This window comes from Phaenicophaeus curvirostris, chromosome 6 (assembly GCF_032191515.1).
Source record: "Phaenicophaeus curvirostris isolate KB17595 chromosome 6, BPBGC_Pcur_1.0, whole genome shotgun sequence".
Lineage (NCBI taxonomy): Eukaryota > Metazoa > Chordata > Aves > Cuculiformes > Cuculidae > Phaenicophaeus > Phaenicophaeus curvirostris.
The window spans coordinates 28,914,521-29,202,878 of NC_091397.1; the positions used below are offsets into that span (position 1 = coordinate 28,914,521).

The 288,358-nt window shown below is 38.6% G+C and overlaps 1 protein-coding gene across 6 annotated transcripts; it reads left to right on the forward strand.

Annotated features, from left to right (window-relative positions):
* Nucleotides 1–37,995: 37,995 nt before the first annotated feature.
* Nucleotides 37,996–192,599, forward strand: PHF14 (PHD finger protein 14). 6 transcript variants are annotated; one of them, XM_069859698.1, is made up of 20 exons: nt 37,996–38,082; nt 38,291–38,401; nt 49,573–50,201; nt 54,993–55,137; nt 63,919–64,078; nt 71,967–72,078; nt 74,318–74,455; nt 77,594–77,740; nt 81,241–81,511; nt 82,098–82,204; nt 83,712–83,807; nt 85,362–85,465; nt 86,924–87,055; nt 92,830–92,998; nt 103,342–103,392; nt 103,543–103,664; nt 138,294–138,411; nt 159,894–160,007; nt 161,687–161,769; nt 190,896–192,599. In XM_069859698.1, coding segments are annotated over exons 1-19 (2,799 nt in total). In that variant the 5' UTR covers nt 37,996–38,081; the 3' UTR covers nt 161,759–161,769; nt 190,896–192,599. The 6 variants fall into 6 exon arrangements, with proteins under 6 accessions (XP_069715799.1, XP_069715800.1, XP_069715802.1 ...); XM_069859699.1 differs by lacking the exon at nt 161,687–161,769; XM_069859701.1 differs by lacking the exons at nt 159,894–160,007; nt 161,687–161,769 and having other exon boundaries at nt 190,896–192,598.
* The last annotated feature ends 95,759 nt before the right edge of the window (nt 192,600–288,358 follow it).

Sequence of the window (288,358 nt, forward strand, 5' to 3'; positions counted from 1 at the left end):
GCACCTCAGCTCGCCGAGTAGGCACCTGCGCGGGCAGCCATGGGCCTCGGACAGCAGCCTCCCCGAGTGGCGCCCGCCCTTCTCCCAGCTCACCAGAGAGCCAGGCTGGTGGAACTTCGGGGTTCGCGCAGAATTCAGAGAGAGCTTTGATTTCCAAGTGTAGCGCGCACGTAGAATCGTAGCATATCGATGTTATAAATAACTACACTGCCAGGTCAATTCAGCAGCGAAATATTTTATTATCCGGGGATGGGGAGCTGGGTAATACAGCGCTGGGTGCGCAGGGAACTCCTGCTCTACCAACACGCACGCTAAATCACCTTGGCCACACCTTTTTATGCATTTGTTCTCGTGCATACTCATTTGGCTTCAGGAATATTGCAATGACCTTCGAGAATGTTCCCTCATGCATATTCATTTAGTCTCATGAATATTACAGTCACCTTCGAGAATGTTCCTCCATGCATGTTCATTTAGTTTCGAGAATGTTCCCTCATGCATATTCATTTAGTGTCATGAATATTACAGTGACCTATGAGAACGTTCCTTCCCCTTCGTGCACCCGGCCTCTCCTGGACCACCCAACAGCTCCTCCCCGAGGCTTCGCGAACACAAGGCACCCCCCATCCTCACACAACACCAGTCTGCAAAATCCAAAACAGCTAAACCCCACAAAATTGTTAAACCACAATTTTTGTCAAACACTTAAACTTGAAGATAAACATTCATAACTTCACAATTGCCACCATTTCCTGTCTTGTTGACACTAATCTCTTTAATATCTATTCTCACATCGAGGCCATGGGCAGGGACACCTCCTACTAGACCAGGCTGCCCAAGGCCCCAACCAACCTGGCCTTGGGATGGGGCATCCACAGCTCTGGGCAACCTGTGCCAGTGCCTCACCACCCTCATTGTGGAGAAGTTCCTCTTTATGCCTAGTCTAAATCTGCCCTCTCATGGGAGGAATAGAAGGATGGACATCAATACAGTTATTCCTAGGATGATCCCTTTTAACCCTCCAAAATTCCACCAATTGTCTTTCCACCATTTATCAACGTTAATTCCGTTCCAAGTTTGGGCAGGCACATGAGCAATTTTTTTCATGTCGTCTACTAGCTGTTCAATGGTTTTTTCTTCGTCATCAATCTGGAAACCACAGTTAGTGACATTGAATTTCCCACAGACTCCTCCTTCTTGGGCTAGGAGGTAGTCTAAAGCTAATCTATTTTGATATATTGCTGTTCTTATTTTTGTATTTTGTTTGGCCAGCAGGGTGAGGGCATCGCCTGTTTTATTGGTAATAATTTCTAGTACAACCTGTAATCTAATTATTCGGTTCAGCATGTATATAGGTGTTCAATATCCCCATGACCCATCCTCAGCCCAAGTAGCTGGATCATAGTATGCAATGATTCTTTCAGGTGGCCATTAGTTATCCTTCCAATTTCCTATTGCCAATTCTCTTTTTTCACGACTTATGTAAACTGGTACACCCAACTTTTCTCCTTTAACGGTAACAGGAGAAAACTAGGTCTTATAGTTCCTAATGTACATGTGCCAGTCCAATTAGGTGGAAGTACGGAATAAGCATACTTTCCACATATCCAATACTGCCCCCAGGGAGCTTCTCATTTTTCATTTAAGCCCTTTCCCAAAGTCCAATCCTTTCCTTCTTTAGCTAAAGTTTGTGGTGTTCCCCAAATTATCCAATTTGATTGAGTATCATTCCATGCATATACTCCTTCACACACCAAATCTCCTACTGGTCTTTTCCCTGTCGGCTTTTGCCAACACGTCCTACCGATGATACTGGTTTGGAGAGTCCATTGCTTAGCCCTCCCTGGGTCAGTATTGTTCCATAGGCTAGGATCCAAGAGATTTGACTCTCAAGATTCCCAAGGCCATCGCTCCCCCATATTGGTCCCTCCACACACGTAACAATTGGTGACATTTAAAGATGTAGCTATGTTTTCTGTGAGATTTGTAAACAAGTTCTGGGCAACTGAGGGAATTTCATATTCGACTCCTGTGGCCATTTCCTGATAAAATGAATGAAATACTAGTTTGTTTTGCTCTTGATCTCTACGTTCTTCTTTAACTATAATGTTAATTATAGTTCCAGGATCCTTTCCCCTACCTTCAATCTGTATACCATAGATTGTTTCCTTTCTACCCATTAAAACTTCTGGATTATATATAGTAAAATTTACAGGAGTACAACTAGTGGCTGTGCAATTTGAAAGACTTATGGCCTGCGTCAATTGTGCCTTCAGTTTCCCAGAGTTCTGATCAAGAGATGTTTCTGTAGGACTTTTATCCCAAGTAGCCCATACAACACAGTCCCAGCCAGGATAATAATTCCAATCTTCAGCATTATAACATGGGCCATAAGGGTCACACATGTACTTATTACCATTTATGTAATAATGCCTCCAGCTCGGGTCTCCACAGTTTCCCTGTATCCAAGCATTTTGGTCTATGGCTTTGCATACATCAAATATTATTGATATAGGGCTTTTGACATTGATAATTTCTGTCTTTGCTATTAAAATCCCTTCCCCTAATTTCCAAGTGCCATTTGTTGGGATTCGTCCAGGGGTCATAACAGACAATTGATCCACTAATATTACACTGGTGATAAATAGTCAAATTCAATTTACAACTTTCAGTTTTGGTGCCTGTACAAATATAACGGGTATGGTATACCAATGTCTGGGTAATTACATTTCCCTGTCTTGTTTCCTTTATACAAGAGGTGCATTTTGATTCCACTCTGGATGTAGTGACTAGTAAGAGTATGACTAAGGTCATTTCTCTTAAGTGAGGTCCAGTATGGGATCCATTTCCATATCCAAGAACTATGGGTTTGCCTCCCATGTTGGACTGATTTTAGGCAAACGGTAATCCCAATCTGGTCTTGCCCTCACTCTCTGAACTGTGTCGCTTGAGTTCGATTGTACTACCCCTGAAACTGTTTTTAGTTCCTTACCAGTCTTGCAACAGTAAATTCAAAAATGTGTGCCCGCCTCATAAATCGATACCCTTCAACCAAATATTACCTGCGTCACCCTTGTGGCCACAATGTGCTATCACATATCCACAAAATTTACATGGTTCAATATTTGCTGTCCTGTTTCATGTAAATACAAGTTTAATTACTCATCGGTGTCTTCCGTAAGGTTATTCGTGTGTCCCCTGGCAATGATGTTACAGTCCATTCAGTGTGTGGCTTCACTGTTCCTTTAATCCTGGTTGCGTGGGTCCACCCCTGTTCAGCTGTGCAGACCGCTGTTTCTGTAACTAAAAGAATGAGAAAAGGACCTTCCCACGTTGGGGTCAGGCTCTCTTCTTTCCAACACTTTACTAATACCCAATCCCCACATTTTATCTTATGAATGCTCATCCCTAATGGTGTTGATTGAGCAATCCATCCTAGTTTGTGCATCTTATTTAAGCGTCTCGCTATAACTGAGATGTATTTTTGTATTGTCATAGCCTCAATATCTGGAGTCGTAATCAGCCCCATACGCAAATAAGGTAATCCGTATAAAATTTCATAGGCAGATAGGCCTGTATCACTACGGGATTGAATTCAAATATTTAGTAGCGCTAACGGTAAGCATTTTACCCAAGACATCTGCGTTTCAATCATCAATTCAGTTAATTGTTGTTTAAGAGTTTGATTCATTCGCTCAACTTGTCCTGAACTTTGGGGGTGCCATGGGGTATGGAAGTTCTGTCTTATCCCCAGTGCACGCACTACTTCTTGCAAAACTTTTGACGTGAAATGGGTGCCTCTATCAGAATCAATAGCATACACCAACCCAAAATGAGGAATTATCAATTCTGATAGTATTTTTGCCACAAATTGGGCTGTTGCTTGGGTGGCTGGAAAGGCTTCAACCCAATGAGTTAGTTGATCCACTGTAACTAATATATATTTCCATTTACTTACCTTGGGTAATTCAGTATAGTCAATTTTAATCCTTTCGAATGGTCTATAAGCCAGGTCCCTGCCACCCAAAGGTGTTTTCCTCATTGCACCTTTATTTACTTTTTGGCAGATAGGGCACGCTTGGGTTATCTGTTTCGCTATTTCAAAAATCCCTATGCTTCCAAAATATTTTAAATATTGATTGCACAGTGCCCTCGTTCCCCAATGGGTTTGCTCATGCAAACTATTTAATATTCTTTGAGCTACCGATTTTGGCAACATTTCTCTCCCATCTGGCAAAATCCATTTATTCTCCCGTAACACTGCCTAAATATTGCATTCTCTTCATTTCCCCTGGTGTAAAGGAGAGAACATTAGTTATTTCTGTGGTTTTGGTTAATTTAAGAGGTTTTGTCTGAATGGGAGATTCAGCCCTCCTTGCTGCTTCTTTTGTTTTTTGATCAGCTAAATTATTGCCTCATATTTGAGCTGAAAATCCCCACTGATGTCCCGGGACGTAGACAATGGTGATCTCTTGAAGGCCTTTTAACGCTTCTAAAGTTAAGGTTATCAATTCTTCATAAATCAAAGTCTTCCCCCAGGTGTTCATAAATCCCCTTTCTTTCCAGATCTTTCCGAAGGTATGTGCCACTCCATATTAATATTTTGAATCAGTATATATTGTACCTCTTTTCCCTTTTAACAATATTAATGCCCGATAAAGAGCATATAGCTCACAGGCCTGGGCTGACCAACTGGCACTTAAGTTTTCCACTACCTAGGGTAGTCATTCTTTTACCATCTATCACAGCGTACCCTGAATTTCATTTCCCATTTTCCACACTGGATGACCCATCAATGAAGTATCTCTCACCTTCAGTCAGCTCTACATCACCTAAATCTGCTCAAATTTTTGTTTGTAAGTCATTTAGTTCTATACATTCATGGGCTAGATCATTTATACCACTTGGGTCCCCATATAAAAAGTTGGCCAGATTCAGGGCCGAGGTAGTTTTTAGTTCTAGCCTTGGTCCATTTAATAAGATTGCCTCATACTTCAAGATTCTGCTATCAGTTAGCCATCTTTCAGCCTTTTGGTGCAACAAGGTCCTAACATTGTGAGGAGCATATACTATTAAGCTGCTTCCATATGTGATTTTTCGGGCTTCCTCTATTAAGACAGCAGAGGCCACAATAGCCTGTAGGCATATTGTCCATCCTTTACTTACTGGGTCTAACAATTTAGAAAAATAGGCTACTGGTTTCTTTTTATCTCCCCAGAATTGAGTTAAAACCCCATATGCGGCTTGATTCCTAATATTCACAAATAAATGAAAAGGCTTATTAATATCTGGGAGGCTTAAAACTGGGGCCTGAATCAGAGTTTCTTTCAGAGCTTCGAATCACAGCTTATCCTCTTCTGTCCATTTTTATCATCTCTAGTATTAACTTTTCATACAGAAATTTTACCTTTGGGGTATATTCTGGTATCCATTGCCTACAATACCCCAAGAGCCCTAAAAGTTGCCAACTTCTTTTTTACTCTTTGGGATTCCTAGAGATAAAATCCCAGAAATTCAATTTGAATCTAGCTTTTTGACTCCATGACTTATCCAATGGCCCAAATATTTTACTTCCTGTTCCATAAACTGAAGTTTGCTTTTCGACACCATTAATCCTTTTTTCCATAAAAAGTTTATCAGGGCAATTGTAACTCCCCTTACTTTGTCCTATGTCCTTCCAGCTACTAGTAAGTCATCCACATATTGGATTATTTTTACCCTATTTGTTTTTTCAAATTGTAACAATAATTCCTCCAATGCTTGGCCAAATAGGTTAGGAGACTCTGTAAATCCCTGGGGTAAAATCATCCACCTTAGTTGTTGTTTTCGGCCCGTATCCGGGTCCTCCCACTCAAACACAAAGAGATCTTGGCTATATTCTTCCAATGGGCATGCCCAAAATGCATCTTTTAAATCTATCACACTATACCACTGGAATTCTGGTGATAACTCACTTAATAAGGTGTACGTATTTGATACAGGGAACTGGGTGATTGTTCTCCTATTTACTGCCCTTAAATCTTGCACCAGATGGTAGGTGCCATCATTTTTCTTAACAGGCAATATGGGCATATTATGAGGGGACATACAGGGCTCCAGAGTACCCTGTTGCAATAATTTTTCTATTACGGGTTTTAGTCCTTTTCGTCTCTCAAGGGAAATGGGGTATTGTTGAATATGAATGGGTTGTTCTGGGTCTATAATAGTAATTTTAATAGGTGGCATTTGGATCTTTCCCATATCTCTAGGACCTGCCCAGACTTGAGGGTCTATTTTCTCCTAGTCTGTTTCTGTTAATTTCATGATTTTCATCTCATTTACCTATATAAGGCCCTCACTTGGTATTACCCCGATACCTAAGGCTACCATAAGGTCTCTTCCCAATAGATTATAACCCGCTTGAGGGACCACTAATAAATCACTAACCACATATTTAGCTCCTGTCTCAATAAAAACATCTTTTATTATTGGTACTTTAAATCCTTCCCCTTTTGCTCCAGTTACTTCTAATGTTTCAGTCCCAATTTTGCAGCCCTCAGGGACCTTCATAATTGTGGATTTTTTGGCCCCTAAAAATTCCCATATTTCCCCCTGGGGTCCTATTTTCAATTTTATCAAGGGCTTTCCATTTGGTTTTGACCCCAGGAGGTAGAGCCCCTGACCCCCCTATTGTTCTTGTGCTTGAAATACTTTTTTGTCTCTCTTTCTCTCTAAACAATCCACTATCCGGTGTCCCATTTTCTCACAATAAAAACAAGGACCAACAGGGACAGGGGGCCTCCCCCCGTTTTGATGTGGTTGACCACAAAGGCGGTAACTATTATTGCCCCCTGGTGGTGGTCCTGATCTTGTCCCTATCGGATCTGGAGCTTTATTACAAATTCTTGGAGGTGTTTGAGACTCACGAACAGCGGCCACTAGCACTTTTGCTTTTGCCTTTGCCTTTTCCTCGTCCCTCCGGACATACACTTTCTGTGCCTCCTGCAGCAGTTCCTGTAATCCTCGATCTTGCCAATCTTCTAGTTTCTCTAACTTCCTCCTTATGTCTATCCAAGATTTACTAACGAACTGGGTTTTAAGTAATACTTCCCCAGCAGGAGAAGTAGGATCAATTCCTGACTATAAAGCCAGGTTTTGTCTCAATCTCTCTAACCAATCTGTTGGTGACTCATCTTTCCCCTGGGGCTCACTAAAGGCTTTGCTGATGTTCTGGCCTCAGGTTACAGCTTCTTTAATTCCCCGAATTGTAAGACTGCACAGATCAGACATCTGCTGTCTGTCAGTCGGGTTATTATGATCCCAGTTAGGGTCTTGATGAGGCCATTTTTTGTCACCCAGGACTCCACTCTGGTTTTCCCGTTCCCACAACCTAATCCCTGCCACACGGATCATTTCCCTTTCTTCTTGACTGAATAAAATACTTAGTATGGACTGAATCTCATCCCAAGTGTATGTATTGGGTCCCAAAAACTGGTCTAACCTTTCAGAAACCCCAATCAGATCTTCTAATAACTTCCCCATCTCTTTCTTGAATGCTTGAACTTCCCCTCCAGATAGGGGAGCATTCACAAATCCTATGCCTCCATGGTTCCCTCCCAAAGGTACCTCCCGTAGTGGATATAATTGAGCTGTTGCCTCCCTTTTTCCCAATTCTTCAGTGTTTTTATGAGGGTTCTGCCGCCTTCTTAAAGGAGACGGAGTCCCTGTTGGGTATGGAGGAGCAGGAGCCTGAGGAGGTGGCCTTTCCTGAGCTGGTGGTGGAGGTAGATAATCTAAGGGATCCCATTGTGGAGGCTCCTCATCTTTTTCTGATAATGGCGTCTCAGTAATTTCTTTCTCCAGTTTGAAAATTTTAGTGGGCCAAATTTTACCCTTCCAACACGCCGCATAATCACTTTCTTCTTGATTAAAGTGTTTCTTTGGGTTTCCTTATAAGTTTAGAGCTTGACAAATCCATCCCTCAAAGGATCCAAACTTTGGCCAAAATACCTTATCTAACCTGATGTCCTCCTTGGTCCATTCCTCCATACAATATCTAATCATCTGTTCTTTCTTTTATCCCTCATTAACTTATTCCCTGTCCACTCCTTCAACATAAGCCCTAGTGGACTATTCTGTGGAATATTTTCAACAGTACCTTACCCCCCTTTTTTACAGTTTCGTTGTCCCATCTTGCACACGTTCTATCGCTTCGTCCCTTCACCTGCCACTTCCCTCATGGGAGAGTGGAACCGAGGTTAGAAGGACTCCGCACTCGCTTTGTAGCTACGCTACGTCTCACACACGCATTCAATCGTACTTTTGTTTGGTCCCAGGGAACCTCCCCCCTCCCCATCTCAAGACCCTTCTTAGGGAGTTTGTCCCAGGGAACCCCCCTGTCTCAGGACACCTCCCTAGGGAGTTTAGTCCCGGGGAACCCCCCTGTCTCAGGACACTCTCTCTACCCCCAACCCAGTGATATACTCACAACTCCAGCCATCCAGATGTCTTCACTTGGGTCTTCATGCGCACAAAAATTATGGGGAATAACTACTATTACTTCTTTCTTTTATTATTATTACCCAGGAATCCCCAAAAAATCCGCCTTTGCCCAAATCCAGACCCAAAATACCCAGACTTTATGCTCCAAAGAGGGAGCTGTAGGCACCTTGCCTGGGTATTCTGAGCCCTAAGCAAGACTCGAATGCGGATCCCGTACAAGCCCCCAGAATTTGTTATAAATGACTACACTGCCAGGTCAATTCAGCAGCGAAGTATTTTATTATCCGGGGATGGGGAGCTGGGTAATACAGCACTGGGTGCGCAGGGAGCTCCTGCTCTACCAACACGCACGCTAAACCACCTTGGCCACACCTTTTTATACATTGGTTCTCATGCATATTCATTTGGCTTCAGGAATATTGCAATGACCTTCGAGAATGTTCCCTCATGCATATTCATTTAGTGTCATGAATATTACAGTCACCTACGAGAACGTTCCTTCCCCTTAGTGCACCCGGCCTCCCCTGGACCACCCAACAGCTCCTCCCCAAGGCTTCGCGAACACAGACACTCCCCATCCTCACACAACACCAGTCTGCAAAATCCAATACAGCTAAACCCCACAAAATTGTTAAACCACAATTTTTGTCAAACACTTAAACTTGAAGATAAACATTCATAACTTCACAATTGCCACCATTTCCTGTCATGTTGACACTAATCTCTTTAATATCTATTCTCACATTGAGGCCATGGGCAGGGACACCTCCTACTAGACCAGGCTGCCCAAGGCCCCAACCAACCTAGCCTTGGGATGGAGCATCCACAACTCTGGGCAACCTGTGCCAGTCCCTCACCACCCTCATCATGGAGATGTTCCTCCTTATTCCTAGTCTAAATCTGCCCTCTCCAGTTTGTAGGCATTGCCCCTAGTCCTATCACTACATGCCTTTATAACAAGTCCCTCCCCAGCTTTCTTGTAGCTCCCTTCAGATATTGGAAGGTCGCTATAAGGTCCCCTTTGAGTCTTCTCCAGGCTGAACAATCCCAGCTCTCTCAGCTGGTCCTCGTATGGGAGATGCTCCAGCCCTCTGATCATCCTTGTAGCCGCCCTCTGGACCGGTTCCAAACAAAATGAGATAATTATCGTTGGAAGAGAGGTTTATGGTCAATTGGTACGGTTTTTTTGGCTAAGGTTAGGTTTGATTTCATTTTTCTTGTTAGGTAATTCTAAATGTGCAATGGAGATACTGTATAATAAATACTAAGTGTGCACTTTAATATGTCGGTGCCTACTGCCCTGTATCTTGTTCCACAGAGAAAGGAGAACCTAATGCCTGTCTTCATGTAGGATCTTTAGCCCATTTGATGTATCATTTCTTTCACAATGTAACCCAAAAAGTAAGTTTCTTTGCACCCATGCACTTAAGAAATTTAATTTTAGGTAGAAGTATAAGTATGCTACTGAGCTAAGGCAAAAGAATCCCTTTCCCAGGTTAGAAGCAGAATAACTTTACATGAATGTTAATGGTTTGTGGGGGGGAATATGAGAGTAAAATTTCTAAGTAAAAATGAAATGACAGAGAATACATTTATTTTGTCCAATGGATGTCTCTTATTTCACTTACTAGTTCCACCGATGGGCTTCTGCATCTGTTCAAGAATTGTCTCAAATTATCCTTGTCACAATAAATTCTAAAAAAAAAAAATCATGATTCCTTGCTTGTCATTCCACAATCCAACCGTTTTCAGTTTGCCAGAGCAGGTTTAATCTGGCTAACATAATCATGGAGAAAATAAAAATGCTGGCATTTGGCCATACTAGGTAACTTGTACAGATACACTAGAAAAGTCATTGGATGACAACAGAAAAATTCTAGCAATGTTTTCTTTGGAGAAATGCAGTCTTGTATGTCTCCCCAGCTTGTTTCAGAATTGATGAACAGAACGAAGCATGGTTACAGTGCTCCAAGGTTCTGTTTATAGATTCAGTATAGATTATGTGGCGGGGTCAGTATTTTTCTAGTTTTCCAACTGGAAAGAGCAGTTTCTCCATGCAGTTAAAAATATTGAAAACAATAGTGCCATTGCTAGTTCTTTTATAAGAGAGAAATGCCTCTTTACCTTCCAAGAATAGCTTGGAAGGTTACAGTGCTCACCTTCCAGCTCAGTAGTTGAACTTTTCATCGTATGTTTGGATCACAGGGAATCCAGTTGCTGAAGCAGATGCAGGATAACCAGGGAGAGACCAAAGGAGGGGTAGATAGACAGTAGCCACGTGGGGCTGCTCAGCAAAACTCACCTCAGATAGAAACAGTCTGCTTTCTTCTGCACAGCCGACGTAAGGCTGAGTAACAGAGATTCAGAGACTACAAGTAGCCTGTTTCACTAAGGAAATACCACCAGGGATACATTATTTCCACTAGGCATGTCTTGGGCACCTAGTTTTAGGAAATACAACCATGCTTCTCAGGATATATTTTTCCCCAATGAATTACACTTTTGCTGGCTTCTTCTGCTTTTATGAATTTGAACAGAGGCATAGTAACTGATCAATTTGCAAAATTTGTCATGCATTTTATAGGCTTTCATAAATTGTAACCATTGCGTACATCAGCTTTTATAGCCTGTGCCTGTATGGCTCAGCTGGTTCATTTTTCATATACATATCTTACTATTTATGTTACTTGGACTTCTGTGTATGTTAATGAATTTTGCAGCTAAAAAAACAAAGTGGGAAAAACAAGCAGAAAATGGATTTTTTCATTACCATTTTAGAAATCATGAGTTAATGTTCTTAAAGTACACCTATTGCAAGCATCACTAAAAATGCTCTCTCTCACTTGCTTGACTTGGTGAAATTCTGAGTATAAACTCAAGCCACCTTATGGTGTCTTGATGGAGGATTCAAATACCCCCTTCACTGCGGAATTTGTGTGTTTGAACTATGCTATAGTCATATAAATTGTACGTGTTAATTTAGAGTAATTCTGTCAATATATTTGCCATATGTGGAGAGTAACAAATTTCTAATGCTCATCAAGAATCCATCCATTCCCTTAAGGACAATGAACACTAAATAAAGACAATTTTAGCACTCTTTTATCAATTGCTTAGTTACTCAAGCTGAAAGTAAACACATTTATTTCCTCTTGAAGTTTAGTGTCTCTGTGTTCACACCTGACAACTAAATTTATGATGCTTTAGTTAGACCAGTCAATTCTTTTATTCTGAGTAAAGTTATTTTTTTGTGTAGATTTTTCCTTTTAAATAAGTGAATCTATAAATCCTTCAGGGATTTTGTCAAGGTTTTATGATGAACTGGTCTGTTAAGGACTAAGGAGCTAGGTTTGCAGGAGTGCTCAGCTTTGCTGAAAATCAAGTCCTTGGGTATTTCTGTTGCTTTATAATTTATTTTTCCCTATATTCTTTTGTTCTTCTGTACAGCCTCCATTCATGCCTTCTGTCTTTTGTTTGTCCCTCTATCATATCTTGTTCATATCCTTAGGCTTCTTTGAGCATTGGGTTTCAGAATTTTTTCTTTTATTCCAGATGCTATATTTTCATATTTGGTGGCCTTCCTGTTTCTAAAGCCTTTCTTCCCTAAATCTCACCTGTAGTTATGAATCATATATCCACAGATTTCTACTCTGCTTTACATCAGTTATGATGTGCTTCAATTTTTTATATTAAAAGGAATTTATTTTAGCCACAGATATAATTGTGTCAGATGTCCTGAAGAACAGGAATATGAAGTCACAATAAAATCAGAAGTTATCTGGAAAATCACACTCAAGGTTTGATAGAATCAGTTGATTAAAAAAGAGCCAACAAAGACATAATTACAGTCACTTTGAAGTTACATATTTCAATTGGAGGAAACTAGGAAGGAAAGACTACTAAATTTGGAGATGTTCCAGTTGGTTACAGATGAAGAAATTAAATTCACTGTGAATTGTCCTACACCATCAAAGACATTTCTCTGTTAATCAGAACAGTGCATAAACTGAGGATTTTCTGGAGGACATGCCAGTTTTGGTAAAAAGGCAAGAACTTTTAAAAACAATTTTTAGCAGAAAACATGAATTCTAGGAGAGTAAAATATATTTAAAAGCTTTGAAAAAAAAACCTTCTTAAATGTAAATTTAAACCCTATCTGGCATGCAACAAATCTACAGGGTTTTTTGTGATTTTTTTGCGGTTTGCAATTTTTTTTTAATATCTTCTTGTTCCCATGTCTATGCCTGTTTCCTCTGTTTTTAGTCCTTCTGTTCCCTTCTGAGCACATAGTGGGGTAAACAGAAGAATGGGACATATGTATGCATATCACTGCCAAACTCATTTGGAGTATGTTTACATCTTCCTTAAAATCTGACTTACATTGATTTTAACATGATGAAATAGTCATCGTATATTCTATTCTTGCATCCCTAGTCTAAGGGCTTTAAGGGAACTTAGGGTACTGGGGTGGATGCAAGGAACAGTAACAATCCAATATAGGATCTTGTGATAAAATCTGCCATTGCATGTAAACATTGTAAATATTATAACAATTCTGGGGAAAAAAAAAAGTCAGAAGAATTTCAGTATGATATAGAATCACAGAATCACCAGGTTGGAAGAGACCCACTGGATCATCAAGTCCAACCATTCCTATCAAACACTAAACCATGCCCCTCAGCACCTTGCCCACCCGACCCTTAAACACCTCGAGGGATGGTGACTCAACCACCTCCCTGGGCAGCCTGTTCCAGTGCCCAATGACCCCTTCTGTGAAATTTTTTTTCTAATGTTCAGCCTAAACCTCCCCTGGCAGAGCTTGAGGCCATTCCCTCTCATCCTGTCCCCTGCCACTTGGGAGAAGAGGAAAGCATCCTCCTCTCCACAACTTCCTTTTAGGTAGTTGTAGAGAGTGATGAGGTCTCCCCTCAGCCTCTTCTTCTCCAGGCTAAACACCGCCAGCTCTCTCAGCCATTCCTCATAAGGCCTGTTCTCCAGCCCCTTCACCAGCCTTGTTGCTCTTCTCTGGACTCGCTCCAGAGCCTCAACATCCTTCTTGTGGTGAGGGGCCCAGAAATGAACACAGTATTCAAGGAGCGGTCTCACCAGTGCTGAGTACAGAAGGAGAATAACCTCCCTGGACCTGCTAGTCACACCGTTTCTGATACAGGCCAAGATGCCATTGGCCTTCTTGGCCACCTGGGCACACTGCTGGCTCATGTTCAGCTGGCTGTCAACCAACACTCCCAGGTCTTTTTCTTCCAGGCAGCTTTCTAGACAGACTTCTCCTAGTCTGTAGCACTGCATAGGGTTGTTGTGCCCCAAGTGTAGGACCTGGCATTTGGGCTTGTTAAACCTCATGCCATTTGACTCTGCCCAGCGGTCCAGCCTGTTCAGATCCCTTTGCAGAGCCTCCCTACCCTTTAGCAGATCAACATTTCCACCCAGCTTAGTGTCATCTGCAAACTTGCTAAGGGTGCACTAAATGCCTTCATCCAGGTCATTGATAAAGACATTGAACAGGGCTGGACCCAGCAGTGAGCCCTGGGGAACCCCACTTGTAACTGGCCTCCAGCTGGATTTAACGCCATTTAGCACCACTCTCTGGGCCCGGCCGTCCAACCAGTTTTCCACCCAGGAGAGTGTGTGCCTGTCCAGGCCAGAGGCTGACAGCATTCTGCTTGAGAAACTGTGTCAAAGGCTTTACTGAAGTCCAGGAAGACCACATCCACAGCCTTTCCCTCATCCAGCAGCCGAGTCACTTTGTCATAGAAGGCGATCAGGTTAGTCTGGCAAGACCTGCCTTTTGTGAACCCATGTTGACTGGGCCTGATCACCTGGTTCTCTTGCATGTGCTTCATGATAGCACTCAAGATCACCTGTTCCATGACTTTCCCTGGCACTGAGGTCAGACTGACAGGCCTGTAGTTCCCTGGATCCTCCCTGCGACCCTTCTTGTAGATGGGCACAACATCAGCTAGCCTCCAGTCCAGTGGAACCTCCCCAGTCTTCCAGGACTGTTGGAAGATGATGGAAAGGGGTTTGGCAAGCACATCTCCCAGCTCCATCAATACCCTTGGGTGCATCCCATCCAGCCCCATAGACTTATGGGTGTCTAGTTGGGCAAGCAAGGCTCTTGGATCACGGGAGCCTCATTTTGCTCCTCTAGCTCCTGGGTTTGTACACAGAGGGAACAACTTTCTTTACAATTAAAGACTGAGGCAAAGAAGTCATTAAGTACCTCAGCCTTTTCCTCATCCCCTGTCACTGTTCTATAGGCACTTAAGTCAAATGTTATGTTTACAAAGAAAAAAAACTGAAAGAAAAATTACAGATATTGACCAGAATCTTATTAAATTGCAACAAATGCATGGCATTTAAGAGGACATGGTGAAAGGAAAACAGCAACTTGAAATCCTGAATACTAACAAAATAACATGAAGGCTATAACAAAGAAGAAATTAATAACAAATGGTCCCAAAATATAAGGTGCAGAAATATTATACTTCTCTCACTTATGTCCATTGCAAGTACAGGTTGATAAAGCTTCTTGTTTCCATACATCCATTAAAAGTACACAATAATCATTGCATTATTAATAATTATTTCAGAAAAAAAATGCACCTGATTTCAGTTGGAATAAAGACATGTTATGCAGCATAACTTGCTAGTGATCTTATAAGCAAAATTTCTGTTGAATGAACATGCTAGAGACCTGGAGAAGAAAAACCTTGGCAACAGTGATTGTACGTTCTATTACTGAGGGAAGAAACTTTTTCTAGAGTTTATAATCCTCTCATTAAGTTAAAGAATAGAATTCTGTTAAGACAGAAAAACTTTTTTTTTTATTTCACTTGCATCTACGTATATAAATTGTAATTATTCATTTATATTACAAATATAAATCATGTCCTGGATTTTTACAGTGTTATTTGTAAGCTTAAAGATATCAGCCCTAATGTACAAAACTTCTGTAATACGGTACTTAGTAATTACTAAGTGTACAGCTAGATAGAATGCTGTAGCATTAATGTAACTACTTTAAAGCAAGTAAATCCTTACTTTATATAAAGGTTTTTATTTTTAGAGGGAAATTAATAATTCTTTTACACAAAGAGAGTGAATATGTGAATCTGTGCTATTTAGCTAAAGTGAAATTACCAGTGATAAAGTGAAGCAAAGATTTCCCTTATCTTTCTTTCCTGCAGTTAAGCATCTTCTGAGAAAATGTGAATGTATTTACAAGTATTTAAAAGTAAAATGCTGAATTTTGTCCTTTAACATAATTTTTATAAACTCCCAGTTCCTCAGCTGTCATAAATTGTTATTGGTGAAACTGCATAAAAAAGTCTAGAGGGAAGCTCTATGCTTGTCCATACAGAATATAAAAAGAATTGTTGGACAGGGCGTTTCATAGCATAAAAATGCTCTTCTCCATCCCTTGCACAGAAAATCTATTAAAGTGTACATTTGTCTGGGAACCAGGTGGCTACATGGGTTGTTCATAGTGGAATACAGAAGGGTTTTAACCTGTCAGTTAACAGATTTGAATATGGCCCAGTTTTTTGGAGCAGCATGGGCTGAAACACTGAGAAGCAAAGAGGAGCAAAGAGGAGCAAAGAGGTTAAAGCAACTGTCCCCAGCAAGAGCCTAATGAAAACAATTCAGTTGAAAGACTTTAGTAGTTATAGGAGAAAGCAGAAATAGAGATACGTAAAAGTAATAAGACATTCCAAAATGGATGAAAATATTCAGGTTTTAATTAGCAACATTTATGAAATGCATGGGATTTCTTTTTTTAACTGTAGCATCATTCCATTACTATTAGGAACAGAAAGTAAGAAAGAGTATGACACGGCAAAAGCATAACAACTGAGAATCAAATACTTAACAGGAACTAAATTGAGCAAATGCAATAGCAGGCCTTTATATTTAAAATACATTTTGCTTTACATTATATAATCTGCCAAATTTAGGATGCAGAATTACAGGAGCCACATAGCTTGCACACGACTGGAAGGCTTGACCTTGACCAGAAGGCCAGAAGTTATTGGAATGACCCCCTTAAAACCTGTGCTGATTCAGTGCCCTTTTACAGGTAATCTCTTTCCTCTGCATCTGTAGATGTACTTCCCTCTGTGCTGCTCTTGTGTTTGATTTGTAAGCCCATCTGAACTGTATAAATAAAAGGTAAATTCAATGTCTCAATAGAAAGTCAAAATCTTCACTAAACATGTAGACAAGACTGATACTTGGAACTGTTTTTAACAGGCGCTGCTTCAACAATATAACAGCTCATTAACAAATTAAAAGTGCTTCTGTTTCTAATGCCTATAATTGTCTTAAGGCTTTTGATCTTTTGTATTAATACAGGGGGTTAAATGATGCAATTCAGTTTTTGCTATGGATTATGGAGAAGCACTCTTGAATAATGATTCAAGGACCATTCTGTGCTTTTTCTTTTACATATGCTGGCAAAGAAATAGATAGTCCTTACCAGTCCTCCATTCTGATATTCAAAATTTATTTTAGCCTTTGAGTAATCCTTTGTTTGCTTATAATCTTACCAAAGTTTATTCAAATCTTAGCTAATTTTTTTTTTATTCTGGAAATCTACACTGACTGAGACAAGTCACTTATTTCTAGGTTCATGCTAGAAAAAAATATCATATTTCATCAGTTATTGGCTACTTATTTATAAAAATATGATCAGAGTTTGCTCTCTGAATAAAACTGTTATTCACTGGAAAATAATTTGTTGTTGACAGCCCTTTCTAGGACATATTCCTGCTTAAGAGAAACTGATGCAGCTGCCACAGAAGTGACTCAATCAGACAGTCTGGGAACACAGCAAGCTGCTTATAAGCAGCTTCTGAGATGTAAAAAAAAATATATATATATATATATATAAAGTTATAATTGCCTGTGCAACAGCTGTAAGGAATTATACATAAGACCGTATATTCGCTATGTATTTCAGACATTAAAGAGAGCAATACAATGTTAACAAAGAAACATGGAAACAACATATGTTTACGAAGTATAGTTTTATTGCTGTGTCATTATCTGCACAAGCTGTGTCAACAAAGGATTACACAGTTAGAAAAGTATAAATATATTTTGTATTCTAATTTACTGTTCTGTATTTCTTCTTTAATGGAGAATGTCGGTAAATTTATAGAAAGAACAATGTTCCCAAATCTAACAGATTCAATAAGCCTAAACTCGTTGTCATTTAAGACAGTGATAGAGCCTTTCAAGGACAGGAATAGACATAATTCTGATCAAGCTATTTTCCACAAAACTAGGCTGGAGAAAATCTCATCTGTCTTCCACTAACACAAGTCATATGCTTTTGATTTCTTTAGGAAAAGCGTCAAGAGAGGTTCTTGAAATTTATGAACAGGAGGACCAATACTGCTATTTTGGAAGTAAGAATGTTATTCATGTAGTTTCCACAGAAAACATAATTTGCCTCTCTTTTCTGCTTTAGCTTTTAGAGGAAGGTTAGCGTTTGCAAAGTAGAAAGGTTTACTGAATAGAAATTGTGAAAGAATGTTTTGCGGGTAGTTTAGAAATCCAGTATGTTTTATGCATTGCAGTAAGAAAAGACACATCACTCCAACAGTTAATACCAGATGACAGAACTATTCTTGATTACTTTAGGAGTCTTTGAATTACGTTGCACATCTCAACATTGTTGGGTAGCACAGAGACATCTGAAAAGCATGAACATGGAGTGTGTTTCATTTGTGTTTCAGTGAATGACAGTGCTGTAGGGGTAAAAATGCAAAAGCTTAGTTTAAGCAAGTCTACCTTCTGAAATCAGTAGAAAGACACAGGTGGGTCTCAGAGGTAATCTAAAGTAGAGCTAAAATAAATCACTCTTTCAGGATGTTGTCCTTGGCTTTAACCAGAATCACTGGAGATACAAACTCATGCACAGGAATAGTCTTCAGTTGCATTTCGGAAGATGCAACTTCCATTGCCTCGGAAGATCATGGAACAGATCCTCCTAGAAGCTATGCTAAAGCACATGGAGGACAGGGAGGTGATTAATGGCAGCCAACATGGCTTCACCAGAGGCAAGTCCTGTATGACCAGCCTAGTGGCTTTCTGTAATGGGATAACCACAGCAGTGGACACAAGTAAACCAACGGATGTGATCTATCTGGACTTCTGTAAAGTCTCTACACAATCACCCCCAACATTTTTCTCTCTAAATTAGAGAGATATGGATTTGATGAGTGGACTGTTTGGTGGATAAGAAATTGGTTGGATGGTTGTATTCAGAGAGTAGTGGTCAATGGTTCGAAGTCCAGATGGAGATCCATGAAAAGTGGTGTCCCTCAGTGGTCCATGCTGGGACCAGTGCTGTTTAATATCTTTATCAATGATACAAATGGTGAGATCGAGTGCAACTTCAGCAAGTTTGCAGATGACAACAAGCTGAGTGGTGCAGTTGCCACATCAGGTCGGGATGTCATCCAGAGGGACCTGAAGAAGCTGGAGAAGTGGGCCTGTGAGAATTTTATGAGGTTCAACAAGGCCAAGTGCAAGGTCCTACACCTGGTCAGGGCAGTCCGCGATTTCAGTACAGGATGGGGGATGGCAATAGGTTCTCAGTTCTGTATAGAACAAGATATAGGGCAATAGAGACCCATGTATGAAAGCATGTATAGACCCACTTACTGTTATACAGTATCTCCATTGCTCATTTAGAATTACCTAACAACAAAAACAGTGAAATCCAACCCAGACTCAGCCAAAATATGTAACAATTCCCTACAAACCTCTCTGCCAATGATAATTTACTCATTGTGCATCATGTTTGGCATGGGTCCAGAGGAGGGCTACAAGGATGATTAGAGGGCTGGAGCACTTCCCATATGAGGACAGGCTGAGAGAGTTGGGGTTGTTCAGCCTGGAGAAGAGAAGGTCTGAAAGAGACCATATAGCGACCTTCCAGTACCTGAAGGGGGCCTACAAGAAAACTGGGGAGGGACCTTTATAAAGGCATGTAGTGATATGACTAGGGGCAGTGGCTATAAACTGCAGAGGGGCAGATTTAGACTAGACATAATGTAGGACAGGATTTGGCTAGCTTCAGGAAGACCCCCAGCAGGGACCAGTTGATAAAGGAGGACACGCTGGACCTGCTGGAATTAGTCCCCGCAGGCCTTGGGAGGAGTGAGATAAGGCTTTTGTTTAGAAGGAACAAAAGAGTACTGGCTACGTGAGGATGAGCACAGGTGTCTGTGATCGCCTAGTTTAGTGAAAGGACCAATCAGTTTGAAACACGCTCCTTGTAACTAGTATAAATATGTCTTAAGAACATAATAAAATTGACATTCTTGCTCATTTCAAGTCTCGTCCCGTCTCTCAATCACGGCAACATAAGGAGGAACTTCCTCCATGATTAGGGTGGTGAGGCACTGGCACAGGCTGCCCAGGGAAGCTGTGGATGCCCCATCCCTGGAGGTGTTCAAGGCAAGGTTTGATGGGGCCTTGGAAAGCACGGACTAGTGGGAGATGTCCCTGCCCATGGCAGTGGGGTTGGAACTAGATGATCTTTAAGGTCTCTTCCAACCCAAACTATTCTATGATTCTATGATTCTATGATATCTGCCACAGATTTTGAGAAATTCCATTTGTTGCCTTTATTTATATTTATCTAGATTAGTACAAAACTCAGGGCTTCTTTTCCAAGAATACAAAGTATCTCAGGATCTCTCTTTGATAAATCACAAAAGCTTCCTCAAAAGGTACATGAAAGTAATTGCTTTGGCTACTCAAGTTTTACTTGTGTTTGGGGTTTTTTTTGGAACTTCTGCTCTGCTTAAAATTGTGTGATGTACCACTTATAAAGAAGTAGTATTCCCATATTATCCTTCCTTTAAATATAGTTTCGTTTAGATGTAGGGAGTTGTATTACTGAGCCCATCCTCTTTATCTGAAGGATATATACACTATATCTACAAGATTCACATTGTGTGATTGCATGAAATATATATACATGTAATAAGACTTTTGAGCAGGAATTACTTATTTTATTTGACTAGACTGAAGTGAAAATGACGTGAAATGGAAAACTACAATATATCTTGATTTTTTTTTTTATATGTACTAAGACATCAAAAATTTTCTTTGAGAACAGGCAGAACGTTAAGAGTTAGCAAATTTTATTAAAAAGGACTGTCATAAAGTACTTCCTTTTTTTTTTCCTGTAAAATGCTGTTTTCCTCTTACATCACACAAGAAATTAGATTAAAGACAACAGAATGTTCTGCTTGTTTTCTTGCTTGTTCCAGAATATCTTTGGTCCAAAAAAAATTGACTCCTATATTTCACTATTTGCCTGACTGCTTACAAGCTTGTATACTTTGAGATGTTACTCCACTGATGCTGTCTCTGCCCATCTGTTTTTCCTCTTTGGGACTTGCTCTTAAGAAATGGCATTAGAAATGCCTTAAGAAATGCTTCAAGCTGCCATCCTTATTTACAAAGACATAAGCAGAACATGAACACTTGTGTGAAAAAACTGTCTAAATAAACACATGGAATACTCCTAAAGTGTTGAGGCACCCAATATTCTTGGCTTTTCTCTGTGGAATGCAGAACAGATGTGGATGAAATTAATGAATTTTAAAGTTCACCTCTTCTGCAAATATAATTTAAAATACTGTGTAGCTTTCTGTCAGATCAGAATCTGGTTCACTGTATGGTTGGATAATTGCAAAATTTGATACAGGTATTGAGAATGGACTGCACACAACCATCTGTGACTAAAGACATATAATTATGGTTGGACATACTTATTTTTTTTGAAAGAGTTACAATCATGTCAGTGCAATTGAAAAAATAACTTTTTATATTTTAATTTTTACAGCATTCCGTGAGTTTGACAAATATTTAAAGCAATCTGGAAATTCATTCTATTCTGTATTTGATGAGAAAAATCCCAATGGTCTCATGTTGTTTGTTTGTGTTTTCCTTCCCTTTCCAGTAGAAGTATTGAAGAGCAAGTTTAATCTAAGTCTTCCATTTTTTCCCTCCTCCTCATCTGGAAGAGGAAATAGCAGTCCTTCTATAATTAAGATGACAGAATCATAAAAGGACAGGTTGGAAGGGACCTCAGGGGTCATCTCGTCCAACCTTTTAGGTAATATACAGTTTAAATGAGAAGGCCCAAAACCCTGTCAAGCTGAGCCTTGAAAGTATCCAGTGTAGAAGAATCCATTACTTCCTTGGGGAGAATATTCTAATGTTTAACCTTTCTCACCATGAAAAAATTTCTTCTGGAAACTAATTGGAATCTCCCCAGGAGCAACTTATACCCATTACCACTGGTCTTTCCTATGTGACTCCTCATTGAAAGGGAGTCTCCATCCTCTTAGTAAACAGCCTTTAAGTACCAGTACATGGTAATAAGGTCTTCTCTAAGCCTTCTCTTCTCAAAACTGAACAAACCCAGTTCTCTCAGCCTTATGGAAGGTTTCCCAGTCCTCTGATCATCTGAGTGACCCTTCTCTGGCCCTTCTCCAGCCTGTCTGCATCATTGTTCCCTGCACTGGGAAACAAACATCAATGCAGTGCTCCACATGCAGTCTGACAAGCACTGAGTAGAGTGGGATAATGACTTCTTTATCTCTGCTGGTGATGCCCTTCTTGATGCACACCAGCATCCTGTTGGCCTTTGCTGCTGCAGCACTCGGTTCACTCATGTTGAGCCTGTTGTCCACCGAGACCCCCAGGTCCTTCACCATAGAGTTGCCCTCCAGCCAGGTAGAACCCGGTTCAAGCTGCACATGGGGGTTATGTATTGACAGGTGCAAGACCTTACACTTGTCACCATTGAACTTCATAAGGTTCCTGCTAGCCTGCTCTTCCAGCCTTTCCAGGTCTTCCTGGAGGGTAGCTCTTTCCTCTGGAGTGTCACCCTCCCCACTCAACTTGGTGCCATCTGCAAACTTCATCAGGGTGCTCTTGATCCCAACATCATGATCACTTATGAAGATATTAAACAGCAACAGGCCCATATCAATCCCTAGGGGACCAAGCTTGTGACTGGTTGCCAGTTTGAGAAAGAGCTACTTACCACAACCCTCTGGGTATGGCCTGTCAGCCAGTTCCTCACACACCGCACAGATCACTTGTCTAGACCACAGCACATCAATTTCTGTAGGAGGAGGCTGTGAGGAACCATGTCAAAAGCAGACAATGTTCACCACTTGCCCCACATCAACAGATTGGGTCGCTTTGTCGCAGGAAGCTATTGGGTCTGTCAAGCACAATCTGCCCCTAGTGAATCCATGCTGGCTTTTCAGAGTCACATGCTTCAGTTGACTTGTGACAGTTGGTGGGAGTATTCGGTCTATAAACTTGCCAGGGAGTGAAGTGAGGCTGATAAAACTTATGAAACATTTAAGGTAAATCTTATGAAACATTTAAGAAAGGTACATTTTCAACACCAGAATGTTGTTCGTGCTATATTTCCAAGACTGTAACAAACAAGCTTCTCAAAGCTTCTCTATAATTTTCTAAAATTAGGGTACTGTCTGTTAAATATTTTAAATACTGTGTTTCTGCTATTTTCCCCTATAATTGTCACTGTATAATATGCATACTTTAACTTGTATATACCTAAAAAATTATTATTGCAATATGATGATATTTAGCATACAAATATCTTAATGGCAGCTGGAGCAGAATCTTCTAACTAGAAGTCTTGCCTGTGCTTGGGACTGGAGATGTTGACTTCAAAACTAAGTACTGACCTAATGCCAAATTAGGTTTCAAAATAATGCAGAATTTTTAAAAAAAAAACAACCAAAACCCAAAAAAGACTGTGTTTTTCACATGGAACAGGAAACCCCTCTAAATGCCTGGCTCAGCAGTATGACAATATGGAAGAAAATCTGCTTCGTTTTCGGAACTGACACAGCTACAGGATTTCATCCTACTTCTTGAGAACTACTTGAAATTGAGACTAATCTGTAAAATATTAAATTAGCACTATTATTTCTTAAGGATTTATATAATGAAATATTTGTTTTGCAGTAGGCCACAAAACACAATTGCACAGAAACTTGTGAAGTCCAGCTCTAACAGAGACTGTTCGGGGGCTCTACCATCACCTAGGAAAGTAAAATCTTTCCCTGACTTGCAAAATCAGTTCTCCTTCTGGTATCTGTTTTCAGGAACTTGTGCTTCTTGCAAAGCAGTTGATAGTCGCAGGACATAAGACTGGCCATCATTGTAGTCTATTTTCTCCCCAGCCACAAAATCACAAAATGAGATCAGATAGATCTGTTCTTGCTGCACTTCCCAGGAAAGGTGCCAGTATTTTTGCCATATGCTGCCAGCAGGGGACCTTAACACAGACTTGTCCTGGTGACTGTTTTTCTTTTCTAAAAACCAAAGAAAACTGTATGTGTATCTTGATAAAGTGGAACTCTAACATAACAGAATGCCTTTTCTTTTGCAGTAAATTGGATCTTTGATCAGCTGAAATTCTTAAAATACAATTTTTCAGGGAAAAAATGTATCATTTTGACGGAAGAAACGGGACAACATGCAATGATCAATGTGATCCAAGTGAAGCCGCTTTATTTTGGGTTCGTTCTGCTTCTATAAGATTGTTTAACCTTAGCCCGCCTTCAACAGCCAGCTTCCTAATTTGCATAACACAACAGAGTCGTTATAACCTTGTATAACCTTGAGGACCCTGGCTATGGCTTTCCAACTCCTCCCAGCCACAGTGCTTGGGCTGCTCATTGTATGCTGCCACCCAACAATTCCCGTTTTCTTTTTGAGCGACCCAAGCACCATTAAAAGCATCAAAACACTTAAAACTACAATAATGGCAATCAAGATAAACAATCCTTGCTTTAACGCTCCAACAAGCCATTTTCTTGACTTGTGGCACAGCTTCAAGAGCTGCAACTCCTGGGGCTAAAATACCGGCGAAAATTTTTTCCTCAAAACTCCAAAAGCATATTGTATACTTGGTGTAAACAACGTTAACTTGCCCAAATAACAAGGTCCACCAACTGGTTTGCTGGGTATTCCACCCCATGCTCTGTCACCACAAATTAGAAAATATCCGGGTGGAAGAGCCTTTTCAGAACCGTTATTCCAAATTCCCTTTTCTGTCAAAAGACCACCCCAGTTTCTTCTTCCGATGTGAGGTTCTCTTGCTCCGTCGTCTTCCTTTCTTTCCAGGGCTTGATCCACTTTTGTGGCACCCAGCGAGGTCCAGTATCTGTTAGAACACAAGCATAACCTCTTCCTGTCATTTTTAGTTCAACAGGTCCTTTCCATTCACCTGAGTCCCAGTCTTTGTATTGTACCTTGATACCTTGCTGGTCCTGGTTATTCAATCCTGATTCCAGTGATCGATGATGAATTACGATTGGAGGGCTATTCCTAGTTCCAGTGAGGTGCAAAAAATTTAACACATAAGTCGCTTTTGCAATTCTTTCACTAGGGGGTAATACATCTCCTCCCCCTTTTTGTTTTTGCAAAAGGGACTTCAAGGTTGCATGAGAATGCTCAATGATTGCCTGACCCGTTGGAGAATGTTGGAGAATGTGGGATACCCGTATTATGACGGATTCCCCATTGAACACAAAAATGTTTAAATTTTTGAGAGACATAAGCTGGCCCATTATCTGTTTTTATCATTTGAGGTATCCCTAATGCCATTATAGCAGCACACATGTGTTTGATTACATGTTTTGCAGATTCCCCGGTCTGTGTCGTGGCCCATATGGCCATAGAAAAAGTATCTACTGAGACATGCACATATTTCAATCGCCCAAACTCTGGAATATGGGTCACATCCATTTGCCATAATTGTAAGGCTTGAAGCCCTCTGGGGTTTATTCCAAATCCTAATCCCATACCTTGTTTTTGACAATCTGGACAAGAATTGATTATACCTTGTGCATCAGACAGAGGAATATTAAATTGTCGTTTAAGTACTTTAGCCCTTTGGTGAAAAAATTTGTGTGAGGCTTTAGCTTGTAAAAAGAGATTTGTTCGAGGATCATTCCAAACTGCAGCAACAAGGCGATCGGCACAATTATTCCCGATTGCCAGGCCAAAATTAGGTTGATGGCTTCGTATATCAGTAACAAAATACTTATGCTCTCGTTGTTCCAACAGGTACAGCAATTGTAACAATAAGGCATACAAAACTGCATTTTTAACTTCTTTTATCATAGCCCGTTCTATTCTACAAACAGTACCTACAACATATAATGAATCAGAAACTATATTAATAGGCTGTGATGTATATTGTTGAAATACCCAAACCACTGCTCATAGCTCCATAGTTTGTAATGAATCACCTGGGTGTGTAAATATTAACTTCTGGTTCCATTGCCCTCGCTTTTGCCAGGTAATAGCAGCCCTACCAGATTTCTTTCCTGCATCTGTAAAAAGTGTAATGCCTTTCATTGGCGTTTCAGATCGCGTCGGTATCTGTTCAAAGGTTTGGGTTTGTATCAAAGGAATCAATTTGCTAATCGGATAAGTGTTGCTAATTTCTCCCATAAAATCTGCTAATGCAATCCCAATAGGTTCTGAATGTTCCATAAGCCAATCCAAATATCCTTTATTAATTGGCAGGTAAATTTGTGAAGGTTCAGTCCCAGACAATTCCAAACATCTTTTCCTGCCTTTCATAATCAATTGACCAAAAAGTTCCAGTCTAGTGGCCTCAGTATTTTTCAGCTGATACGGTAAAAATATCCATTCTATGATTTGAAACTTTTGTTCTGTCTGTCCCAAAAGGCCAAAGGATGTTTTCGATCTTGACCAGAGTTAACCAATACTAGCTCCAAGGGCTTATCTGCCACATAATGAGTTACATTAGCTTTTAAATTTTTTTTTTCTATGATTTTGTCCAGCTGCCCATCAGTGGTCGCTCCCCAAAACTTGATACCAATCGTGTCCCCATTTGAGACAACACGTCTTGTCCTAATAATGCTACCAATCTACCATGTATTTATTTTGTAGTCCTTTTCATGGGCATCGGTGGCTACCCATGCATGTAGATTAAGTGGGGTTTTTTTTGGTTTTTGTTTTTTGGGTTTTTTTAAATTAAGGGATGCCTCTCTGAATTTGGGAGGCTCCCCTGGACAGGCTGTCCTGGGCAGTATCTTGATTTGCTGAGGGAGAAAGTAGCCAATAAATCCCCTTGTTTGTTTTTTGTGAGCAGTGCAAAGTAAGCCCAGTGGCTGCTTTTTGGCTAGGCTAACGATAGCCCCGCTGGTTTTCTCAGCCTGGGGGGGCTGGTCCTCTTTCCAACAGGAGCTGTAGTAGCGGCTATTAGTCCCTTTGTCAAAGCGGCTGCAGGCATTTTCTTTTCTCGAACGGGGGCGGGGGGGGGTAGCTTTTGTCTGGGAGCTGCCGCTTTTTTGCCAACCAGCGTAGGTCAGATAGGGGCAGGCCAGGCATTAAATATAGGGGAAAACCCTCTCCTATTCCAGGAATAGGGATTTCAATCTCATCATTCTGCTCCCAAAATCTATTTCCTCTACCCCAGCAGAATCCTGCTTGAATCACAAAGCATAGTGCTCCCTCAAGCTCCTGCAATCCAGCCAGCTCCCTTAGGGCACATGCATTTGCTTTCCCTACAGTAGAGGTTTCAGACTTCTCCCCCTTATCAATAACAATTGGGGGTTGGAGTTTGAAATCAGGATCTGCATCAAGAGCAAGATCAGGTTCTGCCACCCCGTCATTAATAATGATCAGGGGTTGGAGTTCGGGATCAGAATCGGGAATAGGATCCGATTTCATCACTCCCTCCTCCCCAAAACAACGAGCCTCATGCTGCAAAAACCCGTCTGACAACACCCGCCACTGCCGTTTAAAAGCGGGCGATGTGATGCCTTCTGTTTCACCAAGAGCACCCGCTCGAGCCACCCGCTCGGACTCTGGGGCTGCATCCAACAGACTGTAAGGTCCCTCAAGTTCTTGCTGAGAAACTCTAATCCTGTCCTCTCCCTCATAAGCAACCTCTGTTTCAAACACGGGTCGGAGCTCAGGGGCACGATGAGGCCGCATCCTCTCATCCCAACAATAAGTGGCCGCTTCCTGATCACACAAATGTTCCCAAGCTTGATAAAAGGCAAGGCGCTGAGATGGCGATAATATTAACATAACTAATTGCCGAATATCTGCAGGACAAAGGGTATGACCCATAAATATAAAATCTAATAAACCCTGGGTAAATGGTGATTGCAAACCATATTGTGTATAAGCAACCTTGACTTCTTTTAGTAATTTCCAGTCGAATGGTTCCCATTCACTCACCCCTGTCTGTGTATTTAACAATATAGGATACGCTTCCAGTTACCCCTTCTAAAACTGGGTCCCTAATTACCCTCTGCCAACGCGCTCCCGGTCCCCGCCACCTTGTCCCCCCAGTCCCAGTATCAAACCCCATCGATGGTAGAGGTGGTGCAGTCGGTTCAGGGCGTGACTGCATTCCTGGGTAATCGGGCGGAGGTGGTTCAGGTGGACGGCTCTCCTTTTCCTGGCGAATTCGAATTTCTTCCAGCTTTGCCAGCAGTTTATCAAATTCTTGTCTGAAATTGGAACACTCAGGAGAGGGCGACACAGGACGTTCAGTGTCCTCACTAAACGAATCCTCTAAGGAATTAATTGAAGGACTTTCTGGAGGAGGAGGACAAGGAGGACCTTTACGTCCTTCACCTTCGGTAGCATGAACCTCCTCATGTTCTTCCACTGGGGGAAATGGGGGAGAAGGCCAGTCTTTGGAAGGTGGTGGTGCCTGCGTGGGTAAATTACTTTCACGGAACGATAATGCAGATGCAAATGAACCACCACTGTTCTCTTGATTCCTATGCATAGCAGCATAAGCCGATTCTCGCTCGACTTTCATATCACACAATGTCTCTTTAACTAATCGACAAAGAGTAAGATACTGCCAAAGGCTCTTATTTCCTTTCGAGCATTCATCAAACAGTCTTTGTCCCATTTTCTCCCAAGTTTCTTCTTCGAATAGGGCAGCGGTCATTGTAACAATGCCACTTTGATAAGCCCATGTTAACATAGACTGCAACGCAGTTTTTTCGTAAGTAATTCCTCTCACTGAGAACATATGTTGGAGGAGCTTCTGCGCAGATTCTATGCGAGCCTTATCCTCAGAAGAAAGCGCTGTGCCCATGTCCTCCCCGACCGCTCACCTGGCCAGTGGCGAGTTTCCTCAATTCTTTAAGCTGCGCAGCCCTGGAAAATTTTTCCCAAGTGCTGGGGTCAGCACTTACCTATGGTCGGGTTTTCCGTACCCTCTGCCGCGTCTTCAGTCGTTCAAGGCAACTTCGGCAGGCAATCTGAGGGACCCTGTTCGGGCGCCATTTGACGGAAGAAACGGGACAACACGCAATGATCAATGTGATCCAAGTGAAGCCGCTTTATTTTGGGTTCGTTCTGCTTTTATAAGATTGTTTAACCTTAGCCTGCCTTCAACAGCCAGCTTCCTAATTTGTATAACACAACAGAGTCGTTATAACCTTGTATAACCTTGAGGACCCTGGCTATGGCTTTCCAACTCCTCCCAGCCACAGTGCTTGGGCTGCTCATTGTATGCTGCCACCTAACATCATTTGGCAAAAAAAATTAAAACCAGGTTAGTTTATATAAGATCTCTGGTGATATAACATGTCTTCTGTGTCTTTGCTAAACATTTTGCTAATCAGTGAAATAATGAATAGTAGAAAAAGAGGAAAATTGATTCCTAAATGTTACATTTACATTTTACAGAAAACATTAAAAGCAGTTATTTCCTTTCTTTATAACTTACTGGTTTTGTTATTTCATTATAATTTTTCATGCAAATCCAAACCAGGCCAGTTCAGCTTCTTTTGCTTTACAGATAATAACTAAGTAGAATTTAAAAGGAAACTATTGAAGCTCCTTCAGTAGAATTTATTTTACAGCAATTCACAAAGATTTTTGTCAGTATAGCTCAAGCATTTTCTGTCCTCAGTGAGACCAAAACAAGATTGTATTGGAAAAGTTTATGCAAGAAGGGCCGTTGACACTCACGTTCAAATTAATTATTCTTGTAAAATTAATTAACTTTTTTTTTTTTTTAAATCCAAGCCCTTAGAACACTTCCCATTAGTAACAGCAGGTCTGAGCTTTTTATGTTCATTGTGGCAGATGTTCTTTACATCCAATATATTTTCAGAACAACAGAATGGTTTGATGGATGAAAGGCTGCATCAGGAAGTGTATCAGTCAGCATTATTAAAAGCCTGAGCCAGAGCCCACTGAAATCAGTAGGAATCACTGGTTTATGTTCACATTTTTCATATCTTGTTAAGAGGGAGTGTTGATTATTAAAAAAAAAAAATGGAATTACATTCTTTCCTTGTATTGCACATAATTGCTTTCTCCAGCTGTAAGGAAGAAAAAGGCTGTATTCATGCAAGAATCTGCCATTGCACATATAGATGGCTGGGTTTGTGATCCGAAGACGCTTGCAGGTTTGCACAGTGACTACCACATGGCAAAACCCCCTTAGGGAGTCTGGATAGACTCCGAAGAAGTGCTGGTACTGGTAACTGGTTGTGGTGCACCACAAATTGACAAAGGGAAGCACATTTAAGCAAACAAGAAGGAAGCTAAAGAATAAGGCTGATATGATAGTATTCTTCAAGATGCTTCCTGTATCCCTTGGGATCACAGCAAAAGGTGGAAAGACAGATTTTTACTACCATGACTGGATAGTATAAGGTATAAGGTAGGAAGAATGCACATTCATCACAAACTGAGAAGAGTTTCAGAAAAGGGTGTGTTTTATCTGAAATTCATCTGAATGAAGTGTCAGGGAGCTGCAGTGCCCCAGAAAGGCTTCTCCCAGCTTTCTCACACAGTTATTTCTCCAGAGTCTGATCTAAGGTCACAGGGCTGCATCACATCACATCACTGCTGGTCTTGAGCACTGACAGCCAAACTGCCCTAGGAGGGTGCAGAGCCTGTTGGTACAGTATCTAACAAAGAGTGACACCGTGTGATTGCAAGTTTGACACTTAGAAAGTCATAAGGGAGTGTTTATAAACTGGAGACTGTGAAAGAGCTCACAAATGCACAGGCACACAGGGTTCTGAAATGGTGATCCTGCTGCAAAGAAAAACTTGAAATTTCTGTATCCTCCAATAAAGGACTGGCCAAAGGTTGTAAGTACTCAGTAGGAAATGGGGAACTAACTGAGTGTAATTTAAATGTACTTACTCGGCATTCCTACAAAGGCAACAAATCTCAAAAAATCCACACTTCTTGTGCTCCACTTCAAAAGGGACATACAGAAAATGAGGAAGATTCTTAACAAGATACGTGAAAGGGGTAATCCGACGAATTAAAATTCTCAGGCATGTAAGCTACTGGAGAACACTATGCTGGAATCACTTATGGAAATGACAGAGAAAATACAAAAGGAAGCTGAAAGCACTTTCCTGCAAAGTTAAGGAGACTATTATAAGCAGGAAGGAATCCTTCAAATTGTATTTTAAAAAAGAAAATTAAAAGTATCATAAGCTCTAATAGAGTAAATGTAAAAATATGATCAATTAGGCAGAATGGAAAAACAGAATCTATGAGATAAAGAATCAAAATTAGTACTAAGTTCTATTTCAAACAGAAAAAAACATGCTGGTATCCATTGGACCAGTGGGTGATTTCTAAGAAATGTGTATTTAGGGACACGATTTCTTTTCATCATTTTTTTCTGTGGAAAATGAAGTATGCCTAAGTGCTGTTTTCTGGGGCAGGAGAGCTCAGCAGACAATCTATATGAATTTGAAGTAATTGTGGAAACAGCTACAGATAAAATATTAAGAAAAAAATATAAAATGCTCTGATAAAACACTAGGGAACCTGAAATTTGAAAGAACTGAGATATGAAACAGTTCAGCTACTAATGGTGTAACCCTTATCCAACTGGGCAGTAAATAAAAAGCAGATGAAATTCAATCTAGATAAATACAAAGTAAGTGAAATACAGTGTAGATAAATGAAAAGAAATCAATGATTCTCAGGAAAAGCAATCGTAGGTTCACAAATAAAATGATGGATTCTGACTTGACTGTTTTCATATAGGACCACAACCTTGAGATTATGGTAGTTTTATGGAAGTGTCAGTTCAGTGCAGTCAATGCTCACCCCATGTCCCAGGAAAAAAAAAGCCTTAAAAAATGTAATGAAAGGAATAGAGAACAAACCAGAAAACATTATTATTCAACTATTCAATTGAGTACACACACTATTTGCCCACGTGTCAGTGCTGTCCTCTCATTAGAGAACAGCAGTATATAAAGACTAGAAAAGATGCATAGCATCATAGAATCATAGAACAGTTTGGGTTGGAAGGGACCTTAAAGGTCATCTAGTTCTAGCCCCCCTGCCATGGGCAGTCCTTGGAAGGTGTCCTACTTGATCAGGCTGCTTAAATCCTTCTTCCACCTGCCCTTGAACATCTGCAGGAATGGAGCTTCCACAACTTCTCTGGGCAACCTTTTCCAGTGACTCACCACACCTAGCAGTAAAAATTTCCTTCCTAATATCTAATGCAAATCTACCTTCTTTCTGCTTAAAACCATTACCCCTTGTCCTATCGCTACACTCCCTGACAAAAAGTCCCTCTCAATCCTTCCTGTAGGCCCCCTTAAAGTACTGGAAGAGTGCTATAAGATCTCCCCTTCACTTCATAGAAGGAAAACAAGGGTCACTGGAGAAATGGAAGTCTATCTCAGTCCTGCTTTCAGAAGTGACTGTGTCAGCTGGGTTTCTTCAGCCTGGGAAAGAGAAGACTTGGGAGGTATAGCAGAAGGTGACAAGAGCCAGGTTCAAAAAAAACAAAACAAGATTGTATTCATACAGTGGGTAGTAGATCTTTTGGAATTCTGTGCCGAATAATGTTGCGATACTTCATAGCTCTACATGGGTTACAAGGGAGAATGGACAAGTTCTTAGGAAAAAAGATTCATAGAAGAAAGACTCATTACAGGCCACTAAATGGAAAACCACATCAGAATCAAGCCATTCCCAAAGCTGAAAATAATTGCAAGTTGGCAAATCAGTAGATAGTATATATACATGCTTTGTTTCTTTCCTTTGTCTGCCCACTTAGACCCTTAATTTGAATCAGTTCAACACCTCTATAGTCTTATATTTTCATAATTCTTTATTATTAATACTCTTATTTCTTTATACAGTGGCCCAAACTATATATACTTTTCAAACAAAAAGACCATGGCTTACTTGATGAGTTCGTTATCTGAAAGCTACATAATGTGAACTATTAATATTCCTTCTATAGCTTTTATATCTAAGAGCTTTAATCATGACTGAAATCTGGATATACTTGAAATAAATCATACACAGAAAAACATTACAAAAATGGAAATACTAAGTCTGCCCCAAATGGATTGGAAATACAAGCATAGAACAAGAAACAGAAACAGACAGCTATGGCAGGGAAGCAGAAGTAAACTGTGAGAAAACGTTGGGAGACAGTATCCATTTGAATTTAGAATATTTTGGGGGGCATGGTGGCAGAAGGGTATTATGAAAGGAAAAATGAGCAGAGTGTGAACGTATTTGCAGGGAACACATTTTAAGTACAAATGATACCCAAGGAAAAAATCACAAACTTGTTTGTTTCAAAATTTAACAGAGCTGAGTTCAATGCATTGTATTAAACAAATTTGTATGGCAAATGTAATCTGTCATACAGAAATTTCAAGTGAAAAAAGAAGTAATCTGTGAAGTATATATCAAGCCCAAGAAATTTATGACTGATGCAGCAGAGGATAATTCATCGATGGGATAAAAATGGAAAAGGAACATAGCAGAAGCTGAGAAGCATCATTACAATAGACATTGCAACATCAGAATTGCATTTTTGAAAACTGGAGAAAGGAATATTGATGTAAACGAAAGGGAGATGAGCCTAGACAAGAATTTTAGCTGAGAAAAGCTGCATGTGAGGTGTGTTTTCATGGAATCTTTCAGACGTAACTTCAGTGGCAGGCTCTGCAGCGATGTCTGAGTTAAGGATTAATATCCTTTGTATAAGCATGAGTGATGGGGGTGGTCTCACACTAGCTAAAAAGTCAGTAAGCATATAGAGCTAGGATAAAGGTGGGAAGAACTCTCTTTTAGCTCAAGATTTAGCTGACAAAAATCTACAAAATGACTATTTTCTTTCTTAAGTTAAAATAGCTATCTGATTAAGGGGTTGCAGGACTGTAACTTAGAGTGTGGTGAAGAAAAGGTACAGAAGGCAGGAGTCTGCCACCTATGAAAATCTGTAAATGCAAAGGTACCTCACGTGGGACCTGACAGCAACAGAAATACATAGATCCATCTTTCCTAACCCCTAAGTTTAACAGCCACTTCCTTTATCAACAAGTAAAAGAGGGAGTAGGGCCCATCTCCAACTAATGTTAAAAAAGACACATATTACTTAGCATAACAATTCACACAAAACTAAAGCCCTAATTCTTATATATATATATATCTATATATATCTTTTATTCAGAAAGATCTTCTACTGAAGATATATACCATATTTTTTCACTTTTCCTGGACTTTTTTACAACATGTATGGCACATAATAAAAAACCCCCCATAATTAGTGGACTGAAGCTGGATGGGGCCTAAGAAATATCTTAATATCTGAAGGGAACGTTCCCTGACAGTATTTGACTTTATTAGACCTTGTAGCAGTCTGCAGCTTATTATTTCAAAATCTTACTGTTCAGAGACTACTGACACTGAATTTCCACCCTTTGTAATTTAAAACAGCAAGGACATCTGATTCAGTCTTTTTATATTTAACCATATAACACTAGACGAAAGAGCAGAGATCACTGAGAGAGGTGCTTGCTGTAATGGCACAGTTAAAGCCTGAAAGCTGGAACAATTCTCTTTGGAAAGAAGAGGTCAGTCTTCCTACTACAGATGGTGATGTTTTGATGGACAGGAAAAAAAAAAAGTTTGCTCTTTGGATTCAGACAGGGAGGTCATGGCTTTAACTGTCTGCTCACTGACAGGAAAAAAACGCACCCCAGTTACAGGATTTCATATTATTATTTTTCCATTCACATTGATGGATGACTCAAAAATATACTTACTGTTGAATTTATTCCCTAGAAGAGGAAATATTGTATTGCTGTATAAGTTCTTTGAAAACCTAAACTAAGAATGGTATTTTTTAGGTAATTTATTTGAGTGTGACTGTATTCTCTGCTGACTTGCTATTACGTAACTCCTAAAATGGTCTTTGCAGAACCGCAACAAAGATTTGACTTTTCTTAGGGCAATAGTACAGTCAGAAGATATTATTTTCTCTCTTTCTCTAGCAATTGAAGAGCAGCACTGAAATGGAGATTCAGACACCTACTCTTGCAACAGTCTCTGCTCTGAAGGTTCAATCTGAAGAGAACTGCTGGAATGCTGAGATAATTGAAAGACCTGACATGCTTGACATGACCTGATATACTGAAATATTTCTAGGCATTTTTTAGGTATTATGTTAGTGAAGGAGCTGCTGTGACATTTTCATACAAGAGGTACTTATTCCAGTTCTTCACAATAAAGACCTTCTAAGATAATTTTTTGTATACGTATGAGGGAAGTATTTAAAGGTGCTAAACTGACAACACTTACAATCTATTTAATGGATATAGCAATGTCAGTACAGTGTTTAGTTTCCAGCAGCATACCAGTAATACCTCATTTCTTGAACCAAAAAAGCAACCGAACATTTCAACATCCTTGATTATCTGCTGAGATTGGCAAAGGCTTTGCAGAAATAAGGGGATCAGGCATTCCCTCTGAAGGCTTCTTGTGAGCATGAATTCTTCCTTTCTTTTCCCCTTATTTGAAATAGTCTGACTCTAACAGAAGTCAGCATTTACTAAGGGGATCTTATCTTTTAATAGATGTTTTAATAGTCACTAACTTCCAAAGAATGATGATCAAAGATGAACTGGTAGTTCTAGTTGATTTCTACACTGTAGAAGCCCTGTGTTTGCAGTGCTCAAAAATTTAGGGAAAGAGTTGATAAATTTTAGGTACTTCACAGTTCTTTTAATTTTATTGATGTGGATTTTTTCTGTTGAGGAATGAAGGTGAAGTATGCAAGCTGACTTCAGAAGAAAATGTGCATGCTATGTTTATAAATAAAAGTTAATTGTCAATATTCGTTTGGAGTGGGGGGAAGGGGAGAGCAACAGTAAAAAGAAAGATTTGCACAAAAAAAGAGTCAGGCAGAAAGGCTGAGAGGATTTAGGTCATGGGACAGAGTACAAAGAAGGAACGAGGAAGGAGTGGTTGGACAATGTGAGGTGCTGATGAGGATCAGGGGCAGGCAGCCATTAATTAACTTCTGTTTGATCACCTATTCTTGCCAGAACGGTATAGGAATAATCTTAGCATTGCAGACTACCTAGAGAGCTGAACTGAAAGCCAGACAGGCCATGTATCTGCTTTGACTTTCATGTTTAAAGGAATCCTATGTTCCTCCACTGCTCTTCATGGCATTATCTTCCCCTTTCCTCTGTCACATGCTGAAAATCCTGACTCTTCGAAGCTGCCTGTGTCCCTCAGTCAGATTTTCTACATAAAGCCAAACTGTGATTCAGTTCTGTTTACTCTTCCTTCCCTTTACGCATGATTTGAGTTGTCCTGCCAATCACCCTGTATGGCAGGCAGGGGACACTGCAGAATCTGTTGCTGCACCTGGCAGCATGGATCTGCAGAGTCCAAATGAAGGAATCTGTGCCCTGCTAGTTGTCCTACTAACAGTAAGTGCAATTGTGTGTGAAGAGAAAGTAGGACAGACATGCCATTTAAAGGGAAAAAATATCCCTCAAGGAGCGAAAAGCTAAGACATGCAACTCCTACTGGAACAGGGAAGCTGACCAGAGTTTTGAAGGAAAGACTAAACTGCACAGACCAATAGCATATTTGGGTAGGACTGTCAAAATCAGATTCAGTAAATAAGTTAATTTCACAGTCAGGCTACTTATGTAACCAACAATCTATTTTATAAATGACAACTAATACCCCATGAAACTCTGCCTGTCTTTGCAACACCAAGAGGAGTTTTGGCTCTGGGAAGACTTGTCTCTAGCAGAGCTGTGCTAAATGTAGCGCAGGCTCCTATCACAGACTGTATACTTGCCAAACTTTACGTCCCCTTACTGTATAATTACACCTTCACTGTATAATTAGCTTTAGTCAACTTGCATTTATTAATCATTAAACAGACATCTTCCAATAAGGTTCTTAGAACTCTGCTGCAAGCTATCATGTTTAGCACTATTCTTGATCCTCAAGCTCTTGAAATCATACCAGTATGTCAGAGCACCTTCTCTTTAAGATGTTTTCATATTTCTAATTAGAAAAACAAGTTTTTTTGGGAAAAAAAAGCTGAAAAGCTGATTATTCCTTTATGGGTTTATTTTTTTAAAACACTTCACAAAGGTTTTGTGCATCACGCTCATTGTTCATGAGGGACTCTTGCAAGAGGCAACCTGCATTGTCTCCTTCACTATCTATCTCTCACCATTAGGTTTTGAGCTTTGCTCCTGGACTTGTGTGCTGCGGTCAAACACAAATCATTGGGGTTTTTTGTTTGTTTGCTTGTTCTTTTTTTTTTTTTTTAATTTTTCCCCAAATGCAGTATCTTACTGTTTTAAGAGTGTAAGAATGAGCTTAACAATGCAACACAGTCTGCAAGGAACTGAGCTTTTAAGGGTTGTGAAGATTAAATGATAAGTTTTGCTGCAGCTAGTTTACACATTTAATTATCTCGTCATATAAATCAGTCTTGTAAGATGTAGCTGGTTTAGGTCAAGAGATAACCTGTCTTTAGGGCTGTGAGAATTTATTAATATGCTTAGTCGTCTTGTAAGATGCAGCTGTTGTAGGTCAGGAGATAACCTGAAAGGAGTCTCTGGACACGGTTAGATAACCTAGAAAAATAACGAACATATTTAAGGATTCATACGGTTCTTTGTCTAAAACTAGGATATATACCCGCTGCTTTTGTAAGATGTTATCTTTTTTTAGAAGGGCATCAGATTCAGCGCTGAACTGTAAAATAATTATTGTCTTTGCGTCGAAGACTTTGTCCTTTTAAAATTTTACCAGCGAGTAAGTGTTTCTCACAGGGGTTAAATAAAAGCGGTTTGACAACGCTTTCTTTCCGCACAGGGAGGGGCAGAGGAAGAGCCCTTCTCTTTTCCGAGCCGTTTATTCCCGATAAGAGCGAAACGCAACGGACACCCCGGCCGAGCGCGAACGAGCGTCGGAGCTCGAACGAGCCCTGCGCCGGAGGCCCCGCTCCCGGCCGGGCACTAGGGCCGGGCAGGGGCGGCGGGGCGGCAGGGCGGGCTAGCGGGCGCAGGCGCAGGCGCGCGCGCAGGCGCGGCGGCGGACGCTGGGTCTGCATCCGGGTCGGTTCGGCGCGGCGCCCATTGTCTAGAGAAGGGGCCCGGGCTCTGCACCCCTGGGCACGCGCCCCTCGCCCGTCGCTCCTCTCCGCAGCCTTTAGTAAGTAACCCCCGCGGCTCCTCCCGCCTCTGCTGCGGGGCGATGCCGGAGCGCCGGACCCTCGCCTTCCTCGGCCGAGGCCGCCCCGGTTCGGTCGCGCTGAGCGCCTCGTGGCCGTTCTGCCTCCCCTTGGCATTTACACACCGACCGCGGGGCTCAGTTCTCACCGGGCCGCCCGGTAATGATTCTCTGTGTTTTTCCCCTGCAGTGGACCGCAGTTCGAAGAGGAGACAAGTGAAGCCTTTGGCAGCTTCGCTGCTGGAAGCTTTAGATTATGATAGCTCTGATGACAGTGACTTTAAAGTTGGAGATGCTTCAGGTAAATATACTTCCTCATCTCCTCAGTTCAGAATTGCCTGATTTTTGTTTATGGTTGCTCATTTAATATCGTATGAGAGGCAGAATGGTATTAGTGAACTGCTGGGACTTGGAGCCACTTGAAGTGCAATGGATAACTGGAAATTCTTACACTGCAGATAAAAAAATTGGAACATCCATACGATACTCCAATTGTAATTGATTTCTTTTCTCAACAGAGAACTTGTGGTTATCAAGCTAGTTATGACTAGCGTCTGTGCTGACTGCCTTAACTATACCCCTTTTCTGTGATGTAGAGATATTTCCTGCATTTGGTATTGAAATAATATTATGGAGCCATTTTGATTTGACTCTATCTGGATAACAGTTTGTTGTGGACTTAAGAACTTGTCTATTTGTCAAGGTTAATTCCACTCAATGAGTGAAAAGTTCAACCAGGAAGATAATCTGTTCAGATTTTTATTTTCTTACAATGGGCAAACTTAAGGTATCCATTTGGATAGGTGTGCAGAAAGGTGTATGCGTTTCATACTAGAAGGAGATCCTTGCCTCAGAGTGCTTCTGATCTGCAGTCTTTTCTCTATGGGCAGATTTTGGTATCTGCCGTGAACATTCACAGAAACTGAAAGTAAACAGGATGTCAAAATAAAATTAATAAATACAAGTGTATTGGAGGGAAGGGAAAGAAGGGGTAGGACCATGTTTGTGAATAAACTCCACACAGGGTGTTCTGTGACATATGCTTAGGGAAATAAACAAAGAGATTGGGTAAGATGTGAGGGTAGCATTATGACATATTGTTATATAGCTTTACTTTGTTATTTCTGCACAGGGGATGCTGATCTAGGTTATCATGTGAATGTATCTTGCAAAAATATTCCCCATGTCCATTTAACAGCTTGTTTTTTAACATCTGACAAGCTCCTCCTTATTAGTGAACTTAAAAATGCTTAATAAACATTTCTCCAGTGCCGGTTTTAAGATAGGCCCTAGTGCTCATTGCTTGTTTTTTTTTAACTGATGTCATAAAATTTTCATGCTAAGATTTTTTTGGGGACTTGTTTAATTTACTTTTTTAATCTTGTCTTGAGGATTTCTGATTTTTTCTTTTGAGTAAGGACACTGCCTTTTGTAAAGACAATTTACCATAAAAAGAAATTATTTTTACTTCTCAAAAAAATGTTGCTATTCTGGAGTAGTAGTGTAGGCAACATTTAAGGTAAAAGGAGAATTGGAAATGGAGTGCAGGAGTTGGTCACATAATTCAAAGCAATATATTATTTGATTAGAAGACAACCTGTTAATTAAAAATAATGGATAAAGTTTCTTGACTTGACTTTGTATAAATGCAGAGGATTCATTTGTAATTGATACCCTCTTTTTGACTTTTAGGATATTGTATGTACACATGGTCTAGCCTTGAGTGTGTTTCAATCTCAGTTTCATTTTGAGGAAGTCGGTTGGTATTTCCCTTAAGAAAAAAACCAACACCCCGCCCCCCCAGTAAATGGAAACAAGAATGTGAGAGTAACCTAGATTCTACTTACAAAATGTTATCTAATTACTGTTTTCTTTTCATATATCATATAGCTTTTTTTTAATGTCTTGAATGTATATCTATCACGTGTAGTAGAAATAGGTGTTCTGCCTAATAAAATTCAAAGTTTAGTGAATATACTTTGAAATAGCAGCAGAGTTTGACATTTTACACTTTATTCAAAGGTTTTCAGTGTGAAAGGAGGAAGTTGTGAGGGTTTTGAGAAGTTGAGGAATAGAAAGTTACTAACATACAGCCTCTTAAGTTGAAAGAAAAAATGTCTTGTGTGTAGAAGTAAAATTAATAGTTGCAGGATATTTGAAATAACATCTGTGCTGATTTAGAATTAAGCTGGTATAACATAGCCTTAAATTTATTTTTTCTTAATTCATTTAGATTCAGATAGAAGTGCTGAATTAAAGGGACTTTTTTATATACACACACATAAATAAAATCAATCGTTTCAGAGTTTATACATACACAAAATGTGTATGCATGCATGAGCAGCCCTATTAGACAAATTCTAAATTGTTGTTCTGGACTGATTTTCCCTTTTTTCACTGTGGATTCAGCCTTCAAAGCATAATGTTTATTTCTCCAGTACAGTCAGTGTTGTTGCTCTTTTTCTTCCTTCTGTGACTGTAGAGGTCTCCCCTTGTGCAGCCTGTTGCAAATCAGTATTTAGTATTTGTTTGAATTCAGACTTTCATTGTGTAGTTTGCTCGCCAAGGGAAATAAATATGACAGAAGGAAGAAACAATCTTTCTGCATTGAATGTGACAATACGTTCTACTCATGCACTCAGAAGAACCCTGTAAGTATGGTAATTCCACAGCTCTGTAATGTATGTTTATTTGATTCACAAATGCATGTACAGGCACTTAAAAAAAAAACAACAAAAGAAATTTGAAAGTTAAAGGGCTATCTAAATACTGAATTAAAATAATTCTGAAGTTGTTTAGCCCCTGTAGATTATGTTGTATCCGTATGTATGAGCTTTAGGATGTTTAGGATACGTGCTAGTAGATGATATGCTAATCTAGGAGGATTGAGCTGTGAACAGTTTAAGCTTTTACACGTATTAATTGTTTTATCAGATTTCTGGGAATATGAGATACAGTAAGGATTTGAGAAGTTAGTTTTAAGTACCTTTTCGGTAATTTTTGTATTCAGAGTCCTGATGCCTTGGTAAATTTTTTTCATTGCAGAAAATACTTCTAATCACCTAGCCTCCATTTCCACAGAAACCCAAAAACTCCATGGAAGGTATGACCTTTACAACAGTGTAGTTGGTTTCTTTTCATTTGGATTTAGGTCACACCAAGTGGCAATTACTGCCTTTTCAACTTAAAGATCTCATCATTCTGACATCTAGTTAAGGAGATTGATTTTATATTTATTCTGTTATATTCTTGTAAACTTGCTTAATATAAATAGTTTTCAGGCCTGTGGGCTTTTCATTATGCTAATATTGAATTAAGTAATTTTTTAATGGCTTCTCTCTTTCTATATAATAGAAAGTAGTAATGCCATATTCTAAAGTACTGTATTTTTATGTTTATTAAAAACATCTTAAAAGATTGTTCCTTAAGTAAGAATGCCATGACCTTAATGTGGGATCAGTTAAACCAATTGTCCCTTTGGAGTCAGGGCATACAAATGTGTGACTTGAAATGATGGTACTGTAATATACTCAACTGAAGTTTACTAATAATGTTTCACAATACAGATGAGTTATTTGAAGTTTAGCTCTTAAGTTAACTAGGGCATACTTTGAGTTTTTTGTTTTTTTTTCTTTCCTAGTTTTTTAAAAATTTCTTTTATGAGAGCAGCTGGAGATATACTATGTCAGAAGGCAGTGCATAGTTGTAATTCCCAGCGGGATTCTAAAGCAAGGATTTACCACTTTTCTTCTCTCTCCTTGGTGAAGTCATTCAGTCTTGACAGCTAATATACTTAAACTGAAATGATGCAGAAAAGTGTAGCGTGGTCCTTGAACAAGAATAATGTGTGAATTTAAGGGCTGGCTCTTTGTCTCAGTGTAGCTAAGAGAAGCACAGCTGAATGTTGCCTTGGAGTACTGGATTCTGTCACTACTACTCCTACAAGTCCTCCAGACTCAATTTTTTAGACATTTGTAAATGTTTGGGTTTTTTGGTGTTGAGCGTGGAGCCTGACTTGCATAAATATTATGTACTACTATTGCATTTGAGGTCAGTAGGAGCTGTCTTTGAAACATGTTATGTTCTATATAAATGCATATGTTAGGTATTCTGAATAACCTGTACCTTGATCTAGAAAGAAAAAGTTGCAAATAACTTCATCTTTCTGTAATTGATTCTCTTTTAGTACAATGGAGATTCCACTAGTGCATTTCCGTACAGGATATTGTATATAAAGAAATGTTTGCAAAGCACCAAAATACTGTAGGGATAAACACTCCTGAAAAACTGATGAGGAAACCAGTACATTTTTTTTTTTGAAAATAAACTTAAGTGATATGCAACAGAAGAGTTGTAGGGTGTTTCAGTAGGCAGTGAAAGTACGGGAAATATTGAATAGCTAATTAATGATCACGTACTTGCACAATCTTAATTGTTACAATCACTTTAAGCCTTGACTTTGCAACTCTGATGTTTAGTCCCTCAGAGTGGAATTCCTGAGGGCTTTTTTTCCATTAAGAAAAAGGAAAAAACATGCATTATGTTCTATTGGTTTATCTTCATCCTAAGTGAGGTCTTTTATCCATAAAGGTGTCTCCCACTTCAGGTAACACTTTGGAGTGACTGCTGGGCGTTTTGAACTTGTATTATCTCTGGAAACAATGGGATTTCTGTTCTTCCCTGTGTTTGCTGACAGCAGAGGAGTAATATAACAGAAATCTAGACTTCTATTGCATTGTCTGGGCATCGTGGATTTAGTGATGGGGTGATGTTATTTTTCTTTGTTTTTCACCTACTGTGATTGATTCTTTGTGTCCTGTCTTTCCAGTCCATCTGTCCCTTACAGAACCCTTGTTCATCAGCTCAGTGTTGCTCCGCTTGTTCAGTGAGTCCTGAAGATAATTTTCCTGGTCTGCTATTTTATTACTTCTACTTCACTTGCTCTTGCATCTCCTGTTTTTGATGTGTATGTCCAGCTCTAGTGTAATTCTTGCCACATGGAGAAGGTTGTTCTGTGCTTTAACTTCCACTTGATGGGATGGTCTGTTTGCAGCCTAGCTACCTCTGAGGGTCTAGACATGCTCACTGATGATGGGGCTGTTTCAAGTGTTCCTTGAGGGCTCAAGGCCTTAGACTTGGCACATCCCAAACACATTTGACAGTTTCTCTGAGAGGGATGTTATAGAAGGTTTTGTTGGTTTTGGTTGGTTTTTTTTTTTTTTGGAAAAATATATATTCTAGCTCACTATTCAGCAATTTGTATTGGAATCCAGTTTTATGGATTAGTTGGGACCGCAGCTTTCTTTAAGGAAGTCATGAGGTATACAATACTTCATCCCAAACAAGTAAAGTTTGATAATGACAAGGAGAGGGGGAAATGGCAAGCAAATTCATGAGGCAAGGTAACCAATTTAATCTGTGTTAAAGTGTTGTAAACGAGGCAGTTCCTAATGACTCAAGGCAAAGCTGGCAGCCTTTGGTTTCCAGTGCTTTTATGACTTGAATAAACATCTACTGAAATGCTGTGTGATATAATTAATGCTATTGTCAAAGTGAGGACTTACTAAACAACCATTTAAGTTCCTCTTCCATCCTTTTTCTATTAAACTAAGTACTTAACTTCTGAAAGAAGTGTGATTGTGGATCAGTGACCAGATTAATTTCCTACTCTGCCCAGTCTGTGTCTGCAGTCAATACAGATTAGACATTTTTTCCAAAACATTGAGAAGTTAATTTCTTTCCTTACAGCAGTGATATCTTAATCTATGTTGGGTTTGGTTTGTATGTTATTAATCATGTTACTTTATACAGTTCCATTTTTTTAACTGCCAGCATTACCAGTGTTGAACTGCCAGTAGCGTATGGATGTTGAGTCATCATACTTCACAAAATAGCATAGGAAGTCAGTGGCATGTATCTAACTGATGCTAGATTCTCTTTTTTTTTTGAAGTTATATTGAAAGTGAAGTATTAAGTCTTTTCAGTTCTTGCTTTCGATGTAGTTATATCAGTCTTAGCGTGATAGACCTCTGTGGCTTTCGTCTTCTAGACAAATGTGATCAGGAATTAATCAGTTACACAGCTCTGCTTTTGGCAATTTAAAGTTTTTTTTAATATATGATCTAGGCTTTCCTGAGTTTTTTTTACATCCGATTATTAATATTGAAAGCATTTCCTTAGGTATTTTGGAGTCCTTAAAAATTATTCACAATTTCTAGGTCAGATACATAGGATTTACAGCTGCTTTTACACTTTTGGTAAGGCACATGTGCAAAGGAGTTTTTGTGACACTGGAGCTGTCTTCTGTAAGTGGATGACCATGTACTTGTGTAGTGTAGCACTCTGCGTACGTTTTATTAGAATGTTAAAAAACCAAATGAACAAACAGAAAATCCCGGGGTACCCAGGGTACCATGTTTAAAGTTGCTTGTAAAATGGTCCTGCAAAGCACTGGGAGGAGTTTTTGTAACTGCTGTCAGTAACTTTCCCCTGAAGTCTTGTGTGTAATAGGTATTATACAGGACTCCACAGCTGATGTGGAGATTAGTAGTCAATTTTGTTTATCTTTATTATACTTTTCTTCTGTTAATTCTGGAGTGTAATGTTATGTCCTGGAAAGTCCCTGTCTTTAGAATTGTCCTCTTTGGATTTGATTGCTAGCTTCTGTTGTGCTCAGTAGACTTAAGCATACAAACTGTACAGAAATTAATGATGCCTTTCTCACGACTGTTATTTCTCGTATTTGTTCTCAGTGGAACTCTGTATTCTTCATTCTGTAGTCTTCCTTGACAGTGTATCTGGCCGCATCTTTCACTGAGAGTAGTTTGACTTCTCTCCCGTAGGGAATGGCATTATATGGTTGCCAATTTGAAAAAGCTATTCTTTAAGAATTTCTTTCAAGGAGAAAATTGTATACTACAGCCTCTTCCTAACTGAAAGTGCATCTGGCAGTCACCTGCAAAAACAGCTGTTATCACACAATAGCTCTTTCTAGAAATGAACCTATCACAGTGGACGTATTCAGACAGAAGAGGGCTATCCCTCACTATAGCTATCTATCTCTTGTGTGTACATACATGCAGAAGGGAAGGTACAGAGCATAATATGCAGGCAGAAGGCAATGAGAATTTGAAGGAGAGAAGTAAATTAAACTAACATTTATTAGCTCTTTGCCTCATATTATTTGCATGGCATGAAGCAGCTAGAGAATATTCTCAGTGTTGTAGTATCGATGTGCAAGAATAACTCTTGGTGACGTAGTACTGTTAAAAGATCAAACTATGCCCAGACTAAGATTTCCCCAAAAATGAAGTGAAAGCTTAGATGGGTAGTCTAAGCATATTTAGAAATGGAACAACACAATCACAATACAGGATGGGGGATGATGTGATTAAGAGCAGCCCTGCAGAGGAGGACTTGGAGGTGCTGGTGGATGAGGAGATCGGCATGAGCCGGCACTGTGCGCTCACAGCCCAGAAGGCCAACCATATCCTGGGCTGCATCAAAAGAAGCGTGGCCAGCAGGGCGAGGGAGGTGATTGTGCCCCTCTATTCCTCTCTTGTGAGACCTCCTCTGGAGTATTGTGTCCAGTTCTGGAATCCTCAACATAAAAAGGATATGGAACTGTTGGAATGGGTCCAGAGGAGGGCTACAAAGATGATCAAAGGGTTGGAGCACCTCCCATATGAGGACAGGCTGAGAGAGTTGGAGTTGTTCAACCTGGAGAAGAGAAGGCTCTGAGGAGACCTCGTAGCGACCTTCCGGTACCTGAAGGGGGCCTACAGGAAAGCTGGGGAGGGACTATTTACAAAGGCTTGTAGTGATAGGACGAGGGGCAGTGGGTGTAAACTAGAGAGGGACAGATTTAGACTAGATATAAGGAAGAATTTCTTCATGATGAGGATGGTGAGGCACTGGCACAGGTTGCCCAGGGAAGCTGAGGCTGCCCCATCCCTAGAGGTGTTTAAGACCAGGTTGGATGGGGCCTTGGGCAGCCTGGTCTAGTGGGAGGTGTCCCTGCCCATGGCAGTGGGGCTGGAACTAGATGACCTTTAAAATGGCCGAACGATTCTGTTGTATTTGCTAGCTCTCACAAATGCTTTACAAGTAACTTTTGAATCTAGACTGTCATACTACACGTTTGTATCATAGATTAAATATCGTGTATAAATTTAAAAACAAAACGTATTTTTGTATCTCATTTCACAGGTTCTGAGCGCTAATGTACACTGCTTATTTCACTGTAAATAAGGTAGTATAGGGGTTAGCCATGTTAAAATTTATTTAACTGGACTTTTAAGTTACTTTATATCATTGGTAATTTGTCACTGCCAGCACAGGTTTATAAAGGGAAGGTCCTGCCTGACAAAGTAAATTTCCTTCTGTGACAGGGTTACCCAGCTTGTTGACCAAGGAAAACCAGTTGACATAATCATTCTGGATTTCAGCAAAGCCTCTCATACTGTCTGTCACAGTATCCTCCTAAACAAGATGTCCAGCATACAGCTGGATAAACACAAAAGTGGGTGAATGACTGGCTGAGGGGTCAGGCTCAAAGGTTTATTGTAAATGGGATTATATCGGGCTGGTGACCAGTCACTAGCAGTATTCTGCAGGGATCCATCTAGGACCAGTACTCTTTAATATCTTCATAAATAACCTGGATGCAGGACTCAAAGGTTTAATAACCAAGTTTGCTGATGACATGAAATTGGAGGGAGCTGTTGATGCTTTTGAGGGCAAAGAGGCCCTGCAGAGTCATCTAGACAAATTGGAGAGCTGGGAAATGACTAGTCACATGAAGTTTAACAAGGGCAAGTGCTGGGCTTTCACCTGGGACACAACAACCCTGGATATACATGCAGACTGGGGAGCGAGAGGCTGGAGAACAACCCTGCACAAAAGGGATCTGGGGGTTTTGGTTGATGGCAAGTTGAACCTGAGCCAACAGTGTGCACTGGCAGACAAGAGGGCCAACTGTTTCCTGGGGTGCATCAAGCATGGCATTGCTAGCCAGTGCCAATTGAGGGAAGTGATTATCCCGCTCTGCTCCGCACTGATGCGGCCTCACCTTGAGTATTTTGTGCAGTTTTGGGTGCTGCACTTCTTCACTCAGAGGGTGGTGGAGCACTGTAACAGGATCCCCAGGGAAGTAGTCGTGAAGCCAAGCCTAACAATATTCAAGAGTCATTTGGACAATGCAGTCAGACACATGGTGTAAGTTTTGGGGTTCTCCTATGCAGGGGTAGGAGTTGGACCAGATTATCCTTGTGGGTCCCTTCCAACTAAGGCCATTCTGTGATCTATTATTTTCTTCTGTTCGACTTTCTCACTGTAACTCCTTGACAATAATTTCTCTGGATGCTTTAGTTGTGATCATAGAATCAGAATAGTTTGGGTGGGAAGGGACCTAAAGATCATCTAGTCCAACACCCCTGCAGTAAGCAGGTACATCTTTCACTAGATGAGGCTGCTCAAAGCCTCATCCAACCTGTCCTCAAAAACCTCCAGGGATGGGGTGTCCACAGGTTGTTTGGGCAGCATCTTCCACAGTCTCGCCATCCTCATCATAAAAAGTGTCTGCCTTATGTCCAGTCAAAACCCTGCCCTCTTTCAGTTTAAAACCAATCCCCCTTTTCCTGTCACTACAGGCATTGGTAAAAATGTCTCTTATAAGCTGCATTTATATATCAAAAAGCTGCCAGAGGTCTCCCTGGAGCCTTCTGTCTTCCAGCTGGAACAACCCCAGCTCAGCCTTTCTTCATTAAAGAAGTGTTTCAGCCCTCTGGCCATTTTTGTGGCCTTTCTATGGACTCACTGCAACATGTCCCTGCATATGTATTCAAACAAAGCTATTATTTAAAAATAATTTTTTAGGTGGCGTATTGGTTTTTCATTGCTTAGACGTGTCTGAAAAGTGTTCTGCTAATTCAAAACTTTGATTAATTATGTTGTATGTACATTACTACCATTAAGGCTGGTAGGCATAGAGAAATGACCAAACTGCTCTTTTTTGTCAAAAGACTGTACAGTAACTTGTGTTACTGCATTCTCATTTATTTTCTGGCTCTCCTTTAAAGATTTGAACATTTGCAGGAAACTTTTACATTTTATTAGCTTGTGTGGGGACTGATAGCATTGGTGTCCTGATCTGTAGTAGCAGAACTGGTGGAATTTTTCTTGATAAGTAATCTCCTCATCAAAGACTTACACATGCAGGTATATACCAAAAAACAAAGAACTGACCATTGTATCAAAGTAACAGCTAAGTTATTGGCTAGTCATAAACAGTGTTCTGTGGGATGGAAATAAATGCCACATGAAGTGTGTAGCACACTTGCCCCGCGGTTTGCTTATTTGGCTTTATACAGAGATGGATGTGGACAGAAATTCTCTGTGCAAGGTGATATTGAGAGGTGTGGTTTTTTTTGGTAACTAAAGTGAGTTAGGATTTTTTTTCTTAATTTGCACGCATCGATGTGCTTGTTTTGCATTTGTGGACAGCATCAAGAATTTGGTGATGGCTCTGAACAAGCTATTTCCTAATTGATTACTGAGCTGGATCAGAGAACTTTGTTTTCGTGTTAATTTTAAATATTTTCTGAGTTTTTCTTCATTAAATCTAATACTGTAAATTAAAACAAGTATGTGAATGTAAGATGAGAGGTAGTCAAGGTAGGTGGTGTTTATAAAATTTAACAAGTTCACTTGTCATCTTTTCCAGTATTTTTTACATGTGCTTTATTGTACGGACAACTTATTTTTGTGATTTTTTTTTTTTCATACAAATCCTTTTCTTTCCCTCTGCATGGACAGGCTTGTGTTAATTAATGGAAATAGTGACTACACACTGAACAGAGCTGTATGAGTAGTATAATGTTAGAATTTATGCATCATTGTGGAGGTGCAACACTGAACGAGGCATGGCTTGTGTAGGATTAATAAGTGAAATAACATTGGAAATTAAAAGAGCCTGCAGACCTGGAAAACCAAACCTGTACTAAAAATGGAAGTATGGGATTATCCATATTACTGTTACTACTTGTTGCACAAACTTTTCAGTTTGTAATTTTAAATCTCTTCTATTGATTAGCTATGTTATTTTGAAGATTTAGAATATGCCTCCAAAAATTTAAAACTGGAATGCTTTCTTTAAAATGTCACTTCACATTAAAATTATTCTGTGCTACTGCTTATTGTTAAAATGTGATTCAGTTCAAAGGAACATTTAACATTCATTTAAGAAATTCTGCCACCTTTTTTTTTACCATCTTAAAATGCTCTCATGTTTAACAGATTCTCAACATATCACTCAAAATAGCAGTATTTGGACACTAGCTGAAAACAGTAGCTGGAATGCCTTACGAGGGAGGAACATACATAATTCTTTTGTTTAACAACTTGCTTCAACAGATTTTATTTTTGGGGGTACATTTGTGTCGGAATTTTTTTAAATTTTCATATGCTTAACAGATTCTGAAGGAAGTGGTCATGGGAGTGAAGATGCATCAAAGGACAGTGGTGAAGGTTCCTGTACTGAATCAGAAGAAAATATCTTGGAGGAGGAACCAGCAAAAGAGAAAGCAGATAAGCAACAGACAAAAAGCTCCACTGAAGAAGAAGACAAAGAGGTGACTAAAACTGAAAAGAAAGAACAAGAAGATGAAGAAAAGCCAAAAAAGAAGAAAGAGAAAGCAGCTGAACCTGATGCTGTGGCTGATGAGCAAACAAATGAACCAAAAAAATGGAATTTGCGCAGGAACCGACCTTTGCTGGATTTTGTATCGATGGAAGAACTAAATGATATGGATGACTATGACAGTGAAGATGACAATGACTGGCGGCCTACTGCTGAGAAAAAAAAAGGAAAAAGTGCACTTCGAAAAGAGGGGAGTGATGGAGATAATGAGGATGATGAAGATGACGGGAGTGGAAGTGATGAGGATGACAATGATGAGGAAGGTAATGAAGAAGATAATAGCAGCACAGCTAGTGATGGAGGATCCAAGAAGAAGAAGAGTAAAGTTCTTAACAGGAATAATGCAGATGATGAGGAATTGACAAATGATAGCCTGGCTCTTTCACAAAGCAAGAGTAATGAGGTAGTGCAACCAACTTTCTATAATATATCTATTGATAAATGGAAACTGATCCCCAGTAGGTATTCTGTTAATTTGGAAGGTTAAACCTGTTGGTTGGATATGTTTACAGGAGTAGGTAAAGCAGCAAAATTGTGCTTAGATAGGCACTGCATATTAAATAACCTTGTTTGGACCATTTGGCCAATTTGATGCCACTAAAGACAATAAAGAGACTTGTCTTGACTTTAGTGGGTGGTTGAATTAGTTCTAAAGCAAATAGGAGGTCCAGTATGCAAATAAACGTGTACTAACAAGACTTTTAGTTCTCTTTTAGCATAAGTGTTTCATACCTGTAATGTCTGAAAAGTTAAAAGCAGGTGTGACATATTCATAAAATAACTAAATGACAGGTTATTCTTTATTCTAGCACTCCTTTATGACAATCACAAAGTCTGAACACTATGTTCACTGATACAAAATTTCTAAGTAAAGAAGTATGCACACTGGTTTTAAAATCAAATAGGATAATCATAATTGATGTTGAGTTTGCTTATAATGCTCACAAATGAAGTAATGTCTTACAGTACTAAAAAACATTTTGAATTATTACTATAGTAAATATCTTCTGATTGCAGAATATGAAAATTATATGTTAAGTGTTTAATAATGCAAATTTTGGGGTTTTTTTTTTTTTGCTTTGCACAGTTACAGTTGCCTTAAAGATTGTGCTTGTGGAAAAAAATAAGATATTAGCCTGTTAGGATGGTTGACTTCATGTCCTGCAGTAGCAAATTTTGAAGAAAGTAAAAAGAATTGCTGTAAAACATGCAGAAAAGAATTATGTCAGTATAATATGTTAAATTATACTGGTATGACACTATTTAAAGTTCTACTTTTCCATGTAATCTTTATTTTAATGTAAAATACCATGGAATTAAACAGAGCATTTGGAAGAATCAGTTGTCTCCATTTCAGGTATTTTGTTATGTATTTTACATACATGATTGTGAACTAGCTGTGCTGTTTGAATTACTAGTAGTAACTGTGACTGGGGAAAAAAAAAAAGGTGTAATTCTGGAATTTTTTTACTTTTTATATAGACATCTTTCATTGTCTAGCTCTGTAATAATAGTGTTGTTACCTGTACTCTCCTGGCTTATCATCTGAAAGTGCTCTACTACTACTGATAATCATAATTTCAAATCGAGATCGGCAATTTTCTTTGACAGTTGTTTGCCATATCAGGATGGAGATGTGAGTCTGCATTCTCAGTGATACATTCTTGAGTATATCCATCCACAGTTTCCATTGACTTGGAAAATGAGGCCTGTTCCAGAAACTCAGAGCTGTCTATGATCTGTCTTTTGTGAAGCCTCTTAATGTGCATGGACCTCAGAGTCTGTACTTGCCTTAGATTTAAGACACTGATCAAAAGAAAAAAATCAAAATTCGAAAATTTGAAGTTCAAATTATAAGTTTGTAACTGGTAATTTATCTTTACTGCCTATGAAGCAAAGTCATGATTTTGAGTAGGTGTTTAACAAGAGGTCTTGCAACAGCAAGCATCTACAGACTGGATTATAGGATGTTATTTTTAGACTGATACTCAACTGTGTTATAAGAGTATACTGTCAACTACTACAATACTTAAAATACTTACACTTTACCCCTCTTCCTCCCTACCCCCCCAAAAAATATTCCAATGCTAAAAAGCCCCATCTGCTTAGCAGACAAGTCTAGTGAAGTCTTGAAAATCTCTTTATACTGAAGAAGCTAAGTTCTTAGAAAAAGAGATGTCTGAATGAATAGTTAATTTATGTAAGAATGTTCAGGTAATGAACTCTGAATATGTAGTAGTGCACTTAATTTGCCTTCTTCCTCTCCTTTCCTTAGTTTTTGGAGGTGGATGTTAGGGGTGGATATTGGGGGGGTTGCTTAGTTTTTGTTTCTGTGTGATTTTACAAATATTTTGAGATCTGCATACACAGTATTTTAACTTGTGCTGTAAGCAAATGCTATGTGCTTTATAACTGCATTAGGCATAGAAGACAAACTTAGCTTTCTTTTCTAATGCAAGCATCATTAGTAGATAAATGGTGCTTTTCTGTTTTTATAATTGCTACCACTATGGGATTCTTCTGTTCTCAGTGAGGTGATGGGGTTTTTTGCTATTTTTATATTCCTTTAAAGTTAGAAGTATGTGGGCATTTAGCTTGAAATGCTCACTTTCTTCATTAACACCACAGAAACAGGAATTATGTAGTGATTCAGCTAAGTGCTTTCTCTCAGTTAGGTAGGTAGAAGGACTTGTTCAGGAATTTTGGCAGCGGTTACCATCTCTATGTAAAAGTTCTCATGTTTTAGACACATAGAGTCAGCTTCTGGGATGGGATCTTTCAGGTATTTGCATGGACTGAGAAGGGGAGAGCCACATATATTCCAGATCACTCCCTCTCCATGTCTGCATAGGAAGTTAAGTTTTTCTGCTTCTCTGTTTAACCTGTCGGCTGCCTTCACAAAAGGTTAACCATAATGGATGGGTATTCTAACATTAGATACAGATTTGATTCCCTTTCATCATGGCTTGTTTCTTTTTTTCGCACCTTTGCTTATGTTGTCACTAAACAGCTAGCGTTATTTCAGTGTTGTTTATACAGTGCAATTCTGTTTATTTAATTTGAAGTAACAAGTGGGGGTTTTTTTTGGTTTGGGGTTTTTTGTTGTTTTTTAATTACCAGACCTTGAGCTTCTGTAACAGTAGACCTTGCAAGTTTCTTTTAAACTTGTGTTGGTGAAGCAAAATAACAGCTAAAGTTGAAGGAGCTGTGAGAAAAAGATGATTCATTTAGAGTTTCAGCATGCTTCCAAGAGGCATGTGCCATTGTACAATTAATATGCCAAAGTTAGGGAGTATTTACTGCCATTTCCTATCTGTAAAGTGAATGATAAGCTAAACATGAATATTTTGATGGGCCACTGTATTTTTTAAAAAAATGTGCAAGTCCTCAAAATGCTTTTTAACTTTGTCCTAAAAGGAGGATATTGGAAGAAATGCTCTGTAAGTCTGAAATCTGTAGGGGAGAATCTTGTATTTTTTCACAGTTAGTGGCCTTCCTTTAAGTAAGCATGACTGTGTGAATGGTTGTGTAGTCTTTCATTTTTACTTTTAGATGAGAGGTTTTTTTGTAGGTCATGTTTCCTTACATTGTTTAGAGAAAATGGGTGGGAGATACAGGAGCCTTTCCTAACTGGTAGAAGTATGTGTTTGACCTTTCCTAGGTCAAAATATTACAGCAAACTGCCTCTGTTACTTGAAGTAAGCTATTTGAGCCCAGCTTTAGGCTGTAAGGCTATTGTACCCCTTTATCTTGCTTTAAAATCTAGCAAAGATTTTCCCCCCTTACTCCTCAAATACCTGCCCAGATAAACTTGAAGTACAAAGAGACTTCAATAGTAATTCACTGAGTTTGTGCAGACACTTACTGTATCAGATAAAGAGACTATCATGAAACAGATGCTTAGATCAGTGTGAGAATTTGAGATACTTGAGGAAGAATGCCTGCTTCAGGTAGCATCCTTGATACTTTTTGTCTGTGTAGGCTACACAGGCACGTGTCTTATGTTATAAATTGGGGTTTGGAAGGAGAACCTGAGGGCATCTTCCAACTTTATGGTTTTTTGGGTTTTTTTGCGGAGTTTTTTGGGTGGGGTTTTTTTCCTGCTAGGATACAACAGCAGTTTTGGAATAATCTGAGATCTCTGGTGATTTGAATGGATGCCATTTAGACTTGAACTGTCAGCCTCTGTCCTGAAAGGATTTCTATTTCTTTATCCTGCAGTGATAATTTTTTTGCTAGTGTGCCTATTTGCACACTTTCTTGTATGTCTTCAAATCACCAATGAAAGTAGTTCAAGCTCAATGTTTGCTTTTAGTATAAAACTAAAAGAAAATGTATGGAAGCTGTGAAACTTTGCAGAAGAGACAGTGGCTGTAGCTCACAATGAAAATAATAAGCCTAAATAGTGTTTATGAAAAAATGAAAATTTACATACAGATTTATTTGGTTCATGAAATACTTCTGTTTCCTGAGAGAAATTCCCTGTTAAAAGGCGCATTCTTTTTAAGTGGTGTAGTTTACATTAAAGGTTGCCAAAAAGGAGCAGTGTACTTGTTCTGCAAATCCTTACTGCAGCATATAATCAGAAGACATTAAGTTGTTATATTTTAATAAATCATATGATTTTACATAGAGACATATAAATCTTAATTGCAACAAAATAGAACTGAGTTGATAATTCGTTGTATTTTAACATAAGTGAAGAGTTGGCAGGCTTGTGCTAGCTGTATTTTCAGATTTTCCAGATTCATGTGACTTGTTTTTTGGGAAGATGTAAATTTTAACAAAATGAAGCAACTTTTCTGAATATTCAGGCATTTGAAAGTCACCTTTGGTATTAGTGTTTTGGGGTTTTTTTTGCTTTAAAGCGGTTTCTTAGGTGTATGTATTTGTTCCTTTCTGTAGAACATAAATGGTTTAAAGACGTGTATGTGTCTGCCTGAGGAAGACCATTCTCTGGCTTAATAGACACTAGGTATATTGAGATCAGGTTGTATTTATACTTTCTCCCACCTTATATTTTAGGATGAAATATCTGAATGTTTTGAGAACAAAGAAGGTTATATTCTTGTGGCAAAAATTTCCATCTTTTTTGTTTGTGTAAAAAAATGGATCAAACAACAGATCTTGTTTGTTTTAAATAAAGTAAAAGTTCCTGGCATAATCCATGTATCTTCATTTATTTTAATATTAGGACTCCTTGATCCTTGAGAAGTCGCAAAATTGGAGTTCCCAGAAAATGGACCATATTTTGATTTGTTGCGTTTGTCTTGGAGATAACAGTGAAGATGCTGATGAAATAATCCAGTGTGACAACTGTGGAATAACAGTGCATGAAGGTAATACAACCCTTCATTCTCATTGCGGGAGGAAAGCACATGCTTTGCTTTTAATGAAATTTTGACTTGCTTTCTTCAAAAAAAAAAAAAAAAAAGAAGCCTTTGAACTCTGGCAGGTAATTTTTTTATAATACTACATGGATCCTTTTTAGTGGTAAAACATCCATCCTTTTTACTGAAGCAATTATAAGCAACTACGGGACAGGGCATGGTCTATGGATACTTATATATTGAATCACAGTGTGCAGCTTTTGGAGCTATAGATAATGTTTACGCAGCTCTAGAATATTATATTAAAAGTATTTCTGATTGCATAGCTGCAACATAAGGTCATGACAATAGGAGGCATTCTCAAAGGGAAGGGTTTTTTGTGTATATTTTTGCTGTACCAAAAAGGCAGCAAAAGAGGAGAAGGAGGAGAGAAGGAAACGGTCCACGACATTTAGTTGTAAGTGATAAGAGCTAGCCTTGAACTTTCTCGTAATTTTCACTGACAATTTGAAATGTGGAAATTTTAAAGTTAAAATGCACTCAACTTGTTGTTTGCTGATTGTTTAGAAATATAGGCTATGTGTGTGTTATAAATGTAGGAGGTCTTTAAGAAACACTTCTGCAATAATTCACAGAAGGTGAGGCTCTGTTGTGTGTTGCTGTTCTTCCTGAGGATGGAAGGTAGGAGTTGGATCCTAAGATACTAACAGAGAGGCTTCGCCTCTGAGATTTTTTTCTTTTTTTTTTTTTTTTTTTTTTTGTTAGCTGTTCTGACACCCTGTACGTTCACTATTTTTTTAATGTTTCCCAGGAAAATTAGGCTACTGCAATCCTTGAAATTAATTCGTTCTTCAAAAGCATTAAGAGCATTTATTTAATTTATATAACTGCCATCTTATAAAAATTTTTTAGAGCTGTTGTAGTGTTTTTCATGCATTGAGCTGTAGTTCAGTTCTTTGCCTAATATCAGTAAGGAAATTCGGGATGGAATGTCTGTCCTCAGATGCAGGGGCCTTATGTTAAGTGCCAAAATGTTCTCTCAACTCGGAAAGGGACTGCGGTCCTTTGAAGAGCTAATCAGTACTGTCAGTTGAGCTTGGAGAACAATTTGCTTAATCTAATTTACGATGAGCTGAATCGCACTCTAGGTTCCTTTGAGGGCCTTAGTTAGGTCTTCGTTGACTATTACAAGTGCTAGACACCTAAATTGATATGCTTTCAGAATTCCTTCCTCTGTGTCCATTAAGATTTCTGAAAGTAATGTGCAGAATATATCAATTTTGAGATGCAGTAAGCTATAGTTTTATAGAATCTTCTTTTTTTTTTTCTTTTACCCTAGCACAGTGTAATATGAACTCATGAGAAAAGTAAAATTGAATCAAAGAGTCTTTTGCTCATAGTTACGAGTGCCTATTAGAGAATTCCCCTAACATTATATTCAGTCAGTAAATCTAAACCCTATTGTTGTGGAACTTCCTGAAGATTATTCTATAAGGTTTATTTAATGATTGTACAGTTAGTCATGTTGAAGTACAGAATGATTGTGATACGAAAATGATCTGCCTTTTTAGAATAAAATTATGTCAAATTTGTTTTTTATTCCAGAGGAGTGCCTTAAAATTCCCAAAAAGATCACTTTCCCATTTTGTTTAGTTTACTAAACCTTTGTCCCTACAAAAGGTAAGATTATAGCTGGCTTTTGTCCACAGTTCCATAGGTGAAAAGTTACTTGAATTTTAGTAGTTCAAAATCTGCCAAAAAGTAAGTGCTGCCATTCTTCTTTTAAAGCGTTGTAGGCAAAGATTCTCTAGTCCCACTGATACAAAGAGTACAGTGTATGTATGTTTCTTTTGTTGTTATTGCAACAAAGTAAAATAGTTTTAAATTGCTGGTTTATTATGTTAAGTTCTACTGCCTGTACAAGATAATTGACTAAGGATGTTGGATAATTTTTCACACTTAGGTTTTAATGCTTAGCTGTTTACAATTTATTTTAATAATAAATATTTTAAATAGGTGAAGTCTCAGGAAAAAAATAAGCAAGCTGAGTAGGTGAAAGTAATAGTTGACTGTGATAAAAGTGTAAATTTCCCTGACAACAAGCTGAACTTCAAGTCTGGTAAATGCAATTTGGAAGTGACAGTTCAGATGAGCGTTTCGTTGCTAGATATGTGTATCAATTTGTGCATACATTAATATACTTAAAGTAGAAATTAACATTATGTTCATGATTTTTAAATCAGAGCTTTTTTTCAGTAATTTTTTCAGTAATTTGTTTAAATAATTGCTTGCAGCAAATAAGAATTTTATTTTAAAAAAATGGAACCTTTTGAAGGTTTAGTTTGATTCGATGATCTTGTATATACATACATACATATATTCAGTAACTTGGAAGTTTCTGCCCATTGTCGTTTGGCTCATTGTATTACTTCTGAATGCATGAGTAATTAATGAAGACATGGACTATCATAAAGAACTTGCGGTCAGAACCAAAATGCAATGCAAAAATTTTTCTTCCTGTTGACTTAATTCAAGTCAGATGATTTTGAAATATAAATTGCGAAGTAGTTGCAGAATTAATTACTGTGTAATTATATAAACGTTGCTTGAGTATTACTTTTTTAGTATTAATAGAGGCAAGGTTTACTCTTAGTATCATTGGCTTTAATCTGTACCTTGTAACTGTGTGCACAGATCATTGATGTATTTGCTGTATTATAAGAAGTCCTTCGTAGTTTGAAAAATGTGTTCCCGTAATAAGTGAGTCTATTCTGTGAACACATTGGAATCAAAGAATTTATTCTTATTTTTCAGGTTTCCTTTAGTAAGTGGATTTCTGTGGCTGCAGACACCGTGCTGTGTGTTGAAATTTGTTCTGATATTTGAGCATTTGAGCTTTTCAGGCAATGCAGTGTCTGGCATAGTATTGAATGAAAGGGCTCCTATTTATGACTTGGATAGGAATTGATGCGGTGATGGTTACTTGTGTTTTCCTCAGAGAAGAACAATGTGCTCATTTCCCGAGAACTCATTTTGATACTTAGCAATTTTCTTTTCCCTAGAATCTCAAACCCAAGATGCCTGTTATCCTGAAATGCCTGAGTAAAGCTGTTGGACTACCCCAGAGTTTTTCCTCACAGTTTTTGTACGCAATTTCAATTATAAATTGATATGTTTTCTCTACTTTTTCTATAGCACTGTAGATATTTATTTGGAAGGAAGTGCACCTCTTTCACACTCCACTGATGTCTCACCCAGGGGCCCACATAGAGGTGATATTGATGATCAGATTATTCTTTCCCTGAAGACCTTATTGTCTTAGTCTTTGTTGACTTGTGTAGAAACTGTTCCTCTCTTCACAGGGAGGGGTCTTATACCCTTGACTTGTGCCTTTGTACTCTGCAGAAGTGGAGGTCTCAGGTAACTGGAAAAGACTTTTCTGTGGTATCCACCTTTGTATTTAATATGGAGTTATTCACTAGCCCTGAAAATGCTTCCCTTGAGTTGACCCTACTTCTTCTGGACACTAGGGCTCCCTTCCTTCCCTGGGTGGAGGGTCTCTTGCTCTACTTGTAGCTACTGGTCAAAGGCAGGTCCCATGTAATGGTATGTCCCTGTCACGTGAGCCAGTTCTTTAAGTGACTGCATGCCAGCATAGTTGTCCAGAATCTGTTACCTTCTTTCACGAAGGAAGCTAATGCTGCCTTGGATTTTAAGTCAGGCAGGGTCTATGTGTCCATTCTTCATTTGCTCTGGTAAGTTTTAGCTTTTGTAGCTCAAGGTAGTTCATCACTGTGCATACTGCTCCATTACTTGGGCACCTAGGTACTTGGCACCAGCGCCTTTTCCTTTAGAGTACCTGGTACAGCAGTTGCCTGTTCAGTAATGGTATGTATCCCTTTTGATTTGTTTGCTTGTGTTAATCAACTATTACATGAGGTCTTCCATAGCAACAGGTGGGCGATAACTCTTCTGGAAGCAACCCTGCCAGCACTCACATGGAACACTGCAACAGGCCAGGAGTTAGAGGGTGCTTTCTGATTCAGACTTTTACTTGATTTACCGACAAGTCTTGATGTTGTTAGAAATTGTTTCTATTTGCTGTGTGATGTTCGTATCACTTGCATGGCCTGCATTGACTGTCCATAAGCTAGCTTTTCTCTGCGCACGCGTGTCTAAAAATCTACAAAATTTGTGGAGCAAATAATTGGCTCAAAATGAGAGAAATGTGGAACTGCCTGTACAACTACATAAGCAGCATACATGTAATGCTAATTTAGTGCGCACTCACACTTTGCATTCATCTTTTATGTCAGCATGTAATTAATTAAGTCTATTAAAATTTGTTAGCATTACACAGATCAACCTATTTTTTCCACCAAAGGAAAAATGTTTACATTGCTAAGGAAAAAAACTTTCTTATTGAATTTATAGTAGTACAGTTGCTTTTCTGTGTGGAGATAATTCTCATTCCCTTTTATAAAAATCTTTAGGCACTAATCTGTAATTTTGAATAAAAACTTGTGGTAAGATCTTGTAATAGCAGGGCACCCCCAGCTGTAATGTCATTTATTTTGATGTATTGATTGCAGTGGGTCTGGAGAAAACATCTGGTGCATATAGCACATGCAGTTACTGCAGGTAGTATACTTGACAGCTATTTTACTTGGGTTAGCTGCTGTGAATTAAATTAGTTAAGTTCTACGTTTTTCCAGCTGCTTCTTTTCCATCTTCTCTATTTGTTTCTTCATTTTGATCTGTATAGCAGGGAATAAATTTTTTTTAGTAAAAGCAATAGTGTAGTCTCCATATGCCTTACAGCATTTACAGCAAAAAAACCCCATTTTTGCATTTTAATTTTGCCGCTTACCCTGACCTATTGCTATCTGGTATAAAAATCCATTTTGTGAAATCTTGTACTTCAGCACTATCCATTTACTAAGTAAAGATACTGTTCTGAATTCATGATGTATGAACTGATTAATGTCTTTAATTGGACAAACAGATTAGAATAAAGATTGCATGTAACATTTTCAATACTGTGATCTGACAGTATTTATTTTTACAAACCCACAGTTTATCCTAGAATTCATGTTTTCATGATCTTTGTGAGATTATTATTGTTCAGAGTACATGTAGACCTAGTTAGCATATGCAGATGTTCTGTTTCACTGGCAAAAAATAACCCTCCCAGGGATATGGGAGAACAGATGCAGCCAGGCAAGAATTGGGTCTCTCTTCCTATTTACTCTCAGTAATATAAATTTTAGAACAATTGTTTTAATATTAGCAATTTAAAGTGCTTGCAATTTCATTTTTATGACAATTGCATAAAATATAAGCTATTGACAGAGTACAATGACTTAAAAATCAGGGAATAAAAAAGTTAATTTTCTGTGCAAAATGGCATACATTTGATAGACAACTTGGCTGTAATTAGAATATATAGATGCATTCTATGGAACAGTAAATGTTTTGAGAGTTTTAACTTCACTTTCATGTCATGGATTAATTCTATACTAAACCAGTTTTACTGTTGAGTGTAAGGTATTCAAAGAGGTGGTAGACACAAGGTTGTGATACTGTAATTTAAGAATGTATAAACATGAGTATTTAATGAACTCTAGTTTGAAAAGGGGCTCTTGGGTATTCTAAAGATCCAAAATTCAGAATTTTTATGAAAATTAAGGAAGGGCAGAGTTTTTATTAAATGAAGCAAAGTGCTTAAAAGTTGTTTTATTTTCTTCAACATATTTTCCAATCAAAAGGGTGGGTGGTTGACTTAATGCCAAATAAGTAACAGCTGCAGTGATAGTAACTGAAACCAAATGTGTGATTTACAAGATGTGTCTCTGTTGGCCTTTCATTCCTTAGGTAGTGACACCATTTACACAGCTCTAGTGTACTCAGAAGTTACTTCCTAATACTGATTGGGATATTTACTTGTTGTGAACCCTTACCTCGCTTTGTGTTCCAACACTAGCAGTTCCCAACAGTTCATACAGGGCAGTTGAATGGGACAATTTTTTCTTGCTTATCAGCTTAACAGTTCAACACTAGAATGGAATGATCTATCAAGCAGCAGCTTCATATCTGTGTGTCTGTGCATTTTTAAGAGTCATAAGAATAATATTTTAATTTTTTTTACTAGGACTGAAATAATTCTTAAAGCTTAGAAAATGAAGTCAGATAGTAATAAGTTGAACCTTTGTTGTACTCAGCAATTTTGAGAATTTTAAATAGTGTATGTAAAGAAGTAATCGTCTGTAACAGATAAAATAATATTACTGTGTTAAAAATATGGAATTACTGCTGTTTTTAAGAGCTCTGAACTCTTGATCTCTATTTTGTAACTTTTCAGAAAGATTTGGACAAAGGTACAAAACACACTGCCCCCCCATCCCCCCCAGTTTCACCTACAGGAAATATGAATGACTTAAAATAGCATGACTATTATGAGCTTACTTAAAATTGGAAAGTGGAAGCTGCCGAAAGTGTGGTCAAGAACTGCAAGTTCATCTTTTTTGTTAGTGTTAACTGATTTGCATCTGTTTGCTTGAAGGTATTTGATAATCTATTTATCCACAGTACTGAATTTTGACAGTGTCAGGTGATAAGGATGGAAGTAATTACAGCACATGTGTCATTTTCTAGAAAGAAATAAAAAATAAATGACTGATAAATATATAGTTCAGAATGAAGGTAAGAATCTGGGAAAGTCAGCATTCTAATCTTAGCAGGCTGATGGCAATTAGATTAGAGAAGCAAATTAATTACTTTCAGTTGATGAAGAAGCATTGGTGTTTGCAAGAAATTGATTTTGTTTTGGCATATAGATTGATGACAGTATTATTGCTTATGTGGTGTTAGGTAATTTTAATAAATACATTTATGAAAATGTTATTATGTTAAGAGTTCTGAATTCTAAAAAGCTCAATTATTCATCAGTTCTGTGATATCAATGGACCGTGTGTTTGTACGTTAGTACAATTCCTTAAAAGTAGTTCACTGGCATGTGTTCAGTGTAGTTTTATAAGAACTTAAAAAATTACTTTCTAGAATACAACCTAAAGCTAGTACCACGTTATAAAGGAAATAGAATTACCTTGTGTTTGAGCTGTCTGATATTTTATATGCTTGATGAAATCTGGTTGTGAATGCACTTATGCACATTACTTTTCCTTTGATTCTGGAATACTTTTATAATGAAAAGAAACATTTTGGCTTCTTATTTTAATTCTTATTGATGAACCCCATTCTGTAATGGAAGACTATATTTCTTAAATGGTTCCTACAGTGTTATTGCTTATTTCCTGAATGTAGTTTTATTCTATTATGCAGTGCTTTGCAAGGGGAGTTGGAACACTGTTGCTGTTTTATTACAGTCAGTGGGTAGTGAACCCAAGTAACAAATCATGTTGCTATTTAGTTGCAGAGTTCAATAACTGGACTATTTTGCAAGCACAAATGTTGACTTGATTGCTGGTTTTGATGAATAACTGAACTTATTCTTTTAGTATTCTAATGTGTTTTAAGTGTTGACAATGAAGTAATTATTTTCTTATTGAATAACATGAATGTTCAAATGCTGAAATGCATTTTTGTGGTGATAAGCTTTAAGATATTCTTTTCTGTGATTTGCAGTAGTAATGGTACTCTTGTGCAAAATTTAAATGAAACTTCTAAATCACTGTTGAAATAATCTTTTCCTAAATTTGTGGTGATGAGGCATGCATAGACACTTTAACAGTCATAAGAAATACAGTAGATATACCAAAGAAGAACGGAGAAACTGAATGATTTAGTTTAGCCATAATTTAAAACCAGATGAAAATGAGGATGTTGATTGATGAAATGTATTATTTTTTTAACCAATCTGATGTCTCAAAACTGTCAGTCTGTGCCCTTTAAAACTGTACTTTGATTTGAAATTTATAGAAGGTCTTTTAAGCTCAGTGCTACATCCCCCAAAGCACGCAAGTAATGGGATTTTTCATGTATATAGTCTTTTCTACTTGATTCAGATGTTGAATTTGGAGTGGAATGGTGACTCCACCATATTTGTTGACTGGATACTACAGACATAATCAGCCTCTAAAAAAACCCAAACCCATAACCAAACCACCCCAAAATAATGTTCATTTTCAGAGGTAGGAGGAGAAAGATAGGAATATCCAAGAGAAGCCTGCTCACAAATCCATAATCTGCCATGATACACATGGGTTCTTCACTTGGTGCTGGTGTTCAAGGAAACTTGTTATAAGTTGGGTTAGGCTGTTGATCCAACTGAAAGCTGATTTCACAGGCGGCATGGTAAGATGGGTAGCTCAACATAAGTACTAGACCTGCCACAGTGGAGCAGAGGATTGGGAGATGGTACACAGGGTATGATAGGATAGTAATAAAGGAATGATTAACTTTGTGAATATCTTCATAAAATGGTATAATTGATCAGTTTTTATTGGGATTTTAAAAATTTTCCTTAGCTTGCTGCAGTTATCTTGAAATGCATTTCTTTACTGAAAAAATGCTTTGAGTTTTCTTAGTCTTTGTTGGCCACTTTAAGTCTTGTTTTCTTACGCTAGTCACATAACGTAGATAAGTTCTTAGAATTAGGGTCTCTTCAAAATTTTGCACTAATGATAGTCTTTGCAAAAATATTGTAAGCTTTCTTGGGGCTTTTGGTATCATTCCTGTAACTGTGTGTGTTGCCTGCTGAAAACATAGCTGACAACTGTCTAACTTTACAATTGACATCTGATACTGGTCTTAATTTTTTTGTGTATGTAGGTTGCTATGGTGTTGATGGAGAGAGTGACTCTATCATGAGCTCAGCTTCAGAAAATTCCACGGAGCCTTGGTTTTGTGATGCATGCAAATGTGGTGTCACGCCTAGTTGTGAATTGTGTCCTAACCAGGATGGCATCTTCAAGGAGACAGATGCAGGCAGGTAAGACAAGAAGTGATTTTTTTGAATTTGATGTCATCTTACATTTAAAATATTGGATTTTGCCCTAGTCTGCTGCTGTAGGTGGCAGTGTCATAAATTAAGCTTTGTTGTTGATGTCCCCACTCTCAGCTCACTTTTGAGTTCAATGCTCTTTGGATTAGTCAGTCACCTAACTTTTTGTGTACTCCTAATATTCTTCATGCCCATTAGAGTATTAGTAAGGTATTGTCTTAAGGAGAATGTGAGCATCAAGATTTATGGACCTATGAGCAAAAGACATTCCTAGGTGAAACAAATCACCATTTACTTCAGGGACTGAAAATCCAGTTTGACTTGTTATATGTATATAGATATCTTACTGGATATACTAGAAGACCTTTCTTTGTTCCCTTGAACTGCTTGTGGGATGCTTTTTTTTGCTTATATAAAGAAATCATAATAGTGAAGGAATTGGAGTCTTGAAAAAGAAACTTTTTACATCAAGAATGCAGTTTACATGTAAGGGAAAAGATTTGCTGTGTAGAGGAAGTTAATATCATGTAAACTCTTACTCACTGTTCAGTCAGCTCCAAGGATAATGGCATGAAAGACTTCTCTCACTTAACCACTGCCTTGAACTATTGACAGCAGGTACTGGAACCTAAGAAAAATTGTGTAGTTGTTTTGAGTTTGCTGCAACTTGGAGCTTGCAGTGAGGAAAGCAGGGCTTGAGTCCCTTGAGCTTTGCTGCTGAATATAAGTTTTATGTTCTGTCAAGGAAAGCTTGTGGGGCTGGTCACAGTGGTTCTCTGATGGCAGTTGAACTTTTAGTGTTTGGTATCTGCTGTCAATCACTGTAGTATCTGAATACGTGTTCCGTTAGTTCAATTTAATTAGCAGCCAGAAGGTTGCATTTTATGCCTTGCTAGTGTTGTGCTTCTTTCATAGTTAATCCTGAAGGGCAGAAAAACACTGAAGTGTTCTTCCTTACTTAGTAATGCCACAAAAAAGAATGATGAATTCTGCAGCAGAGGGGTCAAATGCCTTCCAGACTTCTTGTCGTATTGGATTTAGAGCATTTTACCACCATTAGGACAATCACAGCATGTGCTTCATCTGAAGGAAGGGAAAGCAGGCTTTTGTCATTTCTGTAGTATTCTGCTTCATGCAAGGTAATGTCCCTGCAAACTTGTACAGACTCTGCTCAGCCTATTGATTTTTGATGGAAGTGGAAGGACAGCTCCATGACTCTTTTTAGGAGAACCAAGATCTGGGTGTTGCTGATGTCAGATAAAGGAATAAAGTGACAAAAATATGTTGAAGTTGTGCTAAAGGTATTCAGACAGACAGACTATATTATGTTTATTTTGAATAATGAAAATAGGATTCTTGGTATTTGAAAATGTGCTTCACTTGTGGTAATTCTCAGAGATGGGCTTTTTAGGAAGGAGTTCAGTTCTAATTTGAGAGTAGTGGATTCTCGTGTGATGTTTCCCATTCCTGTCATATTTGGAAAACAAATGAAGACATAGATGTTAATGGTAACTAATTTTCTGTAATAAAGGAGAGAGCAGGATTATCAGCGTGGTGGTTTTTTTGGTGGGTGGTTTTATTTTGGTGTTTTGGTTTTTTTTTTTTTTAAAGCATGGTCATTAAGTCCCGTTTCTATACATTTTATAGTAATATAAATTGCAGATGAGTGGTAACACGAAAAGCTTTCATAAGGGCCTGTCATAAGCTTTTAATTGGCCATGTTAATACTGGAAGGCAATAATTGGTTGATAAGGCTGTTCAGATGACAAAGAAGGTTTCTTAATCCTGTTTCAGTACATCTGGTTGATATGTAGGAATATGAATGTCTGCAGACTTGTCTTACTGATGATAGATGAGTTGTGAAAAATCCAGTTAATTGTTCAGGATTAGTACAAAAGTACTTCAAAATTCAGAAATGTCGACCTGTTACTCTAAAGCTTTCTGTGTTTATTAATATGACTTCTTAGACACATCACTGTTTACACTTAGCTATAAATTTTAGAACATCTTTTGTGCTAGCATATCGCAGAATATGACCATGCCCTCACTGTTTTTTCACCCGCTGTTTTGTAGAGTTCTTTCCCTACTCATTAAGGGTTCTTTACACTAGGTGAGGGGGCTGGAGAACAAGTCTTACGAGGAACGGCTGAGAGAGCTGGGATTGTTTAGCCTGGAGAAGAGGAGGCTGAGGGGAGACCTCATTGCTCTCTATAACTACCTGAAAGGAGGTTGTGGAGAGGAGGGAGCTGGCCTCTTCTCCCAAGTGACAGGGGACAGGACGAGAGGGAATGGCCTCAAGCTCTGCCAGGGGAGGTTCAGGCTCGACATAAGGAAAAAATTCTTCACTGAAAGGGTCATTGGGCACTGGAACAGGCTGCCCAGGGAGATGGTTGATTCACCTTCCCTGGAGGTGTTTAAGGGACGGGTGGATGAGGTGCTGAGGGGCATGGTTTAGTGTTTGATAGGAATGGTTGGACTCGATGATCCAGTGGCTCTCTTCCAACCTGGTTATTCTATGATTCTAGGACTTGTGAGTTAAAATGAAGTAAAGATTTAGTCTTATGATCTGTTAGTGAGCCTTTGTATATATTTTAACTGAAATACACAGCTATCTTGTAATGTGTGCATAAGCAGACCCTGTCTTTTTCCCCAGTTGCTCGCTGTTGTGTTGGAGGTTTTGTTTGGTTTTTTACTTTCCAGTCTTACACAGGCTTTACTGTTGCTGATACTGTGAAAATCTGGTCCTCCTGTCATTAAAAGCACAGCAGAGCTTAAAATGACATTTCAGAAAGCTTTTCCTGACATACTGTGTTGTTTGTCTACAGAGAATACAGTATTAAAATGGTCTAAATTGATTTGACTTTTCTGGAATAAATTGTACATGCCCTTACACGTCTCTCAGGTTTTATTTTTCCTGATAGCAAAAACAATTTCAGTTTGTGTTGGGAATAAAGAGATAACGAGGGTGTCTTTGACCATTGGATTCACATGCTAGCAACAACCTTTGGAGGCGTCTGCCTTTCTCCATTGAATATACATTGTGCTTAGCTTCTCAGTTTATAGCTTAGATGCATTTCAAAGACATGCATACAGCATATAAAATAAATCTTCTTTTTCCTTCATGTTTTCTGCATCCCTTTATAAAGAGGAAACGATGAAAGTAGAAGAAAATTCTGTGATATTTTTAAAAACTAAATACATAAGTCAGTCAGGATTTGTATTGAATAATTTTTACCTCTTAGAAGCAGTTATGCTTTTTAAATACTTGGGGGTTCCAGTCTTCAGTTCCTGATCTGCCTTAGGTGTCTGTGTGTCTCCTTTACAAAGCTGTTATATGATGAAAAAATAATTTTACTTCTCAGTTCTGTTTTACTAATAATGCTGCTATATGGAAATGTTTCTAAAGACAAATCAGTTGTCTAATAGTGATGAAATGTGGGAATTTTGCAAATTTTATTTTAGCCTTTTTGTTCCTGTGTTCTGTAAGGCACTTTAAGTATTACATGTGTGATCTCCCATATAAATATAATAGAAACTGCAGTCAACATTTAAAAAATTGCTTAGATTTCTTCTTCTAAAACAGTAGTATGATTTTGGTTAGTGTGGAAGTGGTTTTTTGTGACACTGTTTTGCTGTACAGAAGCTTGTACGGGCTTTGGTGACTGTGGACGTTAACACATTATTGTATTGGGGTTTTTTGTTTGTTTTTTTACTTGCTAGATGATGTTACGCAGCTTGTGTGAATAAGTGTAAGTTTATTCTCCCAGATGAATAGAGCTAATGTACTAGAAAAATAAAATCCTAACACATGAAAATTCCTATGCTATCATTAATTACAAATTTGAATTCTTAAGGGTGATTGGGCACTACAGTAGCTTTTAGGAGTAGACAATGTCTATTATATTTTCTTGATATGCCAGCAGAGAGTGGCTACTGAATAACACTATTGCTCTCCATCCTTTTACCACCTTTTTAAAATATTTTTTTCATATATGTCAGTGCTGGAAATTACAGATACCAAACCCATTCAGTTTCTCTTCATAATCATGTTGGAATAATTTTCCCTGTTCCTGTGTGAAAGGTGAGTCATTAGAATAATGAGGTGTTTAATTTCTCAGGAGAAACCTTTTCATATTAACCTCTCAGTTCCACAAGTATAAACGTGAATTTATGAAATTTTATTTATAATAAAATATATTATTTTATAATAGGAATTCTGTCCTTGTTTTGGTATCGAGTTTTTCTTCTTTAATCAACATTTGTCGTCATTGCTCCAAGCAGAATGGATGGTAAAGTAATGAGGAAGATTATTCTTCTTTGATTACCCAATTTGTCTTAATTACAAGCTTCTAAAACGTGCAGCTAAACAAATGAGCAGGAAAATATTTAGAACCGGTATTAAAAGCAGCTGAATTTGCTTTGGCCGTGAACTTGACTGACTTGAGTATGGTTTTTAATAAAGATTCAGGTCTGAGTTTACATATAGGTTATTGAAGAAATGGGGTGCTTGTGTGCTAATCACACTGAAATGGCAGTTTAAATCTGCAATACTGTAATACTTGGGTGACATGTACTAAAGCATTTTGAGAAGGTCAGTATCAAACAAGCAGCCAGCTGTTGGGTTTATCATAGATAAACTCCTACAGAAGGCAGCAGCATTTAGTACACCAGTGGAGCATGAAAAAACTCTGCGAATTAAATTGAGAAGCAGCTCCTTGTAGAAGATGTGTATCTTTATACTGAACTCCAGAGGGTTCATTTAGGAGAATGTATTAAAACTTACTATCAAAGATCTCCAACCACAACCTTGGATTTTTATTAAAAATACTAATTCTGGAGATATGTAACTTCTGTTTATACAAATTTGTTCTAGATAAAGCATCTTAAATCAATGCAAGCCCAAAGAAAAGAAGCCCTGTAGAATTAAGATCATTTTTATTTACTAACACGCAGTCTTCTTATCTCAGTATTACAGATCTTGTTCTACATATGGTATTTTGCTTTTAAAAAAAGTGCTTTGTTTCCTTTTGAGAATAAATAGAGTATGCTCATTTAAACGAGGTATTTATTTTAGTAAATGCATAATATTTATCAAAATACACATTTATGCACGCACATGCTTTTTTGTTGAAGAGTATTTCATAAAGGTATGGCAGTGATTTAGGCTAAATCAGAGCATGGAAGGAGAGAGATGGTACCAGGTGCTCCATTGCTTTCCCAGAGGACTATCTCGTGACTCCATTGCTTTTGTGGCGTGGCAGACGGAAGATGCATTTTTTTCATATAGTAATGGATGGAATCTTAAATTTCGCTTATAATGTCTTATTAAGTGAGGGGGTTTTGCTGGCATGCTGGACTGTTTAGTCTGTAATAGAAACAGTGAGGAGCTTTACTCCCTATCTGAGCAGCAAGAACTTTGGCAGAACAGTTGAGTATCTCAGCCTGTTCTCTGGCAGCTATCATGCTGTAATATTTATGCCATGTTATTAAAGGACAAAGTTGTAAATAATTGTTAAACTTTAAATTTTCTTTGCCTCTTCCAGCAGTTACCATGCTGTGACCAAACTGTTTTGTGGATGTGGAGAACTCTAGTAAAATCTGTGAAGACAAAGTGGCACAGTTGTTGCATATAAGTGTGTATTTAAGATAAACATTTTTCTCATTGTTTTAAGTTTTCATGTTTTAAAGGGAATTTACCACTTAACATTTCAAACCTGGGTGATATAACAATAGGGTAAAAACTTTTTTTGAAATACACAGGTGAGAAGACTTGTCAGATATGACACTGGATCAGACCATGTTGTGACTTACTAGATGTGCTGAGAAATTTCTTATGTAGTGAAGTGAGTTAAAGGCTTCTAAGTAGTTTCTTACTCTTACTGGGATTTTTCTGTTAACCAGTTTTGATCACAAACTATTTTTGGTGAAAATGCTAAATAAACAGTTTGTCCACCAATTCAGTACATTGCAAGATCATTGTTCTCTATTGTAAAGACTTAATTGCATATGTATTTTTGAGCTTGCTACTGAACCTTTCATATCTTGCTTTTTTTTGAGTTTCTGTTTGGATTTATGAGTTGTATATGATTAACATGAAACTTAACAGTGTTGTAGGTCTTGGGACCACTGATGAGAAATGTGCTGATGTAGGAAATCAGGGTTACATGCAGCTCCTGGTAGCATAACCATCAGCTTTAGTATTTCTCGCATCCATAGACAGCCAGTTAATAAGAGGATAATAACACACTGTTTTGAGTGCAGCTAATACCAGGATCTTTTCGAGCTGGTCCCAGTTAATTTTTTTTTTTTCCTTTATTGACACACAAAATGAAGAGGAGGGAGAAGAAGTAAGCTGAAGTGGTAGAATATCAAGGAAAATAAAAGGAGTACAGCAGCATGGATGTGTGTTTACATAGGTGGTATAAGGTTTGTGCTGAACCAGTGATACTTAGGAAGATTGCAGAATTGTATGTAGGTAATAAAAGAAACAAGGGAGGGAATGTTTGTGGCATCACTGTGAATCTTATGAATACAGGTCATAGAAGAGGACCTCTTAGAAGCTTAAGTCTTCACTGGTGATATATTAACTGTTAAATGTTAATGACTGGGAAGATTGTTAAGTGCTGAGTTAACTTACTTGCTAAGGGTCAAACACAGGATATTTCAACTCAATTATGTCTGAAATCTCTGTGAGCTTGTAGGTTGAAAGTGGTAGCTACACACCTCTGCAATTCTAAGGCTGTCTTGAATATTTTAAGATAACAGGCGGTAGCAATTTTGATCTTCTGTCTGTGACAGTTTGCTCCTACTAAGAATTTGGCAAGGGGTAGCAAATAGTTCCTAGAATTTTGATAAAACGCAAATATTATTTTGGGAAGGAACACTTTGGCTTTTGAGTAGTTTGTGTTGGTTGATTTGAGTCTTGCATGCTGTGTAGAATTGATTTTGAGTTTGTTACTAACTGATGGTTTGTGACAAGGAGAGTTAGATGCTTTATAAAGTGTTTATTACATAAGAAGAGGAAAATGTGTCTTCTGCTGCAAGGCTGTGTTTTGGTAACGGAGAGTTTCAGGAGATTATGAAAATATCTGTCAAAGGCAGACTTCAGGTTGAAGCCTTTACTGTTGCCTTGTGTTTAATTGCTGAACTCAGAGGTCCAGATTCATGCTATCTCAATTTATGCCACTCAGGGCTGAAAATTTAGACCTATTACCCTGCCGGTTTGTTTATGGCCAATGAAGAAGAGTACAGCTAAGTAATAGTTCATTCGTCTGAGTTTCACATAGGCATTTCAGTAATTTGAGTAACACTCAGCTGTGTTTATAATTGAACGCAGCTTCTATCCATGTTGCTTAAAACTAGTCGGTTTTGGTGATACTTAGAGGTCACAGTGCTAATTCTGGCTGATGCTGTGTTGTAGGCATTTCATAGCTCTCTGCTTTAGACCTCAGTGTTACTGTGACAACCTGTATAATTTTGTTCCTTCCCTTCTTACCCTCTGCCTCATGATAAAAGTATCTGTCTGCCTTAGCTTTATAGTTAATATAAGAATCTTCATATATGTTTCATGTTGCATAAAACGTGATATGGAGCTTGATATAAGGGCCATCAGAACAGAAAGGTGATGGTAGCCCAGTCCTTGCTCCAGTCAGGTAGAGCAATTCCAGTGGCTTTGAAAAGCTATACTCTGAGGTTCAGTGTTTGAGCTGCTGAATTCCAAATATGCATTCTCTTCCTGCTTCTAATGTACTTTTGTTCAAACACATTTCTTACAGCATCTGTAATGTTTACAAGACACTTTGAAATCTGCAAATGTTGAGTATCGTATGGGAACAAAATGTTGATAACACTAACCTAATTTTATCTGCTGTTCTAGGTGGGTACATATTGTTTGTGCCCTCTATGTTCCAGGGGTGGCATTTGGAGATATTGACAAACTGCGTCCAGTAACACTTACAGAAATGAATTATTCCAAGTACGGTGCCAAGGTAAGTTCAGAAGAGACCTACTCCCAATGAGTAGCTTTATTTTATGTTTTTATGTATAGTAGAATAACATGCATTGTCCCAATTTTATTGTTCTTATTTATAGCAATTATAATGAGGTTCAGGACTAAAAATGAGATTGATTGTTCGTTATTGTTATACCATTGGTCTTCCCTCTTTCTTTCTATTTCCCTTACCACAGTTGTCCATGATTTCTGTCACTTCCCGCTCTCAGTTTTCCTTATATTTTATGCAGGTGCTAATTACTGTCTTTTAAAGTCAGTTAGTGGCTAATTGCCAAAATGTGGATGGAAAGTGAAGAGGATTTATGGGATGTGAAATGAAGAAATAGAAGGTTAGGTTGATTAAGAAAGGGACAGATGTATATTCAGTAAGAATTACTTTAGAATCTGTATAATTTTAACCTAGAATGCTTACAAAAAAGTTGCAAAGCAGTATTTTAAAAAACTCGCAACAACATGGGACCCTCAACTTGAACAGAAAAATAGCTCTAAGATAAAGATGGTCTTACATGTTAATGTTTTCAATCCAGATCAAAAGTGATCATGCTCAAACTACACAGAAAACCAGTGCAGTGGCCAGAGGACAGCACTTGGTAATTTGCTAAGTACTGTTCATGCAGCTAATGGGAACAGTGTGGAGAAGCCATATCTGTGAGGCTAATGTAAGGGGAAGGTGGTTGCAGTAGTGCTGCTGTAATTCTTCATTCATTCACAGTCAGTTTCATTTCCTGAAATGCCAGTTTGTCAAATTGACTATTGAGTGAAAATGTATTTGTAAAAATGTACTAGATATCTAAAATAAATTAAAACACTTTAGATTGCCTGTGTGCAACATACCTGTATCAGGAGTATGTTCATCATGGGCCTGCTGAGACATTTAGCATTGTTTAGAAGTGTTTGTTTAATAAAAAAAAAGTCTGAGCAAGCTCCCAAAGCCCTACAAACCGTTGTTGCAACGCATCATAAATTTTACTTTTTTTAATTAATGTGACTGATGTATGGGATCAGGGCTAAGACTTTATGCATTTTTTATTCCTGTGAGTGAGTTGAAAGGGAGCTGCACAGATGAAGACTCATTACTCTGACAGAGCTGTAAACAAATGCTGTTTGCTGTATCAAGTACGAAAGTTGCAGCTTACTTAGCTAAATTTTCCCTTGCAAAACTAGCTTAATGTAATATTCTTTTTCACTTCGTTTTTTGTCTGTTCTCTTTTTTTGCTGTGGCACAGCTAAAGGGTACCCTTTTAGGGTAGTGTATGTGGTGTTTTGAGATTCTTCAGCCACTGAGTTTTCTTTGCAGTTTATTTCTGTTGTTGTTGAACTTTTTTCATGGAAATATTTTCTGTAGGTGACACACAGCTTTGCCATGTATTCAGGGTGTGAGAGATTAATAAATGCACACCTGTATAATTTAGATCATCTTTACGTTCTGGATAGCAGCATTGGTTAAGCAGCCCATGTTCTTGTTCCCATTTGCTTGTTCCTGCTTATGTGCTCATGGCTCTAGTTTGCTGGCATGAATTTGTTTTGAAACAGACTGAGGTGTTCATCTGACTGAAAAATTAAGTTTTTTTCTTTTTCCAGGCCACCTTAATGGATGTCAGTTTGCTGTGGTGCAAACAGCTATGCTTAGAATGCCTGTTGCTGAAGTGATAGTGCAGCTTAAGTGAATCACAACTTTCCTTACTGATATTTATGATTGAGTATTTCTTTCTGGGTTGTCACACATTTGCTCCTCAGTTGTTGCTTATCAAAGGGCACCTATGTAATTATCTATGGGTTTCAGTCATCCAGAGCACTATTTTTTTTTTTTGTTGTCTATCCTCTGAAGTTGTTGAATAATTGAACATTTACTGAGCAGTAATGTCGTTTTATGGTACCATACTTGAATAATTGTTTATGCATTAACTGGTTGAGTGGTATTTAGTTGTTACTCTGAAGGGGACTACAAGACATGGAAATTCATAGAAAAATTAATCCAACATGCTGCTTAGGTTGTTTAAGCAGTTTTCCGTTGCTTGTTGAAAATAAAATCAATAGCATGGGTCAGGAAGGGCTGAAGTTTTAAGTAGCGTCAACTGTCAGTTATGTACTTGAATTCTGTACCACAAAGGAGTAAAACTAGCTATTTTTTTTATATGTAAGATGTAAATTTTCATTTATTAGGCAAAATGCACGTGAAATATTTACTATGGCATTTTTCACCCTTCTTTATAAAGGAATGCAGTTTTTGCGAAGATCCTCGTTTTGCCAGAACTGGTGTATGCATTAGTTGTGATGCTGGGATGTGCAGAGCTTATTTCCATGTTACCTGTGCTCAGAAGGAAGGCCTCCTCTCAGAAGCAGCAGCAGAAGAGGTAGCTAAGGAAAGGATGAAATAAGAGTTGTATTGAAAGCTTGTGAAGATGATGAGAAATTGTCTTTTCTGCTCACTAACCCTGAGTAAAGTTTCTGTAGATTGATAACAAGTCATAGGCCAAGTAAAGGGAGTGTCTAGGGAGGGCTCTTTGTTCTCCAAATTTCCAACTTTGAGCGCCTTTTCACATGCCCTGAAAAATGGGATAGAGGTGGTTAACACTGAAGTTGGCTTAATATACTATCAGTCAGTGTAAAATCAAATTCTAACTCTTAATACTTGAACTTCAACTAGGTTGAAATACTTCCTTAGCTGTTCACAAAGTATAGTAATCTCTATTTCATAGAATCATAGAATCATCAGGTTGGAAGAGACCCACCGGATCATCAGGTCCAACCATTCCTATCAAACACTAAACCATACCCCTCAGCACCTCATCCAGCCGTGCCTTAACCACCTCCAGGGAAGGTGAATCAACCATCTCCCTGGGCAGCCTGTTCCAGTGCCCAGTGACCCTTTCTGTGAAAAAATTTTTCCTAATGTTCAGGCTAACCTCCCCTGGTGGAGCTTGAGGCCATTTCCTCTTGTCCTGTCCCCTGTCACTTGGGAGAAGAGGCCAGCATCCTCCTCTCCACAACTTCCTTTTAGGTAGTTGTAGAGAGTGATGAGGTCTCCACTCAGCCTCCTCTTCTCCAGGCTAAACACCGCCAGCTCTCTCAGCCATTCCTCATAAGGCCTGTTCTCCAGCCCCTTCACCAGCCTTGTTGCTCTTCTCTGGACTCGCTCCAGAGCCTCAACATCCTTCTTGTGGTGAGGGGCCCAGAAATGAACACAGTATTCAAGGAGCGGTCTCACCAGTGCTGAGTACAGAAGGAGAATAACCTCCCTGGACCTGCTAGTCACACCGTTTCTGATACAGGCCAAGATGCCATTGGCCTTCTTGGCCACCTGGGCACACTGCTGGCTCATGTTCAGCTGGCTGTCAACCAACACTCCCAGGTCTTTTTCTTCCAGGCAGCTTTCTAGACAGACTTCTCCTAGTCTGTAGCACTGCATAGGGTTGTTGTGCCCCAAGTGTAGGACCTGGCATTTGGGCTTGTTAAACCTCATGCCATTTGACTCTGCCCAGCGGTCCAGCCTGTTCAGATCCCTTTGCAGAGCCTCCCTACCCTTTAGCAGATCAACATTTCCACCCAGCTTAGTGTCATCTGCAAACTTGCTAAGGGTGCACTAAATGCCTTCATCCAGGTCATTGATAAAGACATTGAACAGGGCTGGACCCAGCAGTGAGCCCTGGGGAACCCCACTTGTAACTGGCCTCCAGCTGGATTTAACGCCATTTAGCACCACTCTCTGGGCCCGGACATCCAACCAGTTTTCCACCCAGGAGAGTGTGCGCCTGTCCAGGCCAGAGGCTGACAGTTTCTCAGGCAGAATGCTGTGAGAAACTGTGTCAAGGGCTTTACTGAAGTCCAGGAAGACCACATCCACAGCCTTTCCCTCATCCAGTAGTTCAGTCACTTTATCATAGAAGGCGGTCAACCAAATAGGTGGATCATACCAAATTTTGGATTTCATACCCAATAGGACTGTCCTGAGACATTAATTATATTTCTAATGCCACTTTTTCCTGCATGTTTTCCATTGTTTTCTTCAAATTGCAGTATAGTTATGACTTTCCTTGTGGTAAAGTTTATCTTAGGAGTCAGAATGTAAAGCAAAAATTTATAAAGTGCTAATAACTTTTTAATATCTGTTCTTACCAGTTTTCTTCCTATAATATGAGTAAAGCAATTTATATTTGAAGCTCCTACTTCCAAATTAACTTTTACAGTATAAGTACTTTTAGTTTGCCAAATTTCATCCTGATATGTATTATTTGGATTAGTCCTGTCATGTTCATAGATGTACAATGTCATTTCTTATTACTTTAGGAAATACCACAGGTAACGCATAAACAAGCATTACTGGCACTGCTGACATTGACGTTTTTGTTTCTGCAAACAGCAGGCCAGTAAGTGATTCTTAAAGGAATCAAAAATATACTTTCTTCTGTGAGACTGGTGAATACGAAGATGGTACAATGACCTCATTATTGTTGTCCCTAATAAATTATGTGTAATATTGATTCCTCAAACACTCTGTGAATTTCTTGTGGGCATATACAATTACTTTCTCTTCCACCTTAAAATTTTTTTGCGTGTGTTCTGTAATCAAAATATTTTTTAATGAAAGACAGAGAATCTAATTTTAAGGTGCTGCTGATTTTTGGCGTTAAGGTGCCAGGCTCTCTGAAAATCTAAATCAAAATAAAATATGTTTTTAAGCAAAGCCTTTGTACATTTTATTGGTTTGTGTTTTATAGAAGGAATAAAGAAAAATTTGATAGGTGAATTATTTATTAATAGTTTTATTGCCTTATCAAGGAAGGCTGCTGTTCGTTCTTCTTAGTTTGTAGAATTATAATATTTTTACACTTTTGAACCTATACTGAAATATTCTTCTCAGGCATACATTCTCATGTATCAGATACTTGTAGTCTGCTTGGAAGGTTTGCAAGTGCTAAAAGTTGCTATGAACTTACAACTGTGACAATGTGCAGATCTGATGGAGCAAAGAATGAGAAATGAAAAAAAAATAAGAAAAATCATCTGAGGTGATAAATCATGTAAGGGTATAGCCACCAAAAAACAAAAAATTTGAAAAATCATTTGAGAAAACCTAATAGATTGTCTTTTCTATAAGGAATTGTTAATCCCTTGTAGGATATAATGCAAAAGATTACACAGTGAGGCAATAGGGAGTTAACGATGCTTGTTATGTGTTAAATGGATTTGCATTTAAGAATTTCTTCTGTTGTTTCTTTTGGAAATGAGAAAATGAGGAGTGAACAGTAGAGGGTTAAATAGTTAACGTACTTAAAAATATTCGAGGTCATGGAATGAAAACAATGGAAAACCACTTTATATGGCATCAACGTGAAAAAATTGATTTAGAAACATAGATATTAGTTGTTTTTAAAAGCATGTATATTTCAATATATGAACTGATTGCCAGATTGTCTGTGCTTTTGAGGGCCTTTTGGCATTATATGTCTTACTGTATTTTCATTTCCTCCCTTTTGTTTTCTCTGAAACAGGATATAGCTGACCCTTTTTTTGCTTATTGTAAACAGCATGCGGACAGGTTAGACAGAAAATGGAAGCGGAAGAACTACTTGGCATTACAATCTTACTGTAAAATGTCTTTGCAGGAAAGAGAAAAACAGCTCTCACCAGAAGCTCAGGTATTGTGTTTGTGGCACAAATGCATCTGTATTAATCATCCATGGTAAACAAGAAAGAAAGGAAAAGGATGGGAAATTGTTATTATAATATGAAATGAATTAAGAAAGATATTGCTAATGCATGGCCACTTAACAGAGCAGTGAATTAGTTTTAGATTTTGGTCTGTAAGAACGAATTAATTATCAAATGGAGATATCTATTCTTATGTCAATTGAGAAATATTACTTTATTTGGTTTTGTGGCAAAAAGCTGGTAATTGCATTTTCATTATAATTCGTAGATTTATTTTTTTTTAATATTTCCTTCAAGTTTCTTGACAAAAAAGACAAACAAGAAATTCGATATATTTCTATATCAAAGTTGAGTAAAAATGCACTTTGTTCCCTTAGTAATATCTTAAGCATGGTAGAAGTATTTAGCTTGCCTGAAGTTTTTTATTGTTAGATTACTTTCCACTTTTTGGAAGCCTAAGTAGAATTCTGTGTTCTGAGTTTTTTCATAGTAAACATTTTGTAGTAAAAAAATGTCTGTAGGTACAGAAACTGAATTTGTGCTGCTGAATGGGAGTTGCCTGAAAATCTTAGGCAAAGACTGTATCCCTGTCCAGTGGCAGATCCATGTGAAATTATTAGTTTCTGCATGAGCCCAATTAGTAAATGTCTTGTTGATATAAATATTTTAATCCTCCTTAGGGAATCTGGGTTGTTGTGTTTTAAAGTGTGTACTTTTTTTTTTTTTTTATTCTGAGGCTCTTGTAGCATATTTTGCTTTCACTGCTTAGGCTGAATTGCATTCTGTTTGAAAATCACACCTGTTCAGAAAAGCAGCTCATCTGAATCAGTCCTGCCTAATGTGTTGCAGAAAGTAGACGATGCTGTAAATAATGCAAGGCAGTTATTGGAGAGAAATAATGTTGGTTTTTTTTCTGAAGGAAGAACTGTAGTGTAGTGGTCAGAGAATAAATCTTCGTATCATCAAACTTTTTATTTAAAATATCACATCTTTCTAGTTCTTCAGATCTTTAAATAGGAGAAGATAATATTAGTTTAAAGCGGTCTCTGCATTTGAGAATGAGTATGAGCAAGCTATCACAGAAGAATTTTGAGTAGATTTCTATGGGGTATGTATTGCACTTTGTGTATCTTGATTTAAAACTAGTTAGATAATTCTTGCTGAATACACTCAACTCTCAATTATGTGAAATGCACTGATATAGTAGAGAAATCACAGTAATATGAATTGTAAGTATATGTATATAGTAAGTGCTGGTTGTGCAAAATCAATTTGGGTTCAACAGGGCTTGTTAGCTCTTTTCAGGCATTTGTTGTGCGGTGCCAGTAATGCTGATCCGTTCCCAGCATTTCCCTCTATTTCTCCACTTCCCCTAACCCAAGACTTTTTATATATTTTTTTTTAAATTATTTGGCTTACATGTGTAGAAACTGAAAGAAACAAAGCTGAGAACTGCAAGTGGAGTTACTCAACATGGTGTCATAGGCCTCCCAATACAAATATGATAACTTGCATACATTTTGTAAAACTGCTTGATTTCACTACTGATAGCTCTCATGTTGTAGGAGTGCTTTGGTATTGTTTGTGTGCCTGAGTTTATATGGATGGAGGCAGACTGGATGCTTGAAAAATACCTTTCCACATTCCGCTGTATGTATTTGGATTTTATGAAGTAATTGTTTGACTGGTTTCTGTGTTTTTTAGAAATGCAGTACTGTAAGGGTTACTTAATACATATTAAAAATATCTCACTGGGGAGTCAACTCAAAATATGTATAAATTCACACATACTTTACCATATGCTATCTGCATGAGGAAGTTAAAATCCCACCAGTAAATTCAGCCATCTTAGTTAAAGTAGGATTTTATCTGAGAAATAAGAGTCTTGAGACAGCTTAGTCTGGACTACTTACAAGAAGTAAATATATATGTGTATGTGTGCGTGTGTACATATATATATGCTTATGAGTGTGTAGATACATGTGTACATTGTAGACTTAGGAAAGGTTTAAAAACATTCAGCTAATATAGATGAATATGCAGTTGTACAAATAATTTATCAGGTATTGTGAAAGTGGATTTTTGAGGCACACTCTTAAAGGAGAAAAAATGGCTGCTTGGCGCTTTGTAGCCTGGGCGAGAATAACTGAGCCAATGGTCGTGACAAGTGCCTGTGGACCAAGAAAGGAAATTATTCTAAAGAATATAATATATACAATTGTCTAGGACTGTTACGGCTTGTTGGAACATCTTCTACATTGAAATGCTCTTATTGATAAAGGAAATGTACATTCCTTGAGTAAAGCATATACTTGAGTTCAGGATTCCTTTAGACATCAGTCATTTTAATGTCAGTTGTTCCTGGAATAAAGCTTTGAGTATACCACAAGGTTTTCAGGACTGAGTGTGTAATCAGTGAAGAAGTGTTTTAGCTGAGGAAGCTTGCTGCTGTAGGTCCAAGAAAAAAAGCTGTTGGGGTCAGAGCTGACCTGCAAGCCACATTTGCCATGTTTCTTGGTCATTAATATTAAAGACTTAATAAGGTAGTGTGTTTTAAATGCTCTGCAATATCATCTTCAGTGATGCTATTTGTAATCACAGATGTTCCTTAACCATAGTATGTGTATGCACAGTGTTTTGCTTTTGTCTCAGGAGTATCTTGTACCATATGCTGGAGCGGTTGGATTAGTTTAATTTTTTCTTTCTGCAGACAAGTAAACAACCTCTAACTGTTAGGCATCTGCAGTTTTGCCTCTGGAGGTTTGTACATTGATGTCATTTTCTGCTAGAATTCCCACTACACAGAGTTTCCACAAGACAGTGTTTTTCATGTCTCAGTAACCACTTGATCACTTGGGGTTGATCTCCCAGATGGTCACGAATATACAGATGTCATCAACAATATATATTGTGAGCTTCCCTTGCCTACTTCACTTCTGTTTGGGTTGCGGTTTTGGCACATAATAATCAGTTGGCTTAACATTTATAAGGAGATGTGGCATTGAGGAAGGAGTTCCTATGAAAGAATGTCTCATATGGCAAAAATGCTGTTCATCAACTGTTACTGCTCATGTGGATACCCTTTTAAAGTGTATCTAAATGTATTTTGGAGAAGTCAGCCAAGGCTTTTCTCAGTAGAGTTTTCACAATCCCATCAAATTATCATTATTAGAAGGGATTGTCTGAAAGCCAGCAGTCATTTGTGTTACTTTCAGTGGTGGGGAAATCTCATCAAGAAAGCTGTGAATACCTCTAAAACTAACTGAAAGGATAATGCTATTTGTGTATGCATTTTGAAGTACAATCATATGTCTGAATCTGTGGCTGTGCCTTGAGTTATAGAGTTTTGGGATGAAAATATTGTTGATTAGATTGTGCAGCTTGTAAAATGCAAATAAATTGTGGATGTGTTCCAAAAAGAATATAACTCAAATCCAATTTTGAATTGCTCCCTTATGTTTTTAATTTAAGGAATTCTTCATTGCAGGCTCGAATCAATGCCAGACTACAGCAGTATCGTGCCAAGGCAGAGCTGGCCCGCACCACCAGGCCTCAGGCCTGGGTTCCCAGGGAGAAGCTACCACGACCGCTTACCAGCAGTGCTTCAGCCATACGTAAGCTTATGCGCAAAGCTGAGTTAATGGGAATTAGTACAGACATTTTTCCAGTGGATACTTCAGATACTAGTTCCAGTGTTGATGGAAGAAGAAAACATAAACAACCAGCTCTCACTGCTGATTTTGTGAATTATTACCTTGGTAAGAATGAAAAATGTATTTTTTTCTCAATGAAAAATTGTTGCTTTGCTCTATCTGTACTCTCCTGAATCATTGGCTTTTTTATTTTACTTGTATTTCTTTCTTGTTAAAAGATAAATATGAGTTATGACTTCTTGTATCACATATAATATTGCTTTGCATCTATTTACACAGCTGGTTAGTGTTTTTTTTTAAAAAAGACGTTTCAGAAATTAAGAAAATCTTTCAAATATAAACCGGAGGCAGTGTCTTTGCTGAGAAGGGAGTGGAAGCTTAAGTACTGATTGTCAGTTTTTTTCTTAGGTTTTTGTTCCTTTTCTATGTGCGATGAGGTGATTTTGTCTATGGGACTGTTCGCTAGATAACTGACCAAAGCTAGACATTTAAATGACTGTACTAATTATGCAGCAGAAAGTAAATATTATGACTATCTATTCTAGTCAGTCTGTGTAATAAGCCTTTAGCCTATAGTTGTGTGGTTTTGTGGTGTTATGGTTTTATGCTTTTCATTCCTTCACATTTTTCAGTGCATAAAACTTGAAAATATAGCCAAGGGTAAGAAATAATGCAATTTTCTTTTAAACAGAGAGAAATATGCGTATGATTCAAATCCAGGAGAATATGGCTGAACAGAAGAATATCAAGGATAAATTAGAAAATGAGCAGGAAAAGCTTCATGTGGAATATAATAAGGTGAAGAAAAAGGGATATTAAACAGTTGTACTGCTTAAATATTGCTGCTCTTAACTTTGATAGCATTTTGCTTTCCAAACAAAATGACTTAGAAAGAAGGATACAAATGATTATTTCTTTACCAGTAGTATTGAGAAGTAGATTTTGTCTTTTAAAAATATTCTGTGGTTTAGTCCTGCCATACAAGCAGAATCAAGTCTAAGATAATCGTATATTGGTTTGGCATAAGTTCTTTAACTGACTTCACTGAGTGCTCCAGTACCAATTTACATGTGGATGGAGAGGTCTTTTTCCTAAGTGAACTGTGTCTTAAGGCTGTTCTATTTTTCATTCTTTTTATGAACTTTATTTAATGGTTTGAGACAACAGAGTTTTAGTCCTTTCTCTCTGTGTTTCGTTCTGTTTGTGTGTAGTTCTGGGTTCTTTTTGAACCAGCTTAGTTCTCTGCTTGGAACTCTACTTGATGATTGGGATTGCTGGAGTGTGGCATTTATTTATTAATCTATTTATGTGTACTCCAACTCCAGTTGCGTTCATCCTTGATTTAATAATGTGGCTAATTTTTCAGGCTGAAATTATCAGTATTCACATGTACTTGGTGTCCTCAGTGAGTCTTGTTTAAATATAATAAATTTGAGGCCCATAATGACTACAATACTCCTCCACCATGTTGCTAATGTAATTTTTTTATGAAATCATCATGATTAAAGAAACATTTTGTTCTAACTGGATTTTTACTAGTCATTAGTTTATTTTTAATTTTTAAATATTTTTATGGGGAATATAGTATGCTGTATCCTTTGTGACAGATAACATGCTGTAATTCTTGCTGAATTCAGCAACCTATAAAGTGATTGTTAGTAATTAACACTGTTTGCTATTAATAATGTTGCTATCAATTCTTAAACTGTTGGATGTGTGTTTTAAGTTAGAACATATGGAACTAAAGCAGCAGGTCCTTGTGAACTGCCCAGAGATGATACAGGAAGGAGGTTGTGCATGGGGCTTTTAACCAAATTAATGGGTTGTATATGCTATGTGGTAATAAACAGTTACTTTCAGAAGGAAAAAAACTTTTCTGTTTGCATGCTTTCATAAATTCTATCTTTCTCTGATAGAGAATTGATGTTCCTTGCTAATGCAATACAGAGCTTTAATTATTTTGTGTGGTTACTTGTTATAATTCTGCTATTTAAGTAGTGTGAACAAAACATACAAGATGTTGCTGTGTTTTAGGTTTGCTTTCTAGTTTACTTTATGTAACCTTACTTTCATGCTGAAATACTTTAGATCTTCTTTACAAAACAAGTGTCTGCCCAGATTTTCATCTTAAATCCATTAAATTGCTGTATGATTGCACTGGTGTTAGCTATAGTGACATGAGTTCCATTGTTTCTTAATCCCATGGTAATGTGCCCTAGATAGGTAAGAGATGGAATTAATGTTATTAAATAACTCATAATGGATTTTCATTCTTATTGATTTTTTTTTTTCTTTAACTTTTCAGTTGTGCGAGTCCTTGGAAGAGCTACAAAATATGAATGGAAAACTGCGAAATGAAGGGCAAGGAATTTGGGCTCTGCTGGGTAGAATCATTGGACAGGTTGGTTGTGTTTTTTTTCCTTCCTATTTCATAGGCAGACCTAGTTGTCCAGGAATAGTCCATTTTTTGTCTGTCACTTCCGTGGCCGAATGAATTGATTTGATCAGACCCAGGCATTGCTCTGGGGATAATGTTTACTGATTGAAATACCTAGACTTCTGCAGATTTGCCTGCTGGGAACCTGTAGCTTAATTTTGTTGTTGTACTAGCGATCTTGTTTGCAAAATTCTTTCATTTGGTATAACTGATTGATCTGTCATTCGTGATGAACCTTGACCTGAAGCATAAATGAATCCTATCAGTTTTGTCTCTCTGTTATCTTTAGCTACTGTAGGCTTCAAATGATAGGGTAGCTCTGTATGGCTTTTATAGGATATAAATCTTTAAAACTGTGGTATGTATGTTATGGATTTAGCTGGAGAGAGTATTTTGGTCAAATGAATGTAAATATCCAGGAGAAAAGATGATTTGGATTACTTCCTGTTGGCAGCAATTATCTTTGTTCTCACTGATGAATAAAAAAGAGACAGGTGTAGATTCGAATTGTGTTTTGGTAGATGTTTTATGTCAAAGGTATTAAATGGCAGTGGACATTTTAGATGTCACAGAGAGACTGAAATGAGTTCCAATTATAATTTTATTGATTGAAAAAACTGTCATTGTGAAAATGCAGATGTACAGTAGGGTCACAATTTTGTTGTGCCCTTTGGTAGAACTGAGTTGGTGCTGCTGTTCAGAAAACGAAGCTTACCCTTTCCTTATTTGAGTAGTAGTTCTTAAAGTATATTAGCTTTTTCTGGTTTTATTTTTCTGCCTGTCTTTTCTGCTTTTGAAGAAGGATTCTCACATAACTTATCTCTTGAATCAAGATTTTTTTTTCCTTCCTTTTTAAGATGGCTTTGAGTAAGTATTCACAAATATATTTGCTGGTGCAAATGTTACTAAATTAAAAAAGAAAAACAGCAACGAAGAAAAGTTAACTAGAATTCATTTGCCCAGCTTGCATGACATTTTTTTTTCCAGTTGGTTGAACAGATGCAGACCCATGGGGCTGCTGAGAAATGACTTTGATAGATGGTTGCTGTCTGAGAAGCTAGTGTACTGCAGATTAGTAGAAACCTGAAGAGAATCTTGTCTGCTTTGTGGAGGGCTTGGTCTAATAAGATAATTTTTCTAATTAACCTATCGAGCTCCAGTGTAGCACGGATGTTGGGGAAAATAAACTGCCTTAGAATTCTTCTGTCAGTTTGGTGAATTTGCCTGTGCTTGTTTCAGCTGTCTAGCCAAATGCAGCCTTGTCCATCCATCTGAAGCCTAGAGAAAAAATTTAAAAGCAGTGTATTTTTTATTTATTGAATTGAAAAAAATATGGTATAATATAACTTGGATAAAGTACAATTTTGAAACATAAACATTATAGTTGGTTTTGTCTGCAAAATAGCTAAGCAATTTCCTGCTCATAACTTCAGTCTTGTTCTTCATGCATTGAGAATGAAGCAGCGTTTTCTAAAAGTCTCAAGGCTCATGTATACTACATTTGTTCAAATCCAATAGAAATTGAACATACCAGGAATTTTACGTGCTCCTAAGGAAAGGAAACCAAGTAAAAAGGAAGGAGGAGCACAAAAGACATCTGCACTTCCAGCTATACTTTATAGGCAAGTAATGAACTCTTGAGAGAATACATATAGTATCTAGTAAGTTACAGTTTCACTGTAGCATTTGAGAGAGAATTGTTTGCTTTGGTTTTGAGTAACAAAATGCTTCACTGTTGTCTATGTGTTTTGCTTACTTCTGAAGGCTATGTTGGATGGTAGCCAATTCTTCACCTTAGTGCACATCAGTAAGGTTTGGGTTTGGTTTTTTTTACTGCTTTGGCAACAGTGCTTTAAAGACAAATGTAACTCTCTACAGCTGAAACAGAAGGGTTCTTTGTCTCTGTGATGTGAAATTTTTTAACTGGTCATTGAATGCAATTGTGCATTGATTTTGTGAACAGTGCTGCTGCTGTTTAGTCAGTGTTTGGGTGTATAAAACACTTGCGTACAAGGATTTTCACTTTTTGTTCATGTATTGTCAAATGTTTTGGGATATCTTGTGTTTTAAATTCTCCTACCTGTATTCCATAAATCCCCAAGAAAATAAAATATATTCACTTACTCTGTCATTGTTCCACCGTTTCCCCTCTTCTCTAAGTTGTGAAGCTAGTGACTGGGATTTAACTGAGCCTAACAGTGGAACCTATGTTAGGATCCCAGAGCATGACTGTGCAAAAAATACATATATCATCTTGGATCTTCGTCTCTTGCCATCAGCTGAGAAGTGGCATGGTCTGTTGCTTATGTGGAGGGTAGCAGACAGGCCTCCAGACAGAGCAAGTGGGCAGTGTCCTGCCCAGCTAGCAGGCTAAATGAAGAAGATGGATTACATAAGCAAAAGTCAATTCCAGTACTGTGAGAGGTGGAAGTCTTGGGAACATGGCAATGGGCTGATGATTTAGCAGTTTAGTTGTATACACAAATAACAGCAGTTACGCTTTACAATTTTGGTTCATTCAAACCCAGTCATTTAAGTTCCTCCCATTTTATAATGGAATACATGAATACCTAATCTTTTTGAAATACTTATAGTTTCAATTCCAGTAAAATAATCATAATAAAAAGGGAATGTAATTCCATATGAGTTGATACATTGCCCAACATAAGAGCAGCACAGACCTATTTCAGGGTACTTGCATTATTAAAATAAGCATATGATTGTTAATACTGATAATAGCATAATTTCCTATTTAAGCATTTGGATGACACAGGTAGTATTTTTTCCATTTGTCACTGGTACATTTTGTTGAAGTATCAAGTGATTACTTACCGTTAGAAGTCCTAATAAAAATAGTTTGAAAGACATTTTATTGTCAAGCTAACTATATTAGGTGCTTTTATGCTTTACTGTGTATAGGTGGACGCTCTTTTAAAAAGTAATTATCTACTTAAATGATGCATTCAAATTGACATTGCTACACTGTTTGTGTTGAAACTGGGGAATGTGCTGGGGTGTATCATTTACTCTTCATGATTTTAAATATATTTAAATGCATTTTTCATTACTTGCACTTAAAGTTGTGGTATTTGCAAGAAGAACCATGATCAACACCTGCTGCTGTTGTGTGATACTTGCAAACTCCATTATCATCTTGGTTGCCTGGATCCGCCTCTCACAAGGATGCCAAGGAAGACCAAGAACAGTTACTGGTAAGAGTGTCATTGTGTTGTCTGGTGCTATCTCTGTGCTTAAAGTAGGATGCAAATGTGAATAGTCTTGCAAATTTTAAGTGTTTCTGACATTGCTATAATGCATTCTGAACTGAATTATTTTATTTTCAAATTGTTAGCAGTGATATTTCAAGGTAAAAAAAAAAAAGTTGTAAAGATTTTCTCCTTATTAGCCACTGTGTAGAAGTAGCTTTATAGATTTAATTTTCTTAGGTTTTCAGTTCATTTGCAATTATTAATTCTGCTATATAATAATGGTAGGGAACTATAGGTTGCCTTTAGGAAATGAAAGATTTGGTCTTCTGTTTATCTTAGGACCCAGATATGTAACTCTCTTTACAGATCTCTAAGAAAATACTTCTAAAGACTTAAAAATAAACTTGTAAGTAAGTAGAGCAGTTTATTGCAATATGTGAAATCAGTTGGGTTTGCTTCTATCTTATGACTCAAATCTGCAATGACAGAAGCAAATAAATAACTGCTTACTGCAGTTATGTTTCTGTGAATCAAAATTCTTTTTGTGCTACTAGCGCAGAACAAAAGCTTAGTGGTACGATGGAGAACTGATAACATGGTAAAGGTGCTGATTTCCATCTGTCATAGAATTAGTGTGCTGCTATGTTGTGTTAGCATTCTGCGTATTTCTTCTAACACATTTCAGAGCAATGCAGAAGTTATTTAGAATCAGTTTTTATCTGGTGTGAAGTTAGTGTACAGCATTTCTAGGGATCATCATCAGCTTGTCTGAACATTAAAGTACCAAACCAGAATAGTATAAGAACTCCTAAAAATGTAGTAGTATAAGAATACCTTCTGAAAGTACAGTAGAACTTTTTTAATTAAGAAAACTTGGTTTCTATTTATCTTCAAATGTCTTTTTCTAAAATTATTATTTTTTTTAAAAAAACTTCTGTTAAAAATTTATTTAAGTCATCTTTTTGAGTAGATTTGATGGTTGTGTGCAGAGCAAGATGGCCGGTACACAAAATCTTAAAATCATAGAATGGTTTGAATTGGAAAGGACCTTAGAGATCATCTAATTCCAACCCCTCTGCCATGGGCAGGAGCGTGTTCCCCTAGATCAGGGTGCCCAAGGCCCCATCCAGCCTGTCCATGACCACTTCCAAGGATGGGGCATCCACAGCTTTCCTGGGCAACCTGTTCCAGTGCCTCATCACTCCCATCGTGAAGAAATGGGAGATCTCTTTTTTGCATTTTAACGTAACAAAATCTGGATTTACCCCAGTAAATTTAGTTAGCAGTTTAATAGAGATGTCCTTTAAAAGCTGAAAATCTCAGAAACTAATATTTTTCTGAATTTAATTTTCCTTTAATTATTTAACGTAGTCTGTGATTTTTGGACTTTTCACTATTTCAAGGGCATTCTAAGCTCTCTGGTCAAATTTGCCAAGTAGTTATGTTAAATGAAATCTTTCTTATTTTCTTTTTTTTTTTTTTTTTGGTAGCTTCTGCATTTGCACAGGAGGTTCTTGATTTTTGTTCTGCTTTTAACCAGGTTGAAAAGGCTCCCTAAAAGCCATCAGTCCAAAAGATGTAAGACTACAATTCTTAATAGGTGTTAAAGGCAGAATAGGTCAGGTTAGGTAGTAAAATGCTTTTATCTTTGTTGTGAATTTCATGCTTCACTTAGATCACAAACTTAGCTTTTACTTCTAATTAGGTGAGCCCTTATTCTGGAGCGTGCGATTATAGCAGACAAATAGAGCGGCATTGATTGCATTCTTTTCATCATTGGACATGCCTTTATGTGTTCTTTTCAGGATCAGTTGAGAGCGTATAGAACGGACCCTTAATCTAAGTTTGAGTTCAGCAGGCATTCCCCGTCTCCCTGCTGTTTTGAATATGATTTTAATCTTTTGATGAAGCTGTGAAGAGAAAGGCAGTTTTGGGGGTTTTTTTTATACAGGGACCATGTACTTTTCAGATATTTTTATGGCATATAATGGAATCTTATGCAGAGATAAAGTTAGAAAATGGCTATAGAAAATGGCTCCTTGTTTCCTATAATTTAGAAATTAACATAATAATCTTAGGCAGGTTGAGAGATTTTAAAGTGGTTAAAAATGTTGACTTTAGTCTTTTTTAAAATAGTAAGCGGAAAACAAAAATAGTTTCTTAATTTTTGTTTTCTATTCCCTTATCACTGCTAATAGTTTACTTATAATTGCTAAGCTGAGCCTTTCCAAAATGTTTGATGATTAGAGTTATATACTTTATCAATACATATTTATTTAAACGTTGAGTAGTTTAGAATGAGTTTATTCCATATGCTTCATATCTTATACTGTGTTTAAGGATGCTAAATGATTCAGTCTGTGTGACGCTTCACAGGTTAGTTAATGGTAATACTTTTTGTCCATTTCATGCTCAGCATTTAGTAGAAATTTAAATTACAATATACAAGAGAGGATTTTGAAATTGTTTAACTAAATGCATTATTACATGTAATGATAAGAAAAAACAGATACTTAATATTTTAAAAAGTACCAAAAATAACTAGATATCTTAGTGTCTCTAAGCATTAAAAGGAGGTAATGATTTCAGTTTTAGTGAAATCGTAGCGAGAGTTCAGTCTTGGTGAGCACCAGCATCTCACACCTTACTAGAAACTTGTTTCAAGAACTTAACACTAAGAATTTTCCTGGTTCAGAGGCCTGGCAGGATTTTGAAGCTAACATTTATACATCTTAATATTTTAGAGAAAAATTGTTTGCAGCATAGTAGGTTCAAAGCCTATTCCCATTTCAAATGGATTTATTTTGAGAGGAAGATCATAACAAATGTTTTACATCATGAAAACATTAATTTCTGTCTCTTTGTGGTGCTTTCAAAGTAGACCACCATTTCTAATCATGGAGTAAAATGCTGCGGAATACATGTAAAAACTTGGAAATGTTCAGTTTCGTAGAAGTCCTGTTTGTTAATTGAACACTAGAATAGTCTTTTGATTCACATGTTGTCATAAGAGTAAGTCTTCTCGTTCTCTCTGACAACTTGTGTGCTTTTATGCTTGTCTGTTATGGAACTGTGTGTTTTCCAGGTAGAAAATTATCTGAACTAATTCAAAAGCAATGCACAAATATTGACAGACAATATAATGAATCAAAATCTGATTGTAAAATATTGACACTTTCATTAAGAAAAAACTTGGAAGCTAGTAACAGGGATTGGTTCTTTCAATTGAAATGAGATTGCTGAAAAACAGTAGTAACTTCTGTATGGAATGATGGGGACTGAAGTGAATCAAACAAGGACTAATGATCATAGTAGGCTTACTGTTTTTTATTTTTATTCAAGAAGGCTAGGTTATTTTAGTGGTAACTCTGCTGTGGAGGTTAGTTGCTTCAGGAGAGTGTGCTATGGAGTTTCCAACCATGGAGTGCTACGACCAGTCATTTGATATCCGGGCATTCATTCAAATTCATAAGTCCACTTATTCAGTACTAATCCAGCACATCCTGATCAATTTTTCATCCTGAGTCATTGGATGATGATATACAATTATCAACATATATAATATTGCATATAACATAAATTTTTAAGTATTTGTTACTTGTCGTAATTGAAGGATGTTTGCGTTGTTGCAAATGGCAAACTTTTCACTACCTTTACTGTCTGAAAGATGTTCTTTGAAGCTCTTTGACAAACTGTTTTTGCTTCATACATACTGTCTTTTGTCTTCAGAATGACAGCAGTCCACCTTTTTTCTGCCTCTGGTACCTCATTCAACAAGTATGTTTTATTCAAATTACCAAAGTTTAGGTGTCATCTTAAAGCTATGCTACATGTTTCTGTAGTTCAAAGTGGTTTAATTCTTTGCTAGCATTGCAAGAAGTGATTTGTTACAGGGTATGTTGATAAGACTTGTTTCCACCTAGTTAAAAACAAGCCAAACTATAGCTAATAGCTGCACAGTTTTCCGTTTGAACACGAAGGGCCAAACTGTCTTCTGGAAGCACAGTAGTGATGTTCACTCAGCACAGATTTAATTTATTCTCCTCACAGCAAGCAGTGTGTTCAGGGGATGCTGGTTTCCTCCAAATCTTCTTCTAGCCTAATGCCTAGCTGTGACTATAAGAGTGACTGTCTTGTTCAGATCGAGTCCTTTGTATTTTTAACACGTAAGCCACACTGGAGCTATGTACCGTAACATGGTTATGGCAGTCTGTTCACCATGAGGCAATGCAGAAACTTTCACATCACATGGGCATGCAAACCACCGTTTCCATGTTAGCCTGGGCCATTACTAATTTTTGAAAGTTAATAAGGTGTGTTCCTTTTCACTTGCTGTTCTTGTTTTTTGCTAGCGAGTTGAGAAGATCCATTTTCTTTGTGAGATGGGAGGATATCTTTGGTACCTCAGGTTCTCGTACCAGCGCACATTGAAAAGACAGCAAAGCCATGCGATTTTTTTTTTTTCTGTAGGTTATTAGCACTTACATACTTACTTTCAGTATGATTGAAAGGTTTCGAATAATCACTGAAATTTCTTGATAAATAGTGTTTCTAGTAATTTTTAGCAGACACACATTATTGCCTACTACTGATTTTCTCTATGGGTCTAGATTAGGCAAGTCCAGGCTAAATGCAAAACAAAACCTGTGTACAGGAGTTGAATAGGTGGCACCATTTATCCTGTTAATTTGCTTGTGCTGCATAGCAGCACTTGCCAATTCAGAGGTAGTTGAAGATTGTTGGAACCGTTGTGGGAGGTTCTTTGTTCGCTGTTTGTCCTTGAAGAGCTGAAATAACACGAGCATGACTTCAGTGTAGGTAAAAGGAAGAGAAGTTGTATGGCTGCTTTTTATGAATATATTTGGATTAAACAGCAGAATGGGAAAGAGTTCTCTTAAATTCAAGAATCATGTTGAAATATACCACAATATGCACTGAAAGTTGGAAGATTGTTTCCGAGTCAGAGAATTGTGTCTGTAATAGCTTTCCTGCGGGCCCTGTGGGAGCCAACAGTCGAGCTACTTTATACTTGAAGCTTGACGGTTTTATAATGGGGTTGATAAGGTGTGGTTGCCTGTGACGGTAGAGGCTATTCCAGTAAATCAAGAGGTTGCTTCTAAGTTCATGTTTGTAACTTTTTCCCTCACCTTTGGAATATTTGAAGTTCTTTTCTGTGGTGCACTTTTGTACTTTTTCTAAAGCTCAGCGGGCATTTTTTTTTTCATCTCAGTGTTCAAAGTTTGTTTATATATGTCTCCAGCTTCAATATCTTTAATTGCCTTGTGTCTATTTTTTTCATATTTAAAACCCACTCCCTTAGAAAATACATAATGAAATTTATTTTCATAACAGGCAGTTCTTCTAAATCCCTTCCTCTAAAGACTGCTGTCATCAGAATGAATTCAGCAGAATGTCATTGTAAACATTGAACTGCAGCAGCATTTTCAATAATAAATAGATTACAGATCAGTGGGCACCATTAAAATGGTCAAATGGTAGGATACCAATGGTGAAATGGAGAGCATCATTCTTGGAGTTTAAAATCGTGGTTTCAGAATCATAGTTTGCAAAGTTTTAATAACTGTCATAAATAAAAGCAAACGATGAATAAGGAAGTCTTGCATGTTTTTTGCTTAGTTGCTTAAAATATGCATTTGAGGGACTTGTCCACTGGATTTCTTGATTTTTTAAAATTTATTTTAAACCCAAACACTTCAAGATATTTCTTCTCTACTTTTCTGACTGTTGTTTTAAATAGAAAATCTTCCACTTTGCAGGCAGTGCTCAGAGTGTGACCAGGCAGGTAGCAGTGATATGGAGGCTGATATGGCCATGGAAACCTTACCAGATGGGACCAAACGATCAAGGAGGCAAATTAAGGAACCAGTGAAATTTGTTCCTCAGGATGTGCCACCAGAACCAAAGAAAATTCCAATCAGAAATACGGTAAATGATGACTGAATCGTCGTTGCACATGTTGTTGTAATATTTTTGTTTAAGATTACTTATATTTTGGATTTCTTGAATTGCAGGATTTCAATTGATTGATGTTCCATTTTTGTTATAGATTTCCTTCCCTCTATTTAATGCTATATTACTTGTGTTAAATATATAGTTTTACTAGAGCTGGCAAACATAGTACTGAACTGAAGAGCTGTACAAGCTTTTCCTTTTACCTGGGTCACAAAGTCCTCTGTTAATTGCAGAAAAGGCGAAAATATGGTTTGCCCTTAAACTTAGACTTTACAGCTGTTATTCATCTTAGTAGTACAACACTTGGTTCTTGTATGCTATTTTAAATATTTTGTATTGCCAATTACGATTGTAATTAGTCATTTCCTAATGTACAGGCAACCTACTGACTGGCTGCACGTTTTGAGAATATCGCAAGGCCCTGTTATTTCTGTTTATTTAGCATCCTAGGCATTGTATGTTTTCTCAGATTTTCCTGGTGGATAGTTTTTGGAGAAGTGAAGAAAAAGCTTGTGCTTCCTGTACTGATTTAGCATCTTTCTTCCATTTGAAAGTAGAACTTTATAATTAATCACTGTATTCTGTTGTGCTTCTCTTTCATTCTAATCTGCAAAATTTTGCTCTTCTGCTTGTTCATAAAACAAGGTTTTCTATGTGTGATGTGACACATCACTTATAAAATGAACATTAAAGTATTGAAAGTATCAGTTTAGGGAATGTAGTGTTCCCGTGACCCTTGGACATGAGTAGCAGTTACATAAAACCTGGTGGTTCATCTTCCAATATGCTCCTTTGTATTATTAATATTTAAACCCTCTTATTTGAGGGTTAGACGTAGTTCATCTCTCATGCAGCAAAACTTTATTTTCCTCACAGGGCTTTCCAGATTTTTTATGCTTGTACTAGCAGATACTTTACTTAACTCTTCAGAATATACACTGATAGGATTAAACAAGTATTTTCCTGACCTAACCTTAGTTGTTTGCTTTAATTACTTTTCTCAATATTTGCATTGCTTGGGCTGCAGCTTTGATTTACCTAATGGCTTTGTTTTCCTGGTCTGTGACTAAGAAGAACTTTAGGAGTGACTCAAGCCAAATTGATTAATTTAGCTCAAACTGTTAGGAGCTTGAATGATCCAAAATTAATTTTTGTGAATAATTGAAAACCTCTGTAGGAAAGAAACTTTTCCCTTCTTCCCTCTATGCAAGAACATGTAGGTTCTTACAGCTCTCTGGCCAAGTTGAATGGACTGTTGTCATGCCGTTATTCATACAGAAGACTTATCTGGTGTTTCTGCTTACCAAATCCTTTGAATCTCCTCTCTGCTCCTCCTCCTCCTGCCCCTCTTTCTCCTCCACACCTGTCCTGATCCAGTATCGGGGAGTGTTCTTAAAACGATCCCAAGAGCGAGATTAAGACACAAATGAGGTCAAATGCTGTACAATCTTGTGAGCTTTATTTTCTAGTACAACTGATAATAGCGATAGGACAGAGAGAAAAGGAAAGAAAGCTTAGAAATCCCTAAACAAGGAAACAGGAGAGGCGCAGCTAGTTACCACCAACGTGAATCCAGCGAGGTGAAGTTGGTTCGGTCACAGTGCAGGTGATGGTGCTCCAAGTTCCAGGGGGTGTCCAAGAAGAGAGAGAAGGGTGAGAAGGAAAAGTTCACCACATCGACGCAGCAACAGTTCTCAGGAGTACATGGTGACAGCTTCCAGGCTGCATCGGAGTGTGTGGTGGGAGAAACTGCTCTCTGTCTGGTTCAGCTGCTCTCTGTCTGGTTCCATCAAGATCCCTTTTATCCTGTGAGACCCACATTTGCAAGTGTCTGTTTTCCGTCGTCAAGAAGTAGGGGTGGGGGGAAGCAGCCACCGCTGCATCCCCCTTGCCCCTCCACCATGAAGTCAGCTCTGGGCCCTTTATCAGCAAAGCAGAGGAAGTAAGAGGGGGGGAGCAGCCACTGCTGCATCCTCCTTGCCCCCCGCTGCCATGAAGTCAGGTCTGGACCCTCAATTAGATAAGCGGTTCTTCTCTTGACCCCACAGACAACCTGGTGCCACAGGATGGGGGGTCCCCAGATAATATGTTTGAGGCAAACACACACATAATCGACTCTACAGTCCCCAGGCAAAATGTTTAAGGCAAACACACACATAATCTGACGCTACACCACCTAACATAATGGTATTAGGGGTTGGGGAACCATGATTATGGGACCTAGTAGTAGTAATAGACAGGAGAGTGATATAAGACTATGTAACAAAGAGGTTAAACTTATTATGAGTGGGCTAGTATGTTGTACTGTGGAAGAACTACTGCTATCAGTCTCAGAAGGACTTTGTTCCTCAGCCTGAATTTTTGGGCTCTCTTTCACTTCTCTCCAGTTCTGTGCTTCTCTAGAACATGCAGATTTGCAAGGCAACTTCTCTGCTGTCCTGTGGTCAGGTCTCCTCTGTCAAAGTTATCCTACTCTCTTAACTTTCCTATAGGTGAAAGGTTGGGTTTTTAAATTTTTTTTTAATTTATTTATTTACTGCTGTCATAGAATCATATAGAATCATAGAATAACCAGGTTGGTAGAGACCCACCGGATCATCGAGTCCAACCATTCCTATCAAACACTAAACCATGCCCCTTAGCACCTCATCCACCCGTGCCTTAAACACCTCCATGGAAGGTGACTCAACCACCTCCCTGGGCAGCCTGTTCCAGTGCCCAATGACCCTTTCTGTGAAGAATTTTTTCCTAATGTCTAGCCTAAAGCTTAACCCTGGGATAGAAGGTTTACACCCTTGGCAGCTGCTGGATTTCTTTCTCTGACCTAGGCTGAATTCTTGTGTTTCAACTCTTGAATGATCCTGGTGCACTCAGGCTGTATAACAAAATGAACATAACAGACCTCTAAAAATGTAATAGGTACTTCCTGGTGGTATGGGATTCCCATTCACCTTTGCTATGAAACCAAGAAAACTGATCTAAGTTTTTGTTGTTTGTTTTGAATTGGTCTGGGTTTCTTTTTTTAGGAAGAGAATACTTCTTAATTCATTAGGTCTGGGACTGTCTGTGTATTTGAGAGGAAAGTACTGACCTTTGAACAACTTCTCATATGAAATTTACATCAGTCTGACTACATGGAGAATGTCTATGTGATGCATTTCAACAGTGATGACTAGATACTTGTTCTGTGCTTTGTTACTTTGTGTACTCACTGCTCAAATCCTTGAAAATATATTAAAATAAAGAAGAAAAAAATAATAATTTGAAAATATACTTGGTTCACAGTCCTCTCCTCTTAGTGTACTTCGTATGTAGGCATGTTATATTTGATTTGGTTTTATTTTGGAATGCATTGGCCAGCCTGCTTAGCTGACAGCATTTAATCAGCTTTGCTTACAGTTACAATCAACAAGTGCAGTTACAGGATTGTTAAATTGTGTATCTGTTCTCTTAAGGGAATTTCCATTTGTTTTATGTAAGTCTGTCTTGAATTGATATAATTGAAGGAAGTTAGGTTTTTTTCTTGCCATGTACCTAAAAGAACAGAATGCATCTTACATGCTTGGATTTAATTGTAGTGGTTTGTCATAGTTAACTCGTCATTATTTGTTGACGGAAACTGTGTGTAAGCCCTAATAATTTATTTTGATAAAGATACATTAGATGTTACTGATGACAGTTATAGCTGGTATCTGTAAGACATGAACACAGATGGTTAACTAAGCCGAGGTGCTATGTATATGAAAAGAAGAAAAATCATATTAAATTGTACTTCCAGCATTGATATTTTGTGATCAGCTTGTCCTGCAGATCCAGTTTGTTAACAGATTTCAGAGATGATAAAGGATGCCTGCTTTCACAGATAACTGTTTTTTTCCTTATCCATAGGATTTATTTTTCTGATTTCTGTCTGCTTGTGATGTACTATGAAGTGTAAAAGACTTTTCTAGAAGTATTTGTAATTTTTCTGTTGTTTTTTTATCCGATCTTGTTATGAATGCGTTCTTAAGTTCTGGATTTTTTTTTTTTTTTTAGATCCTTTGAAGCACCTGAACTCATTGATGTTGTGGGTTTTCTTTTCCATGGCTAAATTGTTTTTTAAAGGAAATAGTGGTGTTTTTTTCCCATTCTAAATGTAACCTTTTGATTTCCTTTTGTTTTGCATTATTGCAAAAAAAAATTACATCTAATTTTAACTTCTGCAACCTGTACTATTTCTCCTCCTCCTTTTCCTTTGTGACCATAACAATTCAATGAGAAAAATAATTTTTTTTTCTTATCTTAAGTCTCCTAAGTACTTAGTATCCTGACACAGATTTAAGACTTTCAGCAGATGTTTAGAGTGAGATGCATTATTTTGAATGAGGTGCCTTTTCTTCGTATCTTCAGTCTGTTTGTGCAAAAAACTTGGCTCATAACTAATTACTGGCTGGGAAAAGCTGTGAGAAATGCTACTTTTCCAACTCATTCAGAGGAAGGTGATACTTGTTAATGAAAACTGAAGTTTTCTCCTAGGGACTGTGTTCAAATCTTAATTCAATCCAGAACAGTGATGGCCAGAGACCTGTGGTAATTGAGTACACTAGTGTTCACAGCTTCTACATGATATCAGAGACTCAGTTTCCTTCTATAATTTGGAAGACTGAGAGAAATAAGAGTGAAGCAGCTTATTCAGAGTCAGGAAAATGCTTCTTCCCTGTATAGTTCTCTACGTTAATTGTGTGTCAGGGCAGTATTTTGCATACTAATGCTGTATAAGCTTTTTCAAAACAACCCTGTTTGCACTGTCTGGTATTTCCATCCCTTAGGTTTCATACACTTCAGTGGATATTTATATCAAGAAGAACAGCTGTTACAAAGAAAATGAGAGGACAGGGAAAAGGTTCAGCCAATTGGACTGCATTGTTTTGGAGAGAACACCTGTCATACTGTACATTAAAGTGTAACTGAAGTGCACAAGAACACCTTTCTGATTTTAGAGTTTTAAGAAAGACCATTTAAGAGAATGCACCTGTATGCACAGGTATAAATTTAAGCATACCAGAATTCTACTCTGAGTCAGGTTCTATACAAATCATTGAGGAATGTAAATGGACAAGACATTAGACCTTTATATTTTAAACTGTTGTATGAGGGCTGTAGTTGCAGGCAGTATATAATTCAATGCTTTTCCTATACAATTCAAGCCACATCTAGCAATCTTTTAAACAATTTTCTGAGTTTTGGTGTATAACGCTTTACAGAATTTAAATAAAGCTAGTTTAAACTTTATAATTTCAACATCATACTTCTGTAGGTGTCACAAATAATTTTCTGCTGCTAGTTAATTTCTGAGTAATTAATAGTTAATGATGAGCTTGTAGTAATCAGTATCTAATGTGTAAACCAGTGGATAAACTTTTCTAATATTTACTAAAAACCTGAAGATGTATTTTAACATTTGCTTTTCAGAACTGTACGGTTTTTTCATATTGGATATTTTTATTTAACAATTAAAAGTGTACAATAGCTTATTTGGAATAAAAATCTTTGAAGTGATATGGATAGTGCTTTGCAGTAATAAGTTGAATGGATAGCTTTCATCTACTCAACTATACATGTTCAGTTTTTCGGAGCTTTCATGAGATAATCCACCTTTACAAAAACCAGCTTTTAATAAATTGCCAACTTCCTTTCCTATCCTCAAATAAAAAAAAAAAACCAACTACGCAGGTTATTTTTTATCTAGGATGTTACGACTAAACCAGTTTTGTTACTCTGATGTCATATTTTTGCAAAACAAGTTCTCCTATTCCTTGAAATAAAATCTGTTGAGTAAATTTCAGTGTATTTCTTTAAAATTTCAGTAACTTACCTACTGTATCTGCTGTTGTCTGGAAGTGCTGTGGGGTTTCTTTAAGAAATGTCACATACTTGCATATCTTCTAAAGCAATATTGTACCACTTTGGCTAGCATTGTGCTGTAAGACATTGTAGGGGTTGCATTTTCCTATAATCCCAATGTAGCCTTTAATTCCAGTGTTTCCTTTGAACTCGGGTAGTGTTTGTGTTGTTAAATATTTCATCCTCCAACAGTTGCTGTCAGATCCTGGTACTTTTAGTGAGTGTATTAAAGGGTGATATTTTTTGGTGTGAAAATTCTAATTTTGGTTCCTTTTTATTGAAAAGGAATTACCTACCTGGTGTTATAAAGGTGAAACAAGCTTTTTGGGGTGCTGAATAGTTTGCCGAGGGATTTAAATAAGAACTTCTGAACTTCTCATACTGAATTTACTTTTACCTAAAACCTGAAAATCTCATAGCTTCTTTTTTATAATTACATTGCATAAAATCCAAATAAACAGACAGTAGTTTTCCTGCTTAGCAGTAAAAAGTCTGTTTTGGAGAAAGAATTATTAGCCAACACTATGCTGTTCCTTCTCTGGAAAATGGGAGAAAGCAAATCTGTGCCTGATGGGCTATTGTCTGAGTAGATTAGTTTAAAAAAAAAATAATAGAAAAAAGGACTACCCAAGCACTTGCCAACTGTTTTTAGCACAGTGATTTAGAATAAATCACTATTTCTTGCTTTTGTTTCAAATAGGAGAAGATAGTAGAGAAATTATTTTTTTTCTTACCAGGCATATTAGAACATAAACACGACTGTTATCTTTTATTTAACTGAAGCATTTCCACCAAAGGGCTTTCCAAACATCTATTGTGTGTTACTTAATTATGTGATATCATAGATAAAAGGTTTGAATAACAGAGGGATACAGGAGGAAAACGGGACCTCAATTCCAATTTGCGCGTAGATATCAGTGTTTCATAAAAACAGCAAATAATTTTGAACCAGTTATCTATACTTGTCAGTCATCATTTTAATTACTATGTTCAGTGCTTGGTCAACTACTTAAATATGACTTCTAAATAAGTACCTGGAAGACCTTTTAAAGCAATTGTCTAATAGTAATGTCTTCAACATATTCAACTTAGAAAAAATTGTTGTCAACTGAACAATAATGTGCAAGTACAAAAAACCAGGCTTTACTCTGCTTTCTTAAACTTAATTTTTCAACACTGAGTGTAAAAGGTCAGCTTAGTCTAACATGGTAGTACAAATATACAAAAGCTAGGTCCATAAGCCTGCCAAATACAAGGATATGTAACAGTATAGAACTCTTTCTTTTGGCTTAAGGTCAAATTCAGAAAGGAGGAAAGCAAGTTAAATTGATGCCGCTCTTCCACAATGCTTGAAGTGGATGAAGTGTATTGGAGTTTGTTTTGGTTTTCGTTTGGTGTTTGGGTGTTGCATTGGTTGCTTTGTTTTTCAAGAAAGCAGGGGGAAGATAAAACATAGGTGAAAGTTTGCTTCTTTTTGATGTACCAAAGGCATGAAGAGATGGACATAATTACAAATGGTAGTCCAATGGAGTAAATATCTATATCTCTAAGTAAAGGTAACAATCTTCTCTGTCACTTGAGCAATTAAGTGCATTTAAGTTCAATTTTCCAGAAGATAATCACTTGTTTTAGCAACATCTGCAAACTGGCTTCTGGCCTTTTTACCCTCCCACTTCTGCTTCAGTTCTCTTCTGTTTCAGTGCATTTTGGAGGATGTTAGTGTTAAAAAGGATATAAAGCAATCCTGCTAGTTCTCAAATTCTGTTATACTTTTATGTCTTAGAATCAGTAGTTTCAAGTTCATTGCCAGATTCAGTGATAGTGTAGCTTGACAGCAGGAATGTTGCCCAATTCTTGCTTTTCTAGGAAATGAATGGTTCTCAAGAGAATGGAAACTAACTAAAAAAAATTGTAACTCTGTAATTAAGCTTCATGGTAGACTTGCTTCACTTTATAATTATATTTTGATATACTGCTGTTTCTTTTTGTTTGGCACTTCCCTTTTTATTACTGCTAGCTTTCTGGAAAATTAAATAATTATTTCAGAGATACATTTTGACTAGTAGTGGTATATAACATTTAAGGTATTTGCTTTGATCTGTATTGAGTTAGTGTGCCATCAGGTGTCTATACAGCTTTCCTTACCTTTATTTAAATAATTTTATGCCTGTATGGTGTTCTCAATAGAATATTTTTTCTGCCTTTGAACGAAGCAAAGGAAGTCAAAGGGATTTTTCTGCAACTGTGTCGATTGTAATTTTTCATTGGCAAAGATGTTTATAGCATTGAACTCTTACTAAGGATTGGGTGACATCAAGGACTAAAAGTTGCCATCTTAGCAAAATGGTCATGGTTTGTGCTTAACAAGAAAGAGAGATCACGTTATCTGTGCAATTTCAACCTGTGATATTTTTCCTCAGACTTTTGAAAATCTAGTTTGCTTTATACATGCTCTTGATCAGTAGCACAGTGATTTCATCAGGTTACATTTTTGGTGGTAGTGGAAGTTCTCCCAGTTTTGATTTCTGAGAGTTCTGCTCTGCTGATGTTTTGTATCAGAGTCATCTTCTGTTCTCTTGTAACGAAATGACTCTTTATCATGACCTCACTGTTGGGAATGATTCCATAGCACTCTGATACTTACTGTTTTTTTTTTTTTCTTTAGATTCTCATTAACAAGGATATGTTAAAGGCTGTATGAATGAGGGGATTAGGGTTAGAAGGTTTTTTATGTGTGATATATGTCAATAACCATAGTTTGCTACAAGGTTAAACTGTGTGGAATTTTATCATTAGTATTAGTGTATCAACTATAAAGTGACATAAGGTAAAAAGGAAAATGACTTGGGTATCTACTGTTTGGCTTCTGTAATGCAGAACACCTGGAGTATGACTATTATTAAAAGTATAGTAAATATTTGTATGCATTAAATAGTTTATTCAATTTTTTATAAATTGTCTGTAGGGAAATGTGGAAGAGAATCTCAGTGGTAATTAAAGTGTTCTAAAGAGGCACAAAATAGACTAGTTTTCCATTCTGCTATATTCCTTTCTACTGCAGAGTTAAATCTTGCCTAATCCTTCCCAAGCAGTATGCTATTAACATGCACAGATCAAAGTCTATGTAGGTAGAAAAGTATAGATGTGTTGAAGTGGCGCGTTTATTTGCAGTATAACTATATATAAATATGTGAAACAGTTTAAAATAGTGAACAGTCTTAATTTGAAAGTAGTATAAATCCCCTTCAAAGAGGATCCAAAACAGGAGAAACATGGTATTACTAGCTTCTTCAGAATTGGATTTATGGCTACTTGTGATGATCAACTGCCTTAAGTTTTTTTTTTTATTAGGTGTTTTTTACTTTTTGAGATGAACACTACCTAGTTCAAAAAAAGTTTTAAGAAGTCATAAAGTAGGCAGTGTTTTGTTTTGTTTTGTTTTTTTATTATGTGACGAATTACTTCCTGAGGTAATGCTTTCCTCACACAAAAACATGTATTCTAAAGTTTGATTATTTATCTATTTACTTTATTAGGGTAAAAGTCTCAGGTATGAGTTAGAGGAGTAGTCTCTGATGTTTTACATTTCCTTCTGAATGCCTTCTAATTTTCTCCCCTCCTTGAAAAAGGAGAGTGTGTGATATTGTCAGCTTGTGGCAAGTTAATGCATGCAGCTTATAATGATGCTATTCCAGACATAAAAACATAGTGACTAAAACTGGACTTGTATGAGTTGTGTGTAGTAACCTGGAGATACTTACAGGCCATTGGTGTTTGCTGTTACAGTCAGTGGAAACCTTTTTCTCCACTCTGTGGTTCTTTAGGTGTTTTGGCCAACTGCACTATGGAAATTATTTCCCAATTTTTGTATTACTCATTCCATCTGTTGTGTAGCAGTCATAGGTTGGTTTATACTACAGCTTTATGAGCATCTGCCTCACACTCATCATGTTAAGCTTTAATCTGAAAGCTTTAATTCTTTCTTACTTCTTAGAAGCTGTAAGAATTTTCTACTTCTGTTTTGATAACGTTTTTTAATTTTGATTTTTTTTAATCCAATCACTTGTCTTGCTAATACAGCAATTTCTATATCCTCAAGCAGTTTACTTTAATACCTTCTGTTCATATCAGTTTTCCCAATATTAAAATACATAATTTGAAGTTTAGGCAAAATCTGTAAAATATTTGTAATTCTGGTGGCAGTCTTTTTTAGAATAAGACTCCATGTTTACTCTTTGGCTAGTTCTATAGATCTATATGCAAAAAACAAGCTGGTTTTGTAACGTCAGTTATTGTAGTTGTCTTGCAGTGGTTCCATACTTAATGCTTTCAGTTATTTCCTGTGGTATGTTTTTGTTGTTGTTATGAATAATAGATAAATATCAAAGCCACTCCGTTGCCCAATATTGAATTTTAAATATATTTTCTTTTAGAGAGCTAGAGGACGGAAACGAAGCTTTGTGCCTGAAGAAGAAAAACCTGAGGTTGGAATATAGTGTTTTGTTTTTTAACAGTTTTACAAAAAATTTAAACTTTGGGCTGAAGTGTTAACTTTCAGTGCTATAATTGAATATATTTGCTTTCCTTCCCTCCTTTCCCTCCCCATTCCTTTCTTTTGCTTTCTGCTATGCCAGGAGCGGATTCCCAGAGAAAGAAGGCAAAGACAGTCTGTTCTACAAAAGAAGCCCAAGTCGGAGGATTTAAGGACTGAATGTGCTACCTGCAAAGGGACTGGAGACAATGAAAATCTAGTCAGGTAGGTTTGGTGCTCGGACATTATGAGGAACTAATTCTTCATCGCTTTGTCATCGTGATTATAAGGAAGAAAATATGCTTTCTAAAAAAAAAACCCAAAACAAACAAAAAACCCCAAAAACTTGTTCAGGGGAAATATTGCATCAGAAATACTGACTTTATTCACTGATTACTTGCCAAACACATTTACACTGTGGATTGAGGTGTAAATAACTAAGATAATCTGTTTTTGTAACACAAGAGAATTAATTTTCTCTTGTCAGGGTGAATTGTCAGTGTCTTAGAGCAGATCAGAAAGATAAGCAAACCCGCAATTTAATGGTATTAAAGCTACAGAAGCATCCTAAAAATAATTAAATTAGTATCATTAATGGTTTTATGAACTGAATTGTGGATTATGAGGAATTCATGTTTTTAAAAATGTATTAATGCTACTGCCATTAATGCAGATCATGAAAGGGTTTGTTAATAGTGTTTCTTATCGAAACAAGCTAAAAAAAATGCTCTTGAATGGTGCGTTAGTAGGTGCAGAAATCTTATTAGGGTATAGAATAGCTGCCATTAAATAGCTGCTGTTGACCACAACTTGTGCTGATTTTGACTTTAGAGGCTGACATTGTGGCCTCTGTGCAAGGCTGTAGAAACTGTATGATTCTTTTAAGAACAGTAGCAGAGCTTAGCAACTAGAAAGTAGATCTTCATTGAACGTACTGAGCTTTCATTAAAATTACCTCATAATAAGTTCAGATAAAAAAAAAAACAGGATTGCATTTAAGTCCAGTATGCTTCAACTAGATTTTTCTGGATAAGGTCTCTGCTTTAGCTCAGATATAATTCTTGCTTTTAACTGGATGGATTATTCCAAAGTACATCCTTTAATTTATTTAAAGGAATCGGAGTGATGAGAAAAGTCAGAATTTGTGGTACTGGCAGGCAACACACAGCTTTAGAATCAGGATGTGTCCCAGGTACAGGTGTTTTGTTCTGGGACTAGCTGATTTTAAGATCAATTACACTATATGATTTACTGTAAAAGTTGATGGAATTTCAAGGGTTGTGTGTCAGATTGTATTTTCATTTCCAAGTTGGAGGAAGGTGCCATCAGTAACCGTGTGGCTCCCTTAGACAAGTTGCTACTGGTAGGTACTCCTAGTTCCTTCCCGGTACTAGACAATAGAGTAGAGACAGGATGTTACAGGCATTGCCAATACTGATATGTTGCTGAGAACTGGTGGCAAGAGCTTTTAACTGCACAAAACAAGATAAAGGACTTTCTACAGCCCTATTGTTTGCAAGGAGTAACCATTACAGGAAGACCATTTGTTACTGTCAGGATTCCTTCTCACAACATCTATGGTGCTTTATTGTAAAAAAGGTAATGAATTAGTTTTCTTCTTCAGGCTTTCTCTAGTTATGCTAAAAAATACATTTGAGGACGTAAAGGATAAGATGAGAAGATGCCATGAAGAGCTGTATATCTAAGTTGCAATTAAAAAATATAGTAGAAAACTGGTGGTATGTCCCGTTTACTACATGGTAAGATATTAGTAGTGATTTAGATGGACCAAAAATAAGCGTGCTGTATGCCAAAACCCAACAAATTTTCCCATAACCCATCTTCTAATCAGGCTTTGAAACAGAATAGTGATCCTGCATGGGAGGAGAAATGGAGATTCCTGTGTTCTAATCCTTTGTTCATAGTTCTCTGAAAAATATTTTTTAAATCTTCTGCCATGTTTTCCTTATTGGTTTTTAAAAGAGATTATGAATTTAGAATGATTGCCTGTGAAAGACTTCAAAATTCTTCCTAAAAAATTAAGTTTCATTCTGATAAATTATAATTGTTCATTAATTGGCTGAAGTTTGCCTTAGTGACTCTAGTTCTGTACTAAAAAAAGGTTATTAAAGTTAGAATATTTTTAATTATTAGCTTTTGACTAAAACATACTGACACATTCCCTACTTTTATCTGTGCTATTATGCAATATGTATATTTTACAGATATGCCAAGATGGTGCTTTTCTAGTCACTGATATCTGACTATATAGATAGATCATTTCAGTATATAGCATGCACTAGAGCATAAAAAAGGATCAGTGTTGTGATCCTTTTGTAATATACTTTTTTGTTTGTTTGTTTTTAGAATTTACAGTGAATGCTTAATTCTTTTATATACATCTGTAAGTTTAAAGAACTAAATACCTCTATAGTTACTACATTTTACAAGATTAGCTGCTAGCACAGTCAAGATTTATAAATTAGTTGAACAGTGAAAAGGTAATTGAAAACTTTTGATCAAGATGAGGCAAAGTCTGATCTGTAACATAAATGGCTATAAGGGAGCTATATCTGTCATTAGAGAAAAGTGTGGATTTTTAATATCTTCTCACTTGGAGTGAAGTTGGGTTCAGAGAGGAACAGTAGTAAAATATGGAAGGTTTTTAATATTTTATATTTGACGCAGATAGGCTTGGTGTATGGCATGGAGACACAGCACTTTTTTTAAAGAGCTAAGAGTGCAGTGAAATGATTGGTAGCATGCACTTGAAACTGAAGTATTGTCAAACCAGAGGGTACTGCTCAATCCTAAGGAGTAAGCAAATGTTGAAAATATTGAAAAGTATTTGCTTGAAATTGAAGATGTATTTTGAAATATCATGAAGTTTCTAAAACTTGATGCAAGATAAATTTTCTAACAAACTCAGAAAGTAGTTTTAAAGGACATATTTGTTTTTAGAGACAATTTCTACTCTTTGATTTTAAAAGCATCTATATAATGATGCCTTTATTTTGTTTCATTTTGTGAATCTTTTAAATTTGTATATAGCTTAGATGTTTAATAGGTTTCCTGAGTGCTTTATTAGTCTTGCAGGAATCACTTAGAATGATAGATCTTGCAAAGGAATTGCTTCATTCATAAGTTGGTTTGGGGTTTTTTTTCCCTTTTTTGTGTGCTCATAAATCATTGATGCAGACCTTTAAAAATAGCTCCCTGTAGAACTTAACAATATTTAGTAGAAACGTGGGTGAGGAAGTATATTTTGGGTGACTCAATATGTAATAGGTAAAGCTTTCGCTCCATCTGATGCTATACTCTGGAGTGAGTGATTTGCACCACTGTACACATGAAAGTGCTCATAGCACCGTATTACTGTATATTCCATTTTGGTGAAAGGTAAAAATTAAGGTGAATTTTGTATTGTATTTTAATATACAGGACTGTTTTTTGTAAAGAAGAATCTGCAAGCTAGTTCAGTTTAAAATCTTCCAAGGGAAGACTTCTACATGACTTCACTATTAAGGAAGCAGCCTCTTCTCAAAAAAAAAAAAACCCACTTCTCTCAACAGTGGCAATTTAAGCAATAATATTATAGCTTCAGTTGTTGCCTTAAGAAGTGTTTGGGTAATATTTAGGGATATAGTGCACTAGATAAAATTGATATCTCAATACTAGATTTGAGAAAAGCAGAGTAAAATTAGAATATGGTTTATATATAGGACAAAATTATATATGACCAGGTTAAAGAAATATCTGAAAAAGGATCAACTTCTTCATCCCACAGTTCAGAGCAACCATATGGCAATGCATTATTTTAGTTGTGTCTTGAATTTTTCTCCTTTATTGTCAAATAAGTTAGAATTTTCAATTTTGTTTGAATTGCAGCAATGGAGACAAAAGTATTACTTCAGCATTACAGAGAGGGTCAAGTAGACTAAGATTATGTATTCGAAAGAATACAGAACAGAATTTTTGGAAAACAGATTCAGCATTCAATGCTGGCTATAAAGTATTCAAAAAGCATAAAGGTGCAAAGCATATTTTTAAGCGTGTATGTTATATCTATTTTTAATGCAGGTAATTGCTAGGAAATAAACAATTGTGTAAGTATTTATTTTTCACAGTATACTTGCTCACATTTCAAGCAAGTGTAATGTTCTGTATGTGCAGTCAGTCTATCCAGGCGGGCCCGAAAGGGGAAGGGGAGGAGTAGGAAGAGTGAAAGAAGAAAACATATGCAGTATCATATTTATTAAAGAAAAAACTCTTTTACCAAATCTTATACTCAATTTTACTGAACTTTGAGTCATCAAATAGTACTATAACTGAAAGTGGATGGTGGCACTCAGAGTTGTGGTCAACAGCTCAATGTCCAAGCTGAGTCCAGTGATGAGTGGTGTTCGTCAAGGGTTGATGTTTGGACTGGTGCTGTTGAACATCTTTGTTGCAGACATGGACAGTGGGATTGAGGGTGCCCTCAGCAAGTTTGTGATGATATCGTGCTGTATAGCATGGTTGACATGCTGGAGGGAAGGGGTGCCATTGAGAGGGACTTGGAGGGTCTCGAGAGGTGGGTCTGTGTGAACCTCGTGAAGTTCAGTAAGGCCAAGTGCAAAGTCGTGCACCTGAGTCAGGGCAATCCCAAGCATAAATACGGGCTGAGTGGAGAATGGATTGAAAGCAACCCTGAAGAGAAGGATTTGGTAGTGTTGGTGGGTGAGAAGCTCAAAATGAGCTGGCAGTGTGCACTTGCAACCTGGAAAGCCAACCATATCCTGGGCTACATCAAAAGAATTGTGACCAGCAGGTATACTCTGCTCTCATGAGACCTCATTTGGAGTACTGCGTTCGGTTCTGAAGTCCTCAGTACAGGCAGGACATGGATCTGTTAGAGCGACTCCATAGGAGGGCCACGGAGGTGATCAGAGGGCTGGAGCACCTACCCTATGACAGTAGGCTAAAAGTTGGGCTTGTTTAGCCTGGACAAGAGAAGGCTCCAAGGAGACCTTTCAGAACTTAAAGGGGGCCTACAGGACAGCTGGGGAGGGACTCTATCAGGGGGTGTAGTGATAAGGAGTAATGGTTTTAAGCTGAAAAAGGGTAGATTCAGTATTAGGAAGAAATTTTTTACTGTAAGGATTACGAGTCATTGGAACAGGTTGCCCAGAGAAGTTGTGGATGCTTCATCCCTGAAAGATTGCAAGACCATGTTGGGTGAGGCTTTGAGCAGCCTGATCCAATGGAAGGATGTATCCCTCCCCATTGCAGAGGGTTTGGAACTAGAGGATCTTTAAGGTCCCTTCTGACCCAAACAATTCTATAATTCTACAAAAATCAAGTTAATTCAACCACTATTTGCAACAATCTTATGTTTTACAGAGGATTACAAATGCTTTTTTTTATTGGAATGGACTACTTGAATGAAAGGAAACTTAACATTCAGTTGTGTAGTTTATTTCTGCAATGTAATATACAGAGATTAATTCTGCATATTAACTTTTTTAATTGCTTAAGTTACCTGTTGGAGCATGTTTCGTGTAACTTACCTTATTTTATTATCGTATAAAAATTGTTTCTTCTTATCCTAGATAGCAAGAAAATACCTACAATAACAAATTCACATTTTTATTCACAGAGGACTTTATTCAAACTGCATTACCTGTGCTGCATTATGTTTTACTGTGAAATACTACAGATATTTCATTTTCTGTAATGTCATGTGCTAGGGCAGACATTTAGAAAAACCTGTAGGCATTGGGAAGCTCTCTTGCAAAGTTCCTAGATGCCAGGCATAGGTCTGGTAGCAAGACTCATACTGCTGTCATTCAGGGCTTCTCTAGAAGTGGAATGCTAGGGATTGTTTGCATTTGGGCTACCTGGCTGCTGAAAGCCACACGTGCCTGGAACATTTGAAATATCACTATCTCTCTGCCTGGTAGACTCTTGAAGTGATCCGAAACTGAAGTTTTGCAGATATTGCCATGATTTAAAGACTTGTTTCTATTCAATTCTGCATTACCAGAATTTGGAAAGCCAGACTGGGAAATATAAACAGGACCATCTAATGTTTTTTTTGTGTGTGTGTAAAGCTTGAGCCTCAGTTTTGAGAAAGAGAGTTAAACTATGTGAAAGCTTACTCTGCCTACCTGTGCTTTCTGATCAAATGCAAATGCAGCAAAGGATGTTTGTTTCAGGTTTTTTCCCCCCCCAGTAGGTAGGTGGGTAGGATTTATGTGAATTTCCTTTTTTTTTCTTTGGTATTTAATGACATTTCCTGCTAAAACATTGTCAAGAAGTGTATTTTTTTTAAGTATCTAGAAGAGAGGAAGAAATGCATGTTAGTCTCTCTTCAGTGTTATGAAAGTTCTAAAACCCTGCTGGAGAATTATTGTGTTATCTGGCAAGGGTTACTAGTGTTCCTCTTACTATGTGACTGTAGTGTGTGTATCCCCACATCTTTTTCTTCATTATTTCCTGACTTGTTTAGTGAACTAAAGTCAAACCTCCTTGAAAGTTAAAACTAGGTCTTTTCACAGTTGTAGACCGATGACTCTAAAGCTCTTGTATGCTTTATTCAGTAGAATTTTTGGAAGCAGTAGAAGTTTATGAACTCTTCATGAACATTTTGGTTCATGTGTTTAATCGTCAGTAGTTCTTAGAACTGATATTTAAAGTCTACTGATCCAAAAAGCTTGTCTACCGGTGTGATAAGCTTTAGAAGTAGTTAACAAGAAAACAACCTGTAAATTATAGTTTCAAGTAATTCTTTATACAGGAATACTTTGCTTTCTAATAACAAGTAGTATTTTACCTTTTTTGATCAGTGAATTTTTTTTTAAGAATTTAGTGGCTACAACTGCTCGATCAAATCTGTGCAGCAATCATGGATTTCTACGTTGCAACTTAAAACTATATTTGGCAGTTGTCATTTGTTCACAAAACAGCTATGTGTTTCGAGGTATATGTGGTTTTTTTATGGTTGCCTTAGGAAATAACATGCATTTGAAACCTGTGCACATTTTTATCTTCTTCTCCTGGGATTCAGAAGAATTTATAAAATAAAAACTATGCTGAGGTTGTCATAATTATTTTTGCTATAAGTAGTGAGTTCTTTAGATAAAGCGGTCATTGAGTGACGTTCCTCTTAATTAAAGGTGATCTGTGGTTGTGGGATACTGTTGTTCTTTTAGGCTATAGAATTATTAACCGAAAGATATTTCAGAGCTTCTTACTGGAGAACATACTTGTAAAAACATAAACAACAAAAAATGGAGAAAAAGAAAGGTCTTGTCATAATATCTCTTCATTGTGATATATTCGGGAAAGATTGCTTTTTTTGCAGTGTAAGTTATGGGAGAAATTCAGTTTTATTATTGAACTTTGTTTTAAGGTAGCTGAAATAAGTTGCATTTAATAAGATATAAATAGATAAGTTGAGAGTGGTGAAAGTAAATATTAATCTCTTTGTAGAATGTCATTGCTTTTGGGGGGAAGAAATAGAGTTCTAGTTTTTATTTATGGTATTTCAGCTTAATTTTGATGTCCACTACATTTTTCATTTTTGTCTACTGTCACTTGCCTTACTTTAGTTCCCTATTGATGTGGCCATTGAAATTACAGATTGAATAATCAAGACCAAGGTAATTGTTTTTCTGTAAGCAAATCTTAGGAATTTGTAAAATAGAATTTTATGATTTTCATTTATTTCTTTGCCTTATTATTAATTTAGTTATTTTCTTTTTTTTTGTGATTTTTAAATTTTTATTTGGTTTTATTTTGATTTATTTTAAAATGTGTCATCTGTACTGTATCCAAGGTTACATTCATATTTTGTTTTGCTTTACAATTAATAAAATGGGTTTCTGCTTTAGAACAGCTTAGATTGTTATTATTACCTAGACTTTTGTGTTTCCTTTACGTCCTTATCTCAATAAAATTAATGTCTTGTATTTGATTTGCTTCAGGACATTTAAAATGCCAAAACTAAGATTCTGTATTGAGACAGGAATTCAGTATCACTGAATGTTTCAGGTAGCACTTCAGTACTTATAACAACCTCATCCTCCTTCTTCAGATTTTTTCCTAAACATTTACTATTGAATGGATTTTTTTCAGTACTTGCTTTTGGCCTTAAAGTGTCTTTTTTATTATTATTATTATTGTTGTCCTGTGGAGATGAAAAAAACTTAGTTTAAGAATTTTGCCATGCTGTCTTGAATACGTTTACAGCTAAATTTTTTAAGCCTGTGTCTGACTTCATCTTCAGGAAGGCTTAGTGACATCACTTACTTTTGAGAAGAACGGCTCTGCAAAGGGCATGCAAGAAAAAAATGCATACATTTTCTCCAAGCATATCTGAAAGCTTTCAGGAGAGACTAATATGGATCTGCTTCCTTTTTCATATCACTGGTTGTAACAATGCAAAGGTCAAGCGTAAATTATTTGCAATTCTTTGATTAACTGACTGAACTGAATTTTTGTTTTCAGTTTCCCTCCTGCCCCGCGCTGTATTGTGAGTTAAACTATGTATAGTAATGCTATTATATCATGTGTACTTATTGTTGAGGAGCAGAAATGATGAATTCCGTTAATTCTGACTTTGAAATCTGATGTGATGCCATATTACGGAAATACACAGTAAAGTATAAGCTGACATTGAAATATTGTGTAGTAACTGACTTTTACCATTGCACGTAAACAGAGTAATTACTTTGAATCATAACATCTCACTTTCAGCTGGGTAGCCACTAAAATCACTACAGTGTGATTTCCTGAAAATGCCACAATCCCTCAGCTGCCAAATTAAGCCCAGGGAGAGCAGCTGTAAGTAGTGCATGCTCAGTTATGTAGAGGGATGAGCCCTGAGCCAAGTGCAAAGATGTTCTGGGAGAATAGTAACCTTTCCCATGATGTGCACATTTTCCATTACATTTCTGACAGAAAATGCTGTGAAATGATTTAATGGTGACATTTTGTTTTGCTGACTTCCCCTTTTTTTATTAAAAAGAAACAAAAATTAGGTTAGGAATATAGAGGAAGGGTGGTCAAGCATTTGAATTCTATTACAGAAATATGTATGCTTTTTAAAGAGAAAAACTAAGCCATTCTAGATGTGCATTGTTTCTGACATTGGATTTTATCAAGTTCGGGGAATGGGAAATGTACATATCTCCAGCATCAATATTGAACACCTTGTTCTGTAAGGTTAATTTGCATTGTTGCTTTGCAGCAATTGCATACCAAGTATGATAATTCAGTATAGCATCCTTTCTAATTAGCAGTCACGGAGACCTTACACATCCACTAGACGGCACAGCACATGCAGTGCACTTGTTGCTGCTTGTCATCTTTGATGTATATTACTGGAAATGATTGTAGAAGGGAGCAAAGCATGAGCAGACATAGTACACTAAAAGGTCAGCACTTGTCACTTGGAAAAGGATGAATTTTTATGAAATGAGAAAACAGGAAGCTGCTACCCGTTGATGTCATACTGGAGCTTGTCTGCATCTGAAGTAATACATGTAAGAATGCTTGGACAGAAAAATTGCTTGTCTAAAATGTGGTTCATGCATCCTTTGGCAGTTTTTGATTTCCTTTTTCAGAGCTGTTAAAATGTCTTGCTTGTTTCTAGCACAGTATACAATTTTATCTTTGAAAAGCACAGCTTTTGCTTTTGTTTTCCTATGGATTTATGAAGTTTTCTTGCCACCTTATTTATTTTGTCCTTCTCCCATCCGGTTTTAATGGATTGGATAATGGTTGCTGTCATTGCAGGTAATTTTGTTTTCCTGCAAGGTGTCTAAATATAAATGAAATATTTTCCTTTGGAGTCACTAGCATAGGTTCAGTAGTGTACACACACACACACAAACACTGATTTTCTCTGTCATTTTTTATTGGTTGGCCAAGAAGGCTTGCTGGCTTTGACAAATTCAGAATAATCCTAAATTCTGGGCTGAGAACTCCAGTTTGTTCAACTGAAATCTAAACCCCAGATTACATATATAATTTAAATATTTGTAGCTAAAAGTGAACACGGACAACTAACTTCCTACTTTTCCTGAAAGCTAATGGAACCAAAACAATTTGGTTTTAAGGGTAGGAGTGTGTCCAGAGAATAGCAGCGAAGCTGGTGAAGGGACCTGAGAACAACTCTTATGAGGAGCGGCTGAGGGAGCTGGGGTTGTTTAGCCTAGAGAAGAGGAGGCTGAGGGAAGACCTTATTGCTCTCTACAACTACCTGAAAGGAGGTTGTAGAGAGGAGGAAGCTGTCCTCTTCTCCCAAGTGTCAGGGGACAGGACAAGGGGGAACGGCCTCAAGCTCTGCCAGGGCAGGTTCAGGCTGGACATCAGAGAAAAATGTTTCACAGAAAGGGTCATTGGGCACTGGAACAAGCTGCCCAGGGAGATGATTGAGTCACCATCCTTGGAGCTATTTAAAAGAAGGGTGCATGAGGTGCTCGGGGGCGTGGTTTAGTGGTTGATAGGAATGGTTGGACTCGATGATCCTGGAAATCTTTTCCAACCTAATGATTCGGTGATTCTGTGTGTTTTACAAAAACTGTGTGGCATCTGAAAGCACCTTCAAGACTTAATGAAAGCTTCAGCATCTCACACGTGCCAAGAGAGTTTTGGTGAGTTATTTGTGGTTTTGAGAGGAGGCTAAAATAGTAATGATAGCTGAAGCTTATCAGCCGACAGGCTGAGAGTGTTGGGGTTGTTCAGCCTGGAGAAGAGAAGGCTCCAAGGAACTACTTATAGCGACTTTCGAATACCTGAAGGGGCTACAAGAAAGCTGTGGAGTGACTTTGTAAAAAGGCATGTAGTGACAGGACGAGGGGGAATGGCTTAAAAGTGGAGGGGAGAAGATTTAGACTAGACATCAGGAAGAAATTCTTCATGATGAGAGCGATGAGGAACTGGAACAGATTGCCCAGGGAAGTTGTGGATGCCCCATCCATGGAGGTGTTCAAGGCCAGGTTGGATGAGGTCTTGGGCAGGCTGATCTAGTGGGAGGCGTCTCTGCCCTTGGCAGTAGGGTTGGAACTAGATGATCTTTAAGGTCTTTTTCAACTCAAACCATTCTGTGATTCTGTGTGTCTAAGAAGGTGAATATAGTACCCATACTTAAATTTCAAGTATCACTCAGTTTTGCTTGAATAGGTAGAAGGAAATAGAGGTATAATTCAGTGATAACAGGGGACCGACAGCTAACTTAATAAATTCTAAAAAATAATGTTCTAATAAAGGTTGAAATAATTGTAAAAATTCTAATGGTGGTGACCTAAATGATACAATTTGTTGACGTTTATTGTACCATAATATGTAAACAATAATTTCAGAGCTGTTTCTTACAAAAGGCTATTAAAAATGAAATAGATGTGATGAAATTGGTTTGGCAGCCTTTAGCTGTTTGCTAACAATTTAAAACAGCAATAAAAGCTAGCAATAGCAGTACCAAAATTGCATAGCAGAAACTAGATTATAATTTGGTAAGAAAATATTGTATGAATAAAAGTGCACACTTCAGTGTAAACTGCAGCCAAAGTTTATCCTTGGGTTTAAAAATATCATAAATTTGAAGAGCTTTCTAAGTGTTCTTGTTAATAAAAGTCAGAGACAAATTATACCTGGTGTTGATGTCACTACCTAGGGAAATAGAGGAGTTAAATCTTCTCTGTAAGTGTGCTTGTGTTAAGCCTTCCTAGGCCTCAACATGAAAGTCTTGTTGGATCTTGTGATATAGACTGTTTATTCAACTGTTTCCATCTCTGCTCAGTGATCTAGGTGAATAAAAAGTAAAAGAGAACCGATGAGACTGCTGCCTGCATTTTTGCATCTAATAGGGAGCACGGTGATTAGAGCACAAGCAAGTGGGAGCACAGACTTCTGGATTATGCCTGGTGAAAGGCAATTAAAATAAAAAAAAAAAGCTTTAAACTCTGTCTTTATGAAATTGTGAAGTCCATTCAAATTGTGAATTTGACTTGTTTCTTTTGTAGGGTAATTTTTGAAGTAATGGAGACCATATTCACCTCTGAATCAATTGTCATTTTAACTTATGTATAGAAACTCAGACTATATGAGGAGGTGGGTGGAAGAATTTTCTGGAAGTGGAGTGTATTTGATTATAAATGTTTATTGAATGAGTCATTAAGTAGGTATAGCAGAATAAATAGCTGGTTTAATTGTTAAGAATCCATGCAAGTGCAGAACAATTTTTATTTGAGAACATTAATTAGTTTTGAGACATTTAAGATATTTAAATTATATTTTAAAAACTATTTTGAGGAGAAGTTGAAAATATGGAAATGCTGCTCCAGAGGGAGCCTCTGGGAAACAGAAAAGAAAATGAAATCAAATAAAGGGTGCTTAAGCAGAGAGGAATGTAAATGAGTAATGAATGGAGGAGAAATTAAATTTCTAGTTCTGTAAGCGTCAAAGTAGTGAACAAAGATCTGAAAATTCACATGGAGGCAAGAAAGAATCCAGTCTAGAAACTCTTGTTGATGTAACTTCCTGGCTGTAGGTTTCGTACTGCCATTCAATGATGCTGAAATTGAGAAGGGGGAAAAATTGATAATGGTCTGAAATGTGGCCAGAAAATCAGCACTAGATAGAAAAAGTAGGTTTTTAAAGATATTCAGAAAGAATAACAAATGGGATTCGGTAACAGCATGAGAAATTTTGGCAGGGAAAACCTTATTTATAAAGCTTTTGCTTCAGTGCTGAAGACCATTTTGTAATAAAACACAGGATAGAGCAGCTTCTAGATTTTTCTGGCTTGATGTGTGCTGTTTGTAACTGCCAAATAAATGAGTCTGTGGAAAGAGGTTAAGAAAAGCATTTGAGTAAAAAATACTTACAATGGCCTTTTTTGAAAGCAAATGTAATATCTGTTAAGATTTTAGATTTGCATGGGTAAAATCAGTAGTGGTAGATTTTAATAGTCTAGTTGTGTGTTGTGAATCAATCCGGTAGTATTTAATTGAAGCTTTTCTACATTTTGGAGAGGTTATGCAAGTATTGATATATACAAAGTGAAAAAGCAGCAGTTTATTATCTTAAAATACTGAGCAGATGAAAAGGAAAAATATAGTGTTACTTTGTAACCAGCCTCAGTAAAAATTGTTTAAATTTACATTAAAACAGCCTGTCCTCTTCTGGTACCTACTGACAGTTCTTTTAATAACACTTGCTGTGAAAGAGAGATAAGAAAACCAGCGGGCTTTTAAAAGTCCAGTGGTAATCTTAGTTTTTCACATTAAAGAACAATAAGTAAACTGCAGGACTTTAATTTTGTTTAATTCTGAAAGGCTCTTCTGAACCATTTCTACTTTTATTAAAAGCAGAATCACAGAATAGTTGAGATTGGAAGAAACCAGAGCTGGTCTACTCTCTGCCTCGCTTGCTCAAAACAATGTCACATAGAACATGTTGCATGTTGCTCAGGGCAGTGTCTAGCTGGGTTTTTAATGGAGTTTCTGCAGCCTCTCTGGGCAGCTTCTTCTGTTGTTTGTCCCTCCTCACTTTAAAAAAATTAATTCTTGTGTTTAAACAAATTTTCCTTTATTTCAGTCTGTGCCTGTTGCTTATTGTCCTTGCACTGTGCACCACTAGAAGTCTGGGTCTGTTTTTTTCCCCCTGTTGGGTATTCATGCATACTAAGATTCCCTCTGAGTCTTAATTAAGAAGTGTTAGGAGAGAGTCTAGCAGTATTACACTAGCGGGATAATGTCCCTTTCCTGACAGACAGAGAACATCAAGCTGGTGAAGGGGCTGGAGAACAGGCCTTAAAAGGAACGGCTGAGAGAGAGCTGGGGTTGTTTAGCCTGGAGAAGAGGAGGCTGAGGGGAGACCTCATTGCTCTCTATAACTACCTGAAAGGAGGTTGTGGAGAGGAGGGTGCTGGCCTCTTCTCCCAAGTGACAGGGGACAGGACAAGAGGAAATGGCCTCAAGCTCCGCCAGGGGAAGATTAGGCTGAAAATTAGGAAAAAAATTTTCACAGAAAGGGTCATTGGGCACTGGCACAGGCTGCCCAGGGAGGTGGTTGATTCACCTTCCCTGGAGGTGTTTAAGGCACAGGTGGATGAGGTGCTGAGGGGTATGGTCTAGTGTTTGATAGGAATGGTTGGACTCGATGATCTGGTGGGTCTCTTCCAACCTGATGATTCTATGATTCTGTGATTCTATGCGATAAAGACAGAAATTTACATAGCTGCATTGTTTGAAATGCATTCAGGCCTCTTACTAACTGCTTTTAAAAGCAGTTTCCTTTCTGCCTGGGCTACATTCCAAATCTGATGTGTTGTAAAGGGAACTGTACTGAGGAACAGATCTGGCTGAAAGTGCCCAACAACAGCACTAACAAAAGTTTAGAGAATTTGTAAAAGTGGAAAATAATTTGATTCACCTTACACCCAGCATGACACAGGTTCGGGCATCAGTACACCCTACTGGTTTGTCTTTCTTTAGTTTTGTTTCATATAGATTTTTACTTCCAAGATGTAAGATAATGAGTATGTATATTATGAATAAAATAAAATATTATTTTCCTGTCTAGAAAAGTTACTGCATCTTTTGATTCAGTTGAACCAAACCACACGTCATGCTTCCTACTACACTGTGTTGTTGATGTACCTGCTGAAAGTAATATGCAGGAATAACCTTGTGTGGTAATGACATTGAGGAAAGTTTGCAAAAACTCCCTTACTCAACTTCCATTTTTGTCATAATGAAGTAGTTTTGTCAAGGACCCTTTTTATTTATTATTTCAGAAAAATATTAAGTAAACGACGTTACAATGTGCATGTTGATATTATTTCTCTGATTTTTTTTTTTAGTTTGTGTAATATTTAGCACAGTTCTACAACTAGAGCATCTTCTTAACACACTTCTATCTAACTTTTGGCATTGACTTAAATGCCATTAATTAACAGACTTTTGTGTATATTAACTGGACTTTGTCATTGTTTTTAAGATTTATGTATGCTATCTGAATTTTATTTGCCTTCATGCTTTCAGCCATGGCATAGAACAACAACATTTTAACAGCTGTTCTAATCTCTGTCTCTAAATAGTAATTTTCAGAAGTGCTGTGTGATGCTTCTTGTGTATATATAGCGTGATTATGATATAAGAGTATCTGTTATTTTAAGATATGGGTTAAGTTCTGGATGCATTTGAAAAAATTTATTACTGAATATTGCATGCTCCAGAACTAGTTTGAAAGAAAACCGTAATTCTTGGGTTTGTGTATTTCAGATTTATTATGTTAGTCCTTTTGACGTGTCGGTTTTGGTTAGAAAGTTTTTAAAATGGAGACTGAAAATGAATTATGAAATGATAATGGAATATATTAAATATTTGCCTTGTAAGTTTAAAAAACTTTCTTGACTTTTGTTTTTTTAAAAAAAGGTTCCATATTAAGCTGTATATTTTAAAATACAGTGATGTGTGTGTACTGTGGAAGTGAATGCATTACATATTCTGTACTTTTCTTTTTTTGACTTATTTCTATTTTGTTTGTAAATGCATTCGGGAACTTTTTATTTAGAGCATTCCATGCACTGTTTTGATGACTTCAAAAATGCTTTAGAAATACTTGAAGTTATAGAACTTACGCACATAACCTTTCCTGAATTTTATTTGTTGAAATTTCAATAGTATTTAGGTTTCAGTAGAACAAAAAAAAACAACTTTTCAATCAAAGGATCTTTATATCTACATATACTGTTGAATTTTAGGATGGCATCAGAGACACAATATTTTACTGTTTGGACACCACTTAGAAAGCTAGTATGGACATGTAGACAGTCAGATGCTGTCTATAAAGAGGGCTGGGAAGTAAATTTCTTATTTCTTGTAACAGACAGAAATCCAGTACTTACCCAGGCACTAGGCGTTGCAGGTTTTTATCCACATAGCTGCTTCTTATCCTGATCATAAGAATCAGCAATACTTAACAGTAATGGCTGAAGTAGGGACAATGCTTCTAAAACCAAAAAGGAAAGCTTTTAGAATACCGAGAACAAATTATCATAACTTCTTGCTTGACTGTTCCCGTGGAGCTGAGCCCTGAGTACTCCCTGAACTCACTGCATTGCTCCTTGTAATGAAAAAGCATCTGCTGATGTCTACTCTGAAGCTTCCAAGCTCCAGGTTGTGGCCCTGAGCCCATGCAGTGCCATTGGTTGCAAATGAGAAGTTTGGTTGTGCTGTCTGCATAACTGCCCTTTATGTTGCTGTGGGTTGCAGCTCAATACCCTTGCCTCACCCCTCAGCATCCTCCTTCCCCAACTAAATAAGGTGGCTCACTCAGCCTCTTCGTGCTGGTTGTATGCTGAAAGCTCCTTGCCATCTTAGTAGCTGTTAAGTGGACTCTTGTCTTCTCATCTCTCTTGAATTGGTTGGCCTGAAATTGGTTATGGCATATTAAGCACAGTCTCATTAACTGAGTAGAGGGAGACAGTAACAGTTGATTTGCTGGTCCTGTTTCATTGAATCATACAGAGTTGGACACTTATTTTAAACCCAAGGACCTCTAAGCAGAGCTAAGAGTAACTCGGCCAATTGCTTCTCAGTCTGAACTGAGGAATGGAGTTATTCCCCTTCCATGCAAAATGTCGTACAACTTCTTGATGAACTCAGAGATTATCTGCTGGTCTAATCCTCAATTTTCTCAAGCAAATTTTGGATTGAGGTTTTATTATTCTGTGTGCCAGTCACTCTTTCTAACTTAGTGTCACTCTTAAAATTGCAGTGTCGTTGAAGTTTTGTGTCATTATGATGATTTTTTTTCTGAGCACTGTTAGCCCCAAAATCACCCCCTGTGATATGTTGTCAGTTTTTGGAAGCCATCTAGGTCTCAGGCTATTGTCTGTTGCTGATTGAGTCCAGCAGTCCGGCTGGCTTTCAACCCATTCATCCAGCCTTGTACTTGGTAAGGAAAATGCTGTAGGAGACTGAGAAGCCATGTGCTGAATGCACTTTGGTATGTTAGTGCCACTGCTCTTCCCTCTTTCATGTAGGCAGTCATTTCATCTTGGTCATTTCAAACATGAATGACTTGTCTGTCCTTACTAAATCTTGGCTGCATGATCTTGTTCTTCATGTTTTTGAAAATGAATCCCGGGAGGCCATCCGTGTGTATTTCCTCAGCTCTTGTGCAGTGGAATGATGCTGAGCTCTGAGTAAACTGTCTTTTAAACTGTCCCTTTCTCACTTGCTAACCTTCCCTTTCATGACAGCACCTACTAGGTTCTGCCTAGTAGATCCTTTGACAAACCAAGGTTTCCTCTTCCAAAGCCGTGATACAGCTTTTTGTAGGATTAGTGATGAAGAAATAGTAAACTCTTCTGTAATTTTTAAAAGTTAACAGTGATGAGAGACTGTACTTGCATCTTCCTTTGTTCTCTGGGGACAATGTTCCATTAAGCAATGAGGTTTCAGTAGTGCCATTAATCTTCCTAAGCTAAACTATGAATAAAAACCCGATCTTAATTGATTTCTCTGTTTCTCAATCATAACAGCAAGAGCATCGCAGATTCTGACCTGGGCTGTGAAATACAGCAGTTTGGTAAAAAGGTTCCATGTGAGTGGCTTAGAGTAGAACTATTATAGGTTTAAGTTTTCTAGGAGTGGAAGTTCTGGGAAAAAAAACCCTATAAATGTCTTGAAGAAGAAATTACTTTTAAAAGTAAGTCAGAATACCCATCTGTTAGCCCAGAATCTGTTTTAGACTGAGCAGACTACTATAGTTAGAGGAACCCTGTTACCTACAGTGGGACAGCTAACACCAATTAGACACATGCTTCATCTAGCAGCTGAGTGGGAAAACAGAATTCTTCCTCTGGCTCTTTTTGTGGCACTCTGATAGTCATGCTTAGATTTTTAATATATTGAAGTCACAGAGGAAGTTCTAAATGCTTCACTAATATCAATTAACAATCAGTAACTGGTGGCTTAGGCCTACGTTTTGTTTAACAGCAGCATGAAAACCATGCAGTCCAGAGGCTTTGCACTTGACTCCCCAGTTGATGGTGACTGTCAAGTGTTGAAACGTAGACATTGCAATGTAATTTAGATTTGTGTGCACGGACAGCCTAAGGACAAGGCTGGGTGGGTAAAGATCAACTTTGTTCTTAAGTGAAAATGTTTTCCCAATTTTTTATTTCACTTCATTCCACCTTCATGAAACGAAAACAAAACCAAAGGGGAAATAAACCCCTGTCTGTGAGGAAATACCAAATGGCTTACTTGTAAGGCAAAGTTTTAGTTTTCAAATCATTATATATATACTTACTTCAGGGACCCAAATTATCTTGACAATGGCATTTCAGTTGTTTAAGAAATACAAGACTTCTTAGATTTAAAAAACCAGCTTTCACAGAGTTCGGAATTAAAATATTCTGTCTTTAAGTTGATACTTCTGTACATAAAATAGCTTTTTAAATTTCTGTGCTTATATTGCCTTTTCTTTATGTTGCTTTGATATTTTTGCATTTTCAAACTATCTTTCTGAGTGAAATAGTTCAACATAATATGTAACTTTGCTGTCAGGATAGATATGCATTTAATAAGACTTCCCATCTGTTTGCTTTCAAAACCAAGACAGCCTTTTCCTCCCCGAAGCCGTGCTAAAGCACATGGAGGACAGGGAGGTGATTAGCGTCAGCCAGCATAGATAGCTTCACCATGGAAAGTCCTTTGTGAACAACTTAGTGGCTTTCTATGATGGGGTAACCACAGCAGTGGACACAGGAAAACCAGCGGGTCTAATCTGTCTGGACTTCTGTAAAGCCTTTGACATTCTCCCCCTCAACATCCTTCTCTCTAAATTAGAGAGAGATGGATTTTTTGGGTGGACTGTTTGGTGGATAAGGAGATGGTTGGATGGACGTATTTAGAGACTATTGGTCAGTGGCTCGAAGCCCAGGTGGAGATCTGTTGAAAGTGGTGTCCCTTAGTGGTCTGTCCTGGGACCAGTGCTGTTTAATATCTTCATCAATGATAGTGACAGCAAGATTGAGTGCACCCTCAGCAAGTTTGCTGATGACACCAAGCTGAGTGGTGTAGTATCCACACCAGAAGGATGGGGTGTCATCCAGAGAGACCTGGACAGGCTGGAGAAGTGGGCCGTTGTGAACTTCACGAGGTTCAACAAGGACAAGTGCAAGATCCTACACCTGGGTCAGGGCAGTCCCTGATTTCAGTACAGGATGGGGGATGATGTGATTGAGAGCTGCCCTGCAGAGAAGGACTTGGGGATGCTGGCTGATGAGAAGCTCAACATGAGGTGGTAACATGTGCTCACAGCCCAGAAGTTCAACCGTATCCTTGAGCTGCATCAAAAGAAACATGGCCAGCAGGTTGAGGGAGGTGATTCTGCCCCTCTGTTCCTCTCTTGTGAGACCTCAGCTGGAATACTGTGTCCAATTCTGGAATCCTCAGCATAAGAAGTATATGGAACTGTTGGAATTGGTCCAGAGGAGGGCTACAAAGATGGTCTGGGGGCTGGAGCACCTCCCATACAAGGACAGGCTGAGAGAGTTGGGCTTGTTCAGCCTGGAGAAGAGAAGGTTCTGAGGAGACCTTCCAGTACCTGAAGGGGGCGTACAAGAAAGCTGGGGAGGGACTGTTTACCCTGCATCACAGTGTGTTAAGGAAGATAACTCTTAGTCATTTAAACAAGAGAGCGAAAAGCAATTTAATGTATTAAAATATGTTTAAATTATAAACTTCTGTTTTATATTAAAACTGAAGACTCAGTTTCCCTTTTCAACCCCCATGAAAGTTTTCTTTCTGAAGCAAACCGCTTTTGTTTCAGACAGCAGTTACATTTAGAATTTATAATCCCCATCTATACCACCGTTTTTTTTCTTTTAGAGTTACGTTGTTTAAACTTAATTTCAATCGTGAAGTTTCTACTGGTATACCTCTTCTGTTAAGACTTGAAAACTGAACTTGTATGGGAATATATGGTTTTCATACATAACATAATCGCATTTATAATTTATTTTGCTCATTTTTTTTCTTTTGACTACATCCAATAACTCAGCTGAAAATATGTACAATCTGTTACAGTGTAGATTAGATTGATATTGTGCAGTTGGGATTGAGAACTAGTTTTGTGCTGTCATATGACCTTGTGTTATACAAGCCCTAACTCAGTATTTTGTGAAATAATAATGATTACTAATAATGGTAAAAATATGTTCTGTGAACTGTTTTTCTGACTACATAATGAATATACTAGCAGTCACAAGAGTTGATTCAATTCATTGATTCGCATTCAGTTGAGTACGTTTTTTCTTAAAGTGAGTACAGAGATAAACTTGAAAATGCACTGCTTGTGTACTTATTCAAAATAGTAGCAGGAGGAAGGAAGAGTTTACTTTAAGTGGAAAGGGATAGTCATTCCTTGCACTTGCACATTGAATCAGATAGAGACAGCTGCAGAGGGAAGATACGCATTGCAAAACCAGGATCAATTGGATTCAGTCACATCCAAATGAAATTACATCAGTCAATAACCTTCCTTTCAAGTTACCGAAATCTTCCTGGCCCAAATTTCTCTTGTCAGGTTAGTGAGTTTTGCCAATGATTAAAGTATCTTGAAATTGCTTTGATAACATCAAGGACCTTGTTGTGACAAGGTCTGTAAATGCAGTCTCTTAAAAAGAGAAAGCTGGGTTTCATGTAGAGTATTGAGTGTATTGACTGATTTTTTTTCATGGGTTCTCAGAAGCTCATATTCACAAAGGCAGTGAAGAATGAAGGAAAATTACTCTTTTTTTATTACCAAATGAAAGCATTTAACGTATGTAATACCAATATTTTATTTAATCTTTTGTATAGGGTTATGTTGTTTATTGTAGGCTTGGAAATAGTTTGAAAATGTGTTCTTGTTTTGAAGTGGGCATAGTCATATTTGGTGAACAGAAGTTTGTAAACCTGGGCTACTGTTAGTCTTACTCGTTTGCTTCAGTCAACATGTTTATGCAGTGACTAGTTCTAAATGTTGCTGTTTATGCTCCAGTGTGCCAGTTGCTAGAATGAAGCAAAGCTTTCCTATCCCACTGGCACCTCTGATGCTATGATGTTTTGTCCTGCAGATAACATTTTTGCAGACTTGTCAGAGTGAATGCTAGCAAATAGAAATCTGTAGTCATTTGGAAAGCATTTATTAATATTTATAACTTGATCAATACATAGAAGAATTGAAGCAATTAATGGTGTCTAGAAGACATGTTGCTTATTATTGGCTTGGGGTTCTGTCTTTTTCACTAAAGAGCTCTGTAACTCATCCACTTAGTGGAGCTGTGGGTACACATTAATTCCCGGGATCAAGAGCTGTACCTTCAGCAACTTGTATTTTAAAAATGCATATCACTTGCATCACTTTCAGATGGTTTGGCATTTACTGCAGAAACGGTTCCTTACTTTCTAAAATTGGTCTTTGTCAGCCCTTCCTCTGTAGTTAAATAGCTGTATTTTCCTTCTCTCTCATTACTATCTTCCCTCATTAAAGTTTTTCCCAAATACCCAAAAATACCTCTTTAGGCTTGACAGACTTACCTAGTGAGAGAGTCCTAATGTTTCAGAATTGGTAAGGTATGCTGAAGAATTTTCCTACCTTTAGATTTTGAAGATAAACTGACCTTACCTTATGGTTGCACATGTATTTTATGCGTGCCCAATTGGCAGCCAAAAAAAATTGTTCCCACAACAGGTAATTAACCTGATGACAGCAAGTATTAAAATGGCTAAAAAACTTCAAGTATCAAAACTACTAAAATAGGCATTACATTTGTCTGCAATTTGCACTTTTCAGTTACACAAATGAAAAGGGCCTTTGGCAGCTCCAGTAGAAAGTGTTGAATAAGTTGTGGAGTTTCTTGTGCTGTAAAATCTTTTGAAAAGGAAATTTGCACGTATTAATAGACTCTCCCTATGGCGTAATATTTGCTTAGTTGAGGAAGCAGATTACAGCCATGCATAGTCAGGGAGAAGAGTGAGAGGGGTTTGTGTGTTTCCCTCTGTACCAGAACTTGAAGGAAAGTGGTTATGTGGTTATTTTTGTCCCGGAATGAAACAGAGCTCGAAGAGAGCAACTCTTCCAAAAGATTGGATATTCCATCAAGAACCTCCCTGTTGAAAGCATTTATTGCAGAATTACCTGTGATGTTTTTTTCTGTCTGATACTTGGTCCATCTACTGGTGAGAAAGGAAAGCTGTTCAGTTCTGCTCACTGTCCTTATTTCAGATTTTTGTGTTCAGTAAATCCTTTTCTCAACTAAGGCTGAAAATGAAAGTTCAGATATCACAGGGAGCTCTGTGTGCTATATTCAATAGACATTAGAGTGGGTGTATAGGAATGGGATTAATTCTTTGCACAAGGGAAGCTTAGGAAATGGTGTGTAGGGTTGGGAAATGGTATGGAGGAGTTGAAAGGAAAAAAAAAGAACAGAAGAGTAGAAATGTCATCAGTGTGGGAGGTCCCAGGAAAAGTGTTTAGTAAGTGTTTCTCCAAAATCCATAATCAGTTGTTTGTGGGTTACAAGCTTTAAAAAGCTGTTGTATTTATCCATTTATATTCCTTTGTCTTCTACCAATCTGTTCTTAGGTAGAACTGTGTTTAAACAAAGTCAATGGTGATTCCTTAACTAAATGAGACTTCAGTGATAAGAGGGGTGAAGATAACCCTAAATTATGTAAAATATATGAAGGCAGGTCAAATGTTAAAACCAGTAGAAGTGAAAGAAAAATCCAACTGTTTAAAAAGTAAACTTCTTTTAATGTATCAGTAAATATTATAATATTCTTTACATTTTCTTGAAATTTTGTTACCAAAAATGCATTGCAAAGAAGTATTATAGGAATCACTAGTGGAGATACAGGTTACTTACACTTCCTGCCTGTGTTCTTACAGCCTTACCCAAAGTACTACAAAAAATTAGAATCTTCACTTTGCTCTGTAGTTAAGGGTTTTCTCAGGGAGCCTTGTTTGTCTTTTATTACTTGTGAGCTTGTTGTTAAAATTTAACTTAGTATTTTAGTAGTTCAGCTATGAAGTTGGTTTCATATTTTAAAACGCGTACATAAATATCTTTTTCATTTTCAAATTCTTTATAAATATAGATTTATTTATATATAAGTACAGTTATAAGTACATACACATATATGTATTTAGACTTACTCATGTATATGTGTGTGTCTGTAGATAAACACAATCATTTTGAGAAACAAATAAAAACCAGTATTAAAAGTATGGATCACTGTATCACATGTCCAAACCTTGCTAGCCCAGATAGGGCATAGCCCATTGCATTCTGATGACCTGATTGCAATGGTACAGTTGCAGCTACTCGTGCTGGTGCTGAGAGGACAGAGGTGGCACAGAAACCTTGAGCTTATCTCAGATTGTTTGCTACCCTTCAAGTTTCTGCACTTGAACGTACACCCATGTCGACCTCACGCACTCTGAAGTGATCAGAACAAAACCAGCGGCACTCATTAAGGGAAGTGCTTTCTAATAAGATGACTATTGAAGTAGTTATATATTACATCTCTTTTTTACTTTATTTTCTTTAGAAAGTTCAAAATTGGACTGTAGTATTGCAGTTCAGGATACCTGATTTAAAATTCTTATCATGACTTGAGTAAGAGATGAAGTGAGAATTGAAAGGATTTGCATATACTACTTCCTTGCTGCCCCTCTAATTCTTAGACTCTTTGTGTATTAAATTATTACATTGCATTATGAAAGAAGCCCTCGCTTACTTAAAGCTTCCTAAATCTTAAAACTTATTTTCTTTCTAATTGTATTCCATAAAACAAGCATATTTTAAGGTTGTAACAGAGTACCTATGTTGTTTGTGCTTGTCACATGGTCAGTCCCATAGGTACATTTGTTTCATATCTGAGGAAGATGCTAGCTTCACAGTCAAGCCAGCCTGTACTAAATTATTGCTTTTATTTTTTAATTAATTTAATTTTTTAATTAATTTAATTTTTAAAAGAAAATTGTCTTCTCTGTCTTCTGGTGGATTGCCTTTGTTCTTTGAGTTGTATTGAGAAAAACTTAAAGAATGCTATGTTTAACTCAGTTTAATGTTTTGACACTAAGAGACTCTTGGAAGTTTGGTATGAGTGTCTATTTGGATCTGAGCATACACATTGCTTGAATTTAGCGTGATGTTAAAATGTTTCATAAGACAGAGCAGAGCTGCTATGATCTTTCAATGTTAATATTTTTTTCTTATCACTTTACTGTGTAGATACCCTTCATGAGACACAACTCTGCCACAACTCATCCTCGGAGGCAATCGTGGAAGCTTTTTATAATATGATTTTTAAATGTGGATAAAGCTCTCAATAGATTACCTAAAATAAAGGAGAACAGCTACCTTGTCTCTACGATAAGCTTATTATGATAAAAAGCTGAGTTTGCTTGTCAGGCTTGGATAGAATGTAATGGATTGGTTTGTTATTTGGACTGACAAGGTAGTTAATTTGCCTGCATTTTTTTGCACTAATCAGGAGCATTTTGTTTGTGCATTGTTGAAAAAGCCCGGATAAATGTCTTGTCAGAATTGTCCTATTAAGTAATGGTTTTTTCCCCTGTGCTTCATTGGCAAATGATGTTATACAATGCTTGGATTCACTGAAGAGTGACAGAAGCCTGTGGGACTTAAATATTGAGCGTTGCTCTATGGTGATACCGAATGAAATAAGCAACAGTTTGCCATTCACCTGCTGCTATACTTATATGCAGTTTAATAAGAATATTTCTATATAGAATGCCATGTTGTATATAGACCTTACTGTAAAAAGGATTGTTTCCATAAAAAAAAAAGAAAAAAAAAATATGTTCAGTGATAATGAGACTTGTAAAACACTTGAGACTTACTATTCTGAAGGAATAGATTTGCCATGGAAAATTGATTTTATGCTTATTAGTATGCATTAATTGTTTCTGACTAAAGACACTCTAGTGAATAGTGCTATAACTATTGCTTTCTGACAAATTTTTTAAGAAAAATTTGAATATATGCGGGCATATGTTTTATTTGGCTTACTTCTCTGGCAGTGTTCAGGACAAGCTTATATCCTCACAATACAAATATGAAATTGTTATTTAAGTTGAGGAAGGAATGAAGAACTGATCACACAGCGTGACAGCTGAGATCTTCGTCTTCTTCTGTATATATCCTAGTAGATGGAGACATAGTATTTTGATCTACAAATGGTACCAGTCCAATTCTTAAATCTACAGTATCAGTGTGTTGACATCTTCATCGTTTTCATCTTGAACTTGCTTGGAAAACTTCTGCTCAAATGCAATCACACTTGTAACTTTATGATATATAATCTTTTAATTTCTTGAGATATGGTGAGTTTTGTCATCTATTAAGGCACTTTTCCTTTTGAAAATATTTTTTAAACTTAAAAATGAAATTAAATGTTGTAATAAGTAATAGGAGAAATATACAAATTTGTGTATACTTACAAATCTTATCTTACCAGGGCATTTCATGTTTGGATATTATATTAAATAAAATTAACCTTATGTCTGACACGTCGTTTTGTTTTAAAAAAGGGGGTGGGATGATATCAGAGTAAGATTTTTTCTAAACTGTCAGGAATGCTGACCATTCTGTATTGGCAGGGCACACAAAGACACCTTTAAAATGAATAAATTTGCACTAGGAAATAAGACAAATAAGAAATTTGATCTTTAGGAATTGGAGATTCCATTTTAGGAAGAAAAGACCAAGTTTAGTGACCATTTGTCCAGAATTTTGAAGTACAGTAAAAAGTTATATCCAAACGCTGTGGTCATGGGATGGAGGGGGAGGAAGGGTGGAGGTATTTGCCCATACATCATGCTGAGTTTAGGAAAAATAAAACCCCAGTAATGGTTACTATGATCTATGGTCAGTTATTAAAGTAACACAGTATTGAGGTCGTGAGTAGAAGAGATGATAAATGTAGCGTATCATGATTTTAGTAGATTCTGTTACATAACCTAGAGAATGTTTCTGTTAGTTAAGTTATAATAAAATATGTAGTTGACTAGAAAAGTAGGCTACTTACCATGGACTCATGTCAAATGGTGTTCTGCTTACTGGGTTCCATGCAGGCCTTTTCTAGATTTAGTATTATGTTTTTGTTAATGTTTAGTTTAGTGTGTTAGGTGCTGGAATGAAGAGTTTACTTATATTCACAGATGATATCAGTATGATGTAAAGCGTTGTATAAAGGTTTGGAATTAAAAGTGAAATTTTAAGAAAACGCCTAGAAAATGTATGCAGTGCAGTAGAGGAAAAAGCAAATCACCGTTTACTGCATGATTATGATATGAACAGTAACTTGTTAGGAGATATTTCTTCCAAAAGAAGACATTGGGGACACTGGATCACAAACCAATCATGAAATTTTCCATACCTGAGATTTACAAAGAGGTGTTGCATTTAACACATGAAAGTACACCTCCTGATGATTCAGAAAACTGAAATCTCGGCCTGGAAAAGCCTCAGCTAGCGTATTATATACACTTTGGCCCAAAATGCATAGGAAGATTCCAACGCAAACTGAACTGAATCATAAGGTCGCTGGAGACATAAGTGAATAAAAAAGTTCAAGTAGTTACTTCTTTAATTTAGAGAAGATTGGGGGTTCTGTCTGTAAACAGCCTGAGTTAATACAAAGATCATAAAGGGAGAACTTGCTGCAAAGAAGAGAAAAAAATTGTTCTTTAAGTCAAGTCAGACCAAAACTAAGACTGAAGTTTTATCAAGATGATTTGGTAATAGAAAGGGGTTTTTTCTAACAATAAGAATAATTGCGCTAGTGAAGCTTGTTAGATAAATTGAGTATAGTTTTCTATTGGAGGCTTTTAAGGGCAGACTAACATTTTAAAAACTGTTGAAGTACTGTTGATACTTCTTCGGGCATGCTTGATATCCTGAGGTGATCTGCTGTACTTCGCATATTTGTGCCCTAGTAGAACTTCTTTATAGGATTTCGTTCTTTTCTTGGCACTTTCTTTTGACATTAGGTATTAGATTAGTTCTTAAGATCTCTCTTTTTCATATGATTCATTATGTTTCTTGCGTCTTTTTCTAAAGAACATGTTAACATCAATGTTGTGAAAGCAGTGTGATGGTAATCTTTAAATCTGTAATGGACTTCTCTAGTGCTTCACACTTCAGTCTAACTATATTAGTCTGAATACCTTAGTATGCCACTATAGATGCAATCTTGTGTTATGGCTAGAATGTACTTCAGAAAAACTAATACAGCATTTGTATATAGCTTTCTTAAATTTTACACTCTTCAATTCATTAAGGAGAGGCTATCCTGGTTCTTTCAGAATTTCCCGTGTTCCCTAGGAAAGAAAATAGTTTGGACTTTTTTGAGGGCTGTAATTGGTGTAGTGTTATCTTCATACATGTCTTGGAGGCTTTGTATTCGCAAAAATACTTGACCTAAAATTACTGTAAATAAACATTCCATACAGTAGCTCTATAATATTAACAAAAGCAAACACATCTGACGTGGCATTTACATGAATATATTCCCCTTGTTTAAGTAGGCCCTTAATGAATTTTGCAAAATAATGGAAGCCATGCATTTTGTGATTTTGAAGTACTATGAGAGCAAGAGAAATGAACATTTCTTGCTGAAAAGAAGCTGTTCATGTACAGGTAATAGTACATATAGTTACCTTATGCAGTTAATATAATTCATTGTGTACATACAAACTAAATTTTGTGAAAGAGGTTAATTGTAGACCTTTTGGAAAAAATTCTGGTTTGCATGGAAGCGTCAAATAACAATAACCAGTTTAGATTCTTCCTTACCCATTTTTGATTTAGGGGGTAGTTTGTTTTAGTATTAAAATGTATAAATAAAATCAAGTAGGAAAGGTGGCAGGCTTGGGTTTAGCATATTAAATTTAACTACACAAGTGTCTACCAAGTGAATGCTTACTTTCTTTTGCTCATTTGTGGTATCCATTACTGACACTATTTGTTAGTTCTGTTTAAGTGAAGTGGTTGATGTTAAGGTTACATGATGATAAGTATCTGGGGGGTGGGAATAAAAACTACATACTCCTTTTGTTTGTTTGTTTGGGGGTTTTTTGTTTTGAATTTATAGGTAGAATGGTTTGTTGACCTTTTTTGCTTTAAAGTAGAACTTCCTAATGGTCAGAACCATAGTAGTTCACGCTATTGTGTGTTTATATAAATAGTGTTAACTACATGATTTTTTAAAAACTTTAATTATATAGCAAATGCTGAGAAGCATAGCTGAGATCCTCTAGGAGAATGAAAGTTTCTCCACAGGTAGACTAAAAAGAAAAAAATAGTCATTTTATTACTGCCCTTAAGTTTGGACAGAAATTTGTGTAAGTTAAAGATTACTGTTTTGCATGTGGGAAAATGTGTATAGGTACTTTATCTTGAAACTACTCCTAGCTGATGATCAGAAAGCTTGTCCTGCTCTGTCAGGCCATGTGTCTATCTTGCCCATATACTGTCTTCATCAGCAGTAAGTAGGTAGAAAAAGCAGAATGTTCATCTTGCATCTGGTATGTCCTCTCACCTTTCAGCAATAGCTATGCCCCTGTCTTCCAGGCATAACAGAAGAGTGCTGGCTCATCTAACAAACTGTGGAAGTCAAGGACTTTCTTTTGTATGTGTGCATTGTATCTAGCATAAAAGAAATTTAAATGTGGCTTTAAATTACTTCTTGTAATACCATAAGCATTATCCTTCACAGAAAGAGTATTTAATTTATTTTAAATCACAATTATGAAAAAATATTAGTTTCTAGAGAGATTTAGGTTGGAAGGAGCCTCTGGAGGACATCTGTTCCAGCCACTCACTCAAGAAGGACTGATAACAAAGCTAGGTCAAATCATTCAGAACTGAATTGTGAGCGTCTTTGGAGATACAGGATAACCAGTACCTGTGTTTGAAGAGGCTGTGTAATAGAGCGATATCCTAGTTTGTAGTCAATATTGCATGCCTTTGCCTTCACATAAGAATTTTAGTGCTGGAATCTGTCATGCTCCTGATGCTGAAGTTATCTAAAGCTTGGCTGGCCCCTGTGAGAAGATTTAAATTATCCTGGGGCCAATAATTCCGTAAAACTGTTCTGTAGATCAGAAACTGCAAAATTACTTGACTGTCCATTTTTAGCTGATTTGCAACTTAGAGGCAAGGGAAAAACTGTGGAAATCAGGAAGAGGAGAACCATTTTTTTTCCATTTTATACTTAATACGTTTTTTCTCTTCTGACAATATTCTGCCTGAAACCAAAATTTTGAGTAGCTAAGGATCTAGATCTTGTATTTTAAATTAGAGTCTATGTGAAAAACTGCAACACTTTTGTTTTCTGTTTGGCCTGTGAAGTATCACAGCAAAATGAGAGCAATTTCTGTTAGACTTCATAAGGATGAATTGAAGAGTTTTGTTGTAGAATGGCAGGGTAAAATAGGAAGACCTACCTTCACTTACTTCCCTTTGTTTCAAGAGATATCAGAAGAGAAAGCTAAGAAGAGGAACATTTTCCACATATTCTATAATGAAAAGGTACTTTTATTTTTGGGTCCTCCCTCAGTAAGTAGAATAAATGTACTTTTTGGACAGCATTAATAACAATGCAGCAAATGTACGATTATATAGTTATTTCACCATGAGATCTCTTATTAATTTTAATCTTTAAATAACGGCATAGGGAGGTGCCTCCTTTGTCATTAAGAGTTGCTTACAGGCATATAGTAGTCATTTCTATCAACCAGAATTTATCACTACCATGGGCTGAATGTGATTAAAATATCACAGGAGCACTCCTCACCTGCTCCAGTCCAAAGTCTTCTTGGATTCTGTATTTTGAGTTCATTTGAGCTACATTAACTTACTTGATTTTGGGGAAATGCTTATGTGCTCCTTCTCCACATGCAGCCACTAGCAAGAAACAAAATTATGACAGTGCTTTAGACCGCCATTGCTGGTTTTAAGTTGTTCATTTGAACCCCACAGTGTGCTGCAGTCTACAACAAACGCATTTGTTTGTGTCTCCAGCTGTTTGCAGTTTCAGAGGGGCCCAGCACTTGGACACTAAGGATTAAAGGGGAGAAAGAGACCAGTGCCTGATAAGAAGCATCAGTACCTCAGAGGTTAAGAGTCATTAGTCAGAAATGGGGTCCGGAATTAGCCAACAGTCAAATCCACACATGAGCTGAAATAGCCATTGAGTTGCATCTCCGCAGCTAATGTGTGAGTGCACCCACTGCTGTTCTCTGAGAGTTTAAACATTGTGGATTAAATGATTTCTCCTTTTGTTCTAATTATTTCTGAGTTTGCCTGGGTAAGGATTACGTGACAAGTTTGAATGGTGATGATGGTTTGTCAATAGTGTATTTTTATATCTTTTTGCCATTAAAGCAAATCTTTCTAAGTTGCAGTGATTAATTGGGAGTAGTGTACATATTTTGCAATTTTGTGTTTTGTTTAGTGTGGTACCTTTTGGTATGACTCCACAGATGATGTGCAGTGATGTGTACACAAGTGGGAGATTTTCAGTTGTTTCTGAAGCATATTTGGAAAGTTGTATTTAAAGATTAGCTTATTAATGTTGTGTTTCAGGGACATGTAGGTAATTACTTTTACAGCTATAGATGGGTGATGCTGTCTCATGAATGCCAAATAGGTTTCTTCACTCTGGCTGAATCAGCTCTTTGTGGTTTTCGATGATATTAACCAGTGACTTACAAATGCGCCAGTGACAGGCAGGTTCTGCATTCACTATTCCTCTGTAAAAGCACAGGTCTTTTTCCCCAGTGCTCACAGGAAGATTTCTGCAGGCCAGCTGATAAGACTCCCTCCTGTGCAGGTAGATGCAATGTAATGAAATTGGATGTGTGTGCTGGGCTTTGTAAATAAAATGAGATTGATCCCAGCCATTATCTCATTTATCTCATTTACATTGTAAAATCAGTATCTACACTATTGATTAGAGTATAATTAGTTAATTATGAACAGGAAAATGCAGAGTTATGTAAGGCTTGAGCACAGCCAACTGTACTGCTAGAAACTGATAAAAACAATCCAAGGGCATGAGCAGATGGAGATCACTTTATTAAAGAATAAAGCAGCTGTTTCAGGTACGGAAATGCCTAATCAGGCTTTCTTGCTGTGGAGATGTAGCTGACTTGTATTCTTTATTTTTATAAGTAAAAAGTGGTGGGGGTTTTGTTATTTTTTTTTAGTTTTATTAATCTAACTCCTTCAGAATTGAGCTTTCTTCTTCAAACACCATTTTCTCAGCATATAGTAGGCACGTATCTGTCTTCATTAATTGCTGGCATGAGGAACACAGTGATTTCTAATTTTGATGCATAAAGTAATTTCAGGTTTGTTAAAATATTGATAGTAAGCAATTACCTGTCAGTCAGATGTAATTTAGGAGATTAGATTAGTCTGTACTGGTGTGGAGCTCTGGTTTTATTTTCACAGATTTTCAGTATAACTGCTGGCCAGGCCATTGAAGATGACTGCACACTTAATTGTATTTGTAACTTATGTACTTAACCACAAAAACAGTTACCTACAATTAACAGCAAGATAAAACATTTGCTAGTTTAAATACTATTTTCAAGATGTAACCTTGAATCTGTAAGGGTAAAACTTCTAACTGAATCTCTAAAATGGAGGAACGTGGTTTCTTTCCCTTTTCTCCCCTTTAGCCCAATAGTTTAATTTGTACTATTAAGCCACCTTGAGGATGGAAGTGAATGATATTTGACAGTGCAGTATGGCTTCTTTGCTTTGCAAATGTCTGTTTTGTGATTGAGCTGAGAGTGCATTCACTGAAAAGCTGTGAGACTGTCAGCATGACACCTTTTGCGACCCAACAATTTCATTCTCTGATTAAGTTGAAAGAAATCCTTATTTTGTGTCGCTTTCTTATTTTCTGAATCTGACAGTAGATTTTCTGTCATTTTATGTTGCTTGACAAAATAGCACAAGTAATAGTATACACTGGAGAGTTTAATCTCATTTTACAAGTGCCATTTTAATCTAGGTATAAGGTTTTCCTTTGGAATTAAGAAAGCCAGTTCTGGGTTTTTTTGTACTGTGATGTGTATGAACTTCACATTTTGTTCCAAGTCGCTCTCAGCAGACAAGAGAGTAGGTAGAGAGCTAGGGCATCATCTTTAACAAAAGATACAGTGTCCATTTCCCCAGCGTTATGCTCTGGGAACTTCAGAATCAGTGAATTTGTGTTCCGCAATACAGAATTTGTATTCCAATAAATAGCATGATGAATGAAATGTTTAAAACTATTTTATATGGTTCCATTTTTATCACCATGTAGCTTTTTATGTTTGGATACATGAAAATATGCTTTTGTTATTTGCATTTTCTCAGCTGCGCAGATGCAGATAGAAGCTATTAGTATCTGGAAATTCATATAGATATTTTTAACTCATTATAGAAAACTGCTATTTTTTTTCTGTCAAACTGAACAGCTTTGAAGTGCTGAAAATTAATGACAATAAATATTAAAAACATTCAGCTTAGATTGGTGCCTCCAGATCTGTACTTAATTTCATAACGTTCTGGTTATTTCAACTCAGCCTTGTGAACTCCCTCAGTGTTCTTGTGAAACATGGCTGAAGGTGCAGTCAGAAAATGCCACATTCTATATACAAAATTGAGAAGATATAAAAAGAGATAGTAAAGCATAATTTTAAAGAGGAAGCATTTTCTTCTGAGCCTGTGAACCTTTGTGTTTATAGACAATCACTTCAGAAAAAAAAGTTAATACTGTTTGAAGTCAGATGTAGATTTTGGGATTGAGCTCTGAAAATACTGTGATGCTTGATTTTGTGTTAGTTAGAGGATCCCAAAGAGTTTAAAAAAGGGGGAGTTCTGATAAGCAGTGCTCAGGTGCAAGCATTTACGTGAATAAGATTCTAGATATAGAAATAGGTTATGAAGAACATATTCCTTTACAGATTCCTTTACATTGAGTCTCCGAGGAGTTTTAGTCTTTTGCTGAAGGTCATCCTGCTGTTGGGATATAGGGGGTGTAACCTATCTTGTCACCCGCTCAACCTTTATATTATTTTAATATGCCTTTCACAAGAAATAAAAGTGCATATATTACTGATTGTAAGTAATGTATTCCTGCATTAGAATTCTCTGTCTTTAAAAACTGAGAATGTTTTCCTGTATGTATTTTCTTTGTTCCGGAATTAGATTGAATTTTTAATAAACACTCCTAAGGATATAGACTGCAATATGGTGTATCCCATATTTTAAAAATACCAAACCCAGGTCAATCCAGTGTTGCAAACTGTGGATAGATAGTTCTTGCTTTTGATTTCTACTTAATGGAAGACATTTCATGCAATACCTTTACCACCACTCATGTCTCATACATATAACTGCTACAGACAGTAGGCTTCCTTAGCAAGCACAGCTTTGACAGCGAGGACAAATGTGTTTGTTTAGGTTAAACAATCATTATCAGAGAATGGTTACTTCTTTTTAGTTGGAGACTAACCATTAGAGAAAAGTCACATGAACATTTTCTTCTATTAATACAGCAGTATGTTCTGTTAGTTGAATCTTCTTTCTGTCATGCACTGTATGTTCTGTTGAGAAATTGCATCCCTGTGTCTTTGATCCAATGATTCCTATGCCATGCTGTTACTGCAATTTTTGGAGATTTTTGTGTTTACATGTTTTATAGAGGACAAAATGAGTGGCCAGAGAAGCAGAGAAAGAAAGTGTAGGGGATTTCTTAGAAAATTTGGTTTACTCTCTTTTCTATTTTTGGATCATTTATATTGACTTTAGTCCAGAGTTTAATGGCATTTAATGAAGAGAATATCGCAAAGTAGATTTGAAAATAAGCTTTCTTTTTCATAGAAAAAAATACAGGGGATATGCAAATAAAGTGAAATTCAGTAGGATATTTGAGAATCTTTAGTTCCTGCTTGTTTTGAGCCTGTTGTTGCACTGATCTAAAAATCCTTTCATGAAGCTACATTGTTGTATTGTAGTGTTTCTTCATTATTGGTACATTAAGAACAGATGAACCATACCTATGCTATATGTTTGAGCATTCTATGTCCACCATACATAAGACAAAACACTAATGCACAGTTTATTAAAAATAGAGCATAAAACTGTGTGTACATAGGCCAGTTTTGTAAGTGGAAGATCACAGTGAAATCCTTTTAAATTAACACCCCCTGCAAGAAGATTCCAACTGAATCTGAAAATATTTTATGCATATATATTTTTTTTTTTTTATGACTATATTAACCATATAGTCCTAGGATAAAAAAAATAACACATAGCTGTAAATTATGCTTGAATTGTTGAATATGTGAAAAAAACATTTCAGAGATTACCTTGAAAAAGTAGATATATGAAATGATGTCTTAGAACTATCAATATTGTCACTATCTAAAAACCCCACAAATTTCTGAAAATAAATTACTGAATTACATTGGAATATCTGAAAAGTTGAACTGATTACGCATTTTTTCTTTAATTTGCAAGTCTCTTAAGTAATGTCATTTAGATAAGATGATGACAAAGGTAATGGATGAGTGTCTGCATCAAAATATCCCAGATTAGGCAGAACCTACTTGAAGTGTTTGTGTTTGGAAATACCACTTATAGAAAATGGATTTTCTCTGTGATGCCAATAGATTGGGAAATCTTGTGCTGAAATTCACAGGGTACGTCAATCTAAAATAGTATAGAAGTACCATTTTTATATATATAATTTATTTTTTTTTCTGTTGCAGGTGTGATGAATGCAGGCTTTGCTACCATTTTGGCTGTCTAGACCCTCCCTTGAAAAAGTCTCCTAAACAGACTGGTTATGGATGGATTTGTCAGGAATGTGACTCTACGTCCTCCAAAGTAAGTTAATTCATCCTGTGAAATAGTTGGAGTATTCTGGTTTTAGCAGTCTTACTTGGCATCTGAAGTTTTTGTTTAAATCATATGCTTATATCTTCTCTGAAGAATAGTAGAAGATCATAAAATAATGATTTCAGATCCTCTGTAAAACAGATGAAAAACAGAATGTATGCCAAATGGAAATATTCTTAATCAATAAAGAGAATTTTATTATTCCGGTTAAATGCTTTCTTTTCACATTATGTTCTCTCTGAGAAAAGAGTGAGTGTGGATACTAAATCGGCATCAGTAATGTTATTGACAAAGGGAAGTATTTCAGGAGTAGTACAGAACACAAACCTCTAAAGGACAGAGATATAAGATACATGCTTTCCTAAATAAATGGAGATGATTTGTGTTACTAAACCTGTTTTTTCACTGGAAAATTGTATGAAGATTGTGAATAATTTACATTGATTGGTTTGCTTTGATCAAATACAGTATTTTAGAACTAAAGTTTTGATGTGATTTAACTCTAGTAATACTGACAATAGTAGTATGCTTCTGTAGTACCAGCTTTTCAAAAAATAAAGATTTTGATTCTTTGTCTACACAGAAGCTTCTTTAGTACTGGCATTCTTTTCTGTCATCACCGTAAGCTCTGAAGGGACACTTTCCAATTGATTTTCAAAACTGGATTTATAAATGCCTCTGATACCTCAGTGTTAAAATAACAGAGCATTCTAAGAGTCTCTTAACTTTCTGTGGACTATTCTGCCACTTCCTTTGTACTTCGCTGAATGTATTCGGATACACAGGTGTCATGGTTTAACCCCGCATAGCAGGTAAGAACCACGAGGCCGCTTACTCCTTCCTCCCTCTGCTCCCTCCCCTCAGTGGGATGGGGAGGAGGATCAGGAAAAAAAAGTAAAACTCACGGGTCGAGATAGACGGTTTAATAGGATGGCAAAGTAAGATAAAATAACAGTAATAGTAATAATAATAGAATATACAAAGTGAGTGATGCACAGTGCAGTTGCTCACCACCCGATACCCAGTCCCTGAGCAGCGATTGCAGTGCTTCAGTCAACTGCTCACAGTTGAGCTTGATATCATATGGTATGGAATATCCCTTTGACCAGTTCGGGTCAGCTATTCCAGCTGTGCCCTCTCCCAGCTGGAAGTGCACCTTCTAACTGATGCAGCATGGGAAGCTGAAAAGTCCTTTATTTAATATAAGCATGACTTAGCAACAACTGAAACATCAGTGTGTTATCAACATTATTCTCAAACTAAGCCCAAAACACAGTACTATATCAGGTACTAGGAAGAACATAAACTATCCCAGCCGAAACCAGAACAACAGGGACGCAGCTATGCAGAGATGCTGTTGTAAGTTGCCTGTTAGCATAGTTGGATAGTTAAACTCTTTCATAATGTTACTCTTAAGAATGGACCATAGAAAAATGTTCAGAGAAGAGTATCGTTTTTTTGTCTTACCAATGTCCTTTTCCAGCTGGGAAAATAGGATATTCAGTTTCACTCCAGGGGGTTAACTAAATTGTTCTTCTGTAAGGAGAGATGAAGACAGACATGGGAAATTAGCTGTCTAGTACAGTTTGGACATCAAGCAATCTTTCTTGAATACTGCTTACATGCAACAGCCGTTCCAAAAGTGAATTAAAATTGCTATTGAATTTCTGTCATCTGTTTGAACTAAAAGGGGTTCTTGATAACCTTAGTTAAAATCTTCCATCTCCTGATTTCTTGGCATCTTCTAAGTAAACAAGCAAAAAAACATATTGTTTCTAATTTCTAAATGTGTTTTCCAGAAAATTAGTGCACCGTGTAGCAGATCAAATTTTTAAATACTCCGTGTCATGTAAATTAAGTATGATTGACTTGACTTAGCACAGGGTGTGTGTTATTTTTAAGGTGTGTGTTGAAAAATATAATATTCTGAAGAATAAACAGTTTATTGTTAAAATTATGATCTTTTTTGTTGTTTTAGTGATTATTACAAATTTTTTTAAAAGCTTGTGTTTAATTTTCTTTTTCATTCATAGAGATTTTTAATGAGTAAGTCTAAAGTCTTTTGCACTTTCAAGCACAGGCAATTTGAATTGTATATGAGTGAAAATGTGATGGATATGAAGGATACTGAAAAATTGTCTTATGGGGACTCCTTGTGGTGTTGCTTAGTCACTTTCCCATAGCTTTTCCACAGAACCGTGCAGGGAAATAGCTTTCAAAAAGCTATATTGCTCTCTATGCTTTAAAAAGTTTTTTATATAGCTTGTTTGTTTGTTTTATTCTGTACTGCATAACAAATTCAAAGAACATTGTGTTAAGTTGAAATCCTTACAGACCTTACTTAGTGTGAACATGTTATTGAATGCGATAGGGCTTTGTATATGTACTTATTAATTTGCTAATTCAGTATTCTTTATGGCTTTAGGATTGTGTATTATATATCTGTGATTTTGCACACCTTTCCACAGCCAGAAGGAGCTGATATGATAAAAGACTTTTCTACCTCTCACTAGAGAGTCTCTCAAATGTGTGCTTAGAGCTTGGAAGAGGAAAATCTTAGAGAAAATTGCATTGTTTGCTGCGCTCTGCCTGACCTGTGGATGAATTGCATGACTGAGCTACCAGCAATTTCAATCTCTCAGTCACTCAGTAAATCCAATTTTGGGTGTGTCATGGTGAGGTTTCTTGTACGGATTGTAGCAGCAAAATGGGATTGCCTCCTTTTGCCAAGGAGGCTATTATTCGGTTTTCATTCCTTCAACTTTGTTCATCTGTTTTGATCCAATTTAAATCATTGCTATAGTATACATTTTAAAATTCCCTGATGATGTCTTCTGTAGCAGTGGACCTTGAAAACTGTTGGTAGGTAAATTACACCATCTTGGTGACTGGACAGATTATGGTGCATAGCATGTAATCATTCAGTTATTTTTTTATTTCTAATTATGACTTTGTTTTATATATTCAGGAAAAGTTGCATACTGCTGACAACAAAGAATGTGATTTTATTTTCAGATTTTGCTAAGCACTTGCAGGTGACAGCAGTACAAGGGGTGTAATTTAGCAGTAATATGCTAAACATATGCTTTAAATTGTTATCTATCACCAGTGTTGGACATGCTGCTTCCATTTCGCTCACACTGGTCACAGGACTCTTCAGCAATTGTGTCAGTTTTTCCACTAGCGAAACATATTCCCGTATTACCCTGCCTGTCAAATAACGGACAGACAGTGACTTTGCTGTAGGGCATGAGGGCAACAGCTTCTCTGCTGGTAATACTCGCTGTCACTTTTATGGAATGGGTGATGCTCACTACTAAGGTCTGACAAGCTCTCTCATCTCAAAAATATTGTAGATTTTGTTACATCACATGAAAGCTGAAGTAAACCTGTAAGCTTTCCATTTCTATAACATTACTGTCTGCCTTACAAAAAGATTGTGGTAGGCTTTCAGGATTGTCAACCAGCACTTTAAATCATAAATCTGCTGATAGTTTCAAATAGTTATATTCAGAAAAAAATAGCATTATTTTAGTTGAATTTCATAAAAATTAAATAAATAAAATATAAACCAAGTTTATTCAATATTCTGATGTGGTAATGTACTTTAGGAATATATGTGGCCTGTCTGTTTTGTTCATTATGTGTGATAAGGGTCTGATTATGAGATCACCTTATTATTAGATGTGGATTCCTTTCTGTTGCCTTCCATTTAAAATGTACTGTTTAAAGTATCTCCTCCAATTTAAAAATTTTGCAAAGGACCAAGGCAGCAAAGAGTTTAAACATATATCATGGTAGTTACAGTGATTGTAGTAGTTAGGTTTCTGTGTGCTCATCTTTGCATACAATCTATTTTGCAAAACACTGCAAAGTATACGTGTCAGGTCATTATTTGAGTGCTGCAAGATCAGCTGCCTTATCTCTAGACTTCTGTTTAGTTGGCTTTTAATTCATCTTTTTACTGGATTGCATTTTTTCAGTGGAAATAAATTGTCAGTATATATGCATAGAATTCTCATCTAAACCCCTCAGAAAATATTTTCTGGAACTAAAAGTACATGACACACCAACCCTGGCAAGTAATATTTTTTTGTATACTTTTTGTGTGTTGCAAAGCAATCGTGGATGATTTTACTTGTTAGCAAAGTAGAAGCGCTTCTTTGTGTGTATCTCATGTTCACATAGCGAATAAGCAAATGTATTTGGACACTGTAATATTAAAATACTGAATATAATTGTTTGAAATAAAGTTTTAAATAAAAAATACTTTTTAAATGTACAGTTAATTTCAAACCTCTTAATTTGGCCAGATAAAAAGAATGAAAGGGAGCAATTCAGTTTAATTCTTGTACTCCATGGAATTTTATTCTAATAAAAAATAAAGTAGGTAGTAAAGAAGGTCTGTTAGGAGTGTAGAAGTTCCTTATCCAGTCATGAGTTGTTCAGATAACAATCTCATGATGATTTATCTAACTGAATTTTCTTCATTATGCCTTTTTTTCAAAATTCAGGAAGCTTTTCCTCATACATGTAGCTTACACAAGTGTATTAAAAAATATCAATGAAACAAAAGTCCTGATGTCAAGCTCTCAAAATTTGGGAAATATCAAAATTAAAGTGGCATGAATCACATTAAGTAGTTTTGTGACTATGCATGAATTTGCAGTCTTTAATCACTTCTGCTGTGATTGTGGGCATTTTTGTTTGTTTGTTTTGTTTTTCTGTAGGACCCCTGCCTCCTCTGATTTAGCTCTCAGGGTCAATAAAGGGGACTAATTTGGGTTGAGTATTAGGAAAAGACGTTTTCTTTAGGTTTTGCAAGGCATTAAAACTGAAGACATGATTTCAAGAACAGCAAAAAAAAAGGAATGTTGTCCTTATGTTTGACATATTTGAGTTGTGACCAGAAAATTGAATTTTACCTTTGTCATACCCCAGAACTTCTGTAAATGCTAGACAAATTAAAATTTTCTGATGTTTAGTAACTTTTTCTCCTTAGTTGCTGTTGCATAGCTTGAATCCCTTGGCCCAACATGCAAAAATGCTGAATTTTCAAAGCTGTAGTGGGTAATCGATTAAGCTGTGTTTTGAAAGTACGAAGTGTCCATAATGTGATCTGGACTATTGTAGATTGAATAACGAATTCAATAGAAATCTTAATTCTTACTCTCCCTTTGTCGTAGCTTCCATTTTGCAAAATGTCAATACTGCTCCTAATATAATATAATATAATATAATATAATATAATATAATATAATATAATAGATTGGCACATGGTGGTAGTATATGTGCATGCTTAAGCATGTCTTGAATATGTTTTAGTATGATTTATCATTCAATACAATGTAGTTTTAAGTAGTTACATTTAAAATACATCTTTCAAAAAATAAATCAAAAAGTCTTTCAAAGTCTTTTAATTAATTCAAACTTGTTTCAGTTGCATATTCTGACAAAGGATGACTGCAATTTTAAATAAACTGTGACCCTAATTTAGTCAGCTTAGATCAGAGAGACTTGTCAGATCAGAGCACCTTCTTTTGAGAACACAACATAGAACAAAATGCACTGCCACCATGGCAAATGACATGAAAAGAGGTAGAAGAATGCTAACAAATCTGCTTGCTGATAAAAGCAGAACATAATATAATGGAAAAAAAAGTTCAATTGTTATGCAACATATTTCAGCCTTAGGTTAGCAGTATTTCCAAGTAGTATACAGAATAACAAATTGTATGGTGTAATTCAGTGACTGCATTTGTAAACGTAGAATCTGTTTTGAGTTTCACTAGGTGTGGGTATTATGATCTGTTTTAATATATGGTCATAAAAAATGATAGAGTTAAACATTTTTGTGTGTATTCATATATTTTAAAGTTGGTTGAAGAGAGGTGAATAATGCAACATAAATCAGATTGGGACTTCGTTTTCTTGTGTGAGGAGCAGTCAAACATTGACACTGGAACAATTTTCCTAAAAGTGAACAAGAGAAAATTATCCAATCTTGCAAGGCTGTGTGAAGAATTAACACAAGTCCTTACAACACTTATGCCATGTTTTAAGAACTTCAGTAATGCCAGACCTTGGCACAGAAATGTATTTCACTATCAAGATAGTAAAAAAAAAAAAAAAAAAAAAAAAGCAGTGTATGGTAATACTTATCAGTTGGCTGAAATACTGCCAATGGTGTTTTAATATTTGCTCCCCAGGTATCTTTTTTTAAAAAGTGAGTTGGCACAGCCTCTGTTATTTTCTGGCAAATAGGTGTGATACATCTATGTAATGAATAATTTATACTGTAAAATGTTCCAAAAATAATCAGCCTTGAAATTAACTTAAGATGGGACTTGATTTATGAATAGCAGATAAGCTCAGTATAAAGTTAGTTGGTATTAAATCCCCAAATTAATCTAAATAATCAGATACATTTAGTTGGCAGAAGAAGATCCCCAAAGTGTAGGTGGGAAGCTTATATTTCAATTAAAAAAAAAAGATTAAGCACTGTAAAATACTTCTGGAACTGATGCTTATTTTAAATAATTTAATTCTTCTCCACATCAAAATAAATTCTACCACTTCTAGTACCCCCTGTTACTGACTGCCAGATCCTCATGATGAACTTCTTGTGCTTGTACTTAGATGCAGCTGAACTGTATCAAAAAAAGTATAGTAAACAAATAGAAGACGAAGTACAGCACTGTCTTTCCCATAACCTTGTCTGAACGAGTGCTTTTTGGATGATTTCAGAGATAGTAATGCGTCTAATACTAGTTAGAAGTTTGAAGAAATTGGAATCAAGGGATCTTTTCCTTAATGAGGTGTTGTTGTTATAAATGGAAAAACAAGATTTCTGCTTTTTGAAGGATAACACTGGGATGGATCAAAGAGTATTAATTAAAATGTTTAAAAAATAAAGTACCAGTCAGGAGTGCAAAGTGAAATACATAATTTTTTCTTGAATTAAACTTCATTAAAAATGAGCAGTTATAATAAACCTGATAAGAGTCTGTTTTCCCAGTGGTGTATCTTAGAAAATTAAGATTTAAACTATGCACAGCAATTTTAAATGAGTATGTCAAAAAAGCACTCCATTTTCATGTTAATTGGCCCCAAAAATTATTCCATGTCCAAGATTCATTTTCTTCTTCTCTGTATTCTTTATGCAAGAGACTGAAAAAATAATTTGCTGCATTCACTCTCTTTCATAAACAACCAAACAGCGCAGAATTCTTTCCAAAGCTAAAACTTTGCACATGTGCAAGTTCTTTTACTTAGTGGAAGAGCAGTAGTATCATTTGATGCCTTCCATAATGCTGAGTATTTTATGATAAAAACAGGAGGAAAAAATGTTCCAAATAGTACTGAAACAAGTGTTTCGTTTTGATGTCATTTTACACATCTCAGAATTAGGGAGATTATTTTTTGAAGAGGCTTTCTGAGTGTCTCACAAGTCAAACTATTATTGAGGTACTCCTGCTTTTCCTAAGATGTCTGGACAAATTTTTTTTGTGACTAAAAATATGTTACCAAAGTAAAAATAAAGAAGGATAGCAGAAATTAGAAAAAAGCTTGATAGTTAACTTCCACTTTACTTAAAATACACACTCATGTCTAATTTTAAGAGGTAGCTGGTTAGTCTAGTACTAGACTGAAAAGCAATTAAATCATAAACACATTGTAGTGATTTTACATTTTTAATGCATTTAGTCTGAATATACACAATCTAATATTTAAATGACTAAAACTCTAGCTTAGATGTGGTTTACTTTAGATAGAATAACTACTCTAAGGTAGTGGTTAAGGAAGCAAAATCTGTTTGTGGGCAACTGACATGTACTGCTACTCTGTACCTTCTTTAGCTTATGCTTCTAACGAAATCTGCTTAAAATTATGGTTTATCTGGGAAATAGCTCTTCTACTGAATTAGGATTTACACTTCCTAAGCTGTGACAAAATGAATTTACAGCCTACGATGCCCACTACTGTAGCGCTGAGCAGCAAGGAATCTGCTGGGACGTATCTATAATTGGGAAAAATCCAAAAAGCAGCTAGCATTGTGTTTGAAGCAAAGCCACTAAACATGGTTTTACAGTAACATAGCGTGAAAGAATAAAAAACGAGACCGCTTTTTAAGCCCTGAGCAGTGCTCTGCAACCAGAAGATTTTTTTACTCCCTTTTTGGCATACAGCTATGCACACTCAAAAGGGATGTGAGGAGACTGATAGAGGAGTTGTGTCTAGGAAGGACATGGGAAATGCTTGCTCCTTTAAGAACTGGAGGCTTTCTCTTTCTTGGTTTTGAAAATTAGTTTCTAGATATTTACAATATTGAGCAGCATTATGACAGTGAATTTTACATATTGAAGATGCTGTATTGAAGTGTGAAAGACATGGTGATTGTAGTTTTAATTTGGTTTTACATTCCTTTTTAAGTGAAGTCATGAAAAGAAGATATAATCACCAAATTGTAGCTGCCAATGCATCATAGCTTACGCCACTGATATACATTCAGATCTACTTTGTCAATCCAATTGTCTTCCTGCTTCTAGAGTTCCTAAAATAATGAGCCTTTTCAGTATTGATAATTAGGGGCTTCACACTGGCAGTGGAGTCGTAAACAAATTTACCAATAAATTGTAATTGACTACTTCCTATTAACAACCCTATTGGAAATTTTGATTGTTACTTATTTAATTAGTAGTATACATGTTGATTTGAAAACATCTGAAAAAATGTGACTTAAAAAGCTTGTAACCGACTTTTGAATTTTTTTAAACTTCTGAATATTCATTAAGAAGAGTCAACAGAAAATAGCAAAAGGTGTGTGCTTTTCAGTGACATAAACAAAGAGAATCCTGAAAGATGCAAAGGTATATCTGGAGTCTGGTGGCATGCTATTCCACTCTAATTTGCAAAGTAGCATTCTGTTGCTACCAAATTCCTGAGATAAATTTCTTTACCTAGAAACATATTTCTTGCCTTATGTTTTATATAGAGCTAGGTGTGTAATTAAAAAAGAATGATATATCTTAATTCCTTACAAGTCCAGCTTTATTACTCTGCAAATTATCTTAGCACATCACCTGTAATTATATTAATCAAATATAAGAAGAATTAGATCTTTAATTATTAGTCTCTGGATAAGAACTGAACACATTATCATCATTGCCTCATTTTTACTGCTCATGTTTACTCTCAAGGTTGGTTTTATTTAAAAGTCTTTCAGAGAAATGCAGCCATATATGTCACTTTAAGTAATGTGTCACTCATCAGTATAAACTACTGATGTTGCCTGAGCAAAATGTAATCATATTGAACCAGGAGAGAGGAAGGCGACGGAGGAAGAAACCAGAGAAGTGCCATTTTATGAAGTGCTAAAGAAGTAATGAATTTTAGCAGAGTCAAGATTTGCTTTTGGTTATAGCATTAGGTAGTGTTAGTGAGGTTTAGTTGCCATTCTCAAATAGAGATTCTATTAGTGCTGGCCACATTTAATCTCATTTTGTAGAAGACAGCTGGACATTGCCGATTTGTGCTGTGTCAGCCACTTTCCGTGCAAAGGAGTATCTCGTCACTTGGATTTTAGCATTCAGTAGCAGAAAAGTTCACTTTTCTTAAAACTGGCTCAGCAAATAGCTTGTGTGGGAATATAACCAACTGTAAGAGCATTGCAATCAGCTTGATCAAGAAAATGCACAAATATTATGTGGAATTTTAAGATGGCTTTTGAAAAGGTTTTTGTAAAAACTTGTGGAATTTATATTGCATTGTTAAATTCTGCTAATAATTAAGTCTATCATAGATTTTTTTTTTTAATACATGTGTCTTTGGTACAAGTTGAAAATTATTATCTGGTTCAGTGGTTTGAAACACCTTTGGGCATGTTTGAAAGTGTATTTCAGCTGCGTCGAACAGTACTAAATATTTCATACATGGGAAGCCTGGTGGTCTTTAGGTATCAAGATTTCTTCTAGCTACTAGTCTAAGAAGGACTGAAGGGCAGATGGTATCTTTTTAGATGTGGTATAAATAGCCAAAGAAAAGAAGTGTCAAAAAGGAAATAGCAAGATAACTCAGTATTTATGGAATGTATGCACAAGTGTACTTAGAGTGGGTTAATCACATCACATTTATTTTTGGAAATAGAAGGGCGTCAGCAGATTGACAGCCATTGACTTAATGAATATTAAATGTGTAGCCCATCCTAAGCAATAAATAAGGATGTGTATCAGGTACTAATGTTTGCAATTATCTTCTGTATTAAACAACCCCATGCAATGCTACAGGCTTGGGGAAGAGTGCTGGAAAGCTGCCTGGCAGAGAAGAACCTGGGGGTGTTGTTTAACAGCAGCTGAATATGAGCCAGCAGTGAGCTCAGGTGGCCAAGGCGGCCAGTGGCATCTTGGCTTGTATCAGAAACAGCGTGGCCAGTATGTCCAGGGAGGTTATTCTGCTCCTGTACTCGGTACTGTTGAGACCACACCTCGAATACTGTGTTCAATTCTGGGCCCCTCGCTACAAGAAGGATGTTGAAGTGCTGGGGTGTGTCCAGAGAATGGCAGCAAGGCTGGTGGAGGGGTTAGAGCACAAGCCTTACGAGGAGCAGCTGAGGGAACTAGTGTTGTTTAGATTGGAGAAAAAGGGGCTGAGGGGGGACCTTATCATGCTCTACAACATCCTGAAAGGAGATTGTAGCAGAGTTGGATGTCAGTCTCATTTCCCAAGTAACAAGCGATAGAACAAGAGGAACTGGACTCAAGTTGCACCAGGGGAGGTTTCAACTGGATATTAGGAAAAAATTCTTCACTGAAAGCATGGTAAAGCATAGGAGCATGCTGTCCAAGGAAGTGATGAAGTCGCCATCCTCGGAGGTGTTCAAAACACATGTAGATGTGGCACTTCGCAACATGGTTTAGTAGGCATGGTAGTGTTGGGCTGACAGTTGACTTGGTGACCTGGAGGTCTTTTCCAACCTTAATGATTCACTTGTCACTGGTCTCAGTGTTGAAAGCCTTAAAAGCAATACACAGATATATACAGTTAAGGTATTAAGCATTTCACTGAAAGAATCTAATCTACAATGTTATTAAGCAACTGTATTTAAGAGTAAGGGACTTTATCTGTGCTCTCTGTTATGAGATGAGAAAAAACAATTTTGTCCAATAGCTGTAATCTTTTTAAAAAAAACACCACAGGGAAAAAATTCATGCCTCCTAAAATGAGACAGTAAAGTCGAGATTCATTCGAGATTCAGTCGAGTCATTCAATGTATCATTTTCAGTGTTCTTAATTAGAGGATAATAAAGAATTTCCAGGCCTTTTTGAGGATACATTTAAAACAGCGGCGCTAGTTGTGACCTTTCAGTTCCCGTGGGCTCAGCAAAAGATGGCTGATTAATGTCACATCTTGAGTTACTTCAACTGCTCTATTCGTTCCCTTTTAAATAAACAGCCTGCTGTCAATTTAGCTCAGTTTGACAGCATAAAATATCTTTATGTTATAGCTAGCTACTTTGTATTAATGAGAGTATGTATCTCTTATTTATTAGTATAAAGTTATATGGAACTTTTCTTTAATTACTCCAGTGACTAGCGTGAATGAATAAGTCAGGGGCAACCACAAAACAGAGTTCCTAACATTTGTTTCACCCTGATATCCTTTAAGGCTGTCTGAGAGGTTTTTTTGTTTGGCACATTCAGGTGTTAGAGAGATCTGAAAAGGAGGATTTCAGAAACATTCTTATAGAATGCTTTTCTATAGATAGATTAATTCTATTAAAATATTTGTACAGCCTTGAATTAATATTTTATTTTTCTGCTTTATTAGTTGAAAATAAATGATGCTACTTTTAAGAAGGGATAGGGAGAGAAAGAGAGGTAGAGAGAGAAAAGCCGAATGGGAAAAAATAATGGCACTGCAAGAAGTGCCCTTTGCATAGAAGGGGTGTTGTAAGCATACACATATTCATAATAATGAAAAAATTCCACTTGGAAAAATACACAGAAACCCTTACAGGGGAAAGTGGGGTGAGTTAAGAAATAGGGCTGTGGCAAAGTGTAGAGAAGGATGCAGAGGGCACGCAGAGAGCCTTCCCCTAGAGCAGGGTAGAGCATTTATGGAATGAAGCACAAGCAGATAAGTGGGTGTCACATAAGGGAAGTTTAGGGAGCTACAAAACTTGTGTAATAAACTTAGACTGAGAAAAAAATTATGTACAGTGCACTCCCTTTCTTTATTTCATCTTGTTACTGGAAAAAATATTGGAACTGGGGAGAGATGAAAACCAGTCTTGATTTAGTAATTAGCCTTTGACAATTTTGTGATGCTTTTGGTGATCACAGATTTTAATTTCACTCTGTTTTGCATTTTGTTGGGAAAATCTGGACTTCAAGAAGTTGAAAAGCAAGAATCAGTGCTGATGAAGATCTAAGGAGCTAAATAAATATTACTTAAAGGACTTCTCAAAGGGGAAAAAAAATCCGACCCTATGAATATGCTGACCCTGTCTTGAGAATTAAGTTAGATGGTACAATTTAAAGCTTTGTTCGAACATCTGACAGACACACTCTGCATGCTGATGCATGATATCAGAAGATTGTGTGCTTGAAAGAAAGCCTTTTCTGAGCTATATTCTATTTTTGTAAGAATAAAGCAGCTGCTTTTTGGAGCATAGATCTTCTCAAGTGCTCTCATCTTCTAGTTCAAGTTAAGCGTTAACCATGTATTGTGAGCAATTTTGGTGCATGCTTTCTCCCAAGCTGCTGAAGTGGAGTAAAGCAGACTACTTCAACCATAATTGAGCAAATGTGCGGCTTGACCCTGAGATGTGGAAGTGAGTTTGCTGCTGTACCTTACTCCCAAGTTGTCACTGCCTCAGCAATCCAAGAGCATGGCAAGTTTGAGGTAATTTAAACATTATTTGAAAAGAAATACAGATGCAGTAAAACTATCTTTTAGAGAGATTGTATGAATGGATTGCTGTGATCTGCCCCTGATCATTTCTCAAGGGAAGAAAACATTGCTTAAGGAAACAGACAACTGCAAACCCAAATGCAGACTTACTGACAGAGCACGGCAGTGCAGCCTTCCACAAGTAGTAGCAGGTGGCTTTGTGCATCTGTTGTTTAGAAAAACTTGGTTTAAATTTTAGGTGTAAAGTGCCACTGTCATTCTGTAAATATATTGAAGTTATATACAACGTACATAGAGCAACACAATAAGGGCCACACTTACTATGGTTGTACATGTTTGTGATGTGTTTGAGAATCTGTTTTGCAACTTTTGATCTTTTTTCTTTTAGTGGGGAGAAAAAGGATCGAGAGATCAGAATTATACAAAATGGGCAAAGGGAAGATGAAATACCCTGATCCAGCAGTAAGAGGTTATGTGTGTATTGTCTTAAGTAACTTTTAAAACTCTATTAAATAACAAAAATTAGGACAAAACCCACTTTTTATGCTATAGTATGTGCCTGTAACCTTATTAATAATAACAATAGAATTATTAATAATAACAACAAAAAAGCAGAACAATCTACAGGAAGAAGGTAGTGTGCACAAAAAAGGAAAAATATTGAATTACTCTTACACAGTGATAGTACAGCACTCTTCCCGGTTTATTAATATCCTGCAAAAGGATATTCATATAAAATCTGTTGCTCTGGTGCACTAGATAGTTACTGAATTATGCAAGACACAGGAGGTTTAACACAAAAAGGATAGATATTGGCTTTTTCCCTTTATTGAAGAAATTCTAAAAATTTCTGGTGATGAAAAGAGATGTTTGTCTTCGTACAGAATTCTTCTGCCAGTATTTTGAGCCATACTGTACCTGTGACCAGTGTCTTTAACCCATGACAGTAGCAGGAAAGATGAGATGATATTAGTGTGGTAAATCGATATTTTGAGTTTAATTCAAGGTTTTGTATTCTAGTAAGTTTTTTTTTTAATAACAGCATTTTAAGAGTGGATTTTTAATACAGTTAAGAGACTTCTTGAGTCAGGAAAAGCTATGGGAAGACACGGTAGCTGAAAGAACATCTGTTAAGTGTTGGGAAACAACGCATGATGAGAAATTGAAAGGAAAATACAATAATCTAGGACCGTTTTGTTTGGAACGTGGATGATTCATTCCAAGAGAGACAGGATTAGTAAACTGAGTAATGGAAATGTAGAAAATAATGTGGATTATAAAGGAGAAACTAATTTATGTTGCAGAGGTCAGAGAATGATAATACCTTCAAATGGTGAAATATCCTGTTTGCTGTTGCTATTTGCATGTGATGAAGTTAGAAGAATAAACATGAAAAATATTATTTTGAGAGTGCTCTTTCTAGCTTTAAACATATGTAATTTTTTTTCCTATTTAAAGAAGACATCCAGAGAAAATACATGACCCTTGTTCCTTACATATGTTGTTCAAACATTTCTAATAAATATTAGTAACAGTAGCATCCTTACTTTAAAACAACTAAAAGTGGGAATTCACCCTTTGATACTTGGTAGATTTCAAAGATTCAAACTTGCTTTGTCACTGCCATGGTTTATCGAAAGATAGAATGCTAAGAGATTGAAACAGATGGTATTTATTGGAAGCTTCTTGTAAGTTTATTAGTGCTTACATTTTGCTCCGTGTTTGGAGGAAAAAAAATAGCGTGAGGCTAAAGAATGTAATTAAGTTTCTATATTTGGAAAACAGAAAATTATGAATGGCTTTACTTTTGTTTCTGTCTTTTAAAAGAAGGCAAAGGTTTTAGAGCTAGGTTAAGATTTATTACCTGAACTGAGCTTGTTTCAGAGTCGACTTAGAATGAGACCCTGTTGTCTTAACAGTGTATAAACATAGAAGTCATCGTTTCCTTCTCAAGAGAGAAAAAATAGCCAAGGACAGGACTACAGCATTGCCTCTGTGACAGGCGGTGTAGGAGGTTAGCACATGTACATTAAAGGTTGCATTTGTAATTTCCTATCTTTGGAGAGGGCAGAGGAAGAGTGGAGATTGTCAGATGTTAAGTAAGATCAGCATGAGGAGAGTGACAAAGGCACAATAGAAAGAGGAAGGGAAATTGTACATCTGTGGTGCACAAATTAAAATTTTAAAGCCTGTGTTCTTCTCTCATTAACTAACTGAGGGTAAAATCCTAGGAATGGCAAAGCAATTGATCTCACGGGTGTAAGCAGATTAAGATAAACTCCCCATTTCTCATGGGAATTTACATTGGCCACCTGTGAACTGTGAAGATAACTCATCTTCACTAGATTTTACCAAATTCTGGTTAAGACATTGTGAATACTTTCAAAGTACATTCCTGAGGTGTAAGAGAGACTAGGGATGGGTAGGAGCGATGATGGAGGGATATTCTGTGGTCTGGGCTAGAGAGGCACCTTCGGTCTGACCCCAGAAAGGCTTTTCCTGTGCAGCACTGAAAATTTTACTCCGTGAGGCTGCAGGCACTTCAGCACTTCAATAGAAATGTACTGATTTCTTCCCATAGTCCTTCAACCTTTAGAAGCTGGCTTATGTTTCAGAAAGGGCTTCCCCCCTCCTTCTTGTAAGTCCAGAGAGGGACAAATATTTCTGCTTTGTTACCGTTAGAAGCCTTTGTTAGTAACTTTGGCTTCCAGTTCATTACTGCAGTTATGTTTTCAAAGCCTGGTGTGAGAGATAAACCCTTTGCAAATGAAGACAGCATCCATTTTCTTCCCACCTCAGGCCACACAGAATTGATTGGGATAATAAAATGACAGTACCATGTAATATACTGACAACTCTTTAATTTGAAAACTAGTTCCAGGCTGATTCAAAACTTGTTTAAAGCTAATTTATGACTTGTGTAATTTTCAACTGGACCAACATAAAGGATGATATATGAAGACCGATGCAGAGTTAATATAATATATTCAAACCTGTTAGTTTGAAATCATCTATAGAGGGTTTGTTGTTTTGTGGATTGCTTTGTTTTGAGTCTTTTTTAGTTTTGTTTTGTTTTAAGGTAGCAATGGCATTAAAAATAGCAGATGCTTGGCCAGTATTAATGCCATTGTAAAACACTTCTTCCATCATATTTCAAATACAATTGCTTATGCTTTCTAGCAAAGTATTATACACATGCTTCTTTTATATACATGAGTCCTCCAATTTGTTCAAAATCAGAAACCGCGTAGAGTTTGTTTCCTGTGAGCCAACATCTGTCCTGATGAAACATCTATTCATAAACAATCACAGTATTGTGTTACCACAACATTCCCTATTAATATACATGTCTGAATATACATACCTCTATATCTGCGTATACAATACATATCTCTATATGTGTATTGACCTTGTATTTAATAGTCCATTCTTAAAAAAAAAAAAAAACAAATAAAAATAGTCCTTAAATTAAGCCACAACATCGGCATAGCACAAAATGTAAATATTTTCCTCCAAAATCTATCACTTCTCTGTGGCTCACAGTCCACATGGAAGTCCACATACTCTGTATGCACTATTAATTTTTCAGCATACTGTGTCAGTGATACTTCTGCCCAGAAAAGGACAAAATTAAAAGCACAATGTTTGCTTCTGTTACAGTAGGTGCAAATGGCAAGTATGCAAATGGAGTGAAGGGGAGAAAAGAACTGAAGGCTTTGAGGGAGGTGTGCAGTTGGATACACCCTTGATTTCTCCCCTCCTACACCTTTGATCTCTGCTGACCTGAATTAAGAAAAAATAAAAGCTCAATGTCCAAGACTCAGAATTTAACCAGCTACACTTTTGTCTCAGCTGTCCAGAAGGTTCTAACTGCTATCAAGATTAGCAAGCAAGTTCCATCCCAGGACTGAAATATCTGATTTGTTATATATTCATGTCAACCTGTAATTCAAATACTTTTCTTTTTTTGCAGAACTGTGATTGGTTCAAGCCAAGGCTGTTGTGGTGTCTTAAACTGCGTGAGCATTTAGGTCATATGAAAAGACACATAGTTCAAAGCAGGGCTGTCTTTATTGCATAAATGTGTGTTATTTCATCTTTCTTCTTCAAGTTTTCATCAGTCCTAGATGGATCATATTCTGAGGAACTTTGATCAAAAACAGAATTGTGTAGGAAAAATGTAATTACTGAGCATTCTGAATTTATTTGTTTATGGATTTCCCAGGTGGAAATATTTTACATGGCTATGATTTAGCAGTAATGTAGAATTTATTGATAATTTGAGGTAGATCGAATTATTAGATTTTTAGCAGCACTTAATCATAAACCAATTCAATATTTAAAGGTGATTGTATGGAATCTATTATAATCAAAACAGCAACTTTTTCAAAATGGTGAGATTCATTCCTATTTTTTATGGTATAATAAGCACATATACAGATACAAAGATATAAGGATATAGATGTATGCAGAAATATAGTACTATTTAGGCATCCACAGTTATAAAGATTTATACATGTATTTTAAAAGGTATATGAATAGTCATAAAGATATGTATGCATACTTAAGCACACCGATAGATAGATAGATAGACAGACAGACAGACAGACAGACTAGTCTGAAAATTTCCCTCTTGAGATTAATGAGAATACTCACCGAACATCAGCATTCCTTGACAGGCAATGGACGGATCTCAAGGGAGTCAACTTTTCCTTGGCCTTTTCATTTACTGTGTAAGCAAATTATATCATACTCTACACCCGAGATGTATCCCATCTCTGGGGGAGATTACAGGACCTAGCTTGTTGCAGTGCAGAAGAGCCCAAAGGGCCTTCCATATGATTGCTTACTTACAGGATCCGAGATAAGTGACCTTGAACTTAATACTTAAATATTTATTTTGATGTTTTAATATTAATTTTGGCTCTAACTTAGATGTCGTATTTTTGCCAACCTTTATTAGTTACATAAGACCACAGTACTTCGGCCACACTCCATGTATCGGGCATGTTCAGCTGACATAGGGTGGCTGATGGTCAATCTCTCTCTCATGAGATAAAGAGTTCTTCTCTAGACATAGAGGAGGGCAAGTGCACTGAGAGAGTGTCTAAGCATGCTTACCACTTCTGTTTTGAAATGAGCATCCTCTCTCACAGAGTACGACCAGTTAAGATCACCAATTGACAGTCTATCCTTAGATGATTAGGAGAATTTTCTTCCAAAACACAGCAATTTGGGGTATAATTAAGGTGTAACTTAAACATCCCAAATCATTGCCTTTGAACAATGGAATTATTTTCCTGAGCAATCCTGGATGATTCTAGTCAGTGCGTGCCTGATATATGTCCCTGGACTGGGGGGAAGAGAGGGAAAAGATGGTGCTCAGAAGTTGTGCTAAGTAGCCCCTAAAAACTGTATGCGCGTCCTAGCAGGAAGAAATGCACCACCACAGTGATACACTTATATAACATTAGAAAGCTCTGTCTTGATCTGTCTAACTAAAAAATGCAGATCTGTGAGCTTTCAAACATAGACTGGAAACTATAATAATATTTTAGTTAAATGGGAAGAGCTTAAGCACTAGGAAAGATATGTACCCAATTAGTTATTGTGTGGTATACATATCAAAGTCATGTCCATCACTGCTACAGTTGAGTCTTGCAAATAAATGAGAAATGCCATTGACATAGTTTTCATCATACAAGGCCTAGAAATAAGGAAGAAGTGACTTTTTGCAATGTCACTCCAATATATTATGATATAAATAATAGTTAGGAAGGACAAGAAAAATATATTTTTCTCTTTAACATTTCTTCAATAAAAATGTTGGTTTAGGTTGGAGGTACAGATTTTTTTGCTTTTTTTTACAAAAGTAAACTATATTAATACTTTTTCAGGTTGTTTGATTTGCCTGAGTACAAGTCAAGGTATCAGGATTTGTTACCAGAACTGTTGCTCACTTGGCGATGTATTCATAAAACATGGAGAAGAAACATGGAGAAGAAGCTTCATGAAAGTTCTCACTTGGACCTTACAGCATATTTTTTGTTGTACTTTACATGAAAGGATCTCATTCCAATTATGAATATGTTTATTTCTGAAAGCCGTATTTCACATGTTGCCAAACTAGTTCAGAGCAGCATAGATTGCCGTTCTTATAGATATTCAGACCCTCTACAGTTTTCCTAAGAAGCGACATCAGTGTGAAAATAGATAATAAAACCAGTGTAATTGGAAAGGGAGACACATTTTCTTAGCTTGGTTTCTGAATAACAAAGTAAATTTTATTTCAATCCATGTCTTTAGGAATGGAAGTATTATATTAGCTATCTGGTTCTTAAGAAAGCTAATGATGGCCAAGCTACTTGGAAAGAAGATATTCAAGACATGATGAGGAAAGAGAATCCAAGATGTGCTGGTCCAGTTGAGGCAAGAGAAATGGAACAGGAATGTATTTTTACCAAATTGCAGTTGCTCAGACTATTTTTGAAAACATTTTTGGAAACCATCATTTATTACTTTCAAAAAACCATAAGTAAAAAAAATTTTGCTACACTTATCTGTTCAAAGGTAATAGCAATATCATAAAGGTTTTTTCAGACACAGACAGGTATAATTCAAGGTGAGAAATCACTGCACCAAGAGTTTAGACAAGTGTACATCATTTTCTTCCAGCAGATGTGGTTGTCACTTTCATTTTTGTAAGTCGTGCAGAAGAGCTTCTGGAACCATACTGAGCTGGTGATTTAACTCTCCAGTTCTCAAGGAGATGACAAAATAGTGCTATTCAGTACTCAGAGTCAATTCATGGCTTACTGGGACAAAAGGAAAAATGGTCTCATTGTCACAGCTTACCAAGGGCCAAACTGGGGTGGCCTTTGAGAGGAAGGATATTTGCCTGTTCAAATCTGCTAGGGAAAACAGCAAGATGTCAGAATGAACACAATGCAAAGTTTGTTTTGGTGGCTTATAAAGCATGGAGCTTTCATGCAATTGACAGAGGAAAATCAGAATTTTATTATCACAGTGCTATACATGTTTCTATGAGTAGTTCACCATGTTTAGCCATGGTGTTGATATTTTTTTTAGGAACTGAGAAAGCTGAAAAAACATGTTTTATTATTCCTGCCATGGAATTATTTGGGGTGGTAGCTCTACCAAAGTTATCTCCTTTTTCCTTTTGTTCCACAGAACAAGTGCTTATGCCCATACAGCAGTTCAGTGAAATAGCAATTGGACTTCATTATTAACATTTTAATCGATGCTATTCTTTGGTCATCACCAAAAGTTAATTTTTCATAGAATGTCTTCCTCATATTAAACCTTGAATATAATGCAGTAGGCCAGAGAATGGGCCAGAATATCATTTAAGTTACAGAGAGGTGGTACAATGAGAAAGACATAGAAAGCTTTATTTGCTCAGAAACTATTTGAAAGGTATTCACCTGAAAAGCTGTAGGAAATAGATGTTTTAGAGTAGTCCTGCTCCAGGCCCAAAGAGGTTTTCTAGCCTCCAACAATCCCCTCCATGTATTAATTCTTTTACAATGTCTAATCTTACCTGTGATTCTCCATGTGATTCAGTAATGGTTGTTGGACCACAGTGCTCACTTTTTCGCTTCCAACAGTCAAACATTGGGTTAAACTGTAAATGCTGGATATTATAATTATGACATTTTAATTTACTTTTTAGAGGTTGTTTTGATGGAAAACTTAAGAATGAGCTTTTCAGCTTGCAGTTTCCAAAAGTAAAATCTTGATTTCCTTGCAATTAATGACTGTAGAAAGAAAGTGATGTATCAAAAGTACATATTCCACTTGCTAAGCAGTGACATCTAAATTATCTTTTGTAATGAGTATTACAACAAGCGCAGTAGAGACAGTACCAATTAATAAATGTTTCTTCCTTATAGTAAAATATCTCAATCTCTGCAGTTATCAAAACCACTGTGTGAAGCAATGAAAGTATTAAAATGGTTTTTGTTTTCACTGATCTAGTCATGTTGCATTGCAGTTTGGAAAGTAGAGTGTAAACTACTTAAGAATTTTTATTTTATTTATCTTTACTGAACTGTTAAAGTTACTAATAGACACCCAAATCTACCTCTGACTTTACCAGGTTGTGTGCTACATTGATTAGCAGTGATTGATAAAATACATTTTGGGGGGGGTTGTTCTAGTATGGTGTTGGCTAACCACTTGAATAAGGGGATTAAATGTAATATTCCCTTTCTTGCATTTCAGGAGCAGAGGTAGGTATGGGCAAAACAAGCATGCTTATTTAGAACTTTGCAATTTTTAAATGCTGTATAGCTATTTAACAAGTCTTATAATGCTCCTGTGAAGAAAGTAATACTATTTTAAGAGAAAACACATGACAGAAGGTTTTGCTTCTGCAGTAAAATAGTTGCCCAGGATAAAAAGAGTAGAGTTTTAGACCTCAAGTGTTTTTAATTTCTCTGTGTGCTTAGAGCGCAGCACCTCTGAAAAGTCTCATTTTCTTGGCGTGCCATGTCAACACGCTACTGAGGGGTCTATTTGTCTCTGTTGCCCTCAGGACTCCGAGCCGTCAAATGAGGTGGTCTCAGAGGCCCCAGGTAATGTGGTACCCTCTACCTCAGGAAGTAGCTCTGAAGAGCTGGTATCGGTGGCACAGAAACATCCAGAAGAGGTAGGACATTCTGTGTCTGTTCTTTTCCAAAATTAACTGTTGAGGGATACACATTTGCCTCTGTTTTTTATGCCTAGTGTTGTTTTACTCAGAGCAAAGATTTCTTAAAGCTGAAGAAAGATCTTATCCTCCCGTACCAACAACATGCGAGACCAAAGTAAATCTCAGGACCTTGATTTACAGTACGTGTAAGCCAAGTATATTGCATCTAGTACCTTTTTAAACTGTTTTTTATCAGTGATAATGAAAAATGTTTTTTCTTGTTCCTGTCTTTTATGGCATGACAGTTACAGGAGTCCCATTAGATTCTGGCAAATTAAAATGTACAACACTAAAGAGTCAGAATTAAATTTGTACATACAGGTAGAGGTACAGCTTTGGTCATCCTTCGCTAAATTTAAATACAGCTAACGGATATGTTGTGCAAAGGAAAGGCCTTAGCTAATATTGTGCCTTTTTTGTGCCTTTGTTTTCACAAAAGTGATACAAGATGTTAATGATGTAGTATGATCATAAGCTGATGCTCCCTATTGTTCTAAGAAAAGGTAGTTTGTAAGGTAGTTCCATAAATAGCCAGTGACGTTGGGGTTTTTTTCTGTCCCTGCAATGGGTACTTGTCACAGTATGCCGTAGCTGGAGGAGAATTTACCTGCTGAATTCAGACTTAAAACTTTATTCTATGGTGGCAATCATCCTTCAGAGAACCATTATTATCTTTAAATTAACCTTTCCTGGGAGAAGGAAGTTCTTGGTTTGGAGTAGCATTAACATTATTAATCTTGGCTTCCTCAGACAGTTTTTTGTTGTTGTTAAAGATATTCCAAGTACCAGTAATAAAAAGGCTAGTCTTTCCTGCTTTTTTCTTCTATGTCATTTGGCTATAATCTTCCCAATGAAGGAGAATATGAAATACCAGCCATAGGAAATACAGTGACATTTAATAGTTCTTTAGTGCAGCCTTTAGAAAATTATCAAATACCTTCTTGAATTTGTCCTTTCCTCTGATAGTCTTCTCACTTTGAATGAAGAAGAGGGAAGTCCACAGTACAGGGCCAGAAGAATTCTTAGGAGTGTCTCCTCATAGGTACTTCACTTATTTTGGAGTGTCACTACATAATCTAAGATAGAAATTCAGGTTATCAAATCTGAGCAGTCTTTAGGATATAGTAATATTAAGCTTTTAGTAATTCTTCTGTATGTATTCTTGAGTAGTAAATGGGCCTCTAGTCTATGGAAGGCCTTTTAGGTCTCAGCTTTGACAACTTATCTCCCTCCACTGGAGAAATTAATTGAGAGTACAGTTGATATTTCAGAATAAAAATATAGGAAAAGTGTTGCAGAAAGAGGTATAAAACATGGTTAGTTAGTAACAGGGGACCTAGAGGAAGATGGGTATACAAGTTTTGCTCTTGTGGAATAAACATAAGCTAAACTTGAGGTGGGGGCGGGAGGGCGGGCGCAGGGAGGAAACATCAGAGAACTGAAAGATGGAAATACACCTTTTGAATTTTACTAAATATCTCAGTAATAGTTTATGTTGAAGCTATTTTACTGAAGTTGGGGTCATAAATTATTACATGTGTTTTGTAAGGAAATGAGTCTTTCTCCAGTCATATTTACTGCAGTCTATATAAAAACAGAGAGAGGTGAGTCAGAAAGTCTTGTTGTTGGATTTTCAGGGAACCATGAAAGGGGAACACCAGCATGCTGAATTTCCAAATTCAGAACCCACCATGAAACAACCCATCTAAGTTACACATGGGTAAGTCAGCATGGTAAACAAACACTTGTGAACTACACCTTAAAAAACAGGTCAAAAAAAGTGCTTGCGGAGCTTTACTTCAACTAGTGCATTTTTTATTTCTCATGTTATTTGATGTCTCCTGCTCCATCACTCCCTCACATTCTTTCCCTATCTGTTTAATGAGTTGATATTTGGCATTTACTACAGCTGATAATTAATGTGTTATTTGTGTTATAATTTATGTCTCATCTGAATTCAACCCATCAGTATTGGTGAGAAGACAGTTGTTAAGGAAAAGTTCAAATGCAACAATGGAAAAAAGAAATACAAGTAAAGTTTAAAGAAGGCAAAATGGCTAACAGCTAAGGATTTCAGGAAGGTATAGAGGCAGTGAGAAGGATGTGGAAAGTGATATCCAAAAATGTCTCAGACTTGCAAATGTAAGGAGAGACAATTTCTAGTAGGACAAAGTAAAGAGAGTCCCATGAATTTCCACATTAATTGTATAAAGTGTAGGGCTTTTCCTGCTTAAAATTTGTTTTCCACTTAGGCAGGCCAGTCTGAATTTAACACTCAATTTCCTGTGTCATCAGTTTTAACTTTGTGGGATGTCATTTGATCACTCACATGAGGCTTTGTTTTGCTTGTCCAGTCATTCCTCATAGTACAAATGATGATTGAATTTTGAATTCTACTCAAGAGGAGGGCAGGATGGCGTCTGCTCCTCTTACCACCTCCGTTCTTCCCAGCCTCTTTTCATGCTCTAAAATCAGATTTAACTCTGCGTGGGACAGTGTCCAGCTATGTGGCATATGACAAAAGCCACTGCAGAAATAATTAGCATGTTGAGTGTTTAGATTCTGATATTGGTGAAATTTTTGTAGCTGTGAAGGATTCAGGATAGTGCATGTATTCATTGGTGTATTTCAGGTGCAGAAACACATGGCTTATAAAATAAACTATTCTTAAAGTTAACAAGATACTTTATTCTGCTTTCTGTCCTTGAAAGCTTGAATGATTTTAATTAGTATGTATGCCAAAATAAGTAAGTTTCCTGTGTGATTTTTGAGTTGATATTGCTATATTTATTATCTTTTTTAAAAATTGGAATTCAAAATTGGAATTGGTAGACAAGTTCAAAAGAAGATATGTGCAATCCTAATTTCAGCATTATTTCATTAGTCTTCTTAGCAGTTTCTTAGGAAACTGTAGAATAGCACCACTTTTCATAGAAAGTTATACTAAATTATATACCTTTGGTGGATTCTCTACAATAGTAATATTTAAAATAAGAATTTTGTCCCCACAACCATTTCTAGATTCAGAACTGCACTACTGTTGCTATGACCTGATAGCTACGTTTAATTATTTCTCCAATATCACACATTCTTTACCATGAACCGATGAAAGAAAGTCATCTGGACATGTTGATTTATTAAGATTCAGAGCTTTTAAAATGTTTTAAATGTATGAATATGCTTGTTTGAATAACACTGTAATGGTTTGATAAAATTGAAAGGCTGATGAGTTGGGCTTCATGACCTTTACCCTTGGAAAGCAAGACGGGTAGGCTCTATCTTGATACCATTTCTCATAAGCAGCACTAATCCATGGGGAGTGGTGGTGTCAGTGGTTAGTTATCTAAGTAAGAAGAGACTGATTTTGACAGTTCCCTTAAACCTGAGTCTTATAAGAGGCATATCCTCTTCTTTAATTGGAAGTAAAATAGTAATATGTGAGTTATGTGTATTTATTGCCTTTGCCAATCCTGTGGCAAATCAATTAATCATGTTTTAATAGTGTAAGCCTAGAGGCTGGCAGAGCTGTTCTTTCTGAATGGCTGCATTGTCAGAGCAATACAGATACAGATGAAATGCTGTGCCATTCTCTCTTGGATAAAAAATGGATTAAACAACCAGCCTACTTTCCCCCACAAAAAAAAAAAAAAAAATCATGTACATATGTTCTGGAGCGTTTTAGGGTAAAATAAATGACTTGACAGTAACATATGAATATGAATAACAGGTGTGCTTTCCGAGTGCTGCATTGTAACTATAAAAGCTGTGCAAAACATTGTGAATCTCAGCTAAGGAAAGATTAAGATAGGTAGCTATTAATCTGTTTCTGAACTATTAGACATTCAGTGCTTGCAGTTTATCTGGGTAGAGCACAAACGTTTTTCCATTAGATATGCATGGCTATATGCATGGCTATATGCATGGCTGAGGTATAGTGTTTTGTTTTATAGGAAAAGATGTTTCCTGCAATTAAGTCATCTGCCATTAGTCATAAATATGGTACAAGCAGCTTAAAAGGATTGTGGAATTCAGTGTTGAAATCATTGCATTATTTTTAGAAAATCTAGGGGACCCATCTGCATTATTCCAAGTAAAAGCAAAGGGAAACATTTCTTAACTTTTTGTAAAAACAATTGGCAGCTGATATTACCTTTTGTTTCTTGAGTTTTCTTCCTTCCTTGATCTCTGGATAAAACCTTTCCCAACAAGTTCCATTGCCTCTTCAAGTTAGCATGAGAACAGATTTTTTTTAAAACCTGAAGCTATAAACTTCATCAGCAGAGCGTCCTTATGCTATTTTAATATACTGAGGTGTTTGCTTTTTAACAAAAATCGTCATGTAAAATAAGCACTGCAAGAAGCAGAAAGATGATTTACACTCTCAAAGAACTTAAGAAAATATTAGAGAAAATATACATTTCTATATCTAGCTACATATATAAATACAAAGCTTTTATTCCTGCACTTGTGAAAAGGCTCTGCGTTCTTTTCTAAGCTTCATAGGCATAACAATATTTTCCCTCTGTTCTGCGTAGCTGCTAGCTTGAATGCATTTAATGGAAGAATTGTGTAAGATTATTGTGGCTCTAAATATGTTGTTTGTCATGACAGACTGTTAATTGAAAAAAAAAAAACCAGAGTTACCCACATAGAGTGAGTAGGACTACATATTTACTCTTGAACACTGTTTTTTTGTTTAATTTGTAAAAGAGCTTTCCTGCTTAAAAAAGTCTTTGGAAATTTCCATGCTGTACGGTCATAGCAGGCTCTTTCCCAATGAAAAATCGTAAGTGATAATTTACTAGTTATTCTGTATCAGAGATAAATAATACTCCTTTATATCAGAAGTTGTAGGTCTGTGATTTTGGAACAGAAGCTGATTTGTACTTTGAACCTGCAGATACACTGAGATTGGTATGTTCATTTTGCGCATCATGACATGTACTACATGGCAGAACAACATGGCAACAAAGAGAAGAAAACGTATAAGGTCATCTGAGTCATCCATCCCCTAGCAAACACAGGATTGATCCCTCAGGTGCATTTGTTAGTACATTATGCTGATTTTAAGACTTCTGAGCAATGGCAGTTTTCACATTTTCAGAGCCTTTTCCTTTACACTGCTGTTCAAAGCACCTTACAGGGTAACTATTGCACCCCTCCTCTTCGTTTTCCTTGTACTACAACCCTTTGTTGCAGTATTGTTATTTGTTGCAGTATTATTCAACAGAATACAGATCTAGAATCGCTTTGCGTTGAGAATATATTCTGGACCTAAGTCAGATTTATCCTAGAAAAGGCTGAAATTTGGTTACTTGGCTGAAATGTGGTCATTTGGCCCATAATCCAACTCCTTGTGTCAGAACGTGCATTCCACATGCCTAAAAAGCCTTAGAGTCTAACTGTGTTAAAAGGGCATTAATAACGAACAGACAAGAGAACATAATACCTTTGACTACTGAAGTGATCCCTCTGTAAAATAAAATGGAAAATACAGTAAGCATGCAAATGCTCTGAAATTAGGAATTCATATTTTCCATCTAATCTCTTCACATGACTGTTTTATGTAATCTTCTTAATAACAAAACATAAAAGGCTCAAGATGGCTAGAAAATGCTGTCATGCAGTTCTGCTTTTGAAGTCAAAATTTATTTATGTATATTTAAGCTGTAAATGGCTTTATGGAATGAGGGCTCCTCTTAGAAGAATGTTATTAATTTAAAAAATTAATTAGGTCTGTTTAAAATTTCTACAAATCGAAGACATTTTTCTTTATTTAACCTTTTCACAGTCTCTACCCTTCTTTAAAGTATATTCACTTCTATATCATCTGTTTCTCAGGAAGGTATTTAGTACATGACTTGGCATCATTTGCATTATACAAGAAGATTAACTTTACAAGCTCTGCTATTAATCTGAGTAGCTCTACATATTGACCTATGAAAGAACATAATTAAGTTAGCTTAATTAAGTTAATTAATTGTTACACTCTGATGAACTTAATATTGAGAGGAAATTAAAGGCAAATAGAAAATGGCATTCATTGATTTGAAATTGTATTCTAAAGGATTTTACAAAGATACATTATATTTAGATGATGAAAATATCTATTGTGTAATAACCAAAGCAGAGCCAATTAAAAATGTCAAAAGCTAAGAATCCCTGAAGTATTCTCTCGTATTCCCTGACATTAAGCTATATTTCTAAAAGCAATAAATGAAGCATGCTAGAAATTTAGAAAATAACTGTTGTGGGATTTTTTTTCCCCAATACTCAAATAGTTGAATTAAAAAATTGACACCACTGTCTACATAGGGACTACAGAGAAAAGTACACTATAAAAGTTAGGTAAGTGTTATAATATGATATCACGCTGTCCTTTTGGAGAGAGAATAGAGTGAAGGATTGAAAGACAGCACAGGGCAGCAAGCAGTACCCTGTCAAAAGCACATACTTGGATGTCAGCATAAGAATGTCTTTCTTCTGCAGTGATGGAGGGGAAAGGAGATGCTCCTGGAGTTTTCTCTATCATCAGCTGCATTTCTGTTTTCAGGAGTGACTCAAGTTCACTGCAGGAAAACACACAGGGTTGCAACACATACCCTGTGTATAGGCAGACCATCCACATTACTTCCAACATCTGGGGTACACTCATCAATCTTTATACACACTAATGTGTATGTACCCTGGAGATCATCAATTCCAAGTAGCCATAATTAATAAAAAGTAACAGAAAAATGGCAAAACTTGTGCAAAAGTGCCACAGAAATGCTGCCAAATGAACGAATGAATCTGTGAGATTCATTCATTTTACCATGGCTTTAGTTTGTAATTAGTTTGTCTGAATAATTATTAGTTCTCTACTAATATTTTTTCCCCAGATATATAGATTTTCTGGATGGCATCCTCAGTGATTTTAGGATTTCGTGCTTTCTTGCTGTTGTAAAAATGATTATTTTAACTCAAGTGGAAATGGTATTTTCCCTGAGGTATTATTCTTTGGCATTTCCAGATCACATGAATGGGTCATTGATCTGTGGATACATTCTCTGGAAATACAGCAGTGTTGAAAACAGGAAGCCAGCAGCATTTAGAATCACGTGTATAAATTTCTATTAATATTCTGAATACAGATAGGTTGAAAATTCATTCCTTCAAAGAGGGAAAAAGACCCCTTTCCTTGAATAATACTAGGTTCTTCTTTTATTTGGAAAAAAAAAGAAATCTGAAACATTTTAAAAATTTATAGGATCAGATGAAAAGGTTAAATTAAAGCTACTTTATATTTAGTAAGATATATTGTCTTTCTTTAACACTTTGCCCACAAAAAAAAAATCCAACTTCTTCTACTTTCTGTAAATTCAGTTTGAAATGAACATGTTATATTTGGCTGCTTTAAAGTGTCATGGATCGTTAGAAAATAACTCTCTACAACTACCTAAAAGGAAGTTGTGGAGAGGAGGGTGCTGGCCTCTTCTCCCAAGTGACAGGGGACAGGATGAGAGGGAATAGCATCAAGCTCCACCAGGGGAGGTTCAGGCTGAACATTAGGAAAACTTTTTTCACGGAAAGGGTCATCGGGCACTGGAACAGGCTGCCCAGGGAGGTGGTTGAGTCACCTTCCCTGGAGGTGTTTAAGGGACAGGTGGATGAGGTGCTCAGGGGCATGGTTTAGTATTTGATAGGAATGGTTGGACTCGATGATCCAATGGGTCTTTTCCAACCTGGTGATTCTATGATTAAACAACCTGATATATTCTAAAAAAAATAACAGCTTTGATTTCAGCCTTAAAGGACATGCTTAAATAAATTTTTTTGTTGTTGCTAGAGGAAGAAAGTGGAAAATGAAATGAAAAATTAGAATTAAGCAAGCTTTAAGTGAGAAAATAGCAGAAAGTTGCACAAGCTGAAGGCTGTTTCCCACCTGCTATTGATTTTGATAGTTGTATTAGTATCTGTGGACTTCAGTGTACCAGTGTGCACTACCTGGTCAGCTATGACTGGATTGTTTTGAGGTGTTCATGCTATGGTATGGTATAATATAGTTCCTGTTGTTATTTGCTGTGTGGCAAGCATGATACACAATTGAAATTCTTTCCTAGAGGAAAGTAAACTTGACTCCTTTCTTTAGTATGTTATCTACACATTCTTAGTTATCTTTTTTCTTTCTTTACAGAGGGATTTGTTATCTTGTCTGTCATCTGTTACATTTGCATGAAAAATTAAACAAATATATTCTCTGGTCATTGCATGCAGTGTAAATATTAGACTTCACATTCTACTTTGTGAACAAAACAAAGAACCTTTTTTTCTTGGTGATACATTATGTCAGAAATTTTCTGTTTTAATATGACAGGTTGAAAGTATCATCAGAACGTTTTTAAGTTATTATAGTCCAGATTTCAGATAATAAAGCTTGTGCAGAGTTGAATGTTTCAATGTCATCTTTAAGGTAGTGAAGATAAGCAAAGGTCAGTCAGTAGTCATTAATAATGTAGGTTATATAGATTTTTCCCTATCCAGTTGGTTCAGGGTTATCTCTAAACCAAAGTGCAATCCCAATAGTGTCACAATACTGCTTCATCAAAGTACTGTTTCTTTAAATTTCTCTCACTGTTAACCAGAATATTTAGATGTTGAAGAGTTCATGTTACCTAAATATTTTAGCACAGTAGTATCAGTGATGTTATTCATTAGAATAACTCTTTTTTCTATTAATGTGTAGTTTTGTGATAGTCATATATATAGTAATCTACCCTGATTAACAGCAAATTAAATCTAAATTTATGATAATGCCAAGTATGTATTTTCTGAAGAGTATGAAGTGGATTAACACACACCATTATCTTTCATAGCCTTCATTGATCTATTAAATTCCTCTTAAGAGAACAGTTTTCCTATAGTTAATTTTTTTTATTAATTCGAAGTGGCTAATAAGCTCTTTTAGTCTTTGCAAACCTCTAGGTTACCTGGAATATCCAGAACTCTGTATTCTATGCTATAGTTATGGCTCCATTTTATTTAGAAACTGAGAAAATGTTACTGAAAAAACAGTTAAACTCAGAGACTTATGATGAGGAGGGGTTGTTTTTAGAAGTTAGTTTTCCGTTATCCAGTCCTAATATGTTTTACGCTGCTAAGATTCTTGTTTAAATTGATTGAAGTCAGTACAGGAAATTAGCATGCACTTTCTGCCAGTAAAGATACTTTTGTGTCCCCTCATAAGGGACTGCTCTGATATTGTTCTGTAGTCTCCATACACACAAAAGAAGTCGAGCTACTGCACAACTTAGCTAGCTAAGATACTGGACATGGTGATCACCAATGCAAGTGTTCTCCTCAGTAATGCCAGGATCAGAGGCAGCCTGGGCTGCAGTGATCACACCTTGGTGGAGTTCAAGGTCCTGAGGGATACGGGACACATGAGGAGTATAGTCAAGCCAACCATATCCTGGGCTGCATCAAAAAAGCTTGGCCAGCAGGTCGAGGGAGGTGATTCTCCTCCTCTACTCCTCTCTCATGAGACCCCACCTGGAGTACTGTGTCCAGTTCTGAAATCCACAAAGGAATGACACAAACTGTAGTAACAGGTCCAGAGGAGGGCCATAAAGATGATCAGATGGCTGGAGAATCTCTGCTATGAAGACAAGCTGAGAGAGTTGGGGTTGTTGAGCCTGGAGAAGAGAAGGCTCCAGAGAGACCTTGCAGTGGCCTTCTAGGACTTGAAGGGGACATAAAAGAAAGCTGGGGAGGGACTTTTTACAAGGGCATGTAGTGATAGTATGAGTGAGAATGGCTTAAAGTTAGAGGGGGGAAGATTTAGATTAGACATAAGGAAGAAATTCTTCATGATGAGGGTGGTGAGACACTGACATAGGTTGCCTAGGGAAGCTGTGGATGCCCCCTGCCTGGAAGTTTCCAAGGACAGGTTGGATGGGATCTTGGGGCAGTCCGGTCCAGTGGGAGTTGTCCCTGCCCGTGGCAGGGGTTTGGAACTACATGATCTTTAAGGTTCCTTCCAACTTAAACCATTCTGTGATTCTATGAAAATTATTTTTCTAAATCTCTGGAGATTGTGCCAGTGTTCCCCGAGAAGAATGCTTGCAGAGTTTTTCTCTGGACACTTGAGAGCAGGCTTTAATCTAGGTGAATGTGTTTCACTGCCGGCTAAGAGGGGAGCCTAGAGATGCTCTGCAGTTCAGCAGCCAGCAAAGCAAGTCCTCATTCACTTCACACCAACCCAAGCCCACACTACTGCTGAAAGGGCTGTCTGTACATGCAGCCAGCCTGCTGCTCTTGGACCACAAGATGAGTTGGTTGGGTTGGTGGGCTGATCTGGCAGACCATGGGATGACATCCATGGGGGGATGAAGGGGACGCATAGCTGTGGACCACAACCTCCCTTGTCAGTGGCAGCCTGCAGTTAAATTGTCTAGGACTGACAGTGATACTGCATTGTCATTTCAGTGGTACAGAGAAATTAAATTAAAATAACCCCTCAAAATGCCTTTTAGTGTTTCTGGCTTTGGTGTATTGCCCATCGCTTCTGTGTTCATTCAAAAGTACTGGTTTTTATCTCATTCTGCAGCCTTCCTCTCAGTTTACACCACAGGAATAGGCTTGTAGTGTTTGGGTTGTTCAGGAGATTGACTAAAATTAAGAGCTACTGCTTAATGTTGTAACTAATGAAAATCCTCCTTGTCTTTCTGCAAATTAGGATCAATTAGTACTTGTAAGATTTTCAGACAGGTGATTAGTTACACAAAATTTAGACTGATTTGGAATCAAGAATGGCAGGCGATGGAATGCACACAATGTGGCATATGTGTGTGTCTCTACTTGGAAATTTTTTTTATGATCTTTACCAGAAGAAATCTTTTCAGAATATTAGTGCATAGAGGTACATCCACACCTTACTTGTTGGAAAAGTATTGCTGTTGATTTGGGTTCAACAAAATACAGGGAACCATAGAACTCTAGGACTAACCTGAGCGTCCTTTCTCCAAAACAAAAGTACATTTAAGCAGTAGGTTGTAATTGGGAGTAGATTTACAATAATAATTAAAAAATGAGCAGTCAGTGAAGAAAGTTGCCTTTGATCTGTGCAACTAGAGAGGAGGGAGCTGGCCTCTTCTCCCAAGTGACAGGGAACAGGACAAGGGGGAATGGCCTCAAGCTGCACCAGGGAAGGTTCAGACTGGATATCAGGAAAATTTTTCACATAAAGGGTCACCCAGCACTGGAACAAGCTGCCCGGGGAGGTGGTTGAGTCACCATCCTTGGAGGTATTTAACAGACAGGTAGACGAGGTGCTCAGGGACATGGTTTAGTGGCAGACAGGAATGGTTGGACTCGATGATCCAAGAGGTCTTTTCCAACCTGGTGATTCTGTGATTCTACGAATGGCGATAGTATTGTTCCCTGTATGTTTTCCAAACCTTCCGTTGTATCCAGTTTTCTCCAAATTTTCCATTGAATTTTTGCATGTAGGCACTCACTACAGGTAAACTCAGTTAATCCAATATTGGTCATCATTGTGGGTATTATGAAGATAAATATCCATAGTGTAGAGGGATAAAGACTGGCCTTTAGAAAATACCTTCTTAAAGAAGTGTAGAAAATTAAATACAAAGTCAAGAACAAGGGCATATTTGTTCTAATGTAGCTCTGAATCTGTGAGGTACAGTTCTCAGAGTGGAAGACAAGATAAGAAAAAGTAGGAAGCCTGAAGAAGGAGAATGTAAAGAGAGGACCACAGACTTTTTTCTGGATTTTAGATGCTTATATTTATTCTCTTTTTGAACTGTCTTTATGTATATAGTTAGCTCTGAGAAAAAGATCTTAGTAAGTCAGCATTTAAAAATGGAGTCCCCCAAAGAATATAATTTTTTGTGTGTGCATGCTGTGCAAAATTTCACGTTTGTTTCTGCAAAATGTTGCTTCTTTTATCAGCCTCTTTATAGTTTCAAGGGTGATATTTGAAATGGAAATGGAGACAAAAATTATGGATCATCATTCAGAGCCTGTAGATATTCTAGAAGTCACCATTGTTCATATTTTAGCCTGATAAACAGCAACGTAAAAATAATTTTGAAGTCATGTTGTTACTTGAGAAAACTTTCAGTGTCTGCAGGGGCACCAAGTTATTCCGAAGGGGGAAGCACATAAAAGCTTACAAAAGAACAAACCCAACCCCAGTTCCTGTAAGAAAGCCTGAGTAGAGAGAGCATCCTTCTTTGCTGCCTTATGTCATTGATGGATTTTATCCCTCCGTCCCTTCCTCAAGATCTCATGTAGAAACACTGAATGCATAGAGAAAATCTGAAAATAAACTTTTATTTCAATTGTTTCATCTGAGATTGAAAGGTGGAAGAATTTATTGTGTTCTTTAAAATAATATTACTATTCCTAAAGTCTATGTTTTCTAAATTCCTCCTATGATACTATGTATTTCAGGTGATTTTTTTTTATCTCAAAGGTTATTTTATTTAGTAATAACATTTATTTGGGAAACTAATAGGGATTAATTTTATTTATTCTTGCCTTAATATTGCAGTCTTCCCTGTGGGTTTGCCTCTGACCATTGAAGGAGACAAGAAATTGGGCCAGATAAACATCTGTTGTTACCAAATGATAAAAAAGAAATTATGAAATCAAGTTTACCGCATTTTGACTAGGGTTTGCACTTAATAGGAATGGTTTGCCTTTTTTAAAAGGAAAGACTAACAATAAGACTGATAATATTGTTTCAAATATTTGGAAATGTCAGTGTTTTTTTTCCTATAGAGTATTATTCTGCATTTTATAATAGCCTTTACTTCTCTGCTTAATTTACAAACTGAAATTAATAATAGAAACATGATTAAAGACAGTGAACAGATCGCTTAATGGAACAAATAGATTCTTAGCCTTATTAACTGATAAGCTTAAGCTAGAGAAGTATTGCACATGTAAACTGGGAAAATGGAAGGCTGTTTGTATAAATATTTTTCCACTGTTAAAGCACATCGTTAATAGAGTTTATCACATCACACCAAGGGTCTGTATCAAGCAGCTTCATCATCCATGGAGTCATGAAATGAATGTCATCAGAAATCACTGGACTTAAACACTTACCAGGCAAATATGATAAAATTTCTGCATTTTTATTTACACAATAAACTCAAATCCTCTTATTAGAAAGTGGCAATTTTTTTTGCCCTTTGCTGTTCTGAATGTGACACGTGTAACAATTATTCATCATTCCATAAAGGATCATTTTTATCACAGTCTTGTCTCTTCTGTATATATAGAATAAATATTTATGTTTTCTCATTTTTCTGAACTAGAAGATATGAGAGAATAGGTTTGAAGTGTCAACTATAATTCATTGCCTGCAAAGAAAAGCTTTATACTGATACTGCGTGAAAGGAAAAGAATATCTAAATCATTTCAGCAGCAAGCTTATAACCAAGATAACATCAGCATTTTCCTTCTTGAAAATGTATCTCCCATAAATTAAAGGAGGTTTTCAGTATTTTATTAAAATCCTTCTGACAAGTTTAACCCCATCTCTAACAGGAATGTATGTATAAATGTGGAAACCTTTTATTTTTTTTTAAAAAAGGAAGGTCAAATGAAAGTTAAAACAAGCTTGTGGTAGATGTCATAATAATTCTGCAAATATTTTGTTTGGAACACATTAACAAATTATGATGCTTATTTACTGTCAATCTAAAGGTACATATTTTATTGTTACAGAAGCTTAAGATATATGTAGCACTGCTCTATTTTGTACAATATTTATACAGTTTGCAAAAAAACCACAAAATACATGTACATTGAGTATATTTGAATGAACTCTTAATTTAGTTAAAATTAGCCTTATCAATAAACGTAAGAGGTGCATATCACAGTATATAATTAAGTTTAAATATATGCATAGCAAAGTAATTGAGATAATAATAATATAATTAGAATTCAAAATACATTTGTAATGAAGCATTTTATACACAAATACTGTGATTCAGTATTTTAATACAGTTTCACCTATGCTTCCAGTTTCTTTAACAAGAAAATGCAGGGAAGCGTTGGTCCTGTTTTTAATGAAGTAATAGCACAAGAGGAAAGTTGTATGTGATTAAACCCTTTGCCTGTTTTTCAGAATTCTATTCCTTTATTATTTTTAAAACTATTTGATTTCAAGTACTTTAAAGGGTCATATACTGACTTTCTCTAAAAAGGGGAGAATCATACCCACTTCCCATTCAAGGGCAAGTAATTAAGTTTCATGCTTTCTTTGTAAGTTCTCCTTCCACAAGCCCCGAGGTGCAGCAGCAGTGCCTCCTATGCTTGCAGCCACTTGCTCCATAAATCCAGCTGCAGCTGGAGAATGCACAACTTCTGGGAGAGGTGCTCCCCAAGGCACTTGGTCAGAAGAGACTTCTATTTTCTGGGGCCACAAAAGACCCAAAGCATCTGTCACAGCCTGGAACAGCTTTTTTAAAATACGTAGGAAAGTGAAACAAAGTCTCGGTGTTCCTGATGTATACTTTGAACTCCAAGGTTTTTTTTCCTGGGATAAATTTAAGTTTAATCACTTATTAGTATCACGTCATATTGATGTTGAAACAAGTTAGAAGATTTTGCAAGGCATGTATTTAAGAGGAAACTTATTAAATATAATTTTATGAGGTATACCTAGCAATTCAGTTTAAACTGCTGCCTAGGAACTTGATAATTGTTTTCTGTAAAAAATCAGATATTAAACGACAATGTGAGACTGAATCCTTCCTTTCCATGACAAAAACACAGAAGCAGTCCTTCATCTTGGAAGCAATTCATATGTAAGGAAGGTCATTATTGTAAAGCTATGCATTTGTCTCTGCTAGTGACGTGAATGGCTAAGTGATCTTATGGTATTTGCTGTTGTCAAATTACATTAGCATCTTAGGCATGATAAGAATGTCATTAATGTGAAACAAGAAATTAATTGCTATGATAAGGCAATAAGACTTGTTTAATACTACATGATCAGTAGCTTCAAAGAAATTTGCAATTTCTATTTTGGTTCCTTCTGTAAATATTTCCAGTTCCTACAGACTCTGAATCTTTACCTTTTGTGATTATTTACAGACAAAGTCAAATTCACTCTTAGATGGGCACTCTGTGGAAACAAAGTGATAAGGATCACTCCATTTGCCTGCCGTCTTTCCTTGACATAATGTTTTTAGCATATGTATTAGGGAATTATTGCACTATCCCATCCTAAAATCAATGTCGAAGATAAGGGTGATCAGTTATGTTCTGGGCATTGCTTCTACTGTCCAAGGGCATCTTGTCTAAGGAAATTGCCTAACTTTCAGACAGCTCAAGCACAGGAAAGAGGCCTCAAGAGACCTCAAAATAACACAGTACTTCAACCCAAACAACTGTCTGCATCAGTGATTAGTCCCTCCTTTAAATTGTAAGTTCCAGTGCTTATTAGACAGAAGCAATGGCATCGATTGCATTTGTATCTACACCTTTCCAGGGATGGAGGTGAGGCTGACTGGCCTGTAGTTTTCTGGGTCCTCCCTCTTGCCCTTTTTGGAGACTGTAGTAACACTGGCTTTTCTTCTGTCCTTAAGCATCTCTCCTGCCCCTCAGTAAGTGTGAAAACATATCTTGTGCTTGATTTTGCAGAGCTTGATGTTAATGTAGAAAGCAAAAGAATGACGCACAAGACGGGCTGTTGAGTAAATCTAGCCTTTCATTTGTTTGGATGGACATGACCTTTTGTTGTCGATTGACTCTTCTCCTCCTTTCCTGCCCTGAATTATGACGTCATATGCCTTGAGGAAAGGAAATGCAATTATGCGTTTAAAATGTTTGGATTAGTGAGGAATATGCATCTGGCATGGTGAAAGCAGGATGGTTTTATCTATAAAAGTTAGAAAATATTTCAGTTGACATAAATGTGATCACAACTTGCTGTATTCCTCAGAAAATCTGTAACACTTGAGACAAAGGCTGCTATTATCACTATTAGAATCTAAATCTTTTTTCAGAGTGATGAAAGATCTAAAATATTAAAAGGTTTGGCTTATGAAAGTGATGATAGAAATCTGTCACTGTGTCTAAAAAGGATTTAGGGGCAATGGCTGACATAACAGATTACCAGCAAACAGACCAGTACAATGTGACTTGAGTTTGTCGCTCCACCTCATCCCAAAGTTTTCAGGTAATGACAATTCATTTTGCATGAAAAGACTGGAAGCTTATTTTTCCAGGTGCAGAAGGAAACTAAAATAATATACTGGGATGAGCAATGACTGAATGCTGCTAAGTGAGGACTAGTAATTTAGTCATGAACTAGTTCTTTTTTCAAAGGAGAGAGTAAGGATTGAAGGCTGGCAACTCCTGTGATTTGCTATGGAAAACAGGTGGGCTGTCATTTCAAACAAACAAATGAAGTTGCACACATAGTCAGTATCCTTTCATCTGAAAGGTTTAAATTTTAGACTCCCAGTCATTCCTGGTGAGGTGAATAAAGTATGTTGCTCAACAGAATAAACCTGAGGTTAAATATTGCTTCATGTATTCCCTATCAGAGAACATGACTCCTGGCTTAAAAGGTCTTTCTGACAGAAGAATGAGTTGAAAATGTATCAGTGAAATATTCAGTGCCTATGTCAACCATTACAAAATGATGGTGGTTATCTGGTTGGAACACATTGCCATAGGCCTCGGAACATGCTTACAGTTTTTCGGAGAGAGAGAATGGTCCCTGTTTCAGTTTTTCCTTTTGGATTCACTTATATTTCAGATTAGAGGAAAAATTATGATTCAGAATTTTAGAAAAGCAAAACAACTGCCAGGTATTTCCTTTCTAGGAAAATTTCCTCAATCACCCACCTTGAACATATCTAGTAGTGGTAAGCTGTTATTTCTACCTTATCTTTGTACCAAGAGATGTTCTTTTAGGGAAGTAAACATAGAACAGCAACAAAGAAAGAAGAAATTGTATCTAAAGGAAAGTATACCAAGAAGATTTTAAGCGTTATCCTAAGGATCTTTGGGAACTTCCCTTGTTAAAAGATGAGAATTTTTTGAAGTAGACTGTGCAAGATAGAAGGAAACAAACCTTAAGAGGGTGAAACACAGAGCAAAGGTTGAAGTTCTACACATGTTAAGAAGGGAGCAAAAGGAAATAGTTTGTGGATGGAAGTTAGCACATCCTTCAGACGTGTTATTTTTGTCCAGTTTTGTCTAAAGCTATCAGCTCAAAATAAAAAAAACTAAATCAGCATGGAGAAAATTCCCCTTTATTCTTTGTGTTGATGGATAAGACCTTGAAAATGAAAAATGAAAAAAAAAAAGGGACTTTACCCAGAAAGCAGGGGAGGACTGTGTTGCAGTTAATGAAACTACTCAGACAAAATAAGAATTTTACTTCTCACCTCGATCACTCAGAGAAACAAGAGAAAGAAGAGAATCACAGATACAACTTGTGTTTTTTATATAGGCCAGGATTGCAAATCCTTTTCATTAAGTAAGAGTACTGGCTTATTGCTGAAAGCCAGTACAAGCAAAGTGCAGCTCAAACCACCTTTGGAAGAATATTGCCAGGAAATGTATTTTCCATTTCCTTGGTTCTCCTTCCTGCACACTTTTGTTCTTCTGCCAGCTTAACTTTGAAATATCCTGTATAAACCAAGTCCTTATATATTGTGATAAATTGTAGAAAATATTAAGGAACAATATACTTTTCTGTGGAAAAGTGTATAAAACTGACAAGTTTGGCTGTGCAAAAGAATATGTTTGCTTCACAAATGGTAGAAAATACCACTGCCTTTCTGCCAGCAGTAGCTATTTTAGAACTTAGCACGGGTCCCCAAACTCCAGAATTAATTTGGGTTACCCACCCTTGGATTATGTTTGTCGTGTTTTGCCACTGTGAAGTGAAGTAGGACAGCTACAGTTAGGTACTGCTAGACTGAGCTCCCAGTGAGGTCTGAGATCTCACAACTTGCATTGTGCTTTCTGCAGATTCTGAGTTGTAGGACTGAAATCCATTAGTTCATTGAAATCTGCTTTTAATTTGCAAAGGTACCATTTTCTTTCTTCTGTTTCCGCTGAAGGTATGACTTAAAGACAAGACCTCTATGAATAGTTTGCCTAGGATAAAAAGGTGTGTGGCACTGAATATTGTGATGCAAATATCTTAGTGTTATGTTTCCATCATGTTTAAATTGCCTAGATATTGTTGGGGTTTTATTTTTAATTTAAATACCTAGTGAATCTCACTGTGCTGATAGAAAGTCTGACATCACATGATAAGGAATGAGTACCAACGTTGTGTTGCCTTTGAGTCAATGGATCCTGAGCTTCTGCAAGGGAGGCAGCGTGATGCTGGTTTTCTGGCCCTTCCTTGCCAGGACACATACATGGCAAGCTGCTGGCATCCACAAGCATCTGTTTTTTTCAGTATGTTATCCAAGTTGCTTCCTGCAGTGAACCAGTCTAGCAGGATATGTCCCTGCCCATGGTAGGAGGGTTGGAGCTAGATGGTCTTTAAGGTCCATTCCAACCCAAACTATTCTATGATTCTATTATTCTAAGAAAGAAAAAACAAATGTAGGAAAGTTTGTTGACCAGGAAGTTGTCTTCCATGGCAGTAAAATACGAAAAAGAGTTTTCTGAACAAGCTTCTGTCTGCTATGGGGTGGCTGTTTAAGTTGCTCATAGGTGCTTTGGCCTATAGAAAAGAAGAGATAATACCTGCTAATGAGGAAGTTCTTGCTGAATAGGGTAGCTTATACACTTACAAGCTGCACCAGCAACACACCTAATGCAGTAATAACCTACAAATCGGAGCTATTCAAGTTGGGATAAGTGTTACAATCAATTATTGTGGCTTCAACAGAGTGCCTGTTCCTCTTATTTTTGTCAGACTTAGCCTCTTACCTGCCTTTTTTAGTCATGTCTTGATGTGTAATAATTATATCTGGTCATAGCTAGTGCTGAATGCTGGTTTGTCTGAAGCTATCTGTGGGTTAAACTTCTCAGTTAATGAGGAGCTGACTGTGCAGGATTGGATTACTGCCCAGATTAGATTTCTAATGCAGTTCATTTACAGGCATCCTCTTTCAGTATTTTCACAACCCTTTAGTCCATATTAAGGTGGAAATTGGATTAAAAGGACAAAGCGTGAAGTCATTTGCTGAAGCAAACAGAGTGTTAGTGCCAAATTTTGTATAAAAGGATGTTGCTGAAAGGATTGCGGCTCTCTCTTCTAATCCATGGAGAATCCCTCTGCTTCTGAGTTTAAGGACTTCATTTCCAAATACAATGCACAGGGGGTACATAAACCCCTGTTAAACAGTTCATTTTGTGCATTCATCTCTTGTTTTTTTACAATATTAGAAATGTTATTTTCAGCCTGGAACAATCCCATTCACGTTGTAAATGTAAATACTGTATTAGTGACAGCTCTGTTCAAAGTAACCTGTTAGGCAGTATCAATAGCTATCCTCCTGTAAAGTTTTAAATATACCAAACAAAATTCTGCCTTTTGTTTTCTCAATGAAATAAAGATTTTTTAAGAGGAAAAATCGGTTACATGTAGAGGCAGTGCTCATTATATCTGAAAATATTATGGTGCTAGGGCAAATGAATTATTGCTACTCTTGGATGAAGGGAATGTTGTGTGTGAAACTTGCACTGTCCATTGAGTAAACAACAAAATTTGAATTGTAAGCTCAAGCCAGGACATAAACAATGTTTTAAAAATCCAAAATCAGAAACTAAATATCCAAAAGTTTTGCACCTAAAGTTGTAATTCTGGACCAAAGCTATAACAATCATTATGACATGATGCAAGACAGCCTACATATGAAAGTATCTTCACATTAAAAAAAATTATCTAACTCAAGGTGACCACTGCAGCTTCCGCAGACAGGATGTTGACTGCCACTTAAAGCTATTAGGATATGGTCTTACTTGGAGAGCAGGTACTTGTGCTGCTGAAGAATAGACACATCGAGTTCATTTGATCCTACTGGCTGATGTATTAGCAGTGACTTGGTAGTTACTTCCTTATTTCATTATGTTTTAGAAATTGACTCCACTCTCTTTTCATCATTCCAAACCAGACACCATTTTTATGCACTGCCTTCTGATTGCTCTCAAAGCATCTCTCCAATTAAGTAATTTCATGATGAAAAACAAGTTTATATGAAGCAGAACTGGTTTTCATATGCTTTATACCTTGCTGTATATACGGTGTCATGTATCATAGAATTCCTGCTATTAATGGTTGTTTACTTTTGCCAGAGGCAAAAAATAGACATCAGACTTTAGAACCAGACTTGCGGTAACTGTACTCATTTTATGTCTTACTTACTGGATTTAGAAAGAACAGGTGATGTTCTGAACTAGAAAAGTTAATGCTTTGAAAGCATTCTGTACTTTCTGAACATAACAATGGCAGCACTTAGCACTTATATAAATCCTGAAAGTATTATTATTCACATTTTACAGCTAAGTTCTTTAATGTAGCAGTGAGTTCAATTTCCATGCCCTCCAGGCCGAGTACGTATTACAGTACGGGGACAAATGTCAGCTATTTTAGCTGAGAAATTCCTCATCTGATTCTCAGACCTTGCTTAACTATAGACAAGTGCATTTGCTTTATCCTGGTTTCCCTTAGTGACCCTCTTCTAGATTATAAATCCTGTTACATCCCACTCCTCCATTTCTTCTTCTCCTCCAGTGACATTTTCCAGCTCACAATCCAGAGGTTTTCTCAGGTTTCTGCACACAGCATGCTTCATATTGGGAGTTCACCTTGACTTCATTTCCATTTCCCCCCAAAAGCAGACCTCTACAGACTGTCTCATAAAGGCTCAGTACTGTTTTGATAAAATATCTGCAGTAACTTTCTGATTTTTATGTCTGTCCTGTATGGGCAGTACATTTGTTTTACAAAGAAATGTAAAGTATCTCTATACAAACTATACATTTTGATGATAATAACTTTTTAATAATCCTTTATTTATTTGCTTGGTGCATAAATATGATTGAGATACATGTCCATTATCCTGACCCACTTAGCTTTTATGACGTTTTACTTCTTGTCCTCCTCTTTCTTTGTTTTTCATAACTGATTTTGGACTCAGTAAGATCAGGCTCTCCAGATGTGTTTGTATAGTATGTGGCATGGTATGACTTGGCCAAGATTCAGGTTATTAATGTTATTATAGTTAAATAAGTATTATATCGATATATTGCCATTTATCACATTGAACAGCAAAATCTTGAAAGGACCTACAGACTTTTCTCTATCATCTAGGTCATTTGCGGGGAAGCAAAAACTAACCATATTTTTAAGGTTTTCCTTGTTTGAGAACTTACTTTCTGAAAGGTTTCTTTGAATTTAAACAAATTGAAAATACTTCAGTCCGCTTCAAGTCACAAATGATTAATGCCAGTAACTGTCACTGATGCTAAGGACAGTGCTGACAGACAAAAGGAAACATCAATTAATATAGGATGGGTGAGATCCTTGATTTCTTGTCTACCAAAATAGACAGTGTTTACTGTATTTTCTTTGTAGTCTTCATATTCTTAGTAATCATATTTTTAAATTACCTTGGCAGGTGAAGTAGTATAGTTACATGTTTGTTTCTAAATTTAAATACTAATTTAAATGGCAGTGCTACTACCTAGGTAGTATTTTCCACAAGAGAACATGAGCCTGGTTTTTCACCACTTTTCTTTATTTTTTTTACTACCTGTTCTGTTTTGCGAGTAAAGGAGACGATCACACAAGACAACCAGGTGATCAGGCCCAGTCAGCGTAAGTTTATGAAAGTCAGGTCCTGCCAAACTAACCTGATCTCCTTCTATGACAAGGTGACCTTTAATGGATGAGGGAAGGACTCTGCATGTAGTGTACCTGGACTTCAGTAAAGCCTTTGATACCATTTTTCACAGTATTCTGCTTGAGAAATTGTCTGCCATTGACCTGGATAGGCAGACCTTCTGCTAGGCTAAAAACTGGCTGGATGGCTGAGTTGTGGAGTTAAATCAAGTTGGAGACTGGTCACAAGTGGTGTTCCCCACGGCTCAGTGCTGGGTTCAGTTCTGTTCAATATATTTATCAATGACCTGGTTGAAGGGATTGAAGTAAGTTTGCAGATGACACTGAGCTGGGAGGAAGTGTCATTCTGCTTGAGGGCAGGGAGGATCTACAGAGGGATCTGAACAGGCTGGATTGATGGGCTGAGACCAACGGGATGAGGTTCAACAAGGCCAAGTGCACTTGGGACACAACAACCCCGTGCAGTGCTACAGGCTTGGGAAAGAGTGGCTAGAAAGCTGCCTGGAGGAGAAGGACCTGGGGGTGTTGGTTGACAGCCAACTGAACATGAGCTGGCAGTGTGCCCAGGTGGCCAAGAAGGCCAGTGCCATCTTGGCTTGTATCAGAAACAGCATGGCCAGCACGACCAGGGAGGTGATTCTGCCCCTGTACTCGGCACTGGTGAGACCACACCTCGAATACTGCATTCAGTTCAGAGCCCCTCATTATGAGAAAGACATGTAAGTGCTGGAGCGTGTCCTGAGAAACGCATCCAAACTGGTGAAGAGTCTGGAGAAAAAGTATTACGAGGAGCAGCTGAGGGAACTGGGGTTGTTTAGCCTAGAGAAAAGGAGACTGAGGGGAGACCTTGTCTACAACTACCTGAAAGGATATTGTAGTGAGGTAGGTGTTGGTATCTTCTCCCAGATGATAGGTGATAGGGTGAGAGGAAATGGCCTCAAGTTATGCTAGAGCAAGTTCAGATTAGACATCAGGAAAAATTTCTTCACCAAAACGTTATTAGGCACTAGAACATGTTTCCCAGGGAGGTGGTGGAGTCACCATCCCTGGAAGTACTTAAAAGACAGGTAGATGAAGTGTGCAGGGATATGGTTTAGTAATGGACCAGTATTGTTGGACTGGATGATCTCAAAGGGCTTTTCAAACCAAGCAATTCTATGATTCTATAATGATTATCTTACATCATCAGTATCCAGAAAATAATCAAATAGTTACTGGCTATTAACTCTTAAAATCATGATAACCAATTCCTGGAGCTCTTGTATGTGCAGAAAGTGAAAATCCAATTCATAAAACCAGACAAACAGATTGCAACTAAGTAAAATTAATGAATATGCGAACATGTGCTTGGTACTGTTAGGTAATGCTGACAGTTATGAGAGCAGCAGTTGTACAAGAGCAGTGAGCAGCAACTACTGAACATAGCTGTGAGGCTGTTGCTGAACATATGTGGTGCTGGGCATGAACTCTTTGGAGACAGCTGACTAGTAGCATTAGGATTTCAGGAAAAAAATAGCCCTCTTAAATACCCATATTTTAGAAGCCGTGCTTGATCCAGGGGCTGTTTAAATTCAGTATTCTATCACAGAGAAACCTTGTTCTACAATATATCTCATATGTAACTCCAGTAAATAGTACTGTTCAGTTCAATGATCAGATTAGTTGAATGTAACGATGCATGTATACGTGCTTGCAAGTTGTGGCCCTTAATGATTGTGAAGAATATTATGTCACAGAAGCACTGTGGTATAACATAATGGGAGATGCAAAACCTTCTGAGTGAGTAGTACTTTAAGGAATGGAGTTTAGTGAGCTTCAAAGGGAGTTTCAACAGATGATATCACACAGCTCCTGTGTTTTAAAGAAAAAGTAGATAAATAATGATTTATAATGTGAACTCTGTAATGAGTTCTTCTACAATAAATATGCAAAACATTAATTAGTTAGAACCACATTTCCCTAGCTTTGGGAATCTTGTAGAATATAGCTTTTCAGTAATTTAATCACAGAAAAGTATTTTTTCTCCTGCTTTTCTAACAAAGTTATATGTGGTTTGTTGGAGGGCAGGCAGAGAAGGGAGGCAAGCTGTTGACAAACACAATGTGACTTTGATGTAGCATAGTGAAACATTAACTTCTAGGTTTATCAGAAAGAAATGCACAATGAACCTGTAAGGAATCCTGTTTGTGGTAACTACCCACACCAAGCTGAGGTCAGTCAATGCATTTGATTCTAAGTTTCTGACAGATGACTATTTTTTTTTTTCCAAAGTGTATAAATATTGTTAGAGAAAAAGTTCTGGAAGGGTATCATAGTTGGAGTTTGGAGGCAAATGCTGCTTTCACAGGACAGGTTTTTACAAACTTCCTTTTTTTATGATAGCATTACCTTAAATGCTTGGACATTGCCTTATTTCCAGTTGAAGGAATTTCATCAGATTCTGAATTTAAAAAATTGCAGTGAAATAACATTACTATCATGACAAATTAACAAAAACATCTGTCAATATGTTAAATTGACACTTAATGAAATAACATTTGGCTTTGGAACCATGCTTGGAAATGCAAAGATAAGTGAAGGTTTAAGAGAATTCATTCTACTGTTAAATCAAGTATATTCATTTTTTAATGTAGAAGCTGATCAGCTTGAAACTATGGAAACCTTAGTATATTAAATGTGACATTTTTGTCTCAAAATTTACCATGTATTTATTACCAATACACCCTTGATGTTTCAAATACAACTGAGTTGATCTATTGTATGAAACAGGACTCTTCAGGCAACATTACTGGGTCAGAACAGTATGTGCTAACTTCAAATACAGAAATAAAGACAAAACATAACGCCAAACAAATCCACAAGTCTTCCTTTGCCATCAAACCAACTGAATTCCAACTTGTAAGCTATAGATTTCTTGTCTTGTTTGATGTCAGGTCCATAGCTATCTATTTGAGATATACTTTCAAATTGAAAGTATGTTTATAGAGCTTATAAAGGAATGATTTTTTACGTCTGGGTAGGTCTGCAGTGCTAGTGTTAATTTAGATTAAATGAATGATAACAGTAGGCAAGATGTAAGTCTTCCATCAGGGATTATACCAGGGTTTTTAGCAAGAAGATGTGGATCCGGTCCTAGCTTAGGATGCTCTTTTGAGGATTTTATTTAATGGATGTTGAAACCATTGAAATATCTGTCTAGTTATAGATGTTGGATTCAGAATTTAAATGCTTAAAGGTAATGCTGAAAGGTAATTTGAAAAAGTAACAGTCTCTTCCATTTCTAACTTCATTAATAGCATGAAGTAGTATTTGCTGTCATAGTCTATCCTCCATCTACTTCTACAGCTTTGTTCATTTCTGTCAGTTTTCTTTGCAGCTTCATGAACTGTGACTAAATACAGGCATTCTGTATTGCAATAAACATAAAGCCATCTTTACAGCATTTACTTATACTTATTTTAGTAAACAGGTGAATAAAATAAAGGCTTTGGCTGTGTTGTTCAGGCTCCTATGTCATCATATTAACTCCATTGAAAGATACATCTTTCATGCCCTGAGCCTGAACAGAACTTCATGGCTGTACTTATGAGAAATACTCTGACAAAATATAAAAGAAAGGAGAAAAAAGCTTTGTGAATTGTTAGCTGTCACATTACAGCAATATTTTCATGAATTCCCAAGTTATTAGATTTATAATGCTGCAGTAGACTTTCTCTAATTAAATGTGCATTTCTCCTTTGACATAAGGAAAGAAAAATCTTTGGTTATACTTTTTACAGTAATTTAATTAAGCATTTCCTGTAAGTTCATTTCGGTATCTACTGTGGCTCACTAAAGTTGAAATTCAGTATGGGATGGTAGATTAATTGCCCTTTGTCTTAGATGAAATAAGAATCCTAAATATGCAGAGTCATGAAATTTAATTGTCTTCCTCCATTGCTTATTCAATGCTTTGGAAACCTGAATCAAGAAATACTGAAGAACAGGGCCAAAGGTTGTTCAATTTAGTGAGTAACACAGATTTTGAACTTTACTTAATGAACCAAGTGTTTATTACTATGAAATAAATGCACCATTTAAAGAATTATGGTGGAAATGTAAAACATTAAAACTCTAATTAATTTTGGTTAGAAGCATGCAATGCACTCATTTTTGCTAAAACATATTCATTAGGGTCTAGATTTTCTCTGTTATTGAGATAAATTTCTTCCTTTCATATGGTAGTGCTATCTTTTTCCGTTAAAAATGTGTACTTCAGTGGTGTTTAGAGTGATGTCTTTCAGCTACTTTCACCTGTAGGCAGTGTATCTTGGTTGTGGCATGCAGAAGCATTTTTCTATAACTCAGTTGTGCCTAATGTTAATCAATTTGGAAACAAAGGATGTTCAGATCTCTTGACAGAAGGCTATGCGTGGCCAAACTTATTTGTGAAAACACTTAAAGCATGAAAAAGTATCTTCATCTCTCATTTAGTAAGTACCAAGATAAATGTATAGCCCAACAACAGAGCAGTTAAAAATTAGACTCTTATTTGTTTGTTTTTATTAAACAATGCTTGGAAATAGTTACTCACAATATCTGTTATTTCCTTATTGTTGGCCTGAGCAGCTTTTGCTCTCATATGACTATTGGAAGAAGAAGACATTTTATTTCTTAGTATCAAGAATACAAACATGAAGTTTTGCTTCTTATGATTTAGTAAATGTATAGTCCAAATATGGTGGGAGCATAGCCATGAATATTTAAAATGATCTTGATTTGATTAGAATATGCATTTCTAGCCTATGAAATATTATTTTGTGGTAGTATTATGACTATATATAAAGTGCAACTTTCTGTTTTAATTTATAATTCATAAAAATAATTATTATATTGTCACAAAAAGCAGAAAATGTTATTGTAGTTTCCATCTATATGTTAACACATGCACATATATAAATGCTATAATTGAGTGACCTTAGGAAGGGTCTTAATTAGGACAGTATCAGACTTGAAGGCTTGAAAACTAAAGCAAGTGTGCACTCTGAGGAGTGGGCATACAAGAAAGCTGGGGAGGGACTTTTTATAAAGGCATGTAGTGATAGGACTATGGGGAATGGCTATAGATTGGAGAGCGGCAGATTTAGACTAGACATAAGGAGGAATTCCTTCACGATGAGGTTGGTGTGGCACTGGAACAGGCTGCCCAGGGAAGCCACAGATGCCCCGTCCCTGGAGATGTTCAAGGCCAGGTTGCATGGGGCCTTGGGCAGCCTGAACTAGCGGAAATGTCCCTGCCTATTGCAGGGGAGGTGGAATTAGATGATCGTTAAGGTCCCTTTCAACTCAAACCATTCTATGATTCTATGAAAATAAGAAGGCCTGTGCTATACAAGCACAGTACAATTCTCTTAAAGTTGCTTTTCATCTATTTCTTAGCTAATGTTTCAGGTTTCTGATATCTAAGCATTTATAGATACAGTCTAAAATCCATAAACCTAAACTTTTAAAGGCTCAAATTGTTAAAGGAAACATTTTTCCTCCACTTTCTTCAAGGAGAACCAGCTGAACTTGTAGAACAATGGTTGGGGTTTCAAGCACCACCTGCCCTGAAGAGCATCCCAACTGTAGCGGCAGTCAGCCAAAAGGACCACTCAGAGGAGTGGTTGCCTCCTGAAAAGGAGAGAAACAGATGGAGGGTTTGAAATCTGGCATGAGATTCCACTTCTGTACTAAGCGTTAAAAGAAATTTAACTGTAAGGGCTCTTGCAATGGTACATTTATCTCTATAATCAGAAGGAAATAGAAAATATGGAACACTAACAAACATTTCAAAAAGACTTAAAGTTCTTGTACCAGTGCAAGTTAGGAAAGATTTTTTGCAAAAACATGCAGCTGCTTGTAAAAACATGCAGTTGCTTCCTAAGAGGATCGTCAGTGTAAAAAAAGTTCTCCTAGTCTTACATTGCCACCTAGAGTGCGATACCATGTACTGCATAGGTGAAGAACTCCGACAGTAAAGCGTACTGAACAAAATGGGATGGAGAGCCTCTTCCAGTTAATTGATGTCATGTTTACTTACATTATAATGCTTATTTCATTCATATCCTCCATTTTTAGTGTAATAGATCAGCAGAGATTTTGCTATAGGAATTTGGTGGACTTTGACAGTAAGAATTAGTGGAGATGAACATTAAAAGATACGACTGTCAGCTTGCCAGTGGTCCCAAAGGGGGCATTTTCTTGATGACTGCTTCAGACTACTTCTTGAAGCAAATGCTAAACTTGTCAAGGCTGTCACTATGAAAATGATCCATGTAGCAAGGGTCTTCTTTTCTTGGGAAACAAACAGCTGCCTTATCACCGCAGAGCTACAGTGACAGAAAACTGTCATCTATCACACGAAATTTATATTTGCTTCTAATAACCATTGGTAAGGAACTGTTCCAGTTGTACTCTGTATTTTTGCACTACTCTTCAGTTTAAGGGTTGTCAGTAACACATTTGAAGAAGATAGCATAGGTTTTGGGAAAAAAATAACTTTTGAAATTTAGTGGTGGATTCTCACCCTTTACTGATTTAAGAGGGAGACTTACTGAATTCCTAATTTTTAGGCCTGAAACTCCTTTTCCTACAAATTTGGCCTGTGTAAAAGCACCCTTACAAAATTAAGCCATGCTATGTGGACCATGGTTTAATATAATACTATTCAGAAAAGTTTTGTGCATTAAAAAATACCAAAATAACAAAAAATAACAAACTATGAGTTAGGAACTTGGATGACTTGTGTGTGGGAATCTGCCCACATAAGTCCAGTCTATTCTCTGCTGCTAGATTTTACTTGTGTGAGTATGTTTTGCCTGGTGAAGCAACAGGGCATAAACAAAGGAAGAATATTGGTGCTGTGAAATAGCCCAAAGTGGATGGTTTCATCTTGAGTATTCATGCAGAGCAAATCCTGGACTTGCTAATAGCCACTACACTATCATTTCTGCATCTCAGAAAACATTGATCACTTCAGCTGCTGCTATGACCTAGAAAATCTGCCAGAGAGCAAGCGTGACCTTAGAAGCACAGAACTAAAACATTTCAAGTCTACACAAAACCAGAAGATTCTGTTACAAAACTTCTTTCACTGGATAAACCCATTTTGTCCATTAAAAATAGACTCAGGAAGCTGATGTTCAGTATTGAGCCTTATATCCCTTCACCCTCTTGCAGTCCTCAGTGAAGGTATGTCTCTGTAGTCTGAAATTTCTACATGCTCCCTCTATTAGGAGAGGAAGCCCTAAGCAATACCAAGTGTACTTTGAAAAGAATGATTGTGTATGGTTTATATTCCCTCTATGAGGGAATACAAATCAGGACAATGGAATAATAGCAGATTGTGTGTTAAGGAGGTGGATTAGTTGGTGTTGAGGTCAGTAGGGATACAACTTCTGTAGGTAAGGACCTTCAGAAACATGCAGATTTGCTGTTCTTTAACAAGTCCTTCAAGAAGGGACCTGTCTTTCTATAGCAGCCAAAAGTTTCTATAGGTGGTTTTGTTTATTTGATAACACTCTTTGTCACCTGTAAGCAGTATATCTAAGCTCAGTTACACACTGTTCCTTTGTTGCTTCTCTTTCTGCTCTGCCTATATTTTCTTTAGAAGTTTGACCTTTGTGTGTGTACTATACATTACACTCTTGAATATATGCTATGCTTGTAATATCAATGAACAATCTGTGGTTTTGCATACATGCATAGACGTTTTTCTTCACCTGAGCTAAAAGAGCCACAGAGCTCACTACATATTTTAAAGGTAATTGAAGAGATGACAGTCTAGAAAGATTAGGAAAAGAAGTGTTTAGGCTTTAATGGTCAGACATGTAAATATTTCTCAGTGCCTAGCCTATCCCCAGAAGAGGGGGAGGACTTAGAGGCAGAATGATTTGGAGAGTATGTTTCTTTCACAGAACAAGTCTTTAATTTTAGCATCTGGTAACGTAACTCTTCACTCCCACGTGTCTCTTCATTTCTTCTCCTTTCTGATTTTGGAACAAGGAATATTTTCTGTATACTGAATTAAAATACAGGCAGGAAAACTCGCCATAACTTGAATGTGTGATAAGGACTGTTCATAATGAGATGGGTTGCAAGCTGCCTTATAAGATAGTTTTCTCAGTCTTCCATAATTTATACTTTGGAGGTCATGGTTTTGTACAGGACACAAAATAGTTTCCATTCAGATTCCTATGGAAATGGGCATTATGATGTCACTTCATTTTTTCAGTGAAATCCAGAGGAATCTGTAGTGAATTATGAGCCCTACTCTTGGAGCTGAAGCTGTAGAATATTGTAAGCATGCCGCTGCCTGACACGCTCTTGTTTCCTATTTTAGACCTGACTGATCTTCAGATAACATATGGTGGTACAAGTAATTGGAAAATTGGCAGACCTGTCAAGAAAAGATGCTAGATGGGACAAAAATACGATGCTGCAGCACATAAAGTGTCTCTGAAGTTAAATTTATTGTCTTTTATCAAATGGTGAAGTAAACATATCTGGTCTCAAAAAAATGAAACATTTTTCAATGGTAAATGCTTTTCAAAAGTAATTTTTAGAACAATGATGAAAGTTCTCGCATTTGGAAGTAATTTAGTGGAAACCTCTGGTCAAGAACAAAGGAAAGGTGTGTAATACCATCTGCTGTAGATACTTGAAAATCTTGTCATCCATGTATGGTTTAGTAATTTCTTTATGTAACCATCCAGTAAATTGGTCAGTGAAATATTTACTCATTAAATCATTCTACTAAAAATGTAGGTGATTACACTTGCTTGAATTTCTTATCACTTTTATTTCAACTGTTGAGCAAAATCAAATGTTCGAATAAATGACATTTTTTACTGATTTTTATGCTTATTGGTCAGACAAAAGCTGACAAAAGTCTGTACAGAATTCTATACATATGCATAAGTACAAAAAGTGTACTGCTTCAATAAGTTGATTAATGTTCAGGTTTTCATTTTCTTTTACAGGAAGATGAAAATGAAGCTGAGGCAGAAAATCCATCTCAGGAGCTGAATTTGGAAGAGAAGAAATAAAAAAAAAATAGGAGATTGTTGTCTTGTTTGAAATATTTGCAAGTTGTGTAACAGTGATTATAGTTTCTCATTGTAAAATTAACAAAAAAAGTTCTCAATAAAGTAATTGCAAATTAAATTAATGCTACACTGGGGAATTAATTAAGTAGCTCCTGGTGATAGTCCTGATTGCATTAAAAGCTGAATTATCAGACCTGAGCACCATACCAATAAAGTTCTAAAAGCTTTTTGAACACTGTATAGAAAGCTGATGAGTTATTCATCACTAATGGCATTTACCAAGCAAATAGGTCAATTTTTTCTTTTACTCTACAAAGCAATGTTATCCTTAAAGGATAGTTATAACTCAGACTTATTTTAATATTTCTGAGCAAGAGCTTTGATTCTTAAAAGTTAGATAAATGTGTTTTACTTAATGATTTTTTAAATTTCTTCTGATCAGTCATTAAAATAAATGTTGCTGAGGACTGGCAAGGATTTTTTTGGTATGTAGAGTATGTTTTCCTAAGTACTTAGTTTTACGTGTTTCTATCTCATGTGATTTTTTAATTAGTTTCATGTTGCATTGTCATTTTCTTCCATGTGAACGTTTTCTATTTTCATATGAGCATTGTCTTTTAATGGATGTCAAGCTTTTGCCTTGATTAGGCCATCCTACCCACGTCTGATTCCTTCTTACCAGTCTTTTCATTCTAACAGAATAATAATAATAAAATAAATAAATAAAAGAACTTTGTTATTAGACCTTTAAGTGAGTAGTGAAAACATAAAATAAAAAACTTTTCTCCTTATATTCATCACTTTGATTTCCAGTTTACCTCTGCTTTTTATCCTGTGCAGGTCAATAAATTCGAAGGTTAGTACAAGAAACTCAGATGTAGATTTACAGCCTGATATTTTCACAGATTGCAATGAAGAAAACAAAAGTCTGTTTTAGGATTGGAGCAACATTTGCTGATGTCCCTTTAGAGAAGTTTATCTGGCTCTAGGAGTAATGAATCATCTTTAATTGAAAAAGTTCACCTCCTTTTCCACTCTTCTGTATTTTTCCTGTTATTCTGTATATAGAGTATTAAATCAGATGGTAAATAGTATTCATCCTCAGTTTTATCCTGTCTTTATAAAATTATAGTTTCAGATATTTTATAAACAACATGCCTGTGTTAAGCAATATCTTTTATAAATTCTTTCTGGATTCATGAGGTTCAAATATGTGTAGCTCATGGACAAATGTCAATCATAGTTACTCTACAGGAGTTTAATAACACTAGATCTCATTTAACAAATGTAGCTATCATGTAAATTAGCATATAAAATAAATGCAGTGTTTGTCTGTTTGGAGCAGATCAACTACTGTAGCAATCTCAAAAATGAGGGGGAATATGATTTTGACTTAATTACAGTGGAAGACACATTTAGGAAAGACAGAAGCACAGATTAACCACATAGGACCTTATGGACCGTTCTATGTGCTGTGGTGTATAGGATCGCAGGGTAGATGAGAACAAAGTGAATGTGAGTTTTTTCAGGCTAACCCAGAAAGCCATAGTCAGTTCTTAGAGCTTAGTACTCATCAAGATCTGAAGAAAGGGCAGGGTTGCCATTGAAAAGGGCTGAAAGTCTCTAAATTTTGAAGGACAGAAGAAATAACTTATAAGAAAAGATGAGAGAGTAAGGGCTTATGCAAAGGTACTTGCCAGTTACTTGCTGGCATGGATTATAGCCATGTCTTGGCCTCTGCCAGCCCTTAACCCCAGTGCACTTGATGCTCCCAAATGATGCACCATAACTCAATGCACTTGATTTATCCACCCAAATTATCCTAAGGTCTCATTTGTGCAAAATAATGTGTTTCCATTCACTCCATGGCAGCAGGTTTGTCCTTTTCCTGAATATAATCTCTGGGACTGTATGGGTGCATAAGATGAAACAGGTGGTTATTTGGTGTTCAGGTTTTGTATGAAAATATATTACTTGGCCCTCGAACGCCTGAGTGAAAACAGTCATTCAGACACTGAAAGATACAGAATTTTCCATTTGACGCATAATGCTGATGATCTTAAAAGGAGTATTTCTGTATCTTTCTGAAATTTCAAAAAAATTAACATGAAAGGAAAATTAGTTAAGTTACTTTTAGGTAGCTCCTTTTGCAGAAATCCAGTGTATTCATCAGAAGCCTATAGTTAGATCTGATAAATAGAAACATGTTCCTTAGTTAAGTTATTTAACTGAAACTTGAAATGCCACAAGAGATTTTCCCCTGCAAAATTATAACCAGCACTGTTACCATAGTCAGCTGCGTTTGCGATGAAAGTGAGACAAACAAGATTGAATCAAAATGCACTCATACCTTCATCCATTCCAGAAAAAAATGGAGGTGACCTGTTGTCACAGATGAGGTGATAAAAATTGTAATTAAATAGAAGTGCAGCTTTATAAAGTTCAAACAGGTCACACTGCACGGAGGAGATATGTCATAGAATCATAGAATCACAGAATCATAGAATGGTTTGATTTGGAAGAGACCTTAAAGATCATATAGTTCAAACCCTGGTGCTATGGGCAGGGACACCTCCCACTAGATCAGGCTGCTTATGGCCCCATCCAGCCTGGCCTGGAACACTTCCAGAGAGAAGACAACCACAACTTCCCTGGACAACCTGTTCTAGTACCTCACCACCCTCATTGTGAAGAAATTCCTCCTTAGATCGAGCCTAAATCTGCCCCTCTCTTATTTATAGCCATTCCCCCTAGTCCTGTCACTACATCCCCTTGTAATAAGCCCCTCCTCAGCTTTCTTGTATGCCCCAATCAGGTACTGGAAGTTTGTTATAAGGTCTCCTTGAAGCCTTCTCCTCTCCAGGCTGAACAAGCCCAACTCTCTCAGCCTATATGAAGGAAAATAGGCTTATACATGTTACAGGAAGAATTATATTTGTTTATAGCCAAAGGATTATATGTGCACTCCTGATTTCCTATATTACTTAGCTAAGTTTTCAAAGTGTCACAGTGCTTGTCCCTAATTCACTTGTATTCCCATATAGGCATCTGGTGTGATTTTGCTCTGGAGTTCAAATTCAAGGTTTCAGTGAGTAGACTGTCAGGCTTTGGATCTTTCTGTCAATGTCTGGCATTAGTTTGTACACAAGCTGAATCTGAGGCTTTGCAAAGCAGATTCAGGCTTTGGATTTTATAAAGTATGTCTTTTAACAGAGGGATACTGTAACATGGTCAGCTCTGGAGAAAGTGGCAAACATGAACCAATAAATCTCTGAGCAATTATACCCTTACAGACAATTTACGTCTCCCATATAGGTGATTATCTTGTCTTGGTGCAGCTGGAGTTGATGATATGTATCCTTGAAGCCTCTGTATTTTCTGTTTTTTGTTGACTGTGGAGCCCATGCTTTGACTCTACAAGTTCTACACGTTGGGAAAGTTTTTAGCTGAAATACCCAGCTTGTGTCCTAGTGCTTCAACAAGTCTCACTACTCATGCTAAGAAAGCTAAGCAAACAGTATACTAAATTATAGAATCATAGAATAGTTTAGGTCGGAAGGGACCTGAAGCATCACCCAGGTCCAACCCCCCTGTGATGGGCAGGGACACGTCCCACTAGATCAGGCTGCCCAAGGCCCCATCCAACCTGGGATATCACACAACGTTATGACTCTAGAATCCTATTGAAGCTAACAGAATACTGCATCCCACAATACTATAGCTTTATATAGTTTATTCTACTTTAAATGTTACTTATTGAAGCTAAGTATCTAATCTCTTTTAACGAGGAGAATTAGCTGGTGTGCAGTCCATTTGCTGTCCAGGGATAATTCAAATTGTGGTCACCAGCAATCTGTCATTGTTAAAGTTCTCATTGCTCTGAGGGACACCCTTGAGAGGCGCCCCAGCGCAAAGAGAGATCATTGCCATGTAGCCACTGAGATTGTCATATTTACAGGATAAAAGTGGTTGGCTCATAGTCAAATTGCATATAATAGAGCTGTGCGCAAGGGTCCTTTCAGTATTCACTGTGTTGCTCTGCTCCTTGTGGGTTTCTTAGAGGAGTTATTGGCCTGGCTGTGGACAGGCCTTTACCACCTCTGGAGTTCAACCAAAGTGCTGCTGGTTTAGTTAAAGGTATGTGTGTAGTGGTGTGTGTGAAATGCATCAGTCACACCTATTTAATGACTTCTTTGTAGACACTTTTACTAAACTGAGGGGGGGGTTAACTGATAAAGATCAAATAAAGACTATACAAAATAAGTGACTTTATTTCCTTTATCTTGATTCTGATCAAATTAGAATTTGCAGCTGAATTGATTTGTGTGTGTGTGTGTGTGTGTGTGTGTATTTTCATACTGCCAGTATGAATTTCATTTTTCTAATTTTTTTTTCTGGAGGGTTTTCTTTATACAACACACTAGGTAAAGCAGGTGGCTGCAACAATCCTACATGACTCTGGGATGATGCTTCTGAGTGTTACTCTTCATCAGAACAAAGGGAAAAAAACTGATGCAGAGTACTGTGGCTTTTACTAAAGCATGTCCACACTGCAGTCAAATGAAGACCAGCTTGGATACTGAAAACAGCCTCTTTCTGTAGGGTGACGCTCAAAGCTTATCTGAATATGCTCAGAATCTAACTTAGTGATGGGAAGAGCTTAGACAGCTGTAATCCAGCTAATGACAGACATTTTTACGAAGCAGTATATTCTTTGTATGTAAATACACACAGATACCCTATGTAGATGTGCCTGAGCAGCCATTTATGTTGTCCCTCTTACTTCATTCTCTCTTCCTCTGTACAGTTATTTCATCATAAGAGTCACATGCTGCTCCGAAAGCCTAGGTGGAGAACTGTTTGTTTCCTACTCCATCCCCCTCATGCATGACAGTGGTGGTACTCCCCAGATGGGAATTGCACCAGTGAGAACTATTTTAAGGTGGCTTAGGGGATGATTATGATTTCCATGCTTGAAGAGAAACTGTCGTTTTCATCATATTCAACCAAATTTACTGCATTTTGTGCAGTTTATGATGGATTACTGTTGATTTTTATTCAGTCCTCCATGTTTCCTTTTTCCTCTCTGTGGAACAGTGGGCTGTTGAGAATTTTGTGGACTCCAATACTGTGTCTATTGCAGACAATCACTTCACCCTCAGAAAAGAGCAGATTTGTCTATGACTATAATTTTTGTTCTTAGAAAATAACGTCTGACCTTTCTACTCCCTCACATGGGGGTAAGCAATTTGAAGTGTGGAAGTTCTTTTCAGTCACCTGCAGAGTAACACTGCTGATTTATGAGAGTATGATTTGTGTTCTGTTGTAGATATATCATAGTTATATGTGCAATAGTTTGCTATGAGAAGAATATTATTTAATGATTGTCTCAAAAGGATTCTTACTCTCATGTTATATATAGGGTTCCAAGTGATTGTCATGAGCTAAAACTAAAAAGCTACTTTTGACACAGATTTCTGTTAATCTTGTTGGTAGCTCCACAGGCATTGAAATAGTTGGGAGTTAAATATTATGCAGTCATGAGGATTCTTCACAAACACAAGTATATCTTGGTGTTTTAATCCCAGTGTATGTGTAACTTCTTACCGGTCAAAGAAGACCTTGTTATTTTGTTAGCAATGGTGCTTATTTATGCTTTTTCTCCTGAACAGCAGTTGTAGTTCATTACATGCATGAAATGTGACATACAACAGCTAATCCTAACAGAGTATTAATTTTCCGCTCATTGAAAAGTGTTTGTATACCTTTAAATTAAGAAATTGATTTAAACATTATTCCTTCTCAGAAGCTTCAAGATTTTCACAGTCAGAATTTTTAAAGGGAAAAAACCCTACTGACAGAAAAATATATTACTTCAGTGCTTCTTTGTTATTGCAGTCCCATAAGCTGTCTACCTCTTGGTTGGTTGCTTTGCATCATGCTACAGAAACTAACTCTCCCTGACATTAGGCTAGATAGGTTTTACTCTGCGAAAAGGGAAGGTTGATTAGAAACTGACTCTATGTCACATGACCTAAAGAAAACAATTTTTACATAGCAATGAGTAAACTACTTCTGCCACCTATCTAAGCCTATAGTGCAAAATCATAGCAGGTAATAAATGTTTCCCCATGGTGAATTCAATGTGGATTCTGCAGTGATGTTATCTGAAGAAGGAAGTAAAATGCTGAAGGGAACTGCATGAAAATGTGTGAAGCTATGGCATAATTCTGATTTGTTTTGGAAGAACTATTAATTTTCTTGTTACAAAGCCAAGTAAAAGCAACCCTTTAAAACTGTTGAACCATGAAAGCCATTTCCCTAAGGGTTTTAAATTTGGGAACAGACTCATGAAATTTGTAGGTTTGATGAGATATTCTTTGCCTGCAGTAAGAATGAGAGCCAGATCATTGGTTTCCCAGCATGACACCTATGTATTCTTGTGTGCACTAGATATCATTAGGCTCATAATAACATAGCTATCATCACATTATTGTCTGAAAGGTTCAGTTTTGTTGCTTGGTTTAAGTCTCATTTATACCTACAACATACTAAACAGCTGAATAAAAACAAAGGCTATACCATACCTATATTGTGCTACTGTTCTGCACTTTAACCAAAAATACAGTAATTTTATGCCTGATCAAATTTTCATTATTTTTTTTTCTTGCCAAGTCATGTTGTTTTGAAAAGCTGTAATGATGAACTAGCAACATACCATCAATGCAGTAGCAGGTAATAGTACAGTGAGACCATTTTTTTCTGGTTCATGCAGCAAGGACACTAGTGAACATCATATACCTATTGATATAATAATTGTAAGTTTTAGTATATTATTGAAAGCCTATGTACTATGTCTGCCATCTTATGGTAGAAGAGAAGTATATCAGAACAAGCCAATCGCAACTCGTTGCCTGTATTCTTTCAAGTAAAGCAGGGCAAGCTGTAGTATTCTACAAGGCACCAGTAATTACAAGTCACACAAAGAAGGAATTACAGCTGAAAGAAATTAATGCCACCATTCTGCTACATACTTCTGCTAGTTTGTGTTGGAAAAATAAAACGGAATCCTTTAGAGCATAAAGCTGTTCACCAAGTTTTACAGTGAATGTCTAGTCATTTGTAACAAATAAAATTTGCAGAGAGAGAAACTCAAACAAAGCAGTTTTTATTCTGCCATGTGACTGAACAGGTTTTGAGAGTTTGGGAGAAACATCCTCATTCTCACAATAGAGAGCAAAAGTATGGAGAAGCACTGGTACAGCAAGTCTAGTAGCCTGTAGCTTATAGGCACGTTACTTATTACTGCGATCTGAAAAGTTTTTCCCAGATCAGTGTCAGAGCTTTTATTTCTCTATATGAGACATGACACTTGTAGGAGTTCTGGCTAGAGACAGCGTGCAAGTTTGGGCTGCAAAATTCAAACTCAGACAATTCCAGTGACCTGGAAAGAAAAAAAATCCAGTGGCAACTTAAGTCTTTAATCATCAGTAAATTGTGAAGGTTTTAAAGGCTATGTGAGACAATATTCAGCAAGTCCTCAAAACCCTTGTGGAATAAGAAACCTTAATTAGCAGCTGAGAAGATGAGATTTATAAAGCTAGGACACAACAGTAATATTACCCACAAGAAAGACTTTGGGATGGTTTTGTTTTAATTGATGAAATACAATTACTTAGTATTTATTTTAATGGTCATTGTTTCAGTCACCAATATCAGAATTCTTTTTAACTTGACAAAGGACTTTTTCTTAACATCTTGTTTTAAAATATGTGTCATGAAATAACCTTTTCTATTAAATATTTTAATAATCAGTTGAATTGTTTTTCTTTATCTCTTTAGACATCACCCTTCCTTGCAAATATTCAATCAGCTGAATTATTATGTTCTGTCCCTGAAAAGACATGTATTGTTCATGTTATGGCATTCCCTTAATTGCTAACCAGATTGCTTCTCTAAATCTCGGTAAGTATTTTAAGAATTTTATTTTGCAGTGAAGTCACATTATTGATTCACATTTTTAGGATTTGGAGTCAAAAAAAACCCAAAACCCAAGGCTACCCTTTCTTCCTTGTGGCTAAAACCTTTTTAGACCATTCAAGAGAACTGTCAACTTTCAGAAATCCCAAGGGAGAGTGAGGGACTCAGCAGAATGAGGCTGTTGCCAGCAGTAGGACAGGAAAACAGGGATTCCCATTCCTTACAGCTTCATTTCGATTACAGATGCCAACAACCTGGAAACCTAGACTAAAGAAGAGGTATAGCTTAGATCGTGAGGTTTTTAGCACATAATCTTCTATATTTTTGGGGCCTTTATTAAGAGAGAAAGGAGCAGAGAACTGAAAAACCAGCACACCTAGTCTCAGTGAATATCATCCTTGCAGGAGAAATCTCACAGACATTGCTCTGCTTGTCGCTACATGGAATAGATGCACAGTTTTATCACATTTCCAAAAGCCATTCATATATGAAGAAAGGATTGTTAGAAGAACATTGTATTTTCATAGGTTATCCCCACCGAGTTAATTGTAATGACAGAGATTTTTCAGAGACAGACCAGACCTATTAAGTAAATTCAGCACTGCTTAAAGGCAGGCACTGTCGTCTTGCAAGTGGTTTCTGGGGAATGGATGGTGCTAATCTTCAGTCACTTAGCTCTTTGCAGCCCCAGGAACATCTCACTGGATGGTTGTGGGCAGTAACTCCCTTCCCAAGCATCTGCCAAGAGCAGCATGCCACAGTGAGACTGTCTGTTGTGCCTGCAACAAAAAACAGAGGGTACGTGGGGGCCGGAATGGTTGTCATGGGGCAGCTCTAATGTAGCCTGCTGATCTCTAGGCTGAGATCCTTCAACCTCAGTCCTTCAGCCATTGTTTAACCAAGACTGGAGCATGAACAAGAGTGAATTTGGTATACCAAGACAAGACTGAGATGATGGTAGATGTTTTGGATCATTAGCTGAGAAGCTGTTAGAAGTGACAGTACTGCTTTAGCCTGAACAAAAAAGTTTTGCCATTAAAAACTATAACTGACAACTAGGTCTTCAGGCCCAAATTTTCTGGTCATCTCATCATTGCATTCTCTATCTGGTCAGATTTTGCCATCTACATCCAATTAGGAAGTTATGGATTGTTTGATGTAGATGTCAGGCCTATTATCTTTCTGCTTTTTTCAAAGCTGAAATTCTCTGTAATGTTAGCCCCCAAAACTGGTTGGAGTCTTAAGTAAAGAAGGACAAATACATAAACCTGTCATCCTTAGCCTGTTTGTTGGTTTCTGGTATGAATTTAAATACAAATTTATGGTCAGCCAGCCTGCTTCTGCCCTGTAGCCTGAAACTGTCCTTTCCTCTTGCTTTGGCATATCGCCACCACTGAAGTCATGTAGATCCACTTGATTTAGGTTCCCTTAGCACAAAAGCCAGCAACTCCAAGTGTTTTGTGTGTGGACACCAAGGCTAGTTTAATTTCTCCCCTTCTAACTGTCCAATGCTGTTAACCTCCAGAAAGCAGCAGAGTTTTGCAGTAAGGCAAACCCCATATTTGTTAGGCCTTGAGACAAGGCTGAAGATATAACATTTATAACAATGAAAATAACTGTTTTGTTCAAATGATTAATTACTGAGGAATTTTTCCAGGTTAAGCAAACACCTTGTACTCTTGTTTGAGCAGTTAGTCATGCGTAGAAGTTTTTAGATTATTTTAAAACTGAATATATTTTGCAGACAAAGTGCCTAGTTGCCGACTTTCATGCAAATTCATGGCCTATTCCATTTACTGCCTCATGCACAGAGAGTGAGAACTGTTTATTGTAACAATTTGCCATTATTGGAAGGGGGGTTATTAATTATGCCAATACCACATCTTGGATCTGGAGCCCAAATTTTTAGGAACAATAAAAATGAATAAGAATAAATCAGTCTCTATTCTTTTTTGACCTAAAACTTAAATGCACCTAGCAAGGATTTGGCTCTAGCCTATAGGATATTTTCTAGTGATATGTTTAAATATCTGTTTGATGCAAGTACCTTAAAAAGCCTTAGAAATGTAACCAATTAGCTCTAAAAAGTTTGTGCAAAGGAAATTATGCAAACCTAAGAGGACTGCACAAAGCCTACAGGATTTTAATAAAACAGCAACAACTCTGATCATTTACCTTAAAGAAATGATCAAGCTAAGACATGTAATTTTGAATTTTATTTTTTTCTTTTAGTATTTTAGCTTTTAGCATAGGACCAATTGTCACATCAAATTCTAATACCAAGGCTCACCGTTAACCATGTCATTGTCTGACATATTATTTAAAATTTTGACATCTAAGTTTTACTTCCATCAAGATACTTATTTTCGCATCTTTTTATTTTATGTATTACCATAGATGAAACATCTGATAAATATCAAGAAAAATAAAAGATTTTCAGGTAGAAAATAATGTTTTAAATGAATGTTTTAACTATTAGGTGGAATTGACTGTAGCATTTCCCTTGCCTTTTCTTTATTCAAAGGGGTAGATGTAAGCTTTTGCTCTGCAAGGATCTGTCCATCTCACCCTGCTGACAGAAATGCTGTGCATATGCCCTATAGAAACTGCTGCCTACAGAGCTGTTTTAGTAGCTGTCACTGTTCTGGTTTTCTGTATAGGTTCCTGGTCAGTGTTTCATTACATCTGTGCTAACCAAATGTTGTATTAGAAATATAATCATCCCAAAATATAACCTACAGTGTTATTGCTTTAGGGTACAACCTGTATAGTCTCCTTTTAAACAAAGATGTATTCATCTCTTGATGATTGTTCATTGGGGAGTTTATCCACGATGTGTGTAACATCTTAATAAAGCCTAAAGCATATACGGAAGAAAAGCAGTGGCAAATTATTATACAAGCGGTCTAGTTTTGCCTTACTAAATTATTCTACACCTCTATCTTTTTTTAAAAAAAGCCAGTTTGCTATGAGACTGTAAGTACTTTGCCATGGCAGAAGAGTTCTAAGGATGTATGTCTTCTTACAGGCTTTGCCTAGAAAACCACTGCTTTTTCACAACATGCAGGGCATCAACATCATTAGGAAACCCAGGCATCCTGTCCTCCCATCCTGTTCTCACTTCTCTCAGTAGGAAGATTTCATGTTCATGGATAATCTTCCCTACCCTAAAAAGTGTAACCATGAAGACCCTCTTGTGCAGTACAGCTTTCAATTCTGGTGCATTGACCATGACTGAGACCACATGCAAGCTCCTGCTGCACTATCAGCAGCATGATGTTTATGCTATACAGTCACATTAAGCATGCTAACATGGGTGGAGCCGAGGGAGGGCATTACAGGGCTCCACTCAGCCTTCTCTGTCTCCTCTCCCCAGTCCAGGTGGACCTATTCCTGACAGACCCCCCACTAGTTCTTCTGAACTGAAGTATTAGTTTTATCAGCACTCAGAGCAACGCTTAGCTGACAGTTGTGGACAACACTTTCCAGCTCCACTTTATTTATTTTTTTTTAAGTAACATCGTTTAGATGAAGCATATTGTCTCTGATTCAGCAGAGGCTGCATTCTTTCCCTAAATACTTTATCTATTTCAGGAAATCAGTTATGTCTATAGATCTAGTAAAAAAAAAAGTATAGTCATAAACTCTTTATTCAATTACAACCTTTTCTTTATATGTGTACAGTGTCAGTGACACTGTTCTGCCTGTGCCTTTGAACCTAAATTTGTGAAGACTTTTCTAAGTTGGATTCTTCTGAAGCAGACACAAACTTTGCTTTCATTTCTGGTAAAATGGAAGTTGTTTGCAATGCTGACAAATGCCTACACAGAATTAAGATGGAATAATAAATAATTTCTGCTGATTCATAATAACGTGTGTGTGCATGGACCTGCAAACATAAAAGTGCACACAAAATATGCGTATATGACTTTGCTTCAATTTTACTTGGCTGTATGCCACAAGAAATACACGTTTGTTTATAAACTATGTTACAGAATCATATGATTTATAGTAGGACCTGGAATATTAATTTCCTCTTGAAAAAAACTTAGTAGTGTTGTCATGGAGAAATAGGAGCTTGAGGAAAAGTTTCAGTGTCCTGCTTTTGTAGAGATACTAATGCAGTGTGCTAATAGTGATTAAAAACTAGAATAGTTAATGGCATCCTATCCAACAAGTATTCCCATTAAAAATATTTAAGAATGTTCTCAAATTACATTTATGTCATAAAATGAAATTGTACTTGTGAAGTCAGACCATGTTTATCTATTTGCCTTAAATACTTTGTCGGAGGACTACTCACTTGTGGCACCAGCTTGTCTGTGGTGCCACGGTTCAGTGAGGGGCAGAGCAGGAGCAGGCACAGCTCTCCCTCGCTGGAAGCTGGCTGGGAGTCGGGCCTCTGAGCTGGCTTTGGCGGGGGGACCAAGATCATCAGCAAAGTTGTAGCATCTCTGAAATAACATAGTTAGGAAGGTGAGAAAGCTCCTGTGCAACAGCAATTGCAGTCCAAGAGAGAGGAGTGAGACTATGTGAGAAGAACAACTCTGCAAGCACCAAGATCAGTGAAGAAAAAGGTACTCCAGTCACCAGAGCAGAGATTTCCCTGCAGCCTGTGATGAAGATCATGGTGAGGCATGAAGTGTGGTTTGCCTTATAAAATGAGATTTTCTCATTTCAGTTATTCTGTTTTCTGAGAATTTTTTCAATATTGTAAATGGAGATTACAAGTAGAATATTAGGGAATATCTGTGGGGAGGTTAGATTTGAGTGCAAGTCAATACCAGCCTTCAGAAGGTGACACCTGGACTCTTTGAAAATTACACAATGAAACTTGCCAGACCTCTGTCCTAGGGAAAGGTGCTTTTGATGGAGAGTTTTCTTCAGCTGTTGTAGCATCAGAGGTATTGACTGTATTTTCTCCAGTGTTGGAAAGACCAGTTGATCTGCCCTTAATGACTGATAGTATGAGAAATCTGATGAGCTTTGTATCTAGAATACTACCACATTAAATAACAGTATATCATGTTGGAATGTTTATGGAATTGTCCTGGTAGATAAAAAAAAAAAAATACTCTTTCCGTTGTTTAATCTTGGAAATAAATTACTGCTTATTGAAAAATAAATAGAATTTTACTACATAATTCCTTCTGTTGCTAGAACATTGCTGTCACCTTTTGGCATGTTTCACTGATCTTTAAATGACACACAGTATTAATGGGTTTAAGGGTTATTTTGAAGGAGAGTTTTTATATGTACTGCCTACCTTTGTTTAATAAGTAAGCATTTTCTACTTTGAGGGCTAGACTTACTGTACTTTTTTTCTATCAACTCTTTCACTACTACTATGATCAAAAAGATCCTTAATGTGTAATTTCAGGAGCAGCTATAGAAACTTTTTTCAAGCAGGTTTCATTCTTAGGCTTTAATCATTTCATATACAAACTGCTGAATTGTGAAGTTCTGGTTTTGATGTCTGTAGAACATGAACAATTTTCAGTGTCGTCTTATCAAATCTTTCATAGAATCATAGAATGGTTCTGACTGGAAGGGAACTTACAGTTCGTCTAGTTCCAGCCCCCCAGCCATGGGCAGGGAGACGTTCCACTAGACCAAGTTGCTTCAAGCCCCATCAAACCTGGCCTTGAACACCTCCAGGGATGAGGCATTCACAGCTTCCCTGGGCAACCTGTTCCAGTGCCTCACCAACCTAACAGTAAAAAATTTCTTTCTAATATCTAATCTAAATTTCCCCTCTTTCAGCTTAAAACCATTACCCCTTGTCCTATCACTACACTCCCTGATAAAGAGCCCCTCCCCTGCTTTCTTGTAGGGTCCCTTTAAGTACTGGAAGTCTGCTGTATGGTCTTCCCAGAGCCTTTTCTTCTCTAGGCTGAACAAGCCCAACTCTCTTAAGCCCTATCCTTATACAGGATGTGCTCTAGCTCTCTGATCATCTTTGTGGCCCTCCTCTGGACTCACTCCAACAAATGTATGTCTATTTCCTCTTCTTCTAACATTGCACTGACCCATGGACATTTTTTTTCATCCAGCCTTTGCAATTTTTAATGGGTTTGTCTCGTACTGTTTCAGACTGCCTGTGAAGAACTGATGCTTATGTATCAAGTAGATGAAAGTTTTAATAAAAGGCTAAAACAGGCTATGCATTTATCCTAGGATACCTCAGAGTTCCTGGTTTTGGTCTTCATTTACTTTATTCTTAAGAACCTTCATTGGATAACAACTAATTCATGAATCAAAACACTGTACTATTTGCTGATGGATATACATGGGTATGGATTGGATCCTTTTCACAGAATCACAGAATCACAGAACAACCAGGTTGGAAGAGACCCACCGGATCATCGAGTCCAACCGTTCCCATCAAACACTAAACCATATCCCTCAGCACCTCATCCACCCGTGCCTTAAACACCTCCAGGGAAGGTGACTCAACCACCTCCCTGGGCAGCCTGTTCCAGTGCCCAATGACCCTTTCTGTAAAGAATTTTTTCCTAACGTCTAGCCTAAACCTCCCCTGACGGAGCTTGAGGCCATTCCCTCTTGTCCTGTCCCCTGTCACTTGGGAGAAGAGGCCAGCACCCTCCTCTCTACAACGTCCTTTCAGGTAGTTGTAGAGAGCAATGAGGTCTCCCCTCAGCCTCCTCTTCTCCAGGCTAAACAACCCCAGCTCTCTCAGCCGCTCCTCATAAGGCCTGTTCTCCAGCCCTTTCACCAGCTTTGTTGCTCTTCTCTGGACTCTCTCCAGAGCCTCAACATCCTTCTTATGGTGAGGGGCCCAGAACTGAACACAGTATTCGAGGAGCGGTCTCACCAGTGCCGAGTACAGAGGGAGGATAACCTCCCTGGACCTGCTGGTCACGCCGTTTCTGATACAAGCCAAGATGCCATTGGCCTTCTTGGCCACCTGGGCACACTGCTGGCTCATATTCAGTCAGTTGTCAACCAACACCCCCAGGTCCCTCTCCTCCAGGCAGCTTTCTAGACAGACTTCTCCTAGTCTGTAGCACTGCATAGGGTTGTTGTGCCCCAATTGCAGGACCCGGTATTTGCCCTTGTTAAACCTCATGCCATTGGACTCTGCCCAGCGGTCCAGCCTGTTCAGATCCCTTTGCGGGGCCTCCCTACCCTCCAGCAGATCAACACTTCCACCCAGCTTAGTGTCGTCCGCAAACTTGCTAAGGGTGCACGCGATGCCTTCATCCAGATCATTGATGAAGACATTGAACAGGGCTGGACCCAGCACCGAGCCCTGGGGAACCCCACTTGTCACTGGCCTCCAGCTGGATTTCACACCATTTACCACCACTCTCTGGGCCCGGCCATCCAACCAGTTTTCCACCAAGGAGAGTGTGCGCCTGTCCAGGCCAGAGGCTGACAGTTTCTCAAGCAGAACGCTGTGAGAAACTGTGTCAAAGGCTTTGCTGAAGTCCAGGAAGACCACATCCACAGCCTTTCCCTCATCCAGCAGCCGAGTCACTTTGTCATAGAAGGCGATCAGGTTAGTCTGGCTAGACCTGCCTTTTGTGAACCCATGTTGACTGGGCCTGATCACCTGGTTCTCTTGCATGTGCTTCATGATAGCACTCAAGATCACCTGCTCCATGACTTTCCCTGGCACTGAGGTCAGACTGACAGGCCTGTAGTTTCCTGGGTCCTCCCTGCGGCCCTTTTTGTAGATGGGCACAACATCAGCCAGCCTCCAGTCCAGTGGGACTTCCCCAGTCTTCCAGGACTGTTGGAAGATGATGGAAAGTGGTTTGGCCAGCACATCCACCAGCTCCTTCAGTACCCTAGGGTGAATCCCGTCCGGCCCCATAGACTTGTAGCTGTCCAGTCGGGCTAGCAAGGCTCTGACCACCTCCTCTTGGATCACGGGAGCCTCATTATGCTCCTCTAGCTCCTGGGTTAGTACACAGACGGAACGACCCTCCTTACGACTAAAGACTGAGGCAAAGAAGGCATTAAGTACCTCAGCCTTTTCCTCATCCCCTGTTACTGTTGTTCCTTCTGTGTCCAATAGGGACTGTATGGTCTCCCTAGTCCGCCTTTTATTATTTATATATTTGTAGAAAGATTTTTTGTTATCTTTCACTGACTTGGCCAATCCAATTTCTAGCTGAGCCTTAGCCCTTCTGATTTTTTCCCTACATAATCTCACTTCCCTCCTGTAGTCCACCCAAGAGGCCTGTCCATTCTTCCAGAGGCCATAAACATTTCTCTTCTTCTTGACATCCCTCAAGATCTCTCTATTCAACCAAGCTGGCTTTCTCCCCTGCCGGCTTTTTTTCCGGACCACGGGGATGGCTTTCTCCTGAGCTGCTAGGACCACCCTTTTGAAGAGCTCCCAGCCCTCCTGGGCTCCCTTGCCCTTGAGTACTGTCTCCCATGAGACTTCACCAACCAGCCTGCTGAAGAGATCAAAGTCTGCCCTCTGGAAATTTAATGCTACCGTCTTGCTAACCACCCTCTTCACTTCACCTAGAACAGAAAATTTTATCATCTCATGGTCGCTTAGTCCTAGGCGTCCACCTACCGCCACATCCCCTACAAGGCCTTCTCTGTTCACCAACAGCAGGTCCAGGAGGGCACCCTCCCTTGTTGGTTCATTCACCAGCTGTGCGAGGAAGTTGTCTCCCACGCACTCCAGGAACCTCCTAGACTGCTTCCTTTCTGCTGTGTTGTACACCCAGCAGATGTCAGGCAGATTGAAGTCTCCCACAAGAATGAGAGGCATCGATCTAGAGATTGACCGCAGCTGTTTACAGAAGAGCTCATCAGCTGCTTCTCCTTGGTTGGGTGGTCTGTAACAGACTCCCAGCACAAAATCTACCTTCTGGTGGGCTCCTCTGATTTTGACCCACAGGCACTCAACCTCCTGATGGCCACAATCCATCTCAATGGAGTCCAAGTCCTCCCTTACAAAGAGGGCTACCCCGCCTCCTCTCCTACCCTTCCTGTCCCGCCTGAAAAGCTTATACCCTGCCATAGCCGTACTCCAGTTATATGAGTTGTCCCACCACGTTTCCGTGATGGCAAGGACATCATAGGCCCCTTGCCCTACGACAGCTTCCAGCTCTTCCTTCTTATTTCCCATGCTGCGTGCATTGGTGTAAATGCACTTCAGCTGAGCTGCCGAGCCTTCAGCCCTCCTAGAGGGGAACAGGGTTCGTTCCCAACTGCCTGGTAACTGGAGTAGTTAACACCAGAGTGCCTGCATCTCCCTTAGCACCCCGAGGTGTGTTCTCCCCACTTTTTGTGTGGTGAGGTGCTGGTAGTCCTCACCCGCGCACCCCCTCCCAATCACCAATTCCCCACGTCCAGGCTCGTTCCTGTCTAGCCTTTCTTCACTCACACATATTTTGAGGCATGCTGTTAACACATTTTGTTTCACTTGGCATCTTTTTTTATCCAGCTCCTGGGTATGATTGTAGGCACAGATAAATTAAATTCCTCCCCTTATATATACACACAATTTTTTTCTGTTATTCCATACACTATCACCCCAGACACCATGGTTGTTTAAGCATGTCGCTCATTTTACTTACAAGAATTTAACATATTTGGTTTTATTTGATAACTGATGCCCCAAAATGGCTCCTGGCACCTGAGGGCATGACTAGAACCCAGAGAAAATGTATTTAGGTGATGTTTGGAGTGCTTTACCATTTGCAGAATCCAAGCTCTTGGGAGTTTTAAAGGCTAAGGTTAAATATGCAGCTAGTTAACATAGTTGCATTTGAAGAAAAATTATATTCTTTTTTACAGGGCATTGATTTTGCACATCATCTGAATTCCTGAGGAGCCCAATTTAACTGATCATTTGCACAGCCTTCCTAGGCTGAATTCTTTTGAGATAACGTACCTAGAAGTAAGGAGAGCTGTGTTTCCAAACAGCAGTGGCACAACGAGGTGAGGGATTATTGTGAGAGGCTCTGCCAAGATCATTTCAACAGCATGAAAACCGCTGATAAACACTGTGGAAAAAACCTGCGGTCCCCAGTTCATGGAAGCCTGCTTGTCCAGATAGGCTTGAACAGCTTCCAGTAGGTGAATCAGATGTCATTTGGGTTTGCGCTAGAGGAGAAAATCTGTTCCAGCAGCACCAGAGTCTGAAAAGAGGGAATGAATCAATGGGAAGAGAATCCATACACAATACCCTTTTCATGTTAAGACGAAAAGCAGTTTTATGCCAAATTCCTCTGGGATTGGTCTTGTGCCATTTACCTTATTGGAAAGCAATATCTCCCCTTTATCAGTCAGTACAGTATTCATTTTCATTCCAATCTTTGCATTAAAGAAGGGGATCTGGTTTATTTGAGAATAGTGCTGAATTGGGTTTCATTCTGTGAGGACGTGCAACGGTTGATTCCATTTGAATCACTGTTGTTTTCATGACAAGGAGAATTTAGATTTTCTTTTGAATTAGCTGAAATTTTATGGGTTGGAAGTTCCATTCTGCCCCTGGGGCACTGTCTGGCCCACTTAGAAAAATACCTAATTAAATGAGAGCAAAATACATTAATCTCAATTTTGTGATTTCAAGCTCCATTCCTCCCCAGGAAAAGCAGACGTGCATGTTCACACACACACGCACGGAGTCACTTTGAACGGTGGTTTTGGTCATTTGAAAATGGCTTGAATTATTTAAAATGGCCACTGAAGGACACAGTAATTTTTTATATTCAGCACTAGAACTTAACTATGTTCCTGCCTTGGCTCAAACAATCTATCTTTTCTGTTCAGATTTGTTTTAGATGGTTTTCAGGACTCTTAACAATATTCATTAATTTTCTCCAAAACTGACCTTTAAATAATGACCACTTTCTCTCAAGGTTTTTGAAAATATTTTATTTTGGATGCAGATAGAAAAAAAGGACTTTGAATAATTTGTCTTGCCAGCCATTAAAAAGTCATTCCCTGGTTTAAGTTTCTGAGGGGATAGCTTATTGTTGAGTGATAAATTTGTATTAACCAAGTAGTGTTGTGCAGAATCAGCCAGGATGGCAGCTAGTTGTTCCTGTAAAGAGAGACATGACACAGCTATAATTTATTGGCTCATTGTACTGCTCTCTTATCCTTTCCCATTGCCTATCTTTCTAAATAAATTTGTTGCTTCATGTAGCCAGTTTACTAATCAGGAAAATTGCTATGAAGGCAGAAATGAATGTTATGTACTTTTTTCACTCATACCACTTTTGTGGTATCTTCATGTCTTGCCACTCCTTTAATAATTGTACCTCTTTCCATGCAGCACTTCTCAAATGTGTCACAAATGTCCCCTGTGCTATCTTTTCCGTGAATATTTTGTGTCTGTTGCTGATTTAAGCCATAAATATTTCAAAAGCTGTAAGTTAAAAAAAAATCAATGATGACATATATGCAGTGTTCCTAATTTATAAAGACAGTTATCTGAAATGGCCATTTGAAAGTTCTGGAAAATTAATCACCATAGTATTTATTACAGAACTGTCTCCTTTATCAATATAATTATTATTGCTATTGATATTACTTTAGGCATCCTATTATTGTAGCCTTGTGCTTACTAGACAGGAGCCTGTTTCATAGGTGAAAGCAGAGTTTCTACAGGGTTTTTTTGCCAAGTGTGTGAAATACTGAGATGTATTCTGCTGCAGAATATTTAGCTGCACAAAGTTCCTGTGTGCCCCTAATTTTTTTTTTTTTATCCACCAGTGGTATTTTCTCCTTTGTATAAAGCCAGAAGAGCTTTTCTGTGGCATTGAACCATGGCTACCTTCTACTGCCCTGGATATGAAGGGTGGGATTTCAGTACCAAATAGCCAAGTACATTGACCACTCTTCTTTGTAGCCCGTAGGCGCATGTGTGTGAAGCAATAGAAAGCATATGTTCCTTATGGCCTCCAGCCCTGAAGCGTCTGAAACACATGAATGATGTAGAGATGGTGTCAACACAGATCGAGAGCAGAAATCGCACTCTATTTCTGGTTGCAGGCCTTTGGTGTCATGCTTGTGACTCCAAATGCTGGCACAAATAATTGAATCTCACTTTGAGTCACATCTTCCCTTCTGGCATCTGTTTTAAATGATTATGAGTTTGGAACCTCGGGGGAAAGAGATGTTGTAAGCATATTAAACATGTATTTTCCTTTATTCTCTCAGCTTTTTGTTTGTTTTTGTTTTGGTGGGGTTTTTTGTTCTTTTATTGGTTTTATTATTTTGTTAAAAGTAATCTGCTAGGGACTATACTGGAGTTCAACATTGTATTGGACTAATTTTATGCTTTCAAATAGGCTTCATAGTTCTGATGTGACTTCACAATGCAGGTACCGAGAGGTGCACATTGCCCAGGCCTAAAGGGCAATTCTGCCACAGCCATCTCAGTGGCATCTGCCTAACACACTTAGCTATACAGAACTCTACTAACTGTAGATCTACTGGGTAACTGTAGTAATCATAACAGTAGTAATGTTGATTTTATTATTCTGTTGGAGGGGGGATCAGTCTGATTGCCAGCCCTACAAGAATCATCTGGGTTTCCTCCAGCATGCACTTTACTGCCAGTAGTGAAGACCGTGCAGCTCCACCTGTGCCCTGTTCTCTTGCCTGACGGTTTTATCTGAGAAATACTTACGTAAAGCTGATGGGGCTGTGCCCAGAGCTGAGGCCCTGAAGGTGGGAAACAGTTTAATTCTCAGGAGCAGAAAGAAAGCTTATAAGTTTAACACTTACATTAGCGCTTCTAGAGAAGACTGGAACGAGAGGCATCTCTTGATGGTAGAAGCTTACCTGCGGGAGATACATTCATTTCCAAAATCACATTTCCAGGCTCAGATAAGTCACAATTCAGTACGCTATACTAAAACGTTCTGTTAGTCGTTCTCCTGCAGCTCGCAGTGATAGCGCTTCCAGAGAAGACTCCAACGAGAGGCAGCACTTGATGGTAGCAGCTTCCCTGCGGGAGATACTTTCATTTCCAAAATCAGGTTTCCAGGAGCAGTTATGACACAATTCAATACGCTATACTAAAACGTTCTGTTAGGCGTTCTTCTGCAGATTACAGTGTTAGCACTTCCAGAGAAGACTCTAACGAGAGCCAGCTTTTGATGGTAGCAGCTTCCGTGCGTGTGATACATTCATTTCCAAAATTGCGTTTCCAGGGGCAGTATAAGTCACAATTCGTTACGTCATACTCAAACGTTCTGTTAGTCCTTCTTCTGCAGCTCGCAGTGATAGCGCTTCCAGAGAAGAGTCCAACGAGAGCCAGCATTTGATGGTAGCTGCTACCCCGCTGGAAACACTTTCATTTCCAAAATCACGCTTCCAGGCGCAGTTAAGTCACAATTCATTACGCTATACTCAAACGTTCTGTTAGTCCTTCTTCTGCAGCTCGCAGTGATAGCATTTCCAGAGAAGACTCTAACGAGAGCCTGCATTTGATCGTAGCAGCTTCCTTGCGTTTCTTGTGCTGAACCTTCTGAAATTTTGAAGTGACGCTTTAATTGCCATTCTGATATTACAGTACACAACCCTAGAATGAAAGTTCTACAAATCTTGCTTTGCAATTAAAGCACTCTAAGGGAAGACATTGAGAAGCAGCAGCATTCCATATTATCATCTCCCCAGCTGGAGTTATTGAATTTTCTAGAATCGCGTTGTTAGGCGCAGTAAGTCACAATTCAGTATCCTATACTAAAACGTTCTGTTAGTCGTGCTTATGCATCTTGCGGTGGAAGCGCTTCTAGAGAATACTCTAGCCCGAGCCAGCTTTTGAACGTAGCAGCTTCCTTGCGGTACTTCTGCTGAACGATCTGAAATTTTGTTGTGACGGTGTAATAGCCATTCTGATGTTACATTACACCAGCCTAGACTGATAGTCCTAAAAGTCTTGCTTTGCAGTGAAAGGGCTCTAAGAGAAGACATTTAGAAGCAGCAGTATTCTATGCTAGCGTCTTCCCTGCGGGAGATATATAGTCTCTTTTTCTTACTTGTGTTCTTAGGCAAACTAAGTCACGATTCAATACCCTATACTAAAATGTTCTTTTAGTCGTGCTAATGCAGCTTGCGAGGAAATTGCTTCCAGAGAAGACTCTAATGAGAACCAGCATTTGCTGTTAGCAGCTTCCCTGCGGTCCTTCTGCTGAACAATCTGAAATTTTGAAGTGACGCTGTAATAGCCATTCTGATGTTACAGTACCCAAGCCTAGACTGAAAGTCCTAGAAGTCTTGCTTTGCAGTGAAAGTGCTCTAAGAGAAGACATTGAGAAGCAGCAGCATTCCATGCTAGCATCTTTCCTGTGGGAAGGGGCAAAATTAAACAAAAGAAGACACAACAATACTCGTACACCTCGTAGATTTAGATTCTAAATACAGCTTGTGATTATACATTGCTGTAAGGCAGACTTCAAGACTGCATTTAAATGTAACGGTGACCCAACAAAATATATTTACCCTCCTTCATTATAAAAAATGACTTGTGAAGAATACAAGTTCTCTGAAGATTTAAGTAAGCTGTAACTTTGAATTATCTTTATGTTGTATAATATGAACCAAATATTGTATTTTTGTCAGCATGTCTAACAGGTTGCTTAATACCCTTGTTCTGTACAGGTCACTGAGCCTATTCATGTTCAATGATATACAATATAAATGTTCATGGGTAATTTGATACTTCTTTAATAGAAGGTGAAGGAAATGGCACAAGTTTATTTTTTGACCTTCTACAAGTGTGCTTCCAGCTGAAATGAATTGTACTTCTAGTCTCATCAATGGAAAGAGAAATTCTGGAGTAGAAAATAAACCTCTGAGAACTGGCCAGTCATTTCCTGTGATTACCATTAAAAAGCAAATCAAAGGAACATTTGTTTTTGATAAATTACTGTAAAAAGTGAAAGGTCATCAAAAGCATTTCCCTCTCGTTTCTGAGTTCTTGCATTAGTTTATGCTGCTTTTGTGACCTCGTCTTTGCCCTCAGTTCAAAATGCTCTAAGTAGTTCTGCTCAGGGCCCTTAGCTTGAGACTACATGAAAGAACTCTGAATACTTAATCATAAGTAATATACCCTAAAGATTTATGTCAGCAGACACTAAAAAAATTAAAAGTGGACAATTTAGTTCTTAGAAAGTATTAATTTAATACTTGAAATAATGATGAGAATTAATATGAAGATGAAAAGTCTCTCCAGTCAATAAAATGCATATTATATCGAATAGACAAATATAAGGAGAAGCCTGAAAGCATTAACTTTATTAATGCAGAGTGAAAATGGTTTGTGGTCATTTTGGCTCATTTTGTCACACCAATTTGCACAAAACCAAATTAATGAGATCCAGGATAGGCATGATCCAAGATAAATTTGATAGAGTCCCAGCTTAAAGCTGGTAGAAAATAATGGTGGTTGCCTGGAGGATGGAGATACTTGCCCTCCCTGACTTGTCACAAACTGATGAGTGAGAGAATTAACTGGAGCAGCTTGCTAGAGTGTGACTGTGAATTGAACAAACCAGAATTAGATTTAGATTATGCATTAGGAAGAAATTTGTTGCTGTTAGGGTGGTGAGGCACTGGAACAGGTTGCCCAGAGAAGTTCAAGGCCAGGTTGGATGGGGCCTTGAGCAGCCTGTTCTAGCGAGAAGTGTCCCAGGCCATGGCAGGGCTTTTGGAACCAGATGACCTTTAAAATTCCTTCCAACGCATACCATTCTATGAGTCTATGAAAGTAGAGGGGTAGATGCTCCTTCACTGTGCCTCTTCTTTAGCAGATCACCCAGCTGTGTCTTCTTGCTCTGAAAGTTTCCAGCAGAGGAGTGGGGCAAGTGTTCAGTGACACATTAATAACACATTTGTAGTGTTTTGTATCAGTGTGTACAAGTTATAAAGGAGTTTTAAAACTTAGTGGAGGCAAAGTGTCACACGTTCTGAACAACAGCATGGAGTGCTGATGTGGTTGAGTCTGATAGAATGATATGGGAAGAAGCACAAAACATTAGTCGATATTTAACCGTCTTTTTACGTCGTATCTCTGAATATAAGATCTGTGAAAGAGAATTTTTCTTCCCACTTGATGCCCAGTGTTCCTGCCTAACACACAGTGGATAGATAGATGCCATATGACAGTCATTCTTATAACTTGCTTATACAGTACAGTATATTTGCCTTTATCCACAACAAATCCTGTGCAGCACAAGGACAGTAGCCCGTGCTCATTGCAGATGCAATTCAAAGCATTAATCTCCACCACTACTCTCTATAACAGTGACCCCAATTTTCTTACTGTATTTAGACCACCTATGGGAACAGCACACTGATACCACAGTTAGGTTGTGGGTTTAGTTTCGTTAGTTTTACAAAGAAAAATACTGACTAATGTCAATGTAATGTTTCTCATCCAGTTCCTTGTCCAAAGAGTCTTCAGGAAGCAAAAGTGAGACTGTCATTACTTAAAGGACTAATTTACAGCTGGGTGACATTTGGTAACACCTGTAACACTGTAATGTTTGTACAGTGCTGTACCGTTGAGATCGATGGATGATGGACAGTCCTGTGACATTGCTGGTCAAAACATCAGCAATTAGGTTTCTTTTTATAGAGAAATGAGGATTATAAACAAGGAAGCATATGCAGTAGGAGAAAGAGAATGTGAGAAGCTGTACTAAAATGCACCTAAGGGACAGAATGAAAACATTTAGAACAGGGTTTATCTAATTAAAATTTCACTGAGGTTTAGAGATCAAATATAGTGCAAAGTTGGTTCTCAGTTTATCTTTGTCATATGTGTGCTCTGTAGTTTCCAGCATAGTGCACAGTTTATTTTCAACTTAATTGCCAGAGAGTGTCTCTTCTTTAACAAGGTCTTTTGAATTTAACCCTTTTGCCTTAAAAAAGGCATACTTTATTATTACGTCATAGCACATTGCATGCATTATAAATCTTACTGTACACGTTACGTTGTCCTCTGAATTGATCTTATGGACGTTTATGTTGGTTTAGCCAACTCATTGGTCCAGTTTCCATCTCCAGGGCATTTTTTAAATCTAGCCTCAGATTCACTCCTGAGTTTATTGTTAATTGCATAAAATTGATTTAAAAGTCTACTTGGCATTGTGCTGTTGTGTTTGACAGACATATTTAGCTATTTGATAGTAAAGAGATGACTAATTAATAATACTGTAATAGCAAGTGACACTGAAAATTTTCGAAATGGAAAATGATGTGCTCTTTATGGATGTTCTAAGTAAGATCAAGATTTTTCCTGACATGCAACGATGCAGTAACACTGTCATGATAAAAGGGTGAAGGGTCTGATGTATGACTAAGAAAAGGAAGCTTTCTCGTCAGTCAACTTCCCTGTCAGCACCTGAAAAAGTTCTTTCTCTGAGCAGTTTCATGAGATTGAAAAGACCAGCATTCATCTGCCAGAACCCGTTATTCACTGATCAGATTCACAAATTTGAATCAATATTATGGAAGTGACAAGTATAACAAGTTTGATCTTGCTGGTGATAAATTCACTCGCTGTAAAATTAACACAGATCTAAAAATTAAACACTTAAGAGTTTGCAAATCTTACCAAGGAGGTGTCCCTGATCAGGAAGGAGAGAGATTTGGGCCCATAGACCCATCCCATAGTTGGAGTTCCTGTCCTCCAAGCTGTCTTCTAGATACCAGATACTGTTCCTGTCCTCTAGATACCAGATTTATACTCTTGGCAATTCTTAGTGAGACGAGACTGAGTCAGTTATTGGATGCCAACTGCCCTTTAGCGAAGTCTGTTGTATTATCAGCAGTGGGACCCAGTGGCTTAGCACAACCTTCTGGAGAAAGGAGTTTTGGTACACAGATACAAAGTCGGGGCAGTGGTCTTATCTTATTTTGCTGCAGCAACGTCTGTCTGTGAGACCTGCACCTCACCCTACACACCGCTGAGTTGACTAAGTGTTAGACCACAATCTACCTCATCTGCCTTGCAAAATAAACATTTTTTTTCTAGCCTTGCTACTCCCTGTTGTTGGCGCCAACGAGTCTGAAAAAGTCTGGTATCTCACAAATACCAAGAAGGTGTAAGAAGGTGTAGGAGAAGTGACTAGTGGCTTTGATACACAGTTTTGAAAAGGGAACAGATTACCAAAGAATGCTACAAGAGAAGTACCAAAACTGTGGAGAGAGATGGATAACTGCACATAGTGGTCTGCCACTAGACACAAGGCAGCTTGGGCAGGAGGGGAGAAGTCTGAGGCGAGGCTTGACATCAGTAGAGCTGTAAATGAAACATAAAAACTGTGTAGATTAATTTTAGGAGAGAACACTTTATGGCTTTGATTTCACAGCTGATGTAAGGTCATCTGGATCCTTACTAACACTGTAAGCACAGCTGTGGCTGTATCTTACCTTTCCTAACTTTGCACTGGCTCTAGCAGTCAAGGATGCCTGCTGTGAGTACATCAAATGAAAAGGTGGCAGTGGGACAATGGGACTAATGCTATTACTTTTGTCCTGTTTTTTCCAGACTGGTAAATTCAAATCAGAATCAAGGGACCATTTCTTGGCCTTGAGGATTTTATGTGTATGTAATTGCATGATCATTAAATAGATGTCTGAAAACTTTTTTCTCTCTCAGCCCCTTGCTTTTTTTCTTATTTTATTTCATGAAGCACTTTTGGTTGGCCGCATGCTGAGTTTCTCACTCATTGCAGCATTTAGCAAGAACGTTCTGGCAGATAGACTTGGCTTATGAATTCATTTTCATAATGTTTCAACATCCACATCATGGCTTTTTCCCTGACAAGTGGGAGCTTTAGGAAGTAATAATAAAAATCAGCACAATATAACCCAGCAGGGACAATTTTTGCAAAGTCACATCTTAATGTAAGAACTACATCGTAGGAGGCTTTTTAGGTCAGCATAATTGAGCTTGAGGGTTGGTTTGGGTTTTGTTTTTCTTCATGTTTGTTTTTGTAATGCCTGCTATGGTTTGATGAACTATGTCATTTGTCTTGTTTCAGAGACATCACAAAGAATTAGCAGATGCAGGAGCAAAATAGTTTCAAACTGGAGTCCGACAGGAATTTGTGCATGTGTGTTTTGTTTGAGTGCAGTGACCTCCAGGAAGACATTCAAAGAAACTACTGTGCAAAACCAGTTTTGTGTATACATTTTAAAATAAGCTTCCTGCTACATGGGGGGAAGTAACAGCAATCATAGTAAAGGACCTGCAGTGCCCAGGCTGAAGAGATGTTGCAAGTTTGCATGATAGCCAGGAGAAAAAGAAGCCAGTCTTCTAACATCTGTGGCCTTCATTTTTCTGTTATGGAATTACAGATTTTCATTGTTTAAGGAGATTTGCAAAGGATTTCACTGATATGTAGGCTCTTTCTCTTACTCAGCAAGTCATCAAAGACTTCCCCTCAAGCCTGCAAAGCATGGGAACCTACCAGCAAAAACTGTGCTGCGGGCTATTCCTGCCACAGCCTGAGCCCTGATGAGCAGCATGTTTCTATAGGTCAGCTCATGAATGTCTCACTTTTCAACAAATTAACCAGAAGCTGATGGGAGCAACAGAAAGCCTGTCTCTTCTTCAGTGCCTCTGGCAGAATAAGCTCCCAGAAATGTGTTCTCTAGGGAGATCATCACACTGTCAGAATGAATTAGAAGAGCCTAGGCAACTTCAGAGCCCAGTGTGCGGGACAGCATGTGCACAAAAAGTCATTGGTTGTTTCTTGATGTGCTCACAGTTTAAAAGACATATTTTAGATGGAGTGGCTTGCAGCGTAACTTCTTGTTTTGTTAACATCTCTTCCTCGTCTCCACGTCCAAAACGTATGCTGTGGAGTCTGAATATGTACATTCAAATTATGCATTGTGTCGTTCAAATCAAACGTTGTAATGTGGCATGAAACATCAGAATGCGTCAGTGTTTTTTTCTGTGTTTATTGAATGCCTCACACAAGCGGCCATAGCTAATGAGTTATGACCTCTACTTCACTGGTCTCTACTGGGGCTGCTTTGATGAAAACAGTAAATGATACCATTCAAGACACTGATAGGTTTGCATTTTTGCTGTAATAAGTATGTTCAGCTTTGGTTTAATTGCAATTAATGGAGTCTTAGATAAAAGGCACTCTAAAAAATTTGCCTAGTTGAATGGATCATTACCTAACTTCTTAAGAGGAAAAATCCTTCAGAGCATAGATAAGTATGAAAAAAATTCACAGAAAGCTTGACAGAATAAAAAAATATACTATATTTACAAAATATGTTAGAAGATATCAGGGCTTTTAGATTGCCTTTATTATAAATATTGCGATTTTTACTTCTGTTTTGTTAAATCGATAATTTAAAATATTTAGATGTGTTTTCATTTTCTCATTACTAATTTTCTAAAACTTCTGATATGAAATAAAAAATAGTCAAAACAGTTTTCTCTTAGCCAGTTCCAAGAAAGCAGCCCTGTTAGTATGAGATTTGAAAGGCTTTCTGCGCATCTGTTTTCTTTTTTTGTCTTGGGCATTTTACCTACTGAGATCAAATGATCGAAGAGGTAACATCTGTACTCTTTCCAAACCCGCATTACACTCTATTGGAAATAAATATAGGAAATTTGGTGGAATTAAACTTCCATAAAAGGGCTGTAGCAGAGGAAACCCTGTAAGTGCATGCGTGTACACTGTAAATACAGGGAAACCATTGCTTGTCCTCTGGTTAGTCATATTGGCATACAGTGAAAGGATGAACATTAAAAAAGAGAGAGAGCGTTCCTGTTTATTCAAGATTATACATTTTTCTAACAAAGAGCTGCTTCAGATAACCTATAATACTGGTTTTCTGCTTTGTGGGCTAAAAACAAAAAAGGAAATTGTAGGCAATAAGGGAAACCCCAATTTATAAAGTGATAACTGGAAGGAGTGTCACCTCTTTTCCTTGTCTAGCAAGAAAGATGGCACTCTCAAATGCATTCTCTTAAAAGACAGCTTTTATGCACACAGGGCTTCATTTATATCGCTCCAACTCCTACTAAAATTAGTGACCCAGAAATAAGGCATGTAGTCTTCCTTTCAAACCAACTCCTGTCCCATGAATATTTCATGAAGCTTTCTGGACAGATGGAAGCAGAAAATTAAAACTTGCCTTGGCTACACAGAATGTACCCCAGAATGAGAGTCACTATTTTCTAGAAATCTGACAAAGAAGATCCTGACCTTTTTTTTTCTGTTTCCAGAAAAAAGTGCTAAAAGGAAATTTCTAATACTTAATATTAGGAATTATTGCTAGGAACAACTTTAAAAATAGGAGCTTTGACTTGCAAAAGAGTCACTGCTATGGGCTTCATTATGTGATTCTGCTCCACAATAGAATGAAACTTTCCTGGCCTTTTGAGGTGGTGGTAAGGGAAAATCATGGACTGTTCAAGACAGTTAATGGTAGAAGTAAATAATCTGGATAGCCACCAGAAATGTGAAAGGTTTAAATCCCTTCTTTGCTGATTCAGGAAAAAAAAAAAAAAAAAAGAAATTTGTATGTAGCCCAAACCTGCTTATTCATCTTTTTATCACTTTGCAATCTTTGCTCTCTCAGAGAGAGTCTCACGCACAGTCTTGGGCAAAGCCAGTGTATTTCTTTTGAAACTTTTGTCCAGTTGATTTGACTGTTTTCTATGCAATCAAGACATTCTCTATCAAAAATTTCCCAGGCAACATCTATGTACAACTCTCCAGTCCAACCCAGGGCAAAAAAAGCTCATATGATGGCACAAATCTTACCTAAATAGCTCATGTGCTGCATTGATGAGGTATTCATTTTGTCCCACAGTGTGATGCAATTGAGAGCAGGCAAATAGTTATATTGAATAAAAAAATAAAATCTTGTAGAGTACGCAGACACGAAAGTGGGGCTGTTTAATAGATATTTTTTTTGAAATCATTCAAATGTTGAAATAGTTCTCTCAGTATCTTGGAAGATCTAGAAATTTTCTGTTCAAGATTAATTAAGCAAATAAAACTCTGCTTTGTGCTCACACCCATCCAGCTGGGAAACATCTGGCTTCAAGCTATCACATATCATAATTGTGGTAACAGAGAGATGGTTCTGTGAGTGGTGAGGATTATCTAACATTTGCCTTTATAAAGATGTAATTGTCTTTTCTTAATGACCTTTCAGCTTCAAAAATCTGCAAAATAAGAAAGTTCAGCTAGATAAGAGGCAAGAAAGTTCATTATACACAGCTAACAGCTAAAAAGTAGAAAGCTTCTAAATGTTGCAAACTGCTGAGGCCATCTCAGAGTAAAGAAAGATTTTGCATCATCTAAGTCCAAACTAGAACACAGTGAAATTGATCTAAGGAAGTCTACAGACTCTTGAAGGTTTCAGAAATAATTTTCTATCAAGACATTACCTCTGGTCTTCATAGACATTTTTTATTCATGCTTCAGCTCAATTGCTCTGTTATGATCCATCTTAGGACTAACATGAACTTATCTTTTATTGCAAATGTTCTTTGTGTAAATTATAGAATGGAGAACAGAGAATTTTTGTATTCTTTAATTGCTTAATGCTTCATAATATGAAACAAATATTTTATATTATGTTTTGGAGATGCTGATATAAGGAAAAGGAAAAGAAGGCAAATAAATGCATCCAACACCGTGTAACCTACGAAAGGACAAAGGATAACAACGTTATGGGTTATGGGATAACAATGGATTTAATGTTTTTTTGGCAAAAATCCACATGTTTCAATGTAGCTTACGTTTTAGTACATGGAAATCTGGGTCACGTGGAGTGCAACAGCCTCACGGGAAGGGTAATTACTCATTACAATATGGTCAGATCTTGCAAAGGTAAAATTTGAAATTTAGAATAAAATTTGAATATGCTTATAAACAACCCCCCCTCCAAAGTAAGAAAAAACTTTTTATGTTAGAATCTCCAGTTTTGAAGCAGCGGAAGTGATCTGAAGTGGAGGACAGACAGAGAATGGAAAATGTGTGGGAAGCCAGACAGGAATGCTGAAAACAGAAGGAATCCTACAGGAATAAAAGGTTTGCCTTCCTCTGCTTGTTTCTGTTGCTGAATGCATTGATTCTTTTCTTCAGTTTTCCCAGCAATGTTCAAACTGCTGATCATGTCTCCAATTTTCTTTTTTCTTCTTCATCTTTTACTGTTTCCGAAATAGCTGATGCTTTGGAATCAGTAGCTGACAGGATTTAGCATCATACTAGGCTGAATGTTGCACCATGTTGAAACCATTTGCTTTCTCCTTGTGACATAGAGAGTAATACTAGTAGGCGTGCATTTAAAAATGCAGGGCCTTTTCTAAATGAACACAACTAGCAGTCAGTCAGTCTCAGAAATCTTGCTACCTAGTCCTGACTTGAGAGTGGATCTGAGCAAAGGACTTAGTGATGTTGTCTCATACAAAGGAGGTTGAAGACAAAAGATTGACTGAAAGTGGTATCAGCCACTGTCTTTTATGTTGTCACTCAGTACACTGAGAAAAATGAATCTTCATGTTGGCCAGTATTTGCCTGCCTTAGGACAGTCTTCAGAAAGTAACTAAATTAAATGCGTAGTACACAGGGACTGTATGAAGGGCAGCATAGAAGATGTATAGGCAAGAGTCTAAGAAGGATACTAAAAGATGCTGGTATGGTATGATTTATTGTTCGTATTTCTTCCCATGTGTACATCAGTACTGAATTAACACATTTACACTAATCATTCTTTTTCCTTCTGAACAAGTTACAGTATCTCTGTTTCTTGTTCATACCCTATTGTGCACATATTGCTTGCAAGATTGTTGCTCAAAACCATCACCTTTCTTCCCTTGAGCTATATGGCACCAAAATCCCTCTAAAAATCAATATTTATTGTACCCATTTGAAGCTTCCACCTAGGGGAATTTTCCATCAGATGTCTCAAAGAAGTTCTATTTGTTCTGCTGAGTTTAGCTTTTTTCTACTTTGTGCATAAAATGAAAGACATTTCTTTTCAAAGTAATTTTCTCAAATCCTCCACGAAAGTCATAATCGGTGGGTTTAATGATTCCTTTGGCAAGTGGCTCCTTAGGCACCAATGCAGCAATTATAAATAATTGTAATACATTCATCTGATGGCTTCTGATAACAAGTCAATTCAGAATCCCTCCTTTCTTTTTACACTATGGGGCACCAGTTGTTGAGAAAGGCAGAAATATTTGTACGAGTACGTGTGAGAGAGAGAAGCAGAATTGATTTGCATACTGAGGTACAATATGTAACTAGAAAGAGGATCAGGAATTCATTTCAAGAGATTTACCTATAAGAATGTTACAATCATCTTCAAAACAGAATAACAGCAAGGAACTAAACCTAATTAAAATTGTTTGGCATTCAGTAAAGAATACATTTGAAAAAAGCATTAATCATTAATTTGTCGTAATTTCAAAATATTCTGTAATCTACAGTAAATCCTAATGCATCTACAGACATTATCTGAATTTTAATCTTTGTTACAGAATGAGACATGGTATATTTGTAGATCAATTTGGCATTCATCTGGGAAGGCTTGAATAAGATGTTTTTGCATGCTCCCACTATGTATTGCAACAGTTCTACCAAAATGACATTATTGACATATATCTTATATCATATATCCTATCATATATCAGATTAATTCCTTTGAATACAGTAACCCTAACTAAAGGTATTTGAGGGATTTTTCATCCACTGTTCAGACTCAATATATTAATGAGAAATTTAGTCCTGCCCGTTTTAACTATCTGCAGTAGTACTATGAACTGACAGTTCAGAACAATGGTTTCTAAGTAAATTTTCTCTGCTTTTCAAATTTGGAATCAAACAGCAGTCTAGGCCTAGCAAGTAACTACCATAACCACTGCCTGGTTACAGGTACTTCACTTAAATTAGACTAAAATTAACTTTGTATGGGAAACTACTTTCTTTTTTTTCCCCACGTTTTTTTTAAAAAAATCTGGTTATATGTATTCACTGTGGGAATTATTTTAGTGTGAAAGAAATTGGTAATGCAGGTAGACTATATAGAATGGTTTGGGTTGGAAGGGACCTTAAAGATCATCTAGTTCCAGATATACAAGTTCTTACATTCATTGCACAGATGGTAAGAAGCTACCAGTTACTGGTTTTCTTGTCTTAGCAAGAAAATCCAGTCATGGCAATATGGGAATGCACTTTGAGACAGATGTTGCTTCCCAAAATACTTAGCAAATGTACACTTGTCCCTTTATCTCCATATTTTCCATTCTACTGTTTACTCTTCCCCTCCTAAAACCACCATCATCTGCACATATCCTTTTTTCCTTCTTTAACTGGAGAACAGATATCTTCTCAGAATCTTTCATATTCCACATTAATAAGGCATTCTTCCCGAAATCGGTCCTTTGTATCACAGTTGTGCACTACAGCAAAAGCCTCTGCAGACCAATCTGTGAACACTGCTTATAACATGTAACTAGCATTTGCCCATTGAGACAGAGAAGATGGAGAAGTTGGAGGTGATTTCCTGAGAACAATGAGTTGCAAAAATAGAGAGTAATGAATCAGTTTTTGAAACTCATAAAATAAAGCTCTGAACACATTACTTCTCAGTTTCTTATCTCATAAATCTTTGAAAGCCTCAAATCTTCATTTTCTTGCCTCTATAGAATCATTAAAGCTGTCATGGAACCTGGGTAGTCATTTCCCCACGTACAGTGCATATCACTGACATCAAGGCCAACAAAATTACTTCTCTTCCCTCCACACCACTTTCAACAATGAAAAGAGGGTTTAAGTAAATAAATATTCCCACCCAGTACTAGAAATTCAAACATGGAAACCAATGCCATCATCACTGATTTTCACTATTTGCAACAGCAACAGAAAGGAATATTGAGCAACAGGGATGAATAAATGTTTTTTCTTTTTAAAAAACCATTGCTTTCTCAAATAAGATGTTATAAAAATCGTCAAAAAAACAGTTCTCATTTATACCAGGGAGTTTTGAATCTGAGCTTCCCTGTACCATTTGAGCCCGAACAATCATTTATCTGTCTATGTAGTTTTTTTCTTCTTTGACATAAAGAAATACAGGTTTTAAATTTCTGACACTAACATCCATTCTGGATAATCCCACTTCAGCCATTTTTGGTAAATTACAATAAGCTTATTTGTCTGCATTTGAGTCCAAGGTGAGGGTCATCATAATCATGCTTCATGTTTGAGACAGTGTGCTTACATATAGAGATGTTACTTCATCATCTCCAGTGGTTGTGGAGCATTACTGTACTATGTGAAGTACTATGTGAAGTAGTATTTAAAAGCTGTGGCGCGTTATTCATTTAACCTAGCAGTCCTTGACTGCTTCTTGCTTAGATACGTGCAGTGCACTGACAGTATCATCTTCATAGAGATCTGATATTCCTATCTTCATGAAAGTTTACCTTCCGTTGCCTGATTAACACTGTAATACCCTAGAATTATAGTACTATATATATATTAATTAGTATCTTCAGCACAAGAGAGGTTTAGAATGTTTAAGAATTTACAAAATACTGTCTGTGTTTTAAGTTAACAGAAATGCATCTGGGGCATGAAGCAAGTTTCAGATATATGTTTATATATTTAATTCTTCTGCATGAGATAACACAATTCTATTTGCTTTTGAAGGTGTTATTCAATAATTCTTAATAAAAGTAAAGTTAGACTGGTTTAGGCTTTCTTAGTCTTTGGTCAGGTACCTGATTTGATACTTCCTGATATTGTGAATTAGAAAACTAACACTGTAACTTTGCTTTCAGATGCTGAGAACACTGAAGCACCTCTACAAATTTCACTATGCTGTCAGACCCAGAAGGCATGTCCATAAAAAGAAGCGTTTCTCAGTTTCATAATCTAGAGGCTTTGTGTTGGTTGTATTTTTTCTTTTTAAAACATGTTTTACCATAATTAGTATATTTGAATACCAGTGTTTTCCAGATGACTCCCTGATTGACGTGGGGACCATGTTAGTTCTCCCCATGACCCGTCAGAGATAAAGAATTTGTTTACTGTGAATTGCTCACCACTCACTCCTGCGCACCATCTGCCATGCTTACCCACAAAGAGCTGCATTTCTAATAACAGCTCTTTTAACTTAAGAAGAATAATACAATTTGAAACCCAAAGTGAAGAGTACAGCTCATCTTTACTGTGACAATAAATTAACCGTTAATTGGAAATAATTATCTGGTTCCATTCCAAGGAGCTAGATTCTTAGCTAGAAAGTCCTAAATAACTTCAGGCAATTAATGAGAAGACATATAAGATCATTGCTCACTGAGGTTTAACAAAAAACATCAGACTGGGAAACAACAGTTAAGGTCATTTAGATGAACAACTAAATGATGATACGTCAAATTCAGTCAATCAGCTACTGTTTGAGTCCATGAAAATTCTAGGAAAGAGATGAAATCTCCTTCATATCTGATAAAATCACGTTTATTTTTATAATGGAAAATTGTCCCTACCAATCTACACAGCAATTTTTCTATACAAAAATGATTGTGCATATACAACTCCCAGAAGATATGCAGGCAAACATTTTATTATCAGTATTTTTTACATAATATACAGACATCTTTAATAATGGAAGCACTGTTTGTGACGTACAAGTTACATTTGTTGTACATAAATATATTCATTCTAAGAGCTGTAATTACTGACATTATTTCCAATGAGATTTCTATGTATTTAGCTTTTGTGATTTGAGAGAAAAACACTGAATTATGTTGTAACAACGAAAGCAAGTTAATTCTACTTCAGATAATGGCTGTTGAAATCACAAGAGTTGCATAGTACCCTCCTTGTATGTAATATTCTGCATAAGTTCAGTAATGCACATCTACAGGTCTGCTTTCTTTAACAGAAAACAATTGCAGGTTTGAGAATACAAACTTTAAGCTTTCTTCCCCAGAAGCCTTCTTATTCCTCCTTTTTTCTTTCTTTTTCTTTTTTTTTTCATTTTTTTTTTTGTTTTTAAAGTATCAGCAGTCAATTACGTGTCAGTCAGTTTTTTGGGTACAGCAGCCAGGAAACTTTGACAGTCCCCTTTATTACCAAGGCCTTTTGAAATAGCCCCAGATGGCTGTGACGGAAAAGCAAGCTGCTTCTTGAAAATCTTGCTGATAATACTTTAAGGTAAATCCATTAATTTTTTTTCAAATGTGTTCTTTACTGAATGCCAAACAATTTTAATTAGGTTTAGTTCCTTGCTGTTATTCTGTTTTGAAGATGATTGTAACATTCTTATAGGTAAATCTCTTGAAATGAATTCCTGATCCTCTTTCTAGTTACATATTGTACCTCAGTATGCAAATCAATTCTGCTTCTCTCTCTCACACGTACTCGTACAAATATTTCTGCCTTTCTCAACAACTGGTGCCCCATAGTGTAAAAAGAAAGGAGGGATTCTGAATTGACTTGTTATCAGAAGCCATCAGATGAATGTATTACAATTATTTATAATTGCTGCATTGGTGCCTAAGGAGCCACTTGCCAAAGGAATCATTAAACCCACCGATTATGACTTTCGTGGAGGATTTGAGAAAATTACTTTGAAAAGAAATGTCTTTCATTTTATGCACAAAGTAGAAAAAAGCTAAACTCAGCAGAACAAATAGAACTTCTTTGAGACATCTGATGGAAAATTCCCCTAGGTGGAAGCTTCAAATGGGTACAATAAATATTGATTTTTAGAGGGATTTTGGTGCCATATAGCTCAAGGGAAGAAAGGTGATGGTTTTGAGCAACAATCTTGCAAGCAATATGTGCACAATAGGGTATGAACAAGAAACAGAGATACTGTAACTTGTTCAGAAGGAAAAAGAATGATTAGTGTAAATGTGTTAATTCAGTACTGATGTACACATGGGAAGAAATACGAACAATAAATCATACCATACCAGCATCTTTTAGTATCCTTCTTAGACTCTTGCCTATACATCTTCTATGCTGCCCTTCATACAGTCCCTGTGTACTACGCATTTAATTTAGTTACTTTCTGAAGACTGTCCTAAGGCAGGCAAATACTGGCCAACATGAAGATTCATTTTTCTCAGTGTACTGAGTGACAACATAAAAGACAGTGGCTGATACCACTTTCAGTCAATCTTTTGTCTTCAACCTCCTTTGTATGAGACAACATCACTAAGTCCTTTGCTCAGATCCACTCTCAAGTCAGGACTAGGTAGCAAGATTTCTGAGACTGACTGACTGCTAGTTGTGTTCATTTAGAAAAGGCCCTGCATTTTTAAATGCACGCCTACTAGTATTACTCTCTATGTCACAAGGAGAAAGCAAATGGTTTCAACATGGTGCAACATTCAGCCTAGTATGATGCTAAATCCTGTCAGCTACTGATTCCAAAGCATCAGCTATTTCGGAAACAGTAAAAGATGAAGAAGAAAAAAGAAAATTGGAGACATGATCAGCAGTTTGAACATTGCTGGGAAAACTGAAGAAAAGAATCAATGCATTCAGCAACAGAAACAAGCAGAGGAAGGCAAACCTTTTATTCCTGTAGGATTCCTTCTGTTTTCAGCATTCCTGTCTGGCTTCCCACACATTTTCCATTCTCTGTCTGTCCTCCACTTCAGATCACTTCCGCTGCTTCAAAACTGGAGATTCTAACATAAAAAGTTTTTTCTTACTTTGGAGGGGGGGTTGTTTATAAGCATATTCAAATTTTATTCTAAATTTCAAATTTTACCTTTGCAAGATCTGACCATATTGTAATGAGTAATTACCCTTCCCGTGAGGCTGTTGCACTCCACGTGACCCAGATTTCCATGTACTAAAACGTAAGCTACATTGAAACATGTGGATTTTTGCCAAAAAAACATTAAATCCATTGTTATCCCATAACCCATAACGTTGTTATCCTTTGTCCTTTCGTAGGTTACACGGTGTTGGATGCATTTATTTGCCTTCTTTTCCTTTTCCTTATATCAGCATCTCCAAAACATAATATAAAATATTTGTTTCATATTATGAAGCATTAAGCAATTAAAGAATACAAAAATTCTCTGTTCTCCATTCTATAATTTACACAAAGAACATTTGCAATAAAAGATAAGTTCATGTTAGTCCTAAGATGGATCATAACAGAGCAATTGAGCTGAAGCATGAATAAAAAATGTCTATGAAGACCAGAGGTAATGTCTTGATAGAAAATTATTTCTGAAACCTTCAAGAGTCTGTAGACTTCCTTAGATCAATTTCACTGTGTTCTAGTTTGGACTTAGATGATGCAAAATCTTTCTTTACTCTGAGATGGCCTCAGCAGTTTGCAACATTTAGAAGCTTTCTACTTTTTAGCTGTTAGCTGTGTATAATGAACTTTCTTGCCTCTTATCTAGCTGAACTTTCTTATTTTGCAGATTTTTGAAGCTGAAAGGTCATTAAGAAAAGACAATTACATCTTTATAAAGGCAAATGTTAGATAATCCTCACCACTCACAGAACCATCTCTCTGTTACCACAATTATGATATGTGATAGCTTGAAGCCAGATGTTTCCCAGCTGGATGGGTGTGAGCACAAAGCAGAGTTTTATTTGCTTAATTAATCTTGAACAGAAAATTTCTAGATCTTCCAAGATACTGAGAGAACTATTTCAACATTTAAATGATTTCAAAAAAATTATCTATTAAACAGCCCCACTTTCGTGTCTGCGTACTCTACAAGATTTTATTTTTTTATTCAATATAACTATTTGCCTGCTCTCAATTGCATCACACTGTGGGACAAAATGAATACCTCATCAATGCAGCACATGAGCTATTTAGGTAAGATTTGTGCCATCATATGAGCTTTTTTTGCCCTGGGTTGGACTGGAGAGTTGTACATAGATGTTGCCTGGGAAATTTTTGATAGAGAATGTCTTGATTGCATAGAAAACAGTCAAATCAACTGGACAAAAGTTTCAAAAGAAATACACTGGCTTTGCCCAAGACTGTGCGTGAGACTCTCTCTGAGAGAGCAAAGATTGCAAAGTGATAAAAAGATGAATAAGCAGGTTTGGGCTACATACAAATTTCTTTTTTTTTTTTTTTTTCCTGAATCAGCAAAGAAGGGATTTAAACCTTTCACATTTCTGGTGGCTATCCAGATTATTTACTTCTACCATTAACTGTCTTGAACAGTCCATGATTTTCCCTTACCACCACCTCAAAAGGCCAGGAAAGTTTCATTCTATTGTGGAGCAGAATCACATAATGAAGCCCATAGCAGTGACTCTTTTGCAAGTCAAAGCTCCTATTTTTAAAGTTGTTCCTAGCAATAATTCCTAATATTAAGTATTAGAAATTTCCTTTTAGCACTTTTTTCTGGAAACATTAAAAAAAAGGTCAGGATCTTCTTTGTCAGATTTCTAGAAAATAGTGACTCTCATTCTGGGGTACATTCTGTGTAGCCAAGGCAAGTTTTAATTTTCTGCTTCCATCTGTCCAGAAAGCTTCATGAAATATTCATGGGACAGGAGTTGGTTTGAAAGGAAGACTACATGCCTTATTTCTGGGTCACTAATTTTAGTAGGAGTTGGAGCGATATAAATGAAGCCCTGTGTGCATAAAAGCTGTCTTTTAAGAGAATGCATTTGAGAGTGCCATCTTTCTTGCTAGACAAGGAAAAGAGGTGACACTCCTTCCAGTTATCACTTTATAAATTGGGGTTTCCCTTATTGCCTACAATTTCCTTTTTTGTTTTTAGCCCACAAAGCAGAAAACCAGTATTATAGGTTATCTGAAGCAGCTCTTTGTTAGAAAAATGTATAATCTTGAATAAACAGGAACGCTCTCTCTCTTTTTTAATGTTCATCCTTTCACTGTATGCCAATATGACTAACCAGAGGACAAGCAATGGTTTCCCTGTATTTACAGTGTACACGCATGCACTTACAGGGTTTCCTCTGCTACAGCCCTTTTATGGAAGTTTAATTCCACCAAATTTCCTATATTTATTTCCAATAGAGTGTAATGCGGGTTTGGAAAGAGTACAGATGTTACCTCTTCGATCATTTGATCTCAGTAGGTAAAATGCCCAAGACAAAAAAAGAAAACAGATGCGCAGAAAGCCTTTCAAATCTCATACTAACAGGGCTGCTTTCTTGGAACTGGCTAAGAGAAAACTGTTTTGACTATTTTTTATTTCATATCAGAAGTTTTAGAAAATTAGTAATGAGAAAATGAAAACACATCTAAATATTTTAAATTATCGATTTAACAAAACAGAAGTAAAAATCGCAATATTTATAATAAAGGCAATCTAAAAGCCCTGATATCTTCTAACATATTTTGTAAATATAGTATATTTTTTTATTCTGTCAAGCTTTCTGTGAATTTTTTTCATACTTATCTATGCTCTGAAGGATTTTTCCTCTTAAGAAGTTAGGTAATGATCCATTCAACTAGGCAAATTTTTTAGAGTGCCTTTTATCTAAGACTCCATTAATTGCAATTAAACCAAAGCTGAACATACTTATTACAGCAAAAATGCAAACCTATCAGTGTCTTGAATGGTATCATTTACTGTTTTCATCAAAGCAGCCCCAGTAGAGACCAGTGAAGTAGAGGTCATAACTCATTAGCTATGGCCGCTTGTGTGAGGCATTCAATAAACACAGAAAAAAACACTGACGCATTCTGATGTTTCATGCCACATTACAACGTTTGATTTGAACGACACAATGCATAATTTGAATGTACATATTCAGACTCCACAGCATACGTTTTGGACGTGGAGACGAGGAAGAGATGTTAACAAAACAAGAAGTTACGCTGCAAGCCACTCCATCTAAAATATGTCTTTTAAACTGTGAGCACATCAAGAAACAACCAATGACTTTTTGTGCACATGCTGTCCCGCACACTGGGCTCTGAAGTTGCCTAGGCTCTTCTAATTCATTCTGACAGTGTGATGATCTCCCTAGAGAACACATTTCTGGGAGCTTATTCTGCCAGAGGCACTGAAGAAGAGACAGGCTTTCTGTTGCTCCCATCAGCTTCTGGTTAATTTGTTGAAAAGTGAGACATTCATGAGCTGACCTATAGAAACATGCTGCTCATCAGGGCTCAGGCTGTGGCAGGAATAGCCCGCAGCACAGTTTTTGCTGGTAGGTTCCCATGCTTTGCAGGCTTGAGGGGAAGTCTTTGATGACTTGCTGAGTAAGAGAAAGAGCCTACATATCAGTGAAATCCTTTGCAAATCTCCTTAAACAATGAAAATCTGTAATTCCATAACAGAAAAATGAAGGCCACAGATGTTAGAAGACTGGCTTCTTTTTCTCCTGGCTATCATGCAAACTTGCAACATCTCTTCAGCCTGGGCACTGCAGGTCCTTTACTATGATTGCTGTTACTTCCCCCCATGTAGCAGGAAGCTTATTTTAAAATGTATACACAAAACTGGTTTTGCACAGTAGTTTCTTTGAATGTCTTCCTGGAGGTCACTGCACTCAAACAAAACACACATGCACAAATTCCTGTCGGACTCCAGTTTGAAACTATTTTGCTCCTGCATCTGCTAATTCTTTGTGATGTCTCTGAAACAAGACAAATGACATAGTTCATCAAACCATAGCAGGCATTACAAAAACAAACATGAAGAAAAACAAAACCCAAACCAACCCTCAAGCTCAATTATGCTGACCTAAAAAGCCTCCTACGATGTAGTTCTTACATTAAGATGTGACTTTGCAAAAATTGTCCCTGCTGGGTTATATTGTGCTGATTTTTATTATTACTTCCTAAAGCTCCCACTTGTCAGGGAAAAAGCCATGATGTGGATGTTGAAACATTATGAAAATGAATTCATAAGCCAAGTCTATCTGCCAGAACGTTCTTGCTAAATGCTGCAATGAGTGAGAAACTCAGCATGCGGCCAACCAAAAGTGCTTCATGAAATAAAATAAGAAAAAAAGCAAGGGGCTGAGAGAGAAAAAAGTTTTCAGACATCTATTCAATGATCATGCAATTACATACACATAAAATCCTCAAGGCCAAGAAATGGTCCCTTGATTCTGATTTGAATTTACCAGTCTGGAAAAAACAGGACAAAAGAAATAGCATTAGTCCCATTGTCCCACTGCCACCTTTTCATTTGATGTACTCACAGCAGGCATCCTTGACTGCTAGAGCCAGTGCAAAGTTAGGAAAGGTAAGATACAGCCACAGCTGTGCTTACAGTGTTAGTAAGGATCCAGATGACCTTACATCAGCTGTGAAATCAAAGCCATAAAGTGTTCTCTCCTAAAATTAATCTACACAGTTTTTATGTTTCATTTACAGCTCTACTGATGTCAAGCCTCGCCTCAGACTTCTCCCCTCCTGCCCAAGCTGCCTTGTGTCTAGTGGCAGACCACTATGTGCAGTTATCCATCTCTCTCCACAGTTTTGGTACTTCTCTTGTAGCATTCTTTGGTAATCTGTTCCCTTTTCAAAACTGTGTATCAAAGCCACTAGTCACTTCTCCTACACCTTCTTACACCTTCTTGGTATTTGTGAGATACCAGACTTTTTCAGACTCGTTGGCGCCAACAACAGGGAGTAGCAAGGCTAGAAAAAAAATGTTTATTTTGCAAGGCAGATGAGGTAGATTGTGGTCTAACACTTAGTCAACTCAGCGGTGTGTAGGGTGAGGTGCAGGTCTCACAGACAGACGTTGCTGCAGCAAAATAAGATAAGACCACTGCCCCGACTTTGTATCTGTGTACCAAAACTCCTTTCTCCAGAAGGTTGTGCTAAGCCACTGGGTCCCACTGCTGATAATACAACAGACTTCGCTAAAGGGCAGTTGGCATCCAATAACTGACTCAGTCTCGTCTCACTAAGAATTGCCAAGAGTATAAATCTGGTATCTAGAGGACAGGAACAGTATCTGGTATCTAGAAGACAGCTTGGAGGACAGGAACTCCAACTATGGGATGGGTCTATGGGCCCAAATCTCTCTCCTTCCTGATCAGGGACACCTCCTTGGTAAGATTTGCAAACTCTTAAGTGTTTAATTTTTAGATCTGTGTTAATTTTACAGCGAGTGAATTTATCACCAGCAAGATCAAACTTGTTATACTTGTCACTTCCATAATATTGATTCAAATTTGTGAATCTGATCAGTGAATAACGGGTTCTGGCAGATGAATGCTGGTCTTTTCAATCTCATGAAACTGCTCAGAGAAAGAACTTTTTCAGGTGCTGACAGGGAAGTTGACTGACGAGAAAGCTTCCTTTTCTTAGTCATACATCAGACCCTTCACCCTTTTATCATGACAGTGTTACTGCATCGTTGCATGTCAGGAAAAATCTTGATCTTACTTAGAACATCCATAAAGAGCACATCATTTTCCATTTCGAAAATTTTCAGTGTCACTTGCTATTACAGTATTATTAATTAGTCATCTCTTTACTATCAAATAGCTAAATATGTCTGTCAAACACAACAGCACAATGCCAAGTAGACTTTTAAATCAATTTTATGCAATTAACAATAAACTCAGGAGTGAATCTGAGGCTAGATTTAAAAAATGCCCTGGAGATGGAAACTGGACCAATGAGTTGGCTAAACCAACATAAACGTCCATAAGATCAATTCAGAGGACAACGTAACGTGTACAGTAAGATTTATAATGCATGCAATGTGCTATGACGTAATAATAAAGTATGCCTTTTTTAAGGCAAAAGGGTTAAATTCAAAAGACCTTGTTAAAGAAGAGACACTCTCTGGCAATTAAGTTGAAAATAAACTGTGCACTATGCTGGAAACTACAGAGCACACATATGACAAAGATAAACTGAGAACCAACTTTGCACTATATTTGATCTCTAAACCTCAGTGAAATTTTAATTAGATAAACCCTGTTCTAAATGTTTTCATTCTGTCCCTTAGGTGCATTTTAGTACAGCTTCTCACATTCTCTTTCTCCTACTGCATATGCTTCCTTGTTTATAATCCTCATTTCTCTATAAAAAGAAACCTAATTGCTGATGTTTTGACCAGCAATGTCACAGGACTGTCCATCATCCATCGATCTCAACGGTACAGCACTGTACAAACATTACAGTGTTACAGGTGTTACCAAATGTCACCCAGCTGTAAATTAGTCCTTTAAGTAATGACAGTCTCACTTTTGCTTCCTGAAGACTCTTTGGACAAGGAACTGGATGAGAAACATTACATTGACATTAGTCAGTATTTTTCTTTGTAAAACTAACGAAACTAAACCCACAACCTAACTGTGGTATCAGTGTGCTGTTCCCATAGGTGGTCTAAATACAGTAAGAAAATTGGGGTCACTGTTATAGAGAGTAGTGGTGGAGATTAATGCTTTGAATTGCATCTGCAATGAGCACGGGCTACTGTCCTTGTGCTGCACAGGATTTGTTGTGGATAAAGGCAAATATACTGTACTGTATAAGCAAGTTATAAGAATGACTGTCATATGGCATCTATCTATCCACTGTGTGTTAGGCAGGAACACTGGGCATCAAGTGGGAAGAAAAATTCTCTTTCACAGATCTTATATTCAGAGATACGACGTAAAAAGACGGTTAAATATCGACTAATGTTTTGTGCTTCTTCCCATATCATTCTATCAGACTCAACCACATCAGCACTCCATGCTGTTGTTCAGAACGTGTGACACTTTGCCTCCACTAAGTTTTAAAACTCCTTTATAACTTGTACACACTGATACAAAACACTACAAATGTGTTATTAATGTGTCACTGAACACTTGCCCCACTCCTCTGCTGGAAACTTTCAGAGCAAGAAGACACAGCTGGGTGATCTGCTAAAGAAGAGGCACAGTGAAGGAGCATCTACCCCTCTACTTTCATAGACTCATAGAATGGTATGCGTTGGAAGGAATTTTAAAGGTCATCTGGTTCCAAAAGCCCTGCCATGGCCTGGGACACTTCTCGCTAGAACAGGCTGCTCAAGGCCCCATCCAACCTGGCCTTGAACTTCTCTGGGCAACCTGTTCCAGTGCCTCACCACCCTAACAGCAACAAATTTCTTCCTAATGCATAATCTAAATCTAATTCTGGTTTGTTCAATTCACAGTCACACTCTAGCAAGCTGCTCCAGTTAATTCTCTCACTCATCAGTTTGTGACAAGTCAGGGAGGGCAAGTATCTCCATCCTCCAGGCAACCACCATTATTTTCTACCAGCTTTAAGCTGGGACTCTATCAAATTTATCTTGGATCATGCCTATCCTGGATCTCATTAATTTGGTTTTGTGCAAATTGGTGTGACAAAATGAGCCAAAATGACCACAAACCATTTTCACTCTGCATTAATAAAGTTAATGCTTTCAGGCTTCTCCTTATATTTGTCTATTCGATATAATATGCATTTTATTGACTGGAGAGACTTTTCATCTTCATATTAATTCTCATCATTATTTCAAGTATTAAATTAATACTTTCTAAGAACTAAATTGTCCACTTTTAATTTTTTTAGTGTCTGCTGACATAAATCTTTAGGGTATATTACTTATGATTAAGTATTCAGAGTTCTTTCATGTAGTCTCAAGCTAAGGGCCCTGAGCAGAACTACTTAGAGCATTTTGAACTGAGGGCAAAGACGAGGTCACAAAAGCAGCATAAACTAATGCAAGAACTCAGAAACGAGAGGGAAATGCTTTTGATGACCTTTCACTTTTTACAGTAATTTATCAAAAACAAATGTTCCTTTGATTTGCTTTTTAATGGTAATCACGGGAAATGACTGGCCAGTTCTCAGAGGTTTATTTTCTACTCCAGAATTTCTCTTTCCATTGATGAGACTAGAAGTACAATTCATTTCAGCTGGAAGCACACTTGTAGAAGGTCAAAAAATAAACTTGTGCCATTTCCTTCACCTTCTATTAAAGAAGTATCAAATTACCCATGAACATTTATATTGTATATCATTGAACATGAATAGGCTCAGTGACCTGTACAGAACAAGGGTATTAAGCAACCTGTTAGACATGCTGACAAAAATACAATATTTGGTTCATATTATACAACATAAAGATAATTCAAAGTTACAGCTTACTTAAATCTTCAGAGAACTTGTATTCTTCACAAGTCATTTTTTATAATGAAGGAGGGTAAATATATTTTGTTGGGTCACCGTTACATTTAAATGCAGTCTTGAAGTCTGCCTTACAGCAATGTATAATCACAAGCTGTATTTAGAATCTAAATCTACGAGGTGTACGAGTATTGTTGTGTCTTCTTTTGTTTAATTTTGCCCCTTCCCACAGGAAAGATGCTAGCATGGAATGCTGCTGCTTCTCAATGTCTTCTCTTAGAGCACTTTCACTGCAAAGCAAGACTTCTAGGACTTTCAGTCTAGGCTTGGGTACTGTAACATCAGAATGGCTATTACAGCGTCACTTCAAAATTTCAGATTGTTCAGCAGAAGGACCGCAGGGAAGCTGCTAACAGCAAATGCTGGTTCTCATTAGAGTCTTCTCTGGAAGCAATTTCCTCGCAAGCTGCATTAGCACGACTAAAAGAACATTTTAGTATAGGGTATTGAATCGTGACTTAGTTTGCCTAAGAACACAAGTAAGAAAAAGAGACTATATATCTCCCGCAGGGAAGACGCTAGCATAGAATACTGCTGCTTCTAAATGTCTTCTCTTAGAGCCCTTTCACTGCAAAGCAAGACTTTTAGGACTATCAGTCTAGGCTGGTGTAATGTAACATCAGAATGGCTATTACACCGTCACAACAAAATTTCAGATCGTTCAGCAGAAGTACCGCAAGGAAGCTGCTACGTTCAAAAGCTGGCTCGGGCTAGAGTATTCTCTAGAAGCGCTTCCACCGCAAGATGCATAAGCACGACTAACAGAACGTTTTAGTATAGGATACTGAATTGTGACTTACTGCGCCTAACAACGCGATTCTAGAAAATTCAATAACTCCAGCTGGGGAGATGATAATATGGAATGCTGCTGCTTCTCAATGTCTTCCCTTAGAGTGCTTTAATTGCAAAGCAAGATTTGTAGAACTTTCATTCTAGGGTTGTGTACTGTAATATCAGAATGGCAATTAAAGCGTCACTTCAAAATTTCAGAAGGTTCAGCACAAGAAACGCAAGGAAGCTGCTACGATCAAATGCAGGCTCTCGTTAGAGTCTTCTCTGGAAATGCTATCACTGCGAGCTGCAGAAGAAGGACTAACAGAACGTTTGAGTATAGCGTAATGAATTGTGACTTAACTGCGCCTGGAAGCGTGATTTTGGAAATGAAAGTGTTTCCAGCGGGGTAGCAGCTACCATCAAATGCTGGCTCTCGTTGGACTCTTCTCTGGAAGCGCTATCACTGCGAGCTGCAGAAGAAGGACTAACAGAACGTTTGAGTATGACGTAACGAATTGTGACTTACACTGCCCCTGGAAACGCAATTATGGAAATGAATGTATCACACGCACGGAAGCTGCTACCATCAAAAGCTGGCTCTCGTTAGACTCCTCTCTGGAAGCGCTTTCACTGCAAGCTGCACATTCCCTCCTAACAGCAAGCTTTAGGATAGGGTACTGAATTGTGTCTTACTTTCGCCTAGTAGGGCGATGTTGGAAAAGAGAGTAACTTTGGCAGGGAAGCTGCTACCGTCAAATGCTCGCTCTCGTTAGACTCCTCTCTGGAAATGATTTCATTGCAAGCTGCAGATTCCCTACTAACACCAAGCTTTAGGAGAGGGTACTGAATTGTATCTTAACTGCTCTTAAAAAGGCGATTTTGGAAAAGAGTGTATCTCCCGCAGGGAAGCTGATACCATCAAATGTTGGCTCTCGTTAGAGTCCTCTCTGGAAATACTTTCATTGCAAGCTGCAGATTCCTTCCTAACAGCAACCATTAGGAGAGGGTACTGAATTGTGTCCTACTTTCGCCTAATATGGCGATTTTGGAAAAGAGGGTATCTCCCGCAGGGAAGCTGATACCATCAAATGTTGGCTCTCGTTAGAGTCCTCTCTGGAAGCGCTTTTACTGCGAGCTGCAGATTCCCTCCTAACAGCAAGCTTTAGGATAGGGTACTGAATTGTTTCTTACTTTCGCCTACTAGGGCGATTTTGGAAAAGAGAGTATCTCCCTTAGGGAAGCTGCTACCATCAAATGCTGGCTCTTGTTGGCCTCTTCTCTTGTAGCCCTATCACTGCAAGCTGCCAAAGGAAGAATAATAGAACGTTTAAGTAGAGCCTACTGAATACTGTCTTAACTGAGCCCGGAAATGTGATTTTGGAAATGAGAGTATCTCCTGCCGGTAAGCTGCTTCCATCAAATGCTGGCTCTCATTGGACTCTTCCCTGGAAGCGCTATCACTGCAAGCTGCAGAAGAACACCTAACAGAACGTATTAATTTTAGGGCACTGAATCGTGGCTTAATTCAATGTAATCACGCGATTTAGGAAGAGAGAGTATCTGTGGCAGGGAAGATGCTAACGTGGAATGTTACTGCTTTTAAATGTCTTCTCTGAGAGCGCTTTCACTGCAAAGCAAGTCTTGGAGAACTTTCAGTCTAGGCTCGTGCACTGTAACATCAGAATTGCTATTGAAGCATCACTTCTACATTTCAGATCGTTCAACACTAGTACCGCAAGGAAGCTTTTACGATCAAATTCTGGCTCTCATTAGAGTCTTCTCTGGAAGCGCTTTCACTGCAAGCTGCATAAGCACGACTAACAGAACGTTTTAGTATAGGGTATTGAATTGTGACTTAACTGCGCTTAATAATGCGATTTTGGAAAAGAGAATATCTCCCGCAGGGAAGTTGCTAGCATGGAATGCTGCCGCTTCTGAATGTCTTCACTTACAGCGCTATCACTGCAAAGCAAGACTTGGAGAACTTTCAGTCTAGGCTCGTGTACTGTAACATCAGAAAGGCTATTGAAGCGTCACTTCAAAATTTAAGCACACATAAAAATATTCATTTTAACATAAAACTCATATTAAATGCAGTTGGAGCAAAAGCTAGATACGAGGCAACACTTTTGAAAACCCCACTTTTTTATTGAAGAGAATATTGAAACAACTGCCTGTTTTCTGAGGTAATGATACAGAAAATACACGTACCATGTGGAAAGGACACACAAGTAGCTGATCTGGTACCACTTTGAAAAAAAAATATATTACTGTGACTTGCATTTGTTTTTCTGGCATTAGTTTTATCCTGAGGTCTGCACAGTTTTTTTATGTTCTTGAGAGGTTATACTTTTAAATTGTAAGTGACAATAATAACAACTCAATTAGTTTAGCAAGTTGTTTAAGATTAAATGGCTTGGGTGTGCTGGTGGATGAGGAGCTCAGCATGAGCTGGCAATATGCACTAGCAGCCAGGAAAGCCAACTGTATCCTGGCTGCATCAAAAGCAGTGCGACCGGCAGGTCAAGGGAGATGTTTCTCTACTTCTCCTCTGCTCCTGTGGGACCTCAGCTTGAGTACTGCATTCAGTTCTAAAGTCACCATTACAGGAAGGGCATAGATCGGTTGGATGGAGACCAGAGAAGGGCCACGAAGGTGATCAGAGGAGCGGATCACCTCCCCTGTAAGGACAGGCTAAGGCAGTCGGGGCTGTTCAGCCTAGAGAAAAGAAGACCACAGGTAGCCTTATAGTAGTCTTCCAGTACTTAAAGGGAGCCTGCAGAAAACCGGGGAGTTGCTGTTTATCAGGGAGTACAGTGATAGGATGAGGGGTAACAATTTTAAGGTGAAAGAGGGTAGATTTAGATTAGGAAGAATTTTTTTACTGTGAGGGTGGTGAGGTACTGGAACAGGTTTCCCAGGGGTCTTGAAATGAGATGATTGGTAAGATCCCTTCCCCCAAAAAAGAAGTTATATTTTAATTAACCCTTCTGTGTTTAGGGATAATTTGTATTTATTCAAGATTTTCAATACCTTTGCTCTGTGTTGTGCTCTGTGTAACGAGCACACTTAGCTGTAAGAAGCAAACCATGTTCAGAAAGGGAATGATGTGATGACCAGATGACAGTTCAGACATGGCATAATAATCCTGTTGGTAAATACAGTATTTCATGCTACTGAGAGGGCACAAAATTTATGAAACTATAAGAAAACAATTTTAATAAGCTGTGTTAGGAGAAGAGAAATGTTTCACTTAATTAATGAATGAAATTTAAATGCTGAATATCCTTTCATTTGTCTAGTTCTTCAAAAAGCAGATGTATCCATTAATTGTCAATAAATGAAATTTTATCACATGTAAGATGCGAGCTAAGGAGATTCTATTAGATTTCTGTGTAACTAATAACTGAATTTTATATTCTTTGAGGAACTTATTCTGTAAACTTACATGTGGCTTTTTCTTTTACATTCTATAATGTTCCTTGATGAGAAGCTTCTGGTTAACCTTTTAGCATGCACCACTTACTTCTCCATTCCCCTCTTACCTACTTTCCAGCAAAACTAAGAAATGGTTTTAATGCCTATAAATTCTGTTTGAAGGCAGTTTAATATGACACGGATGTGCATTAGGGCACAACCTTTGAGCTAGCTGTAAGAGTGAAGTACACTTTACAAATATTACTGATATTAGGAATCAATCTGATGGATTGCTTCAGGACTTAAAAAGCCTCCACAACACAATAAATAAAACTTTGATTTTTCAACCCTTTTCTAAGCTGACTAAAATGTTTCAGAACAAAATACTAGTGTGTCAAGAAAATACTTGAATTCTGGATGTATGCGATGTATTTGGTAAATACCAAAAGTTAATGTTTGTTCCAGTTTTGGAGGCACAAAAACCTGCTGCACTGATGTGTTCGTTTTCCTCCGTTGCCACAAGTAGATCAGGAACTATTGCTAGATTTCTTTTGATATTTTAGATTGCTTTAGTAGAACATAAGTATGTAAGATTCAAGAAATAGAATTATGTAGGCATTGGTATGGAATGTAAATACTACCATAACGAAGCAGAGTTTTCAACCTCCTTTAGTTCATTAACCTAATTGATACTGGTGATGAAGACGCTAATGTCACCTTACTTCCTTTGATTTATAAGAATATTGTTCAGTATTTTTCATGGACCAGGTCCAAGACTAAAAAAGTATATAAATGTGGTGGCTTCCACACGGTTTAATTATAGAGCACAAGGTTCCCTGGATTTGGTTTGCTTAAGGAAAAGTTCTGAACCCCTGCATTTTTGGGGTGAGAGATGACTACTGGCCTGATTGTTCTTTGATGCAGACATAGATTCAGAGATAAGTTACTGAAAATAAATAAACTGAATTAGTGCTGAATTAGTCAGAGGCTATCATCCAGCTAATCAGACTGTCTTTGAAATACACTAAACTTGAATGAAGTCTCCTAGGGTAGGTAGTTTTTACTACACTATAATTGAATTCTCGATTGAAAGATACACCTGGAGTTTGTTGGTTTTTGTTTTTTTTTTTTTTATTTAGAATAGAAATTCTTATGTTATGGAGTTTGTTTGGCACAGGAAACTGAGCAGTGTCATGTCGGCTTTGCTTTCTTGTTTGGCTTGTAAAGTCAGCTCATGAGGTCAACATGTTTAGTGTATTAAGTAATAAACCTAAGGTTTTAATCAAGACATATAGTATAGCAATAGCTACATTTTTCTGAATATGGGTTTTTTTTAGGAAGGACACGACATCATCAAAAAGGAAATAAATTATTGGATTTTCAGTTTGTAGCATACTAAACTCCCAAACCTCCTTCTTCGTTTTTGTAGAGCAGATTGATTTAAATGTTTAATTGAAAACATAATAGTTCCACAATTAAAAGTCTAAAACCAAATTATAATATTCTGCAGAATAAAATAGCTGGAAACATAACTCGAACAGGGAAATGTCAAATGAGAAACGTCACAGCCAGTGCACCACAGGGAAGCTTCTTGCACCACATATTACTGCTTGTGAGGTTCCTTTCTGGTAGTGCTTTCACTGGAAGCTGCAAAGCGCAAACAGGAGAATGTTTCAGAATTGCTCAGTGGTTTGAGACTCAGCCGTGCATATGAAGGCACCTCTATTGAATTGGAAAGTGAGTCCATGACTGCCAGAGGGGTGCTGCTAGAACCAAGTGCTACTACTTGTTGTGTCCTCTCTCGTAGCCCTTTCACTGCAAGCTACAAAGTATGAATAGGAGAATATTTCAGTATAGCCCAGTGATTTCTTAGTCAACTGTGTATATTAATGCACCTCTCAAAAACCTGGTAGCTAGTAGCATATCTAACTCTCTAGAGCTGGTTGCATCAAATGTTCCTGCTTTTTAGTGTTCTCTCTGGTACAGCTTTCACTGCAAGCTGCAAAGCACTTATGAGACGACTGCTTTATCTTTGCTTGGTTATTTGTGAGTGAACTGTGCATATGAAGATGCCTCTGCATAATATTAAACGTATGAGCATATCTAGAGAAAGGAAATTGCTAGAACCGAATGCTGATGGTTGATAAGGACTTTTTTGGTAGCACTTTAACTGAAAGCTGCCACATGCGAATAGGAGAGTGTTTCATCATTGCTTGGTTTTTTTTGTGACTGAACCATGCGTATTAAAGCGCCTCTGTATACTGGACAGCTAGAAGCATACAGGAAGCTTCCAGTGGGAAGCTGCTAGTTCCTAATGCTGCTGCTTGCTATTGTCCTCTGTGGTAGTGCTTTCACTGCAAGCAGGCGTGATTATACTTTGATATTTTCTCATGTGTATTTGCTATAGCAGGAAAGAGATCCCATTGAAAGTGAATTTCTTATAATTACAAAGTGAACGTATCTTTCCTACACTTTTGGTGCAACAGGTAATGACTATGTAGCCAATAAAACATCCTCTATTCACTGTTCATATTGTACCCACTACGTTTATTTTAAAATCTATTTATGTCTTTCCCAACAACCGTGTTAGTCTTGTGTTTTTTATAACCCTTGGGGGTACCAAATTAGAGACATGCTGGCTGCAACGTGAAGGCAGGACACAATAAAGGTCTTCCTTCCTACCATAACCTGAGGGAGATGACCTCCAGAGTGAATGGTAAAGAGAATGCAAGGAGAAGTAGCCTTTCACTCACAGAGTCTGAGCTCTGATGTTTAGCACCTTAATCCTGGGTCCAAAACGTTTACCTCAATGCACATTAAAGGTGTGACTACTGGTGACACTACTTCAGAAACCATGAGCTACTTCTCTCTGCAGTAAGCTGCTGCTGAGTCCCAGTGGCATGCTTTTAAAGATGGAACAGCCTGGCTTTATATAAATACAGAAAACAACAATCTCTTAGAAAAGACCAGTCTGTAGCACAGCAAGGGAATGGTTTCAATTGGTTTCAATAGTTTCAATGGTTTCAATTGGTGGCAAACAGGACTGAGTGGCAAACAGCTTAACTGACAATCTGTGCATTTGTTATGCTTGGGTTGAGGCGGGAGGAATGTCCTTTTCAAGCATCTGGACTTTCTGCCAGGAACAAGCACTGTGGCTGAAGTAATTTTCCCTGTTGGAGCTTCAGATAAACAAAGCAGAGAGAAGTGGACACTCCTGATTACGTTTTCCAACCACAATATCAGGTGGAGAATAATGGAGCAATCCAGAGGCAAAGGACTATACTCCAGCGCTTTCATTGCAAGCTGCAGATTCCCTCCTAACAACAAGCTTTAGGAGTGGGTACTGATTTGTGACTTAACTGCGGCTAATATGGCGATTTTGGAAAAGAGAGTATCTCCCGCAGGGAAGCTGCTACCATCAAATGCTGCCTCTAGTTAGAGTCCTATCTGGAAGCGCTTTAACTGAAAGCTGCAGATTCCCTCCTAACACCAAGCTTTAGGAGAGGGTACTTGAATTGTGTCTTACTTTCGCTTAATATGGCGATTTTGGTAAAGAGAGTATCTCCCGCAGGGCAGCTCCTACTATCAAATGCTGCCTCTCGTTAGAGTCCTCTCTAGATGCGCTTTCCGTGCAAGTTCCAGATTCCCTCCTAACAACAAGCTTTAGGATTTGGAACTGAAATGTTACTTAACTGCGGCTAATAAAACGATTGTGGAAAAGAGATTATCTCTTGCAGGGAAGCTTCTACCATCAAATGCTCTCTCTCATGAAACTCCTCTCTGGAAGCGCATTTACTGCAAGCTGCAGATTTCCTCCTAACAGCAAGCTTTAGGAGAGGGTACTGAATTGTGACTTACTTTCGCCTAATAAGGTGATTTTTGGAAAGAGTTTATCTCCCGCAGGGAAGCTGATACCATCAAAAGCTGCCTCTACTTAGAGTCCTATCTGGCTGGAAGCGCTTTTACTGAAAGCTGCAGATTCCCTCCAAACAGCAAGCTTTAGGAGAGGGTAGTGAATTGTGTCCTAATTTCGCTTAATATGGCGATTTTGGTAAAGAGAGTATCTCCCGCAGGGAAGATGATATCATCAAATGCTTCCTCTCGTTAGAGTCCTATCTGGACGTGCTTTCTCTGCAACATGCAGATTCCTTCCTAAGACCAACCATTACGAGGGGGTACTGAATGGTATCTTAACAACAATTAATAAGGCGATTTTTTAAAAAGAATGTATCTCCCGTAGCAAAGCTGCTACCATCAAATGCTTGCTCTCGTTAGAGTCCCCTCTGTAAGCGCTTTCACTGCAAGCTGCAGATTCCTCCCAACAGCAAGCTTTAGGATAGGGTACTGAATTGTAACTTAACTGCGGCTAATAAAGCGATTTTGGAAAAGAGACTATCTCCCGCAGGGAAGCAGCTACCATCAAGTATTTGCCCTCATTAGACTCCCCTCTGGAAGCGCTTTCACTGCAAGCTGCAGATTCCCTCCTAAGAGCAACCATTACAAGAGGGTACTGAATTCTGTCCTACTTTCGCCTAATAAGGCGATTTGGGAAAGAGTGTATCTCCCGCAGGGAAGCTGCTACCATCAAATGCTGCCTCTAGTTAGAGTCCTCTATTGAAGCACTTCCACTGCAAGCTGCAGATTCCCTCCTAACAGCAAGCTTTAGGATAGGGTACTGAATTGTAACTTACTTTCGACTAATACGGTGATTTTGGAAAAGAGACTATCTCCCGCAGGGAAGCTGCTACCATCAAATGTTTGCCCTCATTAGACTCCCCTCTGGAAGCGCTTTCACTGCAAGCTGCAGATTCCCTCCTAACAGCAAGCTTTAGGATAGGGTACTGAATTGTGTCCTACTTTCGCCTAATAAGGCGATTTGGGAAAGAGTGTATCTCCCGCAGTGAAGCTGCTACCATCAAATGCTGCCTCTAGTTAGAGTCCCCTCTGGAAGTGCTTTCACTGCAAGCTGCAGATTCCCTCCTAACAGCAAGCTTTAGGATAGGGTACTGAATTGTAACTTACTTTCGCCTAATAAGGCGATTTTGGAAAGAGTGTATCTCCCGCAGGGAAGCTGCTACCATCAAATGCTGCCTCTAGTTAGAGTCCCCTCTGGAAGTGCTTTCACTGCAAGATGCAGATTCCCTCCTAAGAGCAAACTTTAGGATTGAGTACTGAATTGTAACTTACTTTCGCCTAATAAGGCGATTTTGGAAAAGACACTATCTCTCGCAGGGAAGCTGCTACCATCAAATGTTGCCTCTCGTTAGAGTCCTCTCTTGAAGCACTTTCACTGCAAGCTGCAAATTCCCTCCTAACAGCTAGCTTTAGGATAGGGTACAGAATTGTATCTTAACAACGATTAATAAGGCGATTTTTTTGAAAAGAGTGTATCTCCTGTAGCGAAGATGCTACCGTCAAATTCTTCCTCTCGTTAAAGTCCTCTCTGGAAGCGCTTTCACTGCAAGCTGCAGATTCCTTCCTAACTGCAACCATTAGAAGAGGGTACTGAATTGTGTCTACTTTCGCCTAATACGGAGATTTTGTAAAAGAGAGTATCTCCCGCAGCGAAGCTGCTATCATCAAATGCTTCCTCTCGTTAGAGTCCTATCTGGACGCGCTTTCTCTGCAAGCTGCAGATTCCCTCCTAAGAGCAACCATTACGAGAGGGTACTGAATTGTAACTTACTTTCGCCTAATAAGGCGATTTTGGGAAAGAGTGTATCTCCCGCAGGGAAGCTGCTACCATCAAATGCTGCCTCTAGTTAGAGTCCTCTCTGGAGGCGCTTTCACTGCAAGCTGCCGATTCCCTCCTAACAGCAGGCTTTAGGAGAGGGTAGGGAATGTATATTAACAGCGATTAATAAGGCGATTTTTTTGAAATGAGTGTATCTCCCGTAGCGAAGCTCCTACCATCAAATGCTCTTTCTCGTTTGAGTCCTCTCTGGAAGCACTTTCACTGCAAGTTCCAGATTCCCTCCTAACAACAAGCTTTAGGAGAGGGTACTGAATTGTTACTTAACTGCGGCTAATAAAACGATTGTGGAAAAGAGATTATCTCTCGCAGGGAAGCTGCTACCATCAAATGCTGCCTCTAGTTAGAGTCCTATCTGGAAGCGCTTTCACTGAAAGCTGCAGATTCCCTCCTAACAGCAAGCTTTAGGATAGGGTACTGAATTGTGTCCTACTTTCGCATAATAAGGCGATTTGGGAAAGAGTGTATCTCCTGCAGGGAAGCTGCTACCATCAAATGCTGCCTCTAGTTAGAGTCCCCTCTGGAAGTGCTTTCACTGCAAGCTGCAGATTCCCTCCTAAGAGCAAACTTTAGGATTGGGTACTGAATTGTAACTTACTTTCGCCTTATAATGCGATTTTGGAAAAGAGACTATCTCCCGCAGGGAAGCTGCTACCATCAAATGCTGCCTCTAGTTAGAGTCCTCTCTGGAGGCGCTTTCACTGCAAGCTGCCGATTCCCTCCTAACAGCAGGCTTTAGGAGAGGGTACAGAATTGATATTTACTTTCGCCTAATAAGGCGATTGTTGCAAAGAGACTATCTCTCGCACGGAAGCTGATACCTTCAAATGTTGCCTCTAGTTGGAGTCCTATCTGGAAGCGCTTTCACTGAAAGCTGCAGATTCCCTCCTAACAACAAGTTTTAGGAGAGGGTACTGATTAGTATCTTAACAACGATTAATAAGGCGATTTTTTTGAAAAGAATGTATCTCCTGCAGGGAATCTATTACCATCAAATGCTTGCTCTCGTTAGAGTCCTATCTGGAAGCGCTTTCACTGCAAGCTGCAGATTCCCTACTAACAGCAACCATTAGGAGAGGGTACTGAATTGTGACTTAATTTCGCCTAATAAGGTGATTTGGGAAAGAGTGTATCTCCCGCAGTGAAGCTGCTACCATCAAATGCTGCCTCTAGTTAGAGTCCCCTCTGGAAGTGCTTTCACTGCAAGCTGCAGATTCCCTCCTAAGAGCAAATTTTAGGATTGGGTACTGAATTGTAACTTACTTTCGCTTAATTAAGCGATTTTGGCAAAGAGACTATCTCCCGCAGGGAAGCAGCTACCATCAAGTGTTTGCCCTCGTTAGACTCCCCTCTGGAAGCGCTTTCAGTGCAAGCTGCAGATTCCCTCCTAACAGCAAGCTTTAGGATAGGGTACTGAATTGTTACTTACTTTCACCTAATTATGCGATTTTTGAAAAGAGAGTATCTCCCGCAGCGAAGCAGCTACCATCAAATGTTTGCCCTCATTAGACTCCCCTCTGGAAGCGCTTTCACTGCAAGCTGCAGATTCCCTCCTAACAGCAAGCTTTAGGATAGGGTACTGAATTGTGTCCTACTTTCGCCTAATAAGGCGATTTGGGAAAGAGTGTATCTCCCGCAGGGAAGCTGCTACCATCAAATGCTTTCTCTCGTTAGAGTCCTCTCTGGAAGCGGTTTCACTGAAAGCTGCAGATTCCCTCCTAACAGCAACCATTAGGAGAGGGTACTGAATTGTGTCCTACTTTCGCCTAATAAGGCGATTTGTGAAAGAGTGTATCTCCCGCAGGGAAGCTGCTACCATCAAATGCTGCCTCTAGTTAGAGTCCCCTCTGGAAGTGCTTACACTGCAAGCTGTAGATTCCCTCCTAAGAGCAAACTTTAGGATTGGGTACTGAATTGTAACTTACTTTCACCTTATAATGCAATTTTGGCAAAGAGTATCACCCTTAGGGAAGCTGCTACCATCAAAAGCTGCCTCTAGTTAGAGTCCCCTCTGGAAGTGCTTTCACTGCAAGTTGCAGATTCCCTCCAAACGTCAAACTTTAGGATATGGTACTGAATTGTATCTTACTTTCGCCTAATTATGCGATTTTGGAAAAGAGAGTATCTCCCGCAGAGAAGCAGCTACCATCAAGTGTTTGCCCTCATTAGACTCCCCTCTGGAAGTGCTTTCACTGCAAGCTGCAGATTCCCTCCTAACAGCAAGCTTTAGGATAGGGTACTGAATTGTGTCCTACTTTCGCCTAGTAAGGCGATTTGGGAAAGAGTGTATCTGCCGCAGGGAAGCTGCTACCATCAAATGCTTTCTCTCGCATAGAGTCCTCTCTGGAAGCGGATTCACTGCAAGCTGCAGATTCCCGCCTAACAGCAAGCTTTACGAGAGGGTACAGAATTGTATCTTAACAATGATTAATAAGGCGATTTTTTTGAAAACAGTGTATCTCCCGTAGTGAAGCTGCTACCATCAAATGCTTGCTCTCGTTAGAGTCCCCTCTGGAAGCGCTTTCACTGCAAGCTGCAGATTCCCTCCTAAGAGCAAACTTTAGGATTGGGTACTGAATTGTAACTTACTTTCGCCTAATTATGCGATTTTAGCAAAGAGACTATCTCCCGCAGGGAAGCTGCTACCATCAAATGTTTGCCCTCATTAGACTCCCCTCTGGAAGCGCTTTCACTGCAAGCTGCAGATTCCCTCCTAACAGCAAGCTTTAGGATAGAGTACTGAATTGTGTCCTACTTTCGCCTAATAAGGCGATTTGGCAAAGAGTGTATCTCCCGCAGGGAAGCTGCTACCATCAAATGCTGCCTCTAGTTAGAGTCCCCTCTGGAAGTGCTTTCACTGCAACCTGCAGATTCCCTCCTAAGAGCAAACTTTAGGATTGGGTACTGAATTGTAACTTACTTTCGCCTTATAATGCGATTTTGGAAAAGAGACTATCTCCCGCAGGGAAGCTGCTAACATCAAATGCTGCCTCTCGTTAGAGTCCTCTCTTGAAGCACTTTCACTGAAAGCTGCAGATTCCCTCCTAACAGCAGGCTTTAGGAGAGGGTACTGAATTGTTATTTACTTTCGCCTAATAATGCGATTGTTGCAAAGAGACTATCTCTCGCAGGGAAGCTGATACCTTCAAATGTTGCCTCTAATTAGAGTCCTATCTGGAAGCGCTTTCAGTGAAAGCTGCAGATTCCCTCCTAACAACAAGCTTTAGGAGAGGGTACTGAATTGTGTCCTTCTTTCGCCTAATATGGCGATTTTGGCAAAGAGACTATCTCCCGCAGGGAAGCAGCTACCATCAAATGCTGACTCTCGTTAGAGTCCTCTCTTGAGGCGCTTTCACTGCAAGCTGCAGATTCCCTCCTAACAGCAAGCTTTAGGAGAGGGTACTGAATTCTAACTTAACTGCGGCTAATAATGCGATTTTGGAAAAGACACTATCTCTCGCAGGGAAGCTGCTACCATCAAATGTTGCCTCTCGTTAGAGTCCTCTCTTGAAGCACTTTCACTGCAAGCTGCAGATTCCCTCCTAACAGCAAGCTTTAGGATAGGGTACAGAATTGTAACTTAACAACGATTAATAAGGCGATTTTTTTGAAAAGAATGTATCTCCCGTAGCGAAGATGCTACCATCAAATTCTTCCTCTCGTTAAAGTCCTCTCTGGAAGCGCTTTCACTGCAAGCTGCAGATTCCTTCCTAACTGCAACCATTAGAAGAGGGTACTGAATTGTGTCTACTTTCGCCTAATACGGCGATTTTGTAAAAGAGAGTATCTCCCGCAGCGAAGCTGCTATCATCAAATGCTTCCTCTCATTAGAGTCCTATCTGGACGCGCTTTCTCTGCAAGCTGCAGATTTCCTCCTAAGAGCAACCATTACGAGAGGGTACTGAATTGTAACTTACTTTCGCCTAATAAGGCGATTTTGGGAAAGAGTGTATCTCCCGCAGGGAAGCTGCTACCATCAAATGCTTTCTCTCGTTAGAGTCCTCTCTGGAGGCGCTTTCACTGCAAGCTGCCGATTCCCTCCTAACAGCAAGCTTTAGGAGAGGGTACTGAATTGTTACTTACTTTCGCCTAATAAAGCGATTGTTGCAAAAAGACTATCTCCGGCAGGGAAGCAGCTACCATCAAGTGTTTGCCCTCATTAGACTCCCCTCTGGAAGCGCTTTCACTGCAAGCTGTAGATTCCCTCCTAACAGCAACCATTAGGAGAGGGTACTGAATTGTGTCCTACTTTCGCCTAATAATGCGATTTTGGAAAAGAGAGTATCTCCCGCAGGGAAGCAGCTACCATCAAATGTTTGCCCTCATTAGACTCCCCTCTGGAAGCGCTTTCACTGCAAGCTGCAGATTCCCTCCTAACAGCAAGCTTTAGGATAGGGTACTGAATTGTAACTTACTTTCGCCTAATAATGCGATTTTGGCAAAGAGAGTATCTCCCGCAGGGAAGCTGCTGCCATCAAATGTTTGCCCTCATTAGACTCCCCTCTGGAAGCGCTTTCACTGCTAGCTGCAGATTCCCTCCTAACAGCAAGCTTTAGGAAAGGGTACTGAATGTATATTAACAGCGATTAATAAGGCGATTTTTTTGAAATGAGTGTATCTCCCGTAGCGAAGCTCCTACCATCAAATGCTCTCTCTCGTTTGAGTCCCCTCTGGAAGCACTTTAACTGCAAGTTCCAGATTCCCTCCTAACATCAAGCTTTAGGACAGGGTACTGAATTGTTACTTAACTGTGGCTAATAAAACGATTGTGGAAAAGAGATTATCTGTCGCAGGGAAGCTGCTACCATCAAATGCTGCCTCTAGTTAGAGTCCTATCTGGATGCGCTTTCACTGCAAGCTGCAGATTCCCTACTAACAGCAAGCTTTCGGATAGAGTACTGAATTGTATCTTAACAACGAATAATAAGGCGATTTTATTGAAAAGAATGTATATCCCGCAGGGAATCTGCTACCATCAAATGCTGCCTCTAGTTAGAGTCCCCTCTGGAAGCGCTTTCACTGCAAGCTGCAGATTCCCTACTAACAGCAACCATTAGGAGAGGGTACTGAATTGTAACTTAATTTCACCTAATAAGGCGAATTGGGAAAGAGTGTATCTCCCGCAGTGAAGCTGCTACCATCAAATGCTGCCTTTAGTTAGAGTCCCCTCTGGAAGTGCTTTCACTGCAAGCTGCAGATTCCCTCCTAACAGCAAGCTTTAGGATAGGGTACAGAATTGTGACTTAACTGCGGATAAAAAAGCGATTTTGGAAAAGAGACTATCTCCCACAGGGAAGCAGCTACCATCAAGTGTTTGCCTTCATTAGACTCCCCTCTGGAAGCGCTTTCACTGCAAGCTGCAGATTCCCTCCTAAGAGCAAGCTTTAGGAGAGGGTACAGAATTGTATCTAAACAATTCTTAATAAGGCGATTTTTTTGAAAAGGGTGTATCTCCCGTAGCGAAGATGCTACCATCAAATTCTTCCTCTCATTAAAGTCCTCTCTGGAAGCGCTTTCACTGCAAGCTGCAGATTCCTTCCTAACTGCAACCATTAGAAGAGGGTACTGAATTGTGTCTACTTTCGCCTAATACGGCGATTTTGTAAAAGAGAGTATCTCCCGCAGTGAATCTGCTATCATCAAATGCTTCCTCTCGTTAGAGTCCTATCTGGACGCGCTTTCTCTGCAAGCTGCAGATTCCCTCCTAAGAGCAACCATTACGAGAGGGTACTGAATTGTGACTTACTTTCGCCTAATAAGGCGATTTTGGGAAAGAGTGTATCTCCCGCAGGGAAGCTGTACCATCAAATGCTGCTTCTAGTTAGAGTTCTCTCTGGAGGCGCTTTCACTGCAAGCTGCCGATTCCCTCCTAACATCAAGCTTTAGGACAGGGTACTGAATTGTTACTTAACTGCGGCTAATAAAAAGATTGTGGGAAAGAGATTATCTCTCGCAGGGAATCTGCTACGATCAAATGCTGCCTCTAGTAAGAGTCCTATCTGGAAGCGCTTTCACTGAAAGCTGCAGATTCCCTCCTAACAGCAAGCTTTAGGATAGGGTACAGAATTGTGACTTAACTGCGGCTAATAAAGCTTTTTTGGAAAAGAGACTATCTCCCGCAGGGAAGCAGCTACCATCAAGTGTTTGCCCTCATTAGACTCTCCTCTGGAAGCGCTTTCACTGCAAGCTGCAGATTCCCTCCTAACAGCAAGCTTTAGGATAGGGTACTGAATTGTAACTTACTTTCGCCTAATAATGCGATTTTGTCGAAGAGACTATCTCCCGCAGGGAAGCTGCTACCATCAAATGTTTGCCCTCATTAGACTCTCCTCTGGAAGCGCTTTCACGGCAAGCTGCAGATTCCCTCCTAACAGCAAGCTTTAGGATAAGGTACTGAATTGTATCTTACTTTCGCATAATAATGCGATTTTGGCAAAGAGAGTATCTCCCGCAGGGAAGCTGCTACCATCAAATGTTTGCCCTCATTAGACTCCCCTCTGGAAGCGCTTTCACTGCAAGCTGCAGATTCCCTCCTAACAGCAAGCTTTAGGATAAGGTACTGAATTGTAACTTACTTTCGCCTAATAATGCGATTGTAGCGACGAGATTATCTCCCGCAGGGAAGCTGCTACCATCAAATGTTTGCCCTCATTAGACTCCCCTCTGGAAGCGCTTTCACTGCAAGCTGCAGATTCCCTCCTAACAGCAAGCTTTAGGATAGGGTACTGAATTGTAACTTACTTTCGCCTAAAAATGCGATTTTGGCAAAGAGAGTACCTCCCGCAGGGAAGCTGCTACCATCAAATGTTTGCCCTCATTAGACTCCCCTCTGGAAGCGCTTTCACTGCAAGCTGCAGATTCCCTCCTAACAGCAAGCTTTAGGATAAGGTACTGAATTGTAACTTACTTTCGCCTAATAATGCGATTGTAGCGACGAGATTATCTCCCGCAGGGAAGCTGCTACCATCAAATGTTTGCCCTCATTAGACTCCCCTCTGGAAGCGCTTTCACTGCAAGCTGCAGATTCCCTCCTAACAGCAAGCTTTAGGATAGGGTACTGAATTGTAACTTACTTTCGCCTAAAAATGCGATTTTGGCAAAGAGAGTACCTCCCGCAGGGAAGCTGCTACCATCAAATGTTTGCCCTCATTAGACTCCCCTCTGGAAGCGCTTTCACTGCAAGCTGCAGATTCCCTCCTAACAGCAAGCTTTAGGATAGGGTACTGAATTGTAACTTACTTTCGCCTAATAATGCGATTTTGGCAAAGAGAGTACCTCCCGCAGGGAAGCTGCTACCATCAAATGTTTGCCCTCGTTAGACTCCCCTCTGGAAGCGCTTTCACTGCAAGCTGCAGATTCCCTCCTAACGGCAAGCTTTAGGATAAGGTACTGAATTGTAACTTACTTTCGCCTAATAATGCGATTTTGGCAAAGAGAGTATCTCCCGCAGGGAAGCTGCTACCATCAAATATTTTCCCTCGTTAGACTCCCCTCTGGAAGCGCTTTCACTGCAAGCTGCAGATTCCCTCCTAACAGCAAGCTTTAGGATAGGGTACTGAATTGTAACTTACTTTCGCCTAATAATGAGATATTGGCAAAGAGACTATCTCCCGCAGGGAAGCTGCTACCATCAAATGTTTGCCCTCATTAGACTCCCCTCTGGAAGCGCTTTCACTGCAAGCTGCAGATTCCCTCCTAACAGCAAGCTTTAGGATAGGGTACTGAATTGTAACTTACATTCGCCTAATAATGCGATTTTGTCAAAGAGAGTATCTCCCGCAGGGAAGCTTCTACCATCAAATCTTTGCCCTCATTAGACTCCCCTCTGGAAGCGCTTTCACTGCAAGCTGCAGATTCCCTCCTAACAGCAAGCTTTAGGACAGGGTACTGAATTGTAACTTACTTTCGCCTAATAATGCGATTTTGGCAAAGAGAGTATCTCCCACAGGGAAGCTGCTACCATCAAATGTTTCCCCTCATTAGACTCCCCTCTGGAAGCGCTTTCACTGCAAGCTGCAGATTCCCTCCTAACAGCAAGCTTTAGGATAGGGTACTGAATTGGAACTTAACTGCGGCTAAAAAGGCGATTTTGGCAAAGAGAATATCTCGCGCAGGGAAGCTGCTACCATCAAATATTTGCCCTCATTAGACTCCCCTCTGGAAGCGGTTTCACTGCAAGCTGCAGATTCCCTCCTAACAGCAAGCTTTAATATAGTGTACTGAATTGTAACTTACATTCGCCTAATAATGCGATTTTGGCAAAGAGAGTATCTCCCGCAGGGAAGCTGCTACCATCAAATGTTTGCCCTCATTAGACTCTCCTCTGGAAGCGCTTTCACTGCAAGCTGCAGATTCCCTCCTAACAGCAAGGTTTAGGATAGTGTACTGAATTGTAACTTACTTTCGCCTAATAATGCGATTTTGGCAAAGTGAGTATCTCCCGCAGGGAAGCTGCTACCATCAAATGTTTGCCCTCCTTAGACTCCCCTCTGGAAGCGCTTTCACTGCAAGCTGCAGATTCCCTCCTAACAGCAAGCTTTAGGATAGGGTACTGAATTGTAACTTACTTTCGCCTAAAAATGCGATTTTGGCAAAGAGACTATCTCCCGCAGGGAAGCTGCTGCCATCAAATGTTTGCCCTCATTAGACTCCCCTCTGGAAGCGCTTTCACTGCAAGCTGCAGATTCCCTCCTAACAGCAAGCTTTAGGATAGTGTACTGAATTGTAACTTACTTTCGCCTAATAATGCGATTTTGGCAAAGAGAGTATCTCCCGCAGGGAAGCTGCTACCATCAAATGTTTGCCCTCATTAGACTCCCCTCTGGAAGCGCTTTCACTGCAAGCTGTAGATTCCCTCCTAACAGCTACCTTTAGGATAGGGTACTGAATTGTAACTTAACTGCGGCTAATAAGGCGATTTTGGCAAAGAGAGTATCTCCCGCAGGGAAGCTGCTACCATCAAATGTTTGCCCTCATTAGACTCCCCTCTGGAAGCGCTTTCACTGCAAGCTGCAGATTCCCTCCTAACAGCAAGCTTTAGGATAGGGTACTGAATTGTAACTTACTTTCGCCTAATAATGCGATTATGGCAAAGAGAGTATCTCCCGCAGGGAAGCTGCTACCATCAAATGTTTGCCCTCATTAGACTCCCCTCTGGAAGCGCGTTCACTGCAAGCTGCAGATTCCCTCCTAACAGCAAGCTTTAGGATAGGGTCCTGAATTGTAACTTAACTGCGGCTAAAAAGGCGATTTTGGCAAAGAGCATATCTCGAGCAGGGAAGCTGCTACCATCAAATATTTGCCCTCATTAGACTCCCCTCTGGAAGCGCTTTCACTGCAAGCTGCAGATTCCCTCCTAACAGCAAGCTTTAGGATAGGGTACTGAATTGTAACTTACATTCGCCTAATAATGCGATTTTGGCAAAGAGAGTATCTCCCGCAGGGAAGCTGCTACCATCAAATGTTTGCCCTCATTAGACTCCCCTCTGGAAGCGCTTTCACTGCAAGCTGAAGATTCCCTCCTAACAGCAAGCTTTAGGATAGGGTACTGAATTGTAACTTACTTTCGCCTAATAATGCGATTTTGTCAAAGAGAGTATCTTCCGCAGGGAAGCTGCTACAATCAAATGTTTGCCCTCATTAGACTCCCCTCTGGAAGCGCTTTCACTGCAAGCTGCAGATTCCCTCCTAACAGCAAGCTTTAGGATAGGGTACTGAATTGTAACTTAACTGCGGATAATAAGGCGATTTTGGCAAAGAGAATATCTCCCGCAGGGAAGCTGCTACTATCAAATGTTTGCCCTCATTAGACTCCCCTCTGGAAGCGCTTTCACTGCAAGCTGCAGATTCCCTCCTAACAGCAAGCTTTAGGATAGGGTACTGAATTGTAACTTACTTTCGCCTAATAATGAGATTTTGGCAAAGAGACTATCTCCCGCAGGGAAGCTGCTACCATCAAATGTTTGCCCTCATTAGACTCCCCTCTGGAAGCGCTTTCACTGCAAGCTGCAGATTCCCTTCTAACAGCAAGCTTTAGGATAGGGTACTGAATTGTAACTTACTTTCGCCTAATAATGCGATTTTGGCAAAGAGACTATCTCCCGCAGGGAAGCTGCTACCATCAAATATTTGCCCTCATTACACTCCCCTCTGGAAGCGCTTTCACTGCAAGCTGCAGATTCCCTCCTAACAGCAAGCTTTAGGATAGGGTACTGAATTGTAACTTAACTGAGGCTAATAAGGCGATTTTGACAGAGAGTATCTCCCGCAGGGAATCTGCTACCATCAAATGTTTGCCCTCGTTAGACTCCCCTCTGGAAGCGCTTTCACTGCAAGCTGCAGATTCCCTCCTAAAAGCAAGCTTTAGGATAAGGTACTGAATTGTAACTTACTTTCGCCTAATAATGCGATTTTGGCAAAGAGATTATCTCCCGCAGGGAAGCTGCTACCATCAAATGTTTGCCCTCATTAGACTCCCCTCTGGAAGCGCGTTCACTGCAAGCTGCAGATTCCCTCCTAACAGCAAGCTTTAGGATAGGGTACTGAATTGTAACTTAACTGCGGCTAAAAAGGCGATTTTGGCAACGAAAATATCTCCCGCAGGGAAGCTGCTACCATCAAATATTTGCCCTCATTAGACTCCCCTCTGGAAGCGCTTTCACTGCAAGCTGCAGATTCCCTCCTAACAGCAAGCTTTAGGATAAGGTACTGAATTGTAACTTACATTCGCCTAATAATGCGATTTTGGCAAAGAGAGTATCTCCCGCAGAGAAGCTGCTACCATCAAATGTTTGCCCTCGTTAGACTCCCCTCTGGAAGCGATTTCACTGCAAGCTGCAGATTCCCTCCTAACAGCAAGCTTTAGGATAGGGTACTGAATTGTAACTTACTTTCGCCTAATAATGCGATTTTGGCAAAGAGAGTATCTCCCGCAGGGAAGCTGTTACCATCAAATGTTTGCCCTCATTAGACTCCCCTCTGGAAGCGCTTTCACTGCAAGCTGCAGATTCCCTCCTAACAGCAAGCTTTAGGATAGGGTACTGAATTGTATCTTACTTTTGCCTAATAATGCGATTTTGGCAAAGAGAGTATCTCCCGCAGGGAAGCTGCTACCATCAAATATTTGCCCTCGTTAGACTCCCCTCTGGAAGCGCTTTCACTGCAAGCTGCAGATTCCCTCCTAACAGCAAGCTTTAGGATAGGGTACTGAATTGTAACTTACTTTCGCCTAATAAAGCGATTTTGGCAAAGAGAGTATCTCCCGCAGGGAAGCTGCTACCATCAAATGTTTGCCCTCGTTAGACTCCCCTCTGGAAGCGCTTTCACTGCAAGCTGCAGATTCCCTCCTAACAGCAAGCTTTAGGATAGGGTACTGAATTGTAACTTACTTTCGCCTAATAATGCGATTTTGGCAAAGAGAGTATCTCCCGCAGGGAAGCTGCTACCATCAAATGTTTGCCCTCATTAGACTCCACTCTGGAAGCGCTTTCACTGCAAGCTGCAGATTCCCTCCTAACAGCAAGCTTTAGGATAGGGTAATGAATTGTAACTTAACTGCGGCTAAAAAGGCGATTTTGGCAAAGAGATTATCTCGAGCAGGGAAGCTGCTACCATCAAATATTTGCCCTCATTAGACTCCCCTCTGGAAGCGCTTTCACTGCAAGCTGCAGATTCCCTCCTAACAACAAGCTTTAGGATAGTGTACTGAATTGTAACTTACATTCGCATAATAATGCGATTTTGGCAAAGAGAGTATCTCCCGCAGGGAAGCTGCTACCATCAAATGTTTGCCCTCATTAGACTCCCCTCTGGAAGCGCTTTCACTGCAAGCTGCAGAGTCCCTCCTAACAGCAAGCTTTAGGATAGGGTACTGAATTGTAACTTAACTGCGGCTAAAAAGGCGATTTTGGCAAAGAGAATATCTCGCGCAGGGAATCTGCTACCATCAAATATTTGCCCTCATTAGACTCCCCTCTGGAAGCGCTTTCACTGCAAGCTGCAGATTCCCTCCTAACAGCAGGCTTTAGGATAGGGTACTGAATTGTAACTTACTTTCGCCTAAAAATGCGATTTTGGCAAAGAGAGTATCTCCCGCAGGGAAGCTGCTACCATCAAATGTTTGCCCTCGTTAGACTCCCCTCTGGAAGCGCTTTCACTGCAAGCTGCAGATTCCCTCCTAACAGCAAGCTTTAGGATAGAGTACTGAATTGTAACTTACATTCGCCTAATAATGCGATTTTGGCAAAGAGAGTATCTCCCGCAGGGAAGCTGCTACCATCAAATGTTTGCCCTCATTAGACTCCCCTCTGGAAGCGCTTTCACTGCAAGCTGCAGATTCCCTCCTAACAGCAAGCTTTAGGATAGGGTACTGAATTGTAACTTACTTTCGCCTAATAATGCGATTTTGGCAAAGAGACTATCTCCCGCAGGGAAGCTGCTACCATCAAATGTTTGCCCTCGTTAGACTCCCCTCTGGAAGCGCTTTCACTGCAAGCTGCAGATTCCCTCCTAACAGCAAGCTTTAGGATAGGGTACTGAATTGTAACTTACTTTCGCCTAATAATGCGATTTTGGCAAAGAGATTATCTCCCGCAGGATAGCTGCTACCATCAAATGTTTGCCCTCATTAGACTCCCCTCTGGAAGCGCTTTCACAGCAAGCTGCAGATTCCCTCCTAACAGCAAGCTTTAGGATAGGGTACTGAATTGTAACTTACTTTCGCCTAATAATGCGATTTTGGCAAAGAGAGTACCTCCCGCAGGGAAGCTGCTACCATCAAATGTTTGCCCTCGTTAGACTCCCCTCTGGAAGCGCTTTCACTGCAAGCTGCAGATTCCCTCCTAACAGCAAGCTTTAGGATAGGGTACTGAATTGTAACTTACTTTCACCTAATAATGCGATTTTGGCAAAGAGAGTATCTCCCGCAGGGAAGCTGCTACCATCAAATGTTTGCCCTCATTAGACTCCCCTCTGGAAGCGCTTTCACTGCAAGCTGCAGATTCCCTCCTAACAGCAAGCTTTAGGATAGGGTACTGAATTGTAACTTACTTTCGCCTAATAATGCGATTTTGGCAAAGAGATTATCTTCCGCAGGGAAGCTGCTACAATCAAATGTTTGCCCTCATTAGACTCCCCTCTGGAAGCGCTTTCACTGCAAGCTGCAGATTCCCTCCTAACAGCAAGCTTTAGGATAGGGTACTGAATTGTAACTTAACTGCGGATAATAAGGCGATTTTGGCAAAGAGAATATCTCCCGCAGGGAAGCTGCTACTATCAAATGTTTGCCCTCATTAGACTCCCCTCTGGAAGCGCTTTCACTGCAAGCTGCAGATTCCCTCCTAACAGCAAGCTTTAGGATAGGGTACTGAATTGTAACTTACTTTCGCCTAATAATGCGATTTTGGCAAAGAGAGTATCTCCCGCAGGGAAGCTGCTACCATCAAATGTTTGCCCTCATTAGACTCCCCTCTGGAAGCGCTTTCACTGCAAGCTGCAGATTCCCTCCTAACAGCAAGCTTTAGGATAGAGTACTGAATTGTAACTTACATTCGCCTAATAATGCGATTTTGGCAAAGAGAGTATCTCCCGCAGGGAAGCTGCTACCATCAAATGTTTGCCCTCATTAGACTCCCCTCTGGAAGCGCTTTCACTGCAAGCTGCAGATTCCCTCCTAACAGCAAGCTTTAGGATAGGGTACTGAATTGTAACTTACTTTCGCGTAATAATGCGATTTTGGCAAAGAGACTATCTCCCGCAGGGAAGCTGCTACCATCAAATGTTTGCCCTCGTTAGACTCCCCTCTGGAAGCGCTTTCACTGCAAGCTGCAGATTCCCTCCTAACAGCAAGCTTTAGGATAGGGTACTGAATTGTAACTTACTTTCGCCTAATAATGCGATTTTGGCAAAGAGATTATCTCCCGCAGGATAGCTGCTACCATCAAATGTTTGCCCTCATTAGACTCCCCTCTGGAAGCGCTTTCACTGCAAGCTGCAGATTCCCTCCTAACAGCAAGCTTTAGGATAGGGTACTGAATTGTAACTTACTTTCGCTTAATAATGCGATTTTGGCAAAGAGAGTATCTCCCGCAGGGAAGCTGCTACCATCAAATATTTGCCCTCGTTAGACTCCCCTCTGGAAGCGCTTTCACTGCAAGCTGCAGATTCCCTCCTAACAGCAAGCTTTAGGATAGGGTACTGAATTGTAACTTACTTTCGCCTAATAATGCGATTTTGGCAAAGAGAGTATCTCCCGCAGGGAAGCTGCTACCATCAAATGTTTGCCCTCATTAGACTCCCCTCTGGAAGCGCTTTCACTGCAAGCTGCAGATTCCCTCCTAACAGCAAGCTTTAGGATAGGGTACTGAATTGTAACTTAACTACGGATAATAAGGCGATTTTGGCAAAGTGAGTGTCTCCCGCAGGGAAGCTGCTACCATCAAATGTTTGCCCTCATTAGACTCCCCTCTGGAAGCGCTTTCACTGCAAGCTGCAGATTCCCTCCTAAGAGCAAGCTTAAGGATAGGGTACTGAATTGTAACTTAACTGCGGCTAAAAAGGCGATTTTGGCAAAGAGAATATCTCGCGCAGGGAATCTGCTACCATCAAATATTTGCCCTCATTAGACTCCCCTCTGGAAGCGCTTTCACTGCAAGCTGCAGATTCCCTCCTAACAGCAAGCTTTAGGATAGTGTACTGAATTGTATCTTACTTTCGCCTAATAAGGCGATTTTGGCAAAGAGAGTATCTCCCGCAGGGAAGCTGCTACCATCAAATATTTGCCCTCATTAGACTCCCCTCTGGAAGCGCTTTCACTGCAACCTTCAGATTCTCTCCTAACAGCAGGCTTTAGGATAGGGTACTGAATTGTATCTTAACTGCGGCTAATAAGGCGATTTTGGCAAAGAGAGTATCTCCCGCAGGGAAGCTGCTACCATCAAATGTTTGCCCTCATTAGACTCCCCTCTGGAAGCGCTTTCACTGCAAGCTGCAGATTCCCTCCTAACAGCAAGCTTTAGGATAGGGTACTGAATTGTAACTTAACTGCGGCTAATAAGGCGATTTTGGCAAAGAGAGTATCTCCCGCAGGGAAGCTGCTACCATCAAATGATTGCCCTCATTAGACTCCCCTCTGGAAGCGCGTTCACTGCAAGCTGAAGATTCCCTCCTAAGAGCAAGCTTTAGGATAGGGTACTGAATTGTAACTTACTTTCGCGTAATAATGCGATTTTGGCAAAGAGATTATCTCCCGCAGGGAAGCTGCTACAATCAAATGTTTGCCCTCATTAGACTCCCCTCTGGAAGCGCTTTCACTGCAATCTGCAGATTCCCTCCTAACAGCAAGCTTTAGGATAGGGTACTGAATTGTAACTTAACAGCGGCTAAAAAGGCGATTTTGGCAAAGAGAATCTCTCCCGCAGGGAAGCTGCTACTATCAAATGTTTGCCCTCATTAGACTCCCCTCTGGAAGCGCTTTCACTGCAAGCTGCAGATTCCCTCCTAACAGCAAGCTTTAGGATAGGGTACTGAATTGTAACTTACTTTCGCCTAATAATGCGATTTTGGCAAAGAGAATATCTCCCGCAGGGAAGCTGCTACCATCAAATGTTTGCCCTCATTAGACTCCCCTCTGGAAGCGCTTTCACTGCAAGCTGCAGATTCCCTTCTAACAGCAAGCTTTAGGATAGGGTACTGAATTGTAACTTAACTGCGGCTAATAAGGCGATTTTGGCAAAGAGAGTATCTCCCGCAGGGAAGCTGCTACCATCAAATGTTTGCCCTCATTAGACTCCCCTCTGGAAGCGCTTTCACTGCAAGCTGCAGATTCCCTCCTAACAGCAAGCTTTAGGATAGGGTACTGAATTGTATCTTACTTTCGCGTAAAAATGCGATTTTGGCAAAGAGAGTATCTCCCGCAGGGAAGCTGCTACCATCAAGTATTTGCCCTCGTTAGACTCCGCTCTGGAAGCGCTTTCACTGCAAGCTGCAGATTCCCTCCTAACAGCAAGCTTTAGGATAGGGTACTGAATTGTAACTTAACTGCGGCTAATAAGGCGATTTTGGCAAAGAGAGTATCTCCCGCAGGGAAGCTGCTACCATCAAATGTTTGCCCTCATTAGACTCCCCTCTGGAAGCGCTTTCACTGCAAGCTGCAGATTCCCTCCTAACAGCAAGCTTTAGGATAGGGTACTGAATTGTAACTTAACTGCGGCTAAAAAGGCGATTTTGGCAAAGAGAATATCTCGAGCAGGGAAGCTGCTACCATCAAATATTTGCCCTCATTAGACTCCCCTCTGGAAGCGCTTTCACTGCAAGCTGCAGATTCCCTCCTAACAGCAAGCTTTAGGATAGGGTACTGAATTGTAACTTACATTCGCGTAATAATGCGATTTAGGCAAAGAGAGTATCTCCCGCAGGGAAGCTGCTACCATCAAATGTTTGCCCTCATTAGACTCCCCTCTGGAAGCGCTTTCACTGCAAGCTGCAGATTCCCTCCTAACAGCAAGCTTTAGGATAGGGTACTGAATTGTAACTTAACTGCGGCTAATAAGGCGATTTTGGCAAAGAGAGTATCTCCCGCAGGGAAGCTGCTACCATCAAATGTTTGCCCTCATTAGACTCCCCTCTGGAAGCGCTTTCACTGCAAGCTGCAGATTCCCTCCTAACAGCAAGCTTTAGGATAGGGTACTGAATTGTAACTTACTTTCGCCTAATAATGCGATTTTGGCAAAGAGAGTATCTCCCGCAGGGAAGCTGCTACCATCAAATGTTTGCCCTCGTTAGACTCCCCTCTGGAAGCGCTTTCACTGCAAGCTGCAGATTCCCTCCTAACAGCAGGCTTTAGGATAGGGTACTGAATTGTAACTTACTTTCGCCTAACAATGCGATTTTGGCAAAGAGAGTACCTACCGCAGTGAAGCTGCTACCATCAAATGTTTTCCCTCGTTAGACTCCCCTCTGGAAGCGCTTTCACTGCAAGCTGCAGATTCCCTCCTAACAGCAAGCTTTAGGATAGGGTACTGAATTGTAACTTACTTTCGCCTAATAATGCGATTTTGGCAAAGAGACTATCTCCCGCAGGGAAGATGCTACCATCAAATGTATGCCCTCATTAGACTCCCCTCTGGAAACGCTTTCACTGCAAGCTGCAGATTCCCTCCTAACAGCAAGCTTTAGGATAGGGTACTGAATTGTAACTTACTTTCGCCTATTAATTCGATTTTGGAAAAGAGAGTATCTCCCGCAGGGAAGCTGCTACCATCAAATCTTTGCCCTCGTTAGACTCCCCTCTGGAAGCGCTTTCACTGCAACCTTCAGATTCCCTCCTAACAGCAAGGTTTAGGATAGTGTACTGAATTGTAACTTACTTTCGCCTAATAATGAGATTTTGTCAAAGAGAGTATCTCCCGCAGGGAAGCTGCTGCCATCAAATATTTGCCCTCATTAGACTTCCCTCTGGAAGCGCTTTCACTGCAAGCTGCAGATTCCCTCCTAACAGCAAGCTTTAGGATAAGGTACTGAATTGTATCTTACTTTCGCCTAATAATGCGATTTTGGCAAAGAGATTATCTCGAGCAGGGAAGCTGCTACCATCAAATGTTTGCCCTCGTTAGACTCCCCTCTGGAAGCGCTTTCACTGCCATCTGCAGATTCCCTCCTAACAGCAAGCTTTAGGATAGGGTACTGAATTGTAAATTAACTAAATCTAATAAGGCGATTTTGGCAAAGTGAGTATCTCACGCATTGAAGCTGTTACCATCAAATATTTCCCCTCATTAGACTCCCCTCTGGAAGCGCTTTCACTGCCATCTGCAGATTCCCTCCTAACAGCAAGCTTTAGGATAGGGTACTGAATTGTAACTTACTTTCGCCTAATAATGCGATTTTCGCAAAGAGATTATCTCCCGCAGGGAAGCTGCTACCATCAAATGTTTGCCCTCATTAGACTCCCCTCTGGAAGCGCTTTCACTGCAAGCTGAAGATTCCCTCCTAACAGCAAGCTTTAGGATAGTGTACTGAATTGTAACTTACTTTCGCCTAATAAGGCGATTTTGGCAAAGAGAGTATCTCCCGCAGGGAAGCTGCTACCATCAAATATTTGCCCTCATTAGACTCCCCTCTGGAAGCGCTTTCACTGCAACCTTCAGATTCTCTCCTAACAGCAGGCTTTAGGATAGGGTACTGAATTGTATCTTAACTGCTGCTTATAAGGCGATTTTGGCAAAGAGAGTATCTCCCGCAGGGAAGCTGCTACCATCAAATGTTTGCCCTCATTAGACTCCCCTATGGAAGCGCTTTCACTGCAAGCTGCAGATTCCCTCCTAACAGCAGCTTTAGGATAGGGTACTGAATTGTAACTTAACTGCGGCTAAAAAGGCGATTTTGGCAAAGAGAGTATCTCCCGCAGGGAAGCTGCTACTATCAAATGTTTGCCCTCATTAGACTCCCCTCTGGAAGCGCTTTCACTGCAATCTGCAGATTCCCTCCTAACAGCAAGCTTTAGGATAAGGTACTGAATTGTAACTTAACAGCGGCTAAAAAGGCGGTTTTGGCAAAGAGAATCTCTCCCGCAGGGAAGCTGCTACTATCAAATGTTTGCCCTCATTAGACTCCCCTCTGGAAGCGCTTTCACTGCAAGCTGCAGATTCCCTGCTAACAGCAAGCTTTAGGATAGGGTACTGAATTGTAACTTACATTCGCCTAATAATGCGATTTTGGCAAAGAGAGTATCTCCCGCAGGGAAGCTGCTACCATCAAATGTTTGCCCTCATTAAACTCCCCTCTGGAAGCGCTTTCACTGCAAGCTGTAGATTCCCTTCTAACAGCAAGCTTTAGGATAGGGTACTGAATTGTAACTTACTTTCGCCTAAAAATGCGATTTTGGCAAAGAGAGCATCTCCCGCAGGGAAGCTGCTGCCATCAAATATTTGCCCTCATTAGACTTCCCTCTGGAAGCGCTTTCACTGCAAGCTGCAGATTCCCTCCTAACAGCAAGCTTTAGGATAAGGTACTGAATTGTATCTTACTTTCGCCTAATAATGCGATTTTGGCAAAGAGATTATCTCGAGCAGGGAAGCTGCTACCATCAAATGTTTGCCCTCATTAGACTCCCCTCTGGAAGCGCTTTCACTGCAAGCTGCAGATTCCCTCCTAACAGCAAGCTTTAGGATAGGGTACTGAATTGTAAATTAACTAAATCTAATAAGGCGATTTTGGCAAAGTGAGTATCTCACGCAGGGAAGCTGTTACCATCAAATATTTGCCCTCATTAGACTCCCGTCTGGAAGCGCTTTCACTGCCATCTGCAGATTCCCTCCTAACAGCAAGCTTTAGGATAGGGTACTGAATTGTAACTTACTTTCGCCTAATAATGCGATTTTCGCAAAGAGATTATCTCCCGCAGGGAAGCTGCTACCATCAAATGTTTGCCCTCATTAGACTCCCCTCTGGAAGCGCTTTCACTGCAAGCTGCAGATTCCCTCCTAACAGCAAGCTTTAGGATAGTGTACTGAATTGTAACTTACTTTCGCCTAATAAGGCGATTTTGGCAAAGAGAGTATCTCCCGCAGGGAAGCTGCTACTATCAAATATTTGCCCTCATTAGACTCCCCTCTGGAAGCGCTTTCACTGCAACCTTCAGATTCTCTCCTAAATGCAGGCTTTAGGATAGGGTACTGAATTGTATCTTAACTGCTGCTAATAAGGCGATTTTGGCAAAGAGAGTATCTCCCGCAGGGAAGCTGCTACCATCAAATGTTTGCCCTCATTAGACTCCCCTATGGAAGCGCTTTCACTGCAAGCTGCAGATTCCCTCCTAACAGCAAGCTTTAGGATAGGGTACTGAATTGTAACTTACTTTCGCCTAATAAGGCGATTTTGGCAAAGAGAGTATCTCCCGCAGGGAAGCTGCTACTATCAAATGTTTGCCCTCATTAGACTCCCCTCTGGAAGCGCTTTCACTGCAATCTGCAGATTCCCTCCTAACAGCAAGCTTTAGGATAAGGTACTGAATTGTAACTTAACAGCGGCTAAAAAGGCGATTTTGGCAAAGAGAGTATCTCCCGCAGGGAAGCTGCTACCATCAAATGTTTGCCCTCATTAGACTCCCCTCTGGAAGCGCTTTCACTGCAAGCTGCAGATTCCCTCCTAACAGCAAGCTTTAGGATAGGGTACTGAATTGTAACTTACTTTCGCCTAATAATGCGATTTTGGCAAAGAGAGTATCTCCCGCAGGGAAGCTGCTACCATCAAATGTTTGCCCTCGTTAGACTCCCCTCTGGAAGCGCTTTCACTGCAAGCTGCAGATTCCCTCCTAACAGCAAGCTTTAGGATAGGGTACTGAATTGTAACTTACTTTCGCCTAATAATGCGATTTTGGCAAAGAGAGTATCTCCCGCAGGGAAGCTGCTACCATCAAATGTTTGCCCTCGTTAGACTCCCCTCTGGAAGCGCTTTCACTGCAAGCTGCAGATTCCCTCCTAACAGCAAGCTTTAGGATAGGGTACTGAATTGTAAATTAACTAAATCTAATAAGGCGATTTTGGCAAAGAGAGTATCTCCCGCAGGGAAGCTGTTACCATCAAATATTTGCCCTCATTAGACTCCCGTCTGGAAGCGCTTTCACTGCCATCTGCAGATTCCCTCCTAACAGCAAGCTTTAGGATAGGGTACTGAATTGTAACTTACTTTCGCCTAATAATGCGATTTTGGCAAAGAGAGTATCTCCCGCAGGGAAGCTGCTACCATCAAATGTTTCCCCTCATTAGACTCCCCTCTGGAAGCGCTTTCACTGCAAGCTGCAGATTCCCTCCTAACAGCAAGCTTTAGGATAGTGTACTGAATTGTAACTTACTTTCGCCTAATAAGGCGATTTTGGCAAAGAGAGTATCTCCCGCAGGGAAGCTGCTACCATCAAATATTTGCCCTCATTAGACTCCCCTATGGAAGCGCTTTCACTGCAAGCTGCAGATTCCCTCCTAACAGCAAGCTTTAGGATAGGGTACTGAATTGTAACTTAACTGCGGCTAATAAGGCGATTTTGGCAAAGAGAGTATCTCCCGCAGGGAAGCTGCTACCATCAAATATTTGCCCTCATTAGACTCCCCTCTGGAAGCGCTTTCACTGCAAGCTGCAGATTCCCTCCTAACAGCAAGCTTTAGGATAGGGTCCTGAATTGTAACTTACTTTCGCCTAATAATGCGATTTTGGCAAAGAGAGTATCTCCCGCAGGGAAGCTGCTACCATCAAATGTTTGCCCTCATTAGACTCCCCTCTGGAAGCGCTTTCACTGCAAGCTGCAGATTCCCTCCTAACAGCAAGCTTTAGGATACGGTACTGAATTGTAACTTATTTTCGCCTAATAATGCGATAGTAGCAAAGACATTATCTCCCGCAGGGAAGATGCTACCATCAAATGTATACCCTCATTAGACTCCCCTCTGGAAACGCTTTCACTGCAAGCTGCAGATTCCCTCCTAACAGCAAGCTTTAGGATAAGGTACTGAATTGTATCTTACTTTCGCCTAATAATGCGATTTTGGCAAAGAGAGTATCTCCCGCAGGGAAGCTGCTACCATCAAATCGTTGCCCTCGTTAGACTCCCCTCTGGTAGCGCTTTCACTGCAAGCTGCAGATTCCCTCCTAACAGCAAGCTTTAGGATAGGGTACTGAATTGTAAATTAACTAAATCAAATATGGCGATTATGGCAAAGTGAGTATCTCACGCAGGGAAGCTGTTACCATCAAATATTTGCCCTCATTAGACTCCCCTCTGGAAGCGCTTTCGCTGCAAGCTGCAGATTCCCTCCTAACAGCAAGCTTTAGGATAGGGTACTGAATTGTAACTTACTTTCGCCTAATAATGCGATTTTCGCAAAGAGATTATCTCCCGCAGGGAAGCTGCTACCATCAAATGTTTGCCCTCATTAGACTCCCCTCTGGAAGCGCTTTCACTGCAAGCTGCAGATTCCCTCCTAACAGCAAGCTTTAGGATAGTGTACTGAATTGTAACTTACTTTCGCCTAATAAGGCGATTTTGGCAAAGAGAGTATCTCCCGCAGGGAAGCTGCTACCATCAAATATTTGCCCTCATTAGACTCCCCTCTGGAAGCGCTTTCACTGCAACCTTCAGATTCTCTCCTAACAGCAGGCTTTAGGATAGGGTACTGAATTGTATCTTAACTGCGGCTAATAAGGCGATTTTGGCAAAGAGAGTATCTCCCGCAGGGAAGCTGCTACCATCAAATGTTTGCCCTCATTAGACTCCCCTCTGGAAGCGCTTTCACTGCAAGCTGCAGATTCCCTTCTAACAGCAAGCTTTAGGATAGGGTACTGAATTGTAACTTAACTGCGGCTAATAAGGCGATATTGGCAAAGAGAGTATCTCCCGCAGGGAAGCTGCTACCATCAAATGTTTCCCCTCATTAGACTCCCCTCTGGAAGCGCTTTCACTGCAAGCTGCAGATTCCCTCCTAACAGCAAGCTTTAGGATAGGGTACTGAATTGTAACTTACTTTCGCCTAATAATGCGATTTTGGCAAAGAGAGTATCTCCCGCAGGGAATCTGCTACCATCAAATGTTTGCCCTCATTAGACTCCCCTCTGGAAGCGCTTTCACTGCAAGCTGCAGATTCCCTCCTAACAGCAAGCTTTAGGATAGGGTACTGAATTGTAAATTAACTAAATCTAATAAGGCGATTTTGGCAAAGAGAGTATCTCCCGCAGGGAAGCTGTTACCATCAAATATTTGCCCTCATTAGACTCCCGTCTGGAAGCGCTTTCACTGCCATCTGCAGATTCCCTCCTAACAGCAAGCTTTAGGATAGGGTACTGAATTGTAACTTACTTTCGCCTAATAATGCGATTTTGGCAAAGAGATTATCTCCCGCAGGGAAGCTGCTACCATCAAATGTTTCCCCTCATTAGACTCCCCTCTGGAAGCGCTTTCACTGCAAGCTGCAGATTCCCTCCTAAGAGCAAGCTTAAGGATAGGGTACTGAATTGTAACTTAACTGCGGCTAAAAAGGCGATTATGGCAAAGAGAATATCTCGCGCAGGGAATCTGCTACCATCAAATATTTGCCCTCATTAGACTCCCCTCTGGAAGCGCTTTCACTGCAAGCTGCAGATTCCCTCCTAACAGCAAGCTTTAGGATAGGGTACTGAATTGTAACTTACTTTCGCCTAATAATGCGATTTTGGCAAAGAGACTATCTCCCGCAGGGAAGCTGCTACCATCAAATGTTTGCCCTCATTAGACTTCCCTCTGGAAGCGCTTTCACTGCAAGCTGCAGATTCCCTCCTAACAGCAAGCTTTAGGATAAGGTACTGAATTGTAACTTACTTTCGCCTAATAATGCGATAGTAGCAAAGACATTATCTCCCGCAGGGAAGATGCTACCATCAAATGTATGCCCTCATTAGACTCCCCTCTGGAAACGCTTTCACTGCAAGCTGCAGATTCCCCTCTAAGAGCAAGCTTTAGGATAGGGTACTGAATTGTAACGTACTTTCGCCTAACAATGCGATTTTGGAAAAGAGAGTATCTTCCGCACGAAGCTGCTACCATCAAATCTTTGCCCTCGTTAGACTCCCCTCTGGAAGCGCTTTCACTGCAAGCTGCAGATTCCCTCCTAAGAGCAAGCTTAAGGATAGGGTACTGAATTGTAACTTACTTTCGCCTAATAATGCGATTTTGGCAAAGAGAGTATCTCCCGCAGGGAAGCTGCTACCATCAAATGTTTGCCCTCATTAGACTCCCCTCTGGAAGCGCTTTCACTGCAAGCTGCAGATTCCCTCCTAACAGCAAGGTTTAGGATAGTGTACTGAATTGTAACTTACTTTCGCCTAATAATGAGATTTTGTCAAAGAGAGTATCTCCCGCAGGGAAGCTGCTGCGATCAAATGTTTGCCCTCATTAGACTTCCCTCTGGAAGCGCTTTCACTGCAAGCTGCAGATTCCCTCCTAACAGCAAGCTTTAGGATAAGGTACTGAATTGTATCTTACTTTCGCCTAATAATGCGATTTTGGCAAAGAGAGTATCTCCCGCAGGGAAGCTGCTACCATCAAATGTTTGCCCTCGTTAGACTCCCCTCTGGAAGCGCTTTCACTGCAAGCTGCAGATTCCCTCCTAACAGCAAGCTTTAGGATAGGGTACTGAATTGTAAATTAACTAAATCTAATAAGGCGATTTTGGCAAAGTGAGTATCTCACGCAGGGAAGCTGTTACCATCAAATATTTGCCCTCATTAGACTCCCCTCTGGAAGCGCTTTCACTGCAAGCTGCAGATTCCCTCCTAACAGCAAGCTTTAGGATAGTGTACTGAATTGTAACTTACTTTCGCCTAATAAGGCGATTTTGGCAAAGAGAGTATCTCCCGCAGGGAAGCTGCTACCATCAAATATTTGCCCTCATTAGACTCCCCTCTGGAAGCGCTTTCACTGCAACCTTCAGATTCTCTCCTAACAGCAGGCTTTAGGATAGGGTACTGAATTGTATCTTAACTGCGGCTAATAATGCGATTTTGGCAAAGAGAGTATCTCCCGCAGGGAAGCTGCTACCATCAAATGTTTGCCCTCATTAGACTTCCCTATGGAAGCGCTTTCACTGCAAGCTGCAGATTCCCTCCTAACAGCAAGCTTTAGGATAGGGTACTGAATTGTAACTTAACTGCGGCTAATAAGGCGATTTTGGCAAAGAGAGTATCTCCCGCAGGGAAGCTGCTACTATCAAATGTTTGCCCTCATTAGACTCCCCTCTGGAAGCGCTTTCACTGCAATCTGCAGATTCCCTCCTAACAGCAAGCTTTAGGATAAGGTACTGAATTGTATCTTAACAGCGGCTAAAAAGGCGATTTTGGCAAAGAGAGTATCTCCCGCAGGGAAGCTGCTACCATCAAATGTTTGCCCTCATTAGACTCCCCTCTGGAAGCGCTTTCACTGCAAGCTGCAGATTCCCTCCTAACAGCAAGCTTTAGGATAGGGTACTGAATTGTAACTTACTTTCGCCTAATAATGCGATTTTGGCAAAGAGAGTATCTCCCGCAGGGAAGCTGCTACCATCAAATGTTTGCCCTCGTTAGACTCCCCTCTGGAAACGCTTTCACTGCCATCTGCAGATTCCCTCCTAACAGCAAGCTTTAGGATAGGGTACTGAATTGTAACTTACTTTCGCCTAATAATGCGATTTTGGCAAAGAGAGTATCTCCCGCAGGGAAGCTGCTACCATCAAATGTTTGCCCTCGTTAGACTCCCCTCTGGAAGCGCTTTCACTGCAAGCTGCAGATTCCCTCCTAACAGCAAGCTTTAGGATAGGGTACTGAATGGTAAATTAACTAAATCTAATAAGGCGATTTTGGCAAAGAGAGTATCTCCCGCAGGGAAGCTGTTACCATCAAATATTTGCCCTCATTAGACTCCCGTCTGGAAGCGTTTTCACTGCCATCTGCAGATTCCCTCCTAACAGCAAGCTTTAGGATAGGGTACTGAATTTTAACTTAACTGAGGCTAATAATGCGATTTTGGCAAAGAGGGTATCTCCCGCAGGGAAGCTGCTACCATCAAATGTTTCCCCTCATTAGACTCCCCTCTGGAAGCGCTTTCACTGCAAGCTGCAGATTCCCTCCTAACAGCAAGGTTTAGGATAGTGTACTGAATTGTAACTTACTTTCGCCTAATAATGCGATTTTGGCAAAGAGAGTATCTCCCGCAGGGAATCTGCTACCATCAAATATTTGCCCTCATTAGACTCCCCTATGGAAGCGCTTTCACTGCAAGCTGCAGATTCCCTCCTAACAGCAAGCTTTAGGATAGGGTACTGAATTGTAACTTAACTGCGGCTAATAAGGCGATTGTGGCAAAGAGAGTATCTCCCGCAGGGAAGCTGCTACCATCAAATATTTGCCCTCATTAGACTCCCCTCTGGAAGCGCTTTCACTGCAAGCTGCAGATTCCCTCCTAACAGCAAGCTTTAGGATAGGGTCCTGAATTGTAACTTACTTTCGCCTAATAATGCGATTTTGGCAAAGAGACTATCTCCCGCAGGGAAGCTGCTACCATCAAATATTTGCCCTCATTAGACTCCCCTCTGGAAGCGCTTTCACTGCAACCTTCAGATTCTCTCCTAACAACAGGCTTTAGGATAGGGTACTGAATTGTATCTTAACTGCGGCTAATAAGGCGATTTTGGCAAAGAGAGTATCTCCCGCAGGGAAGCTGCTACCATCAAATGTTTGCCCTCATTAGACTCCCCTCTGGAAGCGCTTTCACTGCAAGCTGCAGATTCCCTCCTAACAGCAAGCTTTAGGATAGTGTACTGAATTGTAACTTACTTTCGCCTAATAAGGCGATTTTGGCAAAGAGAGTATCTCCCGCAGGGAAGCTGCTACTATCAAATATTTGCCCTCATTAGACTCCCCTCTGGAAGCGCTTTCACTGCAACCTTCAGATTCTCTCCTAAATGCAGGCTTTAGGATAGGGTACTGAATTGTATCTTAACTGCTGCTAATAAGGCGATTTTGGCAAAGAGAGTATCTCCCGCAGGGAAGCTGCTACCATCAAATGTTTGCCCTCATTAGACTCCCCTATGGAAGCGCTTTCACTGCAAGCTGCAGATTCCCTCCTAACAGCAAGCTTTAGGATAGGGTACTGAATTGTAACTTACTTTCGCCTAATAAGGCGATTTTGGCAAAGAGAGTATCTCCCGCAGGGAAGCTGCTACTATCAAATGTTTGCCCTCATTAGACTCCCCTCTGGAAGCGCTTTCACTGCAATCTGCAGATTCCCTCCTAACAGCAAGCTTTAGGATAAGGTACTGAATTGTAACTTAACAGCGGCTAAAAAGGCGATTTTGGCAAAGAGAGTATCTCCCGCAGGGAAGCTGCTACTATCAAATGTTTGCCCTCATTAGACTCCCCTCTGGAAGCGCTTTCACTGCAAGCTGCAGATTCCCTCCTAACAGCAAGCTTTAGGATAGGGTACTGAATTGTAACTTACTTTCGCCTAATAATGCGATTTTGGCAAAGAGAGTATCTCCCGCAGGGAAGCTGCTACCATCAAATGTTTGCCCTCGTTAGACTCCCCTCTGGAAGCGCTTTCACTGCAAGCTGCAGATTCCCTCCTAACAGCAAGCTTTAGGATAGGGTACTGAATTGTAACTTACTTTCGCCTAATAATGCGATTTTGGCAAAGAGAGTATCTCCCGCAGGGAAGCTGCTACCATCAAATGTTTGCCCTCGTTAGACTCCCCTCTGGAAGCGCTTTCACTGCAAGCTGCAGATTCCCTCCTAACAGCAAGCTTTAGGATAGGGTACTGAATTGTAAATTAACTAAATCTAATAAGGCGATTTTGGCAAAGAGAGTATCTCCCGCAGGGAAGCTGTTACCATCAAATATTTGCCCTCATTAGACTCCCGTCTGGAAGCGCTTTCACTGCCATCTGCAGATTCCCTCCTAACAGCAAGCTTTAGGATAGGGTACTGAATTGTAACTTACTTTCGCCTAATAATGCGATTTTGGCAAAGAGAGTATCTCCCGCAGGGAAGCTGCTACCATCAAATGTTTCCCCTCATTAGACTCCCCTCTGGAAGCGCTTTCACTGCAAGCTGCAGATTCCCTCCTAACAGCAAGCTTTAGGATAGTGTACTGAATTGTAACTTACTTTCGCCTAATAAGGCGATTTTGGCAAAGAGAGTATCTCCCGCAGGGAAGCTGCTACCATCAAATATTTGCCCTCATTAGACTCCCCTATGGAAGCGCTTTCACTGCAAGCTGCAGATTCCCTCCTAACAGCAAGCTTTAGGATAGGGTACTGAATTGTAACTTAACTGCGGCTAATAAGGCGATTTTGGCAAAGAGAGTATCTCCCGCAGGGAAGCTGCTACCATCAAATATTTGCCCTCATTAGACTCCCCTCTGGAAGCGCTTTCACTGCAAGCTGCAGATTCCCTCCTAACAGCAAGCTTTAGGATAGGGTCCTGAATTGTAACTTACTTTCGCCTAATAATGCGATTTTGGCAAAGAGAGTATCTCCCGCAGGGAAGCTGCTACCATCAAATGTTTGCCCTCATTAGACTCCCCTCTGGAAGCGCTTTCACTGCAAGCTGCAGATTCCCTCCTAACAGCAAGCTTTAGGATACGGTACTGAATTGTAACTTATTTTCGCCTAATAATGCGATAGTAGCAAAGACATTATCTCCCGCAGGGAAGATGCTACCATCAAATGTATACCCTCATTAGACTCCCCTCTGGAAACGCTTTCACTGCAAGCTGCAGATTCCCTCCTAACAGCAAGCTTTAGGATAAGGTACTGAATTGTATCTTACTTTCGCCTAATAATGCGATTTTGGCAAAGAGAGTATCTCCCGCAGGGAAGCTGCTACCATCAAATCGTTGCCCTCGTTAGACTCCCCTCTGGTAGCGCTTTCACTGCAAGCTGCAGATTCCCTCCTAACAGCAAGCTTTAGGATAGGGTACTGAATTGTAAATTAACTAAATCAAATATGGCGATTATGGCAAAGTGAGTATCTCACGCAGGGAAGCTGTTACCATCAAATATTTGCCCTCATTAGACTCCCCTCTGGAAGCGCTTTCGCTGCAAGCTGCAGATTCCCTCCTAACAGCAAGCTTTAGGATAGGGTACTGAATTGTAACTTACTTTCGCCTAATAATGCGATTTTCGCAAAGAGATTATCTCCCGCAGGGAAGCTGCTACCATCAAATGTTTGCCCTCATTAGACTCCCCTCTGGAAGCGCTTTCACTGCAAGCTGCAGATTCCCTCCTAACAGCAAGCTTTAGGATAGTGTACTGAATTGTAACTTACTTTCGCCTAATAAGGCGATTTTGGCAAAGAGAGTATCTCCCGCAGGGAAGCTGCTACCATCAAATATTTGCCCTCATTAGACTCCCCTCTGGAAGCGCTTTCACTGCAACCTTCAGATTCTCTCCTAACAGCAGGCTTTAGGATAGGGTACTGAATTGTATCTTAACTGCGGCTAATAAGGCGATTTTGGCAAAGAGAGTATCTCCCGCAGGGAAGCTGCTACCATCAAATGTTTGCCCTCATTAGACTCCCCTCTGGAAGCGCTTTCACTGCAAGCTGCAGATTCCCTTCTAACAGCAAGCTTTAGGATAGGGTACTGAATTGTAACTTAACTGCGGCTAATAAGGCGATATTGGCAAAGAGAGTATCTCCCGCAGGGAAGCTGCTACCATCAAATGTTTCCCCTCATTAGACTCCCCTCTGGAAGCGCTTTCACTGCAAGCTGCAGATTCCCTCCTAACAGCAAGCTTTAGGATAGGGTACTGAATTGTAACTTACTTTCGCCTAATAATGCGATTTTGGCAAAGAGAGTATCTCCCGCAGGGAATCTGCTACCATCAAATGTTTGCCCTCATTAGACTCCCCTCTGGAAGCGCTTTCACTGCAAGCTGCAGATTCCCTCCTAACAGCAAGCTTTAGGATAGGGTACTGAATTGTAAATTAACTAAATCTAATAAGGCGATTTTGGCAAAGAGAGTATCTCCCGCAGGGAAGCTGTTACCATCAAATATTTGCCCTCATTAGACTCCCGTCTGGAAGCGCTTTCACTGCCATCTGCAGATTCCCTCCTAACAGCAAGCTTTAGGATAGGGTACTGAATTGTAACTTACTTTCGCCTAATAATGCGATTTTGGCAAAGAGATTATCTCCCGCAGGGAAGCTGCTACCATCAAATGTTTCCCCTCATTAGACTCCCCTCTGGAAGCGCTTTCACTGCAAGCTGCAGATTCCCTCCTAAGAGCAAGCTTAAGGATAGGGTACTGAATTGTAACTTAACTGCGGCTAAAAAGGCGATTATGGCAAAGAGAATATCTCGCGCAGGGAATCTGCTACCATCAAATATTTGCCCTCATTAGACTCCCCTCTGGAAGCGCTTTCACTGCAAGCTGCAGATTCCCTCCTAACAGCAAGCTTTAGGATAGGGTACTGAATTGTAACTTACTTTCGCCTAATAATGCGATTTTGGCAAAGAGACTATCTCCCGCAGGGAAGCTGCTACCATCAAATGTTTGCCCTCATTAGACTTCCCTCTGGAAGCGCTTTCACTGCAAGCTGCAGATTCCCTCCTAACAGCAAGCTTTAGGATAAGGTACTGAATTGTAACTTACTTTCGCCTAATAATGCGATAGTAGCAAAGACATTATCTCCCGCAGGGAAGATGCTACCATCAAATGTATGCCCTCATTAGACTCCCCTCTGGAAACGCTTTCACTGCAAGCTGCAGATTCCCCTCTAAGAGCAAGCTTTAGGATAGGGTACTGAATTGTAACGTACTTTCGCCTAACAATGCGATTTTGGAAAAGAGAGTATCTTCCGCACGAAGCTGCTACCATCAAATCTTTGCCCTCGTTAGACTCCCCTCTGGAAGCGCTTTCACTGCAAGCTGCAGATTCCCTCCTAAGAGCAAGCTTAAGGATAGGGTACTGAATTGTAACTTACTTTCGCCTAATAATGCGATTTTGGCAAAGAGAGTATCTCCCGCAGGGAAGCTGCTACCATCAAATGTTTGCCCTCATTAGACTCCCCTCTGGAAGCGCTTTCACTGCAAGCTGCAGATTCCCTCCTAACAGCAAGGTTTAGGATAGTGTACTGAATTGTAACTTACTTTCGCCTAATAATGAGATTTTGTCAAAGAGAGTATCTCCCGCAGGGAAGCTGCTGCGATCAAATGTTTGCCCTCATTAGACTTCCCTCTGGAAGCGCTTTCACTGCAAGCTGCAGATTCCCTCCTAACAGCAAGCTTTAGGATAAGGTACTGAATTGTATCTTACTTTCGCCTAATAATGCGATTTTGGCAAAGAGAGTATCTCCCGCAGGGAAGCTGCTACCATCAAATGTTTGCCCTCGTTAGACTCCCCTCTGGAAGCGCTTTCACTGCAAGCTGCAGATTCCCTCCTAACAGCAAGCTTTAGGATAGGGTACTGAATTGTAAATTAACTAAATCTAATAAGGCGATTTTGGCAAAGTGAGTATCTCACGCAGGGAAGCTGTTACCATCAAATATTTGCCCTCATTAGACTCCCCTCTGGAAGCGCTTTCACTGCAAGCTGCAGATTCCCTCCTAACAGCAAGCTTTAGGATAGTGTACTGAATTGTAACTTACTTTCGCCTAATAAGGCGATTTTGGCAAAGAGAGTATCTCCCGCAGGGAAGCTGCTACCATCAAATATTTGCCCTCATTAGACTCCCCTCTGGAAGCGCTTTCACTGCAACCTTCAGATTCTCTCCTAACAGCAGGCTTTAGGATAGGGTACTGAATTGTATCTTAACTGCGGCTAATAATGCGATTTTGGCAAAGAGAGTATCTCCCGCAGGGAAGCTGCTACCATCAAATGTTTGCCCTCATTAGACTTCCCTATGGAAGCGCTTTCACTGCAAGCTGCAGATTCCCTCCTAACAGCAAGCTTTAGGATAGGGTACTGAATTGTAACTTAACTGCGGCTAATAAGGCGATTTTGGCAAAGAGAGTATCTCCCGCAGGGAAGCTGCTACTATCAAATGTTTGCCCTCATTAGACTCCCCTCTGGAAGCGCTTTCACTGCAATCTGCAGATTCCCTCCTAACAGCAAGCTTTAGGATAAGGTACTGAATTGTATCTTAACAGCGGCTAAAAAGGCGATTTTGGCAAAGAGAGTATCTCCCGCAGGGAAGCTGCTACCATCAAATGTTTGCCCTCATTAGACTCCCCTCTGGAAGCGCTTTCACTGCAAGCTGCAGATTCCCTCCTAACAGCAAGCTTTAGGATAGGGTACTGAATTGTAACTTACTTTCGCCTAATAATGCGATTTTGGCAAAGAGAGTATCTCCCGCAGGGAAGCTGCTACCATCAAATGTTTGCCCTCGTTAGACTCCCCTCTGGAAACGCTTTCACTGCCATCTGCAGATTCCCTCCTAACAGCAAGCTTTAGGATAGGGTACTGAATTGTAACTTACTTTCGCCTAATAATGCGATTTTGGCAAAGAGAGTATCTCCCGCAGGGAAGCTGCTACCATCAAATGTTTGCCCTCGTTAGACTCCCCTCTGGAAGCGCTTTCACTGCAAGCTGCAGATTCCCTCCTAACAGCAAGCTTTAGGATAGGGTACTGAATGGTAAATTAACTAAATCTAATAAGGCGATTTTGGCAAAGAGAGTATCTCCCGCAGGGAAGCTGTTACCATCAAATATTTGCCCTCATTAGACTCCCGTCTGGAAGCGTTTTCACTGCCATCTGCAGATTCCCTCCTAACAGCAAGCTTTAGGATAGGGTACTGAATTTTAACTTAACTGAGGCTAATAATGCGATTTTGGCAAAGAGGGTATCTCCCGCAGGGAAGCTGCTACCATCAAATGTTTCCCCTCATTAGACTCCCCTCTGGAAGCGCTTTCACTGCAAGCTGCAGATTCCCTCCTAACAGCAAGGTTTAGGATAGTGTACTGAATTGTAACTTACTTTCGCCTAATAATGCGATTTTGGCAAAGAGAGTATCTCCCGCAGGGAATCTGCTACCATCAAATATTTGCCCTCATTAGACTCCCCTATGGAAGCGCTTTCACTGCAAGCTGCAGATTCCCTCCTAACAGCAAGCTTTAGGATAGGGTACTGAATTGTAACTTAACTGCGGCTAATAAGGCGATTGTGGCAAAGAGAGTATCTCCCGCAGGGAAGCTGCTACCATCAAATATTTGCCCTCATTAGACTCCCCTCTGGAAGCGCTTTCACTGCAAGCTGCAGATTCCCTCCTAACAGCAAGCTTTAGGATAGGGTCCTGAATTGTAACTTACTTTCGCCTAATAATGCGATTTTGGCAAAGAGACTATCTCCCGCAGGGAAGCTGCTACCATCAAATATTTGCCCTCATTAGACTCCCCTCTGGAAGCGCTTTCACTGCAACCTTCAGATTCTCTCCTAACAACAGGCTTTAGGATAGGGTACTGAATTGTATCTTAACTGCGGCTAATAAGGCGATTTTGGCAAAGAGAGTATCTCCCGCAGGGAAGCTGCTACCATCAAATGTTTGCCCTCATTAGACTCCCCTCTGGAAGCGCTTTCACTGCAAGCTGCAGATTCCCTCCTAACAGCAAGCTTTAGGATAAGGTACTGAATTGTAACTTACTTTCGCCTAATAATGCGATTTTGGCAAAGTGAGTATCTCCCGCAGGGAAGCTGTTACCATCAAATATTTGCCCTCATTAGACTCCCCTCTGGAAGCGCTTTCACTGCAAGCTGCAGATTCCCTCCTAACAGCAAGCTTTAGGATAGGGTACTGAATTGTAACTTACTTTCGCCTAATAATGCGATTTTCGCAAAGAGATTATCTCCCGCAGGGAAGCTGCTACCATCAAATGTTTGCCCTCATTAGACTCCCCTCTGGAAGCGCTTTCACTGCAAGCTGCAGATTCCCTCCTAACAGCAAGCTTTAGGATAGTGTACTGAATTGTAACTTACTTTCGCCTAATAAGGCGATTTTGGCAAAGAGAGTATCTCCCGCAGGGAAGCTGCTACCATCAAATATTTGCCCTCATTAGACTCCCCTCTGGAAGCGCTTTCACTGCAACCTTCAGATTCTCTCCTAACAGCAGGCTTTAGGATAGGGTACTGAATTGTATCTTAACTGCGGCTAATAAGGCGATTTTGGCAAAGAGAGTATCTCCCGCAGGGAAGCTGCTACCATCAAATGTTTGCCCTCATTAGACTCCCCTCTGGAAGCGCTTTCACTGCAAGCTGCAGATTCCCTCCTAACAGCAAGCTTTAGGATAAGGTACTGAATTGTAACTTACTTTCGCCTAATAATGCGATTTTGGCAAAGAGATTATCTCGCGCAGGGAAGCTGCTACCATCAAATGTTTGCCCTCATTAGACTCCCCTCTGGAAGCGCTTTCACTGCAAGCTGCAGATTCCCTCCTAACAGCAAGCTTTAGGATAGGGTACTGAATTGTAACTTACTTTCCCCTAATAATGCGATTTTGTCAAAGAGACTATCTCCCGCAGGGAAGCTGCTACCATCAAATGTTTGCCCTCATTAGACTTCCCTCTGGAAGCGCTTTCACTGCAAGCTGCAGATTCCCTCCTAACAGCAAGCTTTAGGATAAGGTACTGAATTGTAACTTACTTTCGCCTAATAATGCGATAGTAGCAAAGACATTATCTCCCGCAGGGAAGATGCTACCATCAAATGTATGCCCTCATTAGACTCCCCTCTGGAAACGCTTTCACTGCAAGCTGCAGATTCCCTCCTAACAGCAAGCTTTAGGATAGGGTACTGAATTGTAACTTACTTTCGCCTAACAATGCGATTTTGGAAAAGAGAGTATCTCCCGCAGGGAAGCTGCTACCATCAAATCTTTGCCCTCGTTAGACTCCCCTCTGGAAGCGCTTTCACTGCAAGCTGCAGATTCCCTCCTAAGAGCAAGCTTAAGGATAGGGTACTGAATTGTAAGTTAACTGCGGCTAATAAGGCGATTTTGGCAAAGAGAGTATCTCCCGCAGGGAAGCTGCTACCATCAAATGTTTGCCCTCATTAGACTCCCCTCTGGAAGCGCTTTCACTGCAAGCTGCAGATTCCCTCCTAACAGCAAGCTTTAGGATAGGGTACTGAATTGTAACTTACTTTCGCCTAATAATGCGATTTTGGCAAAGTGAGTATCTCCCGCAGGGAAGCTGCTACCATCAAATGTTTGCCCTCATTAGACTCCCCTCTGGAAGCGCTTTCACTGCAAGCTGCAGATTCCCTTCTAACAGCAAGCTTTAGGATAGGGTACTGAATTGTAACTTAACTGCGGCTAATAAGGCGATATTGGCAAAGAGAGTATCTCCCGCAGGGAAGCTGCTACCATCAAATGTTTCCCCTCATTAGACTCCCCTCTGGAAGCGCTTTCACTGCAAGCTGCAGATTCCCTCCTAACAGCAAGCTTTAGGATAGGGTACTGAATTGTAACTTACTTTCGCCTAATAATGCGATTTTGGCAAAGAGAGTATCTCCCGCAGGGAATCTGCTACCATCAAATGTTTGCCCTCATTAGACTCCCCTCTGGAAGCGCTTTCACTGCAAGCTGCAGATTCCCTCCTAACAGCAAGCTTTAGGATAGGGTACTGAATTGTAAATTAACTAAATCTAATAAGGCGATTTTGGCAAAGAGAGTATCTCCCGCAGGGAAGCTGTTACCATCAAATATTTGCCCTCATTAGACTCCCGTCTGGAAGCGCTTTCACTGCCATCTGCAGATTCCCTCCTAACAGCAAGCTTTAGGATAGGGTACTGAATTGTAACTTACTTTCGCCTAATAATGCGATTTTGGCAAAGAGATTATCTCCCGCAGGGAAGCTGCTACCATCAAATGTTTCCCCTCATTAGACTCCCCTCTGGAAGCGCTTTCACTGCAAGCTGCAGATTCCCTCCTAAGAGCAAGCTTAAGGATAGGGTACTGAATTGTAACTTAACTGCGGCTAAAAAGGCGATTATGGCAAAGAGAATATCTCGCGCAGGGAATCTGCTACCATCAAATATTTGCCCTCATTAGACTCCCCTCTGGAAGCGCTTTCACTGCAAGCTGCAGATTCCCTCCTAAGAGCAAGCTTAAGGATAGGGTACTGAATTGTAACTTAACTGCGGCTAAAAAGGCGATTATGGCAAAGAGAATATCTCGCGCAGGGAATCTGCTACCATCAAATATTTGCCCTCATTAGACTCCCCTCTGGAAGCGCTTTCACTGCAAGCTGCAGATTCCCTCCTAACAGCAAGCTTTAGGATAGGGTACTGAATTGTAACTTACTTTCGCCTAATAATGCGATTTTGGCAAAGAGACTATCTCCCGCAGGGAAGCTGCTACCATCAAATGTTTGCCCTCATTAGACTTCCCTCTGGAAGCGCTTTCACTGCAAGCTGCAGATTCCCTCCTAAGAGCAAGCTTAAGGATAGGGTACTGAATTGTAACTTACTTTCGCCTAATAATGCGATTTTGGCAAAGAGAGTATCTCCCGCAGGGAAGCTGCTACCATCAAATGTTTGCCCTCATTAGACTCCCCTCTGGAAGCGCTTTCACTGCAAGCTGCAGATTCCCTCCTAACAGCAAGGTTTAGGATAGTGTACTGAATTGTAACTTACTTTCGCCTAATAATGAGATTTTGTCAAAGAGAGTATCTCCCGCAGGGAAGCTGCTGCCATCAAATGTTTGCCCTCATTAGACTTCCCTCTGGAAGCGCTTTCACTGCAAGCTGCAGATTCCCTCCTAACAGCAAGCTTTAGGATAAGGTACTGAATTGTATCTTACTTTCGCCTAATAATGCGATTTTGGCAAAGAGAGTATCTCCCGCAGGGAAGCTGCTACCATCAAATGTTTGCCCTCGTTAGACTCCCCTCTGGAAGCGCTTTCACTGCAAGCTGCAGATTCCCTCCTAACAGCAAGCTTTAGGATAGGGTACTGAATTGTAAATTAACTAAATCTAATAAGGCGATTTTGGCAAAGTGAGTATCTCACGCAGGGAAGCTGTTACCATCAAATATTTGCCCTCATTAGACTCCCCTCTGGAAGCGCTTTCACTGCCATCTGCACATTCCCTCCTAACAGCAAGCTTTAGGATAGGGTACTGAATTGTAACTTACTTTCGCCTAATAATGCGATTTTCGCAAAGAGATTATCTCCCGCAGGGAAGCTGCTACCATCAAATGTTTGCCCTCATTAGACTCCCCTCTGGAAGCGCTTTCACTGCAAGCTGCAGATTCCCTCCTAACAGCAAGCTTTAGGATAGGGTACTGAATTGTAACTTACTTTCGCCTAATAAGGCGATTTTGGCAAAGAGAGTATCTCCCGCAGGGAAGCTGCTACCATCAAATATTTGCCCTCATTAGACTCCCCTCTGGAAGCGCTTTCACTGCAAGCTGCAGATTCCCTCCTAAGAGCAAGCTTAAGGATAGGGTACTGAATTGTAAGTTAACTGCGGCTAATAAGGCGATTTTGGCAAAGAGAGTATCTCCCGCAGGGAAGCTGCTACCATCAAATGTTTGCCCTCATTAGACTCCCCTCTGGAAGCGCTTTCACTGCAAGCTGCAGATTCCCTCCTAACAGCAAGCTTTAGGATAGGGTACTGAATTGTAACTTACTTTCGCCTAATAATGCGATTTTGGCAAAGTGAGTATCTCCCGCAGGGAAGCTGCTACCATCAAATGTTTGCCCTCATTAGACTCCCCTCTGGAAGCGCTTTCACTGCAAGCTGCAGATTCCCTTCTAACAGCAAGCTTTAGGATAGGGTACTGAATTGTAACTTAACTGCGGCTAATAAGGCGATATTGGCAAAGAGAGTATCTCCCGCAGGGAAGCTGCTACCATCAAATGTTTCCCCTCATTAGACTCCCCTCTGGAAGCGCTTTCACTGCAAGCTGCAGATTCCCTCCTAACAGCAAGCTTTAGGATAGGGTACTGAATTGTAACTTACTTTCGCCTAATAATGCGATTTTGGCAAAGAGAGTATCTCCCGCAGGGAATCTGCTACCATCAAATGTTTGCCCTCATTAGACTCCCCTCTGGAAGCGCTTTCACTGCAAGCTGCAGATTCCCTCCTAACAGCAAGCTTTAGGATAGGGTACTGAATTGTAAATTAACTAAATCTAATAAGGCGATTTTGGCAAAGAGAGTATCTCCCGCAGGGAAGCTGTTACCATCAAATATTTGCCCTCATTAGACTCCCGTCTGGAAGCGCTTTCACTGCCATCTGCAGATTCCCTCCTAACAGCAAGCTTTAGGATAGGGTACTGAATTGTAACTTACTTTCGCCTAATAATGCGATTTTGGCAAAGAGATTATCTCCCGCAGGGAAGCTGCTACCATCAAATGTTTCCCCTCATTAGACTCCCCTCTGGAAGCGCTTTCACTGCAAGCTGCAGATTCCCTCCTAAGAGCAAGCTTAAGGATAGGGTACTGAATTGTAACTTAACTGCGGCTAAAAAGGCGATTATGGCAAAGAGAATATCTCGCGCAGGGAAGCTGCTACCATCAAATGTTTGCCCTCATTAGACTCCCCTCTGGAAGCGCTTTCACTGCAAGCTGCAGATTCCCTCCTAACAGCAAGCTTTAGGATAGGGTACTGAATTGTAACTTACTTTCGCCTAATAATGCGATTTTGGCAAAGAGACTATCTCCCGCAGGGAAGCTGCTACCATCAAATGTTTGCCCTCATTAGACTTCCCTCTGGAAGCGCTTTCACTGCAAGCTGCAGATTCCCTCCTAAGAGCAAGCTTAAGGATAGGGTACTGAATTGTAACTTACTTTCGCCTAATAATGCGATTTTGGCAAAGAGAGTATCTCCCGCAGGGAAGCTGCTACCATCAAATGTTTGCCCTCATTAGACTCCCCTCTGGAAGCGCTTTCACTGCAAGCTGCAGATTCCCTCCTAACAGCAAGGTTTAGGATAGTGTACTGAATTGTAACTTACTTTCGCCTAATAATGAGATTTTGTCAAAGAGAGTATCTCCCGCAGGGAAGCTGCTGCCATCAAATGTTTGCCCTCATTAGACTTCCCTCTGGAAGCGCTTTCACTGCAAGCTGCAGATTCCCTCCTAACAGCAAGCTTTAGGATAAGGTACTGAATTGTATCTTACTTTCGCCTAATAATGCGATTTTGGCAAAGAGAGTATCTCCCGCAGGGAAGCTGCTACCATCAAATGTTTGCCCTCGTTAGACTCCCCTCTGGAAGCGCTTTCACTGCAAGCTGCAGATTCCCTCCTAACAGCAAGCTTTAGGATAGGGTACTGAATTGTAAATTAACTAAATCTAATAAGGCGATTTTGGCAAAGTGAGTATCTCACGCAGGGAAGCTGTTACCATCAAATATTTGCCCTCATTAGACTCCCCTCTGGAAGCGCTTTCACTGCCATCTGCACATTCCCTCCTAACAGCAAGCTTTAGGATAGGGTACTGAATTGTAACTTACTTTCGCCTAATAATGCGATTTTCGCAAAGAGATTATCTCCCGCAGGGAAGCTGCTACCATCAAATGTTTGCCCTCATTAGACTCCCCTCTGGAAGCGCTTTCACTGCAAGCTGCAGATTCCCTCCTAACAGCAAGCTTTAGGATAGTGTACTGAATTGTAACTTACTTTCGCCTAATAAGGCGATTTTGGCAAAGAGAGTATCTCCCGCAGGGAAGCTGCTACCATCAAATATTTGCCCTCATTAGACTCCCCTCTGGAAGCGCTTTCACTGCAACCTTCAGATTCTCTCCTAACAGCAGGCTTTAGGATAGGGTACTGAATTGTATCTTAACTGCGGCTAATAAGGCGATTTTGGGAAAGAGAGTATCTCCCGCAGGGAAGCTGCTACCATCAAATGTTTGCCCTCATTAGACTTCCCTATGGAAGCGCTTTCACTGCAAGCTGCAGATTCCCTCCTAACAGCAAGCTTTAGGATAGGGTACTGAATTGTAACTTAACTGCGGCTAATAAGGCGATTTTGGCAAAGAGAGTATCTCCCGCAGGGAAGCTGCTACTATCAAATGTTTGCCCTCATTAGACTCCCCTCTGGAAGCGCTTTCACTGCAAGCTGCAGATTCCCTCCTAACAGCAAGCTTTAGGATAAGGTACTGAATTGTATCTTAACAGCGGCTAAAAAGGCGATTTTGGCAAAGAGAGTATCTCCCGCAGGGAAGCTGCTACCATCAAATGTTTCCCCTCATTAGACTCCCCTCTGGAAGCGCTTTCACTGCAAGCTGCAGATTCCCTCCTAACAGCAAGCTTTAGGATAGGGTACTGAATTGTAACTTACTTTCGCCTAATAATGCGATTTTGGCAAAGAGAGTATCTCCCGCAGGGAAGCTGCTACCATCAAATGTTTGCCCTCGTTAGACTCCCCTCTGGAAACGCTTTCACTGCAAGCTGCAGATTCCCTCCTAACAGCAAGCTTTAGGATAGGGTACTGAATTGTAACTTACTTTCGCCTAATAATGCGATTTTGGCAAAGAGAGTATCTCCCGCAGGGAAGCTGCTACCATCAAATGTTTGCCCTCGTTAGACTCCCCTCTGGAAGCGCTTTCACTGCAAGCTGCAGATTCCCTCCTAACAGCAAGCTTTAGGATAGGGTACTGAATGGTAAATTAACTAAATCTAAAAAGGCGATTTTGGCAAAGAGAGTATCTCCCGCAGGGAAGCTGTTACCATCAAATATTTGCCCTCATTAGACTCCCGTCTGGAAGCGTTTTCACTGCCATCTGCAGATTCCCTCCTAACAGCAAGCTTTAGGATAGGGTACTGAATTTTAACTTAACTGAGGCTAATAATGCGATTTTGGCAAAGAGGGTATCTCCCGCAGGGAAGCTGCTACCATCAAATGTTTCCCCTCATTAGACTCCCCTCTGGAAGCGCTTTCACTGCAAGCTGCAGATTCCCTCCTAACAGCAAGGTTTAGGATAGTGTACTGAATTGTAACTTACTTTCGCCTAATAATGCGATTTTGGCAAAGAGAGTATCTCCCGCAGGGAATCTGCTACCATCAAATATTTGCCCTCATTAGACTCCCCTATGGAAGCGCTTTCACTGCAAGCTGCAGATTCCCTCCTAACAGCAAGCTTTAGGATAGGGTACTGAATTGTAACTTAACTGCGGCTAATAAGGCGATTGTGGCAAAGAGAGTATCTCCCGCAGGGAAGCTGCTACCATCAAATATTTGCCCTCATTAGACTCCCCTCTGGAAGCGCTTTCACTGCAAGCTGCAGATTCCCTCCTAACAGCAAGCTTTAGGATTGGGTCCTGAATTGTAACTTACTTTCGCCTAATAATGCGATTTTGGCAAAGAGACTATCTCCCGCAGGGAAGCTGCTACCATCAAATATTTGCCCTCATTAGACTCTCCTCTGGAAGCGCTTTCACTGCAAGCTGCAGATTCCCTCCTAACAGCAAGCTTTAGGATAGGGTACTGAATTGTAACTTACTTTCGCCTAATAATGCGATTTTCGCAAAGAGAGTATCTCCCGCAGGGAAGCTGCTACCATCAAATGTTTGCCCTCATTAGACTCCCCTCTGGAAGCGCTTTCACTGCAAGCTGCAGATTCCCTCCTAACAGCAAGCTTTAGGATAGGGTCCTGAATTGTAACTTATTTTCGCCTAATAATGCGATAGTAGCAAAGACATTATCTCCCGCAGGGAAGATGCTACCATCAAATGTATACCCTCATTAGACTCCCCTCTGGAAACGCTTTCACTGCAAGCTGCAGATTCCCTCCTAACAGCAAGCTTTAGGATAAGGTACTGAATTGTATCTTACTTTCGCCTAATAATGCGATTTTGGCAAAGAGAGTATCTCCCGCAGGGAAGCTGCTACCATCAAATGTTTGCCCTCGTTAGACTCCCCTCTGGAAGCGCTTTCACTGCAAG

What these genes read in the sequence shown, in the direction of transcription:
- PHF14 (XM_069859698.1), top strand. An exon ending in TGGAATAACAGTGCATGAAG is followed by an intron (nt 55,138 to 63,918) that starts GTAATACAACCC and finishes TTGTGTATGTAG; the next exon opens with GTTGCTATGGTGTTGATGGA. An exon ending in AAATTCCAATCAGAAATACG is followed by an intron (nt 92,999 to 103,341) that starts GTAAATGATGAC and finishes ATTTTCTTTTAG; the next exon opens with AGAGCTAGAGGACGGAAACG.